Source organism: Carcharodon carcharias, chromosome 13 (genome assembly GCF_017639515.1).
Source record: "Carcharodon carcharias isolate sCarCar2 chromosome 13, sCarCar2.pri, whole genome shotgun sequence".
In the NCBI taxonomy this organism is placed as follows: domain Eukaryota; kingdom Metazoa; phylum Chordata; class Chondrichthyes; order Lamniformes; family Lamnidae; genus Carcharodon; species Carcharodon carcharias.
This window is the reverse complement of record NC_054479.1, coordinates 10,970,270-11,258,627: the sequence shown is the minus strand read 5'-3', so window position 1 is coordinate 11,258,627 and position 288,358 is coordinate 10,970,270. Positions and strand designations below refer to the sequence as shown.

General features: G+C 45.4%; 1 long non-coding RNA gene across 1 annotated transcript; it reads right to left on the bottom strand.

Moving 5' to 3' along the window:
• Window positions 1-48,474: 48,474 nt before the first annotated feature.
• Window positions 48,475-209,261, bottom strand: LOC121286412. The gene is made up of 3 exons (XR_005944932.1): window positions 209,193-209,261; window positions 67,936-67,996; window positions 48,475-49,240 (listed from the first exon to the last, which is right to left on the bottom strand). It is a non-coding gene; the product is annotated as an uncharacterized LOC121286412 (long non-coding RNA).
• Window positions 209,262-288,358: the final 79,097 nt, after the last annotated feature.

Genomic DNA, 288,358 nt, shown 5'->3' with positions numbered 1-288,358 from the left:
ACTTGTGTCTTGTAGATGGTGGACAGGCTTTGGGGAGATAGGAGGTAAGTTGCTGTCTGCAGAGTTCCTAGTCTCTGACCTGCTCTTGTAGCCACAGTATTTATATGGCTAGTTCAGTTCAGTTCCTGGTGTTGATGGTGGGGCATTTAGTGATGGTGATGGCATTGAATGTCAAGGGGCATTGGTTAGATTCTCTCTCATTGGAGATGGTCATTGCCTGGCACTTGTGTGGTGCGAATGTTACTTGCCACTTGTCAGCACAAGCCTGTGTATTATTCAGGTACTTCTACATATGGACATAGACTGCTTCAGTATCTGAGGAATCGCGAATGGTGCTGAACATTGTGCAATCATCAGCGAACATCCCCACTTCTGACCTTATGGTGGAAGGAAGGTCATTGATGAAGCAGCTGAAGATGGTTGGGCCGAGGACACTACCCTGAGGAACTCCTGCAGTGATGTTCTGGAACTGAGATGACTGACCTCCAACAACCACAACCATCTTCCTCTGTGCTAGGTAAGACTCCAACCAGTGGAGAGTTTTCCCCCCAATTCCCGTTGACAGTTTTGCTAGGGCTCCTTGATGCCACACTTGGTTAAATGCTGCCTTGATGTCAAGGGCAGTCACTCTCACCTCACCTCAGGAGTTCAGCTCTTTTGTCTGTGTTTGGACAAAGGCTGTATTGAGGTCAGGAGCTGAGTGGTCCTGGCAGAACCCAAATTGAGCACCAGTGAGCAGGTTATTGCTGTGTAAGTGCTGTTTGACAGCACCTTTGACAGCCCTTTCCATCACTTTACTGATGATTGAGAGCAGAAAAATGGGGCAGTAATTAGCTGGGTTGGACTTGTCCAGCTTTTGATGTACAGAACATACCTGGGCAAGTTTCCACATTGCTGGGTATATGCCAGTGTTGTAGCTAAACTCCAAGAAGTATGACTAATGGGAAACAAAGCAGCAGGTTAGCGTGTGGGGGGAGGGGGGGTGGTGGATTCAACTTCATGGAAAGTTATGAAAGAACTGAAAAGAAAGCAGAGCCCAGGAGAGGCTATTAAAGTCTTCAGAACACAAAATAGGACAGAGTGTTTGGAAAGGGCTAGGAATCTAACTTCGAGCACATCAGATAAAGGAACGACAATGAGAAGGGGGATGGGAAATACAGGACTGAAGATGTTGTATCTGAATGCACGCAGTATACGAAATAAGGTAAATGAGCTTGTGGCGCAGATTGAAATTGGCAGGTATGATGTGGTGGGCATCATGGAGACATGGCTGCAAGGGGATCAGGACTGGGAGCTAAATATCCAAGGATATACATCCTATCGAAAAGATAGGCAGGTTGGCAGAGGGGGTGGGGTTGCTTTGTTAGTAAGAAATGAAATTAAATCGATAGCAAGAAATGACATAGGGTCAGATGATGTAGAATCTGTGTGGGTAGAGTTGAGGAACTGCAAAGGTTAAAAAACCAAATGGGAGTTACGTACAGACCTCCGAACAGTAGTCAGGATGTGGGGCACAAGATACGCCAGGAGATAGAAAAAGCGTGTAAGAAAGGCAAGGTTACAGTGATCTTGGGGTATTTAAATATGCAGTTAGACTGGGAAAATCAGGCTGGTAGTGGATCCCAAGAAAAGGAATTTGTGGAATGTCTCCAAGATGGCTTTTTGGAGCAGCTTGTGATGGAGCCCACTAGGGAACAGGCAATTCTAGATTTAGTGATGTGTAATGAGGCAGATTTGATAAGGGAGATTAAGGTGAAGGAACCCTTAGGAGGAAGTGACCATAATATGATAGAATTTACCCTGCAATTTGAGAGGAAAAAGCTGGAATCAGATGTAACAGTATTACAGTTGAATAAAGGCAACTACAGAGGCATGAGGGAGGAGCTGGCCAGAATTGACTGGGAGATGAGCCTAGCAGGAAAGACAGTGGAACAGCAATGGCAGGAGTTTCTGGGAGTAATTTGGGAGACACAGCAAAAATTCATCCCTAGGAAGAAGAAGCATACTAAAGGGAGGACGAGGCAACCGTGGCTGACAAGGGAAGTCAGGGACAGCATAAAAGCTAAAGAGAAAGCATACAATGCGGTGAAGAGCAGTGGGAAACCAGGGGATTGGGAAGCCTACAAAGACCAACAGAGGACAACTAAAAAAGAAATAAGGAGGGAGAAGATTAAATATGAGGGCAAACTAGCCAGTAATATGAAAGAAGATTGCAAGAGTTTTTTTAGATATATAAAGGGTAAGAGAGAGGCAAAAGTAGACATTGGGCCGCTGGAAAATGACGCTGGAGAAGTAGTAGTGGGGAACAAAGAAATGGTGGAGGAACTGAATAGGTACTTTGTGTTAGTCTTCACGGTGGAAGACACGAGTAACATCCCCAAAATTCAAGAGAGTCGGGGGGCAGAGGTGAGTATGGTGGCCATTACCAAGGAGAAGGTGCTAGGAAAACTGAAAGGTCTGAAGGTGGATAAATCACCTGGACCTGATGGATTACACCCCAGAGTTCTGAAGGAGATAGCTGAAGAGATAGTGGAGGCATTAGTGGTGATCTTTCAGGAATCACTAAAGTCAGGGAGGGTTTCAGAGGACTGGAAAATCACTAATGTAACCCCCCTGTTTAAGAAGGGAGTGAGGCAAAAGACGGGAAATTACAGACCGATTAGCTTGACCTCGGTCGTTGGTAAGATTTTAGAGTCCATTATTAAGGATGAAATTTCAGGAGACTTGGAAGTGCATGGTAAAATTGGGCAAAGTCAGCATGGTTTCATCAAGGGGAGATCATGTCTGACAAATCTGTTAGAATTCTTTGAGGAGGTAATGAGTAGGTTAGGCAAAGGAGAGCCAATGGATGTTATCTACTTGGACTTCCAGAAGGCCTTTGACAAGGTGCCGCACAGGAGGCTGCTCAGTAAGATAAGAGCCCATGGTGTTAGAGGCAAGGTACTAGCATGGATAGAAGATTGGCTGTCTGGCAGGAGGCAGAGAGTGGGGATAAGGGGGTCCTTCTCAGGATGGCAGCCGGTGACTAGTGGAGTTCTGCAGGGGTCAGTGTTGGGACCACAACTTTTCACTTTATACATTAATGATCTAGATGAAGGAACTGAGGGCCTCCTGGCTAAGTTTGCAGATGATACAAAGATAGGTAGAGGGACAGGTAGTATTGAGGAGGTGGGGAGGCTGCAGAAGGATTTGGACGGGTTAGGAGAATGGGCAAAGAAGTGGCAGATGGAATACAATGTGGGGAAGTGTGAGGTCATGCACTTTGGTAGGAAGAATAGAGGCATAGACTATTTTCTAAATGGGGAGAGAATTCAGAAATCTGGAGTGCAAAGGGACTTGCGAGTCCTAGTCCAGGATTCTTTTAAGGTTAACTTGCAGGTTGAGTCGGTAGTTTGGAAGGCAAATGCAATGTTGGTATTTATTTCGAGAGGACTAGAATATAAAAGCAGGGACGTGCTGCTGAGGCTTTATAAGACTCTGGTCAGACCACATTTAGAATAATGTGAGCAATTTTGGGCCCTGTATCTCAGGAAGGATGTGCTGGTCCTGAAGAGGGTCCAGAGGAGGTTCACGAGAACGATCCCAGGAATGAAAGGCTTAACATATGAGGAACGTTTGAGGACTCTGGGTCTATACTCGATGGAGTTTAGAAGGATGAGGGGGGATCTGATTGAAACTTACAGAATACTGAAAGGCCTGGATAGAGTGGACATGGGGAAGATGTTTCCATTAGTAGGAGAGACTAGGTCCCGAGGGCACAGCCTCAGAGTAAAGGGAAGATCTTTTAGAACAGAGATGAAGAGAAACTTCTTTAGCCAGAGCGTGGTGAATCTTTGGAATTTATTGCCACAGAAGGCTTTGGAGGCCAGGTCATTGAATGTATTTAAAACTGAGATAGATGGGTTTTTGATTGGTAAGGGGATCAAAGGTTACGGGGAGAAGGCAGGAGAATAGGGTTGAGAAACTTATCAGCCATGATTGAATGGTGGAGCAGACTCGATGGGCTGAATGGCCTAATTTCTTCTCCTATGTCTTATGGTATTATGGTCTATACTGGAACAGCTTGGCTAGGGGCACGGCAAGTTCTGGCGCACAAGACTTCAGTACTATTGTCAGAATATTGTCAGGGCCCATAGCCTTTGCACTATCCACTCCTCACTGAGGATGAGGATATTTGTGGAGCCACCTCCTCCAATGAGTTGTTTAGTTGTCCACCACCATTCACGACAGGATGTGGCAGGACTGCAGAGCTTAGATTTGATCTGTTTGTTGTGGAATTGCTTTGCTCTGTCTATCACTTGCTGCTTATACTGTTTGGCATGCAAGTAGTCCTGTGTTGTAGCTTCAGCAGGTTGACACCTGATGCTGCTTCTGGCATGCCCTCCACTTTTCATTGAACCAGGGTTGATACCTGGCTTGGTGGTAATGGTGGAGTGGGGGATATGCCGGGACACAATACAACGGCTTGTGGTTATGTACCATTCTGCCGCCGCTAATGGCCCACAGTGCCTCATGGCTGCCCAGCCTTGAGTTGCTAGATCTGTTTGAAATCTATAGTGCCACACAACATGACGGAGGGTAATCTCAATGGGAAGATGGGACTTCATCTCCACAAGGACTGTGCGGCCATCACTCCTATCAATACTGTTGTAGAGAGATGCACCTGTGACACGTAGATTGGTGATGATGAGGTCAGGGATGTTTTTCCCACTTGTTGGTTCCCTCACCACCTCCCTCAGACCCAGTCTAGCAGCTAAGTCATTTAGGACTCTGCCAGCTCAGTCAGTAGTAGTGATGGACATTGAAGTCCCCCACCAGAGTACACTCTCTGCTCTTGCCACCCTCAGTGCTTCCTCTAAGAGGTGTTCAACATGGAAGAGCACTGATTCATCAGCTGCGGGAGGGCGGTATGCGGTAATCAGCAGGAGGTTTCCTTGCCCATGTTTGATTTGATGCCATGAGACTTCATGATGTCCAGAGTTGATGTTGAGAACTCCCCAGAGCAACTCCCTCCCAGCTGTATACCACTGTGCCACCACCTCTGCTGGGTCTGTCTTGTGAATGGGACAGAACATACCCAAGGATGGTGATGGTGGTGTCTGGGACATTATCTGTAAGGTATGATTCCGTGAGAATGACTCTGTATGTCTGTTGCTTGACTAGTCTGTGAGACAGCGCTCCCAGCTTTGGCACAAGAGCCCAGATGTTAGTAAGGAGGACTTGGCAGTGGCTGGTTTACCATTGTCGTTTCTGGTGCCTAGGTTGATGCCGTGTGATCCATTCAGCTTCATTCCTTTTTGTGACTTTGTAGCGGTTTTATACAACCAAGCGGCTTGGTAGGCCATTTCAGAGCGTGTTTAAGAGTCAACCATATTGCTCTGGGTCTGGAGCCACATGTAGGCCAGACCAGGTAAGGATGGCAGATTTCCTTCCTGCCCTAAAGGACATTAGTGAAGTGAACCAGATGGGCTTTTACGACAATCGAAAATGCTTTCATGTACACTGTTACTGAGACTAGTTTTTAATTGCAGATTTATTAATGTCCTTCACCCACATGTAATGAAGCATCATTAGCAACTTGACTTTCCTACTTTTTGTTACAAAAGGTGCTATAGAAATGTAATTCTTTCCTTTACTAACCTATAATTACAAATTATGTTTGCACTTGACTGACAGTGTTTCACATTCCTTACACATGTGCTTTGTGGGCACTGGAAAGGCTGGGGTTGCTTGGTACAAGAGGCTTACAGGGAACTATGTGCCATTGAATAGTCAGTGCCACAGATGACAGTGTTTGGAAATTTATAATGGATCATAAGTAGTAGTGCAGATTTCAATAATAACAACTTGTAGCTCTATAGCGACTTTGATTTATCAAAATGTGCCAAACAGGAATTCTCGACTCCAGAGGGCTGTGGAAGCTGAACCATTGAACAGGTTCAAGACAGAAATCAATAGATCTCTGGATACTAATGACATTAAGGGATATGGGGATAGTGGGGGAAAATGCATAGAGTTAGATGATCAGGCCGAGCGGGCCAACTCCTGCTCCTATGTCCCTAAACCATAGCAGTGATTATCAAACAAAATTTGGCACTGAGCCACATACAGACATATTGGGGCAGGTGGACCAAAAGCTGGGACAAAGGTTTTAAAGAGCGTCTTCAAGGAGGAGAGTGGGGTAGAGAGGTGGTGAAATTTAGGGAGAGTTTTCTGGAGCCTTGACAGCTGAAGGCTACCAGTGGTGAAGTAATTAAAATTGGTGGATGTGCAGGAGGCCAGAATTGTAGGGATACAGAGATCTCAGAGGACTTTAGGCTTGGAAGAAGGTTACAGAGATAGTCAGGGGCCAGGCCATGGAAAGATTTGAAACAAGGATGAGTTTTTGCAGAGCAAATGGAAACTGCCAATACCTCTGGTGTCCTCACCACCCCTGAGCTTACCTGTTAAAGTTCCCAATTCAACAGGAACGAGTGAAATGCAGGACCCTAACCTGAGGAACCAATCTGAGATTCTGGAGAAACCATCCACAGCAGCTATTGATGATCACCCGGCAAGCAAATGTGTTCACCACCCCCCCACCCCCCCTCAGGAACTCGGGGCATGGTGAGAGAAAGAGAGAGCCTCGGGATGGAAAGCGAATGAATCAGAGGAACAGAGTCTGTCAGCTCCATCATCATGCCGCACTTCGACCCCATCATGCAGCCATGTCAACACAGCCACTAATTTGTAACGGATAGGTCCATTAACAGCATGATTCTTCCAACATCCTAAAGGCTTTTAATAAATTAATGGATGTTTCCCTTGGAGCAGAAATCCTTTAGGGCACAACCTGGCTTGTCCTTCAATGTATAAAATGCATCTAACAATATAGATCCACCTCCTGTTATCAGCTGCCCTGTTTCTATTGAAAAAAATGTAGAATTCGAACAGTGAGTTGTTGGTTCCCTTGCTCTCCCCATAATCATAGTGACACTCATTGAAAATGAACAGGAAAGAACTTGCATTTATATAGCATCTTTCACAATTTCAGAATATTACAGCCAATGAAGTCACTTTATTAATGGGGGAAATTTGGCAGCCAATTTGTGCACAGCAAGCTCCCACAAACAGCAATGGGATAACAACCAGATAATCATCTTTCTGGTGGTGTTGATTGAAGGATAAATATTGGCCTCAGACCCTGAGCTGAACTCCCCTGTTCATCTTCAGGAAAGTGCCGTGGGATCTTTTACCCCTCTAGAGAGGGCAGAGAGCTCTTACTATTCCCACGATTTCACATCTCCACTGAAAGAGTTCTCTGGATGACAGTGAGGTTCTGTGTGTCAGTAAAAGGGCTGTTTTATAAACTAAAGTCCATTAGTTATTTTTCATGCTGTTGGTAAAAGGTCTTATTCAATCAATACGGCGCTCTGTAGGCCTTCTTACACTGGCTAGCTTACACTGGCTAGCACTCTGATGAACTATTTACTTGATAGATCTATGAACTGTTATACTTGGCTTACTCTGGCGTTCAGTGAGCCAGATTCTGTTCAGACATGTAAAACACAGAAGGTCAGGACCTCGAGAGAGACCAACAGCGTCGGATCTTTTTTATCAGGTCATGGCTTGGCACAGTGTGTCTGATTAGAGGAATCTGGTAACTCAGATACCAGTGGTCTCTTAGCTCTTAAGAAGATCTATCAAATTAGTCCCACTCCCCTAATCTCTCCCCATAGCCCTGCAATTTATTCCTTTTAAAGTATTTATTCAACTCCCTTTTGAAAGTTCCTATTGAATCTGCTTCCACTGCGCTTTCAGGCAGTGCATTCCAGAAAGAAACAACTTGTTACGTTAAAAAAAAATTCTTCTCATCTCGCCTTTGGTTCTTTTGCCAATTTTCTTAAATCTACCTCCCTTGGTTATCGACTCTCCTGCCAATTCCTCCTTATTTAATCTATCAAAACCCTTCCTGATTTTGAACAACTCTCCTTGAATCTCACCTCTTCTCTAAGGAGAACAACCCCAGCCTCTCCAGTCTCTCCTTGTAACAGAAGCCCCTCATCCCTGGTACCATTCTGGTAAATCTCTTCTGCACCCTCTCCAAGGCCTTGACATCCTTCCCAAACCGCCGTGCTCAGAATTGAACACAATACTCCAGCTGGAGTCTAACTGGTGCTTTATAAGAGTTTGTTTCAATATATCTTCCCCGCTTTTGTACTCTATTCCTCTACTTATAAAGTCTGGGATCCTGTTTGCCTTTTGAACAGTCTTCTCAGCCACTTTCAGAGACTTGTGTTTGTGAACCTTCAGGTGTCTCTGTCCCTGCACCCCTGTTAAAATTATACCAGTTAGTTCATAATGTCATTCTCATTCTTCCTACCAAAATGAATCACTTCCCACTTCTACAGCCTCATCAGCTGAAGCTTGACATTAGAAAGCACAACAGCCATTTTCCCCAGTCATCATTGCACTTTGGGGTGGGCAGCAACAAGACGAACCATCTGGAATATTCCACCTAACCACACCATGGAAAACTCATGCTCCCCCTGGTCCCATAAACAATTGAACCCATCAAATGCACCAGGCCCTTTGTTTTTGCTGAGTCCTCTAGCAGTCCCCCTGAGAACAGCTGGTTAGACTGCTTCCTGTCTGGCATAAATGGACAGAGCATTCCCATCATCCTCTCTGCCAATTTGTCTCTGAAAATGGGCCAGGAACTCCAATTTACAAACGCGATCAACTTCCTATCTGCTCTGGGATGGGGCACTGGGCAGTTATTTGTAAACCCACCTGAAAATTGCAACAGGCCAGGGCTTGGGCCTTGGGCCCCTGGGGAGTGGTCACTGTTTCCCTACAAGTTTCCCTTGTAAATGGTGTGGCTGGCAGCAGAGAGTTGGCCACCCCCCCCCCAAAACACCCTCTTCCCCCTGTGGAATTATGGATTATGTGGAATTAAGACTCACTCTTGGCATTCACTAGGCTAAGTGATTAGCTTCACCATTTGGGCTGGCATCAGTTCTGGGTGGTTCCATTACTGAGCCCAGTGCTGTTTCCATAATAACAAGCAAAGGCCTGTTGGTTCTTTGATGCATTAGCACAATGATAGCACCAAGCACTGAAGAACAGATGTGGTTAATTTATGTTGGCTCCTACTGTTCCCACTCTCCAAGCCATGTGAAGGATTACCAACATCCACACTGTGATTTCATTGGCTGGAAAAAGAAAACTCAGCTGAATAAAATCGTGCGGAAACTCCGTGTGGATAAATGTAATAATTTGCTTCATAAACTTTAGTTTGACGTTTCTATAATGAGAAAGAAAAGCAAACACTTTCACCACCCACAAGCCAAAATAAAGCTTCTAGGTCTGGTTGGGCCATTTTCTTTTTATAATTTCAAATTAGTAACATGTTAGAACCAACTATTTTTTTATATTCATTCTGGAGATGTGGGTGTCGTTGGCAAGGCCAACATTTATTCTCTATTCCTGGTTTCCTTTGAGTTGGTGAAGGTGGCCCTATTTTAAAACCTGTTTGAACCTTCTTGAACCAGCCTGTTTCACCTCTGTTGGAGAGCCTAGAATTTGGAGGTCATAGGCTCAGGATGTGAGGTTGGCCATGTAGGATTGAGATGAGGAGAAATTTATTCATTCAGAGGGTTGTGAATCTTTGGAATTCCCTACCCTAGAGAGCTATGGATGCTCAGTCATCGAGCATTTTCAAGACTTAGATCAGTAGGATTTTTGGATACTAATGGAAACAAGGGATAAGGGGATGGACTGGGAAAGTGGAGTTGAGGTAGAAGGTCAGTCATGATCTTATTGACTTGGCCGAGCAGGCTCGAGGAGTTGTATGACCTAATTCTGCCCCTATTTTTATGTTCTTATGTCTGAGGTCTGGTGAAGTTGCTTCCACAGTGCCGCTACATCAGCAATTCCAGGGTTTTGATCCAGGAACAATTATGTTTTTTATATTCATTCATGAGGTGTGGGCATCACTGGCTAGGCCAGCGTTTATTGCCTATCCCTAATTTCCCTTGAGAAGGTGGTGGTGAGCTGCCTTCATGAACCGCTGCAGGAACACCCTCAGTGCTGTTAGGAAGGGAGTTCCAGGATTTTGACACAGTGAAGTTACGGTGATATAGTTCCAAGTCAGGGTGGTGTGTGGCTTGATGGGGGTGGTGTTCCCATGTATCTGCTGCCCTTGTCCTTCTAGCTGGTAGGGATCGCGGGTTTGGAAGTTTCTGTTGAAGGAGCCTTGGTGAGTTGCTGGTGAGCAATGATGGAACAGTTGATTTATGTCCAAGCTGGGAAGGTGTGTGACTTCCCATGGAACTTGCAGTTGCTGATCTCTCCCTGTACCTGCTGCCCTTGTCCACCTAGGTGTTGGAGGTCATGTGTTGGGAGGCACTGCTGAAGAAATGTTGATGAGTTGCTGGAAGTGGCTACAAGAGCAGGACTGCCCAAAGCCTGTCCGCCATCCACAAGGCACAAGTTAGGAGTGCGATGGAATACTCTCCACTTGTCTGGATGAGTGCAGCTCCAATGACACTCAAGGAACTCGACACCATCCAGGACAAAACAGCCCACTTGATCAACACATACCTCCCATTAGACGTAACATGCAGTCCCTCCAGCATTGGTGCACTGTGGCTGCAGGATGCACTGTGGCTGCAGGATGCACTGTGGCTGCAGGGTGCACTGTGGCTGAAGGATGCACTGTGGCTGCAGGGTGCACTGTGGCTGCAGGATGCACTGTGACTGCAGGGTGCACTGTGGCTGCAGGGTGCACTGTGGCTGCAGGATGCACTGTGGCTGCAGGGTGCACTGTGGCTGCAGGATGCACTGTGGCTGCAGGATGCACTGTGGCTGCAGGGTGCACTGTGGCTGCAGGATGCACTGTGGCTGCAGGGTGCACTGTGGCTGCAGGATGCACTGTGGCTGCAGGATGCACTGTGGCTGCAGGGTGCATTGTGGCTGCAGGGTGCACTGTGGCTGCAGGATGCACTGTGGCTGCAGGGTGCACTGTGGCTGCAGGGTGCACTGTGGCTGCAGGATGCATTGCAGCAGCGCACCAAGATTACTTCAGCATCACCTTCCTCCCCTGTGACATCACCACTGAGAAGGACAAGAGCAGCAATATGGTTTACCCCCCTCCCAATCACACCACCCCAACTTGGACATAAATTGTCTGTTCCTTCATTGTCGCTCGTCAATACCGTAAGGGCGGAATTTTCCTGCCCTGCCAGTGATGGGTTTCATGACAGGCAGCAGTGGAAATTTCAGAGAGAGGCCAGAAGTCCGAATCCCGCCGGTTGGAAATCAGGTTGGAATTTTCTCCTCACCCACTTTCATGGCGGGTGGATCCGGTTTCCCACTGATCCATGTCGGGAACACTATTTGCCTACATTACCGTGTCATGAATACTCATTAGAAACGCAACTCGCTGGAATCACGTCCTCCCTCTCAATTACATGCCACGCCAGCGGGAAATTAGGCCAGTCTAAATCGCGATCAGATATCAGTGGCGTGCTGCTGTCCGTCCTCACTTTGCTTCTGACCCCGAGCTGAGTGCAACGTTCACAGCCTCCTTGCCACAGCGCTGTTCCGGTTTCTCAGCAATGCCAGCGTTACGCCACACTGGGAGGGGGAGCGGGGTGGTGTAGGGTTGCTCTGCTCACAGTGGGTGCCTCCATACTCCAGGAGCAGCATCGCCCCTGTTGTTGGGGGGAGGAGAAGGATGGCAGAGACATGAGGGACAAAGGGTATGGTGGAGTTGGAGGGCGGGGAGATGATGGCAGGCAGAGGGGAGTGCGAGGATGGGTAACCTGGAGCCCAACACATCACAGAAGGGGGTTGGATGGGAATCGAACTGTATGAATGGGAGGGGATACACACAAACTCCGCGATAGGAAGGGGCATTGTGTTAGTGTGACACGAGGGATGGGTTGCACAGAGACTCTTGGAAGTGGGGAGGAGAAAGGCTTGCACATGTGGGATTGGGGGGGGTTGCAGAGACCCATGGGGGAGAGGGGTGTGAAGGGGAGATTATGTTGTGATCATTCATGAAGGAATGCGAGAGCTCATTAAAAGACAGTCATAGTCCCTGGTCTGGTGCCAAGGGTTCAGAGTGAGAGAGTAAAGGCAGTCCTGGGACTTTGTGAGATATACTACAGGGCTATGCATGGCATGCACATCATAGTCCCGCTCCTGGGAGGGGCAAGGCCTGTGTACTCAACTGGGATAAGACACAGTTTGGTGTATAGGGTGCGGTCATTGTCTTACAGTCGGTGGCTATGGGGTGTTTGGCTCAGTACTGGGCTACAGATGAGATGGTCATGGTTTGGGGAGGCATCTGCAGCCAGTAAGTGGGGAAAAGGTAATAAAGGGGAGAGCATTCAAAGCTCTCTTGGTTGGGGGTGAGGGGGAGGGGGCTGTTCTCCTCTGTATGTGACCATGCACACAGCCTTGTGATGGGGAGGGGTGAGATCCATATTGGGGCATGGAGACATGAACAGTGATGGGTTCAGGGAGGAGGGCCGTAATGTCCAATGCAATAACAATAGGATCCAGGATTACTGGGGATGCTGGAGAATAACCGGAGGAAGCTCTACCTGCACATCGTGAGGTTCCAGAAAGATTGGGGGGACCTGCACACTGACAGGGGGAGTGAGGGTTGAAGCTGTTCTCCAAGTAAAAATGCACCACCACCATCTTGAAACCCTGAAGTTATCGTGCAATTTAAAACCGAAACCGGAAAAGAAACTGCAGGGGAGGGGCCTGAGGCAGTGTGGGAGGAGCCCACAGCTGGACTAAGGGGCCCTTTCAGAGAGCACCCTCAAACTGCTTAGAGTCACAACACTGAAATAGAGTCAGAGCTGGGAGAAAAAAGGAAGACTTGCTTGAGAAGGTGCAATTGCAGCCACTGCTTTTTGGTGCACTTTAACGAGAGGCTGCTGGAGTCATTGGCCTCACAATACAGTTGCTCCAGTTGAGCATTAACAGAGAGGAATGTGAGAGTGGAAAATGCTGGAATCCTTTAAGGAAGCACAGCTGCTGCATAACCTGCCAGATCATCAATGGGAGCCTCTAATCTGTTTTCTCCAACTAACATGGATAACGGGCCAAAGGGCAACCAGTCATTGCTGAGGTGCAAGTTGAGCTTGATCAGTAAACCAGATCAGAGATTGCAGGAGTGCCTTTGATAAGGTGACACATTTCATGAATGCGTTCAAACATCTTCCAACTTCTGTGGGATTGAGATGTCAAGAATCGGGGTTGGCATCTTGGTCACCTCGATCTGTGAGTTTGTGCCTCAGCCACAAGGCTGTATCAGTGAAAATCTAGTAGCGCAGACGTAGCCCCAGGGCATGACAGTGGCTTTCTGCTTGCAAGTGGGATGTCTACTTATATTTGCCCAGTGTTCATTAATCTGTTGGATCTATCTGTCCACAGGGAGAAGGAGGATTGAATAATGGAGCCTGTGTTCAAAGCTGCCTCCTTGATGGTAGTGATCTGATTGAGGAGGAGAAGGGGTCCGGCGCCGTCTAATGCAGCTTCGAGAGGAGGCCTGGCCTCAGGTTCATGATCCAGGGGAGTCCCAGAAAAACACAGAGAATGAGGTGGTTAGACTCATGCAAAGGAGGCGACTCACACGACAAAGGGTCTGCCAAGGAAGACTCTGCTATCTGGAAATGAACGAGAGACAATGCCGTGCACCTCTGTTCTTGTCCAGACATGTGGTGGATCATATCTGCCACATTCTGTGGGAGGATCTAACGCCCCTTGGACTGGGAGGACATCCCCTGCCAGTGGCCCTGAAGGTCACCGCCGCACTCAATTTTTTACCTGCGGATCGTTCCAGGGATCCACAGGGGGCCTGTGCGGCATCTCACACACCTCAGCACATAAACGTATCAAGGTGGTGACAGATGCCCTCTACAGTAAGGCTCATCATTGTGTAAAGTTCACATTCGATGAAGCTAGATTTCTGGGGTTAGCAGCTATCTCGGTCTACCCTAGAGTAAAGGTGCAATCGATTGCCCATGTGTCTTTAAGAGCTCCCTGGCAGCAGCTCCTGATGTTCATCAACAGGACAGGGTTCAACTCCCTGAACATTCAACTGGTGTGCAATCCTCAGAAACACATCATACACGTTTGTGCCAGGTACCCTGGGACTTCCCGTGACCCGTACATCTTGATTCACTCCCAGATGCCTCACATGTTCGAAGGGCCACAGGAGTAAAAGGCTGGCTGCTTGGGGATAGGGGGCACCCGCTCAAATGAGGGCTCATGACACCCGTGCATGTTCTGTTGCTCCCTTCAAGCTGGCACTTCAAAGGGGGGGATCCCTTGCCAAAGGGAGACAAGGAAGAGGCCGAGAGCTCCTCGGAAGATGAAGAGCAAGAAAGGCAGGAACCTGAAGTAGGAGGTGAGGGTCAGCTTCCATGTGAGGACATCATTGAAGAAACAATGTGGAAGACATCCCCGTGCCAGGCTGTTAGCCACAAGATGGGACACGGCCATATTCCCTGTGTCCCTTAGTGCCATACCAGTGCACCAAAAGGCCTTTTACATCAAGAGCAAGTTTAGCATTTGGATTTGCGCCATCATACCTCATGGTTCACCCGGCCCTAATCTTTGGAAAGGTCAGCGGTGAACCCCGAACCTGTGCACTCTGGGAAGTGAAAGTCAGCAAACAACAGTGCAAACGCTGTGTCACAGGACTCGATGCAGTCGTCACCACCTTAATGCGAAACTTTTAGCAGACACTGAGATGCGTGCATGGTTGAAGAGACCACCATGGCTACAGGTCTTGTGCTTTGGCACTACTAATGAAGACAGCCATCTCATTTCGAGAGACAATTACAGCTAATCCTCCAAGGCTAGTGAGCGCGCCTAACTCCATGTTGCCTTGCAAGGAGTAAAGGTTACTAACGCATTTTGCAAAAGCTTCCAGTAGAGAGTTAGGCACATCTCCCTGACAGAACACAAGGGTCCAGCTACACATCAGAGGCTCACAAAGGGAGTTGATCACCGAGTGGGAGCCTGGGTCATCCTCACAATAAGAGGGCACAGAGATGTGTATGTATGACTCTTTCAAATGATGAGACCATTCTCACGAATAGCAAATGTATTCACAAAGGTGCATGATATATGTCAAAATTTTAAAGTTTTTCTACCTGTACCGCTACGTGTTGGCAGCTCCAACATCTGCAGCAGAGATGGAGGCTGCCTGTTGACTGTTATGCCCTGTTGTCTTTGGTGACTTTGGTGGGCAACATCTAGAGGGTCAAGACCCAGAGGGCCCCAGCCCATTTTGGACATCCTGCTGTGGGGCAGGTGCACCTTCCTTGGCTTGTACAGCTGGAGGTGATGGGTGTCACAGGCGGAGGGGGATTGGGATCTTGGAGTCACCTGGGTGGGTGGCCTTGGGGTTGCCAGCTGCTGGTCCTTCTCCCTAAGAATGCTTGAGGGTCCCTGCCTGACTCCCTGAGGGGAAGGGGCTCCTGGAGGGAGGTCAAGGTGCTCTGCTCCCCTCTCGCCTAGCCTCTGGTGGATCCCGCCAATGCCGATAGCCATGGAGCACAGGTCCAAGTGCAAATCCAACAAAACCTGCTGGACCAAGGTCCCCAAGGTGGCTGCCACTCTTCCCACAGTGTTTGCATGTCAGTGCCACGACATCAGACAGAATGTTGGCGGACTCCTCCACCCTGCTTTCTAGTCTGTTGACTGTGCTGCACCTCCAGCATGTGTGACATGGCTGTTTCCAGAGGCTCATCATCTGACTCAGACTCAGCGGGTGCCTGATCTCAAGCAGTTCTCTGAGTGCCAGAGACCTGGGCTATCACTTCCTCTGACTGCTGCAGAAACATGTCAGTGTTCCCCAGAATGTGACCCCGAGACTAATCTAGATCCATGACCCACTGGGGCATGTGTCTCTGCGTTGGTGGAGGGTGCAGGTAAATGCAGTGACTGTTCTTCATCTGATGCATCCTCATTGTCCTCCTCTAAGGTGGCCTGGGGTCTGGGGCTTATGGTAGCTCTGGTGGTCTGACTGGGCCTGCTGGTGCCTGTAAGATATAGAAGATAGATTTAGGTCATAAGCAGGCAGAATACAAAACTGCATCTCACTCACTGATTATTTGTGGAAATGGGAGAAACATATATTAATACACAGAGCCCTGTTCTTTCCAGACAGAAAGAATATGAATACACATTGCGCCTGTTTCAGCTAAACAAAATAAGTGACAGCCATTCGCTGGTTCATTCTCCTGGGCAATCTCTTGACCAATCAGAGTCAAGTTTCCTGGTTTAAATTTCAAATAACGCTTGGCAGTTAACTGTCAGTCACAATCAACTAGTGCACTCTCCAAGGCAAAGCCTCTGCTAATGAGTCCACTTGTCAAACAATCAGCACTCTTTTCTCATACAGTATAATCATGTTGTTTCCCCTGTCACTGACATTTTAAGGAATTGTCCAGATGAGTGCAAGTTAAAAATCTTTGACAAAAAAGTCTTTTTTTTCAGCAATACTCAATCTCTGTACAACCAAACAACTAATTAATGAGCTTCCGGGCATGAAATTGGGTGCGATTTCCCACCATGCCACCCAGCAGAAACACGCTGCGAAACCGGCCCGCCACTACACCTAGCCTCCGGAACGGAAAATTCCTCCCTAACAACAACAACTGGGAGGACCACCCTCATGATAGACACAGCATTAGTTGAAAGGAAAGGCTCACCCCACTTTTTCAATGACAAAGTAAAGGATAGGCAAGAAATGCTGCCCTTCCCAACATCATCTAAATTCCAAGAACCAATATAGAAAATTACCATTGAAGACGATTGTTCTGGGTCTTTATTCTCTACATGACAATCTCCTGGACATCCCTTGCTGACCTCATCATTAGAGTGCACTCTTACTGATAGAATAGTTGCAGTACAGAAGGAGGTCGTTTGGCTTGTTGAATGCAAGAGCAATTTAGCAAATTGTTTCCCTTCAGGTGCTTATCCAATTCCCTTATGAAAGCCATGATTGAATCTGCTTCTACCACACTCTCGGACAGTGCATCCCCGATTCTAACCACTTGCTGCGTGATAAAGTTTTTCCTCCTATCACCTGTTACTCTGACGCCATTCACCCTAAAAATGTGTCCTCTGGTTCTCAACCTTTTCACCAATGGGAACAGTTTCTCTCAACTATTCTGACCTGACTCCTCGTGAGTTTGAACACCTCTGTCAAATCTCCTCGCTTCTCTAAGGAGAATAGCCCCAGCTTCTCCAACCTAGCCACAAAGCTGAAATTCCTCATCCCCCGAGACCATTCTCGCGAATGCATTTTGCACTTTCTCTGAGGCCATCACATCCTACCTAAATTGGGCACAATATTCAGCCACCTTTATTCTCTGCCCCACGCTGTACTGACTGACCCAATTAAATTCCACATCCCATGAAGCTCAGTCTTACAGGGCGCACGCCAAGTTGCAATCGATCAGCGAAATATGAGCCATCAAAGTTCTTGTAACCATTCATCTCTGTGCTTTCTTCCTGCCGCAATTCAAGAAAGTGGCAAGATCCTTCAGATGTCAGTGCTGCTCAGTGAAGTAATCAGAAGAAGACATTCAAGTCAGGGGAATGTCACAATCTGGTTGAAAAATGACTAAATTCATCACTTATGGCGGTAAGTGGGCAGGAATTTCACCTAAAGGGGGATCAGGTTGCAGGTTGTAATTGCAAGGCTACTGGTGTAGTCCATCTTGTGTCAATGTTGACACTTAGTAGCAATGATAAAAAAGTACCTCCATTACTAATTAGTGTATTGGATTGCAGATGCAAACCCCGGAGGGTGGATGGGGGCTCGTTTTCATATCTAGCAAGAAGACTTAACTTCTATGTGTACAGTGAATATCCCAGTGCCAGCTCCAAAATCCCACAGCTTTATTTCAGAATTACGCTTTCGGCATTGATTGAAATCGAAAACATCGAGGGTGGTGTCGAGCGCCAAGCTCCCAGCTTTGGACTGACAGCAGTTTCTCCCAATTAATTTGACAACAGGTAATAATTAGTGAAACATTTACCTGCTATGAGCCATCGGAACCTTATAAAAAAAAGTCAAAGCCTGTGGGCTGTTAAGTCTTCTCGAGATAGTCCAGGAAGATTGACAGCATGCCTCGTGGCACAGTGAGAAACGGCATTACAATTTTTCCAATACCCGTTGCATATATATAAATACGCACTGATCTGCTGGATGCGTCATTTTGCCATTATGTGCCCAAGTTTAGTCTGTTCTGTTCAGGCAATACCTCTGAGTGCACCTTCAGGCATTCCTGTGTCAGAATGTTTAATGTCTGACACTTCTGTTACACAAAGGAAGGCTGCATTAAAGTATTTTTTAAAAACCTGATATGATCGAGTCAGATTACTCGTCGGGGCGTGGGGGGAGGGTTAACTTTACCTGGATTTACAACAGAGAAAAGAAATGTACAGATTTTTAGTGTAAGCAGGACTGGAGATCTGGAGGAGCAGATATTCCTAGTCAAGTATGCTGGAAGCAAACCAGAACTGCAGCCTGTGACACTGGCACTCAGATCTTACAGGGCTGTGCCCTCGCAGCCAATCAGGAGTTTGCAGATTGCGTTTCGGGGAGAACTGATTCCATCTCGTATGCCATTTGTCACAAGCTGCCAATGTCTGTTCGCAGCTTTTTAACAGAAAAAAGGTCTCAACTTGAGCAATTAAAGCAAAAATAATTTCAGCACAAAGGACTTGTTGAAAGAGGGACTTGTATGTGTCTTCTCTGTGGCTCAACATAGACCATGCTTAAAACGATCGGATCGCAACCTCCATTAAGACACTCCCATCCTGTCAAATACGTTCAGAACATTCAAGATTCAGTGTAGTGAACTTATCTTTTAATAGTTGTCTTTGGCTCTGCTTAGGGATGCTTTCAACCTAACTGGCAGGCCCTGCCCATTTTATACCCAACCCCAGTTTGAGGTGATGGGGAATGTGAACCTAGTGGGTGAAAACAGCTTCCCAAAGCTCCTCTCAGACAGATTGAACCTCTCGGCCTTTCACACACTAAGAGGCCCAATTCAGTTCTCACTGAAACCTCAAATAGTGAGTGGTTGCCTGTCAAGTAAATTCTCTCGGGAAATCTTCTCAAGGGTCACGACCGTAAAACAAAATGCTCGAAAGGAAAAGCACAGGCCACCTCTAATTTTGGAGTCATGTGAAAGGTCTTGTGATCTTCAGTGAATTCTGGCACCATTTCCCATGAGTGAGTGTCCACTGAGAACCTAAACAAAACTTCCTGTCTCAGACAGATCTTAAGCAATGGAGGTGAAATGTATCTATGTGCTTTATGTGACACCAGTAGGTTGTGCATGCCTCACAACCACAGAGAAGTGATGTGAGAACTGCATTCAGGTTAGGGTTTGGCTAACCCTAAACCAAAGACTTTGATCTTTGTTTCGAGACAAACTCCATGCTCTCTGCAAAACCTGTGGGTGAGCCTGCTGAAGACTTAGCTTGCTTTTGCCAATTTTGGCGATTTCACCAATAACGTGGTGTTGCTGGAGAGGATAATGTCCAGAGAGCAGAAACTCTCAACTGAGGTGTATTGTTGATTGTGACAATGGGGCCTGGGGTTTGTAATCAGGGCCATATGGGTACAAGATCTGTCTTTCTCAGGCTAATTGTACGGCCAAAGCTTTCTGAGGCTGGGACAAAGTGGTCAACAAGCAGCTGCATGTCCTCCCGAGCGTGTGCTATGAGAGCACATTCATTGGCAAACAAGAGTTCACAAAGTTCTGGGATCTTTTTGCAAGCCTGGAGCTCGCAGTCTGTCCTGAGCTGAATACGTCCTCTTATTTTAAGATCTATGATTGCACAGAACAGCATGGCCAATGACAAACAGAACTAGAACCATCATGCAGCCTTGTTTGGTGCCATTAGTGACAGGAAAGGCATCTGATAAGGCACCATTCTGCATCGCACTGGCCATCACGCTGTCATGAAATGAACGGATGACCCTGATCATCTTTTCAGAGCAGCCCTATTTGTACAGCATCTTTCACAGACCCTTCATGGATTACCAGTTTAGTCAGGTCACCGAACACCATGTAGAGGTCTTTGTTCTATTCACGGGACTTTTCTTGAACTTGACGTGCTTCAAAGATCATTGACATGAAAGCCATGTTTGGTTCCGGGTACACAGAATCTGTAAGATGAGTGACAATCCTGACAAGGACATAAGAACATAAGAGCAGGAGTGGATCACGTGGTGTGTCAAGGCTGTCCCATTTCCTACATTACAACGGTGACTACACTTCAAGAAAATATTTCATTGGCTGTAAAGCGCTTTGGGATGTCCAGTGGTTGTGAAAAGTGCTAAAAGTGCATTTTTCTGTTAAAATAGAAACAAAGCAAAGTTCCCAGAAACAGGAACTAAAATTCATACATCAGCACGTTGTCTTGACAGCTGGTGGAAAATGTTTGTGCCGTTAAATGTTAACACAGTTTCTTTAAAAATAATTAATCCACTGATAGTTTATACAACATCAGCTTTCTGACATGTCTGGCACGGTTAGATCTTCAGGCTAACATTGCTTTAGCTGTCAGTTACCTTCTCTGCTGACTCTGTATCTGCCCAATCTCTGGAGCTGTGTTCTATCAAGCAAGCTTTTCTGAAGAGAAAAGGTGTGCAGGGTTATGGGGAAAGGACAGGGATGTGGGACTGAGTTGCTCTTATAGAGAACTGACATGGACAAAATGGGCTGACTGGCCTCCTTCTGTGCTGCAGCCACTCAATGAATCATTCTAAACTCTCAAGTAACATTGACTGACTGACCTGAATTGGGTCCTTTCTTTTGTTGGTTCAGTATTTGTTATGCCCTGCATTTATTTTGCTTCTAAATACATTGATAGTCAAGCTTACTATCTTTATTAACTAGACAGCTATTGCATCACCTCTCCATATAAACTGTGCACCAATCTTTTGCAGTTTTACTCTCATCTAATCGAAAATTTCCATCTAAAATTCTGCTGTCCGTATCCAAATTTGCACCAAATCCTGCTCTGACATCACCCACTGTGCGGGTCAATCTTCTTTGGCTCACAGTCAACAAACAAAGCTTCAAATTTAAAATTCTCACCCTTTCATCAAATCGTAGCCAGGCCTTGCCCCTCCCTTTCCCTGTAACCTCCTCCTGCCCTCCATGTTGAACGATGTTGTATGTGCCTACATGCCATTGTAATGTAAAGGTGCTCAGCAGAGCAAGGAATAACATGGGACTGGAGAATGGAACCATCCACGCATGGTATGATGTACAGAGTCACATGGTAATAGACTTGAGAGAACACTCTAGAAGCAGCCTGCATAGAGTACCAACACCATGCATGACATTAATTGGGATCTGTACATAGTTAAAGATTAACAATAAATGGTTCATGTTTAAATATATAAGTCTTAAGATCTCATCATTGAGATATCAAATGAACCCATAATGCAACATGGTGGCAGTGGAAGGATACAACATGGTGATCAGCAATGATATGAAAGATGGCAGTTTAAATGATGAACCCAAACAGAATCTGAAGATATGAAGAACTCCGAAGCCTGGCTACCTGAGATGTGTGCATGAGAAGATAAATTGAAACAACACTTGAAGAAGCTTTGCTGCAGTCTTGGAAGTTGAGGAATTCACCAGAGTGAGTGGAGGTCCATGGCAAGACCCCTGAGTGATGCAGAGAAAAAAAATCTGGTCAGATCACAAGACAGGTGAGCAAAAATACAAAATTGCAAGACTCTGAGTGACGCAGTGTGAAGAATACTGGTCAGTTCACAAGATGGTGAGCAAAAATTACAAAAAAAGAGGCTTTACTTATATTATAGAATAGGCGGCAGTAGAGCACAGTAAAAAAAAAAGAAAAACCCTGCAGACTTTAAGAGAAAGGAGACCCTTTTCAGTCAGGTCCTTGGCTTCTTGTGTAGACAAGAATAGTGCTGCAGAGTTAATGGCTCATAACTTCAAAAAAAGCATGTGCCTACCGAAACTCTCAAAGCATGGGATGTTCAACATAAAAAGGACCTGCAGACGTATAAGAAGAAAAAATAGAAAAGAAATGCTGCTATTTTTAAATTCTTAATTTTTTTTTTAAAAGGCCCATGATCACCATGGAGCCTGCCAAAATCATAAAAGCATGGGAAATTCACAATTCTCAGGCTGCAGACAGCCTGAGTATAAAAAAAACAGTTACTGCATAGGTAGTCTTAAAGGATTATCGATATCTAAAGCAATAACTACCACAAAAAATAAAGCCAAGGACAGAACAAAATTTTTAGTTTACAGGGGAGTTACAGGGTTAAATAAGGAGTCAGAAGAAGTACATAAGTTTTTATCTATCTTTGCTTCACTTGCGGGTATAGTATTCCACAGCCAACATTTAGATCAACACTCAACCACATTTGGTGAGGTATTAAAAGGCTTTGACAGATATTTTTAAACTCCAAGTTGTGGAGAGTGCAGACCCTAGAAGAAAGTCTAGCACACCCCCAATAAGCACAGAGGGCAACAAGAGACTTCAGAGAGAGGGCAACAAAAGACCCCAGAGCAACGGAGACAGTATTCAAATAAACCACAAGATGGGAGCCAACCATGTAAGTGCAATGAAATGCACAAGCTAAAGAGTTTATTGCAGAAGAAAGAAATGGCTGAGAAGCAGCCCGAAGGCTTAAACATAGAGCTTTTTGAAAATGCTGACATGGTACCCAAATTGCAACAGCAGATAGCAGTGCAGAGTGACCAGATGGCTATGGATGAAGGAAAGCTATCTGAGGTAACTCAAAAGAAGCAAAATGTACAAAAAGTAAATGAAGCTAATCTACAGGAAAATGTTCGCAACAGAGCTGAACTGGAAGATTTGAAGCGCAAGATTCAAGCTGAGTTTATACCTTTGAAAACACAAGATAGGCTGAAGTCTTCGATGAACCAAGCTGTTTGAGGTCTGAACAAACGCTCTTCAGAGATGATGCAAAGATGCCAGGCAGAGATAATGATCCTCAAATCCACAGTTGGCAAATCAAAACAGGAGCTAGAAAAACTCAACCAGATGTACAGCCAGGCAAAACAGCAAGCAGAAATGGCACACAAAGAAGTTGTAACCCTGAATGACTCCTTGAAGAATCAATATTTAGCAATGGAAAGGCATGAGGGGCTAAAAAGAACATTGAGTATTACTTTGGAAAAAGCTGCACTGGAAATATTAGTAGCAATAAAATGATGCACTAAAGCCCAGAGTGAGTTGGCAATGTATCAACAAGAAAATAAACAGTTGAAAGAACAGTTGATTGTCCTTCAAGATCAAATGCACAAGGAACGCGTAACCATTCAGCGAAATGAAGACTGACTTGAACAGTAGAATGGAGGAACATCAGAATAAACTTGAGGAGACACTGCTGAATGACAGGAAAACTCAAGATGAAGCAAGCAAGATGAAGCAAGCGAGCTTTGCAAAGAAAAGGAAAAGCTGTTGAAGAATCATCACACGCTACAGGGACACCTTAGGTCAAAGTTTGCACCTCTGTGAAATTACGAAGAAAAGCAAAATGAATTTAACGTCTCTCTGGGAAAACGGAAGGACTAGTTGCAGAGAAGACTCAGCAATGTTCAATATTCCAGGGGAAAACCGAAAGCCACAAGAAACAGATTGAAGAGCTGAAGAAGCAGTTGAATGAAAAAGAGGAGGCATTGAAAGGAAAAGCCATAGAACTTTCCAGGCTGCGAGCAGATAATGAAGCCGCGAGTACCATAATTACAGAACGGAAACAGGTTAAGACATTGCCGGAGACAGAACTGGCCAACAGTGAAACAAAAATGAAGGACAAGGACAAACTTATGTTGCAGACAGAGAAAGGAAAGACAGAAATAAGATTGTAAAATATAAACCCGACACTGAAGCGCCATGGATCTAGAAGAAGAAAGACCACTGGATGTCTCAGACATACTGAGAGCCATTGAGCTGAATGAAAAGATTCACAAGGTTGCAAAACATTTTGTAAATAAAGCGGCAAACAAACGTTTCACTGAAACTGTGAAACAAATGGAAAGTAAGGTTCCAATTGAAAAACGTATATTTCCAGCAAGAACATGGCAGACACCACGGATAAAGAAGATTCGAGTCCACTCTAGGGACAAACAGAATGCACATTCCCTTCAGAAGGAACAGGAAAAACCCACAGTTTCTGAAAAAAGCAGACAGGTTGTTAATAAAGAGAAACACAACCCAAAGGGACGCAAAAAGCTAACCACATGGAGATAACCAAGTACCAGAAACACAGAATACCATTCCACCAAATGTGACAGACTGAGAGGTGGAAGAACTGTCAAACCCCAACACCGTCCGAATTCATAAAGTTAGGGAGCTGAGGTGGAGGGAGAAGGGATAGCAGGAAATGATTGTATCACAAATAGTTGTGCTTCGTTGGAAGGGAGGAACGTTTTCTTTTGAAATGAAAGGGGAACGTTGTATGATGTTGTATATGGCTGCATGCCATTGTAATGTAAAGGTGCTCAGCAGAGCAAGGGTTAACATGGGATTGAAGAATAGCACCGGCCATGGTATCATGTGTAGAGTCACATGGTAATAGACTCACAAGAACACTGTAGAAGCAGCCTGCATGGAATAGCAGCACCATGCATGACATTAACTGGGATCTATACATAGTTAAAGATTATCAATAAATCATTTATGTTTAAACATAAAAATCTCAAGACCTCATCATTGCACCATCAAACAAACCCAACACGCAATCTCCAACCCTCCAAAATCTCTGCATATCTCCATTCTGGCATCTTTAACATTTTCAATTCCCTTTTTCCCACTATTGGTGGCCGTGCCTTCAGCTGCCAAGGCTCTAAGCTCTGAAATTCCCTCCGCCTCTCCACCTCTCTTTCCTCCTTTAAGACATTCCTTAAAACCCAGCTCCCTGATCAAGTTTGTGGTTACCTCTCCTTACGTGGACTCATTAGGATTTAATGCAGCCTGTCACGGCTGCAACCATGTGGGCTGGACCCACTTAGTCCCACGTCAGTGTCCCAGCAACAAGGAAAACCTTCCGAATTAAGTCAGGGGGCGGAAGGGGCTGATGCAAGGTTCCTGGCTGCCAGTGGGAGAATGTCAATTAGGTTCATTAATGAACCAATTGACACCATTACTCCTGAGACCCCCCACAATTTAATGATGGCTCAGGGATTAAATGGAGGCTGCATGGATCTCCCACACCCTCAAGGCCGCCCAATAAAACCTGCCGGGTTTGACAGTGGTTTGCCGAGGTAGGGATGAGGCATCCCTCACGACCAGGCACTCTGTGCCCGACTGAGTGACCCGTCATTGGACAAAGAAGTGCCCTAACCTCCTGCCTCCCTCCTCCTGCAACCCCCATCTTGCCTTCACCCACCTGTGGCCTGGGATCCCTCTACTATCCTTGGCCACGGGTGGGAAGCAGTGTCACCAGAAGTCACCAGTGAGCCACCATTGATGAGCTCTGACTGGTGGGCAGCTCTCCGCAGGCAGGACTTCCATCATTAGGGAAATCAATCGCGGGGATGACCCGACAATGGCCGATTAAGTGCCTGTAGGGCACTTGATTCAGTTGGGTCTCCCACATTGTGGAAGTGACAGAGGTTCCCCGAGGGTGAGACTACTGTCAGCCCAAGAAAATCCAAAATCCCGACCATCCTCTCAGTTCACTATGGCTCCTCTTAACTCACCTTTATCTGCACCGTCTGATTTTAAGAAAAGTCTTATATTTATATAACACATTTCAGGACCTCAGGGTGTCCCAAAACTCTTAACAGCTATGAAGATGGATGTTATTTTTAAAAATATTTTTGGGAATACGGTGGTATTCTGTAAAGAAGGCTGTGAGTCTGTGTGTGTGTGTGTGTGTGTGTGTGCATGTAATCTTGTCTATGGGAGCAGAGAGATAAAGGTAAAGGTGCTAGATGCATGCATTTGTAATGAGAGGCTATGGTGAAGTTGAATGTACGAGTAGGTTGGATTTGAAATTTGCATTAGGTAATAGGCAAGGACTTGACTTTCCAGCTGTTCAGTTTCAAAGGAGGTTTAGAAGTGGCAAGGGACTTTTACAATTTGCAAAGGTCTCATAGGTAAACAAGGGAAGGTTATTAAATTTTATTTGCCCCGAAAGTGGGGGCAATAGGAAAACATGAAAGATTTTTAAATTGTGGAAAAATTGAGTTCAGAGAGGTGCTTAGAGCAGTGGAGTCCAAGATCTCAGGGGGAAAGAATATTTAAGGAAAGGTGTTTCATTGAGTTGTGTTGGCTGTGTGTGGGGGAGATGTCCTGGACCAGCTCTGTGCTGAGACAAGCTGTGAATTTGAAGCAGCCATCCAGGTTCAAGCCAGAAAAATCTTTGGGGAGAATTTTTAGCTCGGCAGGTGGGAGCGCGCCCTACCCAACCGAGTGTAAAATGACGCATGATGACAGCGGGTGAGCTTCCCGAGTCCCGATGTTATCGTGTACTTGCGCGGTATTTCGGTCAGTGGGCCAACAATGAAAAGGCCTACTAAAGCCATTAAAAAGGTAACTGAAAGATCTTTTTCGCTGTCCACCCCTCCTTACAGTGGGCGAAAAGGCCAAGCGGCCTTTGCATTTTTTTAGGAAACCTCATCCATGGTCGAGATGAAGTTTCCAACAGCAAATAAAAATAAGATTAAAAATTTTAATTTCATTTATAACACGTCCCTGCTCACGTGACAGAGTCACATTGGCCCGCCAGTGTGAAATCACTGTCCGGCCCTGATCGCGGGCAGCGGGCAGCTTCCCAACTCCCCTCGCCCACCCCTACTGAGCCCCCTCAATGAGGGAAAAATCCTCCCCTTAGTTTTCAGAAAGCAATCTGTTCCTGAAGCCTTCTTTCTGGGATTTCTACAGCAGAGCAAAAGAGAGTGAGAAGCCATGTGGTATATCTTATTAAAGTAGTTGCAGTTTTTTGCCTTGGGTAATATTACTGGATCTTTATGGTTAAAATCTATAAGGGAGTTGTTGCCAAATAGTTTAGGTTTTTTGAAGGAATGTATTGTAAGACTGTTTTAACTGTATAGTTTTAATCTTGTGTCCTCAAGTTTTTTTCTCTTCTTGTTAATAAATTTTTTAATTTTAGAATCCTAATCGTGTTACTGTGATTCTACGGCCGGGATTTTCCCGGCCCCGTTGTGGGCAGGACCAGTCACGGGTGAGGCGGCGCCCCAGCCAGAAGTCCATTGACTTGCGGCGGGACCAGAAGATCACAGCGGTGGGTGGGTGCTGAAAATCCCGCCCTATGATTCTGGTATTAGCAGTTTCCCCTAATTTTCAAAATACAAAAGAAAGTTATGATCAGTAAAACAAGTTTCCCTCTGGGATTTGGCTTGCTCAGCAAATAACATCGGCTGCTGTCGTAACACAGACAATGAAGCACTTTTTGAAGTGAGGTCCTTTTTGTAATGTGGGTAACACAGCCAAGTTGTGCACAGCAAGATCCAATGAACAGCGACTTGATAGTGAGCAGACAATCTGTTTCAGTGATGTTGATTGAGGGATAAAGGTTGGCCAGGATGCCAGGGAGAACTCCCCAGCTCTTCTTCCAGATTAGTATGCGTAATTTATTACATCCACCTTAGAGGGCAGATGGGGCATTGGGTTAAAATTGCATTCAAAATAGTTGCTGATGTTTAAGTTCCTCCTGCACCCTGATGCCCAGCTTATCTGGATTGACAGCAGAGGCTCCTGACGATGCTAACTGATGCTGGGACAAGCGGGACAAGGCACACACGAGGACATAGGAACATAGGAAATAATGCTCAGCATGCCCCAATCACACCACTGCGACATACACAAACCTATATTCTGGTTTGAAAGAACGAAGGGTACTTTATCAAACCCTTTCTCTCACTCATCTTTTCCAGCAAGGTAAGCAACTCTGAAAAGAGGAAAACTAGAGCAGGGACTATCTCATTTTCTTGTGATGTTGGAATTGAAGTCACGGTCTAATTCCAGGCTATTTTCCACATTTCAAACCCTCCAGTCTCTGCTATCAAGGATTTCTTTTTATGATAGTCTTTGCCAGTTGCAGGAAACATGTTTTCACCATTGGCTTCAAATTTCTAAATGACTGTTTCTGTGTATCGTGTTTCCACAAGGAAATAAGATGAAGTCTTTTCTTTTTTCAGTGTGTAGGTTTTTTTGTAAGGGTTTTTTGTATTTTGTCCTCATGTTCAGTCAGTACAGAGACATTTTCACCCAAGTCTGTTTGGCATTTCTTCTTTTTACCCTCTTGCCATCAGTCCCTCTCTCCAAACTTTCCCCCTCACTCTTCCTGCCACTCCCTCACTCCCTCCCTCTAATCACTCCCCTTTTCACCTCACTATCCCTCTCCCCCCACTCCCTCTAATTACTCCTCTTTTCACCTCACTATCCCTCTCCCCCCACTCCCTCTAATCACTCCTCTTTTCACCTCACTATCCCTCTCCCCCCACTCCCTCTAATCACTTCCCTTTTCACCTCACTATCCCTCTCCCCCCACTCCCTCTAATCACTCCCCTTTTCACCTCACTATCCCTCTCCCCGCACTCCCTCTAATCACTCCCCTTTTCACCTCACTATCCCTCTCCCCCCACTCCCTCTAATCACTCCCCTTTTCACCTCACTCCCCTTTTTCCCTTACTCCCTCCCCATTCCTCCCTTTTTACCCTCACTCTATTCCTCTCCTCTCACCCATCCTTCCCCTCCCTTTCCCCCTTCAATCCCTCCCTGGCCCACAATCCCTCACGCTCACTCCCACCCCCTACTCCTCACTCCTTTCCTCTTCTCATTACCTCCCTTTCACCTCACTCCCTCCTTCTGCCCCTCACTCCTTCCCTCTCCCCCCTCCCCACCCCCCCTCACCCCACCGCCCCGTCACATTCCAGCCAATCAGTGCTGACAAGCTGGGCTCAGGTGAGACCACCTCCTCCACCCCATCGCTGACCGTGGTCACGTGACTCTAGAAGACTAGCAGGCCCTGACAGCAGATGAAGGGTCCACTACCCCAGGGTCTGACAGAACAGGAGCAGGGAGAGTCATCAGTGAGAAACCATGGAAAGAATCCTGGTCTAATTAACTGTGCTGGGCCATGATCTCCACCGTGATGTGGAGCTGCCACAGACTCACTACAAAGCAGACAGATCCAGCTGGATGGAGACCACACAGGCTCTGCCCGGCAGCTGCCTTAACCCTTCCACTTCTGAATTTTCTGTTTCTTGGTCGGGTGAGGGACGCAGAACAGAAGCTGAGGGGTCCGCTCGCTCCTGCCTCGCTGTCTCAGCTCATCCAATCAAGCTTCAGATGGCCAATTAGTGGCCGCTCGGCAGGGAAGAGGCAGATTAGAGGAGTAAAGCGGGCTGGTGGGGGGGGGTGGCTCTGCGCCCAATCGAGACTGTAGGCTGGAATGTCGGGCGACAAAGGGGTACTGCTGCCAACAGGAGGTCAGTCCCAGCTGCAGGTTTAAAGGCCCCTGCTCTCTGAATCTCTCTATCGTTTTTATTGAAGGTTCGAGAAAGCTCAAAACTGAGTTTGAAAAAAACACGCAGATGCTGCCCCCATTCCCCAGTAGAGTCCAATTATCACTCGTTTCTGCTTTGGGTAAATCAGAGAAACTACTTCTTCTGGTTGGCGGTTCCAGAACAAGAGAGTACAACCTTAAAACCAGAGCCAGGCCAAATGATTGAAACTAGGAAGTGCTTCTTCACACAAAGGTTAGTGGGAATCTGGAACTCTCTCACCACCCCCCACCTTGCTAAAGGCTATTCAAGTCGGGTCAATTGCCATTTTCAAAACTGGCACCGATAGATTTTTGGTAGGTGAGGGCATCCAGAGTTGAGAGCCAAAGGTGGGGAAATGGAGCGGGTACAGATCAGCCATGATCTAACTGAGCGAAGGAACAGACTGGAGGGGCTGAATGGCCACCTCCTGGTCCTATGTTTCCAAGTTTCAACTTGATCTTGACTCGATGTCAGGACATCAACCTGCCCTGTGTGTAATATTTTGCCTATCACATGTCACTCATCACAACTTATTCTTAGAAAACAATGTACCTCTGGCTCCCTGCAAGCAGTGACACAGAAGATGGGCCTAACTTTTTTTTTTAAAGTGTTGACTCATACTAAAATCTGCTCCCACAAACATAGGCCATGCTCAGATACCTTGTAAAAGTCACTAGTCTCCAGGTTTCTGCTGGGGTTGCAACCCTCCAGGATTGGTCGGGAGACGCCAGGAATTGAAGATCAATCTCCAGGACACTGACGTGTGCAACCCTGGAGAAAAATCATCGGGACATTAAATAAGTTTTTAAAACATTTTCTTTGAACAGTTTTCTTTACAAGGTATAAAATATTGAAAAGGGGGACAGAAAGAAGGTTGGCCAACAGTCAGGCATCATCTAACTGGGTAATGAGTCCTTTTGCTTTCCAATTGGTGTGTCACAGGGATGGATGTGTCGACGGGCTAATGGCCGGAGTGTGGGGGCAAGTCATGGAATGAAACTTCCAGGATTACATTTAAACACAGTTGGCAACCCTCGCCAGGGGAGTCCTGATCTTACTCAATACCCACATTTTGACCATGTGAATGTCACAACACAGGCCAATCCTATTCTCACTCGCTGTCTCACAAATGTTCACCTTTTAAAGTGAGGCCTGTGGCTAATGGCTTTCATCCCTACCACAGTGAACCAAGGTCACCTGGCGCAGCTTTTGACCATCACCGTGAATACGATCAGCTCACTGGGTACAGGCTGGCAATCTAACCTGGCGCCTCCCCAGTGTAACTTAGCTTGTTAATAATCTGCATCTTGGGAAAGGGTGAAGGCAGAAACCCTGGCCGGAATTTTCCAGCCCCTCCCACTGGCGGGAACTCCTGGTCCTGCCGAAGCCAATAGGCATTTGAATGTCTCGCCACGTCTGCCGTGGGGGAACCTGCTGTGGCAGAGTCAGTAAATCGTGGCCTCTGTGACAGGCTTCAACAAAAGAATTTGATTTCTGCAGTGACTCACATGTCCTCGGGATGTCTCGAGTGCTTCACAGAGAACACATTTCTTCACTGACATGCAGTCATTCTGTGTTATGTTCATAAACATATGGGAGTCAGCCTATGGGTATTAAGGCCTCAGAAATGGTATATAAGGCAACCTGATTTAGCCGAAGGATAAACCTTGATGGAAAATCTTCCCTTAATTCCTTAAACAGGACATGGGATATCTTAAAATCCACTTGAACAGGAGCCGCACTTTAACGGCTCATTGGAAAAGCTGCATCAGCAACAATGCAGCACTCCCTGAGTACTGGTCCAAAGTGGTAACCTAGCCTGCAAAAAGAAAGGTTTCTATAGCATCTTTCTCAACTTCAGGGTGTCTCAAAGCCCTTTACAACCACTAAAGTGCTTTTGAAGTGGAGCCACTGTTGTAATGTAAAAAACACAGAAGCCAATTTGTGCACAGCAAGCTCCCACGGATAGCAATGTGAAAATGGTCAAATAATTTGGTTCAGTGATGCTGTTTGCGGAACAAATATTGGGCAGGATACCAGGAATAATTCCACTGCTCTTCTTCGAATTGGTGCCATGGGATCCTTTACGTCCGCTGACAGGATCTCAGTTCAAGGTCTAATCCAAAGACAGCACCTCTGGCAGGGCAGCACTCCCTTGGTACTAGTGTCAGCCTAGATTGGGCACTTCAGCCTCTGGAGTGGGATTTAAATCTGCAAACTTGTGACTCAGAGACAGTGCTATGCACTGAGCAATGCTGATTCTGATCAAAGGTTTAAGTATGTTCAGTTAGCCTAAAGATAGGATTGTAAATTGGGGACACATTCCAAATGATGGACTGATAGACACTTTTGGTGGGCTTCAGAGGTTTTCTTCAGAGGCAAAATCCTATTTCCGACATTTTCCATTGCATAGCCCATGCTGTTAACACTAATAGTTCTCTTAACAATTCCTTTTTATTCTTTCATGGGATGTGGGTGCCACTGACTAGGCCAGCATTTATTGCCCATCCCTAATTTTTTTGTATATATTTGTTCATGGAATGTGGATGTCGCTGGCTGGGTCAGCAATAATTGCCCATCCCTAATTGCCCCTTGAGAAGGTGGTGGTGAGCTGCCTTCTTGAACCAATACAGTCCATGTGGTGTAGGTACATCCACAGTGCTGCTAGGGAGGGAATTCCAGGGTTTTGACCCAGTGACAGTGAAGGAACGGTGATAGATTTTCAAGTCAGGGTGGTAAGTGGCTTGGAGGGGAACTTGCAGGTGGTGGTGTTCCCCATGTATCTGCTGTTCTTGTCCTGCTAGGTGGTAGAGGTTACAAGTTTGGAAGGTGCTGTCGAAGGAGCCTTGGTGAGTTGCAGCAGTGCACCTTGTAGATGGTATACACTGCTGCTACTGCGTGCCAGTGTTGGGGGGAGTGAATGATTAAGGTGGAAATTGATCTACGGATGCTGAAGTTGGCTAAAAGCAATGCCAAGGGTAAGATCCCACACCCAGTCCTGCGTTCTTTGCAATAAACTGCTTGATCTACACAAATAAGGTTTTGCCCCCTCTGGCAGTGAGTAACCTCCAGCGTGAGAAACCCAAATTTTCCACACAAGCTCAAATTGTTCCCGAGAAACAATGTAACAAATTCCATCATTTAGTGCCAGGCAGCAAAAATTAAACGGCTAAAAAATCCCGACATCAAAAGTCACAAATTCCACTCGGGTGGATCATTGACTGACACCTGAATGACTGCCCGTGTTGCTAAAATCCTTTGGAATGAGGGGGTTATTCCACACGTTTTGTCTTTCAAACAACAAGTGTTCCAAGAACCTTAAGATCCTTCTGGATCTGTTTCGGCTGCTTAAAAGGAAACAACTGTTTGAGCAGTCGATGAGTGCCAGTCATCTCATTTGAGTTAGTGAGGGGCAAGGTTATTGAACCAGAGAGCATGATCTGAATTAACATACACGACTGAAATTACATGATCTCTAAAGACCTTGGATTAAGAATTACAGCTGGAAACTTGTCCTCCATGTGGTTTAGTCAGGCACGTTGGGTGGCATAGTGGTTAGACAACAGGAGTTGCTTCAAATAGGCTAGAATCCTATCTCCTCTAAGGAAGATGCGCAGGTGTCAAAGATTCCCTCCTAATGTCCTTGGGTGTGTAATCCGAGCAATGTCTCTGGGCCAAGGAGAAACGTTGCTTTCATCTATGCCACTGGGAATTTGGGGTTGGAAGGAATAAGGAGTGACAACTGAACATCAAGGCAGTAATCCCACCAGCTTCAGATGACATCATAAAGCAAAGCTCAAGGGGCTTATGGTTGTCAGTTGAACCCTAAAGATTGGATTTCCATCTTAAATTAAATGCTACCCACCCAGTGTTAGATTTTGCAGTGGTTGCTGTATTTATTAATACAAAATACGCTTTAAAAAAAAAAGGTTGCATTACTGAACTGCCTTGTCTTGCTCCACAGCTGAAAGACGCTTTGTGTACACTTGATAAAAGAAAGGCAACTACTGGTAATTCGAGCAAAAAACAGAAAATGCTGGACATACAAAGCAGGTCAGTCAGCATCATAAAATAACAAGGATAGATTAATGTTTCAGATGTGTACACCCTTCAGCCAAACTTGTTATGCATGTGTATACCATTTACGAGAATTAGTTATGGATGTGTATACCATTTACTAGAATTAGTTATGGATGTGTATACCATTTAGTCAAACTAATCATGGGTATGTATATCATTTACTAGAATTACAGAATCACAGATCACAGAATCACATCGAGTCTGCACCGACACATGAGAAACACCTGACCTACCTACCTAAACCCATTTACCGGCACTTGGCCCATAGCCTTGAATGTTATGACGTGCCAAGTGCTCACCCAGGTACTTTTTAAAGGATGCGAGGCAACCTGCCTCCACCACCCTCCCAGGCAGCGCATTCCAGACCCTCACCACCCTCTGGGTAAAAAGGTTTTTCCTCACATCCCCTCTAAACCTCCTGCCTCTGACCTTGAACTTGGATGTGTATACCATTTAGTCAAACTAGTTATGGATGTGTTACCCTTCAGTACAATTAGTTATGGATGAACAGTACAAAACATTAAACTTTATTGTTTACTATTATTTTCTGACTGCTCTGCTGTGTATTCACTGCATTTTTCACAATGTAAAAGATACCAAAAGGAGCAAAATCATCCAAATTTATGGCGCAAGGTATCAAGAAATCTCCTTATCTGGTGGATAAAAAGCTTTCTGGGGACAGTACTCAGCCAGACTGACCAGGAGATCCTGGATTTGATCACCAATCAATATTGAGTTAGCTCAGACTTAAAATCAATTCTCCTCCAGCCCCACAACCCCCCATGATCTCCATGTTCCTCCAGTAATCCCCTCTTGTGGAATCCTGACTTTATCGCTCCATCATTGGCGGCCACACCTTCAGCTGCCTGAGCCTTAAGCTCTGGAATTCCCTTCCTAAACCTTTCCACCACTTTGCATCTCTTTCCTCCTTTAAGACACCCTTTGGAAACTAACTCATTAACCAAGCTTTTAGTCATCCGTCCTAATGTCTCCTTATGTAGATCAATGTCAAATGTGGTTTGATAACTCTCCTGCAAAGCATCTTGAGGTGCTTTTCTATGTTAAATTAAATAAGTATAAGTTGTTGCTGTTAAATGTCAATATCCCTTGGCGGAGAGGAAGAAAACCAAACAGAATTTCCCCTGTTTGATTGCTGTTTAGTGGCACCTCTAGCCCTGAGTCAGAGAGTTGTGGGTTCAAGACCCTTCTCCAGTGACTTGAGCACCTAATCAGGACTGACACTCCAGTGCAGTACTGAGGGAATGCTGCACTGTTGGAGACACTGTCTATCAGATGCGACTTTAGACCAAGAGCCCATCCTCCCTCTCAGGTGGATGTAGAAGATAACAATTTTGAAGAAGAGGGGTGGAGTTATGTCCCAGTGTCCTGGTCAATATTTATCCCTCAATATAATAAAAGAAATCAGGTTATCTGGTCAATATCACATTGCTGTTTGTGGGAGCTTGCTGTGTGCAAATTGGCAACCACATTTCCTTCGTTATAACAGCAACTACTTTTCAAAAAGTACTTCATTGGCTGTAAAGCACTCTGAGATGTCTTGAGATGGTGAAAGGTGCTATATAAATGCAAACCTTTCTTCCACATGATTCAACGCTTTTAGCCCAGGTATCATTCTCGTGATAATCCAGGCAGAGCTGAGAAGAAAACCTGTAAACACCGGGTCATCCTGAGGCTGTGAAAGGCGCTAGATAAATGCAAGGTGTTATGTTCTTCAGGAGACAAGAGGTAGGAAATGGAAGACAAAAAAAAAACGCGCAAGCAGCACATGAAGAAAAGAAGGAACTGTGATAGAATGAAGGAAACAAAGATAAAAACAAAATACTACGGATGCTGGAAATCGGAAATAAAAACAGAAAACACTGGAAAGCTTCAGCAGGTCTGGCAGAACCTGTGGAGTGAGAAACAGAGGTCTGAAGAAGAGTCATATGGACTGGAAGTATTAACTCTCTGTTTCTCTCTCCACAGATGCTGCCAGACCTACTGAGCTTTTTCCAGCATTTTCTGTCTTTATTAAAGAAAGAAGAAATGTGCAGCTGCATAGCACCTTCCAAGACTTCAGCACTTTGCAATCAATGGAACATTGAGATCACAAGTACTGACTGTTAAGTATGAGTTGCTTCTTTTAAAGACCGTGTTGTATCGTTTGCCATGCGGACCAGGAGGGGAGGGGCTTTTGGCTGGGGGAGGTTTAGTGAAGTCCATCCATCTGGACAGCAGCTGACTTTGTTTTTCCGAAGGAGTTTCACTTCCCAACAGGAGATCCAACCTTGTGTTTGGAAGGCGTGGGGCCTTTGTAAAGCCATACCTTGTTTCCACAAATTCCACCATAAATTTCCAAAATTAAAGGACCTCAGAGGATTTGTTGAAATCCCTTTTACAACCGCCGCATCTGAATTGCCTGATAGAGAATTCATCAGCGTCACTTAATATAGCATCATCAAAAGAAGTACGATATATAAGTCAGAGAGATTTAATCTTTAATCAATGCCATCGCTTTTTGGGTGACCCCCATATTTAATTACATCATTGCATTCCGTCACAAGAAAAACAATAATTCATTGATAACAGAAAGCTCTGTGGATGCCAACTTGGCTTAATATTGTTCATTCAGATGTTTGCAATTAGTAGTTCTTTCTAAGGGTTTAATGAATTAGTCTGAACAAATTATGTTTTTGCTAAAATTAACATAGAAGTTGCAAGGAAATGCGCAGTGCCAGACTCTGCTTTGGCTCAAAGCTGAATCTTGTTGGGATCAAATCTGAACTTTGCACCTAGCTCACTGCCTTATGACCATGGTGGGAGGAAAGACGTAGGAAAAGGAAGAGGCCATTCAGTCCTTGGAGTCTATCTCGCATTTAATTCGATCATGGCCAACCTGTGGTCTAAGTCCTACCTACCTGTAAGCATTAAGACCCTTTCCCAACAAAATCCTGTCAATCTCAGTTTTTGTCATTTTGACCCCAAGCCTCAGAAGCGTTTTGGGGATGAGGGTGGCGGGGGCAGGGTGGGGGGTTGTGGGGGTGGGGGGGTGGGGGGGGGTGGTGAGGGAGCGCAGACCGTGTTAGTCAATTCAACCCATGTGTTACAGAGATCGTGTGCGACCTACCATCTTGTAAATCTCAACACCAAACCTGTCTGCAGATAGGGGCCTGCAAAGCTTCTCTTTTACCCCTCACTGATCTGTCAGTCAAAACTCCAGAAAGCTCTAACCCTAAGTTATCAAACCAGGGACAGCATAAGGTAATATTTTTTAACACAGTGAGTTGTTGTGATCTGGAATGCACTGCCTGTTGGATACAGATTCAGTAGTAACTTTCAAAATGCAATTGGATAAGAACTTGAAAGGGGAAAATTTGCAAGCTTTGGAGCTGAAGGAGAGGGCCTAGTTGGACAGCTCTGCCCAAGAGCCAGCACAGACATGATGGGGAGAATGGCCTCCTTCTGCACTGTATCATTCTAAAATTCGAAATAGATACTAGGCTTACCAGCTGCATTATTTGGCCTGATGTTGCATGGTCCTCACCAGCTCAAACCCAATCATGCTCTTCACGGGGATTCCCGGAATATGGGATCATAGGATTTAGGAGCAGGAGTAGGCCATTCGGCCCCTTAAGCCTGCTCTGCCATTCAGTAAGGTCATAGCTGATCTGGTTGCAGTCTCAACTCCACTTTGCCACCTGCCTGTCGACCTCTATTATTGTAGCCCCCAGGCTTGCATCCCTATAAAAAATAACCACATTGACTGATTTAAGACTTAACATTGTTCTTGGAGATTTCCACACCTCAGAGCAGCAACTGCAAACTCTGGGACAGCCAGTACAGGAATGGGAGGGGGATCCTGTACGTGGAGTCTGATTTTGCAATAGTTCTCAAGCTCTTGTCCACCCGTAATGCATGCCAAATAATCTTTAGACAGTAAAAGCTAATAAATCTTTCCACAAATTAAAAGAATTGAGTTAAAGTCTTGACCTACACACACACAGTGCCTCAATTTCTAGCGTTGGTGCTCCTGATGCAGAGCTTACCTGTGCCAATTGAGTACAGGACCTAGCTGTGCCTCAGCGTGCCAGGGTGAAGTGTGTGACAGGTTCAGAAGATGATGCCTTCCTTCTTCCCAATGTTTAACTGGAGAAAGTTACGGCTCAACCCAGATCGGATGTGAGTCAAGCAGTCGGATAGTACAAGGGAGTAGATGGATTGGCAGAGGTGGTGGAGGGGGCAGTGCTGGATGTCATTAGGTTATTTGAGAACAATAAGGTTGGATTTTTTGCTCTCAAGGCAGGTAGAGCCAGCCGAGGAGTTTCCCAGCTGGCTGCACCCTTCCCGGGACAAAGTGCCCCATCAGGGCCAATTATCACCCTGGGGGAGGCAGCTGTGGGTAGGAGTCAGGCCCACCGGCCCTGAGCGCAGGTTGGAGTCGGCCGCATGGGCTGTCAAGTGCCGAGGTGAGCTGTTCCCTGGGGGCAGAATATTCCATCCTGGAGACTAAGTCCAATGGAGGGTGGGAATCTTGGCATGATTCCCGTCGGGTGCGGGATGGGTGAACACGTGTGATCTTCTGCTTTACAGCTCATTAATGATGCATCCATGAGGAGCTTGGCGAATCTTGTAGTGGAGCAGGGAGGAAGTCACCCGCCTCACCATGACCTCATTGTGTCGAAGGTCCTGGCGCAGTATTTAATGGGCACCCAGATAGCCATTCACTCAATGCCAACCAGGAACTCCAGACTACTCCTCCAGAGCCCTTACAGCTGCAGCTCATACTGGAGAGGCTGGCGGATGTGAGCAGCCACATTGCAGGACTTACGAGGGTGCCTCCGGCATTGCCTTTCACTTTTAGAGCAGCGCTGGCAATACGTCCACGGTCAGGCCAATGCTCCCCATTGCAATGACCCTGCTCGTCAGTCTCTTGACCTTCTAGAGGCCCCGCTGCCTCTTGCTGCTCAGGCCCTTGCTCCTCCTGTCCCTGTCCCAAGCTAAGATTCCCTCTTCTCATCTAGATGGCAGCCATTACCGAGTTAGGGTTGCCTGCAGCCTGCACAGTCGACACCTCTGGGTGTGTGAATGAGTTGAAGTGATACATTTAGTGAGCTTGTCCTTTACAGGTTTCCCTTCATCTCAATGCCAGCAGGCAAGTGCTAAGCCCTTCACCTGCCTCTGTCTAGACATGGCATGCCCAACCCACCCCTCCCAAGTAAAGAACACCCTGGAGGACCAGAGATGGTTGTTCCTCCTGTTCGTATATGAGTGCATATGAAGACATTGCTTTTTGACCAGGGCGATGAGAGCCTGTGCAAGAAGCCTCACGCGGACATTTTTCTGCTTGTCCCCACTACCCTCGAGGCTCTTTGGAGAGACTATTGCCTTGGCAGCACAGAAAACCACATAAGCCCTTGTCAGTATGACCATTCACCCGGGAGAATGGAGGTTTAGAGTCACATGTTGGCCTCAATACAGGCTTAACCATAGAGAGGAGAACGCAACTGAGCATCTTTGACATTCAGTCGCCTCATAATTAGTAGCTTGTCCCTTTAGTTGGCCATGTGCTGACCTTGAACTCCACCTACCGGGAAATACCCTCCTCCCACCTCGAGGGATTTCACTGACTGACTAACTCGTGGTCAAGGTCAGTTTGGAAAAATGGTGCGCGTCACTTTCCAAACACGCTCCACCACCTTCTACCCTCCCCTTGTCACCCACCAACTTAACCCCAGCACCATAGACCCACCCAATATCTCCATTCCTCTCCCCTCTGTCACCTTTGAACCTCCCCCCATTACCCTGGACCCTATCACAATTCACCTCCACATACCATTCCACCCCTCAGAGCCGACACCCCTTAACATTCCCATGTCCACCCTGACTCTGTCCCCTCCTGTTATTTGAGCCACCTGTCTTGTCCCCCTCTGTCACCCATCCAATGAGAATTTCACGTACCTGGCTCTCACCTTGGACCTCCACCCTGATGCATCCCACTTCCCTCTCTGACAGTGACTGTTCCGCCCTATCACCAGTACCCTGTGTTCAACCCCTGGACCCCGCCATCGACACCACCGACTCTGCTTTCTAAGCCACTCACCCACCCCCTCCCCTCTTCCCTGGACACTCTTATCCTCCCCCCTTCACTGGATATGCCCTCCCCGCTTCCCCTGATATTGCCCCCCACCAACCTTCCCCGGGCACTCTTCTCACCCTTCCCGCGTAAGCCTGCCTCCCCTGTCCAGCCTTTGTTCTGCCCTTACACCCTACCCCCACCCCTGCCCCCCCGCCCCCACTCCCCCCACTTCCGTCCTTGGCCTGCTTCCCTTGTGCAGCCTCGGAGAAGCGTTTGCTAACGTCACTCGACATGAGTGAAGTTGTGTAAGGTCTCCAAGAAGGAGAAAGCAAAATCTACTGTCCTCAAAGTTGTGGAAGAGGTGAAGCTCACCATTTATCCACAGTCGTACACCTGAGCATTCTAAATTCTCACTGGCGGGGAACTTAATTTGAAGGGGGAGCTTAATTCTGGTGAGGTGGCCCTTTAATGAGCATGCATGAGATGCTAATGCATGCAAATGGGCTTCCTGACATTGCTCAGGAAGCGGGAATCTTGTCCTGCCTTTAATCCGCCTTGAAAGTCAGGAGAACAAAATCTCAACAGTTTTCCCACCATTGGGAAACAGATTATTTGCCTCTCACCAAAATAAGTCCACCACAATTCCCATTGCTGGTGAGAGCAGAAACTTCCACCCTGGGACTTCATCCTTAAATTTTAGGCCCTCTAAACCCCATTCCTCACACCCCATTACCCCCACCCACTTCCCATGTCACCTCTGTGCCCCCATGCCAACTTAATGCCAACTCATGCTCCCAGCCACCCCCATGGTTCCTTATAGCCCCCATTCTAACTTAATGCCAATTTATGCCCCACCCACCTTTACCCTTATAACCTGCATGACAACTCACCCAGACATCAGGGGCCATGGTGAGATGAAATGAAATAAAAGTCTAAATATTGATGACAGCCTTTATGATAGTGAAAAACACTCCCATTCATGTAAGCTCATTCAAAATTTTAAATGCCCTCAAGTACTTAATCTGTTAAAAACAAACTTGTATTCATAACTCCACATCAAAGACAGCTAATCTTTTAATAACATCTTTGAGTGTCAATCAAACTGTGAATTTAGGACCCCTTGCTGAGGTAATTGTGGATTTTAGAAAGCAGCCAAGCATTTATAATGACATAATGATGGCTCTTGGGGAAATGTCAACAAACTGCTGGACCAGAGATTTTTCAACTCTCACTGACACAGGAGGCCTATTTTAATTTTTTAAAAAGGTATGGGGATTTAATTAACTTCACAGCTTGACATTTCATTGGACCTTATCTGCCTTTCATGAGCATTTATGTCCACTCTAAAAATTTGTAACTCCCACACTGTGGGTTAAGGCCTTTGCTACAGTAAAAATGGGGTCCATTTGAAGTCAGTGCCCTTAAATGGCCCTGCTGAGATCAGGTTTCCTTCATGCGTGAGTCATGCCTTGCTCCCTTTCCCCTACCAACTGGAAATGGGGCAGCACTTCCGAATTCAGGTCCCGCCTGGCATTTTTAAACGTCCGTGGTGTCTCCATGACTCTGCGAAAATCTGGCCCAATATCTCCAAAGGACAGCCTGTAGATGAGGAAGAGGTGCAGACAAAGACAGATTCCAGGGAGACTGTGGGGCTGATAATGTAAACGTGGATGGAGAATCCATTGATAGAGATATCCAGACCACAATTGGATAAGTAGGCATGGAACCAAACTTCAAAGATAATACTTTGCATGCAATGCCTTAAGATAGTTTAACCATCTGAGGAAGTTGCTATATAATTATAAGGGTTTATTTCTTCCACATGCCATAAAAACAGGGATGTGCTGCTGAGGCTTTATAAGGCTCTGGTCAGACCACATTTAGAATATTGTGAGCAATTTTGGGCCATGTATCTCAGGAAGGATGTGCTGGCCCTGGAGAGGGTCCAGAGGAGGTTCACGAGAACGATCCCAGGAATGAAAGGCTTAACATATGAGGAACGTTTGAGGACTCTGGGTCTATACTTGATGGAGTTTAGAAGGATGAGGGGGGATCTGATTGAAACTTACAGAATACTGAAAGGCCTGGATAGAGTGGACATGGGGAAGATGTTTCCATTAGTAGGAGAGACTAGGACCCGAGGGCACAGCCTCAGAGTAAAGGGAAGACCTTTTAGAACAAAGATGAGGAGAAACTTCTTTAGCCAGAAAGTGGTGAATCTATGGAATTCATTGCCACAGAAGGCTGTGGAGGCCAGGTCATTGAGTGTATTTAAGAGCAAGATAGATAGGTTCTTGATTGGTAAGGGGATCAAAGGTTACGGGGAGAAGGCGGGAGAATGGGGTTGAGAGCCATGATTGAATGGCGGAGCAGACTCGATGGGCTGAATGGCCTAATTTCTGCTCCTATGTCTTATGGTCTAAAAACAGCCCTGTAAGATAAGTAAAGGTTCCAGTAATAAGGGGATCTCTTGGAAATACAGAATGAGATATTAAGGGTTTTATAGCCCTGACTCCAATTCAATGGTTCTATATGGAGTCTGTTCAAAACCCACCCACTTGCACAGGGTTAAAACTGGGCCCCTATGATTCTATGGGTGGAATTTTTGGCTGGGCAGGCGGACACGGGCCTGACTGGCTCAAGCGCAAAATAGGGCGTGATGGCGTCGGGCGAGTGACCTGGTGTCACCGTGCACGCGCAATTCTTCGGTCGGCGGGTGCGCGCTAAGCTCGGAGGCAGTTAAGCGCATTAGCAGCCCGTTAACAGAGAATCTTCATTGCCCGGCCAACATTACGATTGGCAGGAGGTCAAATCGGCCAGGTGGCCTTTGCATTTTTCGGGAAACCTCATCCACAAGCAGGATGAGGTTTCCATGATAAATTAAAATTAAAATAAATTTCCATGACTTGCATTCTCAGATGACTGATTATGACACTTTTTCCCCCGATTTCTGTGACCTTCAGTTTAGGTTGTTCAGGCCTTCAGCTCCCGGAGGCAGCTCTCTCTGCCTTCAGGGGGCTTTCGTTGCGCGCTCACCCCCTGCGCCCGCACTGACATCAGTGCACACCCCCCTCCCCCACCCCGCCCCGGCAGCGCTGAACCTTTCAACGCTTGCTTCAGTCTGGCTGCCCGCTAATCGGCCGGCCAGCGTGGGGGGGGGTGGTGGGGGGGGTCGATCGCGGTCGGTGGTCCATTCCCTGGCCAATCCTGGGCTCGCCGACCACGCCAGCAGGCTGAACTAAAATTTCTGCCCTATGTCTAGGCTCAAACACACACTTTGGGTGGAATTTTATGCCGGTGGGATTTTACAGTCTTGGTGAAGTCAACGGGCTTTGGAATGAGCTGCCGCATTTTATAGCCCCACCCCCTGCCGTGACAGGACCCGTAAAATTCCGCCCTTTGGAAGGAAGCTCACCTTAATTTTGGATACCGAACAGAGTGTTACTGGCTACTGCAAAACACTGTGGCCCCAGTCATTTGAAATTACAATTAAATCTTTGGCTTTTCTACAGATAGGTTAAGTGAGTGGGCAAAGACCTGGCAGATGTAATATAATATGAGAAGATGTGAAATTGTCCATTTTGGCAGGAAGAATAAAAGCGAAGCATATTATCTAAATGGGTGAGAGCTCCAAGGTACAGAAGGATCTGGGTGTCCTAGTGCATGATTCACAAAAGGCTAATATGCAAGTACAGCCAGTAATTAGGAAAGCTAATAGAATGCTATCAGTTATTGTGAGGGGAATTGAATACAAAAGTAGGGAGGTTGTGCTGCAGTTGTACAGGGCACTAGTGAGACCACATCTGGAGTACTGTGTACAGTATTGGTCACCTTATTTAAGGATGTAAATGCTTTGGAAGCACTTCAGAGAAGGTTTACCAGACTAATACATGGAACGGACGGGTTGTCATATGAGGTAAGGTTGGACAGGCGAGGCTTGTATCCGCTGGAGTTTAGAAGAGTAAGGGGTGACTTGATTGAAACATTTTAAGCTCCTGAGGGGTCTTGACAGGGTGGATGTGGAGAGGATGTTTCCTCTTGTGGGAGAATCTAGAACTAGGGGCGACTGTTTAAAAATAAGGGGTCGTCCATTTAACACAGAGATGAAGCAAAATTTTTCACTCAGAGGGTCGTGAGTCTTTGGAACTCTTTTCCTGAAAAGGTGGTGGAAGCAGAGTCTTTGAATATTTTTAAGGCAGGGGTGGATAGATTCTTCGTTGACAGGTGGGATCAGATCAGCCATGAACTTATTAAGTGGTGGAGCAGGCTCGAGAGGCTGAATGGCCTACTCCTGCTCCTTGCTTGTATGTTCATATGTCAAGACATCAGATGGGTCACTGCTAGGGTTGCCAACTCTCATTGGATGAATCCCTGGAGTTTTTGTCACATGAGCTCTTGCCCTGACCCCAGGCTCCTGCCATTGGTTACCTGACACACTCTTCTCCATGTCACCTGTCTTCCCACAACCAATTGGAAAGCTGGCAGACTCTTTGATACCTGATTAGATGAATCTTGACTGTTGGTCAAACAGTTGTTTCTTCCCTCATCACAAACATGTTTAGAAATTGCGACAGTGTAAAGGAAAATGTAAAAAAAAATGCACATTTTTAAAAAATGCTATGAATTTTCTCCTGGATTGTACTCATCCATGCCTGGGAGATTAATCTTTAATTCCTGGACACCCCAGAACAACCCTGGAGAGTTGACAACTCTAGTCACTGCCAATCTGGAATTGAACAGGGATTGTTCTCCTTCGAGAAGGGAAGGCTAAAAGGAAATTTGGCAGAGGTGTGCAAAATCAGGAGTGGTCTAAGCAGAGTAGATAGGGAGAAACTGTTCCCATTGGTGGAAGGATCGAGAACCAGAGGGCACCGGTTTAAAGTGATTGGCAAAAGAACTAGAGGTGACACAAGGAGCATCCTTTTCACGCAGCGAGTGGTTAGGATCTGGAATGTACTGCCTGAGAAAGCGGTGGAGACAGAGCCAAGCGTGGTTTCTAAAGGGAATCATTTAAACACCTGAAGGGATAAAATTTGCAGGGCTACAGGAAAAAGGGGTGGAAGTGGGACTAGCGAAGTTGCTCTTGCAGGACCTGGCACGGATTTGATGGGCCAAATAGCCTCCGTCTATGCTGTAACTCTTCTATAATTCTATTCTATGATCCTATGAAGGGGAAGAAGTTATTCTTCAGTCATGGTTGGACCCCACCTGAAGATTTTGGGCACCGCACCTGAGGAAGGTTATATTGGCCGAGGGGGATTGCCCAGCCGATTCACCAAAATGAAACGAGGAACTAAAGGGCTAAATCATGAGATAAGGTTATACATGCCCTTGTGTTCCAAAGGTTGACGGGTGATCTAGTTGAAATATTTACAATAATAAAAAGATTTGATAGGGCAGATACAGGAAAAAACCTTCTTTCCTCTGATGGGGGAATGGTGAGGAATGAAATCAGGATGCTCTTCATCAAGGGCAGTGGAAATAGGAATTTTTTTTAGCCTTTCATGTGACATGAGTATTGCTGGCAAGGCCAATGCTTATCGCTCATCCCTAATTGCCTTTGAGAAATTGGTGGTGAGCCGCCAATTGCTCATTTACACAAGAGACTTTGTATGAAATTAAATATCAAACTTACAACAAAACTTGCTGTGTATAAGTCTGTGGTAACACCTGCCCTCCTGCATGCCTGTGAGACATGGACTACTTACTCCAGGCATATTAAACCCTTGGACAGGTCCCATATGAGATGCATTCGGAACATCACGGGCATCAAAAGGGGTGATAAAGTGCCCAACACTGAGGTGCTTCAATAAGCAAAACTATCTTCAATTGAAGCACTCAGGAGCAGAGCCCAAGAGTGGACGTGTAGAACATATGACTGACCATAAAATCCCTAATGTGATCATGTATTCACAACCTAAACTTGGACACTGCCTGCGAGGTCAGCCGAGATTAAGGTTCAGAGGCTCCTTGAAGGCAAACCTCAGGAAATTTGGCATGTCCTCCACAGACAAGGAGAAAAATGCACGAGAAAGAATTAGATGGGGAGCAATCTAAAATAGTGGCATTGCTTTCTTTGAACAACAAAGAATACAGACAGTTGAGGACAAAAGATAAATGAGATTAGGCAGTCCCATTACAATCGGACAGTTTATCTTTGCCCACACTGTAGAAAGCCATACAGGTCTGCAATCAGGCTCCACAGCCATGTTAGAAAGCAAAACAGATTGCTCTACGCGTGCAAGAAACAACCATCTTCTATATTGAGGGGAAATCGACAGTGACAGCGACATCTTGAACCTTCTCGAACCGCTGCCATCCATGTGGTGTAGGTACTCCCACAGTGCTGTTTTTGTGCTGTAAGTTCGTGATGATTAGGGAGCAGATTTGAGACTGTCCAAACTCATTCCCTGGAGATATTGTACAGGCTCCAACTGTGTTTTGTTGGAATGGTGTAGAGCAGCCAATGTCTGGGTGTGTGTGCGTGTGTATGTGTGTGTGTGTGAGACAGAGAGAGAGAGAGAGAACCCCCATGAAAAACGATAGTCTGCATTTTTTCACTTCAGTACTCCATGATTAATGAGCGTGGGGCTGTTGAAGCATAGGAAAAGAATTGGAATAATGTGCACTGTACGTACGGCCATGTGGAGGAATGCAAACAACGGACTCTGTGTTGGCCTAAAACAATGACATGAGACAGACATCTGAACAGCTTTTTGTTCCGAGCACTCACAACCACAACCTCCAGGCAATGCAAAGTAGACACTTTCGTTTTGTTTGGACCTCAACTGTTATTTGTATCTACACGTACGACCAAGTAACAAAAAAAAAATCTTCTCATGTTTCACGGGATGGCCACTTGCTACTAAAATTCTCTTGATTGAAGAATGTGAAGAATCAAACTCCGCAACAAAACCAATGTTCCCCATTACGAAACCGGTTTTCCTGGGACCGAGAGAATTGGCAAACTCTCGGAAAATTGCTTTATTGAAAGATAAAAGTTGGCCATCATAGGTCGCCTGACTGACAATGCACAAATTCAACCACGTCAAAGGATGCAGACACGGCGAGGAGGATGAGGAGAGAAAGTTTACTTTTGTCACAGTTCCATACAGTGTCATTTTTTGACATTAGTAGGTACTGGGGGGAAGGACTGATTAGATGGATTCAAACATGGAGTTCCAGAAAGGCAGGCATGGATTTTGGGAGGTGACAACATTTTCAAGGCCTTTGAAAAGGAAAGGGACGTTGGAAATGGGATTGAGATTTGCAAGGACGTTGGGGTCAAGTGTTGGTTTTTTTGAGGAGAGGGGAGATGATGGCAGATTTCAAGGAGATCACCTGAAGAGGCAGAACTGAGAATCTCCAGAACACTGCTGCAAGCAACACCTTGAGACAAGTTGTCATGGCATTAAATAATTACTTTTTGAAAAGGTTCTTTGAATTCGTTTGTTTATCAGTTGGGAAGTTATCAGACATGGGAGAAAAAGGCTGTTTGACTGTTAGTGAAGGATGATCCAATCAGATAAGGAAGAGCCTATTCATTTCCCCATTCGCAGAACTCCGCTAAGGTGGATGTGTTAGGCGACCAATAGTGAGAGTTTGGGGGCAGAGCAGTTGGAGGGAGGTGTGACTTTTAGGGATTTGCCCAAAGTTAGCAACCATTAGAGGGCATCTAATTTAATGCTGTGTCAGCTACTTCCATTCGAGTACCATACAATTATAAAGAAACTATTTCTTACACTGTTGGTGCATATATTTGATTTGGTTGGGATTACTGCTAGGCAGTGTGCCATTATGAGCAGAGAGACCCAAGGTTTGGTGCCTTAGTTTGTGTTGAGAGATGTTAGGTTCAGCCATGGCTGCCAATGCTGATTGCTACCACATTGGAAAATGAGTGTCAGCTGATGGTTGGGCTGTGGCTGCCTCTATTATTGAATTATCGGCTGCCGTTTACAGAGTGCAAGACTCTGCTCGGAGCCAAGGGCCTCGCTAGTCAGGAGTTCAGAGTTACCCACCATATCCACCTACACCACAGGGACTGCAGCGGTTCAAGAAACTAGGGATGGGCAATAAATGCTGGCCCAGCCAGCGAAGCCCACATCCCATTAATGAATAATAAAAAAAAAACCCTGTTAGCATTATGACTCCATTATCCTTGGCTAAGTGGGCAGCACTCACGTTTGAGTCAGAAGGTTGTGGGTTCAAGTCTCACTCCTGGGACTTGGGCACAAAATCCAGGTTGGCACTCCCAATGTAGTGCTGAGGGAGTGCTGCATTGTCAGAGATGCTCTCTTTCAGATGAGATGCGAAACCAAGGGACACCCTCCCCAGCACTCTTGGATGAGTGCAAGACATTCCATGGTACTATTTCAAAGAAGAATCGAGTGCCCCAGTGTCCTGGCCAATATTTATCCTTCAATCATCATCAGTAAAACAGATTATCTGGTCATTATCATGTTCCTGTTTGTGGGAGCTTGCTGTGTGCAAGGTGGCTGCCACATTTTCTAGATTAAAACAGATTTATTGGCTGTAAAGCGCTTTGGAACATCCTGAGGTTCTGAAAGACGCCATATAAATGCAGGTTGATCCAAGGAAGCCAAGTGATATGAGATAGGGTGGAGAGTGGACTTGATGTCTAGGTTTACCAGCCATGATCTTATTGAACGGCAGAGCAGGCTCAAGGGGCCTAAAGGCCTAATTAAAATCTTTCTTTCTTTCTTTGGTTGGAAGTAGCAGTTGGCAGGAGTGCAGACTTGGCCAGACAGTTTTACAGCTGCAATTCCCACCAGTGTTTTGCCATGAGAACAGAACTGTTCTTATCGGCTGCAGTATGATGAGGCCTCCAGTGTCTGTGGACCTATAGCCCAGTGTGAAATTAGCAGCTTCAGGAGAAGATTGAGAAGTGTGATGCATCCTTAGCCCATCACCTGCATCGTCAGCATTTTCCAGCTATATCTTGATTAATTTCATTCAGTGTCCACGTTCATATTTTCCTTATATTATAACTAATGCATTGATATGACATTTCTATCAGAATAAAGGAGTTAACCTGTTTGGCATTATGCACTGGCTTCAGCTAAGGTGCAAAACGAATAGTTTGATATGAATACGTTAACACATTTATCACTGATTCCATAAGATGTGATCTTGACCCCATGTGTTTTATCTTGGTGCTCATTCACAATGAGAGAAGTCCCTCATTAATCATCAGAGCCATTTATCATATCTCCTTCACAACCTCCCTTATTTACTTTAGGGGAATTTACATTAATATATCATACAGATGACTAATTATCATGAGAACTTGACGAAAATATATGGTCCTGAAATTACAGGTTATATGAACATGATCCATTTTCCTTTGTGAAATAAACTTCCAACTGTTCGAAAACCATTTGCTCCACTAATCACTGTGATTGTAGCTGTTATACTTTAGCATGAGAGAAGGAATGCTCAAATATCCCATCATATACATTTCATAGCTGGCAACGTCAATGTAAGGGGATTGTTGTGGCTGAAAAAGAAAGAAAGAGAAAAACTTGCATTTATAAACCATAGGTTGGCTCAAAGTACTTAACAGTGAATATAGTACAGTCACTGTTACAATGTAGGAAATGTGGTAGTCAATTTGCACACAGCAAACTCCCACAAATAGCAACATCCAAATGACCATTTGTTTTTGTGATTTGATTGAGGGATAAATATTGGCCAGGAGAACTCTTCTGTTCTTCCTCAAAACTATGCCAAAGGATCTTTTATATCCACCTGAGAGGGCAGACGGGGCTTAATGTCTTATCCAATGCTTAATGTCTTTTCCAAAAGGCAGCACCTGTGACAGTGCAGCACTCGCACAGTACTGTACTGGAGTTTCAGCTTTTGGTATTGAGCTCAAGCTCCTGGTGTAAGTCATGAACACACAGACAGGAATGCTACCCTTTGAAACATAGGAGCTCGCCAGAGGCTGGGTTCATTGGTGGGTAACTCTTTCAGATGGAATATCGTGAGTGTTGAGCCTGTGATTCCCCAACATGGACCGCATGTGCTTTGATCATGGGCTTTTCAATGTGCTGTTCAGACACATTTATGCACTCAGAGATCCAAAGATCTGTAGCTTCCCACAATGAAACACATTAACAATGTCGGCATCAGGAGCATTTTTGCATTGCAACAGATGAGTGCAACATTAAGCCCAAATCTTGCCTTAGTTAAAGCATCATTTGGGATAAATATAAAGTCATTTTCTTCAATCGTAAAATAAAGGCTTTGAGAACACAAAGAGGATTAACCTTGACTTTGTGTGATTAAAACCAGCAGTTGGTAGGTTGGCAGCTTGTTCTACAACTCTGCCACAGATTTATGCCCATTGAAGACAGAATCACACCCCTCCCCCCCACTCCCACCCTAGGACTGAGACCTAACACCCCCACCCCAAGGACTAACTGACCTAACACCCCCACCCCCAAAATTGAGACTGACACCCTTGCCATCAGGACTAACTGACCTAATACCCCACTTCCAGGACTAACTTTCCTAACACCCTCACCCCTAACATTGAAACTAATACTCCCAGCCCCAGGAATCACTGACCCAATAAACCCACCCCCAGGTCTAACTGACCTAAAATCCCCACCCTCAGGATTAACTGATCTAATACACCAATTCCCAGGTTAACTGGCCAATATACCCACCCCAGGACTAACTGACCTAAAACCCCCACCCCCAGAGCTGACTGACCTAATGCTCTCACCCCCAGGACTGACTAACCTCATAGCCCCACACCCAGGACTAACTGACCTAATACACCCATCCTGAGGCCTGGAATACCCCAGATGTCCCACCTTGTGGGATTACATTTAAACACTGCACTACTAACCAAATGAAGGTCACACTGGAGTGGATATTTCTGAAAACACAGTCAGTATTAACTTGCCAGGAGGAGTCAAGTCAATGCAGAATTCCTATAATCAACTCCCATGTAAAGAACCCATTGTGCCAGAGTGACATGCTTGTGATGATGACAGATGTGTTTGTAGCCCTTTCTCTTTGGGGCATGTTTGGAAACCCTACTCACTTCCAATCATAATTTCTATGTATTGTCAAATTAGCCATCAAGGCAATCAGCACTTGAAGAAAAATGTAGAAAAGGACACTCCGCAAATACACAATTGAGAAAAAGTGAAGCTTACTCACAGAACCTGAGCTTCCAATCCAACTTCTGCTGTTAGAGGAATTTTTAACACAGATATGCTTCTCAATGGCCAACCCTCAATTGTCACTATTTATTTTTCCGCATTTGCTCTTAAAGTACAAACGTAGTGTGACCTGTGACTTCACTATAGAGCTTCCCACACACACTGCTTTATTTCAAAGTCCATCATTCTTCACCACTAAACTGAGGTTCCTGCTAGGAAGGAGATAAGAAGAATCTCTTCCTCATCGACTAAGTGTTGTGCTGATGAAGTGCAGCTCCTCCCCTAGTACTTCCTGGGAGTAAAGGTCACTCACAATCAATCTCAGTTCAAAACCTCCGCAAGTCATTTATCACCGCAGCACTGCTCACGATGGGCTTGAAATTGGAATGTTGCAGCTATTATTATTATTGATTAATCAAGACAGGTGTTTGAGACTGGAAATTTGCCGCTGTATTTCACAAAGAGCAACAAGTTTCATCTGTATAGCGCCCTTAATATAGTAAAGCCCCCACCAAGGTGCTTCACAGGAGCGCTATCAGACAAAACTTGACACTGAACCAAAGAAGGAGATATTAGGACAGGTCTCCAAAAGCACGGCCAAGAGGGTAAATTTTAAGGAGAATCTTAAAGGGGGGAAAGGTGGGGAGATGGAGAGATTTAGGGAGGGAAGTCCAGAGTTTAGGGCCCAGGCAGCCGAAGATCCCGGCACCATAGTTTGATCAACTGAAATCAGAGATGCTCCAGAGGCCAGAATGAGAGGAATGCAGAGATCTTGGAGAGTTATGGGGGTGGTGGAGATTACAGGGATAAGACCATGATGGGGTTCGAAAACAAGGATGAGGATTTAAAATTGAGGCATTGCTTAACCAGGAGGCAATCACAGGTTTTTAAATATTCTTTCCTGGGATGTGGGTGTCACTGGCTAGGCCAGCATTTGTTGCCCATCCCTAATTGCTCTTGAGCTGAGTGGCTTGCTAGACTATTTCAGAGAGGGCAGTTAAGAGTCAACCACATTGCTGTGGGTCTGGAGTCACATGTAGGCCAGACCAGGGAAGAATGGCAGATTTCCTTCCCTAAAGGATGTTAGTGAACCAGATGGGTTTTTATGACAACTGATGATAGTTTCATGGTCACCATTACTGTAACTAGCTTCCAATTCCAGATTTTATTCATTGAATTTAAATTCCACCAGCTGCTTTGGTGGGATTTGAACCCTCGCCCCTTAGAGCATTAGCCTGGGCTTCTACATTGCTAGGTCAGTGACATTACCATGATGTCATCGTCTCCCCAATGGGACTTGGTGTGAGTTAGGACACAGGCAGCAGAGTACCCCAGTAATCCAGAGCCCTACACTGATAATCCAGACTGTGAAAATTCTTTTCCCACCAGAATATGAATTCAATTTTACACAAAGCTGGTACCGTTAAAAGTGGCCACGAAACTGTCGGACAGGATAAAAACTCAACTCGTTCACTCATGTCCTTTAGTGAAGGAATTCTGTCGGTCTTACCCAGTCTGATCCTACAAGTGACTCCAGTGCCACAGGAATGTGGTTGTCTTTTGAAGTGATCCAGCAAGTCATTCAGTTGTATCACTGCCTTCTCAGGGCAGTTTAGCGATGGGTAAGACATGTTGACGTTGCCAGTGATACCCCCATTCCAAGAATGAATGCTTTTCACTGCACCTACAGCGTTGGCTCCACTTTCAGTTCTCTCAGTAACACACTCCCTCTATCTCCTTCACCGTGAGTCCCTTGTGACAAGGTCACCGCAGATCCAATGGGAAGGATACTCAAAGCCCTCCACCACTGATTCTCCATTTTAATCACTGTGAGTTGGGGATGGGGTGGGGGGGTCTGGGGTGTATGATGAAAGTTAGAAGCAAAACTTTAGTGACCCAAAAAAAGTGTCAAAACTGCTGCCAAAATGATTTAAAAGGGCAACACATTGCCACCATCTCAGGATGGGTCCCTCTTAGTGCCAGCCTTGTAAATGGCACTCACACCCTAAGAATGAAGAATGGCCATTAGATTCTATTGTGTTGTCACCATGGGCATGAACTAGTGATTTCAGAAGAGCAGAGAAAATTGGAAAAGTAAAGTCAAAATCCTTTCATTTATTCGCTGAGCATAAGAGCAGGGAGGTTGTGCTGGATCTATACAAAACACTAGGCCATGACTCAAGTATCATGTGCAGCTCTGATCACCTCACTACAGGAAGGATATAATTGCACTGGAGAGGGTATAGAGGAGATTTATGAAGATGTTGCCAGAACTGGAATGCTATGAGAAGAGATTGGATAGGCTGGGATTGTTCCCCTTGGAACAGAGGAGGGTGAGGGGAGATTTGATTGAGATGCACAAAATTGTGAGGGGACTGGATAGAGTGGATGGGAAGGGCCTATTTACTTTAGCAGAGAGGGCAGTGACTAGAGGGCATAGATTTAAAGTGATTGGTAGAAGGATTAGAGGGGAAATAAGGACATTTTTTCAAGCCAGAGGGTTGTGGAGGTCTGGAACTCACTGCTTTAAAGGGTAGTGGAGGCAGAAACCATCTACTCATTTAGAAGGTGTCTGGATATGCACCTCAAGTGCCGTAACCTGCAGGGTTATGGACCAAATGCTGGAAAGTGGGATTAGACTGGTTGGCTAATTTTTTGACCAGCACAGACATATGGGCCAAATGGCCTCTTTCTGTGCCATAATCTTTCCATGATCCTATGAAATCTCAGAGCCACATGCATCTTGACCATTTACGATTTACAGACTGCACAATTACAAAATAGATGCCCAGTGTTGTAGAATCAGGAGCTTTAGTGTAAGATCTCCTTCTCTCTCTCTTATAATTGATAAATGTAGCAAAACATTTGTTTAAAAAGGGATGGAGAATGAAATCGCAGAATCTTAACAGCACAGAAGGTGGCCATTCAGCCCATCGTGTCTGCACCAGCTCTCCAAATGAACATTATGACCAAATGCCATTGCCCTGCCTTTTCCCCATACCCCTGTACATTGTTTCTATTCAAATAATCATCTAATGCCCTCTTGAATGAATCGATTGAACCTGCCTCTATCACACTTCCAGGTAGTGCATTCCAGACCCCAGCCACTCATTGTGCAAAAAAAAATCTTACATCAATTTACTTCTTTTGCAAATCACTTTCAATCTGTGCCCTCTCGTTCTTGATCTTTTACGAGCAGGAATAGCTTCTGCCTATCTACTCTGTCCAGCCCCCTCATGATTTTGAGCATCTCTATCAAACCTCCTCTCAGCCTTCTTCTCTCCAGGCGAACAGTCCCAACCTCTCCAATCCATCCTCATTGCTGAAGTTTCTCATCCCTGGAACCATTCTTGTAAACCTCTTCTGCACTCTCTCCAATGAGTTCACATCCTTCCTTTAATATGGTGCCCAGAACAGTACAGCCATGATCTAATGAGTGTCTTATATAAATTCAGCATAACCTCCTTGCTCTTGTACTCTATGTCCCTAATAATCAAGCGCAGGATACTATATGCTTTATTAATTGCTCTCTCCACCTGTCCTGCCACTTTCAATGATCTAAGCACATATACACCCAAGTCTTTCTGCTCCTGCACCCCTTCAAAATTTCACCCCTTATATTTCCTGTCCATGTTCTTCCTACCAAAATGCAGCACCTCACACTTCTCCGCATCGAACCTCATCTGCCACCTATCTGCCCACTCCACCAACTTGTCTATGTCCTTCTGAAGTTCAACACTGTCCTCCTCACAGTTCACAACACTCCCAAGCTTTGTATCATCCACAAACTTTGAAATTTTCCCCTGAACTCCAAGATCTAGATCATTTATATATATATATCAGGAAAAGTAAGGGTCCCAATACCGACCCCTGAGGAACTCCACTACAAACCTTCCTCCAGCCTGAAAAACATCCATTGACCATTACTCTCTGCTTCCTGTTTTTCAGCCAATTTTGTATCCATGTTGCTACTGTCCCTTTTATTCCATGAGCAATAACTTTTCTCAAGTCTGTTGTGTGGCACTGTGCCAAATGCATTTTCAAAGTCCATGTACACCACATCAACAGCATAACCCTCATCGACCTTTTCTGTTCCCTCTTCAAAAAACTCCAGCAAGTTGATTTCCCCTTTAGAAATCCATGCTGGCTCTTCCTTATCAACTCATATTTTTCCACGTGACTACTAATTCTATCTCAAATAATCGTTTCTAGGAGAAAAACAGAAAATGCTGGAAAAACCTCGGCAGGCCTGACAGCATCTGCTGAGCTTTTCCGGCATTTTCTGTTTTACTTTCAGATTTCCAGCATCTGCAGTATTTTTTGCTTTTATCTAATTGTTATTAGAATCCTGCCCAGCACTGAAGTTAAGCTGGTCTGTAATTGCTGGGCTAATCCTTACAACCTTTTTTTGAACAAGGGTGCAATGTTTGCAATTCTCCAGTCCTCTGGCACGTCCGGGGTCTAGGGAACACTAAAAACTTATGGCTTGTACCCCTGCAATTTCTACTCTCGCTTCCTTCAATATCCGAGAAATTCAGAGAGAAAGATTAGAACGTAGAACTCCCTTGATCCTGGACAGAATTGAGGCAAACTGATGTGTCTAAGGTGAGGGAAAGGAATAGAAGGAAATACTGATGGGGTGAGATGAATTGAGGAAGGGCAGGTGGACCATAGAACCTGTCAAACTGAACCTGTTCCTCATTCTGTGTAATTCAACTTTTTTTTAAAAAAAGTCATGAAATCGGGGCATTTTAGTTCCAGAGAATAAGGAACCACCAGCCACTGACAAAACATCTTGTTGTCAACCTTTCCTGCCGTTCGGCCCAGTGCGATGGGATTGATTAATACCTGTTGAAAGGGATTCCCGGGGTGGAGGGGTTTGGGGAAAAGTCCAGTCAATGCCCTGCCTCCTTCATCCTGCCGCATCAGACTAGCACTAAACCCGTCCCATTGTACGTAAATCTGGGAGATAACCCTGCACGCTCACCGGGGTGGGGGTGGGGGTGGGGGTGCAGGGTGACATAATTCCCCCCCCACCCCAAGCTAGTCAGGAGGCGAAGGAGTCTGGTTAAACAATGTCAAACTTAAAGTGCGACCTGAAACAAAGAGAAGCCCGCTCTTTTCAATGATGTGTGCGGAGAGGAAGGGATCTTTCGTTGGTTAATACACAAAGATCAGAATGCATCGATATAAACGCTACAACAGCTGTCTTAAAGGCAACATACAAAGAGTTGGTTAACCCCTATTGTTGGAGGAAACTACATCCCCTATTATTACTCATGTTCCTACAAAGGCTCATAACAAGATCTGTCATCGTATAATATACAAGGCCACACTAGCATCTTTAGTTTAATTACTTTGCATTGGAAAACTATTTGTACTGTTCTGAAAGCTTGATACAATTAACCTTCCAGACAATCGGCCTGGGGTTTAGATCGCGTTTCCTATCTATTTGCCTTGGACGATCTTGCGAGGGAAAAAATAAACGATTCATTCTGTACACTTTCAAATTGCAGAGAAATAGATAGTAAGCGGCCATTGTCAGATTGACACTGAATTCGGATCAACAGCTTGCGATGAAATACAGCTGAATCGCGTTACTGAGTGACAATTCCAGGTGTAATAATAAACGGAAATTCAACTTCCTTAAACACAGGATGGCAAATAAAAGCCAGCAGTTGGACTGGTCCAATTAGTAGTATTCTTCTCATTTTCATCCATTGTCGTGCCCCATTTATAGATGGTTGACAGAGGTTAAAATGTCCATTAGGGGCTGTCCCACACACAGGGCCAGCTCTGCCTTTTACTGTTTGTCAGCCTGCTCCAAGACAGCTGGTCACATCATTAAAACCGCGTGAGCAGCACAAGTGCCTGTTCAGAGAAAGTAAATACGGTGATGGGAATGACTACAGTTTCCATATGCCACTGGCTGGATGGAGGGGCTTCACTGTCAATTGCAAAGCAAACAGTTGAGCAAGCCTGTGTTGTTTGGATTCGGGGCACCAATTCACTCGCTGGGTCGTGGAGCAAGCTGTCACATTGCCACATGTAGTCGAAACGTGGAATTGTTCCCCAGCTCCCGTCACCCCAACTCTCTTCCTAAACACAATGGCTGAATTCTCCCAGCCCCCTTTTGGTGTCGGGCTAGGAGGTGGGAGACTTGGAAGGAGCCATGTCGGATTGGCTCTCCACCTCCCCCCCCACCCCTCCCACGCCCCCCCCGACATTCCCACTGTGGGGAAGGTCCCCGGGATGACCTGGGAAGCAGGTTGGCTTCCCACGTGCAGTGGGAGGTGAGCTGGCAATTTGTAATGTCAAGGCCCCGAATGGGGGAGATTTTGCATCAATCACTGCTGCTGTTTGCAGAGGCCTCCAGCTCTGTGGAGGCTGCCTCCTGGTGGTAGGATGGGAGGGCCATCAGAGCCAGGGACTCCATGCCCCAAAGAGGGGACTTCCAATCGGAAGTGCAGCTCCCATGGCCCATGACTCCTGCCAGAAGGGTTTCCCTTCATCTCCAGGGGGCCCAGGGCCTGCTTCTTCTTAAGTTTCCTGTGTCGAGTGGGGCATTAGGCAGGCGAATCATATGCTTATGTCTGTTTCGATGACTGATCATTCCAGGGACAGGTCGCCAGCCTGAAGCCAGAGGCTTTAACTTGAGGGGCCACATCATACCCGCACCTTCCTTGGCCATCAAGGCCCAAATTGGGACTCGGACCCGAAGCTTCTTGCTCAGAGGGAGGGGTGTTACCCACTGTGCCACAGGACCTCCCCCTACCAGCTTGGCCCCTCTGAAATGTTCATTTAGATTTAAACCTCTGAGGGCACCTCCGTTTTGTGTCCGACCTGCCTCAGCGGCGCTCACCTCTACTGGTGGAGTTGCCGAGGCTCCTGAGCTGCCGGCCTCTGATTGGTCTGGCAACTTTGGGAGCCCAAGGGTGGCAAGTGCGGAGGCAGCCAATTAGGAGGCCGTGTCCGAGATGACTGCTCGGACGGTCACCCTCCCGGCAAGTGTGGCTTCAGGGTCCCCCATGTGGTCCCAAAATCCGGGTTCCAAAGCCTGCAAGAAAATTCTCCCCAAATAATTCAGCAAAATGAGGCAAAAATCAGAGTGAGACATGATTATCATACAATTTTTAGAGGAGCCTTGGAATTATAGAGGCATAAGAATGGGAGGAGGCCATTCAGCCCCTTGAACTTGTTCTATCATTCATGGCTGATCTACAGCTTTATTCCATTTAGTCCCATTGGCTCCAGATTCCTTCAAACCTTGTGCAACAAAGAATTTATCAATCTCTGATTGGTTATTTTCAATTAACCTCCAACCTCCACAGATTTTTGGGGAGAAGAGTACCAAATTTCTACTACCCTTTGTGGGAAGAAGTGCTTCCTAGCATCATTCCTGAATGGCCGAGTTCTAACATTAAGGCTCTGCCCCTTTGTTCTGGACTTCCCCCCCCCCCCCACCCCCCCCAGCCACCAGAGGAAATAGAGAGAAAGTTCTCTCTACCATCTCTTCAATCATCTCAAACACCTCAATTACTTCCACCCACCACCCAACCTTAATTTTCTGCACTCAAGCCCAGCCTGAGTGACCTGTCCTCATAATTTAACTCTTTAGTTCCGGTATCATGCTGGTAAATCTGTCCTGTGCCCCCTCCATGGCCAGTAGATCCTCTGGTGCCCAGAACTGAACCCAATGCTCTAAATCTCCCTAACCAGAGGTTTATATCATTGTAACATTGGCTCGTATTTGCTACCCGTTGCACTGAGGGTAAAATTGATGTGGATCATCGAAAGCATCAGATTTTTAGTTCTTCCTTTTCAATGAGAATGAAAACCCCATGGTTTAAAACAAGCGAGGGGCGTGGACAGGGTAGATAGGGAACAGCTGTTCCCCTTAGTTGAAGGGTCAGTCACAAGGGGACATAAGTTCAAGGTGAGGGGCAGGAGGTTTAGGGGGGATGTGAGGAAAAACTATTTTTACCCAGAGGGTGGTGACAGTCTGGAATGCGCTGCCTGGGAGGGTGGGGGAGGTGGGTTGCCTCACATCCTTTAAAAAGTACCTGGATGAGCACTTGGCACGTCATAACATTCAAGGCTGTGGGCCAAGTGCTGGTAAATGGGATTAGGTAGGTAGGTCAGGTGTTTCTCAAGTGTCGGTGCAGACTCGATGGGCTGAAGGGCCTCTTCAGCACTGTGTGATTCTGTGAAGCGCCTGATCTACAACGCTGGTATTTTTTTATTCTTTCATGGGACGTGGGCCTTGGTGGCTAGGCCAGCATTTTTATTGCCCAACACTAATTGCCCTTGAGAAGGTGGTGGCGAGCTGCCTTCTTGAATGTCTGCAGTTGCTGTGGTGTAGGTACACCCACAGTATTCCACTCAGCTAATTGATGTTCTAACTCTGTCATCCCTCAGTGTTGCCTGGTGGAGGCTGGCAAAACACTTTAAAGCCAGATGTTGTTACGTGGCCTTTGTCAGGTCCCAGCACTCACTGCAAAATGATCTTTCTCTTGACTCTATCCTCCACTGCACTCTCTCTCCATCGCCATCCTTCTTGTTTCTTGGGTAAGATGTTAAACCAAAGCCCCATCTGCTCTCTCTGTTGGAAGTAAAAGATCTCATGGCATTATTTTGAAGAAGAGCAGGGGTGTTCTCCCTGTTGTCCCGTCCAATATTTATCCCTCAATCAAACATCACAAAAAAAAAATATCTGTTCATGATCACATTGCTGGTAGTGGGATCTTGATGTGTGCAGATTGGCATAATTTAGCTACATTACAGAAGTCACTGCACTAATAAAATAATAATTCATTGGTTACAAAGTGCTTTGGGATGTCCCAAGGTTGTGAATGGTGCTATACAAATGCAAGACTTTCTTTCTTATCTGTCGTTATGTTAGGACCCTCTGTAATGTCTCCTTCACCCTGAACTTAGTTCCTTTCCTTTTACAAACAGTTTTTATCCTCTCATAACTCACTGCTGTTTGAACAACTGACTTTAAATATCCGATTAACTATTATACCCGGCTAAAATATGACTCACATTTTACATAATCTTCTGCTTCCACAGCAGCAGTGCCACTGGAGGTCTGCTGATCATAAAAACATTTTAAATTTACTTTTCACTCCATCTGCCTTTCTTTCATGTTTAAGGATCCTATAAGTTCCTTAACACTGTGTCTGCACACCCCCATAAAAACTGGTTATTTCCCCAGGTCCAAGCTGCAGATGTGTCACAGGTCAGGATTGACTCATTACCAAACTGGGAATCCAGATACTCACAAAACCACTGGCTTTCTGTAATAAGGCAGGGGGGGGGGGGGATCTTGCAGCCCTATAGCACCTTTCACCATCCCAAGACCTCCCAAAGCACTTTATGAAGCATTCTTGAAGCCTCGTCACTGTTCCATTGTGTACAGTACTGGTCTCCTTATTTAAACAAAGATGTAAATGCGTTAGAAGCAGTTCAGAGAGGGTTTACTAGACTTATACCAGGAATGGGCAGGTTGTCTTATGAGAAAAGGCTGGACAGGTTAGGCTTGTGTCCACTGGAATTTAGAAGAGGAGGAGGTGACTTAATTGAAACCTTTAAGATCCTGAGGGGTCTTGACAGGGTGGATGTGGAGAGGGTGTTTCCTCTTGTGAGAGAATCTAGAACTAGGGGTCACTGTTTAAAATAAGGGGTCACTCATTTAGAACAGAGATTAGGAAAAATTTTGTCTCCCAGGGGGTTGTGGGTCTTTGGAACTCTCTTCCTCAAAAGGCAGTAGAAGGAGGGTCTTTGAATATTTTTAAGGCAGAGCTAGATAGATTTTTGATTAACAAGTGGATGAAAGATTATCGGGGTAGGCAGGAATACGGGGTTGAGGTTACATTCAGATCGGCCATGATCTTACTGAATAGTGGAGCAGACTCGAGGGGGCTGATTGGCCTACTCCTGCTCCTAACGCGTACATTTGAATGTTCATATGTTCAGTCCCCTTTTATCAAAACTCAGGTCATCCACATGAAACGTTAACTCTGTTTCTCTCTCCACAGATGCTGCCAGACATGCTGAGCATTTCCACCATGTTCTGCTTTTATTTCACATTTCCAGCATCTGCAGTGTTTTGCTTTGTAACGTAGGAAATGTAGCAACCAATTTACACACAGCAAACTCCCACCATCAGTGATGCGATAATGGCCGGATCATTTATTTTCAGTGATGTGGGTTGAAGGCTAAATATTGGCTGGGATACCGGTGGGGGGGGGAACTTCTTCAGATTAGTGCCATGGTATCTTTTATGCCCAACAGAGAGGGTCGAGGGACTCTTGGTTTAGCATCTCACCTGAGCGAAGGCACCTCCAACAGTGCAGCAATCCTTCATTATCGCACTAAGTGTGTCAGCCCAGACCATACGCCCCAGTATCTGGAGTAGGGCTTGAACCCACCACCTCAGAATGCTACCAGTTGAGCCACAGCTGGCATCTTTTATTCCACGGCTGACAGCGTCCCTCAGTGTCACGGCTGCAGACCTTCACAAGAATGACTCCTCCTGTCATGCAGGTGACACTGGCCGATGAGCGTATATTGCCCATCCAAAACAATCCTGAAGATAATAAGAGGCAAACACACACAGTGGGACTAGAATTAAACAAGGCTGGACTGGGCTGGGGAGCAGTGACAACTCCTTTTTCCTTCAACCCAGTTGGGTTTTCAAAAACTTATTCTTTCATGAGACGTGAGAGTCGCTGGCTCGGCTAGCACTTTTATTGCCCGTCCCTAATTGCTCTTTTAGCAACAAGCCAATAGTTTTCTAAGTAAAACTTCTGGTGCCAGCCCACAAATTAGATATATTAAATCCAACATTTTAATACATGAGTTGATGAATTTGCAGACTCTGGGTTGCCAGTCCGCAACCATCAGAACGATCCTTTTGGTCCTCAAAGCTGCTGACCAATCAGATGGTTTATGTCATATGAATTATTCTTTTACTTAAACACTTACTTTTGAATGTTTGCCCATCTGAGCAAATAGAAATTCTCTGTGCAGCAACCTTTAAATACTTGGGAGTGTCTAGGGAGATAAGAGCAGGGTCCACTGTAGACTGTCCATCGCCTCATGATGGAAAGGTGTCAGATATGGACAGGTGAGAGCTGTCACTGTATTTCTGTCAGCAGACAGATAATTCCTTCTTTCAAAGTAACAAAAACGGAATCTTTGAAAACTCTAGGACAATGAAGAAACAGGAACATTTCAGAGCTGAACGCTGAGTGAGCAAGTATTAGGTTCAAACACCCTCAGCTGCAGTTATAAAGCTTGCCATTGATATAAGTTCTCTTTCTTTTGTCACAAGTTCTTGATGATAAACCAAGGCTCCTATTGTAGGACATCACTAAGTTGGAAAAGCAGGACAGAAGTTGAGGTGAATCAAGAAGCAAGTGATATGACTGAAACAGGGACTGACCGGGTCAAATTTTGGGATGACCTGAGGCTCTAAAAGGTGCTACATAAATGCAAGTCTGTTGTTCTTTCATTTGTTCTGAAGTCCTGGCGAGAAATGAGATGGAGTTGGGGATGCTGCAATGAGTCTTCATGTTTACTGTACTTGAAAATATATTAGAAAACAATGGCAGGATTGGGCAGAGTCAACATGGATTTCTGAAAGGGAAACCATATTTGAGAAACCTGTTGGAGTTTTCTGGGGATGTGGCTAGCAGGATAAATAAAGGAGAGCCAGTGGATGTGGCGTATTTGGACTTTCAGAAGGCTTTCAATAAGGTCCCACATAGGGGGTGAGTAAACAAAATTAGAGCACATGGGATTGGGGGGAATATACTGGCACGGGTTGAGGATTTGTTAACCAACAGAAAACAGAGAGTAGGGATAAATGGATCCTTCTCAGGTTGGCAGGTGAGGGCCAGTATGGAACTGCAAGGATCAGTGCTTGGGTCCCAGCTATTCACAATCTAGATCAACGATTTGGATGTGGGGACCTAATATAATATTTCCAAGTTTGCTGATGACAATAAACTTGGTGGGAATGTGAGTTGCAGGGAGAATGCAAAGTTTCAAGGGAATTTAGACAGGCTAAATGAGAGGGCAAGAACATGGCAGGTGGAATATAAGGTGGAAAGATGTGCAGTTATCCACTTTGGTAGGAAAAACAGAAATGCAGAGTATCCTGAGAATGTAAACGTGCCATATACATGCATATTCTTTCTTTCAACAGACTGTACACATTGAGATAATAGATTAGGATTAGTCTATAGAGCCACTTTTTCAAGGTTTTATTTCTGGCATTGATGCCAGGTGGTCTGTCCGAAACCAGCAGCATCAACCTAGACACCGAAAACGACAACAGCAAACTCAGCCCTGTCGACCCTGCAAAGTCCTCCTTACTAATATCTGGGAGCTAGTGCCAAAATTGGGAGACCTGTCTCACGGACAACTCAAGCAACATCCTGACTTAGTCATACTCATGGAATCATACCTTACAGCTAATGACCCAGACACCACCATCACAACCCCTGGGTATGTCCTGTTCCACTGGCAAGACAGACCCAGCAGAGGTGTGGCACAGTGGTATACAGTGGGGAGGGATTTGCCCTGAGAGTCCTCAACATCGACTCCAGACCCCATGAAGTTTCATGGCATCAGGTCAAACATGGGCAAGGAAACCTCCTGCTGATTACCACGTACCACCCTCCGTCAGCTGATGAATCAGTGCTCCTCCATGTTGAACACCACTTGGGGGAAGCACTGAGGGTGGCAAGGGCACAGAATGTAATCTGGGCAGGGGACTTCAATGTCCATCACCAAGAGTGGCTCAATAGCACCAACACAGACTGAGCAGCTGAGTGCTAAAGGACATAGCTGCCAGACTGGGTCTGCGGTGGGTAGTGAGGGAAACAACAAGAGGGAAAAAAATTCTTGACCTCATCCTCACCAACCTGCCTGCCACAGATACATCTGTCCATGATCATGTCAGTAGGAGTGACCACCGCACAGTTCTTGTGGAGATTCTATAATTACCATCAAGCCTGGGGATCAACCCTGGTTCAATGAAGAGTACAGGGAGGGCATGCCAGGAGCAGCGCCAAGCATACCTAAAAATGAGATGTCAACCTAATGAAACTATAACACAGGACTACTTACATGCCAAAGAGCATAAGCAGCAAGTGATAGAAAGAGCTAAGCGATCCCACAACCAAGGGATCAGGTCTAAGCTCTGCAGTCCTGCCACAGCCAGTCGTGAGTGGTGGTGGACAATTAAACAGCTCACTGGAGGAGGAGGCTCCACAAATATCCCCATCTTCAATGATGGGGGAACCCAGCACATCAGTGCAAAAGACAAAGCTGAAGCATTTGCAACAATTTTCAGCCAGAAGTGCTGAGTGGATGATCCATCTCAGCCAACTTGAGGTCCCCAGCATCACAGATGCCAGTTTTCAGCCAATTCGATTCACACCAATTGATATCAAGAAACGGCTGAAAGCACTGGAGACTGTAAAGGCTCTGGGCCCCATCAATATTCCGGCAATAGTACTGCCAGCTTGTGCTCCAGAACTTGCCGTGCCCCTAGCCAAGCTGTTCCAGTACATCTAAAACACTAGCATCTACCCGGCTATGTGAAAAATTGCCCAGGTATGTCCTGTACACAAAAAGTAGGACAAATCCAACCCGGCCAATTACCGCCTCATCAGTCTACTCTTGATCATCAGTAAAGTAATGGAAGAAGTCATCAACAGTGCTATCAAGTGGCACTTGCTTAGCAAAACCTGCTCACTGATGCCCAGTTTGGGTTCTGCCAGGGTCACTCAGCTTCTGACATCATTACAACTTTGGTTCAAACATGGACAAAAGAGTTGAACTCCAGAGGTGAGGTGAGAGTGACTGCCCTTGACATCAAGGCAAAATTTGACTGAGCCCCAGTAAAACTGGAGTCAATGGGAATCAGAGGGAAAATGCTCCACTGGTTGGAGTCATACCTAGCACAAAGGAAGATGGTTGTGGTTGTTGGAGGTCAGTCATCTCAGCTCCAGGATATCACTGCAGGAGTTCATCAGGATAGTGTCCTAGACCCAACCATCTTCAGCTGCTTCATCAATGACTTCCTTCCATCATAAGGTCAGAGATGGGGATGTTTGCTGATGATTGCACAATGTTCACCATTCACAACTCCTCAGATACTGAAGCAGTTCATGTCCAAATGCAGCAAGACCTGGACAATATCCAGGCTTGGGCTAACAAGTGGCAAGTAATATTCATGCCACACAAGTGCCAGGCAATGACCATCTCCAACAAAGAGAATCTAACCATTGCCCCTTGACATTCAATGGCTTTACCATCATTGAATCCCCCACTATCAACATCCTGGGGGTTACCAATGACCAGAAGCTGAACTGGACTAGCCATGTAAATACTGTGGCTACAAGAGCAGGGCAGAAGTTAGGAATCCTGTGGCAAGTAACTCACCTCCTGACTCCCCAAATCGTGTTCACCATCTACAAGGCACAAGTCAGGAGTGTCATGGAATAATCTGCACATGCCTGGATGAGTGCAGCCCCAACAACACTCAAGAAGCTCAACATCATCCAGGACAAAGAAGCCCTCTTGATTGGCACCCCACCCACAAACATTCACTCCCTCTACCACCGACGCACAGTGGCAGCAGTGTGTACCATCCACAAGATGAATTGCAAGAACTAACCAAGCCTCCTTAGACAGCACCTTCCAAGCCCATGACCACCACGATCTAGAGAGACAAGGGCAGCTGACACATGTGAACACCACCATCTGGAAGTTCCCTCCAAGCCACTCACCATCCTGACTTGGAAATATATCACTGTTCCTTCACTATCACTGGGTCAAAATCCTTGAAGTTGCCTCTCTAACAGCACTGTGGGTGTACCTACGCCACACAGACTGCAGCGGTTCAAAAAGGCATCTCACCACCACCTTCTCAAGGGCAATTAGGGATGGGCAATAAATGCTGGCCCAGCCAGCGACACCCACATTTCATGAATTAATAAAAAACAAGTTGAGTTTTGTTAGACAGGAGCATTAGTTGGTGTTAGATCTATAACACCCTGAATAGCTCATACCATTAGACTATTGGAGCCTTATAACTAGAATCAGTTTTTCCCTTTCAAAGCAAGATTTTACAAAAATAGGAAAAGACCTGCATATTTATGTAGCGACTTGCTCACATCAGTAAAACATCTAAAGAAAGTGCACAATGAATGACATTTGAAGGTTGGTTCCACTCTTATCTATCCAATTGTAACCAGCACAGGTTTTGATAATGTAGATGCAGGAAGAATGTTTCCACTTGTGTCAAGGAGTAAAACAAGAGGCCGTCAATATAAGACAGTCACCAATACATCCAATTGGGAATTCAGATGATTCTTTTCCCAGAGAGTGGTGAGAATATGGAGCTCACTATCACAAGGAGTAGTTAAGGCATATGGTATAGATTCATTTAAGGGGAAGCTAGATTAGCACTTGAGGAAGAAGGGAATAAATGATTACACTGATAGAGTTAAATCATGAAGGATGGGAAGAGGATTGGGTGGAACATACATGCTAGCATGGACTGGTTGGGCAGAAAGGCCTGTTTCGGTGTTGAGTGTTCTATGTAAATCTATGTAAATCTCTAGCATTAGCTTCTCTTTCTGCACTTGCCGCCTCACCCCCACAATGTCCTGGGATCTGTCCTTGACTTCTCATCTTCTTCATCTACAACGAGTCCTTTGGAGACATTTTGCACTTTGATGGCGCACAGCATTTCCCCTTCCACCACCTCTGCTCCCCTCTGCAGTCAGACTCACGTCTGGTCTTGGCTGAACTGTATCTTCCTCCAGCTAAATATGGGGAAGACTGAAGACATTGTCTTCTTAACCTGTCACAGGCTTTAATATCTTGTCATTGATTCCACATCACCTCCTTATTTCAACCCAAGCAGAACTTCCAACCCTTGCCCTCTCCATTACAAAGACCAGTGTTTTCTACCTCTGTAACATAGCTAACTTGCATTGGAGGCAGTTCAAAGATGGGTCACTTGGCTAATTCCTGGGATGAAGGGGTTGTCTTATATGGGAAGGTTGAGCAGGTTGGCCCTATACTCATTGGAGGTTAGAAGAATGAGAGGTGCACTTATTGAAACATGTAAGATACTGCAGGGGCTTGACAGAGTAGATGCTGAGAGGGCGTTTCCTCACATGGTGGAAACCAGAACTAGGAGGCACAGTTTCAAAATAAGGGGTCTCCCATTTAAGAAGGAGAGGAGGAGGAACTTCTTCTCTCAGAGGGTCATTAGTGATTGGAATTCTCACCCCAGTGAACAATGGAAGCCGGGTCATTGAATATATTCAAGGCTGAGTTAGACCGATTTTTGATTGACAAGAGAGTCAAAGGTTATGGGGGACAGATAGGAAAGTGGAGTTAACACCACAATCAGATCAACCATGATCTTATTGACTAGCGGAGTAGGCTCAAGGGGCTGAATGGCCTACTCTGCTCCTAATTATTCTGATCTTTCGTTCTTACGTTACTTCAGCCCATCTGCTGCTGGAACCATCAATTGTTTCTTTAGCACTTGTGACATAATTACTCCAAAGCTTTCCAGGCTGGTCTCTCATGCTCCAGCCTCTGTGAACCTTAACACATACAAATCTGTGCTATGCCTATCCTATCCCACCCAACACCCTCGTCCTCACCGACATCCACCAGCTTCCAGAAACCCAACACCTCAAGTGTAATATTTTCATCCTTGTGATTAAATCTCTCCATAACTCCAGCCCTCTCTATCTCTACAGCTTCTTCATCCTTCTTCCCCATGAAATGCTAAACTCTCTGTTCTTCTGCTCTGGCCTTTATTCAATCCCCTCCCACTCATTGGTGCAGTGCTCTCTGCTGCCTGGGTCCCAATGCTCACAACCTTTGGAATTCCCTCCCTAAATGCCTTCCTTCACACCCTTCTCCCTTTAAGACACACCTTAAAACCCATCCTTTGGTCACCCTTTCCTCATACCTTCACTTTGGATCAGTGTCCATTCTTCTCCCATCTCTGTGGAGAGCTTTGGGATGTTTCTCTGTGTTAAAAGAATGATAAAGCATTATATAAAAAAAGGAAAGAAAGAACAAGCATTCCCACAATGACTTATCCCATCCCTGGGACATTCTAAAGTGCTTCACACCCAGTGGATGGTTTTTGGAAATGCAGTCACCAGAAGATCTCCCTCATTTCCTTTGAATAGTATCATGGGATCTTTAGCATTGGATAGCCAGCCAGATTTGGGCCTCAGCTTAACCTCTGAACCAAGAGGACCTCCAACAATGCAGCGGACCCTTGGTGCCAGCCTACAAATCAGGCCAGGATTTTACGGTCCCAGCGCGGTGTGTCTCCCCCTCGCCAGGCAGATGTGCCGAGCCGTTTAAATCTCCATTCAGTTCGGCAAGACTGCAATTACCCGCTGGGTGGGAGAGGACATAAAATCATGGCCTATGTGTTGGAGTGGATTTTTAATCCTACAGTGTCTTGGTCCAGAGGAGAGCATGTGATCACCCTGACACCTTGCATGTCCAATTATTATAAAATCACACCCGAGATTAACGATACTGCAGAAAGTGCAGAGTAAATACCCACAAGAAGTTCACAATAATAATAAGCCAGAATGAAACTTATTAATAACAGCAAAATACTCAGGCTTTTTTTGGCTTTGCAACTGTCCTGAAGCAGCCTCTGATGTTCTGACACCATTACAATCCCCGCTATATGAAATTATCTCTGGATTCACTTGATTACAGAATGTCCTTTGCAGTTTCTGGTGCCTTTTTTTTACTACGTTGAGTGCACAGGAATCGACAGCTGAGTGACTTCACAGCTAATGCCTTTCAATTGCTTTGAACGCAGGTGAATTTTCAATAGTCCCACTTTGGAACCAATAAAATAGGACATCAGCTATCTCTTAAGATATAAGGCACACCATTGAAAAAGTCTTCCAAATATATGACCCAGAGATGAAGCCCATCTTAACTCATCCATTGCAAGAGCCAACCACTTCATGAGGTGAGATCAGCAGAAATAGGAGCAGGAGTGGGTCATTCAGCCCATTGAGCCTGCTCCACCATTTATTAAGTCATTGGCTGATCTGGTTGTGGCCTTAATTCTTCCCTGCACCCCCCCTTCCCCCCCCCCCCACCCATAAATGTTGACTCCCATGATGGCCAAAAATCTTTCTAACTCAGTCTTGAGTATATTCAATGACCCAGTCTCCACTGTCCTCTGTGGAAGAGGATTACAAAGACTAACGGCCCTCTGAGAGAAAACTTAAATGGGAGACCCATTATCCTTAAACTGCATCCCCTCATCCTAGGTTCCCTCATGAGAGGGACCATCCTCTCAGCATCTACCCTTTCAAGACTTTCACCTTTACCTTACACAGGAGTCTCTTCATTCTGTTGATCTTTTATTGTGCCCCAGATTTGCTTTTAACCAGTCTGAACCTGTATCCCTTTGTCTCAGCGCTGGAGTTTAGTATGAAGCAATGCTTCTTTAGCTTTTTCTACACTCCTAATTATCTTATCATAGGATAACATACAGCGCAGAGGGAGGCTACTCAGCCCATTGTGCTTATGCCAGCTCTTTGAAAGAGACGTCCAATTGGTCTTGTTTCCCTTGCCATGTTTGCCATAGTCAAAGTTGAGATTGGGAAGGTTCTTCAAATTCTGCTTATTTTCTGAGGTCACAGGCACAATTTTAAAGTTTTCTCATAGGAATAAAGATTTAATTTACTGTGAAACTGACTTAGTGGACACCAATGAAACCAGATGAATCGGTACAGTTTTTTTTAAAAAGCCATTTTCGTTCATTAAAATCCAGGCGACTCACAGGCGGGAGACCTTATTAAAAACGCTTGCTTTTGGTGGTGATTTTCAGCTGTGTTAATAAAACTGCACCAGGTTCCCACTCTTGCAGCAAGAAATCCCTTTTAACTTGAAGAGAGGTAGAAACAATTCTGCTCTATTATGCCGCGCCAATGTGCTGCTGCATCGAAGATTTTACACTTGCGAGTTTAGCGGCATCTGAACCGGTGCCATTTCACACACAAAATTTTGGGCGCAATTTCACGATTGTGCCTGAATTGTCAACTTTACGTCAAATTTATTTGCACTTCAGCTGATGCAGTGCTGCAGTTCATCAATAGGTGGCAGCATGGATATGATGTCAAAGGACTTGGACCTGAATCTCCCATCACCAGTGTGGTCTCCATCTCCTGTTATCAAGGATGATGGTTTCACAGCGACCCTAATAAGTCAAATTCCGTTTTGATTGCGTGAGATTTTTTTCTCTCCCCCCCCCCCCCACCCCGTTGCTTTGGGGGTTGCATTCCATCTGTATTTCCCTGAAAACCAAATCACAGGGACCATGGCAATAACAGAAATCATGAAATGTAGCGAAATTTCACGTGCTTAAAGCTAAACACATTCCATAAATAAAGTCACTTGTGTCAAAGTAAATAAGGAGAGACGGTGTCCTTTATGGTGGGGAGTGAATTACGTTTGCGCGACCTCATCCAATTATCCCTTGAACTTTAATCCTGCTTCAACCGCCATTGGTCCAAGTCCAGCTGAAGTTAGGAGTGTATGGCCTGATGTGATGGCCTGTCACTTTAAGCAAATTACATAATTACATTTGTTTTAACTTCCATTGTCATAAACATAACTGAAATATTCCACATACTTGAACTGTTCTCGGGCTGTAAGTACTTAACCCAGGAAACATTTGGCAATCTGCATGTCTCTGCTGCTCATGTCCTTACTCACACCAAGTCTGGTTCACCCATCGCCCTGCGTTACCTACCCAACATTGGCTGCCGGGTAAAGAACACCTCAAATATAAAATTCTCATCCTCCTATTTAATTCCCTCCATGACCTTTCCCCTCCCTATCTCTATAACTTCCTCCATCCCTACAGCCCTCTGAGATCCCTGTGCTTCTCCACTCCTGGACTCTTGCACATTTTTAATTGTCATCGCCCCACCATTTGCAGCCGTACCTTCAGCTGTCTTGGCCCTCAGCTCTAGGATTCCCTCCATAAACCTCTTCGCTTCTTCACCTCGCTTTCCCCCTTCGAACCTACCTGTCTGACCAAGTGAGTAACTCACCTCCTCACTTCCCAAGTTCCGATCGCCATCTGTAAGGCACAAGTCAGGATGGAATACGCTCCACTTGCCTGGATGGGTGCGGCTTAAAAAAATATTTAATAATCCAGAACAAAGCAGCTCATTTGATCGGCACCCCATTCACCAACCTAAACATTCACTCCCTCCAACCAACGACGCACAGCAGCAGCAGTGTGGTACCATCTACAAGATGCACTGCAGCAACTCACCAAGGCTTCTTCAACAGTGCTTTCCAAACCCGCAACCTCTACCCCCCAGAAGGACAAGGGCAGCAGATAAATGGGAACACCACCACCTGCAGTTTCCCCAAGACACTCAATATCCTGACTTGGAACTATATCGCCGTTCCTTCATTGTCGCTGGGTCCTGGAACTCCCTTCCTAACAGCATTGCAGGTGTACCTACACCACATGGACTGCAGCGGTTCAAGAAGGCAGCTCACCACCACCTTCTCAAGGGCAATTAGGGATGGGCAATAAATACTGGCCTAGCCAGCAATGCCCATTATGTACATCCAGTGAAATAATAAATAAAAAAGCTCTTGGTCGTCTGCCCTAATATCTCTTTATGTGGGTGAGTGTCAATCATCTCTCCACAGATGCTGCCAGACCTGCTGAGTAGTTCCAGCATATTCTAGAGATAAAAACAAAAAAACTGCGGATGCTGGAAATCCAAAACAAAAACAAAAACAGAATTACCTGGAAAAACTCAGCAGGTCTGGCAGCATCGGCGGAGAAGAATCCCTCTGCACCTCCATCCCCCACCAGGATGGTCTGAGGGCCCTTAGCTTCTTCCTCGAACAGAGGCCCGAACAATCCCCATCCACCACTAGTCTCCTCTGTCTGGCTGAACTTGTTCTCACGCTGAACAATTTCTCCTTCAACTCCTCTCAATTCCTCCAAATAAAAGGTGTGGCTATGGGTACCCGCATGGGCCCCAGCTATGCCTGTCTCTTTATGGGGTATGTGGAACATTCCTTGTTCCAGTCCTACTCCGGCCCCCTTCCACAACTCTTTCTCCGGTACATCGATGATTACTTCAGTGCCGCTTCATGCTCTCGTCGGGACTTGGAAAAATTTATTAATTTTGCTTCCAATCTCCACCCCTCCATCATTTTCACGTGGTCCATCTCTGACACTTCCCTTCCCTTCCTTGACTTCTCTGTCTCAATCTCTGGTGATAGACTGTCCACCAATATCCATTACAAACCCACCGACTCCCACAGCTATCTCGACTACAGCTCCTCACACCCCACTTCCTGTAAGGACTCCATCCCATTCTCTCAGTTCCTTCGCCTCCATCGCATCTGTTCCGATGATGCTACCTTCAAAAACAGTTCCTCTGACATGTCCTCCTTCTTCCTTAACCGAGGTTTTCCACCCACGGTCGTTGACAGGGCCCTCAACCGTGTCCGGCCCATCTCCCGCGCATCCGCCCTCACGCCTTCTCCTCCCTCCCAGAAACATGATAGCGTCCCCCTTGTCCTCACTTATCACCCCACCAGCCTCCGCATTCAAAGGATCATCCTCCGCCATTTCCGCCAACTCCAGCATGATGCCACTACCAAACACATCTTCCCTTCACCCCCCCCATCGGCATTCCGTAGGGATCGCTCCCTCCGGGACACCCTGGTCCACTCCTCCATCACCGCCTACTCCTCAACCCCCTCCTATGGCACCACCCCATGCCCACGCAAAAGATGCAACACCTGCCCCTTCACTTCCTCTCTCCTCACCGTACAAGGACCCAAACACTCTTTTCAAGTGAAGCAGCATTTCACTTGCATTTCCCCCAACTTAGTCTACTGCATTCGTTGCTCCCAATGTGGTCTCCTCTACATTGGAGAGACCAAACGTAAACTGGGCGACCGCTTTGCAGAACACCTGCGGTCTGTCTGCAAGAATGACCCAAACCTCCCTGTCGCTTGCCATTTTAACACTCCACCCTGCTCTCTTGCCCACATGTCTGTCCTTGGCTTGCTGCACTGTTCCAGTGAAGCCCAACGCAAACTGGAGGAACAACACCTCATCTTCCGACTAGGGACTTTACAGCCTTCCGGACTGAATATTGAATTCAACAACTTTAGGTCGTGAGCTCCCTCCCCCATCCCCACCTCCTTTCTGTTTCCCCCTTCCTTATTTTACCAATAAATTATTAAGATTTTCCTTTTCCCACCTATTTCCATTAATTTTTAAAAAAAAACACCCCCACTAGAGCTATACCTTGAGTGCCCTACCATCCATTCTTAATTAGCACATTCGTTTAGATAATATCACCAACTTTAACACCTATGTGTTCTTTTGTACCATTGTTGTTGACATCTTTTGATGATCTGCTTCTATCACTGCTTGTTTGTCCCTACAGCCACACCCCCCCCTCCACCTCTCTCTTTCTCTCTCTGCCCCCCACACACACACCTTAAACCAGCTTATATTTCAACTCTTTCTTGGACTTGAACTCAAGTTCTGTCGAAGGGTCATGAGGACTCGAAACGTCAACTCTTTTCTTCTCCGCCGATGCTGCCAGACCTGCTGAGTTTTTCCAGGTAATTCTGTTGCTCTCTGCAATTTCCAGCATCCACAGTATTTTGCTCCTGTATTTTACTCTTCTCACTTTAGTGTCGTAAGATTTCAGAACAGCCAGTAATTCCTTTCCTCTCGTCCCATGCAGAAGGTATTGACTCCTTGAAGGGTCTAGCTCTAGCTCCCCCACACCCAAATGGACTATGTATTATGAGTAGTGAGCTATTTAATTGTGGGGAGTGGCAGATTCACAGTAATTCCTTTCCATTCCCCTCACTCGCTGTTCACAATGTGGTAGGGATGACCGGGCAGCAGAGCTGGAATCAACATCCAAGAAAAATAATGCCCCCCACCACCCCCCCTCCCCCACCACCAGCCCGGGACAGGGGTGGGGTGTGGGTCACTGAGGTTAATCGTATGTTCCCCACTCTTTCGGTCACCTTATTAGCCGACTCTGCAAGGACCCCATGATGGAACTTTGCAGGACCTCTTGTGTAATGCGAAGCTGGCCACCACCTCACGTGGTGTGTTCGCCAAATGAGTCATGGTGGATGTGGCAAAGGCAAGAGTGGCAATAAGGCCAATCGACATTATTTCAGGGCCTGCGGTAAACCATTCTGGTGGCCTATTTAATGCCTGTCAGGAAAATGGGATTTCCAGTCAGTTAGATATCCGGCTTGCGGTCCCTGTTGTAAAAGCACAATGTTAAGATGTTTTGCCTGCTAGCCTTGAGATTGGTTTTTAATAACTCCCCTAGGATTGCCCTGGAGTGCCCAGGAATTGAAGATTAACCTCCAGGAAACGGCTGTGAGGAAAGAGAAAATTTTGTTTTTTTTTATTCCATTTTCTATGAACATTTTTGTTTATTACTTGGAGGTGGGAAGGTTGGGGCCAGGTGGGTGGGTGGGGGGGGGATGGAGGGTGCAAGGCTGTTGTAACCAGGTGAGATGATTGGAGGTGGGGAGATCATGTGATGATCACCTCCAGGAGTAAACCCAACCAGAGTTGGCAACCCCACTGCATGCACACTTGCACACTGCGAGAACTTTCCTCAACCACGGAGCTCAGCTACCTCAAGAGTTGACATGGGGAGTGACAGTGACAGCCAGCAATGTTCTGTCACTGCTTTGATCAGGCACAATGGGCAGGAAATAGCCTCATCCATTATGAAAGAGGTGAAAATTTGATCCATAGTTTAACGAGAGGCCCGGATGTGTAATATGAAGCTTGATTCAGGTCCAACTTTTGGAGTCCAGTGCAAATCTTCATTTTGATCTCTTGCCCTTTAAGAATAAAGAGAAAGGGGCATTTTGTCACTGAGATGGCTACCCTTGGTTACCTTGCGGACACTCTCAACTGAGCTATTTTGTTCTCATTTTCAAGCACATCGTTAAGAAGGAACCAAAATAAAATATCCTTGGTCTCTGTGGCTTGATGTTAAAATAACTGGTAGATCTTGTGAAGTGATTAACAAAATTAAATTTGATTAAACAGAGGTATTTTAGCACAGCAATTAAGCGTCAGATTTCTCGCTCAAATTTTCTCCTCTTCTGAATGTGCTGTTTTGCAGAACAATTGCTGAGTATTGCTGGAAAAAGAGACATGCTGTCAAAGCTTTATGTCTCACACTCATCAGGTCAGATTCGCAGGAATACCAAATCTCAAATTTACACTGCCCCAAAGGAGGGTGCTGATTGGTTGGTGAGTGGACTCTGATTGGTCGAGGCATCTGTCCTGATGAGTGCAAGACAAAAAGCTTCAACGGCATGTCTCTTTTTTTTCCGAAATACTCAGGTTCTGTATATCCAAGTGATGAATTACTGATGAGGGAAATCAGAGTGCATCCATCCAGAATTACCCTGCAGCTCCTCCATCTCAGCAACCAATCTTTACCTCTGATTTTCTCCACTCTTCCATTGACTGCTGTGTCTTCAGCTGCCAAAGTCTTATGCTGTGGAATTCCCTCCCTAAACCTTTCTGCCTCTCTGCCACTCCCTTCTCCTTTAAAACACTCTTTAAAACCTATCTCTGTGATCAAGCTTTTTGTCATCTGTCCTAATACTGACCACTTTGATTCTGTGTCAACTTTTGACTGACCACATTCCTGGGAAATAGTTGCCGTTGCTTGACCCCATTAAAGGTGCTAAGAATATTGCTTAACATAACATATATACACATGAGCAAGGAGCAGGAGTAGGCCAATTGGCCCCTCAAGCCTGCTCAGGCCATTCAATAAGATTATAGATGGTCTGATAATAATCTCAAATCTGCATCCCATCTACCTCTGATAACTTATCACCCCCTTGCTTACCAAGAATCGATCTACTTCTGCCTTAAAAATCTTCAAAGGCTCTGCTTCCACCACCTTTACAGGAAGAGAGTTCCAAAGACTCAAAATCCTCTGAGAGAAAACATTTCGCCTCATCTCCATTTTAAATGGGTGACCCCTTATTTTTAAACAGTGATCCCAAGTTCTACATTCTCCCACAAAATCCTCTTCATATCCACCCTGTCCAGATCCCTCAGGATCTTATATGTTTCAATCAAGTCGCCCCTTACTCTTCAAAACACCAGCGGATACAAGCCTCGCCTGTCCAACCTTTCCTCATAAGAAAACCCGCCCGTTCCAGGTATTAGTCTGGTAAACCTTCTCTGAACTGCTTCCAACACATTTACCTCCTTTCTTAAATAAAGTGACCAGTACTGTATAATACTGTAAGACTCCAGATTTGGTCTTACTAGTGCTCTGTATAACAGAAGCATAACTTTTGTATTTAATTCCCTTCGCAATAAATGATAACATTCTATTAGCTTTCCTAATTACTTGCTGCACCTGCATACCAGCCTTTTGCAATTCATGCAGTAGGACACCCAGATCCCTCTGCATCTCAAAGCTCTCATCTCTCACCTTGCAATATCTCACCTGTTGCCGATACATTTTATCTTGCACTCATCAAGATGTATGTAAGAATGTTGCAATCGTTTGAAATTTGGCATTCTTGTGTTTGTCCTGAGTAGTGCAATGAAAAGCTTCAGCAACATGTCTCTTTTCAGCAATATAAAGGTGCTATATCAAGGCAAGTTATTGCTGCAGATCTTGTATGATTTCACCTCCATTCCCCTATCTGGGATTCTATTCTAGGAGTTGAAGACCTTCCGAATATCAATCCAAAAATGACCTTTTTTAAAATTATTTCATCGAATGTGGGCATCGCTGGCTGGGCCAGCATTTATTGCCCATCCCTAGTTGCCCTTGGGAAGGTGGTGGTGAGCTGCCTTCTTGAACTGCTGCAGTCCATGTGGTGTAGGTACACCCACAGTGCTGTTAGGGAGGGAGTTCCAGGATTTTGACCCAGTGACAGTGAAAGAACAGCGATATATTTCCAAGTCAGGATGGTGAGTGATTTGGAGGGGAAATTGCAGGCGGTGGTGTTCCCATCTATCTGCTGCCCTTGTCCTTCTGGGTGGTAGAGGTTGTGGGTTTGGAAAGTGCTATCAAAGGAACCTTATTTTAGTCTCAATTTATATTACTTTCCAGATTTCCTTTTTCCTCAGCACTTACTTTCTTCTATATGATCACCTCTCAGCTTCTTGCTTTCTAGGTTGAAAAGCCCAAGGGCTGGATTTTTCGGTGGGGTGGGGGCAGTGGGGATGGTGGGGTGCATATTGCTCGCCCTCTCCCCTGTAGATAAGGTGGTTGCTAACCGGCCGGCTTTAAAAGAGGTTGCCCCTGTAAAGGTTATAAACTGGGGGCAGCCTTAATGAGCTGGGGGTGAGGATCCCGCCCTTCAGGGTCAGGAAGTCCCTCACTCAAGAGCTGCTGGCCAATCAGATTCACCAGCAGCTGAGTAGTCCCAGCAGTGCCAGAAACAAGTAGTGGCTGCTGCTGGGATTGCAAGGCAGTCCGTGGGAACAAGTGTCATGGATGCTGGACTAAGATAAATCGGATACTTTTGGGCGGGAAGGAATCAGGGACTCTAGGAAAGTGTGGTGGTGGGGAGTGGGGGGGGGGGTTGCTGGAGAGTGGAGGGAGGGTTTTGGAGGCCAGGGGTGAGGTGCAAAGTGGGGGTAATATTTTGGGGGGTGCCCCCTAACTCCATTTACCCAGTTTGTCTTCCTAACCCTTAATGTCCTTTTCTAACAAAAATCCATCGATAGCAAGTTTTGAAATTTCCAAATGACCAGCCTGCTGAACCCACCACACCCCCTACCACCAAATACACCCCCACCCCCCCCCACCCAGCCTCCCCAGTCCTCCAGCTGCAACAGCTTTCTGGAGGAGAGAATTCCAGATTTCCAATACTCTTTGTGTGAAGGAGTGCTAACTCACTTCACTCCTGAACAGCCGAGCTCTAATGCGCAGGTTATGCCCCCTTGTTCTGGGCTCTCCCGCCAGAGGTAATAGTTTCTGTGTATCTACCCAACCAAGTCCTTTAATCATCTCAGACACCTCAATCAGATCACCCCTTAACCCTCCATATACAAGGGAATACAAGCTTAGTCTATGTAACTTGTCCTCATGCTTAAGGTTTCATATAGTTTGACTCTGACTGGTTATACAATTCAATATTCTGGTAGATTTGTCAGTTGTTGGTTGCCATGCATTTTGCTCTAAGGATGTCGGCAACCCTTGGACATCTCATTATTCTTCGCGTATGAGCCTTTATACGGTGAATGGACCATTTGGCGGTGTGGGGCATCACTGCTGAACCTGTTTTTTTTTATTATTCATTCACGGGATGTGGTCTTCGCTGGCTGGGCCAGCATTTATTGTCCATCCCAAGTTGCCCTTGGGAAGGTGATGGTGAGCTGCCTTCTTGAGCCGCTGCAGCCCATGTGGTGTAGGAACACCCACAGTGCTGTTAGGGAGGGAGATCCAGGATTTTGACCCAGCTTTCATCTGTCAATCATAGGGATGTAGGAATTGGTAGTCAACAGAAAAAATATCAACTAGAACACGATGACGTGTCAGCTTGTCATCTGTGCAGGTTGATGGGAGCACAGATTTAGATTATAAATGGGCCCCATGAGGAGGGTATCACAGAGACAGCGAATTGGCCTATGAAGACAAAAAGCTCAGGTAATCCCACCGTAATCCATTCATTCCTACCGTACAGACAATGCACAGACATGTGTCCTTGAGCAAGTGTTCGCCTTAAACAGGACTTCCCACTGACACGAGCACTTTTATCGGATAGAAACCAAATTATTATTATTGTTATTACCCTCAGTATAAAATGGAAAGGATTTGGGTTACACAGATCAGAAGAAATGAAATACAGATTAGACATAAGTAGAGATCTCTACTCATGCCTGGAGCATTCACCTTGATCAGACGCAGTATCTCCTGTCTGCTTCAGCTCAGTGTTCCCGCCCCCACCCTGATCTATTATCATAATGGTTAAACGATATCATTTTAAACGTAATTTATTTTTTCTTCTAACAATGGATTATTTAATGTCTGCAGTGGCGGCTTAGGGAGTAAATGGGTTTTCGTTGGTCTGCGACACACTCATCTGGTTCAATTCCTTGTCTGTTTCTGAACTCAGCACAGAAGGAGGCCATTTGGTCCATCATGCTGGTGCTGGTTAACCGACCTCTGGCAAGGGGGAGCGAGCCAGCCAGCCTCAATCGCCCCCGAGACAGGGGGATTGGGAGGAGGTTGAACCATAGTTCCTGCTCCTTATTACCCTTTAACCCAGTGATGTTTGCTGGGAGGTGTGGAGGTATTAGGTGAGGTCTGTATCAGGCTGCTCCCCTTCCCTCATCGTCTAGCCTGTCTAGGCTCACAAAGGAATAAGGGCATGCTGCTACCCAGGAGGGCATAAGAAAGAAGTGATGAATCCACAGGTCTCCAAAAAAGTGTCACGCCTGATTTGTTGCTCTTTCGGCATTTCCCACATTACATGGGGCTCGCCGCAATGCTGCTTGATCACCTTTGTTGTTCTTGGATTTGGCAAGTGGTTTTATAGCCAGATAACTTTCCTGCTGTTAACCCTCCCCACTTATCTGGGCTGGGGACCAGCACTGATAAGTGATGGGGTTTGCTGCACCGGTGGCTGGGTTCTCTTACAGAGGACAAGTCCTGGAGTGGGCTCTTGAACCTGGGGCCTTCCAGCTCAGAGGCAGGAAACCTACCCACTCAGACACTCCGGCTCCTTCTACCCAAAGTGTAATAAATTATCATTTCCTACTACGATCTCTGAGCTGGCAGAAGCTGTACACGGTTCCCTCCAGAAACAGACCAGGTTCAAAAGGATACAATCTCACATAAGTAAGCAGTTGTGCATTCTCAGCCTTCAGAAATATTATAATACGAATTATAACTTTACAGCAAATGCTTAGGCTCAGATTTTCGCCAGGACAGGGAGGTTTTCCACAGCGGGAATCCCGGAAATGGATGGAATTCCCAAGCCCAGCATTTCCCATCTTCGGGGAGCGGGACTGGAGTCAGGCCGGAGTTCAGGCAAGCGCGATCCATGGAGGCAGCTGCCCCCCGCTGACCTCTGATCTTTGAACCCTGGCTGCGTGCATCTTGGAGTGCGCAGGCCAGGGAAGAGGAGGTCTGAACTTGATAGGTCCTTTGGATAGCTAGGGTGCCCCTTTTGAGAGGTAAGGCAAGGCTGCCCAAAACCTGGGGCCACAACCCCCAGTGGGAGCGCGAGACGAGGGTCTGGGGTGCTGCACAGCTGTGAGGTGTGGCCTAAATGGCTGATGCTTGAAGACTGACTCCTGCTCCAGAAAACCAACTGAAAAGGTGAGTTTTTAAAAATATGTGAAGATTCAAAGCTCTCCCCTCCACCCCTGCTCCCCCACCTGCACCCCCTACTCTCAGAGGTCAACCCAAACCCACTGTCATAGCTCCAACTGAGGGGTGGTGGCAACTTCAAAGCCTCAAATTGGGGTCCCAGAGGGAAAGAGCTTGTGAAACAATGAGGTAAGGTACCCCTTTGGATAGGGTCCCAGTTCACCTCTGGGAGAGGTAAGGCAGCTTTTGAGATTGTTAGAATTAAACATGATTATGCACTTTTTACACACAAACTCATTGGAACTGTCAAGCTGCCCAGGAACTGTCAAGCTGCCCAGGAACTGTCAAGCTGTCCAGGAACTGTCAAGCTGCCCAGGAACTGTCAAGCTGTCCAGGAACTGTCAAGCTGCCCAGGAACTGTCAAGCTGCCCAGGAACTGTCAAGTTGCCCAGGAACTGTCAAGCTGTCCAGGAACTGTCAAGCTGTCCAGGAACTGTCAAGCTGTCCAGGAACTGTCAAGCTGCCCAGGAACTGTCAAGCTGCCAAGGAAATGAGAGGCTGTCCAGGAACTGTCAAGCTGTCAAGGAACTGTCAAGTTTCCCAGGAACTGTCAAGCTGCCAAGGAAATGAGAGGCTGTCCAGGAACTGTCAAGCTGTCAAGGAACTGTCAAGCTGCCCAGGAACTGCCAAGCTGTTCAGGAAGTGTCAAAGGATAGGAGGTGAGGTGACATGGAAGGGGTAAGGTCAAAGGGTGGGAGGTCAGGGTATGAGGTGGCATGAGTTGGCACTAAATTGGCATGGGGGATATGAGGGACCATGCAGTGTGGGTGGGGGGCGTGGCCTGGAAAAAGGGGATATGAAGGGCCATGAGGAGGATGAGTGGTGGTTATGGGTTGGCATAGGTTGGTATGGATAGGGCATAGGGACTGCGTGGGGAGGTGAGGGGGGGTGAGGGCTGGAGGGATGTTTTTTTGTTTTATTACATTTTATTTATTTAAACAGTGTCGGAGCAGAGAGGTAGGTCTTGAACCCAACCTGCCTCTGCACCCGGCAGCCTCCACGCTCATTCCGGGGTCTCCCGCGCTGACTCCTCTTTCAGCCTACCAACCCCCTACCCCCGGACCGAAAATCCAACCTGCAGGCGGCCATTTTGAAAAGTCGGGGTTGCCAAGCCAGGAATCCTCTGACTCTGCGAACCCAATGCGGGGATGAAAATCAGGGCCTTAGCATCTTAACACAGGAGGGTTCCAGGAAATTATTAACTTCATAGAAATCTGAGCCAATTTGAGCTTACGTTGTGTTTGGTGGATCATTGAAGATAGCCCTATCATACCCCACTTCTGAACTACCAGTACATCCCACTGCAGAGACTCGCTGCATCCCACTCTGGACATGAGGCTGACACTCCGATGCAGTACAGAGGGAGTGCTGTCGGAGGTCCCGTCTTTCAGTTGAGAGAGTTTGCTCTCTCAAGTGGATGCCAAAGATCCCATGGCAATACTGTGAAAAAAAACGTTTTCCCTGGTGTCCTGACCAATATTCATCCCTCAACCTACATCACAAAAACAGGTTATCTGATCATTATCACACTGCTGTTTGTGGGAGCTTGCTGAGTGCAAATTGGCTGCTGAGTTCCTTGCAGTACAACAGTGACTACACGTCAAACGTATTTCATTAGCACGTCCGGATGTTTTGATGCGGATTGCAGTAAGTCTGTGTTCTATGCTGGGTTGGATTCTGCAGCGCCAGTAGCTGATTTCAGATATCGGAGAGCCTTCGCAACGTTCGGAGTTTGCACATACAACCCTAGTCCAAAAATCACAATGGAGCAACCAACAGTCCCCCCGAGGGTTCACTACTTCAAACAGAAAGTGTGGAACCAGCATGCAGCCGGACAAATTGCCCACTAATTTCAAATAATTACACATTAAGCTTTTACGTTTGCATTTCTCAAGTGTAAGGGGTCTCCTCCCATTTCACAAATACTCGATGAAGAGGACCACACCATTTTAAAAGTTAAAACAGATTAATTTTTTTTTACCGTGTAAGCTTTTAAAAGTTTGATAAATCTTCCAAAGTAAATTCTCTGATTTTTTTTAGTTTGATTATCAGACTTTTTAAGTATCATCTTTTTATTTACCCCTTCCTTTATTTTAAAATGATTTATTTATTTATTGCATTTCATAAAAAATATATTTAGATTTTGAATGTTGTAAAATTGTTTAAATGTTTAATTTTGCAACATTAATTACGTCTACTAAATGTGATTTTTCCAATGTCCGCAGCAGCCTGTTTTATACAGTTTTTATGGCGCAGTGACTGCCCACATATAAATTCTCGCCTGCGTTAAACAGCATTGCTGGGCCTGACTGCAGCCAATGTCAGGAGGGAATCCTCTCTCAAGACAGATGCAGTTCTCACCACCGGGATGGTGACAGGTTAGTGTGGAGATTTATTCGAAGTCAGTGATGAGTGTTGTCACTGTACTGCAGACCACAAAATCTGAGCCAGCATGCTTCCATTAAGCTATATCTTAAATCAGATACTCTGCTTAGCACTCGTTTACTGAGGGCCCTTGGAGAATCCCCTGTCTGACACAATCATCCACCGGAAGATCCTAATCCCTCAAGTGGCCTCCCATTCCTTGTGTGCTTGCCTCCTTCGGGGATGTCCTTGGTTTTCCTTGGTGTGGCCTTCTAGCAGTTGGTTGCCAATGGTGGATGGTTCAATGGTTTAAGCATTGTGTGTTTGATTATGTTATTCTGGTAATTGATGTATGCTCACTGTGCTTGATTGATTAAGCCTGGGTGTTGGTTCAGAGCTAAAATAAGCATATACCCACAGAAATACCTAGAAGCTGCAGTTGGGATAAGTACGAGTGTAGACATTTTGTGATTGCCGACATTTTTTAAAGCAGATAAATAAACCTGTTACACACTTAGAAACTAGTGTCATCTCCACATTGCTCTGAGGAAAATCAAATGTATAAAATATAACCAACTGGCGAACCACAGCAGTCGGGTCTCAATGCGATGCTTCCCTTGGCACTTCCTGGACAAGCTTAGCATCTAGTTCTTCTCTTTTCTTGACAGTGTGATGAGTCATGTCTCCACTCAATAAAAGTGTTGCTATAGCACTGTAGATTTCGAGCTGTAACAGTGTTGTGTCCGTACCTTATCAACTGGCTAATTAGCAGCGGAAAAATAAACAGGGACCACTTTGTCTAACGATGTTGCCGTTGGTTTTCAAATCCCTTCATGGCCTCTTCCCCTCACTTGTTAAACTTCTTGCAGCCGATTGGTGAAGGAGGAGACCAGAAGTCAATCTTTGCTCAGTTTTAGATTTATTCACAAAGTGAGGCATTACAAATGTATAGCTCCTAACTTGACAACCCACCACCAGTGTCATTAAGAGTCTCTTTATGTGTTCAAGTCGTTACTCAATGAGTTCTCCCACTCCACCCCCACCCCTACCAACCGCAGGCACCAAAGCTTTATTTATGCAGTTAACATCCCCATCAGTATAATCACTTCCAGCCCCAGAACTCTGCAAGGTATCTGTGCTTATCTAATTCTGGCCTCTTGAGTATCCCCAATTTTATTCTCCTCCTTAGCTTCTTTGCTTCTGTACTGCTCGTTCTTCCTTTCAGGAGCTCCATAAAACCCAACTCTTTGACCAAGCTTTTGGTTATTTGCCTAATATTAACTGGCTCCATGTTCGATAATGCTCCTATGAAGCACCTTGGGATGTTTTATTGGGTTAAAGTTGAAAGCAAGTTGTCGGGGATGGAAGTTCCATGTGATAATGAAATGACACAAATAATGACAAAAATTCTTCATTTGGAACTGGAGTAGCCAACTGGAGGTCACAGTTCAAAAGGGATAATTCAGACACTTTACAATTAATAACACATCTATTTCTCAGCCCTCAATTTTGCTTCCATAATCTCATTGCCTTTTATTTGTTTACTTATATTCTTTCATGAGATGTGGGCATGGCTAGCAAGCCCAGCATTTGTTGCCCAGCCCTAATTACCCTTGAACTGAGTAGCTTGATGGCCCATTTTAGAGGGCAGTTAAGAATCCACCACATTGCTGTGGGTCTGGAGCCACATGTAGGTTAGACCAGATAAGGATGGCAGATTTCCTTCCATAAAGGGCATTAGCAAACTAGATGGGGTTTTACAACAATCCATGGTAGTTCCATGGTCACCATTACTGAGACTAGCTTTCAATTCCAGCTTCCATTCATTGGATTTAAATTCCACCAGCTGCCATGGTGGGATTTGAATGTGTGCCCCTAGGGTATCGGCTTGGAGCTCTGGATTACTAGCTCAGCAATGTTACCACTACGCCACTGCCTCCCCATTATTTTACACTAAAAATGTCTAATTCAATAATGTCATGACAATGGAAGGCTGTGGTGAACTTTGCATGTTCTGTAAGGAATGGGCTGATCCCATGTACATAATCGTTCACCCACAACTTGCAGCATCGCGCTGCCGCTCCATCTTCTATTATGCAGAGACTGTAATCGCACCATGGAATTGATAGAACCTCCCAAAGCCATGACTTCCACCATCTAGAAGGACAAGGGCAGCAGACGCAGAGAAACACAATCACCTCCAAATCACACACCATTCAATTCTAGGAGGCAAATAGCACGGGTGTACTTAAGAGGGAGCTGGATAAACACACGAGGAAGAAAGGAATAGAAGGGTATTTGAAGGAGTGTGATGAAATGTGGTGGATGGAGGCTGGTATGGAGCATCAACAGCACGGGTCAGTAATTGGGTCAAATGGTCTGCTTCTGAGCTGTAAATTCAGTGCAGTTCAACGTAACCCTGACTTGGACACTTGTTGACTGTTCCTTCATCATCGCCGAGTCAAAATCCTGGAGTTCTTACCTAGCGGCACTGATGAAGCACCTTCATCACATGGACTGCAGCAGTTCAAGAAGGGCCACCACCACCTTGTTGTGGGCAATTCGGGATGGGTAATAAATGCCAGCTCAGCCAATGATGCCCAACATCTCGACAATTAGTTTTTAAAAAACCCAAACATATATTTTTGAGAGGGCGGGAATTGGAACAATTGGCATGTGAGTGGCTGGAAAGTAGTTCCACCAGACCGTTCTTACACATCCAATAAAAACAGGAAATGATGCAAATACTCAACAGGTCTGACAGCATCTATGGAGAGAAAAACAGAGTTAATGGCTGGAATTTTCCAGCCCCTCATATCATTGGGATCTTCCGGTCCCGCTGACGTGAACGGAGGTTTCGCTGGCACAGGAGAACCTGCCAGGGAGAGACCTGGAAAATTCCGGCCAATGTTTCAGGTCTGAAACCGGGAAAAGTTGGAAATGTAATAGGTTTTGAGCAAGCCATGAAGGGGAGGGTGGGAATAAAGAATGGAAGTGAAGGCCTGAGTTTGGATAGAGGGCAGGAGAGATTAAATAACATTCTGCTGAAAGGTCATTGACCTGAAACGTTAAACTCGAATTCCCTTTCTACAGATTCTGCCAGACCTCTCGGGCATTTGGTTTTTGTTTTCATTTCAGATTTCCAGCACCTGCAGTAGTTTGCTTTTGCATTTGAGGTTACATAACAAAAGTATTCATGCTGGAAGGCCAAAGGGAGTGACAATGGGACAAGTAAAGAAACAAAAGTTGTGTCTAGAGGAGATGTGAATGGCAGGATTATGAAGAGCAAGGTGGAGAACTGAAATGACAGGCGGCTGCAAGGCACATTTGAGGACTAAGCAGAGGTGTTCCACTAAGTGGTCATCCAGTCCGCGTTTGGTCTCCCCAAGGTAGAGGAGGCTGCATCATGATCAGTGAATACGTTATAATAAATTGAAAGAAGTACAAAGAAATCACTGATCACCACAAACGGAAAGATCGACACGGTCACCTCACTGCTGCAAGATGGCCAGTGTCTGTCGTGTTATGACTTCCAGCTGCTGGGGAAGCTCTGTCATCAGCCTCATTGGTATCTGTGACCATGACCAGCTGTGGGAACTCATCTGCAACGTAAGAAGGGTGGATAAAATGGCGCTTGACACTATCAAGCACACGAGTCATGAGGCTTTATTTTCTATAACAGGCCCCTTTTACTCAATCGGATGAACAGATTGTGGCTGGGCTGCTGCTACAATGATACGCAGCTACCTATAAAACACGCATCATAAAATGCTGCTGGCCTCCCCAAGCATGCTGGGTAATTTATATATATAGTAGTGAGAGAAAGCAGCTGAACACAGGCAAGTTAGGGTATGTCCTCTCTCGATATACGCTGTACCATTAGAGTGTCAACTTTGACTCTCTGCTGTCTCTCAGTCAGAAGGTTGTGCATTCAAGGCTCACCTTAGAGATTTAAGTCTACAATCCACACCGACTCTCCCAATGCAGCACTGAGGGAGTGCTGTCTCACAGGTGAGACATTAAACTGCTCTGTTAGGTTGGTGCAAAAGATCCCACAGCTTCACTTAGGAGAAGAGTTGTCCTGGCAAACATTCACCCAACAAAAAATTACCCCTGACGACCAGCTCATTTACCTTATTGCTGGTTACAGGACTTGCCGATGTATGCAAGTTGGTTGCCACCGTTCATTGAACCTTATAATGCTTACAGCACAGAAAGACCTGCCTTGTCCATGTCAGCTCTCTGTGAGACCAACTGAGTTAATCCCTCTCCCTCTCAGTTTCCATGAATTCCTGCAAAATTTTTCTTCAGGAGTTATCCAATTCCATTTCGAATGCCCCAATGGTACCTGCCTCCACCACACTCTCATTATGTCTCCCTCCTTTATAAATGTTCAAAAGCAGTTCATCAGCAGTGGAGTGCTCCGGGATGTCCTGGAAGGCGCTATAGAAATGCAGTCCTTACGATGAGAAGTTTTGTTGCAGTAGGTGGAGAGAAATGATCGCCTCTGGCGAGTGGATTCAATGATCAAAGGTCAAGGCTTCAAAATCACTGGCAAAGGTGGCAGGTCAGAAGATTGAGAAGAATATGAAGAGCAGCAAAGAATGACAAAAATATTAATAAGGAGGGAAAATTAGAGTATGAGAGAAAGCTAGACAGTAATATAAAGATGGGTAGTAAGAGTTTCTATAGGTATTTAAATAAGAAAAGAGTTATCAAAGTGAGTGTTGGTCCTATAGAGATTGTGTCTGGGGAATTGATAATGGAAAGTAGCGAGATGGCTTTGGCCTTCAGTGTAAAGGACACAAGTAACATCCTGGAAATAGCTGTAAATCAGGAAATGGATGGGAGGGAGGAACTCAGGAAAATTACAATTACCAGGGAAGTGGTATTGAGCAAATTGTTGAGGCTGCAGCTGACAAATCTCCAGGTCTGGATGGACTTCAGCCTAAGGTCTTGAAAGAAGTGGCTAGTGAGGTAGTTGATGTGTTAGTTTAAATTTTCAAAATTCCCTAGATTCGGGGAAGGTTCCATTAGATTGGAAAATAACAAATATAATTCCTTTATTCAAAAAGAGAGGGAGACAGAAAGCAGGAAGCTATAGGCCAGTTAGCCTGACATCTGTCATAGGGAAAATGTTAGAAGCTATTATTAAAGATGTTATAGCAGGGCACTTAGAAAAATTCAAGGTGACCAGGCAGAACCAACATGGTTTTGTAAAAGGGAAATCATGTGTAACCAATTTATTAGAGTTCTTTGAAGGAGTCATATGTGTTACACCTAAAGGGGAACCGGTGGATATACTGTACCTAGATTTCCAGAAGGCACTTGCTAAAGTTCCACATCAAAGATTATTGCAGAAAATAAAAGATCATGGTGTAGGGGGTAACATATTGGCATGGATAGAAGATTGGCTGGCTAACAGGAAGCAAAGAGTTGGCATAAACGGGTCTTCTTCGGGTTGGTAGGATGTGATGAGTGGTGTGTCAGAGGGATCAGTGCTGGGGCCTCAGCTTTTTACAATTTATATAAATGACTTGGATGAAGGAGCTGAAGGAATAGTTGCTGGATTTGCTGATGACACAAAGATAGGTAGGAAAGTAAATTGTGAAGAGGACGTAAAAGGGCTACAAACTGACATAGATAGGTTAAGTGAGCAGGCAAAGATCTGGCAAATGGAGTATAATGTGAGCAAATGTGAAATTTGCAGATGATACAGAGATTGGAACTATTGTCATCTGTGATAGGATAGTCTTGAACATCAAAAGGACATAGACATATTGGTGAATTGGGCAGATAAGTGGCAGATGAAGTTCAATGCAGAGAAGTGTGAGGTGATTCATTTTGGCTGGAAGAATATGGTGAGACGGTATAAAATAAAGGGAGAGCCTCTAAAGGAGGTGCAGGAACAGGGAGACCTCGGTGTATATGTACATAAGTAATTGAAGATGACAAGGCATGTTGAGAGAGTAGTTAATGAAGCATATAGTATCTTAGGCTTTATTAATAGGGGCATTGAGTACAAGAGTAAGCAGGTCACATTGAACTTTTATAAGACACTGGTTGGGCCTCATCTGGAATACTGCATCCAGTTCTGGGCGCCATACTTGAGGGAGGATGTGAAGGCATTGGAGAAAGTACAGGGGAGAGTTACAAGAATGATTCCCAGGATGAAGAACTGTAGCTATGAGGATAGACTGGAGAGGTTGGGACTGTTTTCCTTGGAGAAAAGAAGGCTGAGAGGAGGTTTGAAACGAGTATTCAAGATCCTGAGGGGTATGGACAGGATAAATAGTGAGAAACTGTTCCCACTCAAGAAAACATCAAGAACTAGAGGGCATAGGTTTCAAATAATTGGCAAAAGGAGTAAATGTGATGTGAGGAAAAAACTTTCATCCAGAGAGTGGTTGGAGGCAGGTTCGATCAAGCTATGCAAAAGGGAATTGGATTGCTACCTGAAAAGAAAGAATGTGCAAGGTTACGGGGATAAGACAGGGGAGTGGGACTAAGTGGAATGCTCTTTCAGAGAGCCAGTGCAGGCTCGATGGACCGAATTACCTCTTTCTGCACTGTAAAGATACTGTGATACTGTGAAATCATTCAATTTGGCAGGAGGAATAAAATGAAGTTTATTATAAGTAAATGATAAGAGATTGCAGAGCTCTGAGATTCAGAGGGACCTGGGCGTCCTAGTGCATGAATCACAAAAGGTTAGTATGTAGGTACAGCAGGTAATTAGGAAAGCTAATTGAATGTTAGCATTTATTGTGAGGGGAATTGATTACAAAAGTAAGGAGGTTATGTTTCAGTTGTACAGGGCATAGGTGAGACCACATCTGGAGTACTGTGTACAGGACTGGTCCCATTAGTTAAAGAAAGATTTAAATGCGTTAGAAGCAGTTCAGAGAAGGTTTATTAGGAATGGGCGGGTTGTTTTATGAGGAAAGGCTGGACAGATTGGGCTCATATCACTGGAGTTTAGAAGAGTAAGAGGCAACTTAATTGAAACCTTCAAGATCCTGAGGGGTCTTGACAGGGTGGATGTGGAGAGGGTGTTTCCTCTTGTGGGAGAATCTAGAACGAGGGGTCACTGTTTAAAAATAAGGGGTCGCTCATTTAAGACAGAGATGAGAAATATTTTCTCTCAGGGGGTCATGAGTCTTTGGAACTCTCTTCCTCAAAAGGCAGTGGAAGCCGAGTCTTTGAATATTTTAAAGGCAGAGCTAGATAGATTCTTGATTAACAAACGGGTGAAAGGTTATCGGGGGTAGACAGGAATTTGGGGTTGAGGTTATATTCAGATCAGATCTCACTCCACCTGTCCACACTGGCCTGAGATCTGATTCCCCTCCCGCAGCCCACAATCCGATTTCCCTGCCTCTAGCCCATGATCCGATTCCCCTGCCTCTAGCCCATGATCCGATTCCCCTTCCCCATAGCCAATATCTGATTCTCCTCTCCCAACCTGAGATATGAACCCCCTCACCCGCACCCCGCCGACAACCCCTCCTCCACCAGGTTGTTGCTGCAATCAGATTGGCCGTAGTTAGGAACACATTTAGCTCTGTCTGGAACTCGTGCAGTGAGTGCGCAGTCAATGCATGAACTAATGACTTGTTCCAGAGTTAAGGATGACTCTCTGTGAAGAGGTGTAATTCCTGACATCCAAAATTATTAATCACCAGGGGCCATGCAAATCTCTGAACAGTATATACACATGGAGCTGCACTGAGGAGGGGGGGGGTTACATTACTTCCCCAGAATGAATAATTTTCAGTGGTAAGAATGTGGAATTCATCATCAGTTGAGGCGACTAGCATAATGCTTTTAAGGGGAAACCAGATAAATGCATAAAGGAGTTGGAGGAAGAAGGTTATAGTGATAATGTTTTTATTATTCATTTACAGGATGTGGGTGTCGCTGGCTAGGCTAGCATTTATTGGTCATCTCTAATTGACCTTAAGAAGGTGAGTGAGCTGCCATCTTGAATTGCTGCAGTCCATGTGGTGTAGGTACATCCATTGTGCTGTTAGTGAGTGAGTTCTAGGATTTTGACCCAGAGACATGTGAAATGATGTAAGGTGGGAGAAAGCTCATGAGGACCATAATCCACCAGCATAGACCAAGATGGGCTGAATGGCCTTTTCATTACTCTAACTCCATTGTAACTTTATGAATAATTGCCTCCATTAATAATAAAGTGTATAACTTTTCTTTTTTTAATTATCCATTTACAGGATGCATGTGTCACTGGCTGGGCCAGCATTTATTGCCCATCCCTAGTTGCCCTTGAGAAGGTAGTGGTGAGCTGCCTTCTTGAACCACTGCAGTCCCTGTGGTGTAGGGGCTGCTGGGAAGGGAGTTCTAGGGTCTTGACCCCGTGATAGTGAAGGAACGGCGATATATTTCCAAGTCAAATGGTGCATGGCTTGGAGGTGAACTTGCAGTGGCGATGCTCCTATGTGATTTAACAAGCCCGCCATCTCAAAAAAAACAGTCATATTAGATCCCAACACTGCTTGAACACTGTGACAGATGACCTGCTTTTAACTATTGATGTCCTCTGGATAAGTGGTTGAAGTTATTTCTATGCATTGCTGCGGTGTTCCCCTGCAGTCACTGCCTGATCATAGGAAAGATTGAGTTAAGAGAAAGAGGTAGGAAAAATGTTAACTTGGACGCACCAGTCTTGACGAGAGTTAAGGGACCCGTCTGTTCTTACTAAATAATGACAGCTGCTGTTTACTCTTAACAAGAGTTTACTCTTGACGAGAGTTAGGGGACCTGTCTGCTCTTTCTAAACAATGCCAGCCGCTGTTGCGAAAATGCACATGAGATGACTGCCCAGGATCGACAGTGTCATTGTAAGGAGTTAGCTTTGCTAATGCGCTCTCTGATGCTTGGGCAGCAGGGGTGGACCTTTCTGCACAGCCATCTAGATGGTGGTGTCCATGTGAATTGAATGTCAGTGGTTCTGGGAAGGCCCATGTTATGATCTAGAGTGAAAGGACGCTGGAAGTAGATGCAATAGTAAGCCTCAAAAGGGAATTGGAGAGATACATGAGATGGGGAGAGATTAGCAAAGCTAAGGGAGGAAGAGCAGGGGAGAGATGGCGACTCATTGGATACTGCATTCAAAGGCATGATGGACTGAATGGCCTCCTGCTGTGCAGTGTCATTCCATGATGCCAAATAACAGTGGGTTAATGCTATGCAAATAGACTTCTTCAACAAGCCGTAGCATTGGCCGAGAGTTAAAGAAACTTTGTTTATCGTGTCTGGCTCTCATGTAGCCTTTTTCTTAGGGTTTATTACCTATTGTCTGCTTATTGCTCTACCCTTTGCCTCTGTAAGGAGCTGGGGAATGGCTCCGCTGAAGCTCACCCACCACCCCCCTCCCCACCCCCAACATTCCCCCACCCCATATCTGACTGATATGCCAGAGGCACTTTCAATCATCAAGTCTCTCAAACACGAATGTTATCTCCGTTTGCAACACCGGGTGAACTGTAGAACTTTTACTTGGGCAAAAAAAAATGATCAGCCATTTCCCACCTCCTCCCCTCCCCTCAACCCCCTCCACACCCCCTCCCCCCGCCCCTCCCCTCCCCACACCCCCCAACTCCCTTCTGCTCCACAACAAAGTAAGAAATTGGATCCATATGTGAGCGAGGCTTCAGCCAAGGAATGTGAGAGAGATCTAGGCGGAGACTTGTTCTGGAACAGAAAATGAGGTAAAAGTTTCGACCATAACTAAGGCAGGGGGGAAATACTGAAGGCAACCTTTATTTCACCATTGAAAATTGCAATTTTTCAGCATACGTCAACCACTTTTCTTTTGTCGTTGGCCTCATTAACCAGCAGGGTCAGCCTTGTCTGTTCCGTCTCACAAAGGAAGCCACTCAGTAACCGTGGCAATGAAGGAAAGGTGCATTACAGCACCTCAACGGAGTCAGGTTGCAGACAAGGGGGAGGGGAAAGGGGGTTGGGGGAGGGAGCTGGCGAGAGAGGGGGAGGGGAACAGATCCCTGCTCTGACCTGATGCCAATACCATAGCCAAGCAGCCTCCAATATTAAATGTAGCCTCATCTTTCAGCAGTGCCCATAAGGGAAGACCCTCAAGGGTCACTTCTTCCTGTGCTCTGGGGAGTACAACAACAGCTCTATTACACGGAGGGGATGTTTCACCTGTAGCTGTAGACACAGGAGCAGTTTATAATCCATTCCATCCAGGCTGTACCAACAGCCACACGGCAATTTTCATCTTCAATTTTGAATAATTAAAAAAACACACTTGATATTACCTGCCATTTTTTTAATATTAAGGGCACTTTCACATCCATGGAGGAATATTAGGCAGCAGAAATATATCCATTGGAGTTTAGAAGAGTGAGAGGTGATCTCATTGAAACATATAAGATTCTGAGGGGGTCTGACAGGGTAGATGCTGAAAGGACAGTAGCAACGTTGATACAAAATTGGCTGAAAAATAGGAAGCAGAGAGTAATGGTCAATGAATATTTTTCGGGCTGGAGGAGGGTTTGTAGTGGAGTTATCCCAGGGGCCGGTATTGGGGCCCTTACTTTTCCTGATATATATTAATGATTTAGATCTTGGTGTGCAGGGGACAATTTCAAAGTTTGCGGGTGACGCCAAGTTTGGGAGTGTTGTGAACTGTGAGGAGGACGGTGTGGAACTTCAAAAGGACATAGACAAGTTGGTGGAGTGGACAGATAGGTGGCAGGACAGGTGGAGAGAGCAGTTAACAAAGCATATAATATGCTGGGCTTTATTAATAGGGGCATAGAGTACAAGATGTACAAAATCATGAGAGGGCTGGGCAGAGCAGATAGGGAAAAACCGTTCCCGCTCGTAAAAGGATCAAGAATGAGAGGGCACAGGTGTAAAGTGATTTGCAGGGGTAGGGGGAAAAGGCAGGGCAATGGCAATAGGTCATAATGCTCATTTAGAGAGCCGGTGCAGACATGATGGGCCGAATGGCCACCTTCGGCGCTGTTAAAATTCTGTGATTCTTGTGAGGGAATCTAGAACAAAGGGGCAGAGATTCAGAATAAAGGGTCCCCCATTTAAGACCGGGATGTGGATGAATGTCCTCTCCCAGAGGGTTGTTAGTGTTTGGAATCTTCTTCCTCAATGAACAATGGAGGCCGGGCCATTGAATATTTTCAAGACTGAATTAGACAGGTTCTTGATTGACAAGAGAGTCAAAGGTTACAGGGGACAGGCAGGCAAGTGGAGTTGAGGCCACAATCAGAACAGTCATGATCTTATTGAATGGCAGAGCAGGCTTGATGGGCTGAATGGCCTACCCCGGCTCCTATTCCTTACATTCTTATTAAGATCTTAAATTGGCCATACTCAAAGAAGATTCAGTCCAGTATCTAATACCATCACACCTGAAATGATCGTTTTTCATTCAATAACAAACTCAAAGCAAATCTTTCCTTTGTGCCAGAACAGTTTTTAATCCGGAAAGCCAAAATATTGTTGATTTATTACTTTTGACAAATCCCTGGATCAACTTGAAAAGGAAAAATTTGCAGGGCCAGGGGGAAGCAGTAGGGGGGAGGGTTGGGTTGAGCTGAATAACTCTTTCAAAGGGCCAGTATGGACATGAATGGTGGAACGGCCTCACACTGCGCTGTTTCATTCTAACCTTTTATTACCAGAATCAGACAAAATGAAAGAATCCTTAAAGTTTTATGGGTTAATTGTACTGATGTGAAGATGCCGGTAGATTCTCATGTCTGAAGGGAGTATGGGTCACACAGTCTGTGCCACATTACAGCAATTTGAGCTGGAGTTCCCATTCTGGTAGAATAAGATGATGGATTTACCTTTGCAATGAATGCAACTGTTTTTTTTCCATTTAGGGAGAAGAGCTGATTGTCACTGGATCAAAACCCTGGAACTCCTAACCCCACAGCATTATTGCAGTAATTAAGATGTTCCGCAACTATCCCAAAGCTCTCCATTCTTCCCTCTGTAAACTTGAGTTCATCCAAAATTCCACTGTCCATATCCTCACCTTGCACCAAATCCATTCAGTTCACCCATTACCCCTGTGCTCACTGACCTGCATTGACTCCTGGTCCAGCAATTTAAAGTTTTCATTCTTGTTTTCAAATCCCTCCATGTCCTCATTCTCCCTATCTCTATTACTTGCAGCAGCCCTACATCCCTCTGAGATCTCTGCACTTGTTGGATCCTAGCCACCAGTTTGTTGGGACTTATGGATCCTGGTTGCATGCTTGTTGTGGGATGGCTGAGTTGGTACAGTAGACAGAGTTGATCAGCAGACACTTCTTATGTGGAGCACATTCTGTTTATTTACAAAGGTACTCAGCAGCTACACTTGTACTTTTAACTCAAACCCTATCTCCATACTACTGACTACAGAGGTAGCCCGTTCTACTCCTCTATTGGTTACGTAAGGTCACATGATCTTCCTTTATAACATCCTTCTTAAAGGTATCCTACACATTATATAAAACCATAATCACAACAGCCCTCCTCCAATTCTGGCCTCTTGCACATCTCGATTTCTTTAACTCCACCATTGCTGGCCATGCCTTCAGCTGCATAGGGCCTAAGCCCTGGAGTTCCCTTCCTAAACTTCTTGCCCTCTTGCTCGCTCTCTTCCTTTAAGATGCTCCTTAAAATCTACCTCAGGCTTTTGTACTTCCATCCTAATGTGACCCGGTGTCAAATTTTGTTTGATAATGCTCCTGTGGGGTGCTTTGGGATTTTTTTTACATAATTGGGGCCATGTAAGTACAAGTTGTTAATGTTCCTGATGTTTGAGGGGTTTTGTTGCTGCAATATTACTGATTATTTCCCCATCGCAGTGAGTGAACTGAAAATAAACAGAGCTTGTCTGGTTCTGGATAGACCACACAGCCAAGACCAACCAGTAAATTGGAAAATTAAGAGAAAATTCTGATTGTGTAGCTGGGAGGTGAGTTATTTGTGTCAATAAATTGCGCCACTTTTACCATGCACCTCTCGAAGTCACACACCATCTTGACTTGGACATATATTGACCATTCCTTCATTGTCATTGGGTGAAATTCCTGGAACTCCCACAACAGTTATGGGAGCAGCTTCATCACATGGACTGCAGTGGTTCACCACCATTCTCTCAAGGTTGGACAAGAAATCCTGACTTTGTCAGGGCCTTCCTGAAGCTCTTTACAGCTAATGACGTTCTGTTGAAGGGTAGTCACTGTTATGGTGCAGGAAACGTGACAGCCAAGGGTGTAGGAATTATTGGAAGAGAAAACAATTGCAGGGATACACAGAGTAGTGTAGGCATGGACGTTTTTTTTTATTCATGGGATGTGGGCACTGCTGGCAGGGCCAACATTTATTGCCCACCAACTGCCCTTGACAACTAAGTTGATTGCTAGGCCATGTTGGAGGGCATTTAAGAGTCAACCACAGGACAGCAGATTTCCTTCCCTAAAGGGCATTAGTGAACCAGATGGGTTTTCTTGACAATCAGCAGCAGTTATCGTTAGACTTTTAATTCCAGATTTTTTATTGGATTCAAATTTATCAGCTGCTACTGGGGATTTGAACCCAGATCCCTGAGGCATTACCCCTGGGTATCTGGAGTACTAGGATGGTGACAATACCACTATGCCACCACCTCGCCTTATAAGGACAGTAGGACCAAATGACCTCCTTCTGTGCTGTAGCCATTCTATGATTCAGTTTGAACACAGCAAGGTTCCCCAAACAGCAATGTGATCATGAGTAGATAGTCCGGTTTCTTCAGTAATGTTGGTGGTGGGATGGGTCTATATCCATTACTCTATCAAGCGATGCATTCCAAATGCTAACCACTCGTTGCATAAGAAAGCTTTTCCCCATGTCACTTCTGCTGCTTTTGCCAATTACCTTAAATCCCAGCCCTCTGGTTGTTGACTCTTCCAACCATTGGCAACGGTTTATTTTGATTTACTCTATCTGAACCTTCGTGGTGTAAACAGCTCTATCATATCTTGTTTTAGCCTTCCCTGCTCTAAGGAGATCAGGTCTTGTTACTTCTTCTTCCATCCCTAAAGCCACGATGTTGTGAAACTCACTGGAGATATTTGATTCCAGTGAGCTGGGCTAAATTTTATTGCTGGCAATTGCACAATCACACCCACCCACATTCCTCCTCACATTACTCTAGTGAGTCTTTATAGGCTTCTTGCACCTATCACATGCGATAGGTGTTGTGTAACTTTTCAATAAGTTGTTTGGGGCTCTTGTGTTTAAACATTACAATTATCTCAACTGTCATCTGTAAGAGTATTTCATAATTATACACAGACTGTGAACTGAAAAACTTTGTATAATTACTATTGACAGATAAACTCTTAAAACTTGAGGGAATGTCAATGTTCTTCATTGCGTGGGTTATAAGTGTTGAGGACTAGGAATTGTTTTTCCCATTCCTCAGGGTGTACAATGTCTATGAAAATAGAAAGATTTTCATTCATATAGCACCTATCTCACCTTCAGGGCCTTTACAGTCAATGAAGCGCAGTCAGCATTATATTGCAGGAAATGAGGCAGCCAGTTGTGCAAAGCATGGTCCTACAAACAGCAATGTGATAATGATTAGATCATCCATTTTAATGATGTTGCTTAAAGGATAAATATTGTCCAGGGCACCAGGGAGAATGATCCTGCTCTTCTTCAAAATAGTGCAGCACTGAGGGAGTGCAGCACTGCTGAGGATGCCATCTTCCAGAAGAGTTGTTAAACCAAGGCCCCACATGTCCTCCCAGGTTGATGTAAAAGATCTCACAGAGCTATTTCAAAGAAGAGCAGGGGGGGTTATCCCCATTACCCTGGCCAACATTATCCCTCAGATGACATAACTAACAATCAGATTATCTAGTCACTATTGCATTGCTGTTTGTGGGAACTCGCTGTGCCTAAATTAGCTACCACACTCGTGTGTACTTCATTGGCTGTAGGGGGCATTGTGGACATCCTGAGGTTGTGAAATGCGCTATTTAAATGTGAACATTTTGTTTCCTCTTTAGCCGTACGATGGATTCCAACAGGAGGCCCCAGATCACCTGCAGATTACAGGACTTACTTTATCCCTTCTCAAGATGACAATATTGGTACTGAAGAATGGAATCCTTCCCACTTTGGTAACAAGCACCAGGTGCAGAATGAATGAATATAGAATCAACTTCTCTCTACTCTGCCCCACCGTGGGGCTAGGATAAAGATAGGACTCCATTTATCTGAATGTTCATTGTCAGTGGGAAGTGACATAGGTAAATGCGATTGTCTTAAAAGTCTACCTGATTCCCTCATGTCCTTTGTGGGAAATCTGTCGTCCTTACACAATCGGCATATATGTGACTCCAGCCCCACATCAATCTAATTTTCTCCTAACTGTCCTCTGAAGTGGCTGAGCAAGATGCTCAGTTGTATCCATCAGGAAAACAGGGGCTCGACAATAAATGCACGACCTGTCAGAGACACCCATAACCCGAGAATGAATTTTAAAGAGTTATTCTCTGCAATTAGCAGATATCATTCATTCGGATCAGGAATTTATGACCACTTGGGAATAAGAGCAACAGTTTTCATTTCTATAGCACCTTTAATTTTAAGACATCCGCGGTTTTTCATGGCAGGGTTCATCAACAGGATTTGGTGCCAAGTTACTTAAAGATATAATTGGGCAGGTGATCAAAAAGCTGGTCAAAGAGGTGGGTTTTAAGGAGCAACTTAGAGGTTTAGTGAGAAAATTCAAGAGCCTAGGGCCTAGGCAGCTGAAAGGATAACCACCAATTGTGGAGCAATTAAAATCAGAGAAACGCAAGCGGCCAAATGGGACGAGCATGGTTGCCTTGGTGCTTTGAGAGATTTGAACTGGAAGACATTTTAGGTCAGCGAGCACAGGGATGTTGGGTGAACAAGACTTGATACAAGTCAGGATGAAGGCAGCAAAGTATTGAATGGCTTCAAGCTTACGGAGGGTGATAGGAGGGAGGTCACCGAGCTGAGCAACTGGGGAAAACCCTCTAACTCAGCGCTAGGGTCTAACCGGGAAATCTGACGTAGAGAAGACACAGAGCGACTGGTGTGGGAAGCAGGGAACCTCACACCATTGGGGCTCACTGTAATGAATTTGGGGCTGAGTCACATTGAAAAGGGCACAATTCTGAATGGTTTACACTGCAGTTGTCTCTGCCTTAAACCTGAACATATAGTTCTCCAAATGGAAAAGTGTTCCACTCTCCAGCAGCTAACACACCTCACCTTGACAAGAGATAATGATTTTAAATAAAACCTGAATAACTCACTACTCCATTGTGTAAATATTAATATTAATGCCAAGAAAAATGCTTTAATGTATTACTGCATTCAGACCACACAAGGTGGGATATTAAATTTATAGACTACACTAAATCATAGTTTACACTTGCAGCTTATATATTGGCTGTAATATTACAGCTCCCACCTGCTGTATTCCTACCAAACACATCTCTATTTCAAACCCTTTGTACTGGCTCTGCATCACTGTTAAATAAGGCTTGTTCTAAACCCTTTCAAGCTGACATCTGTATCTTATACTGTAACAGTGATATAATGATATCTTTGTACCCACTCTGGTATAAAGATTCCCAAAAACTTGATACCCCGAGTGTTTTCTTTCGACTTTTGTTGCCTAGAGACCAAATGATTTTTTAACTCCTGTAAATGAATTTTCAAGGCCCTGTCTCAGGATTTTGACAATTGGAAATGGTTTAAAGTTCCTTACTGCAACATTTCTTTCAGGAATAAAGGAAAATTAATCTGAAAGACGGATCAAGTGAAACATTAATGCGTCAATGCAGCAGCTACTTGAAGCACTAAAACCAAACATTAAACTCCAACTGAGAGCTAGTAAAAGGGATTAAAAGCAGCCCCAAATTACGCTTTGTGCCTGAAAGGGGAATCCACGTCGCATTAAGGGAGCAAACCAATTGCCAAGGAAGAATTTGCATTTCTAAAGCACCTATCATCACCTCAGGACATCCCAAAGCGCTGTCACTGTACTCCCGTAAAGAAACGCAACGGCCAATTTACTCGCAGCAAGCTCTCACAAATCAGAATGTGATAATGACCAGATAATCTGTCTGTAGGGATTAATAGTGGCCAGGACCATCAGGAGAACTGTCTTTTCCGCTCTGCTTTGAAATAGTGTTAAGTGGGCTTATAGGGCTGCCTCAGAAGGGGGTCCTTGTTTTAATATCTCATCCCAAAGACAGTGCCACTGAAAGCAAAGCACTTTTTCACTGCCACACTGGAGCAGCAGTCTTCAGAGGAGTGTTTGAGCGTACTCCTCAGAGTCAAGAGTGCTACCCACTGAGCCATTGATGGCAGCTACAGCAATGCTATCAAAGCATATCCCACAGAGGGATCCAGTTCCAATACCTGGTCTGAACAGGTTGGTCACTCTCAAGAGGGCCACAAACTGCTCCAACCCAAATGGCCTCAGCTCACAGACATTGATGCCAGAAATGCGCGGGTCTACATTTCAGGAAGGGATTGGCCAGCAGCACATCTCTTTTCTCTTGAAAAAAGAAGGCTGAGGGGTGACCTAATAGTGATCTTTAAAATTATGAAAGGTTTCGATAGACTGGATACAGAGAGAATGCTTCATCTTAAGTGGAAGAGCATAACTAGAGGCCATCAATATAGTCACCAAGAAATCCAACAGGGAATTCAGAAGAAACACAGAGGATGGCGAGAATGTGGAACTTGCTACCACAGGGAATGGTTGAAGTGAATAGTATAGATGCATTTAAAGGGTGGCTAGACAAGCATATGAGGGAGAAGGAGACAGAGAGTTACGCTGATAGAGTTAGATGAGAAAAAATGGGAAGAGGCTCGAGTGGAGCATGAACAGCATGGACTGAGTTGGGCTGAATGGCCTGTTTCTGTGCCATATATCCAATGTAATCCTACTGAGGTTGAAGAGAAGTGGGATTGGGGGTGGAGAATCAGACAAGCTTGCTGCTATTGATTGCTATTGGTCAACACCCCCATTGGAAAGTGGAAATGGTTAGTCATCCAGTGAAAAGAGAAAAGACTTTGCTGTGAGGCTATCCAGGGTTAGGTAGCTTACTGATATTACCCACTCGACTCCAAGATGAAGGATGCCCAGTAGAGGAAGGCACCAGAGGCCTGTTGATGCCTGTGGGGCCCAAGCACCAACAGAAAGAGAGGAGGAGAGAGAAGACACCTGGGGGAAAAGAATGAGTGAAAAGAATAAGAGAACAAATCTTCTGCTGTGAGTAATTTGAACCAGGAAATATCTTAAAGTATATATTTCTAGTGTGAATTTCACATTGTCCACCCACTATTTACGGAGTATTCCTGTCACCCACAGACCTGTAGCAGCAAGTAGAGAATACACCACAACAATTAGGGCCTCCGCTTGCTTAACCTCAACAATACAAATGCACACACACATATGTCTCTTACATTGCATACGTGTGCCTGACGCAAAACACTCACCGGTCTCATACACAGTACACACATGTCAAATATACAAAACATATGTGTCTCACACACAATGCACATGCGTATCATATACAACACACACTTGTCTCACACGCACCAGGAACCTGTCTCCCACACAACACACACTTGTCTGACACATAACACACATGTGTCTCAGACACAATGCATATGTGTCTCTTACATGTATCTCATACACAATACATACATGTCTCACACACACCAGGCACCTGTCTCACACACAACACACATCTGTCTCACATACAACATACACTTGTGTGACACACAACACACTCATATCTGACACATAACACATGTGTCTCAGACACAGTGCATGTGTCTCATACATGTATCTCATACACAATACACATGTCTCACATACAACGCGTGCATGTCACACACACACCATTCACCTGTATCACACACAACACACATGCATCTGACACACAGGTGTGATTCACACAACACACATATCTGACAACACACACGTGTCTCACACACAGCACACACCTATCACACACAGCACACACATCACATATGACACACGTGTCTTAAACCTCTCACATACCCAATATCAACCTAAAAACACACATCCACAAACAGCTCTTCATCATGCAACACTGTCCGTCCAAAGAAAGAAAGAATTTGATTTAAATATAGCATCTTTCATTGGAACAAATGAATAGAAGGAGACCATTCAGCTCCTTGAAGTTGTTCTGCCATTCAATTAGATCATAACTTATCTGTATCAACTTGTCATGACCTCAGAATATCATAAAGTGCATTACAGCCAAAGAAATGTTCTATAAAGTGTAAGCACTGTTGTACTGTAGGAAACACGGCTGCCAATTTGTGCACAGCAAGCTCCTACAAATAGCAGCAGCATAAATGACAAGATAATCTGTCTTAGTTATGTTGGCTGAGGCTTAAATAATAGCGAGGAGTCTGGAGAAAACTTTCCTGCCTTGTCCAATAGAGTGCCATGGAGTCTTTTATGTTCACCTAAAAGGGCAGACAGGGCCTTGAGTTAAATCCTCATTCAAAAATGCAGCACTCCCTCAGCCCTGGAATATGAGCTTAAATGCTAGAGCAGGGCCTGAATCTACAACTTTCCAAATCAGAGGTTAGAGAGTTACCACTGAACCAAGCTGCACGAGATAGCAAGTGCAACAGAAAATGCTGGAAATACTCATCAGATCTGGCAGCAGCTTTGGAGAGAGAAACAGAGTTAATGTTTCAGGTCAATGCTCTTTCACCAGAGCTGGAAGAAGTGAGATGCAAGGAGGACAAGCTCCAACGGTGGCCTAACTGAATTTAAATACCCTTCACCAATCCACATTTAATGAGGAAGGTACATTCGTCAAATATCTGACAGAAGCAATGCCAAAGCATGGGAAATGGTGAGTGACTCCATCAATGTGGCATTTAATGGCACTTTCCTCCAAGGAGCTAGGCTGTGGACCTCGTGTGAATGTTTAATATCGTTGGTGTGGTCAGTCCAGATGAAGAGCGCACCCTTCAAACTCACTCAAACCGCATTATTGAGAAGATCGTGCCAGTTTAAAGTGCGGCACCGCCTTGAACACCAGTGGAGATGTCTCGCTGCTGATGCACAAATTTCTCCCAACACAACATTTGGAATTGTCTACTTAATTCACTATTTACGCTACATTAAACCTGGGCCATTAAAGCCTGTTTAATCTGAATCCCATATTTCCACTGGAGCCAGTGCAGCAGACTGGAGTTAAATGGGATGATTTGTGGGATTGGCACACTGAAGAGTGACTATTTAAATATATATTTATTCCCTTTCATGACAAGCATGTGGATAATAGTTGAATGGAAAATATTTTTTTTAATCAAAAATATATTTTTTTTCATTAGGAATTGTTTCACGAAATGCAATAATTTTTTAGTTTGCCATGATCTTTCTCACTGTATATGATACACTAAAAACTGTGTCATAAATTACTGTCATTAAACAGGACATACTCAATCTCCTAGCCATATAGACTTAGGATCATTGTTATACTGTAGGTGCTGCTTCAGGACTAATTACTGCTTCAAGTGAATTGGGAGTGGAGTGAGTTAATGTGACTGAATGCAAATACACAGAGTTCCATCTGTCATCAGCTCAATGTCTGAGGTTTAAGGTTTGGGAGTCACAGATTATCTAAAATAGGCGGTCGAGAACTCATAATTGATTTTAAGGTAGTTTATTTAAGAATCAACAGTTTATACTTGACATGTAAGCTAAATAGATTGGAAAAGCATATGATCTGTGACAGGTGAGAGTGGTTTGCTGATTCTGGAGGACAAACAGACGGAGAGTGCAGAGTGTGTTTATCTCTATAGCTTGTGGTGGCAGACTTCTGATCAGTAGCTGAAATGTTAGGAAGATCTTGACCCGGCCTTCCTCCATCTTCCCTGATCTTCCTCCAACTGAAGATCAGGCAGCTGCCTGTGAGGACTGCCCCCTGCCTCTGAGCACCCGTTAATATACTATATTTCTAGGGAATCGTTGTTTAACTTATGTCAACCGCTTGTTCGATTAGCTCTGGCCAATGATCGCCAGGTACCCAAGGTGTCACCTCCCCACTGTCCATCACTTTAACTCAAGGTCTTTTTTTTGTTTATTCCATGCTGGGAGCCACTTGTTAACCTTTACTAGACACGTGTATAGATAAGACGGTACAAGACACCATCTCTACTGGCTTAGGAACATCAACATGGAAGCTTGAACCAGGAGATCTCGACATTTCTAGAGACTGTTTACATGTTTTTCCAGAGAGAAAAGAGGAATGACTTTTGTGCCAGGTGGCCTCCCTCTATACCAAGTAACTCCGTAAGAATTATAGGATATTCCGAAATATACCATTCCTTACACATGTAAGCAGGGATGTAACGGGTTTTTACTAACATAGAAACAAGCCAATGGTTTGAATCATTTCCCCCTTATATTAACACATCCTGGGACTATCTCCTTGAAAAGACTTGACCCAGAAGGTAAAGTTGTGAAGTGCGATCAGTTCAGTGATGTCACAGCTCAGTTGTGTTACACTTTTTGTACACTTGCTTCCCGATACCACAGAATGTCAGACTTAGCTCAATAGCAGCACTCTCGGTCAGATAGACAAGAGTTCAAGACTCACTTCAAACACTTGAGCATTTAATCCAGGCTAGCTCTTCAGGAATGCTGCAGTGTCAGGGGTGCTGGTTTTTTGAGATGAAGGGATGAACCAATGCCCTGTCTTCCCTCTCACATGGTGAAAGATCCTATGGCACTATTTCAACGCAGGACAGGGGAGTTACAAAAGCCGAAAGTGCTGGAAAACCTCAGCAGGTCTGGCAGCATCGGTGGAGATGTCCAATGTGACTCGTCTTCAGAACTGGAGTTAACCTTGGCACGCTGACCAATATCCATTCTGCAACCAACGTCACCAAGCATAGATTTCCAGAGAAGAGTCATATTGGACTCGAAACTTTAACTCCCTACAGAAGCTGCCACACCTGCTGAGTTTCTCCAACATTTTCTGCTTTTATTTCAGATCTCCAGCATATGCAGCATTTTGCTTTTACCAAAAATAGATTAACTGGTCATAATCTTATTACTGTTTGCCGGATCTTTCTCTGCACAGATTGGCTGCTGTATTTCCTACATTACAACAGTGAATACACTTCAAAAGTATTTCATTGGCTGTAAAGCGCTTTGAGACATTGCAAGGATTAATTATTGGGCCACCATTTATTCCATTCACCATAGAATCATGGGACCATTCAACACAGAAGGAGGCCATTCAGCCCATTGTGTTTGTGTTGACTCTTTGAAAGAACGATCCAACTCTTTCCATTTCACTCTCCCTGCTCCTTCCCCATAGCCCTTCAACTGTTCCTCTTCCCCACAGGTGGAAACAATCTCTCTGGCTGGAATATTGCTCCTGAGTCGGGTATTGGATTGAAACCTTTAAGATCCTGAGGGGTCTTGACAGGTCGGAAGTGGAGAGGACGTTTCATCTTGTGGGAGAATCTAGAACTAGGCGCCACTGTTTAAAAATAAGGGGCTGCCCATTTAGGGCAGGGATGAGGATAAATGTTTTTCTCTCAGAGGGTGGTGAGTCTTTGGATCTCTCTTCCTCAAAAGGCAGTGGAAATGGAGTCTTTGAATATTTTTAAGGCAGCGGTAGATAGATTCTTGATTAACAAAGGGGCGAAAGTTTATCGGGGGTAGGCAGGAATGTAGGGTGAGGTTACAATCAGATCAGCCTTGATCTTATTGAATGGCGGAACAGGCTCGAGGGGCCAAGTGGCCTATTCCTGCTCCTAATTTGTATGATCGTATGTAGTAGGAGTCGGGAAATCTCCTGATTCGTCACATTGCCTCAGGAGAGCCTCCCCCAAATAGTGGAATCCTCACTCTTGGGAGTGCGGGTGCAGGACAGAATTGGTCCCAACCCCTCCGGATGCAGATCGGAAGTGGCCCCAGGGGCTGCTGAGTTCCAGGGTGGGCTGATTAAAAGGCTCACCTGGGATTTCGTTAAATATTAGGCCCTCTAGCCCTTCATGTTCACATCCCTTCATTTCCCCCACCACTCCCCAAGCCCCATGCATGCCAACAGAAGCTAACCCATTCCTTCCACCCACCCCAATGGCCTCTTATAGCCCCCTTGCCAACCTAATGTCAACTCATACCAACCCACCTACTGTTTGCCCTTACATCTTCCATGCCAACTAACCCAGTGTCCACAATGGACAGACCTCAGGAGCCATGTTGAGATTAAAAAAAAGGTCTAATTATCTATTAAAGGCTTTACAGTAGTAAAAGTAACACTCCCATTCATGAAAGCCAATTTGAAACACTTAAATACCCTCAAGTGCTTAATCCCTTATTAAAAACTAATGGATTTGTATTCATAACTCCACATCAAAGACAGCTAATCCTTTCATAACTTCTTTGAGCTGTCAAACAAACTAAACTTAAGACACTATGCTGAGATAATTGTAGCTTTGGAAAGCGGCCAGGCATTAATAATGCCATAATGATAGCCCTTGGAGTAATGTCAATAACCGGCAACTGTAACTGCACAACAGATTTTTTTTGAACCCTCATTAACACAGGCAGCCTATTTTTTAACTATATTTATTTAACTTTTTAGTAAATTTTATTTCATTCTTTAAAGTATTGTGGATATAAATCGTTTCACAATTTGTGTTTTTTTAACCTCCCACTGGCAGAGGCAGGCTGTTTTTATCGTTTTAAAGGGCTGGGGATTTAAACACCTTGACAATTCTACTTACCTTCCTCGCACTGCAAGAGCATTTACAACTACTTTAAAAATGTACAACTCCTGCATTGTAGGTGAAGGACATTGAAAATAGGGTCTGTTTGAACTCAGCACTGAGCTCAAATGGCCCTGCTGAGTTCAGGGGCAGAAATTTTCTCCCTCCGGGGGGGGTTGTCCACGCCGCCATTTTACGTGGGGGGGGCCAATTAAGGCCCACCCAGAGTGAAGCGCACCTGGAAGCGCAGAGCGCTCCCTGTGTGGGTGGTGGGAGGGGGGTGATTCCCTGAGTCGGGGCCTGTGCACAAAAGAACACAGGAATCCCCCTGAGGCACAGAGGTGCCTCAGGGAGATTAGTTTAAGGTTTAAACATTTAAATAAAGGAAAGAAACTATTTTAAGACATGTCCCCTCATGCGACAGTGTCACACGAGCTGGGACGCGTCAATGAATCTTTTCAAATTTTTAAATTTAATTAATAAAGCCTTCATGAAGCCTCATCCCGCCCGTGGATGAGGTTTCATGAAAAATATGAAGGCCGCCTGGGCTCTTCGCCTGCCCCACCCCCACCGCCAGCCTTAATGTTGGGTGGTCAGCATTCCTAACAACTTCATTTAGTTTCTTAATGGCCTTAATAGGCCTTTGACAGTTCGGCGGGTGTGCAGTGACTTGACTGCTCACCTGCCAGACTGACAATCTAAATGATGCGCGGTGACATCAGGGTGCACACCTGACATCACCGCGAGTTATTATATGCGTCGGCAAGTGGCTCCGCCCCCGCTCGCCGACCTGAAAATTCTTCCCCAGGTTTCCCTCGTGTGTAAGTCATGCCCCGCCCCCTTTCCCCCACTGGCCAAAATGGGACCTTTGGGAATGGGGGCAGGACTTCCAAATTCGAGTCCTGCCCACCATTTTTGAAAGTCTCCCTGACTCTTCAAAAATCTGTATCCATTCATCAAAATCTTTCATAATTTTAAAGGTCTCCAATAGGTCGCCACTCAGTCTTTATATTTCAAGAGAAAAGAGACCCAGCTTGTTCCTCCTTTGCTCTCACATTTCTGGCACCATCTTTGTAAAACTTCTCTGCACCCTCTCCAGTGCCTCTGGATCCTTTTTAATAATGTGGTAACTAGAGCAGTCCCCTAGTAATGGTCTAACCAAAACATCGTGCAGGCTTGGCTTAATTTCCCTGCTTTTCAAGTCTATCCCTTTAGAAACAAAATCCTCGTGCTTGGTTTGTTATGGACTTGCTAACCCGTGTCTTGGATGTTATAAATGGATGAGGGACACATAGGCAGAGAGTTTTCTCCCCATCAAGGGGGGGGGGTGGGGGTGCTGAGTGGGAGCAGGCGGGTGTGTTGACGATCATCACCCTGGATCTTGCATGCGAAAGATCGCAGAATTCCCCCTGAGGCACAGAGCTGCCTCAGGGAAATTATTTTCATAATCAAAAAGTGAATAGAAGTGAATAGAAAAGTTAAAATGATTCGGACGTGTCCCCTCATGTGACAGTGTCACATCTGGGACATGTCTATGAATTTCATTAAAATGTTTTATTTAAGTTTAAAAACCTTCACGAAGCCTCATCCCGCCTGTGGATGAGGTCCCATGAAAAATGCGAAGGCCGCCTGGGCTTTTCGCCTGCCCCCCCACCCCCCGCCAGCCTTAAGGATGGACGGGATTCACTGTTAATTGTTTTAATTACTATTTAAACGGCCTCAATAGGCCTTTAACAGCTCGGCGGGTGCACAGCTGACTCCAATGCGTGCCCGCCGAACTGAAGATCGGAATGACGCGTGGGGATGATGGGACGTACGCCCGACATCATCGCGCATCGTTTTATACATCGGAGAGTGGGCCCCGCCCCCACAAGCCCACCTGAAGATTCAGGCCACAGATATTTTACCACTTCCAAAATAATCAGGAACTGCAGCGTCCAATTAGTGCTCTGTGACAGCATCAAACCGAACCCGTTGAATTCACTGCACAGTAGAGTTTATGCAAATGGCTCACAATTGTTTCTCATAGCAATCCTCAAACTGGTTGCACCAGCATTTAAAATAAAGGAGCCAGGCTCTTGAGATGAATTGGAAGCTTTAGCTATGCGAATGTTCCGGAAATGTTTCCTACAGTCAAGTCTCGAACTTTACATGTTTGGACAAGTCGACTGAATAATCGTACCACTCCAGACTATTTGCACAATTATTTGAAGCCCACATACACAAAAGAACACGATTGCGCATGCGCACACACACAGATACACACGCACACACATAGATACACATGCACACACACAGTTACACACACACATACACACACACACACATGCACACACACACATACACACACACATACACACACACATATACCCATACACATACATACAGACACACACACATACACACACACAGACACACACAGACACACACACAGACACACACACAGATACACACGCACACACATAGATACACACGCACACACATAGATACACATGCACACACACAGATACACATGCACACACATAGATACACACGCACACACACAGATACACACACACACATACACACACACACACACATACACACACACATACACACACACACATACACACACACACACATACACACACACATACATACAGACACACACACATACACACACAGACACACACAGACACACACACATACACACACACACTCCTTGCCAAACCAAAAATGTGTATGTGTGTGTATGTGTATATTTGTGTATGTGTATGAGTGTATATGTGTGTGTGTGTGTGTGTGTGTGTGTGTGCATATGTGAATGTGTCCTGACACCAATGCAATAATGGATAATGTACCACATGCCTCTCCCTGCGTGTTAACTTTCTGAGATTCATGTACAAGGCCCCTCAAGTCCATCTGCATACCAGCATCTACTAGCCTCTCACCTTATAAAAAAAAGTCCTGCTTTTCCATTATTCCCACCATAGTGAATAATTTCACATTTCTCTACATCATCCTTTATCTGGTATCTTCTTGTCTAGTTATTTAACTGGTTTATATCCCTTTGTGAGTCTCTTTGTGACATCCTCATAGCTCACTATCCCACTTAGCTTTCTATCATCAGCAAAGTTGGTCATGTTACACTCGGTCTCCACTTCTCAGTCATTCATACAGAATGTAAGTAGCTGAGGCCCAAGCACTGATCCTTGTGGCACCATGGTAGTTGCACCTTGCCAAACCAAAAATGACCTCTTTATTCCTACTCTGTTTTCCGTCCATTAGCCAATCCTCAATCCATGCTAATATATTGCCCCTAATCCCAGAGTCCTAACCTTGTGTAACAATGGGTGGGGATGTTCCAGCCCCGACACTGGCGGACATCGTTACAGGTGGGGATGGGAAAAGTTGGAGAGCTGCAACAACAGTCCAATTTTCCTGTCCCACCCATGACGATACCTGCCGGTGTTGGGGCAGGAAAATTCAGCCTAATCTTTTGTGTGGCACCTCTCAAATGCCTCCTGAGCACCCAGATACACCACATCCACTGGTTCCCCCTTATCTATCCTGTTTGTTAGACTCTTAGAAAATTTTAATTTGTCAAACACTATTTCCCTTTCATAAAACTGTGTTGATTTTGCCTAATGATACTGCAATTTTCCAAATTACCTGTTACCACATCCTTAATAATAGATGTTAGCATTCTGCCAGATGCTGATATGTAGCTTACTGGCCTATAGTTCCTGACTTTCTCTCTTCCTCCTTTCTGAAACAGCTGAGTTACATTTGCTTTCTCCCAATCCATGGGGTTCATTCTAGAATCTGGAGAATCAAAACCAATGCATCCACCATTTCTGCAGACGCTTCTTTTAAAACTACGCTCTGTAGGGGATTTCTTGGGTTTTAGTCCCAATAATTTCCTCAGCAAGGTTTCTTTAATATTATTAGGTTCCTCATTAGGCCCTTGATTTCCCCTATTTTCTGATATGTTATTCATGTCTTCTACCGGAGACAGATGCAGAATATTTATTAAATGGATCTGTTGTTTCCTCTCCATTATATTTTCTCCTGTCTCGGCCTCTCAGGGTCTCATGGTTAATTTTACCTTTGAATACTTGTAGAAGCTCTTACAGTCTGTTTTTATATTTATTGCTAGTTTAGTCTCATTCTACTTGCACCCTCCTCATCAGGCTCCTGGAGACCGATGTTCCTGGTAGAGCTGGTGGGATTACAGTTACAGCAGCTCCCATCAGATTGACCCATTGGTTTCCTCCCTCTCCTGTTGTATTCCCCTCAGCAGCACTCCCTGAAGATTTCTGACAACGCTTGACCATGGGGCCCTGCCTCTTCAGACTCCCCGGGTTGCCCACCATCGCTGATTGGGCAGTGATCGCAGAGGCAGACGCTCGATTGGCCACCTTTCCTGAGGGTGGAACCGGAAAGCACAGAGTGGCGTAGGAATGGGGCTGCCACCCAATAATGGTGCCCAGGAGCTGAAAATTTTCCAAGTCCAGAAAATTCTACCCAGGAGTGCAGCCACCAAGAGCAAGTCGGAGCTTCCACTATTTGACTGTCCACCCATACACCAAAAAACACCATTCCCCCACCCTCCCTGCAAGGTACAGATAATCTGGTGGTGGATTGAGACACACTCATTAGCATACACTCCACTAAAGTGGTTCATTCTGGGTCATTCTTGACAAAGCACACAGGCCATTCTACCCAACCCCTTCATATCATACCTTTTATTTTGACAATACTTTCACACTTGATTATTCCTCTGAACATCCAGATGGTTCCGTGTTATAGAACTGACTCCAGGTCATCAGCCTGGTTTTGTTTCTGCCGCCGACTGTTTATATTTAAGAAAGCAACGTTTACAATTGCAGCTCACGCTCATTACCAGAATGAGCATAGTAACATATTAGCAGGTAGGCTTTTATGAAAATTAAACATTGGATTTTCTTGTTTTGGTGTGTGGTAATTTTAATTAAGAATCTATCAACAATGCTCACCTATCCTGTGGGGACATGTCTGGGAGATAAGTGTGTTGCAAGGTTAAATTTCTGTTTCAGAAACCCTGGGTGGAATTTTATGCCAGCAGGATTTTACGGTCCTGCCAAAGTCAATGGACTTCTGAACGGCTCACCGCATTTCACTGCCCCCCACCCCCACCACTACCACAACGGGGCCATAAAATTCCTGTCTCATCACAGACAGCAAATGCCTTTTCCAATTAATTATCATTTTTTATTATTCCTCTTCCTGAAAGTTCTGACTTTGAGACTGCGTCATGGACATTGGTTACCGTCTGGCACGACAATTTAGAGGCTGCCCGTCCAATGTTAGCGCAGTGGTTATATTACCAGGTATGGTAATGTTGGGTCCAACACCAATAATCCAGAGTGTGTGGGGGCTCAAGTCCCATCATAGTAATTTGAGGAATTGAATGCATTTCTTTTTTAAATGCAAGAACATAGGGGAGGCGGTGGCATAGTAGTATTATCACTGGACTAGGAATCCAGAGACCCAGGGTTCAAATCTCATCCATAGCAGATGGTGAAATTTGAATTCAATAAAAATCTGGATGGTAATGAAACCATTGTTCATTGTAGTAAAAACCCATGTGGTTCACTAATGCCCTTTGGGGAAGGAAAGCTGCCATCCTTACCTAGTCTGGCCTACGTGTGACTCCAGACCCACAGCAATGTGGTTAACTCTTAAATGCCTGGAACCTACACCACATGGACTGCAGCAGTTCAAGAAGGTGGCTCAGCACCAGCTTCTCAAGGGCAATTAGGGATGGGCAATAAATGCTGGCCTGGCCAGTGAAGCCCACATTCCGTGAATGAATTAAAAATGAAGTCAAAGTTATCATGAAGCTATTGGGTTGCCATAAAAACCGGACTGAATCCCTCATGTCCTTTAGGGAGGGAGACTTGTCATCCTTACCCAAGTCCAGTCATGACATCAACATGATTGAAGTGGGGTGCTGATATGCTATCATCTCTTTTATCGCCTTTACTGGGTTTTAATGAAGCTAATCCTTGTTAAACTGCAGCTAATTTTTAAAACTTCCTTCATGGAATGTGGGCGTCACTGGCAAGGCCAGCATTTGTTGCCCATCCCTCATTACCCTTGACCCGAGTGGCTTGCTCTGCCATTTCAACTGAGAGTCAACCACATTACAGTGGAATTGGAGTCACATGTAGGGCAGACCAGGTAAGGATGGTAGATTTCCCTCCCTAAAGGACATTAGTGAACCGGATGGGATTTTTATGGCAATCGACTGGTTTCATGGTCACCATCACTGAGATTAACTTTCAATTCGCGATTGTTTTTAAAAATTAAACTCATTTAAATTCCACCAGCTGCTGGGGTGGGAATTGAACCCATGACTCCAGAGAATTAGCCTGGTTCACTAGCCTCAATAATATTACAATTACACCACTGTCAACCAACTGAGTTACATACATGAAGAACATGTACAGCAATGTTTACACAATGCAACTATAAAGCCAACATCATAGGAAGGGTCATGAGTGTTTGCAGCAAAATTCACTCAGAACTTCGATGACTATCTCAGATAAATAAATTGCTGGCCACCACATTCTGTAAGTGTCTGATCTGGCCTGTAGCATGTGCCAAAAGGATAACAAACACCACATGTTAGCTCTCAGTAATATAGCACAAGCTTGAGTTGAAGGATATAAAAACACAAAGCCAATTCTGTGGGAGTAATCCAATCGAGGGGGTTCAGGTGGCATTATAAAGTGTGAGGGGGGGGGCGAAATTCCAGTGGTTAATGTCTTCATCTGAACCCCAAATTGGGATTACTGCCTGATACACAGGGATCATTAAAAAGAGGCATGAAGGAAGATTTTTTTCTGTTCAGATGTTCCTATTATTGTGATGGTCCATTTTGTTCATGTGGAAGTTTTCACATGTCATTGGAATTAGAAAGCCAATGTGGTGTGATGTAAACAAAGAGGATTAATGAGTGGATGACATAAGGCTTCAATGTATTGGCTAATGTGACAGGATCTGCAGGGTTCGGTTTTAGCATTAAACTATAATAAGAAAGATTTGCAGTTGTACAGCATTTTCCCCATCTCAGCACATTCCAAGTACTTAACAGCCAATGAAACACTTATGAAGTTCCGTTACTGTTCTAGGGAATGTGACTGCCAATTTACGCACAGCAACCTCTCTCAAACAGGCATTGGGACAATGAGCAGATAATCTGTTTTCACGATGTTAGGTTAGGATTCATTATTGGGCAGGGAAAATTGCCCAGCTCTTCTTTAAAGTAGTGCCAAGAGGAATTTTGCCTCTGCCCCAAATGACAGACAGGAGTTTGACCTTATACGAAAGACAGCATCTGTGACAGGGCAGCGCTCTCTCAGTACTGCGCTGAATTGTCAGCCTGGATTAATGTGATCAAATCCCTGGAGCGGGACTGTGAACCCACCGCCTGCTAACTTCAGAAGCAAGACTGTTCCACACTGAGTCACCTTCAAATATATATTTAAAATGGAAGAATTTGAAAGGATATGGGGAACTGTCAGGCATTTGGGATAAGAGTAGGCAGAGCCAGGTGAAAAGCAGGACCCATCACAGATGTGATGGACTGAATGGACTCCTGTGCTAAAATTTCTACGATTGAAGTATCAAACTGCAGGACATTGCTTTTGCTAAGACCAGGGCAATGCCAGTAGTGCAGTATAACTTAGTTCTATCCCTTTGCATTCCTCTTCATGAGGACACCCACTGCCAGACTATATTGGTGAACACAATATTCACATTGAATGTATCCTTGCAGTCGAAACTTATTTTTTTATCAAAAAAATGTGCTGCAGCGAAGCTGTTGAGTGCTGTCCTCTCGTTTCCATGTGCAGAGGGGACTGGCTGATTCCGAGGTAATTATAGGGAATTAAGTTTGATATCAAGTGTGTGGTTTTGGGTTACTAAAGTGTCAGGTCCATTCTTTCTTAAACCATTAGAGAGATTTATGATAAAGCAATTAGTACCTGCTGAAATATTTTTATGGCACACCGATGGATGCATGGTAATCCCCCTGCTTCTTGAACCAAGACAGTGAATGAGGAACAAATTATAGACATATCTGCAAGTTGTCATTGTAAATACTTTTCAAACTGTACGCACCTAACAGCAATTAGCACTAATACCTCAGGAAGCTCAAGGGTATTCCAAAAATGGCAAGTGTAAGGTCAGTCAAGGTGATCATTGCAACAACATGTCATCTTTTACAATCCATCCAGAAAGCCTCCAGTGCAAAAAAAAAATGCCGACTTTTATAAATATGGAAAAGAGAAGCCTGAGGGCTAACCTGATAGAGACCTTTAAAATAGCTAAGGAGTTTAATAGGGTAGACACAGAGAAGATGTTCCCACTTGTGGGAGAGACCAAAACTAGGGGTCATCAATAGGAACATAGGCCTGAATTGTACCTTTGGCGGCCGGGTGCAATTGGGGGATATAGGCTGCTACCCGCCCCTGATGACAGAGGACCATCAGGCTTCACACGCTCCTGCATCACACCCGCCCTCTGAACCAGGCATTAGGTCTTTGGCTAGAATGTTGGTGCACAGCGGTGAGGGCACTTCACACTCGCTTGAGGAGCAGGCGGAGGCAGAGAGTGCCCAGGGCGCCGGCAGTCAGAGGGGTTGCCGGGGACCAGGACGGCGCTGAGTCGAAGGCAACTGATGAGTCCCTGGAGTCGCCCATTAGGCAGCAGATGCTGGATGTCCAGTGGGATGTGTGGGAGAATCTGGCAGAGATCCATGAGTGTCTGCGTGCCATGGTCTCTGTTGTGGAGGAGTCCATGCAGAGCATACACACCGCATTGACCCTCATGGCCGAATCTGCATCCTGTGGTCACACACTATCTGGATGTTCATCGAGTGAAATCCCTTCCTGTTGACGAAGGCGCCTGGCTGACCCACTGGCACCTCGATGGCCACATGTGTACAGTTGCTGGCACTCTGGACGCTGGGGAACCCAGCAATCGCTGCCAACCCTCTGGTTCGCTTAGCTGTCTGGCCTCGTCCAAGCGAAAATGAATAAATGTCATTACCCACCTGAACAGAGCTTCTGTCACCAGCCTGACACAACTGTGGACAGCTGATTGGGAGACTCCACACAGATCCCCCATTGACCCCTGGAAAGAGCTGGATGCATAGCAGTTGAGGGCCACTGTGACCTTCAGAGCCACTGACATGGGGTATCCACCCATACAGTCGGAGCTGATCTCAGGCCCAATTATCTGACAGATGGAGGTGATGCTCTCCTGAAGAGGCGGAGCCTCCTGCGGCATTGCATCTCGGACATGTTGAGGTAGCTGCATCGCCACCTGTAAACCCTGGCAGCAGGATAGTGGTGTCTTCTACGGCCCCTTCCACCTTGGGCTACCTACTGGCCCTGCCCTCCCCTTGTGCCAGCGCCTCTCCTCCCAAGTGTAAGATCAGCGTAGATAGATTTCTGGAGGCTAATGACATCAAGGGATATGGAAATAGCGCAGGAAAGCGGTATTGAGGTAGAAGGTCAACCATGAAATAGTGGAATGGTGGAGCAGGCTCAATGGGCTGAATGGCCTACTCATGTTCCTATGGGCACAATTTTACACCTCGCGGGCAGGCAGGCGCCTGACCTGATTGGGCATAAAATAGTGTCCCGCGTGCGTGCAATCTTCAGGTTGGCGGGCGCATGCAGGTATCCGAGACACGCCCGCCATCAATTAAGAGGCCACTTTTTTATTATTCATTGATGGGATGTGGGTGTCACTGGCCAGGCGAAATAAACACAGAAAATGCTGGAAAAGCTCAGCGGGTTTGCCAAGATCGGTAGGGCAAGAAACTGAGTTAACGTTTCAAGTCGGATATGACTTTTCATCAGAACTCACTTCCAAATCCATAAGATTCCTGCCCTGGCAAGTTAGGTTAAAATGACCCCTCTCCAGCCCAGAGCCCGTAATGTTGGTCTGTATTTTTTACAAGCGGAGGTCATTGGGAATCTGTTTAGAGAAGTTGAAGTGCCAAGACAAGCCCCTAAATCACGGTTGGAAAGCCCAATTGGCTTTGTGAGCCCTGATGTTTATACATCAATCCTGCCTCTGGCTGCTGGATGAATCTTCAATGTGGTTAAAGATTAAAGGGAATGGGGGTATAATTGCCCCTCCACTCACCTCCACCCACTACCCCACATCAATGAGCTTGTTCAACAATGTACTGTTAACTTAATCATAGAATAATAATCAAGAATAATAATCATAGTCCAATGATGCAGTGCAGGAGGCCATTCAGCCCATTGTTCCTTTGCCCGCTCTTTAAAGGGACAGTTGCTGATGGAATGCTTGCTGTTTGCCTCCTTTTCTCGGCTGATGGTACGGGCTTGTGCTGAGACACCATTTTATGGGGCCTGGTGGTCTTTTGCAGCACCATTGCCTAAGTAGCCATTATTTGCGAGCGGGATCCGACAGTGGGCTCATTGACCATGGAGGCCATCGTAGCTAAGCTCAATTGTGACACCCAGGCACACATTTTCAGCAGAGGTCTCTGGACAGCAATGAAGAGAGGGAACTCTGGCTATTCTACCCCATCCCCCCATCACCCGCACAAAACCCCCTGCCCCCATCCCCCACCGTCACGAGCTAAGAGGTGTTTTGGGCTTTAGATGTCCCAGATGACATTGGTTAAATCGCTATAGGTCAGGGGTCAAAGCTGGAATGCTCCAGTCTGATTACAGCACTGGCCAATTTCTTTATCTACTAAATCACTGGCAGAAATGTTGACCTTGTTTTTTTTAATCTGTCAAAATGAAAAATTGTTCATTTCTCCTAATATACGATAGCGAAACAGAGCCAGACTCCACTGAACTGCCGATTGAAAATCGACAGCGCAAAATATGTAAACAGTGAAAAATATGAAGTTGTGCAGTACAAATAAATTCAGAAGATGTTTCCACTTGTGGGGAATCTAAAACCGAGGGCCGTGAATATCGAATAGGCACTAATAAATCCAACTGGGAATTCAGGAGACATTTCTTTACCCAGAGAGTGGTATAAGAATGTGGAATCACTGCCACAAGTTTAGCGCAACAGCATAGATGCATTTAAGGGGAAGCGAGATAAGCAATGAGGGAGAAAGGGATGGAGGATATGTTGATGGGATTGGATGGAACAGGATGGGGGAGGTTCATATGGAGCATAAATACCCGCATGGTCCAGTTGAGCCCAGCTGAAGTATAAACTGAACAAAGAGGCAGAAAGAGAGAGAAGCAAAGAGACTAGCAAAAAGTTGCTGCTCAAATCCACAGGCAGAGTCTCGCCCAAGAACAGCCTGTCAACCATATGTGATCCACACACTTCACATTCTGACCCACAAAACCCCAGCCCAGATCCTTATATGTTAGTCTCAGTTACTTGTTGCTATGGGCTGTTGTTAGTCCGGAGGTTGGTTTAAGGCTGTTCTCAGCTCTCTTGCCTAGACCCAAGGCTCTGAAATTCCCTCCCTGAGCCTTGCTACCTCTCTATCTCTACAAAGTTCCTTAAAACTACACCTTTGACCATATGGCTCTTAAGAAGTGACGTAGGATGCTTTACTCTGTGAAGCCACTGCATAAATGCAAGTTGTTGGTATTGGTCAATAAATCCTACATTTGACCAATAAGATTTGTTACAATGGAAATTTCCTCAAGGCCTGTCTGCTCCTCCACTGTGACTTTGGTGGAAATCCCCACTGGGGAAATTCATGGGAATGTTGACTTTGTTGGGAAAATTCAGCACAGGTTGACTCCCCTCAGAGAGTTTTGTTAAAAGGAGGCCCATGTCTGAGACCAGTTCATCAACGCGCACTCCCAGCTAGTGAGGCTCCTCACTGGGAGTCTGACCCTGGACATCTGTGGCCCACAGGGCACCATGGTAACTAACAAAGACAATAAGATTGGGCCCTTCTGCTGTGGGATCTTGCTGTGCACAATGTGGCTGCCTTGCTTCCAGCATTACGACAGTGACTGCACTCCGTTGTTGGCTGTAAAGCACTTTGGGATGTCCTGAAGTCACAAGGAGCACTATATAAATGTAAGTTTATACTTTCCTTTCTCTTTTAATCTAATGAATTGGAGTGTGTGGCGTTCTCTGAGATCTCTTTTGTTCCTGGAGTCTGTACATGCTGCAGTGGGTACATGGTGTTTTGAAAATCACGTGACACAGTTAAACTGCAGCAATATGCACTCATCATGCAAATCAAAGGTTATCCAGCCTCAAGTTAGACCAAAGTGTGACCACTGAACACAACAATGAAATATTTGCATCACATGCACATTCAGTGGTTTTACTGTTGCACTAACCAGACCCTTACCCCCAGCATCCACCCGTCCCCTCCATGGCTCAATGTCCTAGGGTGTATTTTTTTTACATGATATACCAATTCCATATTACATAATACATAGAAGGTCCAGCACAAAACAGGCCATTTAGTCCAACTGGTCTGTCCTGGTGTTTATGCTTCATGACAGCCTCCTCTCACCTTATTTCATCTCAATCTATCAACATATCCATCTATTCCTTTCTCCCTCATGTGTTAATCTAGCTTCCTCTTAAATACATCAATTCGCCTCAATTATTCCCCGTGGTAGTGAGTTCCACATTCTCATCACGCTCTGGGTACAGAAGTTGCTCCGGAATTTCCTATTTGGTTTATTCGTGACTATCTTATACTTACGGCCCCTAGTTCTGGTCTCCTCCACAAGTGGAAGCATCTTCTTCTTATGGTCCCGTCACAACGGGGGCAAGGCCGTGAAATGCGGCCAACTGTTCAAAAGCCCATTGACTTCGGCGGGACCGTAAAATCCCGCTGGTGTAAAATTGCGCCCCATATCTATCTTATCAAACCCCTCCATATTAGAGCCATAGAACCATAGAAAAGTTACAGCACAGAAGGAGGTCATTCAGCCCATCTTGTCCATGCCAGCCCTAAGACACCCAGGTGCCCTTTCTAATCTCACCTTCCTTCACCCGGCCCATAGCCCTGCAGCTTACAGCACTTTAGATGCAGATGCAGGTACTTTTTAAAAGAGTTTGAAGTTTCTGCCTCTATCACCAACTTGGGCAGTGAATTCCAGACACCCACTACCCTCTGCGTAAAAAAGTTCTTCCTCATGTCCCCCCTACACCTTCTGCCACTTATCTTTATTCTATGTCCCCTGGTTCTAGAATTCTCCATCAAGGGAAACAATTTTATCCTGTCCACTCTATCTATTCCCCTCATAATTTTGTACACCTCAATCAAGTCACCTCTCAGCCTTCTTTGTTCTAAGGAAAATAACCCCAACCTATCCAACCTCTCCTCGTAGCTACACTTTTCTAACCCTGGCAACATTCTTGTAAACCTCCTCTGCACTCTCTCCAGAGCTATAACGTCCTTCCTGTAATGTGGTGACCAGAACTGCACACAATACTCCAGTTGTGGCCTCACCAGTGTTTTATACAATTCCAACATTATATCCTTACTTTTATACTCTATACCTCTTAAAGAGGTATTCTTAAAGACCTCTATCAGGCCTTGCCTTTTTGAGACAAATAGGCCCCAGCTATGGTTGCCAATCCTCCAGGATTGGCCTGAAGTCTCCAGGGATTGAAGATCATTCTCCAGGACACTGCCGTGTGAAACCCTGGAGAAAAACCATCGGGGCATTCAAAAGGATTGTGCAATATTGATCCTTTTCTTTGAGTTTTTCTCTTTACCAGAGATAAAAATATTGAAAATGGGGGAAGAACAGCTGCTTGGCCGACAGTCAAACATCATCCAATTGGGTAATGAGTCTTTTTGCTTTCCAATTGGTGCAGGAAGGCAGAGCCTCACAAGGATGGATATGTTGGCCGACTAATGGCTGGAGTGTGGGGGGAAATCATGTGATGAAACCTCCAGGAATACATTTAATCACAGTTGGCAACCCTAGTCCCAGCCCATGTTTGACCTTTCCTGGATACTTATAATGTATATACTTTGAATGTGCAAGACATCAATTTAAAATTGCTTCAAAGGCACAGAGAATGCTCTCCGGTTTATTTTTAATTTTCGCTGAATTCTATTCTTCTACACATGGAATGGGATTGTTGTGTTTGATGTACCTGTGTGGGCGGGACATTCTGTCACCTGAATCAGCAGGAAGTCCTGCCTCTCTCCAGGGTCCTGACCTTCATCCCTGCAAAATGACTGGTTCATTGTGAGAGGTTACTGGCTGTCAATCATCACTGACACAGGATCTGACCTCGTTCGACCTTCCAGTACAGAGGGTTTCGTAAGATGATTGATTATGCTAGGATGTGCTACTTTGAAACCTGAAAGAAAAGCTCAAACGTTTTAAAAATAAATAAACTTTGGAAACTGAGTGAAATGGGTTTTTTTTGCTGTTTCTGTCAATTGGTACTTATAGTATTTTTAAAAAAAACTGTTTGATTTAGCAGAATTCTCACTTCCGATCTTTGGTAGAATTTGACAGCCAAGAAGGAAACTGTTAGGCCCATCATACCCGTACTCTGAAATAGCTCTCGGCCCAGTTGCATTCCATACGTCCTTTTAAATAGGCCACCAATTCTCATGCAAAAACAGAATTACCTGGAAAAACTCAGCAGGTCTGGCAGCATCGGCGGAGAAGAAAAGAGTTGACGTTTCGAGTCCTCATGACCCTTCGACAGTTCTGTCGAAGGGTCATGAGGACTCGAAATGTCAACTCTTTTCTTCTCCGCCGATGCTGTCAGACCTGCTGAGTTTTTCCAGGTAATTCTGTTTTTGTTTTGGATTTCCAGCATCCGCAGTTTTTTGTTTATTTCACCAATTCTCATGGCCCTCTCCATTTTATGGGAGGTGCACGGAAAAGAGAGTGCAGGTATGCAGCAGGGGGCAGCACAAGGGCACATGCAAAGGCCTGCGAATGGGCAGCATCTGAGCCTGCGGCTGAAGGTTGTTTTTGTGTTTGGTTTGATCAAGTCCCACAGGCTGACAGGATGACTAAGGAGAGAGTCGGAGGCCATCTTGCCTTTAATCCAGGAGCCGGGACCGACTTCCAGCTCACGGCCTACCCCTTTCTCCCGCTGCACATCCCAGGCGGGATGTTTGGCCACGGAATCCCCTGCACGAAGCTAATTGGCCGGTACTCCTGCCAGCCAGCCGCTAATAGACCGGACAACCATAAGACCATAAGACATAGGAGCAGAAGTTAGGCCATTCGGCCCATTGAGTCTGCTCCGCCATTCGATCATGACTGATAAGTTTCTCAACCCCATTCTCCCGCCTTCTCCCCGTAACCTTTGATCCCACTTGATGTAATGGCGAGGACAGGAGCAAGTGGGCCGCGCGCTTTCCTTTCTGCCTCTCTTACCCCGCCGTTAAGTGTAAAATTCAACTCCACGCTTCAGGCTTTACAAATAGTCGCAAGGTCCAAATCTGGACAGGGAACAGGACATGGTGAGCGTGATCGGCAGCTCAAGTTGGGGTCCTGGCTTTGCTAATTGAATTATGGCTAATTGAATTATGGCTAATTGAATTAACTGAAAACCAGCCACAACACATGGAGAAAAAATGGGAAATATTCTAAGTCAAAGCAAATATCTCACAAGGACATAAAAGATCCCACAACATTATTTTGACAAAGAGGAGGGTCCTTCCTGGGATCCCTGGGGAATTGTTACCAATAAACACAAGCTATCTGGTAATTTATCTCATTGCTGTTAGTGGGAGCTTGCCACGTTTGCCTACGTTACTTCAAAAGCACCTCATTGGCTGTAAGTTGCTTTGGGTCATGAAAGGTGCTACATAAATGCAAGTTATTTTTTTATCTTTAAAAATAAAGGTTTTGGATATACATTTGAGAAACTTCAGAGCATCTTGATTGAAGTAGAACAGCTGGGAGTGAACTACTGCCAGATGGGGCAAAAAAGCATGGCCACTGATTCACTTGATCACTGTTGCCCATTGTAACAATGGGTGCACTTCATTAATAATCCACTGGCTGAGAAATACTGTCAGGCACCTGACAACGTGATCTGATGAGGTTTCATCTAAGACCCTAATGACTATATGATCGTGTATTAATTCATCTCCAAGGATCCAATAGTTGTAATTCTGCATGAGCCTGTACAGGTCATTTATAAATGAATCCATGGATTCGCTGGGTTTTTGCTTCCTCTTATTATATTTTGCTCGCTCAATGATCATTTTTTTGAACACTGAAATATGAATTGAATGCTTGGAGGACTTCTTCATATGAGTTCAAAGCCTCATCGACACCCTGTCTTGTAATAACATAGTCTGCTATGGCTCTTACTGTATAAAATAAAGTACTGACCTGATCCTTTTGGTCCTTCTTATGCAAACCTGAAGCTGTTCTGTAGCTGGAGGATCTCTACTTCAATTGTCCCAGTGTTGAAGCCCAGTGCTTTGGAATGGTTCTGGCTGTGGCAATGTAAACTCCATGCTCACCCTAAGCTCTGGATTTGTTGCTGCTTCAATAGTTTGTCTTATAGGTTGTGGTTTATACTCACTGCTGTCTGGACTCTGGGTCTGTGCATCTGTTTACATCTGCAGCACACATGATGCTCTGTTCTCAGGCGAGTCTTTAGTCTTTTTGCTTTTTGCCCTTTCCCTGAGGATCTGTAGGTCTGTCAGGTCTGCATTATCCTCTTGGAGTTTTTCTGGATCTTTATACTCTGTCCGCTGCCACCATGTTTCGTCTTGCGTTCAGGATCTAGATGGGATTTCTCTCGGGTTTGCATGTTACCCTAAAAATGCTACTATAGACTGTTGTTTGTAAAAACCATTCTTGTTTATTTATAGATCTATATACATCTCAATACTCTACACAAGGTTGTACTTCTACCTCCCAGCAGATCTCAGTCATGTGACATTGCATCATAGTTACATCAGCAGTTACATCAGTATCAGCTGCTCCTTTACTCCAGAGCCACCATGTCACCAAGGTTCCTGCCACTGGCAATATGCCATGGTAGCAGGAAGACAGGAGGTGCCCAGCTGATGCCTTTCCCTGCCATGCTACCAGCCTTCCTGCCTCCCAGCCTGTCACCATAGGGCTGGTAAAATTCATTCCAGGATGTTTTAGGGTCAAGTCCAACTTTAGAGACTTGGGGGAAAAAATCAATATCGAGTTCAATAACTACAGATCATAACTGCTGCTCCCATTTTCCCAGATATCAGGGGCTGATAATGGTTCTGCTGTCGTCATACACACCTCCTCTAGGCCCTTCTTTACTGTTCTCTTACCACCTCCTATTACCTTGTACCATCATCCCTTTCCATCACTTCCACTCTGCTCAATCACAGACTTCCCCTTTCATTCTTTCCCTGCACCTTCTCCAATCTCCATACTTGCTTAAAAACTGTCAAATCTCTCATTCTGTCCAGTTCCGACCACCTGAAACATTCACTGTTTCTCTCCTCACAGATGCTGCCTGACCTGCTGAGCATTTCCAACATTTTCTATTATTATTTCAGATTTCCAGCATCTGCAGTATTTTGCTTTAGTTGAGGTAACAACTGGGAGTAAAGCAGATCATTATGCTGATTTTTAACTAAGGTTGAGGGGAATATTATCCACATACAGTTGAGGGTATGGGTAAATCTTTTGGGATTTTGCTTGATTACCTGCGAGAACAAGAGAATATTAAAATGGAATTGACCTGTCATTTTCAGGAATTATACTGAGAACAGGAGGAGGCTACTCAATCCTTTGGGCCGGTTTCACCATTCAATTAGATCATGGCTGATCCATATTTCACCTCCTGATATCCCTCCTGAGCAGCCTAGCTCTAATTTCATTCATCCCTTGGACAAGACAATAAACCGAGGCCCTGTCTGCCCCCTCAGCTTGATGTAAAATATCCCATCGAACAATCAGAGCACAAGCAGGGGAGTTCTCCTGACCAATATTTATCCCTCAAACAATGTCAGTAAAAAAAAAATTACCTGGTCATTAATCTCATGACTATTTGTAGGAGTTTGCTGTGTGAAAATTGGCTGCCACACTTCCTTCATTACTAGGGTGACTGTACTACTTTCTAAAAGTATTGGCGGTTAAGCATCATGAGATGTCCTAAGGTCATGAAAGATGCTATATAAATGCAGATCTTTCTTTTTAATCACTTTTAAGGTTTAAAGTTGTTCTGGACTTTATCACCAGAGATTTCTTTTTACTTAACCTAACAAAACGTTTAATCAGCAACAACACTTCAATTTGATCACCTCTTAATCTTTCATTCTTAAGGGAATACTGGCCTAGTCTATGGTATCTGTCCTCAGAATTGAAGGAATGGGATACGGTCTATGCTAACTCAATCGTTGGTGAGAGGCCTTGGTAAGTCAAATGCCCTCTTCCTATTCCATAGACCCTTATGTTTCTGAACCAGGTCAACTTTCTCGCAGGTGACTGTTCCCCCTTAACTTGACGAAAGTTACAGATATTCCAGTTGCAATAATAACAATATGACATGGACGGTTTGACCACCCTGTCTTATAGAATCATAGAATGGTTACCGCACAGGAGGCCATTTCACCACTCAAGTCCGTGCAGGCTCTCCTCAAGAGTAATTTAGCTAATCCCACTCCAATCCCCTTTCGCTGTCGCATAACAAATGTTTGCCCTTCAGGGGGCTTATCCAATTCGCTTTTGAAAGCAACGCTTGAATCTGTCTCCACAATCCTATTAGGCAGCACATTCCAGGTCGTAACCACTCACTGTGTAAAAAAGTTTTTCCTCATGTCTCCTTTGCTTCTTTTGCTGTTCACCTTCAATCTGTGTCTCTACTTCTTAACCCTTCCAACAATGGGAACAGTAACTATCTGCTCTGCCTAGACCCCTCATGATTTTGAATCAAATTTCCTCTCAACCTTGGGGTTACTCAATGTCCTGTTACTGTGGATGACTTGCTAGATCACCAGACAGGTCCTACCGAAGGAGCAAAGACAAGGGGAGATAGACAACAGGAGGGAGAGATGGATGGTGCTTTCATTATTAAAATACATTTTGTAGAAGGTATGAAAGAGAAAGACCACATCTTTCGCTTACATCTTCTAACTAAAAGGTCACAGGTTCAACTCACAGACAAATCAAACTCCTTGTACAAACATGGGCTTCAAAGACAAGTTGGTGACTCAAGACTGATCCACAGTTAAGTACGTGAAAGCTGCAATAAAAAGCTTGTTCATTCAATTTGTGGCAATGGCTTTTCAGTCCATAGCTATGAGTAAGCCAAAGACATTTAAAGATTGTCAGCTCTGCTCCTTGAAGATGTTATGTGGGCATGACTGCACTGATCTGAAGGGAATTAATAATGGAAGCCAAATCACCTGTCACAATTAGGTTCATTTAGTTTTAAAAGATAAAAAATATCTGGGAACATTTCAGAAGGTGAAATTGTTTTTTTTAAGAATGATTACATGATGAAACCTGTCTATTAGAGCAGCATTTTCTTGTTGGCTATAATATGACCCCTCTTTAAAGATGGAGGGGTCAATTTTGTGATAATTTGCCGCTCATTCACTGGGTAAAAGAGGAATCTGGAGCCAGTCTTTCCCTAACACAGATTTATTCACAAAACCCAGAGATTACCGGCACAGACTCCCTTTTCCTTCCCTGAACATCCCTGCACCACCACCAGTTGGAAACCAGTTCTTATATATACTTAAGAATAATGCCCAAACCTTTCTTCGATTAAGTAACAGCTGCTCTAACTTATAACTAGAGCATGCACTTCATTACGATAGGATTGCAACATTCACAATTTTAAATGAAGGGTGTGATCAGTGCGTGGTGGGCTAAAGTGGACTCGAAACCCTATCCCTCTTCGGAGTGAAGCTCGGGAGGTTTTAACTCCCGGGCCTCAGCAGTGTCCTGCTCAAATCTGATCTGCAGCACATGCAGGATTTCAATTGGCTGAAGATATGAAGGGAGCTCCTGGCACAAAAGCAGGTGATTGGGAAAGATTGACTAGATGGACTGAATGGCCTGCATTATTTGTAACATAAAAAAATAGAGGGACACTAGGTTACCAGCGAGAAAGCGGAGATTGGGGGCTGGAGGTGACAATATTTCTTGTTGAAGGATGCAAGAGAGAAACTAGAATAAACTGGAAGGTGAAAAGAATAGGTTAGACACTAAATCACATCCTTTGCGAGGCAGCTACAGGGCCTATTTGTAAGAGGTTGTATTCTCTGGTAGGGCTGTGGGGGCTTATGTGTTTGACAAAGGGGAGTCCGAATACAGATTGGGTGGCTGCTTTACAGAATGCTCCCCCCCCCCTCCCCCCCCATTCAATGCGCAAACATGACCCTGGGCTTCCAGTGGCCTGGCATTTTAAATCTCCATCTTGTTCTCATACTGACCTCTCTGTCCTTGGCATCCTGCAGTGTTCCAATTGGTTTGAGGCAAGTTCAAGGAACAGCACCACCTCTTTTGATTAGGCATTTTACAGCCTTCTAGGTCCAACATTGAGTTTAATAATTTCACACCGTAAACTCTTGTTTCATTTTCTTTGCATGCTTCATCCTAGTTTTTCTCTTGTTTTTACATTTTGACAGCAGCAGTTCATCGTTCTGCCCTTTCCACCTCCTCTAGAAACCTCTATTGTTTCTTTATTTGTCCCGTCACCTTTGGCCCTGCATGACTGACTCTTTTCTCATTTATCTCTACTGCCTTCCCTTTTGTTCTTCTTCCCACTTCCCTCATTTCACCTGCTTAAGACGTGTGGCACCTTTAACTTTTCCCAGTTCTGATGAAAGGTCATTGATCTGAAAAGTGAGCTCTGTTTCTCTCCCCACAGAGCGATCCTGGGACTCTGGTGCCTGTCCTTCCAGAAGCAGCCATGGCCTCCTGGGTGGCGCTGCTGAGCGCAGCAGCTGATGGCCTCTGATTGGCCAGCAGTTCTTAGTAGGCAGCAGCTCCGCCCCCCCAGGGTCTTGATTCCAGGGTAAGGCCTGGCCATTTCCTGATTGGTGCATGGTTAGGTGGGCCTTCCCGAAAGGAGGCAGCATGGGTCTCTTGCTGGCTCTCCAGCCGGCAGGCTAACCCCCTGACTGCTGAGTATTTCCAGCATTTTCCATCTTCATTTCAGATTTCCAACATCCGCAATATTTTGTTCTAACGTTGAGAGTCCTGCTAACCCTCCCTCAGGTTATTTTTTGAAAAATATACTTTATTCATAAAATATCTGGAAGAATATTACAAAACATTTCTAAATGGCCATCACAAAAAGTACAATCAGATTCAACTTTTACACAGGGATCACTAGGTGCTTCAATACAATCAATGAATATTACAATCATTTCAATATGGTCAATGCAGACAATCAGACAAAGGTATTGGAGTTATCAACATGCATCATGTTGCACTCTGAGGTGCTTCAATACAATTATAATACAATTAGTATTCAATGCATACATTCATTGTGAGCCACACAGCCCGAGGAGTCTATACAATTCCCAGTCCCTCGGTGCACTGTGGCAGAAAGGTCTTAGACAGCGACCTTTCCCCATTGTGCCTTTGGGGTGGCTGCCCCAAACTTTAGTGCGTCCCTCAGCACGTAGTCCTGGACCTTGGAATGTGCCAGTCTGCAACACTAGGTCGGGGGCAACTCTTTGCCCTGGAAGACCCACAAGTTTCGGGCAGACCAAAGAACATCTTTCACCGAGTTGATGATCCTTCAGCTGCAGTTGATGTTTGTCTCGGTGTGTGTCCCTGGGAACAACCCTTGGAGCACAGAACTGCTCGGGATGAACCTCGACAGAAACCACTGCATCTTTCTCCAGACCTTCTTTGCAAAGGCACAATCCGCAAGGAGGTGAACAACGGTCTCATCCCCACCACAGCCACCTCGACGGCAATGTGCAGAGGGGGTGAGACTCCTGGCGTGTTGGAAGGATCTGATGGCGAGGGCCTTTCTCACCACCAGCCAAGCTACATCTTGGTGCTTGTTGGAAAGTTCTGGTGATGAGGCATTCAGCCAAATGACTTTGACAGTCTGCTCGGGGAACCATCCGACAGGATCCACCCTCTCCTTTTCCTGCAGGGCCTCTAAGACATTACGTGCCAACCACTGCCTGATGGACTTGTGGTCAAAGGTGTTTTTCTGCATAAATTTTCCCAAGAGGGTCAGGTGGTACGGCACAGTCCAACTACTTGGAGCGTTCCGCGGCAGTGTGGCCAGACCCATCCTTCGTAACCCTCCCTCAGGCATGTTGCACAGTGGGAGCAATAGGTTACACTGGTGAATTGTAGAAAGTTAGGCTGCTGAGCTACACACGGCTTCTATCCTGAACATGACTGTGTCAAAAGTGTGCCCAGATGGTGCCAGACTACCCCTTTACCATCCTTAAAACCTATGATCAAACTCCTGGTCACCTGTCCTAATATCTCCTTGTCCAGTGTCAAATTCTGACTGACTTATATGCTCGTGAAGCCCATTAGGATGTTTTACCAAATATACTACGTAACTGCATCTTGTTAATATTGTTGTTATTCTAACATTGAAATGTTTCAATAAAGCAAATAAATCCTCTTCCTTCCCCATCCTCTGCCTTACTGGGGGTACAGCTCTAGGTCCCCCACACCCAACTGGGGGTTGGTTGGCGTGACGGTGTGGGTATGTTTCATGTACAGTCCTGGATAGTGAGCTATTGAACTGTGTGGGGGAGGGTGGCATTACAAAAGCAGATTGGTGTAGTTTCCACACAGATGGTGAGATCTACGGGCCGAATCTTGTTGAGGTGTCGGGGGATTAGCCTGCCGGCTGGAGAGACACCCCTCCAGCTGCCTCTTTTCGGGAAGGCCCACCGAGCCGCACACCAATCAGGAAACAGCGAGGCCTTCCCCTAGAATCAAGGCCCTGGGGGCGGGGCTCCTGCCTACCAAGAACTGCTGGCCAATCAGAGGCCACCAGCTCTTGCGCTCAGCAGTGCCACCCAGGAGGCCATGGCTGCTGCCAGAAGGACAGGCACCGGAATCACAGGATTGCGGGGCAACTCAGGGACAGGGGTTGGCAGCAAGGGCAGGGGCTGTTGCTCTTAGCAGGTTCCCCCTTCCCCCTTCCAGATGTCCAGTCCCTGGGACAGGCACTGAATGCCTTTGATCGAGTGCCCACCATGCCCGCCCCTTCCCCCCCCCACCCACAGCCCCCCTGCCGCAACCCCCCACCCACCCCCACCACCGGAGGTGATAAGCTGGCTGCACAGTTTTGTCCGCCACATGGTGACAGGCTGCCTGAAGCTGGATTAATACCAGCAGTGGTGGGATGAGGCCTTTAGGTGGTCATTAATTAGCCACTTAAAGGCCTCACTTGGCAGCGGGAGGGAAGGTCGACCATGGGCCTTCCAACCCAGAACGTAATTCTGGGGGAGGGGGGAAGATGGCAGGGTTCGGGTCCACCACCATCCCACCTAAATAAATGCCCCTCCCACCTCCAAGCTCACCACCAGAGGGAAAAGCAGATACCACACTCCAAACCAACTCTCCCGGGTTAAGTGTGTAGGTTTTACTAAATTATTGTGCAAAAAGTCCTTCCTTCTAACAAACCTCAGGTCCTTTTGGATTGATTTGGGGTTGACCTATCATGATCAGGCATTCCTCTACTGGCACAATGAGAGGCTGTGTGTTTGAAGATGAGGTTCATGGCTGCGCAGTTCGGGGATGTGACTGTTTGTTCAAAGGAGTCTCTGATTCAAAATGGAAACAGGTGGGAATAGCCCACAGATGCCTTCCCCGTGTACATGGTGTGACTGAACCTTACTGAGCAGCTAAAGTCACCTGGGCCTCAGCCTGCTACTGATGCACATGCTGCTTCCTGTTTCCCACCAACATGGCTCTGACCTGATCCTCGTCAACTTCTCTTCCTGTCAGCCGCTCGTTGTATAAGATGTAAGTGAGATAACTTGACTTTGTTAGGGATGAAGATCTGAAGCAATGAGCAATGACCATATGGTGTTACCCGACAAGCAGTTAGAATAAAAGAATAAAGACTTGCCTTTTAAAATTTTATTTAGCAAATGCAAATCCCTGAAGTCAAGTGACTGCCTCCTCATTTGCTGAGTTAAGTCCACTGCTGGATCTGTAGAGGGGACACTCCTCAGTAATGTGCAGCATTGTTTGTGTCTTTCCACAAGTGCATAAACAGTTTTGTACTGAGGCCCCAGGAGTGAAGGTTGGCTGCATAGGGGCCCTGATCTGTCTTGAACCTGTTTAGCGAGGACCACACTCGTCACAGTTGTTCAAAGCCTGCCAGGCAACAGATGGGGTTTCTCACAAGGAACGTGTCAGTGACTTCCCGTGTTTCCCATTCCTGGATCCAAAGGATGTCTGCTGGTAAATCTTGCTCAGGAAGGGTGCTCCATGTGGGGCGCTGAGATAGAAAGCGGGCTGAACTGGTTACCCTGGAGCGGTAGGTGAGCTGCAGCACAGATGATTTCAACCAGCTTGTGGGTTTTCATCAGTTGACAGATGTGTGGGGGCAAATGTTTCTGAGGACAGGAAGCCAGACGAGGGTGTTGAGCGGAGAGTTCCAGTTATGATGCGCATTGTTGCATTCAGCTGAGTGTCAAAAAGATATGTATGTGTTGCCCTGTGCCAGACAGGTGCACAGAACCCTGCTGCAGAGTACAACTGGGTAAGTGCTGAGGTCTGGAGCATTGTGGCAGCAATGCCCCATGTAGATCCAGCACATTTGGTCAGTAAATTGCTTTTGGTTTTGACTTTTGCTGCTGTTTTCTTCAGATGGCATGGATAGAAGATTGGCTAGCCAACAGGAAACAAAGAATAGGCATAAATGGGTCTTTTTCTCGTTGGCAGCATATATCGAATGGTGTGCCACAGGGATCAGTGCTGGGTCCTCAACTTTTTACAATTGATATAAATGACTTGGATGAAGGGACTGAAGGTATGGTTGCTAAATTTACTGATGACACAAAGATAGGTAGGAGAGTAAGTTGTGAAGAGGACTTAAGGAGATTACAAAGGGACGTAGATAGGTTAGGTGAGCGGGCAAAGATCTGGCAAATGGAATATAATGTGGGCAAATGTGAAATTGTCTACTTTGGCAGGAAGAATAAAAAAGAAGCAAATTATCTGAATGGTGAGAGATTGCAGAGTTCAGAGGTTCAGAGGGATTTAGGTATCCAAGTGCGTGAATCACAAAAGGAAAGCTAGTAGAATGTTATCGTTTAGTGTTAGGAATTAAATACAAAAAATAGGGAGATTATGCTTCAGTTGTACAAGGCATTGGTGAGACCACATGTGGCGCACTGAGTACAGTATTGGTATCATTATTTAAGGAATGATGTCAATGCATTATGTTGTAGGCTGGCCAAGTTGTACTATTAATGATAGAGTTGATCTGCAGACACTTCTAAGGTGGAAACATTAAGTTTATTTACAATATACTCAGCAGCAACTACATGTGTGCTTTCAACTCCAACTCTGTCTCTACACTGACTGTTGAGGTAGCCCGTGTTTTTTTTAATATTCATTCATGGGATGTGGGCTTCGCTGGCTGGTCCAGTATTTTTGCCTATCACTAGTTGCCCTTAACAAGGTGGTGGTGAGCTGCCTTCTTGAACTGCTGCAGCCCATGTGGTGTAGGTACACCCACAGTGCTGTTAGGGAGGGAGTTCCAGGATTTTGACCCAGTGACAGTGAAGGAACAGCAATATAATTCCAAGTCAGAATGGCGAGTGGCTTGGAGGTGGTGGTGTTCCCATCTATCTGCTGCCCTTGTTCTTCTGGATGGCAGTGATTGTGGGTTTGGAAGGTGCTGTCGAAGGAGCCTTGGTGAATTCCTGCAGTTCATCTTGTAGATGGTTCACACTGCTGCCACTGTGCATTGATGGTAGAGGGAGTGAATGTGTGTGGATAGGGTGCCAATCAAGCGGGCTGCTTTGTCCGGAACGGTGTCAAGCTTCTTGAGTGTTGTGGGAGCTGCACTCATCCAGGCAAGTGGGGAGTATTCTATCACACTCCTGACTTATGCCTTGTAGATGGTGGACAGGCTTTAGGGAGTCAGGAGGTGGGTTACTCGTTGCACTATTCCTAGCCTCTGACCTGCTCTTGTAGCCACAGTATTTATATGGCTAGTCCAGTTCAGCTTCTGATCAATGGGAACACCCAGGATGTTGATAGTGGGGGATTCCGTGATGCTAATGCCATTGAACATCAAGTATGGTGAGTGATAGTTGTGATCTACAAGGACAAATAGCCACTTGGACATGATTAGTGGCAACAATGGAAATGTGGCTTTAAACACGGTGAAGACTGTTGACATAACGTGGGTACAACAGGTTCAGAAAAGGTACAGAAGAGAAAAGGAAGGTGGGATAGATGATCATTGCCTGACACTTGTGTGGCATGACTTTTATTTGTCAGCCCAAGCCTGGATATTGTCCAGGTCTTGTTGCATTCAGACATGGACTGCTTCAGTATCTGATGAGTCGCAAGTCATACAATCAGCAGTGAACATCCCCACTTCCACTCAAAAGTCAAGTGGAAACAGAGTCTTTGAATATTTTCAAGGCAGAGCTAGATAGATTCTTGATTAACAAGGGGATAAAAGTTTATCAGGGGTAGGCACAAATGTGGATTTGAGGTTACATTCAGATCAGCCATGATCTTATCGAATGACAGAGCAGGCTTGAGGGGCCAAGTGTCCTACTCCTGCTCCTAATTTGTATGGTTGTATATTCCCAGAATGTCAAGGTCTTAGTCTTGCACTTAAATAGAACTTTTCATGAACACCGAACATCTCAAAGTGCTTTACAGCCAATGAAGTGCTTTTTGAAGTGTCGTCACTGTTGTAATGTAGAAAACAAAGTAGCCAAAATGCACTCAGCAAACTCCCACAAACAGAAATGTGATAGTGACCAGATAATCTGTTTTGTAGATTGAGAGACAAATATAGGTCATGACTCCAGAGGTAACTACCCTGCTTTCCTTCAAAATAGTGTCATGTGATCTTTTACATCCAACAAAGCAGGCAGAAATGCAGGAAAAAATATCCGAGGACATTTAAGGCAGTGTTATGAGACAGCAGTTGGTAAAGCTGAGCTATTTAAAAAGCCCAGAGGGAAACTTTAAACAACTGTCATAACCTGTTTTTAAGTGGTATGCTTGAAATGCAGCTCTAAATTCAGGAATCAGACCACCAGTTCTCGAGGTTTTACATTAAACTAAACGAAACATTTTATTAAGTTACAACACATTAAATGCATACACATGGCTACAAATTACTACTATCATAACTTTTAACAAATTCCCAAACTAATCTCCATTAAAGCAACAGCAGCCCATAGGCTTTCAGCAGACACCAAGCAAAGCATTTTCACCTAACAAATTCAAAATGAGGTTCCTTTCACTTTGGTTCCTGTGGAGACAGTTGGAGGCTTACAGCTACTTTGATCTTAATTTGCCTCTGTCCCACACACACAAAAGCTGCTGAAGTTATACCTAGCACAGCTCATTGAATGTAAATTCTCATTGTATCACCAGACCCTTTGAACTCCACCCCTTCTAACAATAAAACCACTTTCATAGTACCAATTTTATTAGTAATATAAACATATTGCTTGGTTTCTGCTAGCTAGGTGCCAGGTTTCACTCACCTTCTTGAATGCTCTATTCAAAAAAATGCAAATACATTCTATCTCTCTAACATCTCAAAACTAGTACACATCTAACCACCCAGACTAGCTGGCTTTAATTCAATTAAGACACACCCACAGACTAAAATTCTATTTTAAAAGAAAAATATTTTCCAATAATATTATATATATTATATACATTAATAGCTTCATGACAGACAGGAACCATGTATTTAAGTATAGGAATTGCTTCACACACATAGTTTAAGGGTAAAGCTTCATATTCAGTAGACTGCTATTGGTTGTGTGTTGTCCATAATTGACACCATTAGGGTAACTTTAATGTCATGGTCATGCAATGCAATTCTTTTCTTGTGATTGGATAATGGATACCGGCCATTATGCTGTGTGAGGATGTGGGTATATTGCTGACAACAGTCATGTAACACTACATGTATGTTGTGATTGGATGATGTTTCTACTGGACATGATAGCCCAGTCTGTGAGGGGATGGTGGCTAAGTGGTAATGTCACTGGACTAGTAATCCAGATGTCCAGTTAATACACTGGGCACACACGTTCAAATCCCACCATGGCAGTTGGTGGAATTTAAATTCAATTAATAAATCTGGGATTATAAAACTTGTCTTGTAATGGTGACCATGCCAACTATTATCAATTGTTGTAAAAACCCAATCTGGGTCAGAGGGAAGGGAATCTGTCATCCTTACCTGGTTCTGGCCTTCATGTGACTCCAGACCCACAGCAATGAGGTTGACTCTTAACTGCCCCCTGAAATGGGCACTCAGTTCAAGAGCAATGAGTGATGGGCAACAAATACTGGCCTTTGCTGTGACACCCACATCCCATGAAAGAATAAAGAAAAGTCCCAGAGCAACATCGATGAACAGTAAAGATTCCCATTTGTTCACTTGATGGATAAATGGGCCTACAGCAGAGGGAAAGCCTAAAACTCAACTTCCCAAGACACTGAGGTTGTGCAATGCCAGAATTAGGCGCTTGCATAAAGATCACCTGATGGAGGTTGAACACAATATTAACGTGAGGAGGTTGTTTGTCTTAGACTTTGAAATCAAGATTGGAAGAACCTGTATCTTTCCTGGGAGTAAAAACCAGTTGAGGATGAGATCATTGATCCCCTTTGAAAACTTGCACCAATTGACCTGACAGAGGTCTTCAGAAATACAAAGCTTTATGATAAGGTTTAAAAAAAGTGTCAGATTATTTCCAGATTATTATTTTACAACAATTGATGATGTAAGACGTCTTACATGTTAATGTACATTAACAACAGGTCACAAATTTAAGATAATTATAGAGGTAATAGAGATATTTGCACAAAAATTTGTTACACTGAGGACGGTTGAACCAATATCCAAAAAATCATTTATAAGGGAATTAGTTAGTACCATGGAACAGGGGAACATTAAAGGGCATGGGGAGCAAGTATGAGAAGAAGATTCAAATAAATGCAGAGAAACGCCAGAACAGACCTGATGAGCTGAATGTTGTTTTCATGCTGTAACAGTCTACAATCCCATTTCCACAAACTCTATTTGGGTGCTTGTTCCCATCTCTCACAACAAATTGTTGTTTTAGATCATAGATTCATGAAATGTTATAGAGAGGCCATTGGGCCCATCCCACCTGTCCCAACTCTTTTCCAATAGTGCCATTGTACCACTTCTTATCCTGAAGTTTTTCCTTTTCTTCAAGTGAGGTGAGATGAGAGTGACTGCCCTTGACATCAAGGCAGCATTTGACCGAGTGTGGCATCAAGGAGCCCTAGCAAAACTGGAATCAATGGGACTCGGGGGAAAACTCTCCACTGGTTGGAGCCATACCTAGCACAAAGGAAGTTGGTTGTGGTTGTTTGAGGTCAGTCATCTCAGCTCCAGGACATCACTGCAGGAGTTCCTCAGGGTAGTGTCCTAGACCCAACCACCTTCAGTGGCGTCATCAATGAACTTTCTTCTATCATGAGGTCAGAACTGGGGACGTTTACTGATAATTGCACAATGTTCAGCACCATTCGTGACTCATCAGATACTGAAGCAGTCCATGTCCAGTCCAGCAAGACCTGGACAATATTCAGGCTTGAGCTGACAAGTGACAAGTAACATTCACGCCACTCAAGTGACAGGCAGTGACCATCTCCAACAAGAGAGAATCCAACCATTGCCCCTTGACATTCAATGGCATTACCATCACTGAATCCCCCAGTACCAACATCCTGGGGCTTACCACTGATCAGAAACTGAACTGGACCAGCCATATACACACTGTGGCTATAAGAGCAGGTTGGAAGCTAGGAATCCTGTGGTGAGTAACTCACCTCCTGGCTCCCCAAAACCTGTTCAACATCTAGAAGGCACAAGTCAGGAGTGTGATGGAATACTCTCCCACTGCCTGGATGAGTACAGCTCCAACAACACTCAGGAAGCTTGACACCATCCAGGCCAAAGTGGCCTGCTTGATTGGCACCTCTTCCACAAATATTCACTCCTGCCACCACTGACTCACAATCACAGCAGTGTGTGTACCATTTACAAGATGCACTGCAGCAACACCCCAAGGCTCCTTTATCAGCATCTTCCAAACCCATGACCGCTACCATCTAGAAGAACAAGGGTAGCAGACACATGGGAACGTCCACCTATAAGTTCCCCTCAAGGCCACTGACTAACCTGCCTTGGAAACATATCACCGTTCCTTCACTGTCACTGGGTCAAAATCCTGGAACTCCCTTCCCAATAGCACTGTGGGTGTACCCACACCACATGGACTGCAGCAGTTCAAGAAGGCAGCTCAACACCACCTCCTCAAGGTCAATTAGGGATGGGCAATAAATGCTGGCTCAGCCAGCGATGTCCATATCCCATGAATGAATGTTTTCAAAACCCATCTCCCCTTTGACAGTGGATATTCAATCTGCTTCCAACGCCCTTTCAAGCAGCATATCCCCAGATCTCAATTCAATAAGTGAGGCAATTAAAGCTTTGTTTTGGAATATGTCAGCCTTCCATTTAATTATGACTTTAACTCTGTGAGTGTTGCCACAGATTTCCCCTCCGGTTGATTGGACTTGACAAGTAGATGGAAAAGCTAAGGTTTCATCCTTATTGAGCCTAATTATGCTCCTTGGATGGCAAGGGGAAAATTACTGGAGCTTGCTTTCTCCAACACAAGGGCCTCTGCTTTTTCATTCAAGCTAAAGAGGATCTGCCCCTGTCTGGGGAGAGTTGTCAGTTGTAGAGTTAATGGTAATCATGTTCCCTTGCATGCATTAATACAGAATGGGTGGGTCCCACTGAGTTGTGGAACGGGTTCAGAGCGACCACAACTCCTGAAAGCAGGAAGCCAAGATGGAGCCTTATGTGTGGGCTTGACACCACACAAAGGATTCATTGTCAGTCTTTGTTTTCTTTTGTTGTTGTAAAGAAACCACATTACGCTCCTAATTATTGTGCCCCTTTCTATTGACAACAACAGATATCCATTTCAAATACTCTTAAACTAGACAAATTTAGATGTTTGTCTGTGGAGCCAAAAGAAAATGTATTCGGTAAAGCTGTGATGAGACGGAGAAATGAAGTACAACAGCAGGTTTCAGGTTCTCTGGTCTTTACTTCGAAGAGGGAATGTAACCCAAAGGCCTTGAATGTCACTCCTTCCCTTTCTTGACTGAAGTACACAAACTCTGAGGGTGGTAATGTTTAATGACTCTTGGCTAATTCAGACACAGCACTTTTAAATGAAGACCATAAAAGGTCTGGCTATGCTGAAAGAATCTGGCAAACGGACTGGTATGAATGCAACACATATTTGCCCCACGCCACCCAACTTACGGTACTGATGGGATAACGTATGGCAGCTTTAAACAACAACAACTTGCATTAAAATAGCATCTTTAACTTAGTCAAAACATCTCAAGGCGCTTCACAGGGGTGCTAGTCAAAAGAATTTGACCCCGAGTTACATAAGAAGATGTTAGTACAAGTGAGCAAACCCTTGACCAAAAAGGTAGGCCTTAAGGAGCATCTTAAAGGAAGAGAGAGAGTTGGAGAAGTTGAAAGGTTTGTGGAGAGAATTCCTGGGTTGGGGTCCAGACGATTGAAGGCAGCTCTGCCAATGGTTAAGTAGAGGGTATTGCGCAAGAGGTCAGAATTGTAGGGGCGCAGAGATCTCAGTAGGTTGAAGGACTGGAGGAGATTACAGAGATCGGGATAGGACAAGGTCATGGAAGAGTTGGAAAACCACAATGAGAATTTTAAAATCGAGATGTGGCCATGTCCAGAACCAATGTGGGTCAGTAAGCACAGGGTTGATGGGTAACCAGATGTGCAAATTAGGATACAGGCCAGAGTCAGTTCATATTTCAGGTATAAAGCCTTTCTGGGATGACTCAAGTTTGTACCTGAAACATTACAACAACAACAACTTATATTTGTGTAGCACATTTATCGTAATAAAATGTCCCAAGGCACTTCACAGGAACATTATAACCAAAAGATAACACTGAGCCACATAAGGAGGTATTAGGACAGTTGACCATAAGCTTTATCAAAGAAGTAGTTTTAAGGGATGTCTTAAATGAGGAATGTGAGGTAGAGAGGTTAGGGAGGAAATTCCAGAGCTTAGGGCCTTGCAGCTGAAGGCGTGGGCACCAATGGTGGAGTGATTAAAATTGTGGATGTTCGAAAGACCAGAGTTAGAGGAGTGCAGATACCTCAGAGAGTTCTGGGGTTGGAGGAGATTACAGAGATAGGGAGGGGCGAGGCTGAGGAGAGATTTGAAAACAAGATGAGAATTTTAAAATCAAGACGTTGCTGGACCGAGATGCAATGTTGGGCAGTGAGCATAAGGGTGATATAGGAATGGGACTTGGTGTGAGTTAAGACATGGACAGCAGTGCTTAGGATGACCTCAAGTTTAGCAGCTTTGTGTTTTCTCCACTATGTTCAGTGTCTCCAGCGTGTTCTGATTTGTATTTTTGGACATTCCAGCCATTTTACCAAGCTATTGCCCCTATTTTGGGTAATTTTTACTTTGTGTGATCATTTAAATGGGTTATACATCTTTCCATGTTCTTATATTTCCACTGAAATCAGTGGGCTCAGTTTTTGTTTTGGGATCAGGACAATATCGGGATTAAGACCAAGCCCAGGCCCCGCACCGTGTTGGGAATAGTCACCTGACACAAAGGAGTGACCGATTAATGGCCGGAGGGCATACTTGCTGTCCAATTAAGGTGCAGCGAAGGCAGAGATTGGGCACCCTCCCAGCACCTTTTACAATCTTTTAAAAAGGAAGTGGTCACGTGGGTACGGTTGCGGCAGAGGTCAAACTGATCCCGGAGGAGTGGGCCCCGCACCTGTTCACCTCAGCCGTGTGCTAGGCTCCAAACGCTGTGAGGTGTCCACAGGCCAACTGGAAAATTCCTCTGGGTATCTGCTCATTGGCCTTTGTAGGCCTTTTAATTATGTCAGCAAGCTACCCCTCCATTTGGGCCCACCGGATTAGATCCCTTAAAAATAGCCTGGAAATGGACACTGGCCAACTAGCACGCCGGCTGGGAAATTCCGGGCCCCTGTTTCCACTTTTAGGACACTTCCAAAATCCAGCCCAGAGTTTCCATTGGCCAATAATTATCCCTCAACCAACGCTGTTCCGAGAGATTGTCTGGTCATCATCACATTGCTGTTCTTTAGACTTGCCTTTTGCAAACAGACTCCCGCCTTTGCCTCCAAGACAACAGTGACGATGCTTCAAATGTACTCCTTGGTGGCAGAGCGCTTTGGAAGGGCCTGAGGTCGTGAAAGGTGCAATACAAATGCAAGTTCTTTCCCTCTTCCTTTTGTTCGGTCAGTCGTCAGGTTATTTCTCACACGTGGGGCAGGATTTTTAGGTGCCCCACCCCCGCGCGGGCACGATCGATGGGCCCGGGAGCAGCTGGGGAACAGGCTGCCACCTGCGATCGGATCCCCTCACCTCCCCCACCAAAAACTGCGAGTTCACCCCTGCTGGCCAATTAATGGGCAGCCAGCGGGAAACACGCCACTGAAATATTCAGCGCTGCCAGGGTGCAGGCAGGAGGAGAGCGGGCGCTGACGTCAGCGTGGGCATGGCGGGGGGGTGGGTTGGGGGGGTGGTGGGGGGGCGCGGAATGAATGCTCCCTGAAGGCAGAGAGCTGCCTCAGGGAGCCAAAGAATTTAAAACCAATCAATAACTCCTTTAAAAAACCTGGAAAAAAATACTGTCCACGCATCAGAATCAGTCACCTGAACATATACATGATGAAAATTCTGTCCCAATACATTTTTCTATTTTTTTAAATTTAATAAAGGAAACCTCATCCCACCCTTGGATGAGGTTTCATCAAAAACCCGCCTGACAGATTCACCCCTCCACCAACCGGAAGGTCGGACGGACCATGAAAAATCAGGGACACTTGGAACTTTAACGGGCTTAAACGCCCCCTTAGTTGTCGGCAGGTGCGCTCCTGACTTTTGGGCCCGGCCGCCGACCAAAATATCACACGAGCGCCGGACGATGTCGGGACGCTTGCCCGACATCATCACGCGCTATTTTACGCGCCCGCACACCGAGCTAAAAATTCGGCCCGTGAAAAGATATCGGGCGGGATTTTCTGGCCCCGCCCACCGCCGGGGTTGTCCGGATCCGCTGAAAGTCAATGGACTTTTGGCTGAGCTGCTGCATCCCTCATGGTGGGTCCCACCACAGGGGGGAGGGGGGGTGGGGGCGGTGGGAGGGTAGGGGGTGGGGGGGATCGGAAAATCCCAGCCATTGGTTCCATTCGCCCAACATCTTATTTTTAACTGCCTGGGCCCTAAGCTCCGCAATTTCCTCCCAAAACCTCTTCGCCCCTCCACCTCTCTCTCTCCTCCTTGAAGCTGCTCTTTAAAACCTATCTCTTTGACCAAGATTTTCGTCAGCTATCCGAAGTACCTCCTTATGTGGCCTGGTGTCAAATTTTGTTTGCTAATGCTCCTGTCACGCACCTTGGGAAAGTTCCATGTTAAAGGTGCTATATGAATGCAAGTTCTCGTTCTTGACTGGGGTTTTTTTTTGGCGTTCATTGTCTTGCCCTGTCGGCTCCTAGCTAGCGTCTCAGATTTACAGCGTTTTCCCTCAAGAGCGCGTTCACAATGTAGCAGCTACGAGGCCACCAGCTAAACCTTGTGGGTTGAAAGGCCTTTGTATAGGGACTTTGTTCTGTCCCTATGCATGCAGCATCCTCTATTGTTCTGTGTAACTTTGAGCACACGGCAACAAAGCCTTAAGTATTTAAGAACCAATATCAGTGCCTGATCCCCACCTTTCAGTCAGATTGACAAGTACATTAGGTTTTCCAAGCCTTCTAATTACCTTTGAGAGTCAGACTCTACACAAAGCTGCCAGTTTGCCAAGAGCATCCTTCAGTTCAAAGAGAATTTCTTTGAAAAAACACTGCCCATATTTGTTTAAAATGTTCCAGCTTGTTTTGGGTTTCTTAAAAACCAGACGATCACAGGAAAGTAAATCCCAGCCTTTACATAAGGGTATCTGATCACCTTACGAGTCTAGATAAACAATCTTTGTTTAATTTAATTTAAGATTCAACTGTGATTGAATACGCTGAAACCCTCCCTATTCTCTTGAAATGGACAAACTGACCGTCTGGGTTGGCACCTGCTTTGAGAATCGTGAACAAAGTTCCTCTGAGGTTTTAACTGGTAAAGGTGGAATGTACAATAACTTGCATTCTTGTAGCATCACAAACAGAGCAAGACATCCCAAGACACTTCACAGGAGCACAATCAGACAAACTTTGACACCGAATCACATAAGAGATTTTGAGAAAGGTGACCGTTTCTTGGTTGAAGGGATAGGGTCCCATCACTGTGGCCAGTACAGCCGACCCCTTTTTGGAGGGCAACGGGTCCCTGAGGCAGCATTTTACCAGCAGCAGCCAATTGAGGACAGCGGCAATACTCAATCCCCAACATTAACCTAACCCCAAGGGTAGAAAGAATGGAGGGTTAAAATGGGGCAGGGTGTAAACCAGGTGTCTGACCAGCGAGTTAGTTTACAATCTTGGCAGGGTTTGGAAGAGAGCTGTGAATCATTCCTGCCAAGAGAGAAGCACATTCAGGTGAGGAGAATGGGAGAAAGAATCAAACACGACCAATTTCTCTAACAATATCTTACTAATAGATTTGAAGCAACATCACTAACATGACATATGTGAAAGGAGGCCAATTGTTTTTCAATTCTTCCAATAGCATGCACAGACCGATTTAATTCAGGTCCAGTGGATTTTTATTATCAAGAGTAATTTAAATGGAGGAGCTGAAATTAATGCAATAACTTGTTTCAAATTTGCAAATTGTACTGTCGAGGTTTTAATTCCCTCAATTTGCGATTAGTTTCCATCTATGTTGTTCCTCTCTTTCTCCTGAATCCTCCTCATGCTCACGCGATCCTCCCTAAACAACAGAGTTCATCGAAAAGTCTTGGCTCTATTTATGATTCCGATGCCATTCGGGTTTGCCAAAAACTGGGACCTGCTGCTTTTTTCTTTCTTTTACAAGGTGAGGGTGTCACTGACCACGTCAGCATTTATTGTCCATCCCTAGTTGCCCTTCAGAAGGTGGTGGTGAGCTGCCTTCTTGAACTGCTGCAGGCCATGTGGTGTAGGTACATCCACAGCGCTGTTAGGAAGGGAGTTCCAGGATTTTGACCCAGCGACAGTGAAGGAACGGCGATATATTTCCAAGTCAGGATGGCAAGTGGCTTGGAGGGCAATTTCCAGGTGGTGGTGTTCCCATCTATCTGCTGTCCTTGTCCTTCTAGATGGTAATGGTCATACGTTTAGAAGGTGCTGCCTAAGGAACCTTGGTGAATTCCTGCAGTGCGTCTTGTAGATGGTACGCACACTGCTACTACTGTACGTCGGTGATGGCGGGAGTGAATATTTGTGGATGGGGTGCAAATGAAGCGGACTGCTTTGTCCTAGATGGTGTCAAGCTTCTTGAATGTTGTTGGAGCTGCACTCATCCAGGCAAGTGGGGAGTATTCCATCACACTCCTGACTTGTGCCTTGTAGATGGTGGACAGGCTTTGGGGAGTCAGGAGGTGAGTTACTCACTGCAGAATTCCTAGCCTCTGACCTGCTCTTGTAGCCACTGTATTTATATGGCTAGTCCAGTTCAGTTTCTGGTCAATGGTAACCCCCAGGATGTTGATATTAGGGATTCAGTGATGATAATGCCATTGAATTAAAGGGGCGATGGTTACATTCTTTCTTTTGGAGATGTTCATTGCCTGGCACTTGTGTGGCATGAATGTTACTTGCCACTTGTCAGCCCAAGCCTGAAATATACACATAGTAACAGCCACAAGTTACGTTAGGACAGTTTATGTTAAACTTCTATAGAACCTTGTTTAGATCACTCAGAATACTGGCAACTGTTCAGGTCACCATATTTTAAAAAGGACATAGTGACACTGGAGAAGGTGAAAAGAAGCTTTATGAGAATGATAGCAGAACTAACAGGTTATAGCTATCAGGAAGGATTGAATGGACTGGGGTTCTTTGCTCGAGAAAAGAGAAGAGTGGGAGTGGTCTAATAGAGGCCTTTAAGGTTATGAAAGGCTTAGGGTAGACAGAGAAAAGATACTTCTACTTGCGGGTGAGAGCAGTGATAGAGGCTATAATTATAAGATAGACACTAATAAATCCAATAAGGGATTCAAGAGGAACTTTTTTTGCAGAAATTTTGGAATATGGAACTCGCTACTGCATGGATAACATAGATAGGGTGGGGTAGTATCTGCATACGGCATCACAATTATGTGGGACCAATAGGTCTTCTCATGTCTGTTATTTTCATGCAATCATTTAACAGGACTGAGCCTGAGGCCTTGGAAATGAAATCATCTGGTGATGCTGATTGCTTAGGTTCCCACAAGAAGAATGGTTCCCTGGATGAGGCGCCAAAGGAATCATACCCCAGCAAGAACTAATGCGGGCAGGTTTACGTCAGTTCAGTGATTTCTAATTGTTTTCTGAGGAGACTTCAGTACACCCCATGAGGAAGCACAAATCACTGACAGCAACTCCTGGATTTCCACATTTAATTGCTCAGCTTCAAAGGAGCAGTGAGGATGAATGCTGAGAGTTTTGCCATCATCACTATCCCAAAATCCAGGCCAATATTTCAGTGAGAGAGTGTGGTCAAAAATATGGAAGAAGTCAATAGTAAAAACAGTTCGCATTGATTCATTTAAAAGCAAATTAGATAGATTTCTTTCAGAAAGTGACATTCTAGAATAGAGTATGTGAGTAATTTGAGAAATGAAACATGGTGAGTGGAGCATGCTTGAGAGGAACAGGTGATGTTATATCTACAGTTCCCAACGTTCTCCACCACTGGAGACTTGCCTCACCTCATGTCTGGCTCTGTTGTAGACTTATTGATAGAGGTTGATTACACAGATTAATCAATGATTCAATTTTAATGATTATAATGTGATTAACAGAATGGTAGAAGGTGAACTAGGTGGACCTTGATCTTTGTACATTCAACAATTCCTATGTTTCTGTGTGAAGGATGAAATGCATTATTAAAAAATTCAGAATGATAAGTATACCAGAATCAATTCTTTCCACATTTGAAGGTGAAGTTTGTGGAGAATGCTATTGAGCAAAAACAACAGCTACCATTTATATTGCATCTTTAACGTAGTTGATGTAATCCAGGAATTAACCCTGCCCAAATGTTCAATGGCAGGTGTGGAGCTGCCTCTTTAACTGGGATGGTAGGTCTGACCTGAACTGTTCTCTTTCAGATACCAATCTGCTGTGCTCCTTCTCAGCATTTTCTGTTTTTATTTCAATGTTGTTGTACATTGGTAGCAGTTTGTCCCACCTACAAGATAAACTGCATCAGCTCACCAAATTCCTTCCAAACCCACAAGCTCTACCATCTAGAAGGACAAGAGCAGCAAGCGCATGGGAACACCACCACCTACATGTTCCCCTCCAAGCCACACACACCATCCTGACTTGAAACTATACTGCCGACCCTTCATTGTCGCTAGGTCAAAAGGCAGTGTGGGTGTACCTACACCACATGAACAGCAGCGGCTCAAGAAGGCAGCACATCACCACCTTCTCAAGGATATAGGAATTACTAAAGGAGGGTTGTAAGGTTCTAGATGCAATTTCTCAGATAAAGCATTAAACTGAGGCCCCGAGTGACTGCTCAGGTGGGCATAAAGGACACCTGTGGACTATATAAAGAAAGACACGGGAATTCTCCTAATTTCAAAACCAATATTTATACCTCAACAAATTTCTCTAAAACTATTTAGCGGGTCATCTAATCCATCTTAGCAATGGGCAACAATTGCTGGCCTTACTAGCAACATCCAAATCCAGTGAACAAATTGTTAAAAAACCTACAGCTAGCAACTAACTGTACAAACCCTGTCAAGCAAAATCTTCTGATGCCATGTGGTCAAAATGCAAAAGTCCCTCTTTAGTCAGGAATGCTTTCGCCCGCCTGGAGCACCACAACATTTCTGCTCTGAGTGAGCCATTAGGCCACACAAGGTGCGTTTGGAGACAAAATCACCTGCCTATGTCTATTACAAATGATACATCTTTATTTTGGTACATTTGTTAAGACAGTACAGTAATCTAATCTTAGACCTTTGCCCTTTTAGGTGATGATGGTACCTTGATTGACTATTGCTGTGTAAATTTTGTGGAAGTATCCATTGTCCTCTACACACTGTCACCATGAATGTGGGCTTTAAGATATAGTAGTCTGATTTTGTACTTTTCTCCAGTTGAGGTGGGGTTTAATTGCTGCCAATTTAACCATTTACACAAATCAATTCTATAAAATGCAGAGGACGGAGTTATCAGCGGCCTTGCTGAACATGTACAGCAGTGGTAGTAAATGATGTGAATACTGCGGTGTCTAGTTTGATGCAGGAATAGTTTCCTGATTCAGTGTCAGCAAAGATAATGGTGTCGCCTTCAGAGCCCAGCTTTATTGGCTGTACAATACTTCCCGAGGTTGTGAGTGGTGCTACATAAATGTAAGTTCTTTCTTTCTAAAGGGGAGCAGTGAAGTGTACAAATATGGAGAGGTTGAAAATATGTGTAAATTTCATCATGTTAATTCTCTCTTTGGAAAGATGCAACTTTAGGCAAAAATTGACCCACTAGATGTTAAAGACACGTGACTCCTGAGTCTGGCCACTCGAACCCCGATTCCACAGTTGGTTACATTCAGGATGCCCCTAGAGGGCGCACTTCACCAGCTTTGTGTGGTTTAGTCATGGAACAGACTGGAATTCGAGGGGTGGGGGGAGGGGGAGGGGGAGGGAGCGTAGGTGGAGGATGAGGGGGAGGGTGAGGGGAGGGCTTAGAAAGGAGCTGGAGAGGGAGCTGAAAAAGGGGCAGAGAGGGAGGACAGTGCGAAAGGGTTGGAGAGGGTTGGGAGAGATAGTGAAGGTGAGAGGGTGGGGGTAGAGAAGGGAAGGGAGAGGATGGAGTGGGGACGATGGGACTCAGGAGGTGTTTATGAGGGGGAAGGGGTGAGGGGGAGGGGGAGGGGATTGGAAAGGAGAAGGCGAGGGATGGAGTGGAACAATGAGAGTGGAAATGGAAGGCGATGGGCAGAGTAGAGACACGGAGAGGGAGGGGAATGGAGAGTGTAGGGAGAGTAGGTGGGGTGGAAACAAGAAAGGAGGCAAAGAGAGAAGGGGCGGAAGAGAGAGTTTTCCATTTTCATAATGTTCAAAAAAAACAATAAAAAATTCAAAATGACCTTGATGTGTAGTCCTTTGAGGATAACTGGAATATTCAGAATATATTTCATGGATCAAAGGCCCTTTTATCCTTTCCCCAGACCCTTGTTATTAGTATTTTCTCTTACCCTAGGATGTTTCCATGTGGTGGGTATCCTGGGGAGTTAGACAAGACAGGCAGTGATGATCTGTGTATGTGGAGGATTGTCTTGTACGATTGACAGAAGGGGATAGCGCATTGACTGGTATTGTATACACACACAACTTGCATTTATATAGCATGTCTATCACAGTAAAATGTCCCCAGTTGCTTCAGAGAAGCATTAACAAACAAAATGCAACACCAAACCATGTATTTGGACAGGTGGCCAAAATCTTGGTCAAAGAGGTAGGTTTTAAGGAGCACCTTAAAGGTGGAGAGAGAGGTGGAGAGGTTTAGAAAGGGGATTCCAGATCTTGGGGCCCGAGGCAGCTGAAAGTACAGCCTTCAGTGGTGGAGTGGTTAAGATAAGGAATGCAGCAGAGACCAGAATTAGAGGAGTGTATTGGTGAAGGTGACAGAGATCAGGAGGGGGTCAACCTTGGAGGGATTTGATTAGGAGGATGAGAATTTTAAAATCAAGGCTTTGGCAGAAAGGGAGTCAATGTGGATTAGAGTGTGCAGGAGTGATAAGTGAATGGGACATGGTGCACGTTAGGATATGGGCAGCAGAGTTTTGGATGAGCTCAGGTTTATGGAGAGTGGAAGATGAAAGGCTGGACAAGAGAATGCTGGAATAGTTCAGTTTAGGTGTAATAAAGACATGGGTGAGCATTTCAGCAGCAGATGGACTGAGGCAAGAGTGGAGATGGGCAATGTTATGGAAGTGTAATAGGCAGTCTTAGTGATGATGCAGATATGTGGTCAGTAGCTCATCTCGGGGTTAAATATGATTATGAGCAGCCTAGTTCAGCCTTCGGGAGGTGCCGAAGAGAGGGATAGAGTTGGTGGCAAAGCAGCAAAGTTTGTGTCAAGCACCAAAGACCATGGCTTCAGACTTCACAATGAAAACAGGAGGAACTCACATTTATATAGAGCTTTTCATGGCCACTCGATATCCCAAAGCACTTTACAGCCAATGAAGTACTTTTGATGTGTAGTCACTGTTGTAATGTAGGAAACAGCAGCCAATTTGCACACAGCAAGCTCCCACAAACAGCAATGTGATAATAGCCAGATAATCAAGTACTGTGATATTGATTGAGGGATAAATATTGACCAAGACGTCGGGAATAACTCCTCCTGCTTTTCTTCGAAATAGTGCCGTGGGATCTTCTGCATCCTCCTGAACAGAGAGATGGGGCTGCAGTTTAATGTTTCATCCAAATGACAGTGCAGCTTTCCCTCAGTGCTGCACTGGAGTTTCAGCCTTGCATTTTGAGCTTAGTATTTAGTTGGGGGATACTTCTGCTCATCCAGTATTGGTTGTCAGATACGCTATGTGAAAAATCAGAGCTTGTAGGTCTGAACGAGGTGATGGTGAGGTAGAGCTGGATGTCGGCAGCTTACATGAGGAACCTGGCCCCTGTGTTTTTGGATGATGTAGCCCAAGGGGCAGCATGTAGCTGGGAAATATAAGAGGAGCAATGATAGATCTTTGGATTACCCCCAGAGGTAATTATGTGAGAGAGTGCGAAGAGAATCCATTGCAGGTAATTAGCTGGTTAAGACAGGACAGATAGGTTTGCTACCAGGTAAGAGATCACTCAGCTGGTACCCAGCTGGATGACAGTGCAGAGGTGGATTGGAGGGAGTTGGCTTGGGCAACCATTTTAAAGACTGAAGACAGGTTGGGAAGGATGATAGTGATAGTCTACCCTAGTAACAGTTACTTATTCACAAACACACACTCACCCTGACCCCAAACTAAATTACATCCACACACGGAAGCTCGCAAAATGGAGGAGGAAAGATTAACCCTTCAGGCAGACACCTGGTCTAGTGGTTCAAATGACTTCAGCTATTCAAAATATTTTGAGAGATGGATCCCTTCCAATACATTAACCAATCCTTTGCTTTCAGACCTTGATAAACTGCAAAGCATTTCCAGAACTTTCCGCGTCTTTATAGTAAATTTCTTCTTGTTTTACACATTATTTGAAGATTTCCATTTGAACATGATCTTGTATTCATTCTCTCCCACAACTGATTTGCTCGCTGTGTTAACCCTGAACCAACAACAACAACTTAAATTTATATAGCACCTTTAATGTAGTAAAGGTTGCTACATTAACATTTGTAGTAATAAAGGTTACTACAAACTTGAAGATTCACTGGAGCATTATAAAACAAAATATGACACCAAAATACGCAAGGAAATATTGGCCAGACTTTTATGCCCTTCCCCCAACCCTACCACCACCACCACCGCAACCACCCCCCCATCCCCAACCCTCCCCAACCAACGCCCCCTCACCCCTTCCCCACTGGAGGTGAGTTCAGAGATTGAGTGGGGGGAGGGTGGAGGGCAGCCTTCCTGCCCGGAGGCCTATTGAAACCCTAAAGTAGCCTCTTTAAGGGACCACTTAGCGGCCTCATCCTGCCACCACTGTAATTCTACCAGCATCTTGTGGGGAATTCACCATGTAGGACAAGCAAACAGCAAAACCCATTGGAAAAGGGGGATCCCCAGGAAGACACACCCTCTGCCTTTTCTATCAACATCCCTTTGTCGGTGGCCCTCTCTGTTAACCCCATACCGTCCACTCTTACATCTCGTTGATCCCTGGTGAAGGCCCCACCCCCACCCCCCCACAGTGTAGTACCGGCAGTGACCACCATTCCCAGTGGCGCTGCCAGTACTGGAAAGGTGCCAGCCTCTGGTTGGCTGACAGCTCTCGGGGGCGGGAGCTCCACCCCGACACAAACCTCATTCAACGGGAGGCCCAACGCTGCTCAAATGATTGCCCGACTGTTATAAAATTCCTACGGGCCTCCCAAAAATGAGCGCCATGGGGTCCCTACTAGGTTTTTCAGCCAGAGGATGAGAACCCGCACCTCGAACATTAAATTCCATCCATTTGGTCAGGTGGCCAAAAGCTTGGTCGAAGAGGTCAGGTTTAAGGAGTGTCTTAAAGGAGAAAAGTGAGGTAGCGGGGCTGAGAGTGTGGGGAAGGAATTCCAGAGCTTGGGGCCCAGGCAAGTGAAGATACCAATGGAGTGATTACAATTGGGTTGTAAAGAGGCCAGTATTAGAGAAGCGCAGCTATCTCAGAGGGCTGTGGGCTGAAGGAAATTACAGAGAGGGGTGAAACTGTGGAGGGGTTTGAAAACAAGGGTGAGAATCTGCTGAACTTCTGTGTAACACAACTATCGCCTTTACTAGCCCTTTTAAGAGTCCAAAGTTTAACTTCTTTACCCAGAGAGTGCTGGGAACATGGCTTGTACTGCCTCATGGAGTAGTGGAGGCAAATTATATTCATGTCTTTTAAGGGTTAAGGGAAGCTAGATAAGAACGAGAGAGAATAGGATTAGAAGGATATGTTGATAGGGCAAAATAAAGCTCGTGAGGGGCATGGACCATTTGCAAATGGCCTACATCTGTGCTGTAATATCCTATTTAATCCAATATAACTCTTGCTGCCTCCTGTCCTTAAAAAAACAAAGAAGATTGAAGAGCGATGATAATTGAACATGCCACCTGAATATTTCAAGGGTTTTGCAAGGCTCTAATGTCTACTGGACATCTCAGTAATGGGATGTCAGGAACACTGTGGCTTGTGCTGATAAGAAACCAGCATTACCCGTCCAGAGCCATCAAAATGATAGAACAAGTAAAATAAAGATGAAAAATGGAAGGGGAAGTAGCTTGAGCTTCATTCCTGATTTTTCCCCAAAGTTCAGGCCCACTGACAAGAGCCTGTTTTCAATTAAACCCCTGCCCTCGCAGAGATTGTGATAGCTCCATTGACAAATCAGCCAGAGGGAGACAGCCAACCAGCACAAGCTGCCCGACATCGTCCCCCCCGCCCCCTACCCCCAACCCAAACCCTGACCTCATCCAAGCCGCAGCAGCCTCATCTATTCCAACTCCCACTTTGTATCCTCATCCCAAATGAATCCGAGAACGACTGCAAACCATGCTCTCAAGAGAAAAGGCCATGTGTGTGCAATCGTTCCTAAGACTGGCTGTTGGGGATTTGGACGCTGTCGGCTCGGTGGGCAGCACTCTCTCCTCTAGAGTCGGAGCACCGCGTGTTCAAGTCCCGCTCCGGGTGTTTGAGAAAAAGAGCTGAGCTGACAGCCTGGTGCAGTACCGAGGGAGCACTGCACTGTTGGAGGCGCTGCCTTTTTGATGAGGCCTTACAGCAAGGCCCCCACCACCCCTCCCCACCCCCCACCCCCCCCACACACACATAAGTAATCCTGCGGTGCTGTTTTGAGTTTTCCCTGATGTCCTGCCCATTGTTTATCCCTCAACCAACAACACTGAAACAGGTGGTCATTGTCACATTGCTGTTTGTGGGATCTTGCTGTGCAAAAATTGGCTGCCAAATTTCCTACTTTAAAACAGTGACTATACTTCAATAACTACTCCATTGGCTCTAGAATGTTCTTTGAGATGTCCCCAGGTCCTAAAAGGCACCCTCTGATTGGCCCATTGTCGAGTGAATCATCCCAGTTTCCTGTGACCCCTGGGAGAAATGTCACCTGTAAAAGGCCACAGTCTAGCCACAGGTCCTGGCATTAATATGTCAGGAATGATGGCCTCGATTTCTCCATCAATAATGCAAAAACAGAGATTGGGTTATTGATTTTGGTGTGGGTAGTGTGTTGGGAATACGACACACATCAGGATATGGGATTTAACGTCATAGTCATGTGAGTGGGTCTAATCAGCAGTGAAATCAAAAAGTGACACACGAGGGAAAAGACTGCAAAACACTGGGGCAGTCTTGAGGTGTGACGTGAATTAGGTGGTGTCACATCGAGCATCTGCCTCATTCTCTGCAGCAGAACAGAAAACTGGGCAGAATGGAAACCAACTTCACGTTTTGAGCTCTATCTCCTTCCTCACCACTCCCAGGCCAATTTCTACCTAACTGACTGCGGTTATCTTGTAGTTTTACAACGGACTCTCTTTATCTTTTCTCCTCCTCTTGTCCCAAAACTCTACATAGTACTCCAGGTGCAGTCTCACCAATCCTGTTCAGTTGTAGCAAGACTTCCCTACTTTTATACATCATCCCCCTTGCATTAAAGGCCAACATTCCATTTTCCTCCCTAATTACTTGCTGTACCTGCATGCTATATTTTTGTAATTCATGAACAAGGACACCAAGATGCCTCTGTGCTGTCACATTGTGCAATCTCACTCCACTTAAATTATATTCTGCTTTTCTATTCTTCCTGCCAAAGTGGACAAGTTCATGTTTCCCCACATTATATTCCATCTGCCAATTTTTTGCCCACTCATTTAACTTATCTTCATACCTTTGAAGACTCTTTGTATCCTCCTCACAATTTGTTTTCTTACCTATTTTTGTATGATCAGCAAATTTGGCTACAATATAATCAGTCCTTCATCTCAGACATTAATACAGATTATAAATATTCGAGGCCCCAGCACTGATACCTGTGGCACTCCATTAGTTACAGTTTGCCAAACTGAAAATGACCCATTTATTCCGACTCTCTGTTTTCTGTTAGTTAGCCAATCCTCTATCCATGCTAATATGTCACCCCGAACATCATGAGCTCTTACATTGTGCAGTAATTGTTTATGTGGCACCTTATCAAATACCATTTGGAAATCCAAATACACTACATCTACTTGTTCCCCTTTATCCATCCTGCTTGTTACACTCTTAAAGAACTCCAATAAATCAGTTAAACATGATTTCCCTTTCACAAAACCATGTTGACTCTGCCTGATTTTTATCGTGAGTTTCTACTCCCTGCTACTCCCTCTTTAATAATAGACTCTAGCATTTTCCCAAAGACAGATGTTAAATTAACTGGCACAGACTTTCCTGTTTTCTGTCCCCTTCCTTTCTTGAATAGTGGTGTTGCATTTGCAATCCACTGGGACATGTCCAGAATCTAGGAACTTTTGGAAGATTACAACCAATGCATCCACTATCTCTTGTTACAATCTCTAAAGAGGCCATTAACTTTTAAAAAGAAATGCAACCTTCCAGTGAATAGCTGAAAGGATGATATGACATGACAAGATTTCACGTTTTAAGACTTTTACTGTGTAAAACTAAAAGCAACATTGATTAAACACTATTTTTGCAGGAAAATTACACTTTTAACTACTGAACAAAACCTTCATATGAACATACGAAATAGGAGCAGAAGTAGGCCATTCAGCCCCTCAAGACTGCTCTGCCATTCAATAAGATCATGGTTGACCTGTTTGTGTTTCGAATTCCATATTCCCATCCACCCCCAATAACCTTTGATTCCCTTGGCTAACAAGAGTCTATCTAACTCCACCTTAAAAATATTCAATGACCCCGTCTCCACCACCTTCTGAGGCAGGGAGTTTCAGAGTCACACAACCTTCTGGAAGAAAGAACAATCTCCTCATCTCTGTCCTAAAAATACATTTTTACATTTAACACAATCAAGAAACCCACTTTACAGGTTTACTTTACAGTGTCCCTTAAGTAGACATTCAATTTTCCTAGAACCAGTCCAAAGTGAGCCTTCATTCCCGAGGGTTTACTTCAGTTCTTTCCTTTCCTGATCTGTTAACTTTGAACCCCAGAATTGTCCTTCACCATATGAGCTTTCCTGGAGATTCTGTCACTACTTCAAGCTAGATGAATCCTCTAGGCTTATTTTAAGTTGCTGAGTTTTTCCAGCTCTTTTTATTTTAACTCCTCAAGGATTTGTTCTTTTCAATCCAAGTTGAACTCCCATCTGCATTCCTGTGTGGTGAACCATAGAGATCTGGCTGCCTCTAGCTGCTCTCTCTCCCTCAGATAGAGACCTGGCTGCCTCTAGCTGCTCTCTCTCCCTCAGATAGAGACCTGGCTGCCTCTAGCTGCTCGCTCTCCCTCAGATCTGGGAGCACTGCCTGTATATTTGAATTCTCAGGGATATCTTAGAAAACCTTCTCCTCTCAAAGTCTATCTCCATGGCAATGTGAATCACATGGCCCTTGTATCCAGGTAGAAATGCTAATTAGCTACCCATTAGACTCCACTCTTATTATACCTTGGAATCAAGTAACCTGCTTAAAGTATAGCCGTTTACAAACTGATATTCTCAACATCTCTCTGGAACTTTAAGATAATCAATCTATCCACTGTTAGCACAGATGCTTCTGCCATTGTCCACAAGCATGAACACCTTTCACCTTCTTCCCAGTGAAGCAACCTGGGCCCCTTTTTAATCTTTAACAATCAAACCACCCAGATTTACTCTCAGCAGAATTCAGAACTGGTCACACGACTTCCCTTCATTTTATCCTAAATTAAAGACAGTCCCAAAACATAGGAATCTTATAAAACCTCATAATTGTAACATTCTGCAGCCATTCCCTTTAAGACCCTAGAATGCAGAACAGAGTGCAGGCTATCAGGTCTGGGGGATTTGTCAGCCTTTAGTCTCATTAGTTTTCTTAATACATTTTCTCTAGTGATTGTGATTGTTTTAAGTTACTCCTTCCCTTTTTCCCCCTGCTATTCTGCTATTCTTGGGATGTGTTTTGTGTCTAGTGTGATGTCTCTGCCATTTCCTTCCTTCCGTTATTAATTCCCCAGTCTCACCCTCTAAGAGATCAATGCATACTTGAACTATACTCTTGATTTTTGTATACTTGTACTTTGTGCTTGTTTTTTTTTACATTTCTTGCTAGGTTTCTCTCATTCTCCAATTCCTATTTCTTTATTATGTTTTTAGTCATCCTTTGCTAATTTCCATATTGTTTTCCAATCTTCTGGCCTTTCCACTAATCTTTGCAGCATTGTACATATTTATTTTCAATTTGATACATTCCTTAACTTCCTTTGTTAGCCACTGATGGTTCATGCTTCTCATAGAGCCCATCTTTCTCAATGGAATATATCTTTGTTGAGTTATGAAATTTATGAAATATCTCCTTATATGCCTGCCACTGCTCCACTATTGTCTTACCTTTTAACTATTTTCCCATTCCACTTTAGCCAACTTTGTCTTCATACTCTTATAATTGCCATTATTTAAGTTTAAGACACTAATTTCAGACCCAAATTTCTCACTCTCAAGCTGAATGTGAAATTCTATCATGTTATGATTCTTACTATAAGGCCATTAATTAATATTGCTGTAAAGCTTTTTGCTAAAGATTTACATCTTGCACTCATCAGGACAAATGAAAGAATGCCAAATTTCAAACAATCACAACAATTTATACAACAGGAGAAAAGGGGTGCCGATTGGTTGACAAGTCAACTCTGATTGGCCAAGGCATTGCAATGGAGAAAGCAGCAGGGAACTGTAGGCTCCCCGAGTGCCTTGGTAATTCAAAACATGTGCAAGAATTGAACATATTCCTTGTGTTTGCAGAGAACTGTCCCTGCATATGAATGGATGCCAATTCTAGCATGCGTAAATCAGCCATGTTTTGAGCTCAACTGATTATCTTAAATTGGTTGTTTTTGTAGCTATTAGCGCACTCAGCAATGTGAGGCCCAGGCAGTTATTACTCCTGGGCCCCCTCACCCATAGCCCGAAAAATGGTGAGAAACAGCAGCTAGGGAGGGGGTCAAGGGAGGAGATTGTCAGGCAGCCAGCAGCTGCCAACCTCTATTGAAGGAATGGTCACTGGCGCTCACTAAAGTAGTCATGCTGGGGGTTTCTGGAATGTAGGAAACATAACAGCTAATTGGTCCACAGCAAGCTCCCATAACAATGTGATAATGACCAGATCATCTGTCTCTGGGTGTTGGCTGAGGGACTAATATTCACCAGGATACAGGGGAGAACTCCCCTACTCTCCTTCCATATAACATCACGGAGTCCTTTGGTTCTACCTGAGAAGGCAGGTAGGCCCTTGCTTTAATGTCTCATCCGAAAGGCAGCACCTCCAACAGCGCAGCACTCCTTCAGTACTGCTAGGGTTGTCAGCCTGGATTATGTGCTTATCTTTAGCAGGATTTTCCTGACGATGGGCTTTCCCATGTCACATCCGAAGAGTAAGTGGGGAACGCATCCCTGCCAATATCGGCCGCTCTGCAGCCACTTAATGCTCCAAGGAACATTAATTGTCTAGAGACAGGACTTCCACCCCCTCACTCGGAAAGTCCCACTTCAGAGCGCTGCCAGCCAATCTGATTGGCCAGCAGCTCGGTAGCTCCAGCAGCGCCAGTAGCAGCAGTGGCCAGGACTGGAAGTACAAGCAGTCCCCTGATTCTAAGTTCCAGAGTCCAGGACCAGGGAAGTGCAGATGGTCTCACGGCAGGGTGTGGAGGTGGGGCCCAAGGGGGTGTGGGGAGAGGGGGTGTGGGGAGAGGGGGTGGGGTTCTTGATGGAGATGTTGGGGGGCAGTGACCGCCTGTAGGGGGCAGATATTGTGTGGTGGGGGCACCCTATGTGGAAAGGAGACCATTGATGGATGCAGACCCCCACTTCCAGCCCAAGACCCACGCAGGGTGACTTGCTGGGCTTCCCACCTGCCCCTGAGCTCCCCCTGCAGCCTCAAAATTGGGGACAGGTGAGAAATGGCCCTGAAGCAGTCATTAATTGCCCACTTAAGGGCCTCAAGTGGTGCAAGGGTGGGCCACCTGTCCCACCCCCCCACCACCACCCCGTAAAATTGCGGACAGGATGGGGCAGACAGGAGGGCGGTGGGAAGGCCATCTGGGGAATTTTACGGGCCCACACCCACCTGTAAACCTGGCTTTTAGGGGGGGAGGGTGTAAAATCCAGGTCCATGTCTCCGAAGTGGGAGTTGAACGCCAGGACCCAGAGGTGAGACCATTACCGACAGAGCGAAGCCTGACGTTTCCTGATGGGAGACTTCATCATTGATTAATAAACCAACAAAGATCAATAGATATAAATGTGAATATAGAACAAATATTGTTGTCAATGTCTGCTCCATACGGTCATTCCCACTCACGTGGGTGACTACGCATAAAGTAAAAGAGACGCGCAGGTTAATAGCACAGGAATTGAATAAATATTTTAGTAACGGAGACTAGTTGTTGTTGACAAAGCAATGAGATTGCTGTGGCCTTTGACTGTTTCTGCCTATAATCCTATGACCGCTAGCCTGTCACAAATGGGAGATTCAATACAACGAGTTTGGAATGAAGAGAGGTACAGTTGACCCTGTCTGAGTGAAGCCCTGATGAGTGATAATGGCTGGAAAATGAGCAAAGTTAAAGGCAAGTTTTTTGCTGGCAGTTTTATTAATTGCACCCAGCCAAAACGTGCCTCCCGCATTTGGAAGTAAAGTAACCGGAGATTCGAAAAGGAAAAGACCACAAATGTTCTTTTTAAGCTTTCAACAAAAAAACAGTTGGGTTTTTTTTAAAGAAATGTTAAAGTGCCTGTGGAATAAATTGGACAGAAGTTACACAGTTAGTTAAACTTGCTGACTTTAGCCAGACCAGAGATAAACATGGGCTGAGCAACCAGGATATTTTCCATATGCAACAACAACAAAGTGCATTTATGTAGCATCCTTAATGTTGTGAACCATCCCAAGCAGCTTCACAGGAATGATAATCAAATGATAATTTGACACCAAATCGCATTGGGGAAAGTTAGGACAGGTGAACAGAAGCTTGGTCAAAGAGGTCGATTTTAGGGAGGGTCTTGGAAAGACAGAAGTTTAGGGAGGGAATTCCAGAGGTTTGATTCAGGCAACTGAAGGCACGGCCACTAATGATGCAGTGATTAAACTCGAGAATGTGCATGAGGCCAGAATTCAAGAGGTGCAGAGATCTCGGAGCTTTGCAGGGCTGGAGGAGGGTACAGAGATAGGGAGGCATAAGGTCATGGAGGAATTTTAAAATTGAGGAGTTGCCATATTGGAAGCCAATATAGATCAGTGGATAGAAGCAAAATACTGCAGATGCTGGAAATCTGAAGTAAAAGCAGAAAATGCTGGAAAATCTCAGCCGGTCTGGCAGCATCTGTGGAGAGAGAAACAGAGTCAACGTTTCAAGTCTGTATGACTCTTCTTCAGAGCAGTGGATGATGTACTCCTCTCCACAATCCACAATCCGTTTAGCTGATGAACCCTGATTGCTATCCCCATATTTGTCTAATGTTTCTAAAGATGATGGAAAACACCAGTGGAAATGGAACTTCCTGAACTATGGGCACGATCTTTAAGTCCGCTTGCCGATGCAGGATGATGTTGGGCAGAACTCCTGATGTCACCCTGCCTCATTTCAATTTTCAGGTCTGCGGGGGTGCAGCTGAATCAGCTGTGTGCCCACCGATCTCTCAGTGGCCTATTGAGGCCATTTACAAAGCCATTAACCTATTTAATGGACCTGTCCATCCAACCTTAGGGTTGGTGGGCAGGCCAGGAGCCCTGGTGGGCTTCAGAAAAAGCATGAAACCTCATCCACGGGCAGATGAGGTTTCGTGAGGGTTTTTAAAAATGTAATAAATGTTTGAGTTAAAGTGATGGTCATGTCCCAACTCATGTGACAGTGTCACATGAGGGGACATGTCAGGGAAATGTTTTCAACATTTAACTTCAAAATTTCAGTTCTGAACTGATCTCCCTGAGGCTGCACTTAGCTTCAGGGAGATCTATGCGCTCTTTCACGTGCAAAAGGGTACACTCCCGACTGAGGGAATTCCACCCCCCCCCACCCTGCCCACACAAGGAGTGCATAGTGGGCCCGCCCACTTAAAATGGTGGCGCCGATTGGAGGCGTGCCTGCCCGTATCCGCTCCTACACCCCATACCGCACCCCCCCCACCCCACCCCCACCCCCCCAATGGGGTGAAAATTCTTCTCTATGGGTGAAAGAAGGTTTTCAGAGCCCTGAAGAAGACTCATACAGACTTGAAACATTAACTCTGTCTTTCTCTCCAATGATACTGTTAGACCTGCTGAGTTTTTCCAGCATTTTCTGTTTTTAATTAAGATTTCCAGCATCTGCAGTATTTCGCTTTTATTTCCGTTTTGAGCTTTTGTTCCATGCCCTGACACAGACACAACGGGCTGAATGGCTTCCTTTTGTGTTGTCTACGATAAAACTCCTAAACCTCGGTAAGGTTCAATGTAACAATTACTGACACACTGCTTAGGCCAACACTTGAGTACTGGACAAGTACTGAAGACTAGTTTAGCTGATGCCTTGCAGCAGAGGGACTGGATAAAAAAACACCTCTATCCACTTTTACTGGAAACCCGGGGCACAGTTTAACTTCTTTTGGTGGTGAGAAAAGGACTTCAGTCGATCAGACAGCAAGGGTACGCACCTTTAAGGGTGTGTAACTGTTGCTTGATCAACTATCAACTTAAAACTCTTTTGTCTCTCAGGACATTAGTGAACTCTTCAATGCTGAAATGCAGGTCATCATCTAAGGGGTTTAACCTTCAACGGCAAAGGAACCCAAAAGACAAAGCAAGCAAGTGGGTCCGTGACTCAAAGGAGCACGTGCAAATTTCAGTCTCAAAGTTATAAATGGAGTGAAGTCTTAGAGACAGGTATTGGGTTTAAGAAAGGACCTTAAATATGAATTGGAGTACACTTCATGTGGGATGCACTGGAGAGAGAAACTATCAGTAAAGCTTAAAGTCTTGTTGAACCCCTACAAATCCATCATTGCTGGTATTAGGAAACATTCTCAAATTTCATCATTGGCAAACTGTAGTATGGTAATCCTCCTGTCCAAAAAGAAGAGAAAGAAATTTTAAAAGATGCAGGAGAGCAGCCTCTCTGCAATATCCAATGCACCATGACCTTTGATAAAACACACATCGTCTGCCTATTGTCTTCACCACTGAAGCCTTAGATCTCATTACAGGCGGCCCAATGGTCCTAAAGGTTCTCAAAGACACCATTATAGACAGAGCACTCTGTTATCTATCCTGTGGTAGTGTCCAACAAGAACAATATAAACCTGCTTCCTACAGCATACAAAAACCGACTGAATTTCACGGCCCAGATATGGTCTTCTTTTGGTTTTTTTACAACCCAGTTCAGATAAAGGAAATCTGTCAACATTGGCATCGTTTCTGCAGTAAGTATAGATACACAGTCATAGAGCAGTATAGAATATTCAGCATCAAAATAACACCATGAAAAGTGGAAATAGTAGAGGAATGAAATTATACATGGTGGATTATGGGGAAGGGTGCAGTGTCTCAGAGTTGGCTGGTGGCAGAGTTCCATCCATTGGAGATGACAAACCGGAACCATTTGATGCCCCACTAATGAGACATACTGACAGCGATTGGAGCGTTCGACAGCAAACTCTCAATACACAAGCACAGGCCAAAGGGATTTCTCATCATGGTTACATCTCAACGTTGTGCAGCTGTTGACTTGTTTACTCAGCACCTTTCTTGTTCTTTTTTCAATGTTCCCCTCATATTCTCTCCCCCATCTCCCATTCTCTCCCCTCCCCTCCACTTCCCATACTCCATTCTCCCCCATGCCTCCATTCTCTCCCCTCAACTCCACTACCTTCCCTTCCATTCACTCCGCTCCCCTCCCCAATCCTAACATTCTCTCCCCTACCCGCAATTCTTCCTCCACAAATTCTCTTCCCACCATTCCAATATTCTTCCCACTCCTCCATTGCTCTCTCCTCATCACCAATTCTCTCCCCACCCCTCCAATATTCTCTACTTCAGTTTTTTCCCCTCCTCTGTATATGGGCCCATGGCGAGTTATTGCTCTACAGGGACTGGCTGTTCTCTGGGACCTTTCTGATGTTCTCATGTGTCACAAGAATGTCTGGACATTGAGTATGGGAAAGCTGCTCAAACTGTGGAGACCACCCAAGCTAGGATCAGCTAATCAAGCACAATGCAGAATTGAACACAGAGTCTTCTAGAGTTGTATAGCCAGTGTCACACTGAGCAACACCATTGCTAACAGTGTGGAATAACCATTAACCTTCTCACAACTAACTCCATACAATCTACTGTATTATTTAAAGGCTCATCACATGACAAACTTTTAAAAATCCAGTCTTGTGATCTGTGCATCACGGTTAAAGACCATTTCTCATTGCCCTTGAGGAGATGATGGTCAACCTTTGTTTTGAATTGCTGCGGTCCATGTGGTGAAGGTGCTCTCACACTGCTGTTAGTTTGGCCGGCCAGGATTCTCACCCAATGCTGATGAAGGAAAGTCCATTATATGCCCAAATCAAGCTGATTTGGGACTTGGAGGGGAGCTCTGAGCTGGCGGCATTCCAATTCACCTGCTGCCCTTGTCCTTCTCGGTGGTAGAGATCGCAAATTTGGAAGATGCTGTCAGAGGAGCCTTTGCGAGTTGCTGCAGTGCACCTTGCAGATGCTACACACACTGCTGCTTTGGCATGAAAACCCACTAAGATTATATCATGAGGTAATCCATCAATGTGAACTCATGGGTTAACAATGATTGCTGATATCTGTCACAACTCTGGAAAACAAGCCCTATAATGAAATTAAGACACTCCTTTCAACACCATATATAATTTAAGGCTGTTGGAGTTTTGTAGTCAAGGATTCTGATGTTGGTAAGAACTTTAGATTTGTCCACTGCCCAATCGCTCCCACGTATCAGATATTCTCTTTTGCAGCTAAAAGATTGTCCATTCAGCCCATCTAATCTATTTCCTCAATGGACTGTGTACAATCCCCACTGTCACGGCCTCCTCTTAATCATAGGAGAAGGAGAAGGAGAAGGCCATTGAGCACCGCCTCCAAGCCTGTTCCACCAATCAATTAATTCATGGTTGATATGTGTCTTGCATCTATCTTGATTCCCTATCCCTCGATACTCCTCCCTAACCAAAATCCATCTTGACCTTATTTAAATTTCATGGGGGAGGGAATGGTGGAAGCGGAGGAAACTTCCAAGGAACTTAAACGGTGAACACCCTCCAGAAAATGCACATCACAGTCTTCTGATACTCCACAAACAAATAAATAATTTATACTTGAGTTTATCCTCAGACTCTTCAACCTCCTACCACCGTGCTTTTCCTCTTCAAAGGTCGGGGTGGTGGTGGGGGTGGTGGTGGGGGGGGGGGGGGGTGGCGGGGTCACTGATTTGGCGTGAACAGATGCAAAGTTAATAAACCAATGCAAATGAGAAAAACTTTCTGCAAATCTTTATCCTTGTCCATAGCTACCAATGAGAGCTTAGAGTGAACTATTAACAACTTTACTTTAACTCCTACATAACAATAACTACACTCCAAAAGTACGTCATAAGGCTGCATAACACTTTGGGACATCCTGAGGCTCTGAAAGGCATTATATAAATGCAAGCCCTGTTTATGTTGTTGACAAATGTTGCAGATTGATTGCTGAACTGATAAACAGACTTGGCCTGTCGCAGACACTTGCTAAATTTTCTTGTTCCATGTGTAAAGACATGTTAACCTCTTCCCTGGTACTAATATGTAACTGTGCATTATATTATAAGGCTGCTACTTTCAGTGCATGATGTAATGACTTGTCTGTGACAGTGTGGGAGACAGGAGAGATTTCTTCCCTTTTGTTCTTTTTCTACCCTCTCCCCTTTCATTGGCTCAAACCCTATTACATTTTGGACTTTTTCAAACTCCTAATGAAAGGTCATCAACCTGAAACACTAAATTTTTTTTCTCTTTCTTCAGATGCCGCTCTGACCTGTTGAGTATTTACAGTACTTTCTGTTTTTTTTATTTCAGATTTCTGGCATCTGCAGCATTTTGCTTTTGTTCCTACTGCTCATTCCAGTTGTGCCCATTGCTGGGGTAAACATTGCCTTGGACCAGACGCTTCTCAAAAGAGAAGAAACAGACTATGCCATTTAACCCTTATCTGGGCACCGATGATCTACCATAGCCCTTCTCCCCAGCCCCCAGTCCCAGGAAGTACACTGCTCCCAGTGCCTTCCTCTGGCTATCAGAATGTTGGGATGGTAACCAATAGCAAAGGCACAGTTTTAACATCCACCTCTGATAGCTACTGAATTGGCTTAACACCAGTGAGTCCACTACACCTGACAGGGATGTGCCTCTCATTGACTGTAACCAGTCAATACAGTGAAAAGGATCAATATAATCAGCACTCATTAGGATCATCTAGGATCTAAGCCAGGTCTTATTTTGCAAAGCAAAAGGTAAATGATTTTAACATTATTCTTTTTTTTGCACTATAGTACATTTGCAGAAAATACTTTCTAAGCCTGTGCTTCCTGCATGCTCACTCAGCCCATACCTTACTGTGGTTCAGTGGTAACCACATCATTAAAGTCACACTCCCAGACTTGAGCATAAAAATCCAGGCTAGAGTTCCCCTTGAGTACTGAGGGACTGCTGCAGTGGTTAGAGGTGCCATTCGTTTTGGATGAGACAAGGCCCCATCTGATCTCTCAGATGGGTATAAAAGATCCCAGGGCCGCTATTTCAAAGAAGAGCGGGAGGATTATCCCTGGTGTCTGGCCAATATTTATGCCTCAATCAACAGCTGGTCCAGTCCATTGCTGTTTGTGGGAGCTTGCTGTGTGCAAATTGGCTGCTGCGCTTCCTACGTTACACCAGCAACTGCAATTCAAAAGTACTTCATTGGTTGTAATGTGTATTGAGACATCTGGTGGTCATGAAAGGTGCTATATAAATGCAAATGTTTTTGTCTTTCACTGTGCACACTTACTACATGCACTCATTATTCCATCCGCTCCAGTTTCTACAAGACTAGAAATCCAACACAAATGCCCTATTAGATGGGATAGGGTGGCGCTTGCCTCTCTCCAAAAAATACCCTGACATATGTTAACCAGCCATCGCGTTATGAGTACCCATCAAACACTGATTGTATCAAGGTGTGCATTCCTGCAAATGTAAGCAAAACCGTTCAAGAGCAGCAGCACACAACACAAAAGAAAGCCTTTCGAATTCCATTGTTGAGCGGGTGCTGTGGTAAACTTACTGGATTGCCTATCTAAATTTAAAATCCATTTTGGACTGTTGCCATAAAGAGGGTGTGCAGTTGGGAGTCAGGCTAATTAGGAATTTTGGGATTTGTTATAGTATTAAGTAACTGTAATCTTATGTATGTGCTTAAAATCTTTTCTTTTATTAATAAGTGTTTTCATTTAATTGTTAAAATCTCTAAAGGTGTTAATGGGCTCATTACTTCTGAATTCAGTGCACAAATCTTATAATAAATACAAATTGCAAAACCGCTGTGGTAGCGTGGCCAAGTTTCCCTTGTGGATTTGGTCCATCTGGCACACATCACCTGCCACATCATGACAGTATGGATAGAGTCCATAGGGTCTGTATTGGTGGAAGAGTCCAATTTAAGATGATTGGCAAAAGAACCTGAGATTACATGAGGAAACAACTTTTTTAACTAATGAGTGGTCAGGATCTGGAATGCACTGCCTGAGAGCATGGTGCAGGTAGATTCCATCGCGACTTTCAAAAGGGAATTGGATAATTATCTCGAGAAAAAATTTGCAGGGCTATGGGGAAAAGGAATGGGACTAGCTGAGTTGCTCTTACAGAGAGCCAGCACAGACAGTGATGGGCTGAATAGCCTCCTTCTGTGCAGCAAACGTTCTATGATTTCAAACTGCTAAGTACCTGGGTGCTGCTCCTGATTTGGGTGCAGGGCAGACATCCACGCAGTCTGTATAAAGGGGGCTAGACCTTTCCAGAGCCAGGAGGGACATGTATCTCCTTTCTGAAACCCAGCTGTAAAACCACATACAGGGGGAGTTTTCTTCCTCACTGTTGCTTCTGGCACAGGGCTCCCCATCAGCGGCTACTAATTACCGCCAAAGGTAATTGGAGCTGTCACACGTAAGCAGGAGCAGGCCAGAGATGAAACGAGCCACTTATTGGCCTTGTCACCACAACCCAGAATCGCCAGTTTTTAATCACTACCACAGTTTGCGACAAGGGAGTGGGAGTGAGGTTAGGACTGGGGGAATGGGACTCTGAGGAGAGAACTCAAGTGGAACTGGTGATACACCGGAGAGATGTTTGAAATATTGGAATATTCTACAACTATTATTGGTAACACGTCACCACAAGTTACAACAGTTGATTCAGATATAAAAGGAGAAAAAGGTTACGGCTGACTCAAAATATCATAACTCCTTTCTGATTGATTCCAGAGAGAGCCATATGTAACTAGAATTTTAAAAAAACTGACTCAACAGCAAAGTTCAGAGTATTTTCCTTCCTCTCCAATTGTATAACGTTTCCAAGCCAAGTATAACATTGAAGGCCTAAATCCTGATCCAAGTCATTAATGTTCACTGATTATTGTGGTGCTTCTCATCAAATAGATTGAGGGCCACTCAAAAATCTCTGTCCAGATGCAACAGCACATTTTACACATTTGGTGCAAAGTATGTTTTATATTAAGTGGTTCCTCTTTGCTAAGATTGAATGGGGCCAGAATTTCTATTGGGGGTTACCAGCTGTGGCGACGTTTCTAAAGAATCTTCTTAAAGAAGTCTCTCAGGGCTTAGCAGCTTACAGTGCCCAGAGACCTAGCTATGCCCAGAGACCTAGCTGTGTATGCCTTGAGATAGAAGTCGCTCTGTATCATTGGAAGCTACTGCAGACCTGCGCTGTTGATGCAGAATCTTGCCCAGCAACTTTCTGCGCTCACTGCTTGTGATTTCCCACCCACAAGACGCGGTCCCAGATCTCCAATCAACATTCCCAATGCAAAGTTGGAAGAAGTCCTCTGGATGCCTGTTGTGAATATTGCATGGGAGTTGGAATACAAGAGTAAGGAGGTCTAGCTACAATTGTACAATACTTTGGTGACATCACAACTGGAGTATTGAGTACAGTTTTGGCCTCTGTAGCTTAGCTTGAAGGAGGTGCTGCAAAGGTTTACTAAATTGATTCCTGGGATGAGAGAGCTGCCCAATGAATGAGTAGAATGGGCCTATGCTCTCTGGAGTTTGGATGGATGAGACGTGATCTCATTGAAACACATATGTTCTGAGAGGGCTTGGCAGAATGGACTCCGAGAGCTGTTTCCAGCTGTCAGAAGAGTCTGTAACTAGGGGTCACAGTCTCAGAATAAGGAGTCTGCCATTTTGGACTGAGATGAAGCTGAATATTTTCACTCAGAGGGTTGTGAATCTTTGGAATCGTCTGCTTCAGAGAGTAGTTGATACGCAATTGAATATATTTGAGACTGAGATTGATAGGTTTTGGAACCTGCAGGAATCAAGGGATATGGGGATTAGGCAGCAAAATGTAGTTGAGATTGAGGATCAGCCATGATCTTATTGAATGGTGGAGTAGCCTCAAGGGGCCTCATGAACTACTTCTGCTCCTATTTCTTATGTTTTTATGTTCAAACAAAAGGGGACCCATTTTGACTTTTGCTCAGTGATGAAAAAGTGATCTTGAGGCCTGGCCTCATGTAAATCTGGTAGGTGAATGTTTTCGACATTTGAGTACCGTTCTGGGGTCTTTGGAAATTAGAAGATCAATTTCCTGATGTAACCTGAGAGAGAAATCTTAGGGACATTAAAAATAATTCTGTTTCTTCTCCCCTTCATTTTCTTTGAACACTTCTGTTTATTAGTTACAAGAATTTTGGAGATGGGGATAAAAGATTGTTCGGCTGGGTAAAGGAGGGCAGTGGGTGTGGGGGGTGCTGGGTGCCTGGTAGTTATTTGATGAAATCCCCAGGAATACGTCTTGCCGAAGTTGGAGACCCCACCAGCAGGTGAGCTGTAGGATGCCAACCGAGTCGGATTGAGGCCTGAATATTGGGAGGGTGCAGCCAGCAGTAAGGCTGGTTATGGGGATCAGTGGGGAGGAGTGGCACACACGATTGTTAAGGGTGGGTGCACTGGATAGGCCCAGACTCCAACCAATTCCAACCTTGAATTACAGTCAGTGTCCTATTTGTGTCATAGGGTCCTGATGGCCATGCAAGAGGGGCCTGTCACCTGAAACAGGCAGGCACTTTGGACACCCCATCAGCAAACTGCGCATTGCCAATGTTAGCTGGGTGATTAGGCTATGGACACCATTTTGAGGAGGTTACTGCCCTGTTAACTGCACTTGAAGGCCTTTGAAAAGAGATTACATTTGGAATGAATTGAAAACACCGTGACGTATTGCAACCTTTAATTGGGAAGTCCACCAAACATAGGAAGATACAAGTGGTTCACTCAAGTAAAACTTATTAAATCAAACATGACCTTAAGGAACTTTTAGCAGAAATCCTGCCCAGTGCGTGAAACTCTGCAAAACACCTGAAAAACTCATACCATTCCCAAAATCAATGAAAATGAAGAACTCTCAATACTACATTACAATTCTCCACTCAAAATCCAGGGAACTGCTAACATTGAAGCAACTAACAGTCTACAGGTTCGTGGAATGAATATGCATACAAATTGTCATTGACCAAATGGTTTAAAATTAACAACATGCCTTTGGTTACTTTCATCTCCATAGTTGAACAGCGTGCCAGTAATTTCTCTAAGCGGGTGGCCGCTCCTACTTTGCAAATAAAATATCCTTGGCATATTTTCCAATCCTTCCCCTGTATCCTTTAAATTTTTACTATACTTGCTGACCTTCCTATTCGAGGTAACATTGCATCATAGTGCTCTCATCTCTGATTCTTTCTCAATAGGGTTGTTAATGCTGCACAGAGCAACCACAGAGTTTGATACCCAGCTGAGATATTACCAGCCTGATTTAAACACCAGATAGAATTTGGGAACTGGGTGCCATATTTATTGAAAACATAAGTGACAGCTTGGTTCAGCTTGTAAGACTGAGTCAGAGGTTTATGGCTTCAGGCTCCACTCCAGAGGCTTAACCGCAATATCTAGGCTGACACTGCAGTGCAGCAAGGATGGGGTGTTGCATGTCAAATGGATGTAGATTCCAAGAGCACGATGTGGAAAAGAGCAAAAGGGGTTCTCCTGGCTGATATTTATCCCCCAGTCAAAAATCACCAAAAATAGATTTAATTGATTTCCCAAAACAAAAACAGAATTACCTGGAAAAACTCAACAGGTCTAGTAGCATCGGCGGAGAAGAAAAGAGTTGACGTTTCGAGTCCTCATGATCCTTCAGCAGAACTGGGTGAATCCAAGGAGAGGGTCATGAGGACTCGAAACGTCAACTCTTTTCTTCTCCGCCGATGCTGCCAGAGCTGCTGAGTTTTTCCAGGTAATTCTGTTTTTGTTTTGGATTTCCAGCATCCGCAATTTTTTGTTTTTACCTATTTATTTATTTATTTATTTGATTTCCCGTTTGGAGGACCTTATTGAGCTTGAATCGGCTCCCCATTTCCCTACGGAACAATGTGATGGCACTTCACATTGATAGATAATCAGCAGAAGAACTTAGGAGAAGTGCAGAGAATTTTGACACAATGAGTTGATATGGGCATGCAGGACTCAATTACCGGACAGGATGAAGCTGCTTTTTAGTTCAGTTGCAATTGAGTTAAAGAAATAAGGAAAGACTGAGGAAATGGATTTATTTGGCCTTGGGAAACATGAATTGCACCAAATTAAAAGAAAAAACATATATTTGTATAGTCCTTTGGTAGTACAGAACTAGAGTGTTCCTGGAGAGATGTGCTGTCAGAGCTTTTCGTCTTGCACTCAGCCAAATGAGGGAAGTCCCAGTGAGCAGACCAACAGAGGAGAGGCTTTGGAGGAGGACTGTTGACCATGTCAGAGGAAGGGCAATGCACCACAATCACAGAAAACCACATTCATGATTTTTATAAGTGAGCTGGAAAGTTCCCACTTAATATTTTTCCAGAGAATTAATTCGTGGAGTTCGACCCAATGGGTGAAGTGATTAACTCTGTTGTTAACTAACTGGGTTACTTGTCAAAATTAGTGATGATTGAAGTTACTGCTTAAACCATTAATATTGTTGAACAACATGCTGTGGAAAGTACAGCAAGCAGCCAAACAGCTAAGATTTTTAACAGATTATAACCAATTTCTCAGACACAGTCCACCTGAGCCAGGGATCTGGGTCAATTCTTACCACAACCAAAACAAAAGTTCAAGTGTTGACAATTGACACCAATAATCAAAAGTCCCACACCATCCAGGACAAAGCAGCCCCATGGATCACCACCACATCTATTACCTTAGACATTCATTGCCTCCACCACCGATGCACAGCAGCAGCAGTGTGTACCATCTACAAGATACACAGCAGCAACTCTCCTTCGACAGCACCTCCCAAACCCACAACCTCTAACACCTAGAAGGACAAGGGCAGCAGATGCATGAGAACACCCCCACCTGCGAGTTCCCCTCCAAGCCACTCACCATCCTGACTTGGAAATATGGCGTGGAATTTCATCCTCGAGGTGGGCAGCAGGAGTCAGGAGAATTCCCGGCTCAGCCCGCCCGCTTTGGCAGAAAGTGCCCGCAAAGACGGGATCTTCATTGCCAGGGGATCGGAGCTGGAGTCAGGCCAGTCGACCAGGGAAGACTAGGGAGTCAGCCACAGGGCTGCTGGGTGCAGGGGCGAGCTGTTTAAAAGGCCTGCCTTGGTGCAGTGGGACTTCACCCAGTTAAAATCAAAACACCGAGGCCCTCCAGCCCCCATCCTGAACACCCCCCTCACCCTCTGAACATTCCCCATGCCCCATCCCTGCCACTTCATGCCCCCATCCACCTTCCATGGCCCCTCGTGCCCCCTTTGCCAAGCTCTGCCCTTCCAGCCACCTCCCATAGCCCCTCATGCCCCCTATGCCTAAAAAGGCACTTCCATCCCCACTGACCAACTAAACTCCATCTAGAAATAATGAACCCTATAGGGACAGTTGAATGTTTAAAAAAGTAATTTCATAACTTTTTCCTATGTTGAAAAAAAGCCATTTCACTACAAGCCAATAAACGCGTCAATCATCCACACCCTTTAAAGTATCAATAACAAAAAACACAAACCCTTGAAACCACTTAATCATGTGTAAATAAAAATTGTGAAATTCACAGCAGAGATCAGAGACCCTGAGCTGTCAATCAAACAATGTTTCTCCTGGGGAGCAGCTGTTTCAACAAACTTAATGGATGTCTGGACTCTCAGACAAGCATACATAATGAGGCTTGACTGGGAGCCCAGACATCTATTATTCTTGTTGAAACAGCTGTGCCAAGAGAAAACATTGCTTGATTGACAGCACAGACACTCTGGGCAGAATTGTCCCAGATTTACACTAAATGTGGTGGCAGGGGGGGTAAAACAACATTTTACCCACTGGCCACAATGGTGGGTTTTCACACCATATCATCCCAAACTTGCCATATTACTTATGCATTCCTGAGAAACATGCCATTTCCATGGCAGACAGGATCTCATTTGCCCACCATGTCACCACCTCGACGCTTCATCACGCTAGGCACTACATTTAAAGTACAGCCGCGCTCAGTGCTTGCAGTCCAGGGCTGCAGCAAAGAAGACATGGCTCCGAAAGGCAAGAAGACTGTGGCCCTTGAGCACCTTTTAGACTCCAGGGAGGCCCGCTGTGATGTCCTCTGGCCACAGGAGCGGCAGCTACATTACCAATCCGGCTTGGTAGGCAGTGGCAACGGAGATCAGTGCCAATGCTGCACAAAAGAGGTTGGCCATCCAACGCAGATAGAGGATGAACGATCTCCTCAGTGCAGCCAGGGTATAGCAACCATCTCATCACTCTAAACTCACACATTCAAGCCCATCCACACATTCACTGGCATCTCACTTACTGCCAGCTCAAGGGACATCGCCACCCATTCTCACATACGCCCCCACATGTCATCTGGCCACATCTCCTCTGGAGCCTGCCTCCTCAGCCCTCACCATCTTGAGGTCACTTGTACAGCTCAACATGTGCCCCCACACATCCTGGGATACCCTCCTTCTCCAGTACAGCCCTCGCCCTGCAGCCTCTTCCCTTGCCCGAGGCCACTTTTCCCCCTTCCCTAAGCAAGACCTTTCCCTGCAACCTTTGAAAAGCCACCCACCTATGGCTGATCTGGTAGGTAAAGACCTGCCCGTGAGCCTCCCTAAAAGTGATGTGGTGCTGTCAGTGAAGCCTGGTGCTGATGACCGCGAGTGCTGACCGAAGCAAGGTAGGCAAACAAACCTTGAAGTCATAGAGGTCTACAGCACAAAAAAAGGCCCTTCGGCCCATCGAGTCTGCGCCGGTCAAACAAGTACCTAACTATTCTAATCCCATTTTCCAGCACTAGGCCTATAACCTTGTATGCCATGGCATCGCAAATGCACATCCAAATACTTCCTAAATGTTATGAGGATTTCCGCCTCTACCACCCTTTCAGGCAGTGAGTTCCAGATTCCCACCACCCTCTGGGTAAAACAATTCTTCCTCACATCCCCTCTAAACCTCCTGCCCCTTACCTTAAATCTATGCCCACTGGTTATTGATCCCTCTACCAAGGGGAAAAGTTCCTTCCTGTCTACCCTATCTATGCTCCTCATAATTTTATACACCTTAATTATGACCCCCTCAATCTCCTCTGCTCCAGGGAAAATAACCCCAGTCTATCCAATCTCTCTTCATAACTAAAACTCTCCAGCCCAGGCAACATCCTGGTGAATCTCCTCTGCACTTTCTCTAGTGCAATCACATCCTTCCTATAAAGCAGATTCCAGAACTGCATGCAATATTCTAGCTGTAGCCTAACCAGTGTTTTATACAGTTCCAGCATAACCTCCCAGCTCTTATATTCTATGCCTCAGCTAATAAAGGCAAGTATCCCATATGCCTTCTTAACCATCTTATCTACCTGTCCCACTACCTTAAGGGACCATTGCTCATGTACACTAAGGTCCCTCTGATCCTCGGTACTTCCCAGGGTCCTACCATTTATTGTGCCTTGTTTGTCATGTCCCGAGCAAAGTGAGCCTGCCAGGTGCACGTTGCTTATGTGCTGTTGTGAAACACGTTGGCGGGAACGGACGATCCAGCAGCAAGGGCTGAGTCCAGCGGGCTGGCCTTATAATGATATGCTAATGTATTACAGTGAGTTTCCTGACATCCGATGATGGAAATGCGTCCCACCACCGGTGGGCTAAGCAGATGATCGCAAACTGGTTTCACGCCATCATGAAACCGATGGCACATTTTTTCCGCTCACGCAACCAAACGCGCCCGACACTGGCTGGCACAGAAAATCCAGACCTCTGATCTCTGCTGTCAACTTCACAATGTTTATTTACACAAGGTTAAGTGGTTTCAAGGGTTTGTGGTTTTTGTTATTGATACTTTAAAGGGTCTGGATGATTGACACTTTTATTAGTTCATCATGAAATGATTTCTTTTCAATGTAGGAGAAAGTTATGAATGAATTACCTTTCTCAAGATATTTTTTATTGGTTCATTGGTTCTGGACAGTGTGTAGTGGGTAAATAGGCATGCAAGTGGCATAAACAAAAAGCGCTGGAAAATCTCAGCAGCTGTCATTCTCTCCACAGATGCTGTCAGACCTGCTGAGCTTTTCCAGCACATCTTGTTTTTGTTTCAGATTTCCAGCATCCACAGTATTTTGCCTCTATGGAAGTGACATAGCTTGGCATAGGGGACATGAGGGGATCTAGGGGGTGGGTGGAAGGGTACAGGTTGGCATAGGGGACATGAGGGGCCCTTTCTAACTTACCTTTTTAAAGGCCCCTTCATGCAGACTAGGGTTCATGACTTCTCTGAGGTGCCGTGATTCAAGACTATAAAAACCTGGCCCAACGCCATGAAAATTACGAAGGAGTCGAAGATGCTTATCTCTGCAATGGAGATGGCCAAATCTGGAGTGTCGGATGTGGGCTTCTGACAGGAGCCAGCCTGCACCCTCTAAAGACACTCCCGAAAATCATATAGCTCTGGAATGGGGTCGGGAATCTCAGAATCAGAACCCGCCTGCTATTTTTAAAGTCATCCCGACTCGGTGAAAATCCAGGCTTATATTGCCGCTCATTCACTGTCGCTGGGTCAAAATCCTGGAACTCCTTCCCTAAGAGCACTGTGGGTGTACCTACACCACATGGACTGCAGAGGCTCAAGAAAGCAGCTCACCACCACCTTCTCAAGGGCAACTAGGGATGGGTAATAAATGCTGGCCCAGCCAGCGACGGCCAGATCCTGTAAACAACTAAAAAAAATTGTTGTTCTATTTCGGAAAAAAATAGCTTGCTTGAAGGTGCAAAGCATTTTCTGCAGAATGATTGAGAGTGCCTGTTACTTACTAAAGCTACACTGCTGAAGTTAGGTCTAGCATGGTCTCCTATGCCTGGCTTCTTTGCTGTCATGCAAGAAGTCCTGCTCGGTTTCACGCAGGTTGGTCTCTGGTATTACTTTTACATTGTTCTGGCATGTCTCCCTGATAATGAAACAGTTTTTTAGGTGCCAGTCAGGACTGCCTGCCCTGACACCCTGTCCAGAAGGAAATGTTCCTGTGCTCTCTGAGAGCAGCTATGTTGATATGGGTTGCATCCCGAGATGAAGTAATTACAAGTGTTCCAGGGCTCGAAAGGGAAACAATAGCCCTTTATGTCTGAAGTGATGTGACAGGTGAGTGAACGTCAATGACTTTCACTCACAGTGGAAAGTTCTTTATTCATCGTTACTGTTGGAAAAACATGAGGCCTCAGTTCAGAGCAGCCTATTACACACAGGGCTTTGTGTGGAGATCAGGAGGTAACTCTAACAGCAAACGTTGACTGATTAGATCACTGAAAACCAAAGACCGGAGAGCGCGGTGTAATATCGTCACGGCACCAAAAGACCTGGGTCGTCAACATCTGAAAAATCAGCAGAGGGAAAGACTTCACTGCCGCCTAGTTTGAAATGAGACACCCAATCTGTAATCATTGAGAATTCCGTAGCCAAAGCCAGTTTTGTTTTTTTTGGACCCCTGCACATGTTTGTATGCATAGAGGAAGACTTGCATTTAATTATCGTCTTTCATGTCTTTGTGACATCCCAAAGCGTTTTAAAGCCAATTAATTACTTTTGAAGTGTAGTCGCTGTTGCAATTGTAACAGCCAATTTTGCACAGCAAGCTCCCACAAACAGCTATGTGATAGTGACCAGACAATCTTTTTTTTTTGTGATGCTGATTGAGGGACAAATTTTGGCCAAGACACTGGGGAGCATTCACCTGCTCTTCTTTAAAATAGTGTCCTGGGATCTTTTCTGTCAATCAAGAGGACTAATGGGGCATCAGTTTAACATCTCATTCAAAAATGGTTGCTTGGCAGTGCAGCACTCCCTCACGACTGCACTGGAATAACAACATTGACTTTTGTGCTCAGGTCCTAGAGTGGAACTTGAACCAGAACCTTCTGACTCACAAGCAGGTCTGTTACCAACTAAGCCGTTGCTGACACTGTCATGGTCAACATTCCAATTCAACCAACCCTTAATCTTCTTACTCAAGGGTTTCCAGCCTAGCCAATGCACCCTATCCTCATAATGTAATTGTTTTAGTCCTTGTACCATTCTGGAGAATCTGCGCTCCACCTCCCCCCAACACCTTCCTGAGTAATGCCCAGAACTGAATGCTGTTGTCTATGTGCTATCTAACCAGAGCTTTATACAAATGTAATCCATAACTTTCATCCCTTTGTATTCCAGCCTCCTGCAATAAAGGCCAAACTATCTGCATAAGCCACTCTGGTTTAAAATGCATCAAGTTGTTTGGTCTGGTTAGTGAGTTGAAGCCAAACAAGGATCAACCAGCTGATGCACCACCAAGGCCAGGAAGCAAGCTGAGTGTGGCATGATGTAAAACAGCTGACACTATGGATGAGAACAGTATCAACTGGAGTTTTGCGCTTCAGTGAAACCCATCTTTTATTTCATCACAGATCATGTGCATCAACAATTTCTACCATCATGTTACACTTTCTTTTAAATTCGAAGATTTTGCACTGCTGCCTACTGCCTAGGCCAACAACTGATGGGTTGGCACAGAGTCCAATGTTTGCCTTGTTGCCCACTTCAAGCAAATAAAGTTAGCAGCTGGATCAGAGTTCTGAGCAGACACACCTGGAACATCCGGATTAGGCACAGCCCTGCCAGGCCTAACCCCCTCCTGACTGCCCCCAGCGTTTGAATTCAGCTGCTAAACTGAGCATCCTGAGGCCTGTCATTAACTTCACTTGTTTTCTTTTGTCTAAAGTCTGTACAGTAGCAAGCTTCCCATTTGATTTTTTTTTTTTTTTTTTTTACTTCAATCTGTTTTCTTTGATATTTTTATGTCATGCAGCTAAAGGACCTGTTGAAAGGTGGGCTGTGCATGACGTGAGTCCCATTTCTAAAAGTTTAGACATCAGCACACAGCACTGCCTCAACAGTGCAATCTTTGGAAACTAAAGCCGAACCGGTGTATTTTGGAGGTCAGGGTCTTTAAGGAAAGATTAAAACTTGATGAATGTTAGCTCCTTAAGATAAGCCAGTGGACATCCAGCAGCAGGGGAGTGAATTTAAACATCAGTTTCCTCTACTGTTTGAGCTTCTTCTCTTGTTGCGAATAAAATATTTAATATTTTAGCGGTAATATTTAATTCTGGGAAGATTAAAGTTGTAAAGGGTAAGATAACTAAAATGCTGGGCTTTAGAGATTGCCAAAATGCCTCAAGAAATGGCAGTTCACGAGGTTATCCCTGTTTGTTTAATAGAGTCACAGTAGAAGGGGTGGAACGATAAAACAGCAGGCGAGCTTCCTTAGCAGGTGAACTGGAGACAACTGCTCGTAAAGAAGTGCAGTCCGGAGAGATGTTCTGTTTTGGGAGTTAGAGTTAAATTAGTTTAAAATATTCAGTGGATCCTGAAACGTTACATTGGCCTGGAAATGGATGGAACTTAAGAAGGCTCTCTGGTTTCAATTGATCTGAGTAGTTTTCAGCAGGGGAAGAATTTAGACATTGAAGAGGTGCTGCTTGAGCAGGCTCCAGGCAGTTAGGGACCAGGGAAGCCCTGGGAGCTGTTTGATGCAGCTGTTGGTTGCAGTTTGGGCCTTGTGTGGTTTGCAGCTAACAGAGAAGCCTTGAGAGCTGTTTGGTGCAGTTAGAGCTCAGGAGAAGCCCTGGTGAGCTGAGAAGATGGTGAATGGTGGTGGGTTCCATGCTGTAGGCAGTTAGGGCTCAGAGAAGCCCTGGGAGTCATTTACAGCTCGGTGCAGCCTGGAGACTGGTGATCAGAGATACCCAGGGACAGTGCCAGCTTACTGGAGCTAGCAATCTGCAAAAGAGTTGGAAGTGTGCCAGTAATTAGAGGCCAGAGTGCAGCAGAATCCCATGGAACACAGTCTCAGGAGGAGAGATTGAACCATTGGGAGGTGAGCAGTCCTTGTGGCAGTCCAAGTGGCAGCAGCTTGTGAGGGAATTTGGAGGTTAGATCTTCAAAAATGAAGAGTTGAAATCCCAGACAGAGTTTTAAGGAGATTTTGTGACTCACAGTGGTCACTGACATCTGGGCGGGTTGGTCAGAAACCCGTGGGATCTGTCTTGGTCACATATACCATTTAACATGCAGTGTGGCATCTTCGATCACAGTTTGCTTGTTAATTCATATTTACCTCATGTTAATTTTGAACGTTAGAGTATAAGATAGATAGTGTAGATTGTTTTACTTTTCTGACTTTGCAGAGTAAAGTTTATTTTGTCTGTTTAAGATCTTGCAATCTTGTAGTTTTATTCTCCTAGTGGGTAACTGGGATTTCAAACTTTGCCTCTCTAAGCAAAAAGTTATTGTTCCCTCACTGGATTGTAACAAGTGACATTGGCAAATTTTGTCTATACCTGTGGTAGAGAAATGGAGAAATGAAGAACTCCATCAGAACTGGAAAACTACCGTGATCGGACAGGGGACACATCCTATCAAGCAGCACCAAAAAAGCTGAAACAGAAGCCAGAGGGAAGTCCCCGGGCCTGACCATCCCAGCGTTTTATGAAAGAGAGTGAGAGCCCCCAAGATTACCATAAAGCCCTGCCATTCACAACTTCCTCTTTCACACCAAAGTCTTTGCACTCCAGGTAGACCACTGTGGGCCCAAATATTTGCTTATCCACGGTTTTAAGCATAAAATGTAGAAACTGACTTTAGAAAAATGCTGAAAGAAAAAAATGCCTAAATGAAGTTAAAAAAATATGGTATGTGTCCGTGACATATTTCCTGCAGTAGGAAGTATGCACCGTGCGTGTGTCGTCTGCTGTTGTTTGCACGTGGGCGTTCCTTTAATTCCTGATCACCGTCCACCTCCACTCTCAAGTACAATGCTGTAAGTGTGACAAATTTGACATTGTTCTCGTTTTATTTAACAATTTAACCAGTAAATTTCCCTTTAAATTTATTAACAGCACAGTTTTTGTTGACTTTGGTCCATTATACATGTCACATTTTAAGATGGCTGGAACCAATCTAATTGATTCCCACTGGAAAGTATGTTCATCGTTCACAATTTTGCCATTTGCAAGATTTCACCGGAATGTAACCTTCACAAATAGTGGTACTTTACAATACTCTTTTATACTTTCCCTTGTTCCAACTGGGCAAGAAAAAGCTCAGAATGAAGAAAAAATTAAAAAAACATCAAGGATGAGAGAAAAATACCCTCCACCCATCACTTTGCCCATTGTGTCACAGCTATCAGCCACAGTTCAGTTGTTAGTGCTCTCATCTTGTGGGTTCAAAGCCTGCTCTCCAGTAACTTGAACACAATATCTACTCTGAAACTGCGGTGCAGTGTTGTGCTGAGGGAGTGCTGCACTGCCAGAGGTGCTGCTTTCTAGATGAGATGTTAAGCTGAGCCTTCATATGCTCCCTCAGGTGGGCGTGAAAGATCCCAGGGCATTATTTGAAAGAACAACATGGGAGTTACCCGGTGTCCTGGGCCAGGATTTTACTGTTGACTAACATGAATTAAAAACAGATGATCTGGTAATTATTACAATGCCACCTGTGGGAGCTTGCTGTGCACAAATTAGCTGCTGCATTGCCTATATTGCAACAGTGACTACATCTCAAGGTACTTCAATGGAAGTGAAATAAGAGTGTTATATAAATGCACGTTCCTTCCTGCTTGCATGTATTGCATTACTTTATGCATATACAGAGTATTTATTCTCTGATAGTTCTTATGCATTGGTTTGACATCCTGTTCACACCACAAACCAAATGCTCTAAATACAAAAAAGTGGGCCTTTTGAGCCATCCAAGCTCCAATCAATTGATTTAAAGAGTTGTATTCAAGAGGATGCAGTTGCCTGGATGAGCAAGTGCAATATTTTTAGTGTTCAATGTTGGCTAAGTGGGTGTGCATGTCAGTGAAGGGACCCTGTGCTGTTTGGGCACTGAAATGGCTAGCGGTTATCTCAAAGAAGGAACAGCAACACCTACTTGCATTTATATAGCAACTTTAAGCTAGTAAACCATTCTAAAGTGCTTCGCCCAGTCAGATAAGATGTTAGGACAGGTGACCAACAGCTCAAAGACATTATACATTTCTCAATGTTTCAAAGACAGGGAAGCTTCCCAGGAGGATATACACAATTTTCCCACATCTGTGAGCTGGACTTTAACATGACACGAGCTAAACCAATTCATCATAGCACTGACTGACCGTCCTCTCAAAGCAAACTCACTTGACAGGTGCTATCGATTGATTAATTTCAGAACATGAAGCAAAAGTACATGTCAAGCTTCAGGGACTAGGACTGAACTTTCAGAAGTTTTCCATGAATTCCTTTAAGTTTTTTTTCTAAGTATTTTAGATGCATTATTTCTGTGAGCAACAAGGGAAGATCTCCTGCATGTGTTCGGCTCAGCAAAATTTTAAACACATTTACAAAGAGCATATTAATGATTTCATTAAAGCTAGCGCACAGAGGGAGTCATTCTCCCATGGTTTTTGAAGCTGGGCGATCCTATTAGTCCGAACACATAGGCTGTGAGGGTGAGGAGTTTAATGGTGACTTTAAGTGTGGACTGTTAGAACACAAAACAAGAAAGACTCATGCAGCCCATTGAGTGTGCCCTCCCACAGACTATTCACAGTCAATGGACTGGATTCCCGACTCACTATCAAGAGTGTGAATGTTTGAACTGGATGCATCTAATTTCCACCAATGTCCCACTGGATTCATTCCTTTAAGCCCTTCTCCAAAATAACAGAGAGAAGCAATCCGTAAAGTTTCCCTTTGTTTCATTACTTTGGTCAGACATGGTGACATTTATTCTGATCCTTTATAGAGTGGAGTCCAACACAGGGGCAAATTGCTTCTGCTTCTACTTCTTCTTCTATTGCTACTATTTCTCTTTAGCTCCGAAGATGAGCCATACGGACTCAAAACATAAACTCTTTCTCTCTCCACAGATGCTGCTAGGCCTGCTGAGTTTCTCCAGCACTTTCTGTTTTTATTACAGGGGCAAACAGCACAAGGTTGCTGGAAGAAATGGGCTGAATGGCCTTTTCCTGTTCCACATCTTCCAAGTGTTGAATCCAGGGAGATTCCAAAGGAAATATCCAAGATCCTAAACTGAAGGGGGTGGTACTCAGGGATGCACTAGTGAAGTGAATCTGGCGTGCAATTTTTGCAAGTCCTGGAGAGGGCAGGTGATTGCTGATGTGCCGAGGACCCAGGTTTTCCCACTGACCTGTGGCCAATCCTTGAACTGCAACATTTGCCAAGTCAATAACGGATGTCTGCAGACCAAAGAGTTAGAGGTATCTACATAATCTATGGCTGGAATTTTACATCAGGGCAGGGACAGGGCTGGGAAATCTGGCGAGCCTTTCTAAACTCCATTGACTTCGTAAAATCCCACTGGCGTAAAATTCCGCCCTATAAAACTAAACTGGGGAAATTGATGGATTCAGACCAAAGAACATGGGCCAACTCAAACTTGGCAGCCCAGCGTGTCTGACCAGAGGTTTTCATTTTAGTTCTTATTATTTACATGATATTAGTTGGAAGCAAATAAGTCTTTCTTTTTCCTGAGCAAATTTACCATCCACCGAGTGGAAAGGCCAGATAGCCAATGAATACATAGTCATGTGCAATTTAATTTGGAATGAGATGGGGAATTTGTTCAGAAGCAGATTGAACAGTGGGCCTAAAGTGCTGAGTGTTAAAGTGTGTGTGGGGAAGAACATGTCAGAACATTTCTCTGTCAAAATAAATATAAAACAGGGCACAAGCTGAAAATGAAACACAAATGCTCCTGTTCCTATCTCGAAGCTCTGCCTATCACACAATTCTAACTGTGTTGTTATATTTTATTCAGACATATATTTGCAGTCACTAAAGTTTTGTATACAGTCATTTTCGTGGTGTAACTGTCATCACATCCAGTTAGTTCCCAGGGCCTCCCCTACCCCTCTGCCCCACCCAGTTATCCTCTAAATCAGACTATTGCCCGCCCTCACATCCCTTTTATGGAGAAACAGTTGCTCTTTTTATTCTTTTCAGATTTCTCTCTCTACAACACAGCCCAATGATTGTTTACAAGACCCTGCCATTAATGCGCTTGTTTGAGTGCAGTGGATGACAAGTAGGTTCACAGGATGTGTTAGGTAATTCCATCATCACAAAAACCTGACGTTCCATGTTGAGGGTAGCCAGCTTTCTGATTTATGTTCAGCTCATATTTCCTTATTGTTTAAGTCGTGTACTTTAGCTCCATTAGGGAAGTTCCTCTTAAACCAACCTATTCATAAGAGTTGCTTGAGGGTTGGTGTGCTGAGGCAGGCATGTGTTAATGGCCCTCTCTTACAAATTAGACCATTTGATAACGTGCACTTGCCACTGTTTCCTTTACCAGGTGCTAGGCTGGTCAGCTGTCTCTTGCCATTCTTCACGATTGCCCATTTACAATATTTTCTTCTATGCTGAGCAGACATGGTTGCAGGACTCTTCAGAGCGTGACAGATGCTGAGATAAATCAAGAAAGGTGACACCAAAATGATGAAGAATTTTGGTATCTCTCTCACCCTGAGGATGACGGGATGTCTTGTGAACTCCAACCCTGAGGCCTCGCAAGTGAACCCATGATCTCAAAGAGCAAAGGGTTATGCTGGTAAAAAGCTTACTCTTGAATTGTGCCTCCTCTCCATGTGGCCGCCTTCTTTCAAAGGGTTTCAGTAACATCTATCAAAGTTAGAAGAGGCTGACAGCAACACTACATTCCTGCCTCAACCTACACCGCCAAAACCTGAAACTCTCGGCCAGCATTAAAGCTTCAGCCACATAGAAAGATACAGTGCAAGCTCAACTGATCATTCATCTAACTGTTGTTTGTGGGAACTTGCTGTGATGAAGTTGGCTGCCACGTTTACACATTTCACAAAAAAGTAATTCATTGCATGTGAAATGGTTTGTAACATGACTGAGAGATACTACATAAATACAAGTTTTAGTTATTTTTGGCACATGGGCAGTGTTGGCAGGGACACCTTTATTGACCATCCCTAGCTGTCCTGAAAAGCTGAAGGTTGGTCTTTTCAATGAACTGTTGCGCTCCTTTGTGCTTTAAGAGGGACTTCCCTAATGCATCTCAACTACACTCATTGAAAGTGAAGAGGTATGAACTGAACATTGATCAGGAAATAGGTTACCCTCAAGGTAGAATTGGAGGCTTTTCTCACAACATCATCTCTCAGCACATGGACAGGAGCCCACATCAGCTGTGGCTCCGGATGAACTTGTATCTCTGTAACGGAAGGTTGTCAGTTCAAGTCTCGCCCCAGAGACTTGAGCACCAAATCTAGACTGACACTTCAATACAGGACTGAGGGAGTAGAATGGTACAGATCAGCAGGAGGCTATTCAGCCCATCAGGCACATGCTGACTCTCTGCAAGAGCAATTTAGTTAGCCTCATTTGATGGCAACCTTCAATTAATTTTCCTCTCAAGCTTCGTTCGAAGGAAAACAGCCCCAAATTCATCAATCTATCTAGAAACGGATGTTCCTCACCCCTGGGGTGCTGCACTGGGACAGTAAACCAACCCTCTGCCTCCCCTTGCATGTAGATGTAAAAGATCTCATGGCACTGTTTCAAAGAAATTCTCTCTTCCCCCTCCAGTGTCAGCCAAAATATATCGCCCAAACAGATTATCTGGTCATTATTGCGTTGCTGTTTGTGGGATCTTGATCTTGCTGTGAAGATATTGGTTGTTGTATTTCCTACATTACATTAGTGACTACAATTCATTGGCAAGGAAGCACTTTGAGTTGTCCTGAGGTTGTAAAAGGTGCTATCCTTCTTTCAGTATCATTCATTAGAATTAAACAGTCCTTTTAGCGATATGATTTTTAAAGACATATTTCAAATACGTATTAGACAATTTTGTAGAAAATTTTACTCCAGTGAAAATTAATAAAGTGAAACCTTTTTAAAAATGCAATATAATTCCAAGGAATCTATCCCATGAAATAATTTCTCCCACATCTCACAGCTTGTAATCTGACATTGCTACCGCTTGGTGGCCAGAAACTTACCTGTTTCGGGTGGGCTGGGCAGGAGTGGGCAGGGGGTTGGCGCGGAGCCGATCGCCACCCGCGATTGACTGTGCACTACCATTTAATGTGGGCGGGCCAATTAAGGCCCACCCAGCGTGACGCACGGCCAACTACCTGTGCGAGCGGGGGGAGGGGGGGAGAAATCGGGCCCTGCGCTGTATGCGCGTGAAAGAGCGCAGGAACCTCCCTGAGGCACAGAGCTGGGACATGTTTCTATATTTAGGAAAATTTTATCATTTAATTAATCAAAGCTTTAGGAAACCTCATCCCGCTCGTGGATGAGATTTCCCAAAAAACACAAAGGCCGCTTGGGCTCTTCGCCTGCCCACCAACCTTAAGGTTGGACAGGCAGCATTGCAAATATCTTTAATTGGTTTTTTTAATGGCCTTAATAGGCCCTTGACAGTTCGGCAGGCACTCAGCCACCTCTGGTGTGGGCCGCCGAACTAAAGGTCTAAATGACACGCGATGACATCAGGACCCACGCCCAACGTCATCTCGCGTCACTTTGCCCATTGGCGTGTTGGGCCCACCCGTGCACATCGACAGTGAAATTCTGGCCCGTATTGGGAAGACTAAAGCAGGTTTTTTTTCTTGAGCAGGTTTGCAGATTGCCTGCTGGAACCGTATACAAGATACGTTCTGAAGAAGGCATTTTAACCTCTTGTAGCCTTGTAGATTCTCGAGCTTTTTATTGTTCACTAAGTATTTGTCCCATCAATAATGTAGTCAGTGTGTGTTTCTGTGTGTTATCTCACTTTGTAAATAAATCCCAGCCTGAAAGCAACAGTGTGACAAGGTGGTTACACCTCATATGGACGACGGTGTGATATATGACAGGTAACTGGTCACTGTGGTACTATTCCACCCATGAAGAATTCAAGCATTCCTCTAATCCTGGCTTCTCACACATCCTCGATTTTAATCACTCCACCATTAGCGACTGTTTCTTCAGTTGTGTGGGCACAAAGCTCTGACATTCTCCCCTAACCCTCTACCCCTTTCTGCCTCTCACTATTCCTTTAAGATGTTTCTTAAAACCTACCACATTGACCAAACTTTCGGTCATCTGCCCCAATATTAACTTAAGTGTCTCTAGTCCTAATTCTCTTTAAGTACCCCTCCTGTGAAGCACCTTGGGATGTTATGCTATGTTAGCGGTGCTATGTAAATGCAAATTGTTGATATTATGGCATGGATAAAGGTATGGGACTTATGATCAGATATTTTGCAACTGATTTTTGGTGCCAGTGAGGTGGCTGGTGTTGTGAGGTAATTCCTCCTGCCCCCTGGAGTCTGTTGCCCCGGTAATGACGTTGGGTTTGAAGTCATCCTTCCAAGTTTGGGCAAGTGCATTTAAATCACGGATTGGGATACCTTGCTCAGTTGGTGGGGAGAAGGAGGTGAAAATTATGCTTCCTCTTCCTTCGGGTACCATGCCCTAAGAGGATGTTGGCGACCATTGATTCCACTGGCTTGGTCCATGATTACGGTTGGCAAAGTACTGCAGAGGTTTGCCAGTGCCTCCTGCAGTATGGCTGAGCAGGAAACTCTCCTGCTCTTACTGCCTGCCATGGGCATTTCGGAAAGATTTACAGACTGATAACCAACCTGTTTGGGCCGCGTTAGGAACGCAACTTCTGCAGCCATCGAGTGGGACTTGAATCCAGAGCTTCTGGCCCAGAGGCAGGGATCAATCGTGGAAAAAAAGGGCTTCAAGTAATTTTTATTTGTCGACTGGGGCACATTCCACCTTGGCAGATGCCACAGCCTTTGTGCTTCTTTCTATCTACAGGAGGTCAACCAACAGGCACACAAGTGCTGCCAGGAAGGTGGCACCAACCTAACAAGGAGCCTGATTCTGGAGCATGGGGTGGCGTAGGTGCTGCCCTGCCATCAGATTGCCTGTGGCACCTGCTGCCTCGTCGCTGTGAGGCAGGAGCCCAGGGGACTGGGAGACAGCCCCAACTCCAGCAGCATATCTCACCCACTAAATTTACCTAAGTGACAGCAACACAGCAATAAAAGCCATTGAAGAATAAACCTGTCATATTTCCTCCATTTAGCACGGGTTCACTACTGGGCTTGTTTATTCAGCTTGTTTTCTGGCAAATAACTCAAAATTATGAGGGCTCCACCATAATCAGATAAATCCCGGCCAAGTCCCAATCCCAACTGTGTTTGCCAAATTTGAGCAGGAAATGGATTTTGTCTTCCTGTGAGTGAGATGCAGGTGCACCTCCAGTAGCAAAAAAAAAAGGTCTCTGAGGGTCTTAGGGGCTTCTTATAACTTTGCTGTTCTTCACTATAGCTTACAGAGCCGGTTGTAAAAGTATGATCTACGGGTTGAATGGCTTCAAATACCAGATTCATTACAGTTTCTGAAAGCACATAGAGTGTTAATGTTTGTTATGGATAGCGTCCAGAATAAGCACTACTCTGACACACATTACTGTCAGGGAGCTATATATCAATGTTCGCCAAGACGGGATATGTTTACCCAAGGCATAATTATGAAGACAATGCTAATGTTTAAGGATATTTACTTTTTAAACAGCTTAATTGTACCTCCATTTAGTGATAAGTTGGGCTAGATATACACTTCAAAGACTATTTAAATATAACCTGATTCAGGCATATTGAGCTATTTGTTTTGTTTGTTCCTGAGACTTGGGCAACACACAGCAAGGCAGCACTTACTGTCCATTCAAGGTTGCCCTCAGGTCACTAAAAGTCAACTGTGTATTGGTGCGGGATTTAAGTCACATCTACAGGGCTGGCAGCTCCCCTTCCCTGAAGGACACTGGGTGATCCATTTAGGTTTTTAATGACAAAGCTAGCAGCTAGCCCAGAATTGTCTCTTAAAAAAGAACTTTGTACAAGGGAGATTTGAATAGATTTAGTGCCTGACAGGAATTGAGAGATTAAGAGTTCAACTCCCACTCCTAACCAAGATACGAGGGTGAATTGGATAAATATAGCAAAATATAGCTGAACACCAAAAACCCACTAATGTTCTCCAGCGAAAGGAGCCAGAGACTCCAGTCGCACACTGTATGGTAGGCATAATGCTCTCATGGCAGAGTGGGAAGCGAAATATTGTATTACCCATATCCTAGTGACAGAAGCAACTCGGGGGTCTGTCTTAAGAACTGAGTTTCTTCTAATCAATGGGAGCACTGGGTGCTTCACAAAAAAGGGAAAAATCAAAAACACAACATGTATACCTATGAAATATTCTACAACGGTTGTATGCTTGTGAGATGACATCTCCCATCAGGCATTCTTGATTCCTCATTCTGTCTTTAGGCACTGCAACACTTGGGATGGTAAATTTTTTAAAAAATCTAAAGATTGGATTTCAAAGGTCTTATGAAATCTGAATGGGGCCGTAGGATATTGGGCTCAGTGCCAAGCCCTTCAGGGGTGACATGATTTTGTTGCTAATAGAATCAAAAGGAAAAAGAAAGAAAGCTTTGCATTTATATAGCACTTTTCATGACCGCATCTTTACAGCCAGTTAAGTACTTTTTGAAGTGTGCTCACTGTTGTAATGTAGGAAAGGCAATAGCCAATTTTCATCCAGCAAACTCTCATAAACCTCAATGTGATAAGCACTAAAATAATCTGTTTATTGTGATGTTAATTGGAGGATAAACATAACCCAGGACATCAGGGATAACTCCCTCGCTCTTCTTCGAAATAGTGTCATGGGACCTTTTATATCCATCCAATCAGACAGGTGGGGCCTCAGTTAACTTCTCATCCGAAAGAGAGCACCTGCGACAGTGCAGTACTCCCTCAGTACCTTCATTTTTCTGCTCAAGGCCTGGAGCAGGTCTCTAATCAAATTAAACTCGATTGACTGTTGCAACAATTGAATCGCTTGGGTTTACAGGAGTTAGTCTGTCAGGCCTAATCTTTTGGTCATTGCTTTTATTGACATCAGAAAATGGGCTTATACAGAAATAAGTTCCCAGTTTAACATGCTGTGGTTTCTCAGCGTTAGTCTTTTGGGATGGAAATTTATTTTTTTGTCCCTCATTGAGTTTCGCTTCTCCATCTCTACTCTTGGGTCAGATCTCCCATTCCTGATCAAAGCAAAATACTGCAGATGCTGGAAAACTGAAATAAAAACCAAAAATGCTGGAAAAACTCAGCAGAACTGGCAGCATCTGTGGAGAGAGAAACAGAGTTAATGTTTTGAGTCTATATGACTCTTCTTCAGAGCTAAAGAGAATTAGAATGTTTTTTTGACTCATTCATGGTATGTGGGCTTCGCTGGCTGGGCCAGCATTTATTGCCCATTACCAACTGCCCTTGAGAAGGTGGTGGTGAGCTGCCTTCTTGAACCGCTGCAGTCCATGTGGTGTAGGTACACACACAGAGCTGTTAGGATGGGAGTTCCAGGATTTTGACTCAGCGACAGTGAAGGAACGGCAATATATTTTCAAGTCAGGATGGTGAGTGACTTGGAAGGGAACTTTCAGGTGGTGGTGTTCCCATCTATCTGCTGCCCTTGTCCTTCTAGGTAGTGGTCGTAGGTTTGAAAGGTGCTGTCGAAGGAGCCTTGATGAATTCCTGCAGTGCATCTTGTAGATTGTACACACTGCTGCTATTGTGCATCAGTGGTGGAGGGAGTGAATGTTTCTGGATGTGGTGCCAATCAAGCGGCTGCTTTGTCCTGTGCTGTGTCAAGCTTCTTGAGTGTTGTGGGAGCTGCACTCATCCAGGCAAGTGGGGAGTATTCCATCTCACTCCTGGCGTGTGCCTTATAGATGGTAGACAGGCTTTGGGGAGTCAGGAGCTGAGTTACTCATTACACAATTCCTAGCCTCTGACCTGCTCTTGTGGCCATAGTATTTATATGGCTAGGCCAGTTCAGTTTCTGGTCAATGGTAACCCCCAGGATGTTAATAGCGGGTGATTCAGTGATGGTAATGCCATTGAACATTAAGTGGCGATGTTTGGATTCTCTCTTATTGGAGATGGTCATTGCCTGACACTTGTGTGGTGCAAATGTTACTTGCCACTTGTCAGTCCAAGCCTGGGTATTGTCCAAGCCCTATTGCATTTGGACATGGACTGCTTCAGTATCTGAGGAATCGTGGATGGTGATGAACATTGTGCAATCATCCCCATTTCTGACCTTATGATGGAAGGAAGATCATTGATGAAGCAGCTGAAGATGGTTGGGCTGAGGGCACTACCCTGAGGAACTCCTGCAGTGATGTCCTGGAGCTGAGATGACTGACCTCCAACAACCACAACCATCTTCCTTTGTGCTAGGCATGACTCCAACCAGCGGAGAGTTTTCTCCCCGATTCCCACTGACTCCAGTTTTGTTAGGGCTCCTTGATGCCATACTTGGTCAAATGCTGCCTTGATATCAAGGGCAATCGCTCTCACCTCATTTCGGGAGCTCAGCTCTTTTGTTTGAACCAAGGTTGTAACGAGATCAGGAGCTGAGTGGCTCTGGCAGAACCCAAACTGGGCATCAGTGAGCCACTTGATAGCACTGTTGATGTCCCCTTCCATCACTTTACTGATGATGGAGAACAAACTGATGGATCAGTAATTAGCCAGTTTGGATTTGTCCTGCTTTATGTGTACAGGACATCCCAAGGCAATTTTCCACATAGCTGGGTAGATGCCAGGGTTGTAGCTGTACTGGAACAGCTTGGCTAGGGGCCGTGGCAAGCTTTGAAGCACAAGTCTTCAGTACTATTGCTGGAATATTGTCAGGGCCCATAGCCTTTCCACTAGCTAGTGCCTTCAGCTGTTTCTTGATATCACATGGAGTGAATTGATTTGGCTGAAGACTGGCATCTGTGATGCTGGGGACCTGCGGAGGAGGCTCAGATGGATCATACACTCGGCACTTCTGGCTGATGATTGTAGCAAATGCTTCAGCTTTATCTTGTGCACTGATGTGCTGGTCTCCTCCACCATTGAGGATGGGGATATTTGTGGAGCCTCCTCCTCCAATAAGTTGTTTAATTGTCCACCACCATTCACAACTGGATGTGGCAGGACTGCAGAGCTGAGATCTGATCTGTTGGGTGTGGGTTCGCTTAGCTCTGTCTATCAATTGCTGCTTATGCTGTTTGGCATGCAAGTAGTCCTGTGTTATAGCTTCACCAGGTTGACACCTCATTTTTGGATATGCCTGGTGCTGCTCCTGGCATGCCCTCCTTGTACTCTTCATTGAACCAAGGTTGATCCCCTGGTTTGATGGTAATGGTAGAGTGGGGGATATGCTGGGCCATGAGGTTACAGATTGTGTTTGAGTACAATTCTGCTGCTGCTGATGGCTCACAGTGTTTCATGGATGCTCAGTCTTGAGTTGGTAGGTCTGTTTGAAATCTATCCCATTTAGTATGGCGGTAGTGTCACACAACACGATGGAGGGTATCTTCAATATGAAGCCGGGACTTCGTCTTCACAATGACTGTGTGATGGTCATTCCTACCGATACTGTCATGGACAGATGCATCTGCAGCGGGGAGTTTGGTGAGGATGAGGTCAAGTATGTTTTTCCTTCTTGTTGGTTCCCTCACCACCTGCCGCAGACCCAGTCTAGCAGCTATGTCACTTAGGGCTTGGCCAGACCAGTCAGTAGTGGTGCTACTGAGCCACTCTTGGTGCTGGACATTGAATGTACCCCACTCAGGGCACATTCTGCACCCTCGCCACCCTCAGCGCTTCCTCCAAGTGGATTCAACATGGAGGAGGACTGGCTCATCAGCTGAGGGAGGGGCGGTATGTGGCAATCAGCAGGCGGTTTCCTTGTCTATGTTTGACGTGATGTCATGAGACTTCATAGGGTCCAGAGTTGATGTTGAGGACTCCCAGGGCAACTCCTTCACAGCTGTATACCACTGGGCTGCCATCTCTGCTACATCTGTCCTGCCGGTGTAACAAGACATACCAGGGATGGTGAGGGTGGTGCCTAGGACATTATCTGTAAGATATGATTCCGTGAGGACTATGTCAGGCTGTTGTTTGACTAGTCAGTGAGACAGAGCTCCTAATTTTGGCACTAGCCCCCAGATGTTAGTAAGGAGGATTTTGCAGGGTCAACAGGGCTGAGATTGCTGTCACCGTTTCCGGTGCCTCAGTCGATGCTGGGTCCGTCAGTTCTGATGATGGATTTTGTACTGTTTAAGAGGGGGTGGAGCTGGTGGAACGAGACAGAAGGTCAGGGATAGACGACAGCCAAGGAGAGAATAACAAAGATGTCATGGACACAAGGCAAAGGGAGTGTTAATGATAGAGGTAAAGAAGGTGCTGAAAGTGGCATAAAGGTAAACTGGCATGCAGGGAGGGTGTCATATCAGGTGCCATGGTGACAGCACTGTGCCACCTGCACTGGTATTTTACTAGGCTAGTAAAGTAGATGGACATTCTACTGAGACCCTTAAATCAATGAATAGTCACTTGAGGACCACTTCCCGCTGCTGCTGGTATTATTTCAGCCCACAGGCTCGGAGGGGGCTCCCCTGATTGGACACCCACAGAGGATGTCTCCAGCAGCAAGCACATTCCCCCAACCCCCTGCCCTTGATCTCCTTCTACCTGCTCCACCACCCCCGCCTTACACAGTATAAAATCCTATGACATTCCTACTTCTCTTTAGCCCTGAAGAAGAGTCATTTGGACTCGAAACATTAACTTAGTTTCTCTCTCCACAGATGCTGCCAGACCTGCTGAGTTTTTCCAGCATTTTCTGCTTTTGTCTCCCATTCCTGAGTCAGCAAATGCAGGAAAATTGACTGGGAAGGATGAAAGAATCCGAAGTGGAATGTTTTCTGCTGTGGCTCTGCTCCTTATCCCTTGTTGCTGCTCTGAACCCAAACTTATTTGGCAATTATACAGGGCCCCTAGTTCTGATAGTGACAGACATTCTGTATATTCAGGTCCAGGAAACAACCTCAAACAAATACAATACAATATAAATTCACACTTCTGGCAATTAATTAATTCCAGGCTTAAATGAATCCTTTGAGCATTAAATATCCTTTGCAGCTAGAAAAATACACAAATATATAGAGAGAAAAAACTATTTCCTTTGGGACGGTCCAGAACAAAGGGGGCCTAACCTTAGAATTAGAGCGAGGCTGTTCAAGGGTGATGTCAGGAAGCATTTCTTTATACAAAAGGTAGTGAAATCTGGAACTCTCCTCAGAAAGCTTTTGAGGTTGGGGGTCAACCGAAACATCAAAACTGTGATTGATAGATTTTTGTCAGGCGAGAATATTTAGGGATACTTCAGAATATTCATTTTTAATTTTATTTATTTACTTTTTAATATATTTTTAGGGAATATTTAGGGATATTGAGGTGGCTAAATGGATCTGAGGTGATCAGCCATGATCTAATTGAATGGTGGAACAGACTCAAAGGGCTGGATGACCTGTTCCTGGTCCTACATTAGTTAACAGCTGAACAAGTGGTTAAACTGCACTGGGAGTCATCTTGTTCATTAGAAAGTGTCCATTTATACAAGATAGTCACTCCTTCCAAAACTGGTGCCAATTGTGTGATGCTCACTGATACATTTTTAGGGAAGTCATGCCAGGAATTGGAAATCATTTTCTACCTTTTCCATTATCAGCATCTGAGCGCTCGTAGCTCAGGTAAAGTACGGCCCTCATGAAAACAGAGCCATCCAGCTGACCGGTGAGGATCTGGACTGTTCCTGTGCTGACGGTGAGGTTGGCGCTGCTCTACCAAGTGAGGATCCAGCAGTGCAACATCCATCAGATAACCATGCTGTGAGTGATGTGTCCTCTTTCACAGGCCACTGACGTGCACTAATTATCTCCCCTTGCTTTCACAGGTACAACTGCCAAACAACTGACAGAGTCCACGACCCAGGGCCTCCAATCAAGCCCCAAAGAAACCTCTGAAGATGAAAATGGAGGAACCCTCCTTGAAGTCCCGTCACAGCGCTCACCCACACCCTCTACCAGCGCAGAGACACACACTTCAGTGGGACCTAGCTTTACAGTAGCCTCGGGATCACAATCTGGTGAGCACATCGCACTGTCTGATCCACAGCAGGCGGGGGCAGGGACTTACCAGGTCCCCGGCACTCGGCGGACTGCTGGAGGCCAGAACGTTGCTGAGTCCGAGTCAGATGACGAGCCTCTGGACTTGGTCGTGTCACAGTTGCTGGAGCTACAAAGGCAAGCTCCGAGACATCAGGAAGGGATGTCCGCTGCACTCCTCAGATTGCAAGGCACGATGGAGGAGTCTGTCTGACTTCAGGCTGAGGTGATAGTGCTGGCATTGCAATGCACCGAGGTCCACACTGACAAGATGGTGGCCACCATGGAGACTTTGGTCCAGGACATCGCTCCTGCACTGCTGCATGGGCTCAACTCCATTGCTGATGCCATAGTTGGCCTCCAACAGTGTCAACACAGGAAGGGTGCAGGGCAACTCGATCTCACTCCAGCTACCGCTTCTCCTCAAGGGTCCAGCCAGGGGCCCTCAGGCACCCAGAGGGAGGAGGACCAGCAGTTGTACCCCCCCGCTCCCCCCCAACTACCCCCACCACCCACCCGCCCCCCCCCCCCACCCCCACCCCACCCCACCCCCACCCCCCCCACCCCCAGGCCATCCATCCAGGTGACTCCAGGCCCAACTGAATCCCCTCTTCCTGTGACCCCAGCAGCTCCAGCTCCACAGGCCGAGGAGGGTGCCACTGCCACACAGCAGGACCCTGAAAGCAGGCTGGGGCCCACCAGGTCTCAGCCCTCCACAGGATGCCTGGTCATCACAGACAGGGCGTAGCAGTCAGCAGACTGTCTCCAACTCTGCTGTGGATGTCCGGGAGCACCAAAATGTGGCGGCAGGGTTAGGAGAGTTAAGAAGATGTAATTGCAAAGCCTGAGCATGACTGATCACTTGTACATACTGTTCACTATTGTCAATAAACTCCCGAGAGTGTCTCCCTGCCTACAGCTGCTTGTTCTGATGAGCAGTGTTTGTGTCATTCATTTGTGAAACCATTCTGCACAAGATAAAGGCAGGTGTCTCAGTTCAGGGCCTCTTCCCTGTGTCTGTGCAGCCTTCAGACCAAAGTGATGGTCCAGCCTCACACTCCCTGGACACATTACTGATGCCTGCATCTTGGCAGTGCTGGTTATTGCTGCCGGAATGTAGTGGGCAGGCACCACGGAGTTCCATCATTCTCTATGTGCTCTTGACACCTTTAAGGTGAGGCTGGCCCCCGTCTTTTCAGCATGTTAGCTTGAACCATGGGGCAGACTGGTCCAAGCCAGGATGATGGAATTGCAAGGGGCTGTGAGCACCTCCAGCAGTGACTGCTCCACGGCCAGTTTTGGTAGGGAGATTGTACAATGTGCGTAGACATCCAACTGTTCTGTAGTCCATAAAACACTCATTAGTTTTCAGTCAGTGCCCAAGGAGCTCTGGAGCACTTGGTGGCACTTTGATGCCTCTGTGTTGCTTGAGTGGGCAGAGAAGCTAGAGGCCTGACTCCAGTCATATCAATGTGGCTGCACCTGAACTGTCTCAGCTGCAGGAGAATGGTCACTTTATACAAGGTGTCACTAATGTGTGGCCGCTTCCGTCTCCCACCACCACCCCCCCAGCCCCACATGTTCTTGTGCGCTACTATCAACCGCAGGGCAGCCCTCCAAGGCCTCATCCTCACCTTATCTCTGTAACCTCCTCCAGCCCTACAAGCCGTCGAGATGCCAGTGTTCCTTCAACTCTGGCCTCTTCCGCATCCCCAATTTTAATCATTGTACCATTGGTGAATGTCCCCTCTACTGTTTAGGCCCCAAGCTCTGGAATTTCCTCGCTAAACTTTTTCACCTCCCTACCTGTCTCTCTCCTTTGTTAAGACACTCCTTAAAAACGATCTCTTTGACTCAGCTTTACATCATCTAATATCTTCCTGAGCAGCCCAGTATCCATTATTGTCAAGCGTCTTGGGAAGTTTTACAGTTTTAGGACCACATGGAAATGCAAGTAGTTTATTGTTGTAGGGGTCGGTTCCCTATCTCTATCCCACACAGTTAATCTGTTGTGGCTTTGTTTTAATATTATTATTTATTGTTGTTGTGAGGGTTTGTTTCGAAACTATGGGTGGAATTTTATGGCCCTGTTGGGGTAGGCGCGAGGCAGTAAAATGCGGCGAGCCATTCAAAAGTCCATTGACTTTGGCAGAACCAGGAAATCCTGCCGGAGGGAGGAGTTGTAGAATTGCGCCCTATATCTGTGAGTGCAGACTGATCACCGACTGCATCAAGTAACCACACCCCCACCCAGCTAATTCCAGATGTTGTCCGCCTTGTTTTACCATGCTGGTTAGAACATAAAAAAGTGTGGAATTAGGGAAGACCATTCAACCTACCCTATGATACTATCTCTATCCCACACAGTTAATCTGTTGATGTAAATTTGCCATAAACATTCCCTGATGCACACACAATCCAGCACATAATTTCCTCACCTTGCAACACTCAACAACTAACTACTGCCCCATGGAAAACTCCCCACAAACAGCAATGTGATAATGACCAGATAGCCTGTTTTAGTGATGTTAGTTGAGGGATAAATATTGACCAGGACACTGGGGGAGGACTCCCCTGTTCTTCATCAAAATAGTGTCATGGCATCCTTAACATCCACCTGAGGCCACACAACTGTAATTTTCTTTAGGTTACCAAAACCACTTGTTAAAATATGCTTGGTTTCAATTCAAAATGTAAGCGCAGTGCTTTATTTAATACACGGATCCATTGCCTCAACTTGTGTTGGCTGAGAATAATGGAATATGCAAAACAGCTCCACCTGTGATGGAAGCCTTGTCTGAATTATGAAACCACACCCACTCCTGGGAATATTTCCTTCATTATTTTCCTTTATGCATCATTAACCAGTTTACAAAACCAAACCAGGAAGCTGCAACGACTGTTGTTAAGGAATGCGGAGAGTGCAAAGCTCCCATTACGTAGAATTTAACAGCACAGAAACAGGACACTTGCTTTATTCCTCACACAAGCCTCTCCCCAACCTTCTTCTGCTCATCCTACCGACATATCCTTCTGTTCCTTTCTCCCACATTTGCTTAACTAACTTCCCCTTAAACAACTGTAAGTTATTTTCCTCAGCTATTCCCTGTGACAGTGAGTTCCAGGAACCATCTCGCCATCTGTATCTAATAACTAAATTTGTTTGTTTTGTGCAATGCTCACTTTTTCTCTATTTCCATTTCCTCACTCTGTCTCTTTCTCTGTAATTTTGTGGTGACTGAACTAAGCGCCTTTTGGCAGCAGCAGTTCTGTCAGTCTGTGTAATCTGTGCTTTCAAGTTAACTTAAGTATTTTTTTTAGTTTTACTGTTTACCTTCACAGATCAACTATAATTTAACAAACGGTTCTGCAAAAAATTAGATCATGTCATTTTTTAAAAAATGTTTAGCAGAAGTCCCCACGTCTCCTAATCCAAACATTTTTTTGGATTCTGATCAAGTCTCATAAACACAAATGAGCTTGAAAACTTTTAAAAACCAGCTCACCCATGTGTTACCTGTGGCTCAGTTGGTAGCGCTCATGTGCCCGAGTCACAAAGTTCTTGGTTCGCGATCTACTTCAGGGTTGGGCAAAAAGATCAAGGCTGACACTCCAGTGCAGTACGAAGCGGGTGCTGCACTGTCAAAGGTGCTGTTTTTCAGGTGAGACATTAAACCAAAGCCCCACCTGCCTGTTCAGGCAGATATAAAAAATCTGATGGGACTTTTTTGAAGAAGAGCAGAGGGGGGGCTTCTCCCTGATGTCCAAGCCAATATTTATCTCTCAGTCAACATCACAAAGAACAGGTCAAGAGTTAAAAGTAGTCCCTCAGCTTGGATAGCCACTACCCTTCTTCAAAGTAATGCCATGGCAACTTTAACATCCACCTGCTAGGGACCTCAGTTTAACACCTCGTCTGAAAGACACACCTCTGACAGGACAGCACTCCCTCACTGCTGCACTGAAGCATCAGCCTTGATTCTTGTGCCCTGGAGTGGGACTTGAATCCACAACCTTGTAATCCAATCAGAGGCAAGAGCACTACCCATGGAGCCACAGCTAACACACAAAGCAAGGGCGATCAATAAGCAAGCCACCTACTTCCTGGAACAGGGGAGTCTAAATAAGGCAAAGGGGCAGAGGGAACTGGGGACACAGGTACACAAATCACTAAAAGGAGCAATGCATGTTAATAAGACCTTTAAAAAAACAAACAAAACACTGAGGTTTATTTCTACAGGGATTGAAAAGCAAAGAGGTTATGTTGAACTTCAAAGGACTTTGGGGCAGGATTTTCAGAATCTGATATTGGCAGGTATCATCGTGGGCGAGGCAGGAAAATCCGGAGAGCTGCTGACTTTTAGCAGATGTCAAAATTTTCCCATCTGACCCACGGCAATGGCTGCCGGTGTCCAGGCTGGAAAATCCCACCCTTGGTTGGACCACACTTGGAGCACTGTGTGAACAGTTCTGGTCTCCATATTATAAAAAGGGTACAGAATTACTAGAGGAGGTGCAGAAAGGAATCACTATGAATGATACCAGAACTGACAGGTTAAACCTACCAGAAGTGGGTGAAGAAGCTGGGACTCTTTTCTCTATAAAAGAGAAAACTGAGGGGTGACTTGATAGAGGTCCTCAAGGTTATTAAAAGATTTAGAGAAGATGTGGGTGAGACCAGCACAAAGGGCCATAATCGTCACCGATCAAACCAATAGGGAACTCAGGAGAAATTTCTTTGCCCCAAGAGTGGTTAAAATGTGGAATTCTGTTGTTTCTTGAGTTGGAACATATAAGGTTCAAGTTCCACTCCAGAGACTTGAGCGCATAATCCAGGCTGAGTCTCCCAGTGCAGTACTGAGAGAATGCTGCATTGTCAGAGGTGCTGTCTTTGGGGTGAGATATTAAGCCGAGGTACTGTCTGCTCTCTCAGGTAGATGAAAAAGATTTCATGGTACTATTTTGAAGAAGTGCAGGGATTTTCTCCCCAGTGCCCTGGCCAATTAATTTCCTCAACTGACATCACTAAACCAGATCATCTGGTGATTCTCATATTGCTGTTTGTGGGAGCTTGCTGTGTGCAAATTTGCTGCTATGTTCCTTACATTACAACAATAACCTCACTTTAAAAGTACTTCAAATTCTGTAAAACATTGTGGGACATTCTGAGGTCATGAAAGGTGCTATATAAATGCAAGTCCTACTCCTAGTAGAGGTGAGACTAATGCTGGGCCTACGCTTGACTGAGAGTTATGCAGTTTGGTCTCAGTTGTAGATCTCAGCTGACTACTGCCAGTTTCTCTATCCTCCCTACAAAAGATATGACTCAAAAAAGGGGAAGGTAATCCTGCGACATCACCAGTTGATCCACTGGAGGAGAGTGTGCACAGCAGGCTGCGCTAAGCAGATATCAAATCAAAGCAAACTTTGATGATTGGATTTAGAAGCTTTTCACTTTTATCAATAAAACCATAGTTTAAAAATAATGAATTAGCTGTGGCGTGCAGGATTCATCACTTAAGTGCTATCTGTGGCATAGGTTTCCAGTACAAACCAGGAAAACCAGTTCAATGAGGCCCCTTTAAGGAAATAGGCCCTGACACAACAGACTGGGGAGTAACTAAAACCCTTAGCACTACATTTTAGTACTGGATGTCATGAGTTTGTCTTTTTTTGAAGGTGTCTCTCTGGGATTTCAGCATGTTCGGGCTTGTGGGAGTTCAGCGTTCAATTTTACAAAACTGAATGTGAAGCCTGGGCCTACTCCCAGTCCAAGGACCAGCTGGAACTCCAAGGATCCTCCCTAATGGATGGGTCGTTATTCATTTTCACAGCTTCTGACAACAAGAGGAAGACAAATTGTCTCTGTTTAACTTCTGGGTCTTACGCAGATTTTTTTTTTGTAATTTATTTGGTCTCTCTCTCTCTCTTTCGCTCTCAAGTCCCTTTGCTGTTTTGACATCAAGGTAATGAACAGGAAGCATAAAGGGGAGGGGGCGGTGGAAGGATGAGAGCGATAAGATAACCTGAAGTCTGGGGACATTTTCCCCTGACAAGCTTCGCTGACAGAAAGTGATGGAAACCGAACAGAGCCACAAATGGAAATTGAGAAGAATGATCGCCTATCTGATCCCCCTTCCAAGTCGAGCTCAATCTGATCTTTGTGTTGAGGAGTCTCCCGGTGACAGTTGCCTAACTATTTTTTCAACAGGGTCTCTTATTTGGTTGCACTTGGAGGGACATTTCTGTACATTGAGAGGGAGTGGGAGATCTGCCAGCCTGTCAGAACAAATAGTCTCTGCAGAGGTAGATTTCTTCCTCAGAAGAAATAAAGAAAGAAAGCAGAAATAATTCAGCTTTCGAAGCAGAGGTTTTAAAAAGCTTTTCTTTTGAGCTTTTGAACAGATGTTGCTTTAAAGGGACACTCTTCCACTGAAGTGCTTGACTTGCACTGATATAGTGGCTTCATTGAGGTTAAAACATCCCGAGGCTCTTCACAGGAATGTTCCCAAGTGGAAGTTTGACACTGAACCACAGAAGAAATATCAGAACAGGTGGCCATAAACTCAGTCAAAATGTTAGGTCTCAAGGAGCACCTTCAAGGAGGGACAAAAGGTAGGGAGGGGATGGGGTTTATGAAGGGTATTGCAGAGCTTAGCACTTAAGCGGCTGAAGGTATGGAGTTTGGTGGTTGGGGGGTGGTGGGGGGGGGCGGTGGGGGTGCATGGTCTCAGGATAAGGGGTCAATCATTACCAACTGAGATGAGGAAAAGTTTCTTCTCCCAAAGGGTTGTGAACCTTTGGAATTCTCTACCTCAGAGAGAGCGGTAGATGCTGCATCACTGAATATATTCAAGACCGAGATAGATTTTTGATCTCTCTGGGAAACAAGAGATATGTGAGGAGGACAGGAAAGTGGAATTGAGGTGGATGATTAGCCCTGATCTTACTGAATGGCAGAGCAAGCTTGAGGGGCTGTGGGGTCTCTTCATGATCCTATCTCTAATGTCCTTACATTCTTATGTTCAAAGGAAATTGGGGACATGCAAGAGGCCAGAATGGAAGGAGTGCAGAGATAGTGAAAGATTGTAGGTGTTATAGTCTCGGGAGAGGACCAGTAACATTTTTAGTTTTTTTTGGAGTCTGAAAACCCAGATATTCACCAAAACAATGAAACCACAGGGTTCACAGTTTAAACAAAGCAATTTTACCACATAAAAATCAAAGAACATGAACTATAATAATTACAGACTCAATCTTAAATATTAAAGATAATAAAAATATAATAAACACAATTACTTATACTGCAAATCAAAAGGTGTTTACTCCACTTTCCTTCTACACCTATTAGACTTAAACTGCAAAACCCTCAAGCCAGATACTTATCACTAATTGGAAGATTAACCACTTGGTCTAGGTACAGTGTCAATGATTCATTCATGGGTTGAGATTTCTTGGGCTTTCTGTTTTCTTCTGGCGAGGTTGTCTCTTCAAATCTCCTCCAACCGTCGGTAAGGTCACAAACTCCCTGTTCAGCAAAGGCATTGTTGACATCTTAAGCAAAGCCGCCTCGGGCCAGAACTCTCCTGGTTCTAATATTCTCTAACTATGGAGTTTTGTGTCTAAAACTCTGTCTTTTTCTCTCTACAGCTTGACTATACCAGAAGTTCAACTCACTGTCAATAGAGTCTTTCAGTTAAAAAGCGTTTTAACTCTTTTAGCTAACACCCAGAATTTCAACTGAATTCTGCTGAAAGAGGCATTTCCTTCAACACAGCTTGTTCTAACCTCTAAATTAAAAACTGCTAGAACTAAAGAACCATCCCTAGGAACCTTCTCATTCCTATAATTAACTTTGCTGACCATTATGTTCTATTGCTCAACTACCCAGGAACCTGGGAACATGATCATTTACTGGAACCCAGCTGTTTCTTTTGTACCAGAGCTCCAATCTTAAGCTCTTAAGATCTCAGTTCTTACAGGACCATCACCTCACATAAAATATAACATTTTTTCCCCCAAAAGTACATGGGCCATCACCTAGGGTTCCTGGCAATACCTTTGAGGCATATTAATTTTTCAATGGTGCAAGGAATGCTTTGGGGAGATTTTTGGAGACTCAATGAAGTATATGGTTCATTTCCCTCATTCAGTTCATTTGGATTTTTTTTTAAATTTTCTCATTTCACCTTCACTTCTTCCTCTTATGCATTTTGGAAGGAACGATTAGGAGCATGAAATGAACTAAATGGCATAATATAAAAAAGGTTCCAGGAACTGAGAGTCCGAGGGGTGCACATACACAAACCCTTGAAGGTGGTAAGGCTAGTTGGGAAAGCTGTCAAAAAGGAATGTGGTATTCCTGGCATTATTAATAGAAACGCTGAGTAGAAAGGCAAAGAAACTATGCTAAACCTTTATAATGCCAAGGCTAGGCCTCAGCTGGAGTATTGTGTCTAATGCTGGGCACCACATTTCAGGAAGGATGTCAAAGAGAGGGTGCAGAGGAGATTTACTAGAGTGGCACCGAGGATGAGGAATTTCAGTTATGTGGAGAGACTGCAGGAGCCGGGTCTGTCCTCCTTAAACCAGAGAAGGTTGAGGGGAAATTTAATAGAGGTTTTCAAAATTATGAGAGGTTTTGGCAGAGCAAATAGTTCTGTGGTAAGTACCTCACCTCCTGACTCCTCAAAGCCTGTCCACTATCTACAAGGCACCAGTCAGGAGTGTGGTGGAATACTCCCCACTTGCCTGGATGAGGGTAGCTCCAACAACACTTGAGAAGCTCGACACCATCCAGGATAAAGTAGCCCGTTTGATTGGCACCACATCCACAAACATTCACTCTCTCCACCACTGGCACACAGTAGCAGCAGTATGTACCACCTACAAGATACACTGCAGAAACTCACCAAGGCTCCTTCGACAGCACCTTTCAAACACACGACCACTATCATCTAGAGAGACAAGGGCAGCAAGTGCATGAGAACACCACCCCCTGCAAGTTCCCCTCTAAGCCACACACCATCCTGACTTGGAACTATATCGCCGTTCGTTCACCGTCGCTGGGTCAAAATCCTGGAGCTGCATCCCGAACAGTACTGTGGGTGTACCTACACCATGTGGACTGCAGCAGTTCAAGGCTCACCATCACTTTCTCCAGGGCAATTAGAGATGGGTAATAAATGCTGGCCTGGCCAGCAATAGCCACCTCCCATGAACGAATTAAAAAAAAAACAAGGACACCAGTTTCCACTGGCAGGAAGGTTGGTAACCAGGGGTAATTGGACGAAAAAAAATGAGATGAAGAGAATTTTCATTCTGTGGCGAGCTGTTATTGTCTGGAATGCGCTGCCTGAAAGGGCAGTGGAAGCAGATTCAACAGGAATTTTCAAAAGGGAATTGGATATGTATAAGAAATGGAAACATTTGCAGCACATTATAGGGGAAGAGCAGGGAGTGAGACTAATTGGACAAATTTTTCAAAGAGCCAGCACAGGCATGATGGACAGAATGGCCTCCTTCTGTGCTGTATCATTGTGCGATCCTTTGGTCTCTACAAGCATTCATCAACACAACCCATAATCCTTTGCTGGATCAGACTACAATGAGGGGCAATCAATGTCTGTCCTAATCATTGGTGGTCAGCAGTTACAAGGCATGTTTTAAGAATGGTATTAGTCAAGTTAAGACCAATTTAAAGGATAGAGAGAACAAAAGAAAGAATGTGACAGTCAATGGCATCACATCTTGCCTTTGAGTTATGGGTTCAAAGTCATGCGCTTAGGCCAGGATATTGAGGTCGGTGAGTGGGGGCGGGGGTGAGGGGCCTGTGTAAAATGGTGCAGGTGGGACATCGGACAGAACTCCCAACATCATCCCGCCTCATTTCAATTTTCAGGTCGTCGGGGGTGCAGCCGAATTACCTATTGAGGCCATTTAAAAAGTAATTGAGCTTGTTAAAGGACCTGCTCGTCCTACCTTAAGGTTGGCCAGCAGGCCAGGAGCCTTGGCGGGCTTCAGAAAAAGCATGAACCCTCATCCACGGGCGGGATGAGGTTTCATATAGGTTTTTTAAAAATTTAATATAAGTTTGAATGAAAGTGCTGGACATGTCCCAACTCACATGAGGGGACATGTCAGGGAAATTTTAATTTTGTGCATTGGCCATTTATGAATTTGGCGCCAATCTCCCTGAGGTTGCACTAAGTCTCAGGGAGATGAGTGCGCTCTTTCACACACAGGTGCGAAAGAGCACACTCCCAGCTGAGGGCATTCCCCCCCCACCCCTCCCCACCCCCCGTCCACTCATTGGCCCGCCTATGTAAAATGGCCGGCACTCCTGCACTTCACCCCCACCGACGGGGGGACAATTCTTCCCTTGAGTTTCTAATTCAGACTGATAGCTCAAGTGCAGTACTGTAGGAGTGCTGCACTGCCAGAGGTACCATCTTTTGGATGCAACATTAAACCAAGGCACCCTCTGCTCACCCAGGGATCTATAAAAGATCCCAGATCACTATTCAAAAAGGATTGGGAGAGTTATCCCCAGTGTCTTAGCTAATACTTATGCCCCTAATAACATTACTAAAACACACTATCTGGTCATTTTTTTTAATTCTTTCATGGGATGCGAGTGTTGCTTGCTAGGCCACATCCCTAATTGCCCTTGAGAAGGTGGTGATGAGCCACTTTCTTGAACCGTTGCAGTCCATATGATGTAGATACACCCACAGTGCTGTTAGGGAGGGAGCTCCCAGGGATTTTTACCCAGCAACATTGATGTTTGTGGGACCCTGCTGTGCACAAATTGGCTATCACATTTCCTGCATTACAACAGTGACTACACTTCAAAAGTACACCTTTGGCTGTAAAGGCTTTAGGACAGTCTGAGGTCATGAAAGGCACAATATAAATTTTATTTTATTCCTTGGTGGGATGTGGGCATCATTGGTAAGGCCAGCATTTGTTGCCCATCCCTAATTGCCCTTGAACTGAGTAGCTTGCTAGGCTGTTTCAGAGGGCAGTTAAGAGTCAACCACGTTGCTGTGGGGTCTGGAGGTACATATAGGTCAGACCAGGTAAGGATGGAAGATTTCCTTCCCTAAAAGACATTAGTGAATGAGATGGGTTTTTACAACAATCAATGATAGTTTCATGGTCACCATTACTGAGACTAGTTTTTCAATTCCAGATTTATTCATTGAATTTAAATTCCACCAGCTGCCTTGGTGGGATTTGAACCCACGTCCACATAACATTAACCCCGGGTGTTTGGAATATTAGCCCAGTGACATTAGCACTAAGCCATCACCTCCCCAAATGCAAGCCTTTTCTTTCTTTACAAATAGAGAAACCATATAAACCACACACTCAATAGCAAACACTTTCTGGTGCTTTTCAAAGGCAGTGCACCAGGACATGTCCAATGTGAAAATGCAAAGTGTTCATTTTATATCAAGGAATTGAAAAAATCTTGGTACAGGACGAGGCCATTTTGTGCATCATGTGTTGCTCTCTCTCTATTTGCATACATAGACCACCTTTCACAAGCTGAGGAAATGACTGATTTCAGAAGTGCAATCACTAATATCTTGTTAAACTTGGCAGTCAAGTTGCATGCAACAAGATACCCACAGGCACCAAACATGTCGACGATTCTACCAGAAATACCAAAGGTCAGAGATTATCCTATTGTCTTTGCGACATTGCTGATGTGCTGTGGACAGAAGAAATCTTTCCCCAGATGTCTCAAGGGCTCATTTACAACATTTAACCTTGCTTTAATTTGTTACATTAACTTCCCATTTTAAACTGGATTTTTCCACAGTGCAAACTTGGTAAAACAAAATGCTTCCTGCAGCAAACTGTTAAAATGTAATATTTTTTGTTAGTGTGAGAGAATTGGATTGATTATCTAGGGGATGGACAGCAGTTTTAAGCTGTTCGTTGGGAGCTGAAAGGTTGAGCCTCTCTGTCATATTCCATTACAGGAATAGTTAATGTGCATTGTTTAAGAGAGAATGAAAGGGAAGTGGGTGGGAGGGAGAACATCCATCTGTCTGCAGTGGTCACGTAAACTGGACAGCTCTTGTTCTTGGATCTTCTCTTTTCCTGTGCTGGGCTCCATCACATTAGATTTTCCAGCGTCATTAAAGGTGTGTTGATTCCACATTAGAAAGTCAGTAGGCTCAAGTTATAATGAAAGATGTAAATGCTGCCTTTGTATAGCGCCTTTCACAGCCTCAGGAAGTCCAAAGATTTTTACATCCAAAGAAGCGTGGTCCCTGTTGTAGTGTGACAAACAGGGCAGCCAATTTGCACACAGTAGGATAAAAGAACTGTGATACTGATCATAGCCAATCAGCACCTATCCCCCTGCATCAGAGGACCTTAGGGCCCTGGTCAAAATTACCCTGTCTGCAACAATATCCCTGAACGCTATCCAATACTGATAAAAACAGCTGCCCTAAAAGCTGCTGCAGGATTTCATAAAGTAACAGCCATATCCCTGATGTTATCTTGCCTACCAGGAGCAGATTCCATGCTGGCAATTTGCCAATGGCACAGGCCCCACCCTTTGGGCTGGAGAAATGCCCGCCTGAACCACTGCTTCAAAATGAAAACTCCACCCTTGGTGCCAAGCTAGTGGAAGAGTTGGGTGATTCAACTGCTCAAATTTCCAGTGTTGCTTCTCTTCAGTCTGAGTAATTCTTGAGATGTGGGCACTTATTGCCCACCTCTTGTTGCCCTTAGAAGGTGGTGGTGGTGAGCTGCCTTCTCAAAGCATTAGGGGTATAATACAACTATGTGCCTTGCTTGGCCAATTCATGGAGGCAGTTAAAAGTCAACCATGCTGGTTTGGGATAGCAGTCACATAAAGGCTCAGGCTGGATAAGGATGGCAAGTCTCCTTGCCTAAAGGACATCACTAACCCTAGGTTCACGCTCTCTGGTAGTCCCTCAAAGTATGGAGTACAGCATATGACAAGGGCCTGCGTATGGAGTCTTTTAACATGGGGAGGCTGTTTCACTGCAGCTACCATGCAGTTCTTGCTGACCAGGAAACTCACTTGCTCTTACCGCGTGCCATAGGTGCTTTGGAAGGATTTGCAGGTTGATAACCAACCTGTTTGGCCCTGTTATGAATCCACCTTTCGTGACCTTCAAGTCCCAGGCTGGATCTCGATCCCAGGGCTTCTGGCTCAGAGGTAGAGACATTAAAATACCTTCTCCTAGGCTCACTGACAGGTTTCTTCACTATGGCTCAGTGGGTAACATGCTTTTCTCTCAGTCAGAAGCTTAAGGTTCAGGTCCCACTCCAGAGGCTTGATCACAAAATCCAGGCTGACCATCGCAGAGCAATACTGAAGGAGTGCTGCACTGTTGGATGTGCCGTCTTTCAGTTGAGATGCTAAACCAAGATCCCTTGCAGCAGGATGTGAAAGATCCCATGGCACCATGTCAAAGAAAAGTACAGGAATTCTCCTGGCCAATACTTATCTCTCAACCAATACCACAAAGTAAAACAGATAATCCGGCAATTATCCCATTGCTGTTTGTGGGAGCTTGCTGTGCATAAATAGGTTACTGCTTTTCCTACATTACAACAATGACCACCCTTCAAATATACATCTCTGGCCCTTCGGAATGTTCTGTGGTTGTGGAAAGCACTAAATAAATGAAAGTTTTTATTAATATATTTGTATTTGAGTATACACTGTAATTGAAAGTAAAGGGCAAGTGGATTAAATTGTCTGGTAAATCCCCTTGGGTATCATGACTTGCAAATTGTTATGCTAAAGATTCAGGGAAGGAGTCACGTGCAGCAGTATGTGATCTCGCCATTGAGATCACTAGTGTTCAACTTTACAGTGGGTGTGATGTGCTGGGACCAGTTATGCGAGGTAGAGTCAAGGTGCGGGTAGTGTTTAGAAAGCGATTAGAGTAGCTTATAGGGGCTTTGTGGAGATAGGGGTTGACTTTCCTGTCTTCACAACTCTTAAACCAAACAGCTTGCTGTCATTTGTTTTAACATTCTCTTTTAAAAAGCCGGAGCATTTACCCTTAACTGGCCCCTACTCTGGGTATTGTTCAGTGCACTGAAGCGGGTGTCTTTTTTAAAACAAACCGGTTAATAATTTCGCCTGCAAGGGTCAAGGCTGCCCGACAGAAAGTGCCAGTGTTAAATTTCGGGCACTTGCGACTAACCACTGTTCCCCAAACGTAACTGAGGAGAATCAAAACTAGGCTGTGTGAAGGGGCAAAATAGGAGATAGCAGCCAGGCTGTCACACAGAGAATGCTTCAGAGCCAAGTTGTGGAAGTCCAGACCTTTGACCTTGGCTAAAAAAAAACCCTCAGGAAAAACAATATTTCATTTTGGACTGAAGCCACTAAAAATAGGCGTATATTACATATCTTTATGTGTATATAAAGTTAATATTTAAAAAATTAATACCTTAGGCTCAACAAAGAACAAGCCCACAAGACAGTGGATAATGAAGGGGTGGAATTCTCCTCAATCTTTTGTGATTATAAACGTGTTTTTATCCATTCTGGCTATCTGACAAAGACGGTTCCAACTGAGCTACTGTATTGAAGAGACTATAGGTAGCATCCACTTGAATGAAAATGAATACCAGGTGAGGTGGCATGCAGGTGTGTTGTTTCAAATCCCTTTCCCATGCAGGTACTTGTTCAGATACCAGCTCCTGTCGCTTGCAGGCCCCAAAACGTGCAGGGGTGTGAGGAGGGGGTGGGTCAGAATCCATTGGAGGTAGTGCAGACGAGATCAATTAAATCGCTGCATGATGGACTGTCACCTTACTTAGAAGCACCTGACTGAAGCCTAAACCAACCAACCAACCCAGCAACACCAGGGGAGGTGGAGGGGAGGCAGGATTTTTTTTTGAAAAATATACTTTATTCATAAAATATCTGGAAGAACATTCTAAAACATTTCAAAATCACCATCACAAAAGTACAATCAGATTCAACTTTTACACATGGATCACGAGGTGCTTCAATACAATCAATGAACATTACAATCATTTCAATATGGTCATTACAGACAGGCAATGGTATTGGAGTTATCAACATGCATCATGTTGCACTCTGAGGTGCTTCAATACAATTATAATACAATTAGTATTCAATGCATACATTCATTGTAAGCCGTGCAGCCCGAGGAGTCTATACAATTCCCAGTCCCTCAGTGCACTATGGCAGAAAGGTCTTAGACAGCGACCTTTCCCCATTGTGCCTTTGTGGTGGCTGCCCCAAGCTTTAGTGCGTCCCTCAGCACGTAGTCCTGCACTTTGGAATATGCCAGTCTGCAACACTTGCTCGGGGACAACTTTTTGCGCTGGAAAACCAACAAGTTTCAGGCAGACCAAAGAACATCTTTCACCGAGTTGATGATCCTCCAGCTGCAGTTGATGTTTGTCTCAGTGTGTGTCCCTGGGAACAGCCCGTAGAGCACAGAGCACAGAACTGCTTGGGATGAACCTCGACAGAAACCACTGCATCTCTCTCCAGACCTTCTTTGCAAAGGCACAATCCACAAGGAGGTGAACAACGGTCTCGTCCCCACCACAGCCATCTCGAGGGCAACTTGCAGAGGGGGTGAGACTCCTGGCGTGTTGGAAGAATCTGACGGGGAGGGCCTTGCTCATCACCAGCCAAGCTACATCTTGGTGCTTGTTGGAAAGTTCTGGCGATGAGGCATTCTGCCAAATGACTTTGACAGTCTGCTCAGGGAACCATCCGACAGGATCCACCCTCTCCTTTTCCCGCAGGGCCTCTAAGACATTACCTGCCAACCACTGCCTCGTGGACTTGTGGTCAAAGGTGTTTCTCTGCATAAATTTTTCTACGAGGGTCAGGTGATACAGCACGGTCCAACTACTTGGCGCGTTCTGCGGCAGCATGGCCAGACCCATCCTTCACAGGAGACAGGAGGTCACATGGTGAATCCTCCAGGAATACATTCAGGCAGAGTTGGCAATTCCATTTTTTAAAATCTTTGATGGGATGTGGGTGTCACTGGCAAGGCCAGCATTTGTCGCCCATCCCTAATTGCCCTTGAACTGAGTGGCTTGCTAGGCCATTTCAGAGGGCAGTTAAGAGTCAACCACATTGCTGTGGGTCTGGAGTTAGATGGGGGCCAGACCAGGTAAGGATGGCAGATTTCCTCCCCTAAAGCACATTAGTGAACCAGCTGGGTGACTATGTTCATGCACCTCACTATAGCTTCAGCTATCTCCATAATTTATGCTTACTGAAGGGGGAAGAAAGGTTCAAGGGAGAGATATCTTTCTGTTCAAAGTTCTCCCTCCAATCTCACACTGTCAATAATATCATTATACTAGTAACAAAAATTATATTCCTTTGGTTTTGCCTTCCATGGACACCTGAAATTCTAAGACACCGGGTTTTCTATCGTGACTTCAATCACATTGACCGTCACCAGTTGTCAGCTGTGGCTCAGTTGGTAGTATCCTTGTTTCTGAATTTCAAGGCTCTGGGTTAAGTCCCATTCCAGGGCTTGAGAACATAAAACCAAGATTGGCAACCAGTGCAGTACTGGGGGCACACTGCACAGTCAGAGGTGCTGCCTTTCAGTTGAAGTGTTGAACTGAGGTTATATTTCCCTGTTCAGGTGGTTGCAAAAGATGCCACAGCACTATTCCGATGAAGAGCATGGGAGTTCAACGTACGAACATACAAAATCGGAGAAGTAGGCCATTCAATAAGATCATGGCTGATCTGTTTGTGTTTCGAGTTCCACATTCCCATATATCCCTGATAATGTTTGATTCCTTTGCCTAACAATCTATCTACCTCTGCCTTAAAAATATTCAGTGACCCCACTTCCACCACCTTCTGAGGCAAAGAGTTCCAAAGTCACACAGCCCTCTGAGAGAAAAAAATTTCTCCTCATCTCTACACCAGTTCTTCCTGGTGTCCTGGCCAATATCTCCCCCTCAATCAACATCACGCAAAATAATTATCTGGTCATTATCACATCGTTAATCACACTCAGGAATGTTAGTGGAATATGGATGTTCACCAAGATCCTCACACAACCAAAGCATTGCTGACCTGCTAAAGCAAGTTGTCAATTTTTGGACTTCGCTAGATCAGGTCACTTTAATTGAGTTTATAACAGACTTGCCATCAAAGTCTTCGGCAAATCGCTGCTTTCAATTTAGGAAAGAGCAGTCGGCCATTGCTCCCGTTACGATGTCATGGCACCCAAAGGACATTTTTTTCATTTGCTAACATTCCACTGAAGCACCTTGAAACATTTTATTACATTCAATGTGCTATGCAGACATCACCCCATCTAACAAACAGAAGGTAACCAGGGGCAGGAATACCACTTTAAAAGGCCATCAAACCTGAATAATAATGGTTCAGAGGTCACTCGTCCCAGGATCCGATTCCATTTGTGTCCAACGGCTGTTTGATGTGAGGTAAGGACAGTCTTCAGGAATTAAAAATGCAGACAGGAAGTTCTTGCTATAAGCACTTCCTGCGTTGGCAATTACTGACTGCCCTAATGGATCTCTTCAATCTTTGATTTTTGTTTTCATTGTTGTTGAATAAATTATGTTTTTTTTTCATTAAACGATAAATGGATGGCTTGGGACATTGGCTTCCTGTCTATGATACCGGAACGTTCTGTCAGCACCTACATTACAACTTCTGAAGGAAAGGGAAAGTGCAACGAGTCTGACCCAGACCTCACGAACACAAAGGGCTGTGTGCAGGCTTGACCTGTTAAACATCATCGAAATAGGGAATGCTAATGGGAAATGACCAACCCACTTCTTGCACAATTAGAATTTATAAAGTGGTGGCAATTTTAAAAAAAAATCAGCGGGTTAATTACTTTGTTTCCTCAGTTTGCCTATTGTCCTACCAGACACGGAGCCTTAAATAACAAACGTTCATCACTTCCTGCGCACTCACTGGGGGTTTACCACAACTGGGCAGTGCAGTGTGTTATTTATGAAGTTTCTCTGCCGTTTGATCAGGTTTGAGGGTGGTGACAGTTGAACTAACACCCAAGGACACAAGAAATAGGAGCAGGAGTGGACCATACGGTCCATCGGGGCTGCTCCACCATTCAACACAATCATCTAGGGCTTCGACTCCACTTTCCCGCCTGCTCCCATATCCCTTGATTCCCTGGGAGATCAAATAGCTGTCTACCCCAGCCTTAGATGTATTCAACAATGGAGCATCTACAATCTTCTGAGGTAGAGAATTCCAAAGGTTCACAACCTTTAGAGTGAAGTAATTTCTCCCCATCTCAGTCCTAAGTGACCAGGCCCCTATCCTGAGACTGTGTTTTAGGTTCCCCGACCAGCGGAAACAATCTCTCAGTGTCCACCCTATCGAACCCCTTCAGAATTTTGTAGGTTTCAATGAGATCGCGCCTCATTCTTCTAAACTCCAGAGAATATAAACACAATTTACTCAGCCTCCCATCATAGAACAACCCCCTCACCCCAGGGACCAATTTAGTGAAATGTGCTGTTCTGTCATTTGAACAAAAAGCCTATTTGAAGGGTCATGGCCTGTCATGCAGGCCACAGTCAAGGCCGAAGGAAGGAGGAGGCCAATTTTCATAAGAGCACAGAATGGGTAAAGACTGGGGCAGAGCACACACTCTTCCTCAGATCACATTTAGTGGGAGGTTGAATTTTTTTTTTAATTTAATCATTTGTGGGATATGGGCATCACTGCCAGGGCCAGCATTTATTTCCCAACCCTAATGGCCCTTGGGAAGGTGATGGTGAGCTGCAGTCCACATGGCGTAGGTTCACACACAGTGCTGTTGGGGAGGGATTTTGACCCAGCGACAGCGAAGGAACAGCGATATGTTTGCAAGTTGGGATGGTGTGTGACTTGGAAGGGGTGATGGTGATCCCACGTGCCTGCTCCCTTCTCCCTCTGGATGGTAGAAGTCACAGGTTTGGGAGCTGATGTTGAAGATGCTACTTTGAAAACTGGAGCCTCATCTGTAGGAAGTTGGGGAGGTGGGAGCACTGAGTGGGTGTTGCTGGGAAACTTGCTCACTGAGACACGTAGGAGATTCTGCAGGCCCTCGGAGAGTTCGAGGCTAACAGGAAGCAATGCCAGTTGTAATGGTGAGGGTGGGGTACGGGGTGCATAGGGTGGTGATACAAATGGGCTGAGCATGAACAAGAAAAGACTCAACTCTATCAAGAGTGGCCTCTAGCTGTTTCTTTAAGGACGGCTGAGTTCCGTGCTCAGTACCACTGAGGGTGCTCCACCCACTGGTACACCAAAAAAAAAGGCGCTGCAAGTCCACAACCCTGATTTAAATATTGAACAAGGCTCGTGCCAGTTTCGGGCAGGAGCACTGGCTACCCATTTCATGGCCCATTCAAAAGTCATTCTGGTGGGCCATGGGGTTGGGGGTAGGGGGGTGGATTAATGGGCAGGAGCCATTTTTATAAACATTTCTCCTGCAAACTGTCCCAATTTTCAACACCAAGTGATAGATAGGCCACAACAGTCCCTGAAAAAACAGCATTTTGGATGCTGCAAGGTTGGGTTTCAAAGCCTGTAAACTAGAAGATGGAGGAAGGTAAAGAAGCAACAATGAATTCAACCAGATTGAGCTGATATGGAACATAGTGCAGTACCCAGCTTTGAAACTTTGACAAAGAATGAGTTAGTAGATCAGTGATTGAATGATGAGCTGTGATTTCAATGGAATAGGAATGTAAAGGGAAGCAAGAGTGTGTAGGACTGGTACAATTACACAGAAAAAAGAGGAAAATCTAGAGGAGTGAAGTTTCTTATATAAAAGCTTCAGTCCAGATTTTAACCTGATCTACCCGGCGGGAATAGGTCGGGTTTGGGGCAGATAATTCTTGCCCCCTCTGATTTTACTCTCCTTTGAAACCAATCAGACATTCGCTTCAAACCAGCCCCATTCCTGCCCGGCAGGTTAGGCTGAAATCACGGCAACCTTTGATGTCAAGAAATCTCAAGTTCAGGAGCTGACTTGGTAAATTCTGATGACGATCTCACCAGGACTCAGTGAGATAGATTTCCAACATTAATTTTGTCGTTGTTGCAAGTGGTTGGTCAACTTACTAGCCAGCTGTGAAGCTACCCACCTTGTTACAGGAACCAACCGAATTTTGTTTCTGATGATTTGGGCCCCATCAGTGGCAGCTGCCCCTCAAATCTGCCATGGGTCTTCATGTGATTGAATGGGCTGATTCTCGATCCACAGATCTTTGGGCACATAGACCAGGATGTCCCATGAGGTAACGGGATCCAGAACGCAGGATTTGCTTCCTTTTCTTTCCTTCTCCTGCCGCCGCTCTGCCTCATCATTAAGAGGTTGTGACTCAAAGTGTGATGCAGCTTGATGGGCAAGTTGTCACCATTTTGAACGACTGGTAGCAAGCTTGATCATCAGTAAAGTGATGGAAGGGGTCACCAACAGTGCGATCAAGCGGCACTTGTTTAGCTATAACCTGCTCACTGATGCTCAGTTTGGGTTCAGCCAGGGTCACTCAACTCCTGACCTCATTAGAGCCTTGGTTCAAACATGCACAAAGAACTAAACTCCCGAGGTGAGGTGAGAGTGACTGCCCTTGACATCAAGGCAGCATTTGACAGAGTGTGGCATCAAGGAGCCCTAGCAAAACTGGAGTTAATGGGAATCGGGGGGGAAAACTCTGCACTGGTTGGTGTCATACCTCGCAGAAAGGAAGATGGTTGTGGTTGTTGGAGGTCAGTCATCTCAGCTCCAGGACATCACTGCAGGGCACCAGGGGGTTGGGGGTGGCAGGCACCAGGAGGGGGTTGCCAGGGAGACTTTTAGAAAGCTACAGATCATATTAAGGAAGAAGACTTGCATGCATGTATCGAGCTGTCTTGTGTCCCTGAAACAGAGAAGGAATCACAGCTGCCGCCTGCTTAAGATGAATTAGAAACCAGCCTTGTTATAGTCAGGTCTGATGCAAAGCATCTATTTTGCTAATATAAGAATGTTCTTAAACTTAAATACACCCAGACAGGAAGTACTTAACGATGGCGCACTGAGCACTTTTCAGTCTCTTTGACAACTTTATTGTACACTTTGTACAATGCATGGAAATCTAGCTTTATGGGGAGGATTTTCAGCTCGGCGAGCGGGGGCAGGGCCTGCTCACCGAGGCGTAGAATGACGCAGCGTGATGTCGGGAGTGCGTCCCGATGTCACCGCACGTCATTTAGATCTTCAGTTCAGCGGGCGTGCCGCTGAGTTGGCTGTGTGTCCACCGAACTGTCAAGGGGCCTGTTAAGGTCATTAATTAACTAATTAACCCTATTGAGAAAGCTGCCTGCCCAACCTGAAGGTCGGTTGGGGGGGGGCGGTGGTGCAGGCGAAGAGCCCAGGCGGCCTTCACATTTTTCATGGAACCTCATCCACAGGCGGGATGAGGCTTCGATAAGTTAAATGCATTTTTCCATTAAAGTTCATTGACATGTCCCAGCTCACGTGACACTGTCACAGAGGGGACAGGTCGTAAAATTTTTTTTCTTTGTTAAAATTTATAAAACTTAAAACTTATCTCCCTGAGGCACCTCTGCACCTCAGGGAGATTTCTGTGCGCTTTTGCGTGCAGGGACCTTACCCACCACCCCCCACCGCTCAGCTGGGTGGGCCTTAATTGGCCTGCCCATGTAAAATGGCAGCGCGGTCCTGATTGGCGCCTGCCGCTGCACAACCCCCCCACCCCCCACCAACAGGGGGACAATTCCCTCTTCACAGACCACAAACCAGGGGGAAGGAAAATGACCTGGTCCAGCATATTTGTATTCTGGGAGTCAGCTGGAGCAGTCAGTGAGGAGGCTGCATCCAACTGCCTGTTTGGCATTTTGTGCATTGAGGAATGTTGAACGATGAAGTGTTGAAGACTTTGTGGAGGCAGAAATTGGTCCTTTATGAGGGGGGTTGGAGGGGGGTGGTTTGCGTGAAACAGGAGATGGCAAATCATTCTCCAACCCAATTTACACCCTGCCCAATTGAAGTGGACAGAATAGAAAATTGGACACAATATTAAAAGTCTCCTGATTTACTATCGGCTGTTCTGCGCAAGTGTCCAAAAGACATTTCAATCCCTCAGATTCCTACACAATCATAAAAAAAAATCAGGGCACCATTTCAAACATATTAAACTGCTAAATAGATGGGCTTGACTGTAGAAAAGAATTTGCATCTATGTAGCTCCTTTCATCACCTCTGAGCATCCCAAGTGCTTTACAGCCAATGAAGAGCTTTTGAAAATGTGGTCACTATTGTTATGTAGAATATGTAGCAGCCAATCTGCATTGATCAAACTCCCACAAACAGCAATGTGATAAATGAAATGCCAACCTATTTTAGTGAGATTGGTTGAGGGATTAACATTGACCAGCATACCTGGGAGGTTTCCCCTGCACTTCCTCAAAATAGTCACCGTGGGATCTGATAGGGCAGGCAAGACCTCGGTTTAGCACCTCATCCAAAAGGCAGCATCTCTGACAGTGCAGCACTCCCTCAGTACTGTCAGGCTAGATTTTGTGCTCAAGTATTTGGAGTGAGACTTGTAACCGAAGGGAAAATGATTAGTTAATTGAAATTTCTCAATTGATTTTAGTATTTCAAAATTGTCCGCAAAATCAGGAAAGTGCAGTGTTATTATTAGGAACATGATTCATTTGATGCATTAAAACCATTTGCAAATGCAGCAGGTGTGGTGTATTTAAAGTGACATTCCTTGTAGCTTTAACAGCTGCCAGCAATACACAGAGGCTGATGTAATCTATTGTAAAGGTCAAACTTTGTTGATTCTTTGCTGCATATTAGTGATTAATGGGCACATTTTAGCAAATAACTATTACTTGACAGTTAGCTGCAATGTTCAAGTTTCACACAGTTATGTTGCTCCAATGAAAGCAGATACATATCATCCAGATAACGTCTCACACGACAACATAAATACTTTTAAACTTATATTTACTTCACCAATGTTGTGAAATGTTATAAATTCATACAACACAGAAGGAGGCCATGTGGCCCATTGTGTCTCTGCTGCCCTTTTGTAAGATCTATGCAATTGGTGGTTTGGCCGTACAGAATTTGAGTGCTGCTAAAAAGAGAGACGTGTTGCCGAAGCTTTTGGTCCTGCACTCATCAAGACACATACAAGAATGCCAAATTTTAAATGATCACAACAATCTATACTACAGGAGAAAATGGTGTTAATTGGCTGGCAAGTTGACACTGATTGGCCATGGTGAAAGCAATGGGGAACTATTGGTTCCCCAAGCTCCCACATAATTCAAAAAAGGCACAACGTTTGAACATATCCCTTCTCTTTGCAGAGTACAGGTCCCTGTGTATGAAAATCTGTCACTTCTATGAAGTGTAAATGAGCCACATTACAATCTCGACTGATTATCTTAAATTGGTTGTTAGTGTAGCTATTAGCACACTTGGGTGTCTCTGAACCCTCAGAATTTTAGGGAGCATCCGCATCAGTAGCTCAAAGTTTTTATAGGTTTAATTGAATCTGATCAACCAATTAGCTGGCCTCTTGGTCCTCAGGACGTCCATAAACCTGAATTCTGAAGCTCTGCTGCCTATATCCAAACTCACACCAAGTCCTATTCGCCCATCATCCCTGTGCTCACTGGCCTACATTGAACCCCGGTCCGGCAACCCATCAACTTTAAAATTCTCATCCTTGCGTTGAAAACCTTCCGTGGCTTTGCCCCTCTCTATCACTTTCTCCCTCTCCAGCCCAACAACCTCCGAGATCTTTGAGCTGTTCCAGTTCTGGCTTCCTTCGTTGCTTTTGCTCCACCATTGGCGGCTGTGCCTTTAGCTGTTTAGATCCTAAGCTCTGGAATTGTCTCCCTAACCCTCCCCGCTTTGCTATCTCTCTCTCTCTCTCCACCTTTAAGATGCTCCTTAAAAATCACCTCATGAGCCAAGTTTTTGGTCGCCTGCCCCAATATCTCCTTATATGACAATTTTGTTTAATAATACTCCAGTGAAGTGCCTTGAGGTATTTTACCATGTTAATGGCACTATGTAAATGCCAGATGTTGTTGCTGTTGTTTCCCCATAGGAGATCCCAGCCTGGGTTGGTTTTATCGATGGTTTTGCATCCTTTTCTTTGGTGAAACATTGTTTCATGCCATGCACCCTAGTCTTGCCCACACTGGCACATCCCTACTTGGGAAGCGATGGGCATAAACTTACAACTCCTTAACTCCTAGCACAATCTGTCAGTTTCCCAATACCTGGCACTACCAATTAGATTGTCAGTCAATTATTTGCCTAATTGACTGTGATTGAAATACAGAAGCATCTTCTTCACGCATTGCTTTCCATTACAGATGATATGTTGCCCGAACCCCCAAGGAATTGAAACAGAAAACTTGCCCCATTGTATCTTATACACCCCCCCACTCCCCTGTTATTTTTTAAATAAGAAATTTCATCTCTGCGCTCTCAAAATAATGTTTATGCTTCTCCATTTCATGGGGAAAAGCAGGGCACCATGGTTTACTGAACTATCCTTTAGCCTTTACCATCAATCATGATTCTGGCATCAGACCCAAGGAGCTACACTATTGTAACACTAAGTAACCAGTGACGTATCTTCATAGACAAGTGCACTTCACCTGATGAAGTGCTTAGCTAGGGTATTTCTTTTTACAGCCCAGGTGTAGGGAGCATGTGCAGGGAGCTCGGGGAGAGAGGTGGAGAGCAGCAGACCTGCATGAGAAATGCGGACGGGGGAGCAGATAAATAAAACCTAAAGACCGAGGCCTAAAGCACTTAATTTCCAGGAGGAGAGCCCTGAGTTTAAAAAAAAAGTGAACAATGAAAGTGAATAATTAAATCATTAAGAGTGACAGTGCTTCACGTGCAAGAGCAAGGAGGGTATGTTGAACTTGCACAAGGCATTAGTTAGGTCTCAGCTGGAGTATTGCATCCAGTTCTGGGAAGGATGTGAAGGCATTAGAGAGAGTGCAGAGAAGATTCATGAGAATGGTTCCAGGGATCAGGAACTTCAGGTTTCTAGATAAATTGGTGAAGTTTGCCTGAAGAGAAGGCTGAGAGGAGGTTTGAGAGAGGAATTCAAAATCATGAGTAGATAGGGGGAAGCTGTTCCCACTCTTGAAAGGATCAAGAACATGAGAGCACAGATTTAAAGTAATTGGCAAAGGAAGAATAGGCAACATGAGAAAAAACTTTTCACACAGCAAGGGGTGAAGGTCTAGGATGCACAGCCTGAGCATGTGGAGGCAGATTCAATCAAAGCATTCAAAAAGCAAATGGACTGTTATCTAAAGAGAAAGAATTTGCAGGGTTATGGTGAGGAGGGAAAATGGTGCTAAGTGACTCGCTCATTCGGAGAGCCAGCATAGACACAATGGACTGAATGGCCTCCTACGTGCAACAATTTCATAAGCACAGGAAAGCTGTAAGCTGAATGGCTGATGAGTATTGCTGCTTAGGGACTGAGTCTAAACAACTGGGAGTTTAATCAACATTAACAATGTTAACTATTAATAACAAGTAACAAATGAGTAGGAGGTGAGTCATACGTTCTAGCTTTAAATAAGGTTTATTATCACTAGTAACTCTTTTGAGTACAAACCCGTTTCCATTTATTTCAGATGAAGTTACATGTTTCATAGTTTGCCATTGTGAGATTTGAACTCTTGATCTTGGGGTTACAAATTTAGTAAGATTTATTAAAAGTGTAAAGTTTATTAGTATTATCATAGCTTTATTAAAAAGACACAAGCAGAAGGGAAGTAAGAAGCTGATTAACCTACTCTTTTATTTTATTTTTAAGTAGTAAGATTTATATTATTAGGGGTTAAAGTAGTACGTTAAGTGGTGGTGAGGAGAGGCATTAATTTAAAAATGATTACGAAAATAAGTAATTAGCTAATTGGAGACCAGCTAGAAGGAGCAGGAGCTGAGTGGAGCATCTTTGAGGCGGGGCTGCCCCTCCATCTCGACACCAATCCAGACAGGTGAAGGTGTGGTGCTGCAGGGAAGTGGTGATGAAGCCTGACAAAGGATCAAGTTGTCTTAAAGTCCATGTGGCTGCTGTTTCTCAGCAGCATCTCAATGATATGACCATTTTCACAGAGTGTATGTGCGTTGCCCTCAGTCAGACAGGCGTCTGACATCCCCAGATGCAAAGTGAAGATCTCAGGAGTGTCCTCACTGCATCTCGTCATCATCCTCCTGGAATCTTGTGGCAATGAGGGCTTCATGACTATGCCTACCTTGTCTGGCCAGTGCAATGGCCTCACCGCCTCCTATGACCTCATCACCCTCATCCACTTCAACTCCCTCCTCATTGGAGGAGGCGTGCAGCTCTTGCATCTCCTCATCATCCAGATCCTCCCCATTTTGCATTGCCAGGTTATGTAATGCGCAGCAAGCAACGACGATGCGCGACACCCTCTGGGGAGTGTACTTCAGTGCTCCACCAGATCTATCCAGGCACCGGAATCTCATTTTCAGGAAGCCCAAGGTGTGCTCAACCAAGCTCCGGGTTGTGGCATGAGCCTTATTGTGCCTTCTCTCACCGGGAGTCTGAGGCTGCCGCACGGGCATCATCAGCCACATTCCTTGTGGGTAGCCCTTGTTCTGAGCAGCCAACCCTGCATCCTGTGTAGTCTCTGGAAGATGTCAGAGATCTGGGACCCGCTGAGGATGTACGAGTCATGGACGCTTCTGGGGTATCTTGCACACGCCTGCATGATCCGTTTATACAGGCCAGCTGACCACTGAGAGAGTTCACATACTGGACTGCTTGTTGCCAGAGAGATTTAAGAGCCATGTGGGTGCAGTTGATAGCACCCTGCAACTGTGGGAATCCGGAAATCTCTGCAAATCCCAGCACTCTTGCTTCCTGACTTGCCTGATCCCTGTCAAAATTGACAAAGGTGTGTGCCTTGGCAAAAAAGGCACCTGTGACCTCCTGGATATGTTTGTGGCTGGAGGCATGTGAGATCCCACAAAATTCCCTGGAAGGAGTCACTGCTGTAGAAATTGAGCGTAGCAGTAACTTTAACAGCCACTGGCAGTGGATGCCCTCTGAGTCCCCATGGTGCCAAATTCTGCAGAAGGTGACATTTGCGTGTGACCAGTTCCCTTGACATGCACAGGTGTCGGTGACACTGGTTCTCATTCATCTGCAGGTAGTACATGCGCCTGTAAACCCTGGGTCTAGCGATGTGCCTATGAACAACAGCTCTGTGGGGTTCATCCTCTGCAAGTTCTGCTCCTCCCTTTGGCGAGCCAGGCACCTCCATCACATTCCTCTCCTTCTTCTCCCCTGCCTATAAGCAATCAGGCAGACAGCGAGATCACCAGGCTCCATGTTCCTGATAGTCTCCTCACTGCAGCATCAAAGAGAGAGGCGCAAGGGTCAGCAATTGTTTCCTAAGGACCACTCTTGGCCAAGTCATCACCTGCGACTGCCTCTCAAGGCCCCTTAACACATGCCGGAGAGTCCAGGCAACCACATGGATGCCCAGTGTTTCATGCACATGATGGGTCACCACACCCACACCCAACACCACCTGACCAAGGATCAACAGCATCGGCCACTCAACTGCATCCTGACCTCTCATCTCAGGCACAGGCAATGAACTAACGTGGATTCCAAGGCTTCGCGGTTTGCTTGTGCCATGAGGGTGACTTTTCAATTTCAACTTAAACATAACGCAAGGGATTAGGGGGGCACCCCTCCACCAGGGATCAATGACCACCTTTCCCAACAGGAGCCTCAGGCTTGCCCAGTCACGCTATGATTCTGCAGCATCATAGCACTCATTTGAGTTTGAAGTGTGCACGCAAGGGGTTAACAGTACAGGAGCAGCATTGGCACTGTGCTGCTTGAGTGGGCTCAATTGCTTGACAAGGCTGACTCCAAGCATGTCAACTGAGCTCAAGCTAAGTGCTCTCAGCTGCAGTGGAGTGCTCATCTTTGACATGTTTTGCCATTAGCCTGGCCATTTTCTGACCCCCTACATATGTTCACGCTCAAACACCAGTCAGTGCAGCCAAAACCACCTCTGCCTGGCACTGTCACCGTGGCCCTGAGGTTGCCAAGGCCCCTTCCCCATTTGCACTGTCGCCCTTGCCCTGGCACCACAATACAGCCAACCGCTGTGGAGACTTGCCTGTTCACCCCCCCCCCCCGCCGCCACCACTGAATCCGCCGAGCCATAGGGATCATCACAAGCGCTGAACAAAGTTGTGTGCACCTACCTCTGAGTTCCCCTCAAAATTGAGGTCGCCAGGTTCACACTTTATAAAGGCAATTGTAAATCATGCCGACGTTGGATTTAAATTTGACATGGGGCGATGATTCCGGTGTGTTGCCACAATAATTAGATGCTAATTTATTACAATTAAGCTCCCGACGGTCAATGGCGGAAAACGTAGCCTGCCATTGACTGGGGTGGGGGGGGGACAATTGCGTCCTGGATTTATGTCGTCGGGAAACACCACTAGGGCCTTCTCGTGAGATTCTCCGATCTCGCCACTGAACACGCCGCCATGCACAGAGACGGAAAATCCCAGCCAGTCTCGGAATGAGAGCTGGGCCATTTAGGACTGAGATGAGGGGGAAGGTTTTCACTCAATAGAGGGTAGTTAATCTTTGGAATTCTCTACCCCAGAGGGCTGTGGAGGCTCAGTCACTGACTGAGTTCAAGACAGAGATCAATGGATTCCAAGATATTCAAGACATCAAGGGATATGGGGATAGTGCGGGAAAATGACATCGAGGTGGAAGATCAGCCACGATCTGGTTGAATTGCAGAACAGGCTCGATGGGCCGAATGGCCACTCCTGCTCCTCTTTCCAATCTTTCTGTCATGTCACACTATTTATAGACTAGAGGGGAATTGGTTAATTTCAACCATTGCAGCTAGAAGCTAGGATTGAAGGGTTCGTAAGATTGGAAACAGGGCTAACAATGTTGCAGTCCACTTCAACTCAGGATTGGTAAACTCATGGTGAAATCCTCCATTTCTCTTGGTTGTCAATGAGCTGGGATTTCAAACTCAGAGGTAGCCACTCAAAAGCACTTATGAGTTTAACAAATCAGTCATGTGGAATGCTGAAGTGGTTTTAAACATGCTGTCCTAAGGTGCAAGTGCAGTCTCGAGGAATTAGACACTTACCAGAGGCACTGCTCTAGTACAATCACCTTGCAGCATTTCAATGGCAGCCTCACAGGCTCTAAAGTGAATGTTTTCAGAAGAGCGTAACACATTAATAATGTGTGATTTGTGAGAGATTACACTGGGCAGAACATAATGATACATGGTTGGGTATAAGCCAACACCATATAATCAACACACTCTGGAAAATAAAAGAATTGAATCATTGTTTTGGAAACATCAGCTGCACTCTAATAATCTATCACAGGTTTCTATAATTGCTTTTATATAGCATCAAAAGCAACACTTTTCAAAACTTGGGAGACATGCAATCATCAAGTCCAAAGCCAAGTTGCCAGATTCTCAAAGGCATATGGATGAAAGGGATCCTCCAGGCTGCCACTTTTAAGAAAGCTGACAAGTTTACAAGGATAGCCACCCTGAGAGGGTAAAAAAACTGATTAGGCTGGGGTGCTTTTACTCGAGAAAAGAGAAGATTTACGTGGTGACCTAGTAGAGGTCTTTGAAATAATAGAAGGGTTTGATAGAGTAGATGTTTCCATTTGGCTGGGGAGAGTCTGAAACTAGGTGAGTGTAGGAAACAGTTTCTGCTTGGCAAGGTACTGCAAATAACCTACAAACAAATGGTCAAAAAATCAGTTTTTGGTGATCCTGGATAAAGGAGGAATCCAGGCAGGAACTCCTGAATACCTTCCTCCATCCACCTAAACCATCCCACATGGGACTCCATTTTGCCTCTTCTCCAAAAGAAGACAGCTTTGTTTCAGTGCTGCATCGGTGCCAATCTAAATCATGTGATCAAATGCTGGAACAGGATTTGAACCCATAACCATCTTACTCAGACAAGAGTATGACAAACTAAAGCATGTGGAAGGTTGAAGTTAAGATGCTGTAACCTTGCAATATGCAATAACGCAACAGTATTGCTGGGCAAATCTTTGGCACATGCACAGTGACGTCCTCTTGTTTTCATGCAGACACAAACCCCTTTGTCTTCACTCCCTCTAACACAGTGAACAGAAAAATTCCACTCAAGACACTGGGCAGAATTTCACTGCCCCTTAAAGATGGGTTTGCAAGTGGGGAGACCAGATAATTTTGTGGGTGCCTTTCCCATTGCCTACCTACCCTCCTCTGAACTAGAGTCACTTCAATGGGCAATTAATGAGGCCTCCGGCAGCCCACCAGCCTTTGTGCCAACTGGAGCCCCTAACTGGCGATGGGTTGGAAGCCTGGCAGGTAAATCTGCTTGGACCTTGGGTGGGAAAGGGATGTTGGATGCCTCCTTCACGGACCCCCTTTTCCAATTGGAGGTCTCCCCACAAGGTCTGACCCACCCCCCTGCCCCAACTTGTCCTCTCCCTCACTGCCCTTTGCACCTCAGCCCCCACCATCCCCTCACGTCAATCCCTCCCTCCCACCGCCAGGGGCCATCTCTCCTGGTCCCACTGAGAATCTCCCCAGTTCCTCTGTCATCCAGCTCCTGGCTCGACTTCTCCAGGGACCAGACGCAATCCAAGCAATGTCCACTGCTCCCGGTGGCGATTCTGGGACAGGAGGGCTGCCAGCCAATCTAATCTCGGAGGTGGGACTTCCTCCCCAGATGTGGGGAGAAAGCCCATCTCAAGCCAACTAGCGCTCCTCAGAGCATTAAGCAGCTGTGGGGCAGCACGGCAGAGCAGGGACAGGCTTCATGGTGACATATTTCAGCGGCAAGGCAGGAAACTCTGCCACCCACCGCCGTAAAATCCTGTTCATTAAGCGTTTCATCCATTTGTGTCAACTCATGGGAGTTTCCAGATTTCCATCACTTCTAGGAGTTATACTGTGCAGAAACTCCACAGGCACTTCTCAGGTGCTCATGGAGTGTGGCCAATCTTACTGTAAACCTCTTGGGCAGAATCTTTAGGTTGTGTGCGCAGGCGCGTGCCCGATCCGATCGGACACAAAATCTCGCGAGATGACTTCGGGCGAGCTTCCCGATTTCATGCCCCACTCGTGTGATATTTCAGTCAGCGGGCGCAAGCGAGTGTCGGAAGTGCGCCCGCCGACAATTAAAGTTGTTAAAGTTCCAATTGTCCCTGATTTTTTTGTGGTCCGTCCAACCTCATGTTTGGTGGGACCGGGGCGATTCTGCCAGGCGGACTTTGCATTTTTGGTGGAACCTTCATCCAAGGGCGGGATGAGGTTTAAAAAAATATTTGGGCAGAATTTTCATCATGTTTATGTTTAGGTGACTGATTCAGATGTGTGGGCATTTTTTTTCCAGATTTTAAAATCTTTATTTAATTGTTTTGAAGCCTCCAGCTCCCTGAGGCAGCTCTCTGCCTTCATGAAGACATCATTTCATGCTCCCCCCAGCGCCCGCACTTACGTCAGCAACCGTCCTCCTCCCGCCCCCCCGCCCCCCACCCCCCCCCCCCCCCCCCCCCCCAACCCCCAACCAACCAACCAACCCAACCCAACCCAGCAGCACTGAGCATTTTGGTGCGTACTTCATGCTGGCTCGCCGTTAACTGGCCAGCCAGCGTGAAATCGCGGCTGGGATCAATCGTGGGCGGCAGTGCGTTCCCTGGCCACTCCCGGGCCCTCCAATCGCGCCTGAACACCGACCTAAAAATCCTGCCCCTTGTCACGACATTGGCCACAGGTGTGCTTTACCCTGCTTCAAAGCAATGAAAGTCAAGACGATGGGACACAACCACACACTGCCCTCTTCAGAAGCACAGAGGCATGGGCCAACAGGTACTCATGTTAATCCCTGTGCTAAGTAGGTAAACTTCTTCAAATGCGACACGGCTTATCACATCCGAAGGTCAATCACTGCTCTTACTTACACCAGGAAGGTCAAGCGAGAAGGCTCCCTGCTCTCTAGCCCTTCAATGTATGGATTTCCAACTATGTTAGGACGAACATTTATCACATCTCTGGGGCATCCCAAAGGAATTTGCAACCAATGAATTACTTTGATGTGTAGTCAGCGTTTTAATTCTGTAAGTAAATACAGCAGCCAGTTTTCACACTGGTACAATGGAAATTGAATGACCAACTCATTTTTGTTGGTGGCTGCTGAAGAAAAGTTGCTCTCTTAATCAATCCCTGCTCTGCTCCAAATGGTACTGTGGAATCTCTTTTGCATTTACCTGAACAGGAAGGTGGGGCAGCTCACTCAGTGCAGTCCCGTATTCCTTAGAAGCATCAGTCGAGATCATGCACTCAAGTCTTAGAATGGGGCTTGAACCCATGACCTTCTAACTCAAGGCAAGATGATGGAACACTGAGCCAAGGCTGGTGCTGCCAAAGGTCAACATGCTTTACACAGTTTGAGTATCATCTCAATTTGTTTTAATCTCCTGTTTGCCGCAGAATAGACATTGCAGACAGAATTACCTGGTAAAACTCAGCAGGTCTGGCAGCATCGGCGGAGAAGAAAAGAGTTGACGTTTCGAGTCCTCATGACCCTTCGACAGAACTCACTGGCCTGAATCTTACATTCGTCAGGTGCGCGCGATCTGCAGGCCTGGAAGCGGACACGAAACCCGCTTCTGCCCACGATCGTGTCCGCCCCCCCGCCCCCGAACACAATTTCATGCTGGCTGGCCAATTACCGGGCAGCCACCGTGAAATGCGTGCTGAGAAAGACTCAGCAGTGGTGGTGAAGAGGGTGGGCATCAACAAAAGTGAGGGTGCGGGTGGGCGCTTCTAGCGAGCTCCCTGAAGGCAGACAGCTGCTGCGGAGCTGCAGACCCGGCCAATTAAATGGCAGGAGAAAAATGCAGCAAACTGTGTCCATGCAGCACATTCAAACACCCGGCAGCAGCACTAAAAAAAAACGCCAGTTCCCAGATTTCTTATTGTTATTATATTTCACCCCAGACATTTCATCCCCTACCCTGGATCGAGGTTTTCAGCGAAAATGTTAAAGGCCGCCTGACCGATTGGCCCGTCCGCCAACCGTCAAGGTGGACGGGCCACATGAAATTGATCTCAGTTGCTTCCTTAATGGGCTTAATTGTCGGCGGGCGTGCTTCTGACTTGCAGCCCACGCCCACCGTGCGAAATATTGCGCGAGTGCACGACGGCATCGGGATGCGCACCCAACATCCACTTGTGCGATTTCACGCGCTGTCAGGCTGGGCACGAGCCTGCAGCCTAAAATTCCTGCAATGAAAACGGGAAATGCTGGAAAAAGCCAGCAGGTCTGGCAGCATGTGTGGAGAGAGAGCGAGCTCTGGGGAAGAGGCATACGGACTCGAAACGTTAACCCTGTTTCTTTCTCCACAGACGCTGTCAGACCTGCTGAGTTTTTCCAGCGTTTTCCGTTTTAATTTCAGGTCTCCAGCATCCGCAGTGTTTTGCTTTTTAACTGAGTGTAAAATTCTTGCCACTGTAGCTGTGCTAACCTGTATTATCATGAGGTTCCAAGGGAGCTTCACACTGATATCTGGAGGGCTGAATATGGTTTGCAGGTTAGACATTGTTGCTTCAAAGTAATCCACACATTCCAGTAGGATTAATGAGCCATGTCCAGCTGTTGGTTCAATAAAGCATTTGACAGAACTGCATAAGGTGCAAGGTGGCAGGTTCAATACCATAATAGTTAGGGCAAATAATTTACTGGGTGATTAATCAGTTCAAGCCCCCTTATTGTTTGATTTATGAGAAAAGAGATGAATGTGTTTGTGAATAAGGTTGATGTCTGAAACGGAATATCCCGCCACCCCATCTACTGATTGCAGTCATGGCACTGGCATAATGTTCAGCCTCAGTACCTGAGTTAAAGAGCCCCGATGCATCATCGCCATCAAAGTGAGTCAGATTTGGAAAGGCCTCCAATGCTCACACGCAAATCGGTCGAGGGCAACGTCAGACTTGGTTGTGATGCTTGCTATGGTTAAATAGCTGGTGTATTCTCACCATCTAAACTCACACATTAAGGGGAGGTGCCAGAGGGCACCTGAAACCTGTGGAAACACAGCCCAGAGCTCAATTGCTCAGGCTTGCATTCCTGTTCCCATTGTGGGCTTGGCTGGCAAACAATCGTGAGGTTTTAGCGTACCGCCATCTTGTTACAAACTGGGTCCATCTTCTGATTAGACGGTGCTAGAAATTAAAACGGAATGGGGGAAGTGGGGGTCCGAATGCACTGACACTCCTGCAGTTGCAGCCAGGGAGCTGGCCCGTGTTCACAGCTCCCACTGCGATGAACTCCTGACCTCGGCGCAGTGAGATGCTGTTGGAATCTTTTAGCTTGAGAGAGCATTTCTTAAAGAGGCAGACCACCCATCTGTCCTCTGAAAGTTAGGAAGGCTCTAGGAAAGGAACAAAGAGACTGTAGAAATAGATAGGCACGGATAAATCCAATAGAGAATTCAGGAGAAACTTCTTTACTCAGGGAGTGATGAGAACGTGAAACTCAGTACCACAGGAAATGATCTGGGTGAATAGATTATTTAAGGGGAAGTGAGATAAGCACTTGAGGGAGAAGGAATAAAAGGATGTGACAATACGCTGAAGTAAAATAAATAGAGTGCGAGGAAGACCATCTTGCTATTTTAATTCTTTCACAGGCTATGGGTGTTGCTGGCTAGGTCAGCATTTATTACCCATCCCTAATTACCCTTATTATGTTATTACCCATCCCTAATTACCCTTAAGAGGTGGTGGTGAGCCGCCCTCTTGAACCATTGTTCTCATGTGAGGTCCACATGCATGGCCCCCAAGGGAGATAATGGCCAGCAGCTAGAAATTGTTGACTTTTTCCCTTCTTCCTTAATCCCAGAACATTAAAACCAATCACAAGCTGATTATTGTCCTGGCCCCATCCATGTTCAGCTCACTCAACATCGACTGTGGAATCCAGATTGGCATCTCTTCCCTCTACATACCTGCGTACCATAGACAGAAGGACCTTTACCCACTGAACTGGGCTAGCACAGTCTTTGGAACATAGCAATAGGAGGAGGCTATTCAACCCCTCGAGCCTGTTCCGCCATTCAGTGAGATCATGGCTGATCTGTATCCTGACTCCACGCGCCTACCTTAGTTCCATAATCCCTTACTGCCACCGCCTAGCAAAAATCAATCAATCTGACATTTAAAATGATTAGTTGAGCAAATATTTTTAATGGGAAAGTTCTTCACATTTTTACCAACCTTTGTGTGAAGGTTTCCTAATTTCTCTCCTGAACGGCCTTTAGGCTGTTATGTAGTTACATGTTCTTCAATTAATCAGCGGATATTGTTCTTAACAATATTGAAACCGTGAAGTTTTTGGTTGTATCTGTGTGTTTGTTTCTGTGAGTGTGTTTGTCCATTTCTGGGTATGGCTGTTTGTGTCTCTGCGCATGTGTGTGTGTCTGTGATACTCCCATTATTAACCTCCTTGAAATCTCTGCTGCATCTGTGTATGGTGTATCTGTGTCGCTGTGTGTCTATGTACGTGTGTGTGTGTGTCTGAGTATGTACTGTGTGCATGTGTATCAATCCATGTGTGTGTCTTTACCTGTGCCTCTGTGTATGTGTCTGTTTATGTGTATGTATCTGTGTGCATGTATGTCTGTGTCTGTGTGTGCATGTTTCTGTGTGTGGTTATCTGTGTGTGTGTGTGAGAGAGTGTGTGTTTGTTTCTGTTTGTGTCTCTGTTTATGCGTGTGTGTGCTTGTTTATGCATGTGTGTGTCTGTTTATGCATGTCACAGAATCACAGAATGCAAAAGAGGCCCTTCAGCCCCTCGAGACTGCACCAACATGTCAGAAACATCTGACCTACCTACCTAATCCCATTTACCAGCACTTGGCCCAAAGCCTTGAATGTTATGAATGTGCCAAGTGCTCTTCCAGGTAATTTTTAAAGGATATGAGGCAACCTGACTCCACCTCCCTCCCAGGCACCACATTCCAGACTGTCACCACCCTCTGGGTAAAAAGGTTTTTCCTCACATCCCCCCTAAACCTCCTGCCCCTTACCTTGAACTTGTATGTCTGTTTATGTGTGTGTGTGAATGTGTCTCTGTTTATGCGTGTGTGTCTGTTTATGTGTGTCTGTTTATGCATGTGTTTGTATGTTTATGCGTGTGTCTGTTTATGCATGTCTGTTTATGCATGTGTGTTTATGCATGTGTGTGTTTATATGTGTGTGTTTATGCGTGTGTTTGTGTGTGAGTTTGTCTGTTTATGTGCGTGTCTGTGTATGTTTATGTGTGTGTGTGTATGTTTATGTGTGCGTGTGTCTGTTTATGGGCAGGATTTTTACCTTGGTGGGTGGGCCTAGGAGTGGTCATGAAGTTGACTGCAGACCGCGATCGGGCCCCGACATTGATTTCACCCTGGCTGGCCTATTAACAGGCAGCCAGCATGAAATGTGCGCTGCAGCGCTGTGGGAGGGAGGAGGGCGAGCATGGAAGTTTGCACGTGTGTGTGGGTGCGCCCAATGAAAGCTCCCTCAGGCACACAGCTGCCTCACGGAGCTGAAAATTTTTCAAATCAAAAATAAAGAATTCACAAATGTTAAAAACATGTTCCCTCGTGTTACTCTGTCACGTGAGCAGGGACATGTTATAAATAATATTTCAACTTTTAAAATATTTTTAATTCCGGTTGGAAACCTCAGCCCAGCCTTGGATGAGGCTTCATAAAAAATCCAAAGGCCGCCTGGCCGATGCGCCTGCCCGCCAACCCTAAGGTTGGACAGGCAGCGAAAAATTGCATTCAACTAATACTTTAATGGCCTTAATAGGCCTGTTAAATGTTGGCAGGCGTGCTAACGACTCCCAGGCACGCCCACTGACCGAAATATCACGCGAGTGCACGATGATGTCGGGATGCTCACCCAATGTCATCGTGCGTCATTTTACGCTCGTGCTCAATCGTTCAGTGAGAAACTCTGCCCATAAACACAAACACACACACACACACATAAACAGAGACACAAACAGACCCATAGGCCTGAATTTTACCCTTGGCAGGCGCACACGATCGGTGGGCCCGGGACTGGCCGGGAATTGGACCCCGACCCTGATTTCACGCTGCCTGGCCAATTAAGGCCCACCCAGCGTGAAACGCATCTTCCCAATGTTCAGGAAGGGCCAGGCAGGGGCCTGTCAGGCATCGAGTGCAATGTTGACCCGATAGCCAGGGAGACAGTGGACTAATGAATGCTCCTCTGTCCTTTCAGGAGAAGACGAGTCATAACAGCATGGAGAGATCACGGACAGGCGGAGGCCCTCAAACCTCCTAATCCTAACCAGATTTGAGCAGGACGCCTTGAAGCTGGAGAGATGCCATGAGCCTCAGTCAACCGGCCGTGGAGAGGCTGGGGTGTCAGATGAAGGTAAGAGTGCAGTGCACAGGTGTGAGAGTTTTGGATGGTGCAAACATTAGTTTAAGTTATCACACTGTCACCGTTCATGCCAGGCACCCTGATGAGACAATGGAGATCTGCATCATGGTGCCATTGTCTTTCAATGATCAATGAGGAATCCAGTTTTGAGGCTCCCATCAGTGATGAGATGATAATAATTTTTAAATTTTTTATTATTTAATAATAATTTTCCACCATGCACACAATTGCAGGGCCCTGAACAGCCACCCCTGACGCCAGAGGACTGCCAAGCTTCACATGCACCTGCGTCACACCCACTCTCTGAACCAGGCACCAGTGCAGGGACCGGCGCCTTGGTGCGCATTAGATCTTCGGCTAGAATGTCAGAGCACAGCGGTGAGGGCACTTCACATTCACTCAAGGATCAGGCAGAGGTAGAGAGTGCCCAGGGCATCAGCAATCAGAGGATTGCTGGAGGCCAGGACGATGCTGAGTCGAAGGCAGATGATGAGCCTCAGGAATCGTCCATTAGGCAGCAGATGCTAGATGTCCAGCAGGATGTGCGGGAGGATCTGGCAAAGATCCACGAGGGTCTGCGTGCCATGGCCTTTGTTATGGAGGAGTCCATTCGGAGCATGAAAACTGCGATGACCCTCATGGCCAAGCGGACTGCCTCCTCCATTGAGAGTGGCAACTATCATGGAGAGGCAGCTCCATGAACAGGGGTTCCTGGGGTTGCGCTCAGACCTCCAAGCCCTCACACAGACAATGACCTCAGGTTGTCAGTGCCAGCGTGGGAGATGGATGGTGCAGCCAGTATCCCAGCTAGGTGCCCATCCACCAATGGCAAGCAGGGAGGTCCAGAGTTACCTCATGTTGGTGCACAAGCTGCTTGTCATCTCTGCAGGCTCCTCTCAGGGCGCTCTGGATGATGCTAAGAATGAAGGTCAGAACACAGATGCTGTCAAGTTCAAATAAGGAATCAGCAGCAAATTATATCCTAAACTCCTCACTACTCACAAGCTGCTGACCCTTTTATCCCACCCATGGATGAGGTTTTACAGAATGTGGGCTGCCCACCTGCCCATTTTCCCTGTACGACGAGCATGAAATCGCACAGGCAACGTAAAATTGGGTTCAGTTGGGTTTGGCCTTAAGTGGTCTATTAATTGATGGCGGGTGTGGCACCTGAAGATTGCGCGCGTGCAGGATAACGTCAGGACTCTCACCCGACATCTCCTCATGCTATTTTATGCCTGATCAGCTCGGGCGCGCGCCCATCCATGAGGTGTAAAATTCCGCAGAGTGTGTGTGTGTGTAAGTCTTTACATGTGTGTGTCCGTTTCGGTCTGTTTATGTGTGTGTCTGTTTACGGGTGCGCGTTGCCTGTTGATGTGCCTGTTTGTGTCTGTTTATTTGTGTGTGTGTGTCTGTTTATGTGTCTGCATGTTTGTTATGTGTGTGTGTGTGTGTGTGTTGGGTGTGTGTGTGTGCGTGTTTATGTGTGCATGTGTGTCTGTGTGTGCGCGTGTGTCAATGTGTGTATGTATGTGGTTTTTTAAAGTTCATTCACGGAAGGTGGTCTTTGCTGGCTGGGCCAGCATTTATTGCCCATCCCTAGTTGCCCTTGAGAAGGTGGTGATGAGCTGCCTTCTTGAACCGCAGCAGTCCATGTGTTGATGGTACATCCACAGTGCTATTAGGAAGGGAGTTCCAGGATTTTGAACCAGCGGCAGTGAAGGAACAGCCGATATATTTCCAAGTCAGGATGGTGAGTGATTTGTCAGGGAACTTCCGGGTGGTGGTGTTCCCATCTATCTGCTGCCCTTGTCCTTCTAGATGTTAGTGGTTGTAGAATTAGAAGGTGCTGCCGAAGGAGCCTGTGTCTGTTTGCGTGTGTGTGTGTGTGTGTGTGTGTATGTGTGTGTGGGTTTTTTGTGTCTGCATGTCTGTTATGAGTGTATGTCTGTTTATGTGCCTGTCTGTTTGTGTCTGTGTATGTGTCTGTTTATGTGCATCTCTGTGTATGTCTATTTATGTGTGTCTGTATGTGTGCGTGTGTGAATGTGTATGTGTGCATCTGTTTGTGTCTGTCTGTTTATTTGTGTGTATGTGTGTCCATTTATGAGTGTGCGTGTGTGTATGTGTGTCTGTTTATGCATGGGCATCTGTCTCTTTATGTGTTTATCTGTTTATGTGTGTATGTGTGTCTGTTTATGCTTGTGTGTCTGTTTGTATGTGTGTGTGTGTGCGCGTGTCTGTTTATATGCGTGTGTGTGTGTGTGTGTGTGTCTGTGACTCCCCTATTATTGGCCTCCTCGAAATCTCTGCTTTGCAAGATGATCTAGCCCCTTTAACCATTTGGCTGAATAGATCAATAACAAATGCCTTGACAGGGACTATGATGGTGTGCAGAGCTGCTGGGAAAATGTTACGTCAAGGTTTTACTTCATCTTCTTTTCCTATTGAAAGCAAACAGCCATCAGCTGATTGCACCCGTAAGTAATTCATCATGAGAGCCTTCGCATTGAGTAGACAAGCTTGGTGGTGAGGGGGGCTGGGTGGGGGGGTTGGGGGGTGGGCGGGATGTGGGTGGATGGTTAGGAGTCACTCCAATGCTCCCTGCCTCTCTTCTGAGATTTCGACCAGCCTTGGAGAGAGTATATGCCAGGCCTACCAATATGCCACAGGCTTCCCATGTCCCACAGGGTCTGGCGGGACATAGAATGGGGCGAATAATATTATTGTTCAAGTTCGTATATTTCCTTGTATTTTTGCTTCAGTTCTTTAGTAGATGTTTTTTATATTAGAGAGGATGGAGAAAAAAATTATCAGAATGGTGCCTGGGATGAGGAACTTCAGCTGCCTGAATAGGCTGAAGAAGCTGGGGCTGTTTTCCTTGGAGAAGAGAAGGTTGAGATGAGATTTGATAGAGGTGTTCAAATTCATGAGGGGTCTGGGCAGAGTAGACAGGGAGAAACTGTTTCCATTGATGGGCGGATTGAGAACCAGAGAGCACAGCTTGGCAAAAAAACCAAAGGGGACATGAGGAATGGTTACAATCTGAAATTCACGGTCTAAGAGTGTGGTGGAGGCAGGTTCAATCATGGCTTTAAAAAGGGAATTGGATAAGCACCTGAAGACAAAGAAGTTTTGAACATAAAGAGAGACATGTTGCTCAAGCGTTTCGTCTTGCACTCATCAGGACAAACGCAAGAATGCCAAATTTCAAACAATCGTAACGATTTATGCTACAGGAGGAAAAGGATGCTGGTTGGTTGACAAGTTGACTCTGATTGACCGAGGTGTTACCATGGAGAAGGCAATGGGGAATCGCAGAATCACACAGTGCAGAAGAGGCCCTTCGGCCCATCGAGTCTGCACCGACACAAGAGAAACACCTGACCTACCTACCTAATCCCATTTACCAGCACTTCACCCATAGCCTTGAATGTTATGACGTGCCAAGTGCTCATCCAGGTATTTTTTAAAGGATGTGAGGCAACCCGCCTCCACCACCCTCCCAGGCAGCATATTCCAGACCATCTCCAGACTTTTTACCTCTGGGTAAAAAAGTTTTCCTCACATCCCCCCTAAACCTCCTGCCCCTCACCTTGAACTTATGTCCCCTTGTGACTGACCCATGAACTAAGAGGAACAGCTGCTCCTTATCAGCCCTATCCATGCCCATCATAATCTTGAACACCTCGATCAGGTCACCCTTCAGTCTTCGCTGCTCCAACAAAAACAACCCAAGTCTATCCAACCTCTCTTCATAACTTAAATGTTTCATCCCAGGCAACATCCTGGTGAATCTCCTCTGCAACCCCTCCAGTGCAATCACATCCTTCCTATAATGTGGCGACCAGAACTGCACACAGTACTCCAGCTGTGGCCTCACCTGGAGTACTGTACCAGGGCCTTCAGCAAGTTGTGAGTCTGTGTGTGTGAAGACAGGGAAGGTAAATGCTGATCTGAATGGTTCAGGGATTAGACACCGATTCACTCCTCTGATAATAGCTGATTCACAATTATGACAGATTTCTGACTCCAAGTCCATTAGGAAGACAGAAGAGCAGAAGTCATAACATTGTGCATTTCTCTGCTATCAATCATATCGATATGAAAGATGTGATAGTAATAGGAGCTAGGAACTGTAGGTCCCCCAAGCTCCCAGCTAATTCAAAAACTGTGCAAGGCTTGAACAAATTCCTTTTGTTTGCAGCGAACCTGCAAATGAATGGATGTCACTTCTACACGGCTACAGGGCAAAGGGAGAGAGCTACCATTAACATGATAGGCAAAAGGGCCTTCCTGCTGTGCTGTAACCATTCTATAATTCTAGTTGGGCTCCTTTAAAATCCCAGTGGCAGCTGGAGGAGACCCTTAATTGGCCCACAGCTCGACACCTCCCCCACCATTGGTAAAATTGCAGTGGGGGCAGGTGGGTAGGTGCTAGGAATGCCAACGTTGGCAAGGTAGCCAATTATATGGTACCCCGTTTGCCATCTCACCTCTTGGAATGGTGGGGGGCTGAAGGGCGTGGCAGTAAAATTCAGCCCCACAGAGTTTACAGTACAAAAACAGGCCATTCAGCCCAAGTGGATCATGCCAATGTTTATGTTCCACACATGCCTCCACCTACATTATTTCACCTCATACCTTCACCAAATCCTTCTATTCCTTTCTTCCTCATGTGTTTATCCAGCTTCTCCTTAAATACATCTGGACGATTCACCTCAATCCTTGCGGTAGCGAGTTCCACATTCTAACAATTCCTCTGGCTGAAGATGTTTCTCCTGGATTCCCTAATGGATTTATATTCATGGCCCTAGTTTTGCTGTTCCCCCACAAGGTGAAATATCTTTCCTATGCTTACCATGTCAAACAAATCCCTCATTTTAAAGACATGATTAGGTCACCCCTCAGCTTTCTCTTTTCTAAAGGAAAGAGCCCCTGCCTGTTCAATCAATCTCGATAGTTGCAGCCTCTCAATGGTGGCATCATTCTTGAAAGTCTATTTTTTTTTTGTTTCTTCTCCAGTGCCTCAGTGGGTGGGATCTAATGGCCTTTGAAAAATTTCAGGAACATATCCGAGTGTCAACCCCACATGGGTCGGAGGTCGCTGACAGTTTAAATCTTTCAGGAGACAACCAATTTACAGGCCGTCTCCGCATTCCCCACCCAATTAAAGACAGTGGGCGGTTTTCTGAGGGTCCACATTGGTCTGATGTCAGTCAACCAACCATCCGAGGTGGGTAGGGGAACACAGGGGTGCCTCCAAATGGAGGTGCCCTCAGAAGTCTGACTAATATTTGAAAAATACAAAAGGCTTACAGCTTATAGGGTCATCAGTGTGGAGGGGAAACCGTGCACAGGAAGGGCTCTGGCTAATCCTGCGGCTCATTCAAGGGACCAGTGAGAGGGGCCCAGCAGTTCTCCTGCCTTCCACCAGGAAGCTGCCCACAAGCTGCTGCCAGCATCTCAACTCAGTGGGAGACAGTCCAACATTGGGAAGATTTCAGTGGCATTAGTAACTTGCCCCCAGTTGGTCCAGTAATTGGCCTAATTGGCCACCCAATGCTGCCAGGCAGGTGGCAGCTGCCACACTGACCCCCTCCTCCACTCAGAGGCAGGAATGTGAGTCAACCCGATATCTAAATTTTAAGTTTTGCTCCCAATCCCACCTTCAAAACCACCTCCGTGGAGTCAGGAAAATTGTGCCCCGTACCCCTCGTGTGGTACGGAGACCAGAGTTGCGCACAATACTCATACAGCCTTATTTACCACAGAATCACAAAGTGCAGAAGAGGCCCTTCAGCCCATCGAGTCGCACTGACACATGAGAAACACCTGACCTAGCTACCTAATCCCATTTACCAGCACTTCACCCATAGCCTTGAATGTTATGACGTGCCAAGTGCTCATCCAGGTACTTTTTAAAGGATGTGAGGCAAGCCACCTCCACCACCCTCCCAGGCAGCGCATTCCAGACCATCAACACCCTCTGGGTAAAAAAGTTTTTCCTCACATCCCCCCTAAACCTCCTGCCCCTCACCTTGAACTTATGTCCCCTCGTGACTGACAGTTCAACTAAGGGGAACAGCTGCTCCCTATCCAACCTGTCCATGCCCCTCATAATCTTGAACACCTCAATCAGGTCACCCCTCAGTCTTCTCTGCTCCAACAAAAACAACCCAAGTCTATCCAACCTCTCTTCATAACTTAAATGTTTCATCCCAGGCAACATACTGGTGAATCTCCTCTGCAACCCCTCCAGTGCAATCACATCTTTCCTATAATGTGGCGACCAGAACTGCACACAGTACTCCAGCTGTGGCCTCACCTGGAGTACTGTACCAGGGCCTTCAGCAAGTTGTGAGTCTGTGTGTGTGGAGACAGGGAAGATAAATACTGATCTGAATGGTTCAGGGATTAGACATCGATTCACTCTTTTGATAATAGCTGATTCACAATTATGACAGATTTCTGACTCCAAGTCCATTAGGAAGACAGAAGAGCATAAGTCATAACCTTGTGCATTTCTCTGCTATCAATCATATCGATATGAAAGATATGATAGTAATAGGAGCTAGTGAAGCCCAGGGCAAGAAACTGCAGGTGTTCTGTCAACCAGCAGTTTGAGTCCTGAGAGCTTGTGTCAGTTACCTGTTAGGTCCTGTATTAGATTGTGCACTGGTAGGTAAAATCACTCACAGCGTGTCATGTGTATTGTGTGAATAGACTGTAATTCCCAATACAGTACCTTCATCTTCATCTTAAACAAGCCAAAGCGTTAACCACCCAGGCTAGACCGATAGTAGGTGCTTCAGGCTATAAAATTTCCAACCATCTTCTCAATCACAAAATGACAATTGACAATTCCACCATGCAAGCCATGGGCATCCATGGCGTCTCACATGCGCATAATGGTCATTGGGAAAAGCACCAGAAGGTGTGTGTCACTTCTTGTACTGTACTTTCAGCAACAAGTTGATGTCTGCAAGAGAAGAGGAGAGAACATTAGTAAGAGGCACACAGGAATTATTGGATTAAAAGTAGAACGATACCAGATACAAGTAGACACATCTCACGAACCACCAGGATATATAATTACAAACAGTAGTCAGCTACCAGACTGGATCATCCAATTCTTGACTGAAAGTGAAAGATGGAAGCCAAGGAAAAAAAACCTCATTAATTTTCTGGAATCATCCCTTGATCTTCCAGGCAACTTTATCTCCTGATCGTGCGTTTCCACAGCAACCCTGCTTAGCCATTGATATTATTTGCTAGACGATTCATTATTTACCTTTCAAAGTTTGGATGTAGAAGCGATTGCCTTGTGTGACCTTTATATTGGCAATAAACACTGACATAGAGCAGAGGTTCCCGATGAAACAAAGCAGACAAACAAACCACAAGCAGCATTAACAGTAGTTAATGTATATATTTATCGAAAGGTTCAGGATTTTGCTGGAGGGGCATCTCATGACGTATCCCATTAGTTAAACTTTTTCCCTCATTCTTCAGCTCAAAATGTTTTTGATGCTGTAGCTTGGAAGTGTGAGTTGATAACAACACAAAAAGGTAAACAGGACGTCTGGGAACTTGTCGAATGGGGGACCAACAGTCCCCCTTAACCAGTCTCCTTAACCAATGACATTTAAGGATTGAGAAAGAAACAAAGCAATGACAGAGGGGGAAGTAGGGCGAATTAGAGTCAAATCAGGTTCAGAAAGAGAAATAAAGGCCCAACTTTTACCCTTGGTGGGCGAGTGTAATCAGCAGGCACGCGGCCAGTCTGAAAACAGGCCCCTGACCGCGATTCCACACTGGCCGGCCAATTAAGGCCTGCCCAGCATAAAACGCGTCTTCCCAATAGTTGGGAAGGGCTGGGCGGGAACAGAGGCGGGTGCCTGTCGGCCACTGAGTCCAATGGTAACCCGGCGGTCAGTTTAAAAACGGCACACGCAGCTCCTCGATAGCTGCCAGGGAAGAACATATCTTCTGAATTGTGAACAATGAAGTAATGGCATCAAGTGTGACTGGAGACACCAGGCGGGAGGCCAGGTCCAGTGGGCACACGGTCCCCCGGTTTTCGGGTGATTGCTTCGCGGTCCTCCAGGAGGATGTGGCTGCCAGGATGGATGCCCTCATCTGGAGAGATGGAAGGAGGAGGCCACCACACCTGACAAAAAGAGCTTGGAAGGAGGAGGCGGCAGCACAGGTCAGCAGCCACAACTTGTTGTGCTGGGGAAGGATGAGTACCGAGCTGGCATGGATCAGTGTGGTGAAATGTTAAGGTCTGGCCGTACCCCCTCGTGGAGCTCAGGGGTGTTAGACTCTGAGTTCCAACTGTCAATGATGCCAGAACTGGCCAAGGGGGTGAGCCCTGGCTGCTTGGATTGAGTGCCTTAAGGCTCGAGGGCCACAACTCGGATATGCCCTGCAAGGTGTTCCTCCACTGGGGTTGGCCAGGCTGCAATGGTGCTGCAAGTAGAGAGGGGATTAATCCATGCTCCTCTGTCCTTTCAGGAGAACACGGCCCATAACAACATTGAAAGATCGCGGAGAGGCAGAGGCCCCCAAACCTCCTAATCCTAACCAGATTCGAACACAACACCTTGGAGCTGGAGAGGCGCCATGAGCCTCAGTCAACTGGTCACAGAGAGGCTGGGGTGCCAGACAAAGGTAAGAGTGTAGTGCACAGAGGTGAGAATTTCAGATCACAGAATCACAGTGCAGAAGAGGCCCTTCAGCCCATCAAGTCTGCACCGACACATGAGAAACACCTGATCTGCCTACCTAATCCCATTTATCAGCACTTGGTCCATAGCCTTGAATGTTGTGACGTGCCAAGTGCTCATCCAGGTATTTTTTTAAAATACCGATGCTGCCAGACCTGCTGAGTTTTTCCAGGTAATTCTGTTTTTATTTTTTTAAAGGATGTGAGGCAACCCGCATCCACCAACCTCCCAGGCGGTGCATTCCAGACTGTCACCATTGGGTAAAAAGGCTTTTCCTCACATCCCCCTAAACGTCCTGCCCCTCACCTTGAACTTATGTCCCCTTGGGACTGACCCTTCAACTAAGGGGAACAGCTGCTCCCTATCCACCCTGTCCGTGCCCATCATAATCTTGTACACCTCGATCAGGTCGCCCCTCAGTCTTCTCTGCTCCAACGAAAACAACCCAAGTCTATCTAACCTCTCTTCATAACTTAAATGTTTCATCCCAGGCAACATCCTGGTCAATCTCCTCTGCACCCCGTCCAGTGCAATCACATCCTTCCTACAATGTGGCGACCAGAACTGCACACAGTACTCCAGCTGTGGCCTCACCATGGTTCTATACAACTCCAACATGACCTCCCTAAGTTTGTAATCTATGCCTCGATTGATAAAGGCAAGTGTCCCATATGCCTTTTTCACCACCCCACTAACGTGCCCCTCTGCCTTCAGAGATCTATGGACACACACGCCAAGGTCCCTTTGTTCCTCGGAACTTCCTAGTGCCATGCCGTTCAATGAATACTTCCCTGTCAAATTACTCCTTCCAAAGTGTATCACCTGACACTTTTCAGGGTTAAATTCCATCTGCCACTTATCTGCCCATTTGACCATCCCGTCTATATCTTCCTGTAGCCCAAGATACTCAACCTCACTATTAACCACACGGCCAATCTTTGTGTAATCCGCAAATTTACTAACCCTACCCCCCACATAGTCATCTATGTCGTTAATATAAATGACAAATAATAGGGGACCGAGCACAGATCCCTGTGGTACGCCACTGGACACTGGCTTCCAGTCACTAAAGCATCCTTCTGTCATCACCCTCTGCCTCCTACAACTAAGCCAATTTTGAATCTACCTTATCAAATTACCCAGTATCCCATGTGCCTTTGCCTTCTTTATAAGTCTCCCATGTGGGACCTTGTCAAAGGCTTTGCTGAAATCCATACAGACTACATCAACTGCACTACCCTCATTTACACACCTGGTCACCTCCTCAAAAAATTCAATCAAATTTGTTAGGCATGACCTCCCTCTGACAAAGCCATGCTGACGATCCCTGATCAAATCTTGTCTCTCCAAGTGGAGATAGATATTCTCCTTCAGAACTTTCTCCAATAGTTTCCCTACCACTGACGTGAGACTCATTGGCCTGTAGTTCCCTGGCTTATCTCTACAACCCTTCTTAAATAGCGGAACCACATTAGCTGTTCTCCAGTCCTCTGGCACCTCCCTCACAGCCAGAGAGTGCAAACATTCTTGTGTAGTCTCATCACTGATGGAAGTCTCAAAACTGGATTCCTCATTGATCTTTGAAAGACAATGGCACCATGATGCAGATCTCCATTGTCTCATCAAGGTGTCTGGCATGCACAGTGACAGTGTGATGACTTAAACTAATGACACGTTGTTGTTCTCCCTTAGATTCGCCAGCAGGCACACAATCGCAGGACCCCTAAGAGCCACCCCTGACACCAGAGGACCACCAGGCCTCACATGCACCTGTGTCATACCCACCCTCTGAACTGGGCACCAGTGCAGATACCAACACCTTGGTGGGCATTAGATCCTCGGCTAGAATGTCGGAACACAGCGGTGAGGGCACTTCACACTTGCTTAAGGAGCAGGCGAAGGCAGAGAGTGCCCAGGGTGCTAGCAGTCGGAGGATTACTGGAGGCCAGGACGATGCTGAGTCGAGGGCAGATGATGAGCCTCTGGAGTCATCTATTAGACACCAGCAGATGTGTGGGAGGGTCTTGTGATGATCCATGAGGGTATATGTGCCATGGTCTTTGTTGTGGAGGAGTCCATGTGGAGCATGAGCACCACGTTAATCCTCATGGCTGAGTGCACCGCCACCTCCATTGAGAGAGTAGCGACTCTTACATGAGAGGCAGCTCCGGGAACAGGGTTCCTGGGGTTGCGCTCGGACCTACTAAGCCCTCACACAGGCAATGGCCTCAGGTAGTCAGTGCCAATATGGGAGGTGGATGAGGCACCCACTATCCCAGCTAGATGCCCGTCCATCAATGGGGAGTGGGGAAGTCCAGAGTGACCTCACGCTGACACACAAGTTCCTTGTTGTCTCTGCGGGCTCATCTCAGGGCACCCTGGATGATGGCAGCAGCTCCTCCACCCCTCTGCCAGTGACCATGGCATCTGATGAGGCTGCGGTGACTGGGGAGATGCCAGCCATGATACTGGCCGCTCTTTCCCAGGCAAGGCCAACACAGGCACTGGCCAGAGGATGGCCACCAAGGTCATCAAGGCCAACAAGATACCAGAGTCAGCCGGCTGTCTCCAATGCTGCTGCCAGCGAGGGGAGGAGCACAAAGACATAGCACCCGCAAACCTAAGTTTAAGGCACCATGGGCACAGCAGACACTGGTCACGGGTCAGCTTCTGTTCTGTAATGTTTTGTTTCTGTTTACTGGTCTGGGATTGAAGACCAGAGAAAATGATGTTAATTTTTTGGGGATTTTTTTGGTGCAGGGTACGCCAGTATGTAATGCTGTATGTGAGTGGCTCTAAATTTTATGGCACAGACACTGAATGGATTCAAATGAAAGGGTAATTTCAGACACCTGGGGTGGAGGCGGCAGCCCCGGCATGAGGTGGAAGCAGCTTTTTGGCAGTCTAGCTGAAAGAGCATTGGATCAAGGCATCCCTGGTGTCCCTGCCTCCCTGAAGGATACAGAGGTCTGCCTCCATGCCCTCAGGGTTCTCCTCACCGTGCTCCTCTTTTGACTCACCACTGGATTCATCCTCTGTGGCCTGTGCAGCTGCGTCAAGATTCTCTTCCTCCAATGGGTCCCCCCTTGCCAGTGCCAGATTGTGGAGAGCACAGCATGCAACCACTATCAGTGACACCCACTCGAGGGTTATTATAGTGTTCCCCCTGAATGGATCCAGGCATTGGAAGTGCATCTTCAGAAGACCTATGGTCCTCTTTATCACCGTCCTTGTGGAGGAATGACTCCTATTATAACGCTGCTCTGCCTCTGTTCTTGGATGGCGGAGAGGCGTCATGAGCCACCTTTTCAACGGATAGCCCTTGTCACCCAGCAGCCATCCATCCAGTCGGGCTGGAGCACTGAAGAGACTTGGCATCTGGGAGTGTCTGAGGATGTAAGCTGGGAGCTGAGTCATGGGAGCTGCCAGGATACCTTGCACAGACTTGCAGAAGCTGCAACCTGTGGTCACAAACTATCTGGACGTTCATCGAGTGGAATCCTTTCCTGTTAACAAAGGCACCTGGCTGAGCCGCTGGCGCCTCGATGGCTACAAGTGTGCAGTTGGTTGCACCCTGGACGCAGGGGAACCCAGCAATCGCTACAAAGCCTCTGGCTCGCTCTGCCTGGCTGGCCTCATCCATAAATGTCATTACCTGCCTGAACAGAGCATCAGTGTCCAGCTTGATGCAACTGTGGACAGCTGATTGGGAGACTCCACACAGATCCCCCACTGACCACTGGAAAGAGCTGGAGGCATAGAAGTTGAGGGCCACTGTGACCTTCAGCGCCACTGGCACGGGGTGTCCATCCATACAGTCGCAGCTGATCTCAGGCCCAATTATCTGACAAATGGAGATCACAGTCTCCCTGGAGAGATGGAGCCTCCTTCGGCACTGCACCTTGGACATGTTGTGGTAGCTGCATCGCTGCCTGTAAACCCTGGCAGCAGGATAGTGGCATCTTCTGCAGCCCCTTCCACCTTGGGCTACCTGCTGGCCCTGCCCCCCACTTTTGCCTGCACCTCTCCTCCCACAGGTCACTCCCTGGAAGGTACACTGGGACAGCTGGCCTCCTCTCCGTTCTGCCCCCTCTTCCTTTTCAGAGGATGTGCCTCCAGCGGAGACCACAATCCCCATTACCAGGATCACAGAAGGCTGTCTGATACCTGAATGGGTCCATACGGTCAAAATTCACCGGGCGTCTTGGAGACACCGATGAGTCTGAATTGAAGACTAGAAATGCTAAGAATGAAGCTCAGAACAGAGATAAAGCTGCCAAATTCATGTAAGCAACCAGCAGCAAACTATCTCCTAAACCCCTCACTACTCACAATGGCAATGCTTCTGACCCTTTGCATCCGGCCCTTGGATAATTTTGCAAAATGTGGGCTGTCCACTCTGATTCTCGCACGTGCCCGCCGACCTGAAGATTGCGCCATGCGGGATGACATCAGGACATTCACTCAATGTCTTCTTGCGTTATTTTATGCCCAATCAGGACGGGTGCACATCCGCCCAAAAGGCGTAAAATTCTGCCCAAAAAGTGGGGAAGCAAAATTGGATTAAGAGGAGGGAAAAAAAGCCAGGAAAGAAATGTAAGAAAAAAATTCTCAAACAACAATTTAATACCTGCAGGAATGAGACTTCACAGTTTCAACTGTGCCTTTTCTGGCTGGACAGGTTGAGTGATGTTGCAGGAATATATGTCTCATCATTAGAAGGATCCTTGCATCTTTAAGTACCAGCTCTAACCTTCTGATAATTAATGAACCAATGCAGCAATTGTTTGAATCTCACGGGGAGGTTGAAGCTGAGATTCCATTTGTCATGGAGCTAATGACAGATCAGCATAAGATGTCTGGTAACTTCTCGCAATTTGCAACTAACAATGTATCTCTTCCTCACTACTAATTCCTGAACAACTTACACAATAATAACAGTGAGTGTCATGAAACATATATATAATCGGTGTGTATTTATTCTAAAACACAGGAGCATAGGGATTGAAATTGGTCTTTGCCAATAGTGAGTCAGCAACTTTATACCACATTGAGTTTTCTCTTTTGTCCGGTAAAGCTGGTGGACAAGTCCAAAAAGCAATCAAAAAGGCTAATGCAATGTTAGCCTTTATTTCGGGGCGATTAGAACATCAAGTGGGAGGAAATGATGCTTCAGCCATACTGCTTTCCGTTTTTGGCACCATGCCTCAGGAGGCGTTGATTCACCAGAATGACATGGGAGCTTAGAGGGTTAAATTACATGGGTGCCACCAAGCCACTTGAGAAAGGCAGATTACGGAGCCCGTAACAGTGACACTGTGGTGTTGTTGCACAAGTAGCTGTGTTTGGCTTGTCATCTTTTCAAGAATAATAATAATGATTTCTCTCAGGAAACTGTAAGAGCAGGCTTTGTACAAAGTGCTGTAACATCATGGCAACACCGTCACCTCTGAATCCCATGCCACCTTGAACTAACATACATCGCTGTTACTTTATTGGCAATGGGTCAAAACATTGCCATACTTTACCTAATGCTCTGTCGTAGCATCACTGCCACAACGACAACAGCAATTCAAAGGAGATGCCCAGGATAACTAGAGATGGGTAATAAAATGCCAGGCCTTGCCAGCATCACCCCCATCTTGAGAACAATTTAACAATTCAGAGAATTAAATCGACCAGCTGGCAGATAGGACAATGGTCTCACTTTCCATTGATGCAAAGCAGCATTTATCCAAGCCTTTGGCTACTTTATCTCTCATCAACGCTGAAAGAGTTAAGAATATCAGGAAAGATATTTAAATCCTTTTCGGGCTCTAATTAATTAGACCCGAGAAGAGAGGTTTGTTTTTGGGGAGTGGGGTGGTTTGTGGGGTGGTGGGTGGGAGTGGAGGTGGGGAAAGGGAGAGGCAGGCTGTTGGGGGAAGGCGAAAGGGGTGATATGAATCTTTTGCAAAATTCGCTGTCACACATTTTATGCCTCTGACAAAAACCAGTTTGACCCCTGCCACGCCTTTAAGACAAAAATGCAACAATGGTTAATTGGATACTGATTGTTCAATAAAAATTAAAAACATTTCATGGCCACAGAAGGTTCCGTGGTTCTTTAGCCCAGCTGCCAATTTAAGGAAAACAAATGGGCTGTCACATGACATTATTAATGCAGCGAAACCCCAGAGCTGCAGGACTGGTGGTATGAAATGTGATACAGGCCGGAAAGAGATGATTTTTCACAGCTAGCCATCGTAACTAATTGAGGAGAATTTGTTTTCTTTGTACACTTCGTTAGGGCTGAATACATTATGATGAATATTTGGACCAGTGTAAACAGATTTGTAACCCTTTGGCAATGTCATCTCAAACTTATGTTACATATGCCACAGAAGAATAAGCATTGGTGAAAGGCATTGGCTGAAGGCCCAATAGGTTTACAGGGACACATGTGGATAGGCACTGGGGCTCCTCTTAACACAGGAAATCAGATCAATTTGGGGGTACATTTTGATCACACACAACTTTTCACATATGCTCTCACTTTAGATAGAAGGCAGCCAACAATTACAAAGAAGGCACATTGCTTTGAATTGGAAAACCAAAGCTTGTGAAGCTAAAACAATACAGCTAAGCCATCCCAACAAAATTCTAGTTAAAGAAGAGTTTACCCAATAGCTGTTCAGTTTTAGCTGCAGCTGCTAGATTTCCCTTGAAGATGATTGTAGGTAAGGCATAAAATCCCACAGAAAGAATAATTGGCATATGGGTCATATTCCTGGATAGAATATTGGAGGTGAAAATTCCTGAAATTATTTAAGAAACAATAGAATGATGCACAGTGGGCTAACTTCAGCACCTTTTAATATGGATGGATTAACATGGTTTGAAAGGACTTTCTCATCAATGCTTAATTATTGATCACACTGCTGGCATTACAACCTGTGGTGCTTTAAGTGAAGCCTGTTTGTTAAGGACAGTGTATTAATGTCTGTGTGTTGTGGTAACATTGCCATAAAAAAGCATGACTCTACAATTCTTCCTGCTGCTTGACCACCTGGAATGCCAGCTTGGCTCAGTGAGAGACCCCCATCTTCTCCTATCTCTAAGTTGTTAAAGGTTGTCGGTTCAAGCAAAACTTTAGTGCATAACACCGGCTGACATTCCAGTACAGAACAGGAGTCCTGCAATAATTATTGGAGGCACTTATAGAGCAGATCTTAGAGTAAAATTCCCTTTAGTATTGGTGAAGAAAGAGACGTGCTGTCGAAATTTTTCATCTTGGACTCATTAGGACAGTTTGCAAGAATATCAGTAGTAATGGGAACAACAATTTATACTGCGTGAGAAGAATGTGCTGATTGGTTGACAAGTGGACTCTGATTGGTAGAGATGTTGCACTGTAGAATGCACCAAGAACAGTTAACTGCCAAGATTATATTCAAATTCAAACCAGGCATGTTGACTCTGATTGGTCAAGGCATTGCCATAGTGAATGAATCAGTGAATGGCTGTCGCCAAAGCTTCGAAGCTTTGTCAAACTTTGAGAACCAAGAATTTTCCCCCAAAATTCCCTTTGCCAGGTTCAGCGGGAGTGAGTTAGATTCTGGACAATATTGTAAAAGATTGTAAAATCAGCCATCTGATATATATCGCTCCTGGTTTCCATTTCCACTGAAATCCATGGAGATGAAAATCTGGTGAGATGTACAACAGGCGGCTGATCCAATATTGTCCATGTTCCACTAATACCTGTTATAGCCAGTGCCCGGGCAAGATCCCCCAATTTGTTACGATCCCAGACGAGATACCCCAAATTATTATGCTCCCAGGTGAGCAGGGATGAACTGGCTCCCTTTCTTTATTCAATCCCCTCGGTTGGTCGCAGCAAGGTTAATTTAAAAAGAATCCCTTCCCTCATGGATACCTTTTCCCAGTATGTGTTTATGTTTTAGAAGGATTTATTTAACTAAGCTTTCTTGAGTCAAAGAAAGAGTAAAGGTTATTAGTTACTAAAAACCTGAGAAAAAATAAAAATGCAACACACACTGATTAGAAATGAGAAGTTGAGTCCAAAAATAAAAGTTAAAAAAATATCAATCAGTCTTTGGCTTGTCCGTGAGGAGTAGATGGTGGAACATTGCAGCCGTGAATTTGGATGATTCCGATAGGGCTATTTTGGCAGTTGAGCAGTTGGTTTGGAGACACTTGGTTCTGTAGGTTGGTTGAAGGAGTTGTCCTGTTTCCTTTTTGGCTGTGGCTTTGCTGACTTGTGACTTGCCACTAGTAACAGAAAAAGGCTTTTAGGCCTACAGGCTGTAGGAACACCTAGCTGATGTTCTTCGGCTGTGACCTTCACAGCGCACACTAGCACATCAGAACTAGGACACCAGAACTAACACACAGGAACTAGAACACACTGATCAGGTTCGCAGCTGGTTTTTTAACCTTTTTTCTTATGTATTCCTGGAAGGGAAAAACAAACATGTCTTTCACCCAGAATCTGCTTTCTTTCAATTCAGACCATTTCCACATTCTGAAATGTAACTCAACAGGACATGGTTCATGTTGAGATGGTAATTAGTCTCTAATCTCTTGTCATTGCAGAGACAATGGAGTTCAACATTTTGCACAGAATCTCCCTTTCAAGTTTATCTGTCTGAATTAGGCCTTAACATCTTTTAGGTGCACCATTCCATTCTTTCTGGATTAGTCAGTCAGTGTAATCTACATAGGAATTTTCCAGCAAATGGTTTTTACATTCTCAGCCAGCTTTTGCTTAAAAAGCACATTTCTTCCTTGAAAAAATTCAATATGCCTATAAGTAGTTCGGGCTGTGATCTGCTGTCATTACATACCCCAAGTCAAAATCATACCATAATACAATGTGAGGAACAAAAGCAGTCCTGGCTAATTTTTCTCTCTGAAACACCGTCAATTTGCTGAAATCAAAACAGAAAATGTTGGAAACATTCAGCAGGTCAGGCAGTATCTGTCGGGAGGAAGCCAGAGCTAACATTTCAAACCTGAATTTTTGCTGAAAGGCTGTGTTAGCGGTGGCTTCAGTAACAGTGCTTTCACCTTCAGTTTACAAGGTTCTGGGTTCAAGTCCCACTGAGTGCCTAGCTGCAATAGTTGAGGTTTGATACTCTACCACAGTACTGAAGGAGTGCTGCACTGTTGTAGGTACTGTGTTTTGGATAAGATGATACACCAAGGCTCCATCTACTTGCTCAGGTAGACATGGCACTAATTTAAAGAAGGGCAGTGGAGTTATCCCTAATCTCTCAATCAACATCACTAAAGCATATTATCTGGCCACCATCACTTTACTATTTGTAGGAGCTTGCTGTGCACAAATTGGTTACTGCGTTTCCTACAGCACAACAGTGACTACACATAAAAAAGTCTTTTATTGGCTGTAAAGCACTTTGAGACATCCAGTGATCATGGAAAGTGTTGTATAATGCTTTCATTTCCATTTTTGAGACAGTAACTGTTTCTCTCTCCAAAGATGCTGCTGGACCAGCTGAGTATTCCTAGCATTTTCTCTTTTTATTTCAGATTTCCAGAATCTGCAGAATTTTGCTTTTCCATTCATTTGCTTGCAGGATCTCGCTCACTGGGTGTAACTTGGCTGTCATGTTTGCCTACATAAGAACAGTGACCTCACATCAAAGGCAAATAAGCTGCCTTTTAATTGTTTTGCTGTCTTGTGAACTGGAGAATTGAAGTATAAATGCAAGTTCTTCCTGGCTGAGTATGATAACAGAGAATGGTATACAGACCGAAATAAAAGTTAGAAATAGGAAAGCTGCCATCTCTTCTGTTCTGGCTTTTGCATACCTACTCTCACTCAAAGGGCGGAATCGTCCCAGATTTGCACTAATGCAGTAGCAGACAGGAAAAACGATGCTTTACCCACTGGCCACAATGGTGGCTTCTCACAACATATCATCCCAAACCCGCATCATTAGTTGTGCATTCCTGGGATACGCGCTGTTTCGATGGCGGGCGGGCTCCAATGTGCCTGCCACGCCATCAGCTCGCTGTTTTATTACACCGGGCACCACATTTAAAGTACAGCCGCACTCAGTGCTTCCAGCCCAGGACTGCAGCAAAGAAGACATGGCCCAGAAAGGCAAGTAGGCTGTAGCCCTTGAGCACCTTTTGGACACTGTGGAGGCCAGCTGTGATGTCCTTTACCCTGCTCTGGCTGCAGGAGTGGCAGCGACATTACCACTCCAGCTTGCTAGGCAATGGCAGTGGTGGTCAGTGCCAAACTGGTTCCACACTGTCATGAAACCGGTCACACCATCTTGTCCTCTCACACCATCAAACACACCCGATGCTAGCGGACACGGAAACTCCCAGCCAAAATGTTTCCTGCAGTGTTAGGTGTCCAATGTAGAGCCTTGACTGAAGGCTCATGGATCTCGTTGCATTAGTGAACTAAGTGGATTCTAGCATTAATCATGGTCACTTATAATCATAGCAAATTGCTCAGGTGAGCTCAGGTAATTCTCATGTTGGCAACCCTCCAGGATTGTCCTGGCGTCTCAGAAATCAAAGATTAATCTCCAGAACACTGCTGCAAACAGCCTAATCAAAAAAAAATCACTGGGGCATTTGGAAGAGTCGTGTGTCTTGTTCGTTTTCTTTGGACGCTTTTGTTTTTTTATTTCTAAAAGTATTGAAGATGGGGTAAATGGCCGTTGGGCTGGGGAGGCAGAAGGAGGCTGGAGGGCATTAAGCCTCCAGGAACATGTCCAATCAGGGTTGGAAATCCAACATTGTGTTTTCCTTTAATGGCATGTAGTGCTGCAACAAATCGGTTCCCCAGCCTCTCTGTCTGTTTGCGCCCAACTGGTGTTAAGTTTCTAGTGAATCAGCATTGCGCCCTCACCTTGGGCTACATACAAGTCTCAGCCCAGACAAAACGCTGCCCTCCATCTTCGGATGGTATTGCTCAGGAAAAACGGCTTCATGCTTCATGCACCTGGAAATATTCTTACACCATTTGGGTTCCACTTTTAAGGCTGACTCAAAAGTGAGCATCATTCATATATCAAGTGTTGCAAACAGTTTCAGAGTCCAAGTTTTTGAAGACTCAAGACTCACTGAGTTTTGCCATCAATTTGGAGCTGTTTGAAGGAGAGCAGGGACTTTTTCCAGAGTCCTCGTCAACATTCGACCCTCACCCAATATCACCAAAACCCACTAGCTGGTCATTCACCTCATTGCTGCCTGTGGGATCGTGCTGTACACAACTTGGTGACCTCATTCACCTGCACAACAGAGCAATTACACTTCTGTAATTAAGTTGTGAGCTCGCCGCTTTGACAGATATGAGTTGTTTAGTCACACGCATCAATCGAAATGGGGATTTTGTTAGTGTATAATTAGAGTATGACTATATGGTGCTGATCTCCCAAGGCCAAGCCAATTCTCAGAAAGCAACTCGAGATGAAATCACCCTCAAATTTTTAGAATACAAAGTGAAACCAGCCCTTTCACTTCACCCAGCTGCCATTAAAAGAATAAACCAACAAAATCATTGCTGGTCAACACTAAAAACTAATTAGTCACAAAAGTTAAATACAATGGCTGAGTATTTTGCACACCCTTTCCACAGTTTCTCATGTATGTTTTCAATACCTGATTGTATTCTGATACAATAGTGTGGCTATGTTACTGGAGTAGTAATGCAGAAAACATGAGTTTAAATCTTGTGCAATTAACCAGTAAAAGTGATCACGAAACTTGGTTGTCTTAAGATCCCACCTATTTCATTAATATCCTTTCAGTGAAGAGACCCTGCTGACCTAACCCGGACTGGGCCTATGTCTGACTCCAGTCCCACACCAATGTGACTGAAAGAAAAGAAAACTTACATTTATATAGTACTGTTCATGACCACAAGATGCCCAAAGCTATTTATAGCCAGTAAGAAATGCAGCAGCCAATTTGCACACAGCAAGCTCCCCATAAACAGCAATATGTTTCGAACTAGATACCTGTTCTTGTGATGTTGATTGAAGGATAAATATTGGCCAGGTCACTTGGGATAACTCCACCTCGCTCTTCTTCAAAATAATGCCATGAAATATTTTACATCCACTTAAAAGAGCAGACGGGGCCTCAGTTTAACACATCAGTCCAAAAGGCAGCATCTCTAACAATCTCCCTTAATGCTGCACTGGACTGCCGATCTGTAACAAAGTTTTGGAGTGAGTCTTGAACCCTCATCCTCCTAACAAAGGAAGCAAGAGCACTACAAACTGAGCCACAGCTAACTCATGTCATCATTGAGCTTATACAAGCCTTTCAACGTCCACTCTTGGCTCTTGCAGAGATTCTGTGCATTCTTCTAAGACAAGGCTCCTCCTGAGAGCTAACAATGGGAGTTTAATTAAAAGTCACACAGCAGAATATAACCCAGGCACTATTGTTTCAAGCTTAGCTCTAATGGTTCCTGTTTATCACAGACAGGATCAAGTGGTTACAAGATAAAGAACAACAAGGACGAAAATGTCGTTTCTGTCAACTTCAGCATATCAGTTATAGTTTTTTGGTTAATACTGCTGACAGATCACCTGTGGTGTTGCTCATAATGAATCAAAGGTCGCATGGTTCCAAAGTGGGATAGGATAAATAATGGGAAGGGTCCCTGAAACGATTTTCAAATTTTCAACAGCTGACATGCAAAAGAGTTAAGAGCTTTCTGATTGGAATTCCTGGAAAATAAATGCGTTTTCCTCACCAACAGGAAATAAATGAAAAAAAAACAGAATTACCTGGAAAAACTCAACAGGTCCCAATGTTTGTTCCCAATGCATCATCTTTGCTTAAATTAGTAAATCTGACCACATAACATGGGAGATAGGGTAGTTCAGCACCATATGACTGCACCATTTTTATGTCCAGTTGTGTGGTGCAGAGAGTGCCAGTCCATTCAATTAGTCAACATGATTAGTAAGAATGTCGAGTGACACCAAACACCTACAGAAAACCAAAATCAACTTGTGATCCTGTCAGAGACTGAGAGGAAAGGTGGATGAGGTGAAAGAAAGAACTTGCATTTATATGGCAACCTGCAAAATCTCAGGACATCCTGAGATGTACTTTACAGTTAACAAAGTGGGATGGTGGTGATATCACTAGCCCAGATACCCAGGCTATTGTGCTGAGGGCATGGGTTCAAATCCCACTACAGCAGCTGGTGGACTTTAAATTCAATCAATGAAATTGAAAGCTAGTCTCAGTAATGCTGACCATGCAACTATCATTGATATTTGTAAAAACCCATCTGTTTCACTAACGTTTGCCATCCTTACCTGGATGACCTACAGCAATGTGGTTGACTCTTAACTACCATCTGAAATGGCAATGCCCACATCCCATGAAAGAGTAAAGACAAAAAGAAGTAGCTTTTGAAGCGAAGTCACTATTGTAGGTAAAGCAGCAGTCAATTGGTGTACATCAAGCTCCCACAAGCAGTAATGTAATAATAACCATATATTCTGTTGTAGTGAAACTAATATAGGGATAAACAGTGGCAAGGACACAGGAGAGAGTTCCTCAGCGGATAGGGCTCTGGGATCTTTCACAAGCATTTGAAAAGAAGGCAAGGCCTTGGTGTAAATTGCGCACCTCTGACAGTGTAGTACTGCACTGGAGTGTCAGCCTGGATTATGTGCTCAAGTCTCTAATTTGGGACTTAAATCTACAAATATCTGACTCAAAGGCGAGAGAGCTAACCCTGGGCCAAGGCTGTAACCTTGGTGAGGAAGAGTATATCTCTCAAACAGTAAATAAACATATGGTTGCATTTTTTAAAACTTAAATTATACCAATAAACAACTTTTTATTATTTACGTCACTCGTATGAAGGTTACACTGGATAAAGTTCAAAGTTCATATCTTACATTGTTTTAATGTTATACAAAAAATATTCATAGTTACTTTCGTAGGCTTAGTATTGGCTTTCGATGTCGGTTCCCTCCTTCACTAATGGGAAAGTGGAAATATGTGGGGAAGGTTTTTACAGACTGCAAATCTTTGTACTATGTATGAATGGAGAGTCTTGCTGTTAATCTTTAAGAAGCCCTGCACCTCGTGTACTCCCCCAACGCAAAAAAAAATGATTGAACTCAGATAGGAAGCGGCCTTAAGCTGCTTTCTGGAAGCTCTGCTACACACATTAATTACAAATTACAAAAAAACGAAATTCCATCTTTCTGATGAGACATTAAACCGAGGCCCCATTGCCCTGCTCGGGTGAATGTAAAAGATTCCAAGACACTATTTCGAAAAAGAGCAGGGGAGTTCTCCCCAGTGCCCTGGCCAATATTTATCCCTCAACCAACATTACAAAAACAGATTTTCTGAACCTTACTGCATTGCTGTTTTTGGGAGCATGCTGTGTAAATTCACTGCTGTGTTTCCCACATGACAACAATGGCTCTTTTTTTAATTCATTCATGGGATGTGGGCATCGCTGGCTAGGCCAGCGTTTATTGCCCTTCCCTAGTTGTCCTTGAGGTGGTGGTGAGCTGCCTTCTTAGATCATTGCAGTCCACGTGGTGCAGGTACACCCACGGTGCTGTTAGGGAGGGAGTTCCAGGATTTTGACCCAGACACAGTGAAAGATCAACAATATATTTCCAAGTCAGGATGGTGTGTGGCTTGGTGGGGAACTTGCAGGTGGTGGTGTTCCCATGTGCCTGCTGCCCTTGTCCTTCTAGATGGTAGTGGTCGTGGGTTTGGAAGGTGCTGTCGAATGAGCCTTGGTGAGCTTACTTCTAAAGTACTTCATTGGCTTTAAGACATCTGGTGGTTATGAAAAACGCCATATAAATGCCAGTCTTTTTTTATTTCATGATACTGATGCATTCTGAGAGTGGTAATGCACAGACTGTTTGTTGACAATGCTGACGGTGCATCCTGTCAGAGCTCCTTTATTTAGGAGACAAAATGATAACTCCAGGAAGTCATATGAACTTAGCCTCCAGGTTTCTTAGCGAATGTCGTAAATGGTGGCAAGGACACTGGAGAGAGATTTTCCCTGCGGATAGGGCTCTGGGATCCTTCACATCCACTTGAGAAAAGTCTCACTTAGTGAAAAGATTCACTTAAAAGTCGGCACTTCTGACAGTGCAGAGCTCCCTTGATTCTGCATTGGTGCGTCAGTCTGGATTCTGTGCCCAAATCTCTAACTTGAGACTTGAGCCTACAAATTTCTGCCTCGAAAGGTGAAAGCTAACCCTGGGTTAGCTTGTGTGAGGGAAACCATTTCTCGGACAGTAAATAAACACATCATTGGGTATGGGAACATTGTTGGGGACATTTTGAACACATGATTGTTAAGCTTAATCAGTTTCATGTGAATTTTTTTCTTAAGTATCCACCAGAAAGAGCTGCACCAAAATAAACAATACCCAGTGAGAAAGTTCTGAAAAAAGAAGACAGACCCAGCAGAGCAGCAGCCGATCAGTATGAGCAGTTTTGGGGTGGGTTTTAGGGTTATTCCCCGGACAAAAGGAGCAAGGGGGTTCTACAATGCCATCTGGTGGCAGAATGTGTGAAGTTATGTCGTTACATGCATCTGTTTACATAAGGAGGTAGGTTTGGGGGGCTGAATGGCCTACTGCTATTCCCATCTTGCTGAGGCCTATCCGGTGTTTTATAAAAAATTAGCGTAATTTCCTATGTTTTGTATCAAAGCCTTTATTTATAAAGATATAGGCCCCATATGCTTTTTTAACACCCTTATCAATTTATCCTCTCACCTTATGAACTCTAGTTCTCTGTTTCTGCACCAACTTTAAAATTGTACCATTTCATTTATATTGTCTCGCCTCACTCTTCCTTCCAATATGCATCGCTTCGCACTTCTCTGTGTGAAATTCCACCTCCCATGTTTCTGTCTACGTCCTCCTGATATCTAGGACTATGCTCCTCACTGTTTACTACATTTCCAAATTTAATTTCACCTGCAAACTTTAAGCTTCTATCCTGTATACCCAAGGCCAGTTCACCGATATTTGTCAAAAAGACTATTGGTCCTAATTCCAACACCTGGAAAACACCACTGTATAGTGCCCTCCTGCTTGAGAAACAACTACTCACCACTACTGTCCCTTAGCCAATTTTGTTTCCATGCTGCCATTGCCCCTTTAATACATGGCCTTAGGTTTCGCTAATGCGTCTACTATGTAGCACATTAATGAGGCCTGACCTTTCAAGCCATCTTAGTCTTTCACTGCCCCGCTTGATGAGCCAGTCGCTCACTATCCCACTTCCCCTCCCCATCCCCACCCCCCAACTCCAGGAGTTGGAGTTCCCACCTCTTGAAGGGAAGTACATTATAGTGCTGTTGGGAAAGCGCAGGAGGAGTGGGATTACCTAGATAGTGCTATCAAAGAGCAGGCATAGGCATGATGGGCCGAATGGCCTCATTCTGTGCTGTAACCTTCCATGATTCTATGAAACTGAATGTTGGCTTCTTGGCCAATTGAAGTGGTAGAGCCTGGTATTGCTCACAACCCCAGGAATTTGTGCGGTTCATCTATGTAAAAGGGATTTCTAAAAATAAACTCACTGTTCTCCTTGTTAATTGAACACAGCCACATAATGAAGGCATATCCCTCATGTACATCGCCAGGGTGCAGGTCTGCATTAGTGCATTAGTGCTTGCTTTGACTTTTCTGTTAGTAAGTTCATGTCGCAAAGAAAATTTATCAAACACCTCCTGCAGAACCAAAATATTCTGATGATTTCCACTGGGTCTATATACAACAGGTCAATGATTTCCTTTTGCTCTGAGGCAAAAAAATGTTAATGTTTAACCATAGCCTGAATATTAAAATGATGTAGAAAAGGGATTGACTTGTATGGTGAGTTACAACTTTATGTTGGCACCAAGGTTAAAACCCAGGCCATCTACATGACTCATAGAATCACAGACATCTACAGCACAGGAGGCCATTCAGCCCATCATGTACGCACCGGTCAACAAAGATCTGACTACGCTAATCCCATTTTCCAGTGCTTGGCCCATAGCCCTGAAAGCTATGGCAACGCAAGTGAATATCTAAATACTCTTTAAATATTACAATCTTTCCTCATTGCTCAGACCCTCCAGCCCGGGCAACATCCTCAGAAGGACATGAAGTGTGCTGTAGTGAGTAAAATTGATTTGAGTCACTTAGATGTAATCCTTATTAACTCGGATTTTGTGGTTGTAATAATGGTGAAACTGTCAGCGCCTGCTGTCATTGCAACTGTGAAACTCAAAGCCTAACCACACTAACCGTCATGAAAAAAATCATGGCATTTAGCCATGGTTTGGAAAATAATAACCAAGGATCTGTCTCAGGGCAGGGAACTGAAGAAAAAGGTCTTATATTGATGGCCCCTAGTTTTGGTCCCCCTACAGATGAGAAAATCTTTTCTGTGTCTGCCCTATCGGACACCTTCATCAGTTTAAAGGCCTCTATAATGTCAATGCAAGGGAGTTTGATAATGCTGAAAAAAAGACATGCTGTCAAGGCTTTTCATCCTGCACTCATTAGGACAGATGCAAGAATGCCAAATTTCAAAGAGAACAACAATTTATACTGCATGAGAAAAGAGGTACTGATTGGTTGGCAATTCGACTCTTGGCAAGAGGGGCTGGCTGCTTGAGATGTTGCTATGACGAATGCACTAGGGAGCTATTGTGTCCCCATGCTTTTGTTTATTCAAAAAAGGTGCAATGTCTGGTCATATTCCTGTTACCTGCAGATGACAGGTCCCTGCATATGAATGTATGTAGCTTCTAGCAAGAATAAGCCACATTGTGAGCCTGACTCAGTGCAATTCTTAACACACGTGGGACAAAGAAAATGCTACCCAATTGTATGTCTAACGTTAGATGTGACTCTGCTGCCAAATATTACCCCTGTAAAACTCAACTCCACTTGCTGCAATGTATGAACTAAGGCCAAGACAAATTCTGCACTCAGCTTTATTTTCATTTTAACATTTCATTCGTTATAAGTGTGACTACACTTCAAAAGTACTTCATTAGCTGTAAAGAGCTTTGAGACGTCTGATGTTTGTGAAAAGCACAATATAAATTCAAGTCTTTTCAGACGCATTTCGTTGGCCTTTACAGCCAGATGACAGACCCTGGTCTGAGTAATAGATTTGTATTCGCTAGTTATGCTTAGCTCTTTAAAGCCCTGTTAGTGTAACACAGGCAGAGTTACAGTCCTTGCTACAATACTGCTGGTGGGAAAATCTACACTTGGTCCTCAGCTGGGTGTCCATCGGAAAGGCTGTGTCGTGAACTGTGGTCACCTCAGACAGCATACTTTGGTAAGCTAATAATTTCTTTTGCGACACTTACTTTTAAATGTGAGAATTGCAAAACATGTAATCCAATAGCAACAGCCATACACAACAGGCTACAATTGCCTCGTATTATTGCCACCTGAAGATCCATTACAGAAAAGGACTACACCATGTGCCAGAAATGTTCCATTCCAACTTTCACTCATCCTAAGTTTCACTCCAGTAAAAGCATCAATGTCAGATATTTATAAAGTGCCCTTGCAGCTTTGTGACAACGATGAGTCTTGCATCAATCTACTTGGATTATTGTTCTCAGTTACCTAGCAGCACCTCTGTAAACATCAGTTTCTTGGAAAACACTTTTGGGTGTAGTTCTATTGCTTGACTGATGTGTTTTGATTTATTTATTTCCTGACACTTCAATTGATGAAATGGTTTGGCACAGTGCCAGTTAGGTTGGACTCAGTTTTGGCGAGTGATATTAAAAGTCCCCGGCCAGCCCCGCTTCAAGACTGCTGTCCCTATCTCTTCAGCCTTACCTCATCCTTCAGAGGCACTGCCTCCTCCCTTTCTCCCCCTCGCACCTAGGCTCCTGAACTGTATCCAGCCCCAACCCCCTCACGATTCCACTTCTCCCTGTCCCATGTCTGCAAAGTGGCCTCGCCTCCCCTGCCCACGAGGTCCCTGCCCTGCTCCATTTATAGATGCTTCCCACTCAGTGTTTTTCTCTAGCGCCAGGTCCAAACGTAAGCAACTTTTATCTCTGTGCCTTCACTTCCACAAGTATTATTGTCAAGCCACAATCAGGGCGAGTCTTGTGCCCTCCCCATGTGGGGAGTTTGGTGGTGGGGGCTTTTAATCAGGCAGGGCGGCAGCAGGTAGGGGTCCTGCCACCTTCCCACCTCTACGCTGATTAAATGCATGGCAGAAAAGCCCGTGGATGGCCTCCCATTCCGCCGCCAACTGAGACCCATGAGTGTGTGGTTAATGGTATTGTGGTATTAACCCAGCAGTAGATGGGGGGGAGCTCACCATGCAGGGAGCACAGCTTTTGCTTGCAGGGTCCCCGGGGAGGTGTTAGTGGGGGTGGGCTTCATTCAAAGGCACTCGGTGCTGATCGAGGGATCCAGCAGTGGCAAGGGGTGGGGGTGGGCGCACGATGAGAGGCACCGCCACCACCCTTGCTGCCAACCTCCCTCCCAACCTCACCACTCCCTTCCCGCTGTCCCTCAGCTGTGTGTGGGTCCCTCCTCAGTCTGAGGGTTTGGGTGCGTGTAGTACTGGCAGCAGCCACCACTTTCCCAGAGGCGCTGCTGAGTACAGAAGAGCCGCCGGCCTCTGATTGGCAGCAGCTCTTGGCAGGTGAGACATCTACCCCCAGGGTCCTCGATCCCAGGGGAAGGCTTGCTGCTGGCCTGACAAGTGCCTGAGTGGCACACGATGTGGTGGGCCTCCCCAAAAAGAGGCAATGTGGCAGTCTCACCGGCTCTCCAGCTGGTGGCCGAGAACCCTGTTAATACCACATAATACCGCCCTTAAAATCAAGTCATGGAATATCATCCATTTCTGCTCCTATGCCTACAAGAGCCATAATAACCAACACCAACAATCATGTCTTTGCAGCCATCAAACCCAATTTTTTTTACAACTTCCTGTAAGTCACTCTGCAACCCTCCCTCTGAACAAATTCCAAATTATCCAGAACTCTTGTTCAGATCCTTCAAAGGCCTCAGCCCTCCCCATCTCTTTAAACTCTTCCAGTCTTACCCCCCAGAGGTATCTGCACTCCCCCAATTCCGGCCTCTTGAACAACCCCGATGTCTTTCACTCCACCACTGACGCTGCGTCTTCAGCTGCCTAGGCCCCTAGCTCAGGAATTTCCTCCCCAAATCCCTTCACTTCTCTATTTCTCTCTCCTCCTTTAAGGTACTTTTTAAAAAATCTACTTCTTTGAACAAGCTTTTAGACACCTGTGCTAATATCTCTTTAACTGGCACTGTGTCAAATTCTGCTTGATGAGACTCGTGTGTCTTGGAGCGTTTTACTACGTTAAAGGTGCTATACAAATGAAAGTTATTGGTATTGTCACTTGCATCCTATCCCATGCTATGCTATGTTCAGCCATCACACCAGTCCTCACCCTCTTCAGCTCACTACCATTCACTGAATCCAAAGATTCTCATTATTTACAAGTCCCACCAAGGCCTTGCTCTGCCTGATCCTCCAGTCTTGCAACACGGTGCAATCCACGCTTGATGGGTGAACAATTGTACATGTCCTTCCACCCATCATTGACAGCAGAAACACCAGCCATTACACTCTGAAATTCTCCCCCATTATCTTACAATCTCCTTTCAAATTTCCAGAAGTTTCTTCCTAACCTACCCTTTTGACGTGACACTGTTTAGTCACAGAATTGTTACAGTGCAGAAGGAGGCCATTCAGCCCATCATGTCTGCACCAGCCCTCTGAGTGAGCATTATGACTCAGTGCCATTCTCCTGCTTTTTCCCCGTAACCCTGCACATTGTTTCTATTTAAATAACTATCTCATGCTCTCTTGAATGCCTCGATTGAACCTGCCTCCACCACACTTCCACACAGTGCATTCCAGGCCCAAACCGGTCGCTGTGTGAAAAAGTTTTTTCTCAGATCGCAAATCACCTTAAATCTGTGTCCTCTCATTCTCAATCCTTTTACGAGTAGGAACAGTTTCTCCTTGTTTACACTGTCCAAACTCCTCTTAACTCTCTGCCAGTTTCTGCTCTGTGCCCAATCAGCGCATCTTTAGAGAATCTTGGGACATTTTCTTATGTGAAAGGCAACATATACGAATGTGGAATCATTTGACTACATTTGGCTACATTAGCCGTTGGCTGCTCAACCCACTACCTATGTCCACAGACTCAAGTCTTGATCCACTCCAAAACCCCAAGCTGCTTACCATTCAGAAACATACCTGTCAGTCATGGCTCAGAGGGTAGCACTTGTGCCTCTGTGGGTCCAAGTTCCACTTGAGCACTATGCCTACATTAACACTTCAGTGCTGCATTGATCAAGTGCTGTATTGCAGCAGATGCGCTGTTTCTCACATCAGACATTAAACTGAGGCCCCACTGGCCCTCAAGATGGATGTAAAATATCCCATGGCACAATTTCAAAGAACAGCAACAGAATTCTCCCCTGGTGCCCTGGCCAATCTCTCAATCATCATCACTAAAACAGTCATTACCACATTGCTTTTGTGTTACAATGCTTTGCACAAATTACCTGTTCAGATCCCTACACTACAGCAGTGACTACACGTCAAATTTTTCTTCAATGGGATGTGAGCGTCACCGACAAGGCCAGCATTTGTGGCCCATCCCTAATTGCCCTTGAACTGAATGGCTTGCCATTTCAGATAGCTGTTAAGAGTCAACCACATTGCTGTGGGTCTGGAGTCATATGTAGGCCAGACCAGGTAAGGACGGCAGATTTCCTTCCCTAAAGGACATTAGTGAACCAGATGACAATCGATGATAATTTCATGATCACCATTACTAACGGCGAGTTTTCATTTCCAGATTTTATTAATTAATTTGAATTAAAACTCCAGCAGCTGCAGTAGCAGGATTTGAATCCATACTCTCAGAGCATTAGCCTGAGTCACTAGAGTATTAGCCCAATAACATTACCACTATACCATTATTGCTTTGCACTGCAAATCAAAAATAATTAGCTATAATGCACTTTAGGATAGAGATTATGCAAGGTCCTGTATATAGCCTGGTAGGGGGTTGAGATGCAATTTATACACCACCAGGGGCCATTAACAAAAGTGGAATACAGATGTCAATACTGAGTGTGTAGGTTCAGCCACATGAGGAATGGGGATAGAACTGAACAAATAACGGTAATAAATCATCACTGATTTGACACTGGATGGAAATGTTTAAGAACTTTTCACAAAAATGTGTGTGGTATAGCCTGCGACCTGGCACTTGTCTTAAATATATAACCAATCATCAACGGTACCAATAAAATCAGCAACTTTACATTGACAGAAAACTTTCATCAACAAAGCTAGTCAGTACTGGCATAAGTCAAAATAAATTATTCTGACTTTGTACAAATTGCTGCTGAGGCTCTGTAGTTGGATTAATATTTTGAGGCTCTGTAGTTGGATTAATATTCTGAGGTTCTGCAGTTGGATTAATATTCTGAGGCTCTGTAGTTGGGTTAATATTCTGAGGCTCTGTACTGGGCTTGCATATCCTCCAAGATTGGCCTGGAGTCTCCAGGGATCGAAAATTATTAATTTCCAGAGCATTGCTGTGGGAAAACCCTTGTACAACAATGGGAATTAAAGAAAATTGTGTTTTTTTTTTCATTTTCTTTGAATTCTTCCATTCGCTTACATCCATAGGAACATACGAACATATGAATTAGGAGTAGGCCATTCAACCCTTCGAGCCTGCTCCGCCATTCAATAAATTCATGGCCTAACATCAGTGGTAGGGAAAATGCTAGAGTCTATTATAAAGGGTGTGATAACAGGACACTAAGAAAATATTAGTGGGATTAGACAAAATCAACATGAATTTATGAAAGGGAAGTCATGTTTGACAACCTACTGGAATTTTTTGAGGATGTAACCAACAGAATAGATAAAGGAGAGAAAGTGGGTGTGGTGTATTTGAATTTTCTGAAAGCTTTTGATAAAGTCCCATATAAGAGGTTATTGTGCAAAATTAAAGCACATGGGATTGGGAGTAATATATTGGCATGGATTGAGAATTGGTTGGCAGATAGGAAACAGAGAGTAGGAATAAATGGGTATTTTTCGGTATGTCAGGCGGTGACTAGTGGGGTACCACAGGGAGCAATGCTTGGGCCCCAGCTATTCACAATATATATCAATGATTTGGATGAGAGAACCAAATGTAATATTTCCAAGTTTGCTGACAACACGAAACTTGGTGGGAATGTGACTGGTGAGGAGAGTGTTAAGAAGCTTCAAGGCAATTTAGACAAGTTGAGTTAGTGGGCAAATACATGGCAGATGCAGTATAACATGGATAAGCATGAAGTAATCCACTTTGGTAGGAAAAGCAGAATGGCAGAGTATTATTTAAATGGTGATAGATTGGGAAATGTTGATGTACAAAGGGACCTGGGTGTCCTTGTACACCAATCACTGAAAGCAAACATGCAAATGCAGCAAGCAGTAGGGAGGCAAATGGTATGTTGACCTTCATTGCGAGAGGACTTGAGTACACAAGCAAGGATGTCTTACTGCAGCTGTACAGGGCCTTGCTGAGTCCATACCTGGAGTATTGTGTTTTGGTCTCCTTACCTAAGGATATACTTGCCATAAAGTGCAGCAAAGGTTCATCAGACTGATTCCTGGGATGGCAGGATTGTCTTATGTGGAGAGATTAGACCGACTAGGCCTGAATTCACTGGAGTTTAGAAGAATGAGAGGGGATCTCATTGAAACGTATAAAATTATGACAGGGATGGACAGACTGGATTCAGGGATGATGTTTCCTCTGGCTGGGGTCACAGTCTGAGGATACGGTGTAGGTCATTCAGGACTGAGACGCGGAGAAACTTCTTCACTCAGAGTGGTGAACCTGTGGAATTCTCTACCACCGAAGGCTGTGGAGGCCAAGTCACTGAATATATTTAAGAAGGAAATAGATTTCTAGACTCTAAAGGCATCAAGGGGTATGGGGAGAGAGCAGGAATATGGTGCTGAGATAAAGGATCAGCTATGTTCATATTAACGGCACAACAGGCTCGAAGGACCAAATGACCCACTCCTGCACCTATTGCCTATGTTTCTATGGCTGATCAGATCGTGGCCTCAACTCTACATTCCACCTACCCCTGTTAACCTTTGACTCCCTTGCTGGTGAAGAATCTATCTACCTCTGCCTTAAAAATATTAATTGATCCTACCTCCAACACTTTCCAAGGAAGAAAGCATCAAAGACTCACAACCCTCTGAGAGAAAAAAATTCTTCTCATCACCGTATTAAATGGGAGACTCCTTAATTTTAAACTGTGTCCCCTAGTTCTAGTCTCTCCCACAATAGGAAACATCCTTTCAGCATCCACCCTGTCAAGTCCCCTCAGGATCTTATATGTTTCAATAAGATCACCTCTTATTTTTCTAAGCTCCAATGAAAACAGGCCCAGCCTGTCCAACCTTTCCTCGTAAGATAACCCCCTCATCACAGGTGTGAGTCGAGTGAAACTTTTATTCTGTTGCAAAAAACTTTGAGACTGGACGATTGGAAGCAGAAGGTCATGTAATGGCAGATGTTTCCCCTTGTAGGGGAATCTAGGACTGGGGCACAGTTTCAAAATAAGTGGTCTCCCTTTTAAGACAGAAATAAGGAGGAATTTTTTCTCCCAGAAGGTATTTAGTGTTTGAAATTCTCTCCCCCAGCAAGCAGTGGTGGCTGGGACATTGATACATTCAAAGCTGTGTTAGACAGATTTTTGTTTGACAAGATTCAAGGGTTATGAGGGATTAATGGCCACTTACGGGCCTCTTCCCACCATCTCTGTCATTTTACGAGCAGTGGGCGTGTGATGAGGCTGCCTGTTATAGCCTGGTGGCCTTTGGGGGTGTGGGGAGGGTGGGGGAGGGAGTGGTTTCTCACCCTGTACCCCACAGGGAGCCTCCCCCAGCAATAAGGGTCACCCCCCCCCCCCCCCCCCCCCCCCCCCCACTTCAAGAACATCCCTGGCCTCTCGATCACCACACCCCTGCTTTACCCTCGCTGGGGTTTGCCTGACTGATCCCCATGGCAAACCTTAACTCCAGCATTGGTCCTGGCCCAGGGACTAATTGCAGTCTCAGCAGTGGCCATTGTTCCCAGTGGCACTGCTGGGACTGAAAAGCTGCTGGCCATCTCTCTCACCAGAGACTCTTAGTGGGACATCCATGCCTGGAGGAATGGGGTGTGTAGCATGGCTTCAGGCAACTAAGTGCCTCAGTCTTGTAAAATAGAGTTGTGTCTTCCAGGGCCAGCGAAGGCAGTCTTGCCCCCAACTTTCCAGCAGGTGGGTGAGAGCATTGCCTCCACACTAAATCCCGATCAACGTTCCCAATTGCGACAGAATCCAAAAGTAAGACCACAAATACAGGATAGTTACTAAAAAATCCAATACGGCAATAAGAAATTTCTTTGTTCAGAGCGTGGTTAGAATGTGAAACTCACGACCACAGGAAGTGGCTGAGGCAAATGTAATAGATGCTTTCACAAGGAAACTAAACAAGAACATGAAAGAGATGGGAATAGAAGGAAATACTGAGATAGCGTAAGTGGAATGAGAAGAGATTTGTGTGGGATATAAACACCAGCTGGCCTCACCAGTGTTTATGCTCCACTCAAACCTCCACCTACCCTACTTCATCTACCCTTCTGTTCCTTTCTCCCTCATGTGTTTCTCCAGCTTTCCCTTAAGCGCATCCATCGATGCTATTCACCCCATCTACTCCCTGTGATCGTGAGTTCCACTGCTTCTGAAGTCTTGCTCAGCATTAGGGGCAGTAGAGAGACAAAGTGAGTCAAGAAAATTTGAACTGATGAATTGAGGAACTTCTAGGTTTATAAATATGTTTAAATACATCTACACTAATTAACACAAGTTATATCGTTGAGCATATTGAAGGGTTGGAAATATATGTCTGGTAACTCAGTGAGTTACTATTATCTGGAATGCACTGCCTGAAAAGATGGTGCAGGCAGGTTCAAGAATAACTTGCAAAAGGAAATTGAATAAATACTTGAAGGGAGAACATTTACAGGGCTATGGGGAAAGAGTAAGGGAAGTGGGACTAATTGGATAGCTCTTTCAAAGAGATGGCCCAGGCACAATGGGCTGAATGGCCTCCTTCTATGCTGTATCATTCCGTGAAAACTCCGGCATTTTGTCACTCGCTAACCCAGTTGCGGGTTAGAGTGTTTTCAAAGTCTGTGTTGCTATGGCAGCCGACCATAATCAATTCCGACCCCTTGCCAATTCAAATTGCACAAGCACAAGCATACAAATCGACTACCTGACATTTTGATTTCTTTAGTCATCCAGGGTGTTGCCTATCTTGCCATATAGCATGTAGAAACCATTCATTCACAATCGCACAGTTCTTTGAATTGTGTTCTGCAAGTTTATACAAAGGTGAGGATTAGCAAACCTGACACATCCACCTCAGATGCAGATGAAGATGAATTCGCAAGTATTAAAGCAGGAGCTGTCTTCATGCTGGAGAACTTGCCAAATCTATTTTTTGTGGTGGAGAAAGAGCCAATGCAAACACAATTGACGTGGACATGGGACACGCTATCGTGTTTTGTTCTCACTTATATTGCTGCACGTATATCGTGAACAAATAGAAACATTTTGTCCAATAATTTTTCTTTTACAAAATCTTGTTCATTTAATACAGATTAGAGAGAGAATCTCTACACCTGAACCAGTAGGCCCAAGGAACCTATTGGACCTTGGGATCCATTTAAACTGTCTACCCACGGAGCTTATTGATGAGATGCTTCTAATCTCAGGCCACTGCGTCAGCATCTGGGTCACTCAGATAAGTGCTTGCCAATCTGGAGGTGAGCGCTGGCCAACAGCAACCTGTGTACATTTAACTTGCTCCACATTCCAGTAAGTATTTTTCAGCACACTTACTCATTTGGTGGTAGCATGTAGTGTTCTCTTTAAGGACCAGTGGTTAGGCCACATGTGGACTTGATTTTCCTGAATGCAGCTGCCCAGTGCCCAATTGCATTCAAGGGCAACCCACCTTATCACAGAGGGCCTCAAACAGGCATCATTTGCGGATCCTGGTCTCCTAGTTTTCTGCCTAGCAGAAGATGCACTTCAGGCACATAATCAGTGTACACTTAAAATTGGACATTGTTCAATCGTTTTTATAGGCACTTACATTTTAAGGTTTGTACCCCCACCATTATGTTATAAAAAATGAACTGAGACCGTGTTCAGGTGTATGCATGTGTGTACGCACATGTGCGCAGTGGCTGCGATAGCTGCTCTTTATTTTATATCATATCATGACTTCCTTCACTTGACAGGTTTGGTGAAATACCTGAAGCAACATAAGGACATCAACACGGTCTTTATTGTCCTCCCAGAAGGAAAAAACAGTAAAAACTGGGAAATAAGAATACTGGTCTGAACTGGTCTTATATAGGTTAAAGTGGAATACCAGTAAAAATGGAATGCTTGGTGATGGAGGACTCTGTGAACCAATTAGCTACGGCTCAGTGGTTAGCACTCTCACCTCTGCATCAGAAGGTTGTGGTTCCAAGTCGCATCACAGAGACTTGAGTATAACCCAGGGTGACACTCCAGGACTGAGGGAGTGCTGCACTGTTGGAGTTGGCTGCCTTTTGGACGAGATGTTAAACCAAAGTCCTGTCTGCTCTCTCGTGTAGATGTGAAAGATCCCGTCACACTACATTTTGTCAGTCTGAATTTTCTTCTCTTAAAGAGCAGGAGAGTTCTCCCTGGTAGCCTGGCCAATGGTTATCCCCCAATCTACATCACAGGAATAGATTATCTAGTCATTACAACATTATTGTTGTGGGAGTTGCTGAGCGCAAAACTGACTGCATTGCCTACAACACAACAGTGACCACCCTTTAAAAGTACTTCATTGGCTGTAAAAGTACTTTAATGGCTTTGGTGAATCCTGGGGTTGTGAAAGATGCTATCTATATAAGTGCAAACTTGTTTTCCATCACAAATGCACCTAAACTCCTCTTCCATGTTTGATGATCAGTCGAGAGCAAGGGGTCAATGGTGGGGGTGGTGCCTAGCTGTGGTCGCTCATATGAATTTGGACAAATTTAGGAAATCTTTCACTCTGAACAGATGTTGAGTTTTGGCAGAGATCAGTGAGGACATTGTACATGAAGTGTTTTACACAGATGATGGGAATCAAGGAGATTTGCAGCTTGGTACCAACCTGCTCACCTAAGACAATGCCTCTATCTCCTAGATCCAGCTCTAGAACAGCAGTAACTCAGACACCAGCATGTAGTTTCCAATTCTTGTACAACAAAGGACCTTGTTATTTGGAATGTAAGCAGTTATTTTGCACACTGTGTACAAAGCGTTTGCTTAATTAGGGGTTTAAAGATGAAATGATTCTGCAAGCAGGGGAGTGGGTATGAATTTTCTGTTTTTCCAGCATTTTCTGCTTTTATTTGATATTTCCAGCATCTGCAGTATTTTGCTTCTAAGCAGGTATGAACCTGTTTCGGACTTTTGCCAATTGTATTTATTTAAAAGTGGAGGTAACAGTCAAGCAAACCATTTCCTGTGTAACATACTTCTTTATAAGTGATTCCACCCTCTTGAAAATGTATTTAGCAAACCTGCTACTGTTTGGACAGTGCAAAGAAACTGAGTTATTGGAGAAGTAATCTGTGCAGTTTTGATTGTATTTGTTCTCAGACTCTGGGAAATATTGGCAAGGCTGCATTTATTGCTCATCCCATCACTGGGGACCTTACCATTAAGGGAATATCATTGAAGAGGCGGCTGATGATGGGTGAGCTAAGAACATTTCCCTGGGTAAAGCTTGCAGCAAGTCCCTGGGGTTGAGATAATTGGCTTCTGACAATTACAACTGTCTTCCTTTGAGACAGGTATGATTCCAGTCACAGGGGCAATTAACCTTTCACTCCCCATTCCCATATTGACCTCGGATTACTAAGGCTCCTTGGTATCATACTCGGTCAAGTGCTAAAAGCAGAATACTGCAGATGCTGGAAATCTGAAACAAGAACAGAAAATGCTGGAAAAACTCAGCAGGTCTGACAGCATCCGTGGAGAGAAAAACACAGAGTTAACGTTTCGAGTCCGTATGACTCATCTTCAGGGCTATAGAGAAGTAAAAATGTGATGAAATTTATACTGTTTAAGGGAGGTGGAGCAGGTGAAGCTGGGTAGAAGGCCAGCAATAGGTGGGGGCAAAGGAACGATTGACAAAGATGACATGAACAAAAGGACAAAGGGGTGTTAATGGTGGTGGTAAGGGCTAAAGGAGGTGCTAATAGTGTCATTAAGGTGAGAAAGCAGAATGTGATAATAGCAAGACAAGGGTAAGCGCTCTGAAAAGAACAACACGGACAAGCAACAGATGGCCCTTGTTTGGGAGGGGTGGGGGAGGGGGCAGTGGTAGGGAAAAAAGATCGAAAATCGGATAAAAGGTGGGGATAAAACAATGAATGAATGAATAAAAATAAAAATAAATAAAAATAAGTGGATAAAATATAAAAAATAAAAATTGAAAAATAAAAATGAATATGGAAAGAGGGGGTAAAAAAGAGGGGTGAAGATAGAGGAGAGAGTTCGTTGTTTGAAGTTGTTGAACTCAATATTCAGTCCGGAAGGCTGTAAAGTACCTAGTCGGAAGATGAGGTGCTATTCTTCCAGTTTGCATTGAGCTTCTCTGGAACAATGCAGCAGGCCAAGGACAGACATGTGGGCATGAGAGCAGGGTGGAGTGTTGAAATGGCAAGCGACAGGAAGGTCTGGGTCATGTTTGTTGCCAGACCGAAGGTGTTCTGCAAAGCGGTCACCCAGCGTGTGTTTGGACTCTCCAATGTAGAGGAGACCGCATTGGGAGCAGCGAATGCAGTAGACTAAATTGAAAGAGGTGCAGGTGAAATGCTGCTTCACCTGAAAGGACTGTTTGGGCCCTTGGAAGGTGAAGAGGGGGGAGGTAAAGGGGCAGGTGTTGCACCTTTCGCAATTGAATGGTAAGGTGCCGTGGGAGGGGGATGAGGTGTTTCGGACGATGGAGCAGTGGATCAGGGTGTCCCTACGGAATGCCGACGGGGTGGTGAGGGGAAAACGTGTTTAGTGGTGGCATCATGCTGGAGTTGGCGGAAATAGAGGAGGATGATCCTTTGAATGTAGAGGCTGGTGGAGTGAAAAGTGAGGACAAGGGAGACCCTCTCTTGGTTCTGGAAGGGAGAGGAAGGTATGAGGGCAGAGGCGAGGGAGATGAGCCGCACAACCAAAGGGCCGTTAACCACAGTGCGTGCGAAACCTTGGCTAAGGAAGAAGGAAGACATGTCAGAAGCGCTGATTTGGAAAGTGGCATCATTAGAACAGATGCAACAGAGGCGAAGGAACTGAGAGAATGGGATGGAGCCCTTACAGGAAGCAGGGTGTGAGGAGCTGTAGTTGAGGTAGCTGTGGGAGTCAAATGCTCCTCTGTGTACATATCTGGGTCCATTTTTGATGGGTAGGTTTTCATTACTGATAGTTTAATAGAAAGGTGTCAATTATTGATAATTATTGGTGGGTAGGATTCCATTATTGACATTAATAATAAGCAGTGTCGATTATTGGCAGTTATTGGTTGGAGGGGAGTCACTACTGATCGTTATTGATGGGCATATGCTCATTCTTGTTAGTTATTGATAGGTAGATGTTTATTAGTAATAGTTAATGTTCAGTAGTGTCCAGTATTGATTGCTATTCGTGGAAGGGTATTCATTATTGATAGTTACTGATGGGTAGATCTCCATTAATAGTCATTGTTGAGTGGGCGAGTGTTCAATTTATCTGATTGGTATGGTTTGTCTACGAACTTCAAATGTAACTGTGTAGCAGTTTATAATAATCACAAGAGACAAAATAGGATATGGTATAAACACACATGTTTCAAATGACTAAAGTCTGGTTGTTAGTGTTGACAAAGTTTGTATGATGTTGAACTGTCTGCCAGTTTTTAAATGAGCCATGTTAGCCCCTGTTAACATAGAGACCAAAAGATGTAAATTTACCAAGATATGCCAATTAGGCTAAACATCATTTTGTGTTGAGTGCCTTATGATGAGGAAAGTTTGTGATGGCATGGAATTTGCAGCACACAAACAGGCCATTCAGCCCAACTGATCCACGCTGGCATTTATGCTTCACGTGAGCCTCCTGGGTCTTCACCTTCCCCTATCAGCATGTCAGCAGATTATGTCAACCCGGATCGATCATTGAAGCTGAATTTGGCAAGCGAAGAGTTAAACTTCATATAATTACACTTTTCCCCCCTTGTACCTTGTTTCACTTCAATGCAACTCTGCAAGCTCATCTCTGAATGCAAATGGCATGTTGTAACAGTCTTTAATAAAGTACAGGAATAACATAGTCAACAGGAGCTGGGTCGTTTTTCTCCGGAGGATTATTTTGGTTTGTCTTTTTTACAATGAACCCTTTCAGAGATAATCTGAAACAACAATCAGGACCCAGTAAGATTCCCAGTATAACTCTGCACATTGTGTACATCTTTGCCGGGAGCAGAATCCAATTTAAGGTGTGATTCACTCATCCAGTAATCTTCGACAGAAATGTATGGCGTGTAAATGGCATTCCATTATTCAGAAATATCCAGGGCAGTTCCCCAAATCCATTAAGTTATATTTCACAGCTAAGAAAAAGAGTTTTGAAAAAGCTATGCATCTAAGCAGTGGGCTGAACCGCCATTTAGCGATCGCCAGAGTTGTCTCTGTTACCTAGACTGATAAAATAAACCATTCTGTTTAGACATGCTATTGCTTCACAGCTTTCACTTTTGCCAGTCTGAATTTTCTTCTCTCATTCCTCTGGTGCTAAAAGATATTTGGTACATTGTTCTGAAATCATGGCAATTGGGTGCCAACATGACCCTAACGATGTTGAAATTAGATCTGTGATCTTACCACCCCACTAGCAGCCAATGCTGTGTTCAAAGCCATTTTCACACGGACATCGTTTTCAGGTGATAGGTCCCTTTAAACATGCATATAGGGGTACTTCTAGCTGCATGCGAGCCTGGTTACTGCTTCAGGACGGAATAGGCCAGAGTGTGTGCCACACACATGCCAATCAGTTTTACTGGGCTCACTGTCACAATGGCCCCAAACTAAACCTGGGGCAGACTACCACTGCCCTACTTCTCTTTAGCTCTGAAGGAGAGTCATACAGACTCAAGAGGTTAACTGTTTCTCTCTCCACAGATGCTGCCAGACCTGCTGAGATTTTCCAGCATTTTCTGTTTCTTTTTTAATCAGTTAACTTAACCCAGACCATTACTGAACCAGGGGCCTTCCTCCCTCGGGATAGCTCAAAGACCCACACTCAGTGAACACTTCTCTATCAGCTCACCAATTCTCTGTGACTTGTGCCAAGCTGGAACTCCCTTATAACTGACCCATTCTCCACATCCATTGAATACTGACCAGCCACAACATGAGGAACCAGCTGCATTTTTTTTTTTCAAACTCAGCAATGAAAAGAGAAAAGAAAAGAACGTTGCATCTTCCCGAGCTCGAGACATCCCAAAACACTTTAGGGGCTATTGAAGCACTTTGTGAAGTGTCATCAGTTATAATGGGCGGAATGTTCCAGACTTCACCCACCCTCCCCCCCCACCCCCAAACTACCCCCCTTCCCCCCCCCCCCTACCCTCCCTTCCCCTTTCCCCCCTACCCACAACCCCCCTTCTCCCCCCCCCTTCCCCCCCACACTATGGGCGGGGGGGACCTGACAACACGACGGAAGCTGAAAAATCGGTTTCCCGCCAGCATGAATGTGCGCCCCCCCCCCCCCCCCCCCCGCCACGTCCTGGCGGATCGCCATTCCCACGGGAGGGGGCAGTGGGAAACGGTTTTCCACCTTGTTCATCAGATGATGATCCAATTGGAAAATCCCCCCCCCCCCCCCCACCACAGCGGGGTAACATGCCAGTCCTGAAAATGTCTGGATCAACGTGGCGTGGACATGTTGGGACTTACCTGAAGAGAAGGCCTGGGGCAACTTGCAGGCGTCGGAAGATGGAGTCCGCCCAGCAGCCGTTGGCCCTGGAACCCCGCGTGCAGCAGGTGCTGGGCGGAGCTTCTAGCCACGTGGGACCGTCGCTCAGCAGAGGCTTCCAGAATGTGGATCTTCAAGCTGCAGGAGGTACTGTGGGTCATGGTCTGTGCTTGGCGGGCGGGGGGGCGGATATGGATTAAATGGTGAGGAGAGAGATGAAGAGGTGGAGGTTGGGGGTTGGTAGGGAAAGAAGGAGGTGCTGCTGGGTCATGGAATGGGTGAGGTGGTATGGAGCGGGAGGGCGGATAGGGCTATGATGCAGTGTGGGCAGGGGCACGGGGTGTGTGGATGTGAATAGGCATGTGGAGTGTAAGTGTGAACGGGCATGAGAGATGTGCAAGAGTGAACAGGCATGGCGGGGTGTGCAAGTGTGAACGGGCATGAGAGATGTGCAAGTGTGAATGGGCATTGGGGGTTGTGCAAGTGTGAATTGGCATGGGGGTGTGCAAGTGTGAATTGGCATGGGGGTGTGCAAATGTGAAAAGGCATGAGGGGGTGCAAGTGTGAATAGGCACGAGGGGGCTGTGAACAGGAATGGGGAGTGCAAGTGTGAATGGGCATGGGGGGTGTGCAAGTGTGAATGGGCATGGGGGTGAAGAAAGGAAAGGGGTTCAGAGATAAGGATCTCTGGTGTCAACTGATGAGTCCTGGGGGGGGGGGGAACTGAGGGAATTGGTGATAGGAAGGGATGGTGAGGGTTAGAGGGGCCAGTGGGCGTCGGTAGGGATGGAGGGTAAGGGTTCGGCAATGATGGGTGAAGGGACACTGAGAGGAGATGGACTGCAGTGGGGCTGTGCGGCATCACCTTATCACGTTGAGTAGCTCTTTTGTATATGCGCTGCACTGTTGGTGCCCTTGTCACTGAGACCCATGTCCCCTCTACCATTCAGTAAGGTGAGTGTGAGTAGTTGAAGGTTCACTTACCCTGGCGGCATGGATGAGGTCATTCATCCATCTTCGGCACTGCGAGGCAATAGGCCGGTGGTGGCCCTGGGCCCTGACCAGCCTGGAGACTTTCTCCCGTTCAGGGTCAGTCTGACAGCTCAGCTTCCTCCTTACATCCTTGGGGTAGAGGATGACCCTCCTGGCCTCCACTGCATTGAGCAGCACATCGAGGGAAGCATCACTGAATCTGGAGGCCAAAGCTCCCCGTGATGGTTGGGCCATCTCCTCCTTCAGCAGTAGGTACCGAAGAAGTTGATGTCTGGGTGCCTTTTAAATGTGGTGCCCGGATATAACAGTGGGGCCCATGCCATCCAACCTGTCCCGTGACATAAAAAGTCAGGAAACCCCTGACTGCATAATTAATTCGGCCAGCATTGCACAACTCGGCACGAGTTCCCACCAGCCTCCACAGCAGGAAACACTCCTGGTTTCCACCCCCAGCCACAGGATTTAGTCCCAGGATGGAAAACTCCGCCCAATGTAAAAATGGCGAGCAACTGGCACATAGCAAGCTCCCACAAACAATAATGTGATAGTGACCACTTAATCTGTTTTTGTGATGTCGGTTGAGGGATTAATATTGGTCAGCACGCCAGGGAGAACTCTCCTGCTCTCTTTTGAAATCATGCCCTTGGATCATCTGATGAAAGTCAGTTTGACGTCTCATCTGAAAGACAGTGGCCGGAATTTTCCGGCCTCGTTGGCATCGGGCATCATGGTGGGCACTGGGGGTGGGGGGAGGGGTGGTGGAGGGTAAACAATATGGCGAGCAGGCCAAAAATCGGCATCACTCCGTTGTGAAGCCAGTTTGCGATTGTCCACTTCACCTGTCAATGGCAGCCCGCGTTTCCCACTGCCTCGCATCAGGAACCTAATTTCAATACTTTAGCATCTCATCATAAGCCCTGCTCGCCAGAGTCATCCTCCCCACAATGGATCATCAACAACGTATTTCACAACTGTACATAAGCGACGTGCACCTGGCGAGCTGCACTTCGCTCAGGATTTCCAGGTTTGTTTGCCTACCTTGCTTCAGTCAGCGCTCATAGTCATCAGCACCAGGCTTCACAGGCAGCTCCACATCACTTTTAGGGGGATTCACGGGCAGGTCTCTACCTACCAGACCAGCCGTAAGGTGGGTGGCTTTTCAATGGCTGCAGGGCTAGGGCTTGCTTGGGGAAGGGGGAGAAGTGGCCTCATGCAAAGGAAGAGACTACAGGGCGAGGGGGGTATCCCAGGGTGTTTCGGGGGGCACATGTTGACCTGTGCAAGTGGCCTCAAAGTGGTGAGGGCTGAGGAGGCAGCCTCCAGAGGAGTTGAGGCCAGATGGAGATGTGAGGGTGTGTGTCAGAGAGTGAGTGGTGATGTCCCTTGAGCTGGCAGTGAGTGAGATGCCAGTGAATGTGTGATGGGCTTGAGAGTGTGAGAGTTTAGAGTAATGAGATGGTTGACTTACCCTGACAGCATGAATGAGATCATTTATCCATTTCCTGCAGTGGATGGCCGACCTCTTGCATGCAGCATTGGCACTGACCACCACTGCCACCACTGAAACAGTGGGACTGATGGGCTTCCTGCAGCCAGAGAGGGGCTAGAGGGCATCACAGTAAGACTCCATGGCATCCAGAAGCCAGGGATGCGTTGCTGAATCAGGACTGCACTCTTCTTGGCTTTTGGGGCCATGTCTTCACCGGAGCAGCCCTGGGCTGCAATCATTGAGAAGTGTGCGCGGCTGCAGTTTAAATATGGTGCCCTGAGTGAGGAATCAGAGGTTGCCTGGCAGGGAGACGGCCTGTTTCCTGTGGCTGCATAATTAATGAGGCAGGAATAGGACAATAGTGTGAAAACCTGCCACTGCGGTCGGTGGTGAAATGATCTTTTTCCCCACCTGCTACTGCACTTTGTGCAAATCTGCAACGATTCCGCCCAGCATCTCTGACAGTGCAGCACTCCTTTAGCACTGGATTGTTAGCCTCAATTTTGTACTTAAGTTTCTGGTGCGAGTTTTGAACTCAGGACCTTCTGATGCAGAGATTATAATGCTACTGCAGAGCCACTGCAGAAGAGTGTGGAACGATAGGCAAGCATATTCTCAACTTCATCTACTTTGTTGTTGCTGCGCTTAATTCTCCCTTCAACCCCCTACGTGAGAATTCCTTAAGATTGACTGATTTTTGTTATTTTTAAAACTGCCAGCCTTTCACGCCCCCAGAAATATCAACATCATTTCTGATCCTTTAACATCACTTCCTGGGCCGACCTATCAAAAGATAAGTGCCCAAAATGATAAGAGCATGTTCTAATTCCAGTTTTAAATGAAGGGAAAAGGTTAAATTGTCCCCTTGAGACAAGTTTCTCTTTTGTGTTTGTCTTTTTAAATGGAAGGCCACTCTATGGGATTTTTAATTGACTTGCTGACCACACTGCAAGTAAAATTTTACATTGTGGCATTCCGCCCACAAAACATTCCCCTTTCTCTGTCCGGCTTTTTTTTTAAATGACAGAAAGATATTGTTAACTGGAAATTTCCAAAGGAACAGGTGCCTGCACATCGAACACAACTAGGAAACAGCTGCTGCAGTTTCTGTATTTTTATTTGTTCTTTGGTCACAACTTTCCTGTGCATCACACAATTTTAAAATAGCTAAGATCCGGTGAGAGCAACTCCCCTCTAATTTCCTGTCTGACAGTGAGCAAGATCTCACATTCCTGATGTGGCGACCAATTGAAATTCTTCCTGTCCGAGGAGCAGTGCAGATTGTGAGTGGCAGGAAGCTGTTGGCATCCATTGTTAGCCTTTTTCCACTTGTATGGAACACAGCTGGTGCTGGAGAGGAAGATTCCCCCGGCACTGGATTGCAAAATAATTACATTTTATGTTTCTTGTGTTTTTTCCATCTCTCTTTGGCATTATTTGAACTTGGTAACCTGGCGTTGAAAGGGGCAAGGCTGGCAACTTTGCCATATTCTTCTTCAGCTCTCTGCCCAGAGGCAGATCTGACCAACAGCAACGCGATCCTCGCCTCAGCAAGGGCTAGGAGGCCGATCCCGAATCCGTCCCAGCCAGAAAGGGGATTGAACCCCATGCTGTTGGCACCAATCTGATCCACACCAGCAGTCCAGCCAACTGAGCCCAATGGCCCCACCCTCCCCTCCCCTCCCCCGGGGATCAAAGTTACTGTGACAACACACACTGTTACATGCATGTTGTAGCCTAGAGCAATGGACAGCGATGATAGAAGCTTCAATTTTCTTTCCATGCGGCTGACCAGGAATCTCTCCTGCCCTTATCGCCTGCCATTGGAAGGAATTGCAGGTTGATTCTCCATCTGTTTTGCCACGTTCTGAACACACCTTCCTTGGCTATCACGCCCTGGGGTGGGACACGAACCTGGAGCTTCTGGTTCTGAGCCAGGGACACTATTGACTGCACCACAAGGCCTCCACTTTGTTAAATACCAAGGGCAGAATTTTGCCTCGTCAGGCTGGTGCGGTGGGCGGGCTCGGGAGCGGTCGTGAAGCTGACTGCCACCCACGATTGGGCCCTGACATGGATCTCTCGCTGGCTGGCCAACTACTAACCAGCCAGTGGCCAGGGTGGAGGCGGGAGGAGTGCGAGCGCGGAAGTGTACGCATGCATGGAGTAGGCGCACAGTGAAGGCTCCCTGAGATACTGAGCTGCCTCAGGGAGCTGAAGATTTTTGAAAGTAAAAAATAAAGAATTTTAAAATGTTAATAACATGTCCCCCCACGTGATTCTGCCACATGAGTAGGGACATGTTAGAGATTAGTTTGAAAAATTTTAATTTGATTTTAATCACTGAACGAAACCTCATCCTGCCCGTGGATGAGGTTTCGCAAAAAATGCAAAGGCTGCTTGGCCTTTTTGCCTTATGATTGGACAGGCAGCGAAAAATTTCATTTAATTAGAACTTTAATGGCCTTAATGGGTTCATTTTCGGCGGGCGCACTGCCAACTCCCCCACGTGCCCGCCGACCGAAATATCACATAAGAACGCGATGACATCGGGACGCTCGCCCAACGTCATCATGCGTCGTTTTACGCTCATTCGGGGTCGGGCACGTGCCCGCTCGACAAGCACAATGTTCTGCCCCAAATGCCAGATTGTCACACCTTTCACCCACTATCACTGCCAATTTCCAAGCTGAGCTTATTAGCCTTATCACATCATCCAACCCCAGCCTGCCTCAGCTCAACTGCTGCTGAAACCTACATCCGCGCTTTTGTTACTTCCAGACTCGACTGTTCCAATGTTCCGCTGGCCGACCTCCCATCTTTACCCCCTGTAAACTCCAGCTCACCCTAAGTTCTGCTGCTCCGCCACCAGACTGGCACCAGATCCCCTTCGCCCCATGATGCTCGCTGGCCAAAGAATCACGGTCAGTCAACCACGTGGATGTGAGAGGACCAAGACCTCAATCGCTCGACAAAGAGATTGACAGCGTTGCTCAAATTCGAGGGACACAGGAGTTCAAAACAAACCAAATCAGTACAAAAATTAGGCCTGAAAGAAAGACCTTGCATTTATATAGTGCCTTTCACAAGTTCAGGATCTCCCAAAGTGCTTCACAGTGAAGTGAAGACTTCTTGAAGTGAAGTCAGTGTTGCAATGTAGGTAAGTGCGATGATGCCTTAAATTGGGTTTGCTGTGGTGGAGAAAACTGGTCAAGGAAAGTTCCCTCCATGCATCGCAGGTTTTAAGAACAGGAGGAGGCCCTCCCCAGGCTGGTCTGCCATTCAGTGAGATCGTGGCTGATCAACTCCATTTCCCCACCTTTCAACCAAAATCCCTTGATCTCCTTACCCAACAAAACCCTCGAGCTTAATGGCTTTCAGCAACACCCCACCCCATCCCGTTCAGCATCCATGGCCTTTTTAGATACTTTAGGCAGGGAATTATTTTAAATGCTACAACAACAACTTATACTTGTATAGCACCTGTCATGTAATAAAACGTCCCCATGCGCTTCATGGGAGAACTTGAAAGCAAAATATCACCGCAAGCCACTTAAGGAGCTATTAGGTCATGTGACGAAAAGCTTGGTCAAAGAGATAGGTTTTAAGGAATGTCTTCAAGGAGAAAAATGAGAAAAAGAGGAGAACAGGTTTGGGGAGAAAATTCCAAAGCTTAGGCAACTAAAGACATCACCACCAATGGTGTAGCGATTAAAATCGGGAATGTTCAAGAGGGCAGAATGAAATGAGTGCAGATATCTCGGAGGGTTGAGGGGCTGGAGGACATTACTGAGGTGTGATTTAGGGGGGTGGGGGGGGTGGGGGGCTGGCGGCCAGGGAAGGTGGCGGTGGTAAGGCCATGGAAGGATTTGAAAACATGGATGAGAATTTTAAAATCCAGACATTGTTTGACCAGCAGCCTTTGTTCTGAACCTGTATTTACCCACCTTTGGCGTCAACTTTAATGCATCTGTATTTGGTATCCTACCTTCATCATAAACAAATCTGTAACAGCTCAGTGTGAAGGCAGTCAAGGAGTCTTTTGTGTTTGGCAGTTCTCCATGCTAAGTGCTCTCATTTCTAGTTTGTTTCTGCTTCTTTCATCACTTCATGCATTTGTGCTCCCAGAGTCGTTGTGGCACAACAGGTGTTAACAGGTTGGGAACACAGAGCTCAGAGAGATTCCTCCTCAAACACAGAGCTAGCGTATTGGGTGGGATTGCTGCAGGGCTGTTCAAGTGACCTTTGTCAATCTGCTCCAGTTTACATTGAAAACATTGCTTCTTCCAGGGGTAGCGATACTGATGGATGCTGATTTTTTGAAAAAAAGAGAGGAAAATAAGGATTGTTTTTAAAAAACAGATGAAAATGCATGTCAGGTGGTAATATTTTCCTGATGCTTGGTTAAACCTTGCCTAGAAAAATCAGTTTCAAATACCCCCTCTCTATCTTTGTAATCTCATCCAGCCCCCTACAACCCTCTGAGATCTCTGCGCTCCTCTAGTTCTGGCCTCTTGCGCATCCCTGATTTTAATCACTCCACCATTGGCAGGCGTGCCTTCGGCTGCCTGGGCCCTAAATTCTGGAATTCCCTCCCTAAAATTCTCTAACTCTCTACTTCTCTCTCTTCTTTTAAGACGCTCCTTAAAACCTGCCTCTACAACTAACCTTTTGGTCACCTGGCTTAATAGCTTCATGTGGGTTGGGGTCAAATATTGTTTGATAATCGCTCCTGTGAAGCACCTTGCAGTGTTTTACTACATTTTTGTTATTGCCAACAAATTTTACCCCTCCCCTCTTCCCCTTTCCCTCCCCCTTCCCTTTCTACACTTCCACCCCTCTCTTCCATCCCCCACTCCCCCCTTACTCCCTTCTCCAAAAGTGTTGACTCATGCCTGGATATGGCTACATCTGATTCAAGAATCCAGTCTTCTCATATGAGTTCCAACATGCTATTCAACAGCTTGGGCATCGCTGTGAGCCTGATCCATAGCTGCTCGCTGTCAGCGAACTATTACTTTGATACAGAGAGTTGTTAGGAATTCCCTGCAATCATGGTTGAAGTGGAACCCATAATAGCTTTCCAAATGGAAAGAGTAGGGTAAATGGAACTGAGTGGACAGTTCTCCCACAGAGCCATGACAGGTGCTATATAAATGCAAGTCTTTGATTCTTTTCATGCAAGTCATGTTGATACAAGACAAAAAAAGATGGAGATGAGGGACATCAGTTATCTGGATAGATTGGAGAAGCTGGGGATGTTCTCCTTGGAGAAGAGAAAGTTGAGATGAGATTTGGTAGAGGCCTTCAAAATCATGAGGGAACGGGATGAGTAGATTGAGAGAAACTGTTCCGATTGGCAGAAGGGTCGAGAACTAGGGGACATAGATTCGAGATGATTGGCAGAAAAACCAATGATGGTATGATGAAAACATTTTTACACAGCAAGTGGTTAGGATCAGAAATACACTGTCCTGAGAGGGGTGGAGACAGCTTCAATCAAGGCTTTTATAAGAGAATTAGATGATCACCTGAAGGAATAAATATTTGCAATGGGCACGGGGAAAGAGTAGGGGAGTTGGGCTAGCTAAATTGCTCTTGCAGAGAGCCAGCATGGATACCATGTGCCAAATGGTCTCTTCCTGTGCTGTAACCATTCTATGATTCTGATACTAATTGGATTCAGAGTTCCCATACCTAAGATTTGCATCTGAGATTCTATAGGTTTTCTTACACCTCAAAACTGCATTTGAGACTATTCAGGGGTTAACTGCGGGTTACTAATCGTTTTGTTTGGAGTAACAAAACTTGCGAGTTCGCACATGATTCTCTGTTCTCAGCCTGTGGTCTATAACTCCCACACAACAGTACAACCAATAAGCAAAGGGGAACAATAATCATTTTGCTCAACATTAATCTGTCATTAAGAAGCAGTTAAGGATCTGGAATAATTCTAAAAAAGACAAAATGCTTCCTGAGCAAGACTACTTTAAAATGGAGTCAGAACATAAAGGCCAGATATCCTGATCAGATAATGCAAACTCTACTGCATGGATTCAGAGGTGGTGGAGAGATGTAGTTTAGCAAACTAAAGGCCATTTCTCAAAAGTAAGAGCGATTGGTGCACCACAACTGGGGAGGATGAGGTTCGACACTGGCAGTCCTGTCCTGAGCAAGCCTGACCCACAGAGCAAGGCTTAAGTGGCACAATGGGCTGAATGGCCTCCATCTGTGCTCTGCCATCCTCTGATTCTATGAAGTCTTTGCTGGTGTCTGGAGTCTCCTTCAATAACGGTTTATGCCAAAGAATCCCACATTCAAAGCATCCCCCACATAAAGCCATGTTTTCTAACCTCTCCTCGAGTATTATTTTCCGGATTATTTTAAACTTGTGCCAACTAATTGGGCTGAATCTCGTATCGAGGGCAGGGGTCCCATTGCTGGGGCCGAAAGCAGAATGCAACTCCACTCTGACAGACAGCAAGACCCTGGGTACCAATTACCCTTTGATGGTTGGGTGCCCTTAAGGAGAGTTCAGGTAGGTTGGGGAAGCTTGGGCCTGGCAAGCGTTGGATTTTCCAGTCAATGCTGCTGTAGAAAGAATACATTACGTAGCTGGCTGCAATGTTTCACTGGTGTACTGCTGGATCTCTTCTGGCCCCCAACCTCCTTGCTCTGTGGGTCAGGCTTGCTCAGGACAGGACTGCCTGTATCCAGCCTCATCCTCCCCAGTTGTGGTGCACCAATCATTTTTACTTTTGAGGAATGGCCTTTAGTTTGATAAACTACGTCTCTCCCCTCTCTGAATCCATGCAATAGGGTTTGCATTATCTGATCAGGATAGCTGGCCTTTACGTTTTGTCTCCATTTTAAAGCAACCTTGCTCAGCAAGCATTTTGCCTTTTTTAAAATTATTCCAGGCCATGGAGTGCCCATAGAGGAGGGCCCCACCCCTAACCCTCCTCTCCCCTTTCACAGAGTCCTCATGATGTGGGCAAAATGCCCATGAGGCAGGAAGTGGACCTTATTGGCCACTTTTAGTGTCTCAGTTGGCCTCCTGACAGGCATCTGGTCTGCCAATATTCTCACTGCTGACAAAATGGTATGGTAGTGGGTAGGGGTTGGGCACATTCCCGACCCCTTCCCGCACCATTTCACCAGTTCTCCCACATTCCAGCCCATCCCTAAAGAGCTCATAAAATTCTGGCCATTAACATCTTGCTGACCAATGGAAAAAATTTATTACTGTTGATATTAGCATTAACCTTTCTAATCTTGGAGGCATCCATTAAGTCACCTATTAACCTTCTCGGCTCTAGTGAATGAAAGTCCTAACTTCCCAAGTCATTCCCCATAATTCCATCCCCAGTAATATTCCATTGAATCGCTACCACCTTTTCCATTAGCTTTTATATCCTTCCTGCAATGCAGTGCTCAAAACCAAACACAATCTTCCAACTGCAGCCTAACTCCTAGCTCTGCTTCTTTGAACCTGGCCCAATGCAAAACTCGGACAACATTATCCAAAAGGCTTGTACTTCACAAGCACCACAGGCAACAATCCCATGCACAAATGAGAATATCTTGAACTAACAGTGCCATAATTTATTGGTGCATGACTCCTGGTTTCACTTCCAAGCTTAAAAATGGCAAAACCTTCCAGTAGATTAGCACCAAAAAATTCAACTGCATTACATTATTTCCTTGCTTAATTGGGTGGTATATTTAATGCTCTCCCAGATAAAAAAAAAACAAGAAGATTACAACTTTTTAAAAATTCGTTCTCAGGATGTGGGCATTGCTGCCATCTCCACGTTGTCCATGAAAAGGTGGTGATGGTGAGTTTGCTACTTGAACCACTGCAGTCTATGTAATGAAGGTGCAGCCACAATGCTACTCCAACAACAATGAAGGAACATTATTTATCATATTAAATATTTTGTGTCAATCCTCATGTCCAACTCTATAGTGGTTCCTTAAAGTTTTAACTTCTTCCCCAATGTCCCCCTTGCTGTTATAATTTTTTGGATCCAATGTTTGCTTTGGCAATCCTAATGTCTTTTTGGACATCCTGTGGTGCAGTGGTAGTGTCCAATTCTATAAGCTACATATATTAATACACAGGACCCTGTTCCTTGCAGACAGAAAGAACATGTACACACATTGTGCCTGTTTCAGCTAAACAAAATAAATGACAGCCATTTGCTGGTTCATTCCTCAGGGCAATGCCTTGACAAATCAGAGTTAAGCTGCCTGGTTTAAATTTTCAAACAATGCTTGACAGTTAACTGTCAGTCAGCATCAACAGGTGCGTTCTCTATGGCCGTGCCACTACCACTCAGAGTCCACTTTCTGACCAATCAGCACTTTCTTCCCATATATATAAATTGCCATTTGGTAGTACAGGACTTGAATATTGCTGAAAAAAAAATGACTAAGCTTTTCGTCTTGCATTCATCAGGACACTTGAAAGAATAGCAATATAAGGGGAAAACAACAATTTATACTGTATGTGAAGAGAGTGCTGATTGGTTGGCGTTGCCATGGAGAATGTACCAGTGATGATGACTGATAGTTAACTGCCAAACGTTGTTTGAAATTTAAATCAGGCATCTTGACCCTGATTGGTCAAGGCATACAGTACCCACCACCACCCCCAGCCTTAACCATCCCCCTCATACACTTCGGGTACCTAGAATTGGGAACCATAGGCACATTGGGGATTAAACAGCTTTATAAAGGTTTAGCAAACTTTTTTGGCTTTTGTCATCTATGCCTCTATTTAAAAAACCGGTCAAGAGTTCAGGTTTCAGTATGATACGCTTTACAACCACAAATTTATCAGACAATTCCACACAACTTGGTCGTTCATGTTATGCAATCAGCTCCACTTCTTTGAACATGGCGCAATGCAATACCCAGACAACAATATCCAAAAGACTTGTACCTTACAAGCACCATAGACAACAATCCCTTGCACAAATGAGACTGTCTTGAACAATAGTGCCATAATGTATTGGCACATGACTCGTGGTTTCACGTCCAAATTTAAAAATGACAAAACCTTCTAGTAGATTAGCACCAAACAATTCACCTGCAATAATATGCTATTTCTATCCACACAACTGGATTTTGTTAACAGAAAAATTACATTTTGCATTGAGTGATAAATATTTTCTCATTTTAAATCGAAACTAACCACACTTACAAATGCCCAGCATGGAGAATATAATAAGAGAGCAAAATATGGCAGATGCTGGGAATCTGAAATATAAACAGAAAATGATGGAGATATTCAGCAGGCCAGAAAGCCTCTGTAGAGAGAGAAACAAAGTCAATGCTTCAGGTCCGTGGTCTGCACTAGTTCTGACCTCTGTTTCTCGCTGCACAAATACCGCCAGACATGGAGCATTTCCAACACTTCCCATTTCTACTGGAACAAAAATAACCCCTTTTCCAACCCTCCTTGTGAGTCTCTTATTGCCCTTCAGCAAGAAACCCAGCAGCAGGTGCCTGAGATCTGGTTTGGCACAACATTAAACATGAAATTCAAAAAAAAATAAATTAAGGTATTAAGAAAGATAAACAACTTGCCCAGCCAGAAGAAAATCAATGGTAAAGCAATAAATTAATAATTTTTAAAAATGAATAATTAATAAAAATAACAATTAAAAAGTGCCAAGGAGCAGGGCAAACTAATAAAACCTTTTTTGCCTTTTCACTTAAGTAGAATTAGAGAGAGACAGACATGGCCCAAAGTTCTGGTCACCAGGGAAGGAGGAGCAACTGGGGATGAGCTAAGGAGTTGGGTTTAACTAAAATGAATCTTATGTTCATCTCTGGTGGCGCATACTCCAAGCTGACCTTGGCCAAATTCATAAGAAAGTGGGGGGTCAGAGGCAGGTTGCCTTTCAGCCTGAGTTTCCTCCCTCTCCTCATCTGGTATGTGGATAAGTTTTGGGGAGAGAGGAGGAGGGGGACTGTGTGTGTGTCTGCACCGAGCAGGCTGTGTGTGTTTGTGTGTGTCCCTGCATTGAGCAGGGCGTGTGTGTGTGTGTCCAGCTCACTTCCAGTCTCAGCATTCTCTTACTCACTCTGAATGTGTGTGAATGAGAGTGTTTCTCTCACACACACTCACTCTCAGACACACACTCACATGCACACACTCACTTTCTCACAATCACTCTTACACACTCACTCACTCTCTCATGGTCACCGTCTCGCACTCACTCACATACACACACACACACACACGAAATTGCTGTCTGTTATATCTAGCACATTTCATTGAATGTAAATTCTCACTGTATCACTAGCCCCTTTGAACTCCACCTCTTCTAACAATAAAACCCCTTTCACAGTATCAATTTTATTAGTAATATAAACATTGCTTGGTCTCTGCTAGCTAGGTGCCAGATTTCACTCCCCTTCTTGAATGCTCTATTCAACAAAATGCAAATGTATGCTAGCTTTCTTACATCTCAAAACTAGTACACATCAAAACCCAGACTAGCTGGCTTTAATCCAATTAAGACACACCCACAGACTAACCCTCTATTTAAAAAAAAAAAATAATTTCCAATAATGTTATATACATTAATAGCTTCATGACACACACACATTCACTCTCTCACACACTCACTCACTCAATCACACACCCCCTCACTCTCTCACACACTCACTCACTGGGCAAATCATCCCAGATTTGCACTAAGTGCGGCAGAGGGTGGGTAAAACTCATTTTAACAGTCAGCCGCAATGGCAGCTTTTCACATCGTATCATCCCAAACCCGATGCATTAATTATGCATTCCCAGGAAACACGCTGTTTCCATAGCGTGTGGTCTCTGCTTTGCCCGCCACACCATTGCCTTGTCGCTTCATCACACCAGACACCATATTTAAAGTCCAGCCACACACACACCTCTCAGTGCTTCCAGCCCACGACTGCTGCCAAGAATATATGGCCCTGAAAGGCATAAAGACTTCAGCCCCCTGGTTCAATGATGCGTCCCTTGAGTGCCTTTTGTTCACAGTGGAGATTCGCTGTGATGTCCCCTACCCCCGCTCTGGCTGCAGCAGGGGCAGCAACATCACTAATCCGGCTTGGGAGGTGGTGGCAGCGGTGGTCAGCGCCAATGCCCTGCAAAAGAGGACAGCCACCCAGAGCTGCAAGAGGATGAATGATCATTCTGCCAGGGTAAGTCACTCTTCTCAACACTCTCAACTCACACAGTCACAAACTCATCACACATCCACAGGGCCCTCACTGCCAGTTCAAGGGACATCACCGTTCGCTCTCTCACACTCACTGTCATTGTCCTCATCCCGTCCATGGGACCACTCACCACCCACAAATGCTAAGCATACTTATCATCTGGCCTGGCAAGTGTCCTGATTACACTTTCTCCATCTCTATTCATGCAGGACAAGCTGGCACACAACCACAGGGAGAGGTCGCAGATTGGTGGAGGAATGCCTCAAATCAAGGTTCTCATGGACTTTGAGAACAGCCATCCAGCTGGCTGGCGACGATCTGGACCAGTCCTGTGCTGGCGTTGAGCTGCTGTAGCAAGCGAGGATCCAGCAGTGCAATATCCATCAGACAACCATGCTGTGAGTGATGTGTCGTGTTTCACAGGCCACTGTCCATGAGCTAATTATCTCCCCTTGCTTTTGCAGGCACATCTGGGAACAGCCAACAGAGTCCATGACCCAAAACCTCCAATCAAGCCCCGAGAAAACCTCTGGAGAGGAATCTGAAGTCCCTTCCTTGAAGTCCCATCACAGCGTTCACCCACACCCTCCGCTAGCATAGAGATACACACCTCGATGGGACCTAGCTTTAGAGTAGCTTCAGGACCACAATCTGGTGAGCACATCACATTTTCTGATCCACAGCAGGTGGAGGCAGGGACTTCCAAAATCCCTGACAGTTGGAAGACTGCTGGAGGCTGGAAATTTGCTGAGCCTGAGTCAGATGATGAGCCTCTGGAACTCGGTACTGTCACAGTTGCTGGAGATACAAAGGCAAGCTCAGGAACATCAGGAAGGGATGTCCGCTGCACTCCTCAGATTGCAGGGTACGATGGAGGAGTCCGTCTGCCTTCAGGCTGAGGTGATAATGCTGGCATGCCAACGCACTGAGGTCAACATTGGTAGGATGGCGGCCGCCATGGAGACCTTGGTCCTTGCTCCTGCACTGCTGCGCGGGCTCAACTCCATTGCTCATGCCATAGTTGGCCTCCAACAGTGTCAACATAAGAGGGGTGCAGGGCAACTCGATCTCACTCCAGCTACCCCTTCTCTTCAAGGAGTCAGCCAGGGGCCCTTGAGCACCCGTAGAGAGGAGGATCAGCAGGTGCAAACCGCAGGGCCATTCACCCAGGTGACTCCGGGCGTGTCAGGCCCATTCGAATCCCCTTTTCCTGTGACCCCAGCAGCTCCAGCTCCACAGGCCGAGGAAGGTGCCACTGCCACACAGGACCCCGAAAGCAGGCTGGGGCCCACCAGGTCTCGGCCCTCCAAAGGACGCCTACGAAGGTCATCACAGGCAACAGGGCGTAGCAGTCAGCAGGCTGCCTCCAACTCCGCTGTGGATGTCCAGGGAGCACCAAGATATAGTGGCAGGGTTAGGTATGTTAAGAAGATGTAGTTGCACAACCTGGGCACACTCCAAGGATTCGTTTATCTATTTTTATGGCCTGGTGTACTTGTGGTCCATCTTTTTAAGAACCTGAATATCTGCAGAATAAGATTCCCCTGTTCCATTTAACATTTTCATTTTTGAGGTATGTATTTCTTTTCCCTATTCTTACTTCTAAAATCTATCACTTTATATTTTTCTACATTAAACTGTATCTGCCCAATCTCTGACCCTTTCTGTATCCGACTAGTCTGTGTCCTGATACGGTCTTACATCCCTGGGCTCGAGAGGTTTGGAGATTAATATGGGATTAGAATAGTTAGGTACTTGTTTGACCGAAAGGCCTTTTTCTATGCTGTAGACCTCTATGACTCTAATGTCGCTGAGGCTATGCAGGTGGCAAGACACACTTCCTTTCAGGCCTCTCTAACACTCCAGCTGCCCCAGGCCTCACTGTTGCTGCAACTTCCGCTCCTCATGGCCTTCCCAGCCCATTCTGCCATCTTGACTCCTGTAGTCCTTTAGCGGGCCAGGGCCTGTGTGGGAGGACAAGAGCATGGCCAAGGGTGGACTACATCGCCCAGAATGCACCCTGGCTGTCAAAACAATGGCTTCACGAACTCAGGCTCTTGCTTCAGGACAATCGGATCTTGAGCTCTGGAACTTTGTCCCGGAACGCAGCACCCACCGTGTGCCTGTTTGTGAGTACATTGTGCCGTGAGGCAGCCACTTGAGAGAGGGCCACAACTTACCGAGCCCAGGCCCCCAGAAGGCATGGGCCCCGGTAATTAGCAATGTGTGCACCCCTCATTCCCGGGCCCTCACTGGTTGTGCCAGCCTTTTTTGGATGTCTTGCCTGGCACTATTAGAAAAGCAGACTCTTTAAGAGTACATTATTGAACCAGGCAGGGAGGGTATTTGAAGAGCAGATGTTTCTTGCTGAAATCTGCTCTCAAGGAATTATGACAAAGTGTAGGTTGTCATGAACAATGAGAATTACCCTCGTCTCAGTATTATTACAGGTTGCGCTCAGGAAAAGGCTACAATCCCTAAGATGCAGGACAAATCGGTTCCTGAATTTGTTTGTGCCCTTCACCCTTAGGAACTTTTAACAGTAGTTTGATGTATGGATGAGGATATGCACTCAGAGTGGGGCTTACTGACTGATTATCTTAATGCATTGAAGTGTTTTCTTTAATATATATTTAATTAAAGTTACATTTCTGTGATAGAGTAATTTCCTTTCTTTTATTGTTAACATATGCTAACAACAGAACAATGTGACCTGAAATGAATTTCCCTATAGTCAATAATGAAATTGAATTGAATATATTTCCAAGTCAGGACGGTGAGTGGCTTGGAGGAGAACTTGCACATGGTGGTGTTCCTATGCTTCTGCTGCCCTCGTCCTTCTAGATTGTAGAGGTGATGGGCTTGGAAGATGCTGTCAAGGAAGCAATATGTGAATTAGTGCACGTGTGTGTGTGTGCCGCACATATGTGTGAATGTATATGTACATCTGCATGTGTCTATACATGCAATAAGTGTGTGTGGTGTATTTTATTAGATGTCAGTAAAGAAGCTTCAAGTTGTACAGTTGCATCTTTTACTCTCTGTCTTTCTGTATTCACCACATTGCTGCCCAGGAACTGTATATTTATCCGAAGTATATTTAACTGTATACTTAGCCAAAACCTGTTGGTTGCCTTTGTGACAACAGGTGAGATGTGCCAATCCCAGAACACCCTGTCGAGCAATACCCATTGGTTCAATGCTCCAATCATCAGGGCTGCTCCCCTGTAAAGCCCGTGGGCAGGATTTTCAGGGCGTGGAGGGCCCGGGAGCAGCCGGGAAACGGTCCACTGCCCGCGATCGGCACCTGGCCCCAATTTCATGCTGGTCAGCCAATTTTCGGGCAGCCGGCGTGAAACGCGCGCTGAGAAGCTCAGCGCTGCCGG